The sequence below is a fragment of the Hylobates moloch genome, unplaced genomic scaffold (genome assembly GCF_009828535.3).
Source record: "Hylobates moloch isolate HMO894 unplaced genomic scaffold, HMol_V3 SCAFFOLD_16, whole genome shotgun sequence".
NCBI lineage: Eukaryota > Metazoa > Chordata > Mammalia > Primates > Hylobatidae > Hylobates > Hylobates moloch.
Window position 1 is genome coordinate 11155147 of NW_026652291.1, and position 288358 is coordinate 11443504.

The 288358-nt window shown below is 40.7% G+C and overlaps 5 protein-coding genes and 1 long non-coding RNA gene across 15 annotated transcripts in view; 3 read left to right on the top strand and 3 right to left on the bottom strand.

Moving 5' to 3' along the window:
- The first annotated feature begins 49119 nt into the window (after nucleotides 1-49119).
- Nucleotides 49120-68621, top strand: SERPINA6 (serpin family A member 6). The gene is made up of 5 exons (XM_032179653.1): nucleotides 49120-49189; nucleotides 57843-58474; nucleotides 62876-63146; nucleotides 66649-66796; nucleotides 68266-68621. The coding sequence occupies exons 2-5, from the start codon at nucleotides 57862-57864 to the stop codon at nucleotides 68449-68451; spliced, it is 1218 nt and encodes a 405-aa protein (XP_032035544.1). The 5' UTR covers nucleotides 49120-49189; nucleotides 57843-57861; the 3' UTR covers nucleotides 68452-68621.
- An 11016-nt stretch (nucleotides 68622-79637) lies between these two features.
- On the top strand, nucleotides 79638-92424 carry SERPINA10 (serpin family A member 10). 2 transcript variants are annotated; one of them, XM_032179733.2, is made up of 5 exons: nucleotides 79638-79717; nucleotides 82265-83032; nucleotides 84348-84621; nucleotides 86647-86797; nucleotides 88755-92424. In XM_032179733.2, the coding sequence occupies exons 2-5, from the start codon at nucleotides 82315-82317 to the stop codon at nucleotides 88944-88946; spliced, it is 1335 nt and encodes a 444-aa protein (XP_032035624.1). In that variant the 5' UTR covers nucleotides 79638-79717; nucleotides 82265-82314; the 3' UTR covers nucleotides 88947-92424. The 2 variants fall into 2 exon arrangements, with proteins under 2 accessions (XP_032035624.1, XP_032035625.1); XM_032179734.2 differs by lacking the exon at nucleotides 79638-79717 and adding an exon at nucleotides 79850-80298.
- Nucleotides 92425-92986: 562 nt separating this feature from the next.
- Nucleotides 92987-212719, bottom strand: PPP4R4 (protein phosphatase 4 regulatory subunit 4). Of its 5 annotated transcripts, none has more exons than XM_032180044.2 (25): nucleotides 212413-212703; nucleotides 210880-210953; nucleotides 177902-178004; nucleotides 153551-153698; nucleotides 152966-153039; nucleotides 150524-150630; nucleotides 149624-149731; nucleotides 146302-146423; nucleotides 143205-143327; nucleotides 142045-142214; nucleotides 141593-141712; nucleotides 138958-139035; nucleotides 138005-138088; nucleotides 137142-137324; nucleotides 133430-133535; nucleotides 131827-131974; nucleotides 124496-124640; nucleotides 122261-122302; nucleotides 121717-121791; nucleotides 110197-110266; nucleotides 109671-109757; nucleotides 109260-109353; nucleotides 108115-108185; nucleotides 97388-97535; nucleotides 92987-94279 (listed from the first exon to the last, which is right to left on the bottom strand). In XM_032180044.2, exons 1-25 carry the CDS (start codon nucleotides 212527-212529, stop codon nucleotides 94255-94257), a joined length of 2622 nt encoding a protein of 873 aa, XP_032035935.1. In that variant the 5' UTR covers nucleotides 212530-212703; the 3' UTR covers nucleotides 92987-94254. The 5 variants fall into 5 exon arrangements, with proteins under 5 accessions (XP_032035935.1, XP_058285698.1, XP_032035936.1 ...); XM_058429715.1 differs by lacking the exon at nucleotides 212413-212703 and adding an exon at nucleotides 211294-211390; XM_032180045.2 differs by lacking the exons at nucleotides 108115-108185; nucleotides 109260-109353; nucleotides 109671-109757; nucleotides 110197-110266 and having other exon boundaries at nucleotides 212413-212706.
- Nucleotides 212720-248403: 35684 nt separating this feature from the next.
- On the bottom strand, nucleotides 248404-250670 carry LOC131381500 (uncharacterized). Its single transcript, XR_009210287.1, has 2 exons — nucleotides 250558-250670; nucleotides 248404-249990 (listed from the first exon to the last, which is right to left on the bottom strand). It is a non-coding gene; the product is annotated as an uncharacterized LOC131381500 (long non-coding RNA).
- Nucleotides 249990-251947, top strand: IFI27L2 (interferon alpha inducible protein 27 like 2). Its single transcript, XM_032180509.2, has 4 exons — nucleotides 249990-250075; nucleotides 250425-250454; nucleotides 251053-251214; nucleotides 251736-251947. Exons 1-4 carry the CDS (start codon nucleotides 250069-250071, stop codon nucleotides 251927-251929), a joined length of 393 nt encoding a protein of 130 aa, XP_032036400.1. The 5' UTR covers nucleotides 249990-250068; the 3' UTR covers nucleotides 251930-251947.
- A 428-nt stretch (nucleotides 251948-252375) lies between these two features.
- The window catches only part of LOC116485169 (interferon alpha-inducible protein 27, mitochondrial), a 39625-nt gene continuing 3642 nt past the window's right edge, over nucleotides 252376-288358 (bottom strand). Inside the window, exons 2-7 of one of the 5 annotated variants that reach the window (XR_009210286.1) lie at nucleotides 268038-268152; nucleotides 264871-264900; nucleotides 263810-263971; nucleotides 257460-258137; nucleotides 253035-253142; nucleotides 252376-252456 (exon numbers count right to left, since the gene is read on the bottom strand). Coding sequence is in view for 3 of the 5 variants with exons in the window: in XM_032180505.2 (XP_032036396.1) it covers nucleotides 263227-263312; nucleotides 263810-263971; nucleotides 264871-264900; nucleotides 268038-268128 (369 nt within the window). In the remaining 2 variants the exon portion in view is untranslated. Of the gene's footprint in view, nucleotides 252457-252507; nucleotides 254625-257459; nucleotides 258138-263013; nucleotides 263313-263809; nucleotides 263972-264870; nucleotides 264901-268037; nucleotides 268153-269012; nucleotides 269102-288358 lie in introns of those variants that run through there. The other 4 variants (XR_009210285.1, XM_032180503.2, XM_058429551.1 and 1 more) reach the window with 4 other exon arrangements.

A 288358-nucleotide genomic window follows, 5' to 3' on the forward strand; every position in this document is an offset into this window, starting at 1 on the left:
ATCCCAACAGGCATAAGCCTCACCCTCCAATATCAGCTCTATCAGAAACAAACAAAAAAAACATGTCTTATCCATTTGTCCTTTTCCTCAAATGGGTGGCACTTGGGCAGGGCAGAAGGGCTGGTTACCCAAGCTTGGAAGATGCTGACAGCAGACGCTTCAATGGCAGTAGGAGTTTTCTGATAACTATCATTGGTATCATGCTTACTATTGAAATCGTGACATCAGGAATGATGAAAGGAACTAGAGTCAGATGGCCTGGAGCAGGGAAGTGAGGAGCTGAAACCTCTTTCAGTCTGGTTGCTGTGTCCCCAGGGTGGGTAGATCCCCTCTGTTCATCCCACATGGGACAAGTAGAGTGGGAGACGAATCAACCCTTTCTAAAGGGTGGAAGCATTGAGCTGTGAGCTTCTTGGTTGCTGCAGTGCAATCCTTGCCCATCCTGACTGATCCAACCAGAATTCGTGAAATGCATCAAAGAAGTCTTCACCTACTACGCAAGCCTGGAAGGGTGACTAAGATCTGAAAAACACCGGGAAGGCTAAAGGAACTCCCACAAGGAAACCCCATTAGAAAGTTCTAGTTACAAGATGCTCAGCACAGGCCATGCAGAAATACGCCCAGATCCGGTGGTGAGCAAGGAATGGTAGGAATGTGAGTGCTGAGTCACACAGGAGAGACTAATAGAGGTTCAAGCCAGCAAGGGGACTGCCTCCACCCCACGCAGTGTTGGCCAATAGCTTCCAGGGGCATTTGCTCTCAGAAGCCAAAGCTGATTTTCCAAAATTGAAGTGCTCACTGTTTGGGATGATTTAGGAACAACACCAACAAAAAGGAATGAACAATCAGAGCTAATAGAATTGTGTTTAAACTCTGTTGGGCTTCCTTGACAGAGGGCACGGGGAGCAAACAAAGTCAGCAGTATTTATTAAATAAAAAACTTTTTTCCTTTTAATTGGCAGTTAATACCCTCAAAATATGTTCTGAGATTGATCAAGTAAGTGTCCTTCAGCATTAAAATATTAGGATGAAATTGCTAAGGGCTTCTTAGCAAAGTGGAAAGAACACAGGAATCCCAACCCCACCTTCTCCTTAGCGTGCAATCCTGAGTGGGCTGTTACAGCTCGCTGTGCCTCAGCACCCTCACCTGCAAGACGGGTAAAATATAACTCCTAGGTTACTTTCATGGAATAATGTGCGAAGCATCACCCTAAAAAAGTGCTGCTACTTAAATGACCACCAAACATTAATGAATACTGTGGATTCCAAAAATATTAGTTAAGGTGAGTGGTGTGGCTACCTTCCCCTAATGCCCACTGCTCTGGCAGGGAACTAACAGAGGAATAAATTACAGATATTCACACGTTTTGTTACCAATGACCCTGAGCTGGGAATCAGCCTGGGATCTTTTCCCATGTCTACCACTAATGTGCCACCTGACGCTGGAGACATCCCTTCCCCTCCCTGAGCCTCAGTTTCCTCACCAGAGAATGTAAGCATTGAGGTCCCTGGAGTCCTGACATTCCATAGAGCCCTGAGGGCTTCAGGCCGGCCCCACGTCAGTCTTTCACCTGTGTGCCCTGTGCCCACGCCTGATCTGGGGCAGAGGAGGCACCAGGAAAGGGCCCAGGCTGCTCTTAAAAATCACACCCCACATTGAGACCGACGCGTGGAGACTGCGGCAGAAGAAGCAGAGGTGAGGACCCCGTGTGAGTCCCCTGTGGCTGCTGTAGCTGATTTAGCTGATTACCATGAGCTCCGTGGTTTCCAATAGAACCGCATTCTCTTACAGTTCTGGAGGCCAGGAGTCCAGAACAGTATCACTGGGACAAGGTCAAGGTGTCAGGAAGGCCGAGTGTCCTTGGAGGCTCTAGGGGATGTGCCGCTTCTTCCTCTTCCAATTTCTGGTGGCTGCAGGCATTCCTTGACTTGTTGCCCCTCCAATCGCAGCCTGTGTTGTCACATTGCCCCCTCTTTCTCCATCTGTGTCAGGTCTCCCTCCTCCTCCCCCTCAGGAAGATACTTGTGATAGCATTTAGGGCCCACCTGGATTGTCTTCTCCTATCAAGACCCTTAGCAACTTCTGCAAGGACATTTCTCTCATAGATGGTAACATATCTCTGGGGGGCGCTGTTGAGCCTGTAGAAGGCCCTACTTTACCATTGAGGGGATGATGGGGCTGGAAGAGGGAAGAATGAAAGGAGTGTGAAGGAAGCACCACCAAGGACAGCTGTGGAAGCCCAACCCAAAGACCGCACCTGGGATGTCGGGAAGGGCCAAGGTGCAGAAGGAGAAGGAAGAGGGTTGGAGGTGGAGGACCAGCAGCACCAAGGCTCAGAGCCAGGGTGAAACTCCCCCGCCAGGGGATGGAGAGAAATGGTGGGTTCGTTCTCTCAGGGAGTGGCACAGCAGAGCCAGGGCCAGATCTGGAGGTGGCTGTGCCCCCCTGGGGGGTGCAGACTCACAGCCCCTCCAACAGGGAGCCTCTCCAGGTGAGAGCGAAATGGAGATGAGCTCAAAACCCTGACTATCAGGCAGATTCTGCAGCAAAAATGACTTCAGAGGTGACCTGTGTGTAGCCTCAGGAACAGGATATAGGTGGCCCTTGTAAACCTACCCTGCAATGGTGTCTAGGTCCCATGTCCCCTGTTCCAGACAGAGGCAGACCTTGGCCTCCTGAGGAGGGGCAGCAGGAGGGCAGGCCCCTCGCTGAGCCTGGAGTCTCTCTCTGTACAGCAGGCAGCTTCTCCGGACCACTCCTGCCACCAACATTTCATTCTACTCCTTCCCTCTGGGGGCAGTTGCAATTTCTCTCTTAGCCCAAGGAAAGGAATAAAACAAACTGCCTTATATTGAAGTGAACATGGCTGACCTGGGCTTATTGGGAGCCCCTCCCAAGGGGCAGGGGCTTGTTCTCATTATCTTCTCCATCAGGGTGGCTAAGAATTTTTGCAGTTTCTTACAACTCACAAAGTACTGTCCTAGAAGCTATATCCCCATGAGGGGAGGTAGGGCAGGTATTATCAGGTTCGCTTACAGGTGGTCAACAGAGGGTCAGAGAAATCGGTGATTTGGGGAGCTCACAGAGCTGCTAGGAGATGTAGCCTGGCATCTGTCACCGCAGGAGGGCCCACCCCGGCCTGAGTGCAGGCAGAATGCTGTGACACTGAGTGACATGGACAAGCCACCATCCTGAGCCTCCCATTCTCACCAGCAGAGAATCACCGCCCTCGGCCTGCAGAACAGGGTGTCTGAGGCGACCACCGGGGTCACAGCAACAGCTTTCCTCCCTGCCAGGCCCGGGCCCCAAGGTGCAGGGAGTCAGGTGTGTGGCCTTTTGTGGTGTCTGTGTGGCCCAGGAAGAGAGGGCTCCACCGTGTGTGTGTGTGTGTGTGTGTGTGTGTGTGTGTGTGTGTGTGTGTGTAGTTCTGCGTGTGCATCTGATTATGTGTGTCTCTGTGTGATGCTATATGTCAATGTGTCTTTGTGTGTGTGTGTGTCTCCATGTGTTGGCATGTAACTATAAAGTCTTTCCTTGTTTGTGTGTGTGTCTGTGAGTGTGTGTGCCTGAGTGCACATGTGTCTCTGTCTCTAAGTGTTTCTATCTAGACTGAGGGTGTGTCTGTGTGTTTCTGTGATTGTGTGTCTCTGAGTTGGTGTGTGTCTGTGACTGTGTGTGTTACACCAAACAGAAGCAGCTATAGTGAGAATGAGAGGGTCTAACTTCCTTTATCCTCAAACAAGGACCCCTCACTGGAGTGGAGAGAACAAGGCTTTCCCAGTCACACCCAGGAGCCCTTGGGTGGCTCTTGGCAGCTGGTGTCACCACCCTAAGGACCCACACAAATGGCCTATGGAGCCAGAGCAACAAGGATTCCAGCTCCTGGTGAGAGATTCCCAGGCCAGGGTCTTGGTAGACACAAGCCTGGTGACTTCAGGCAGCTGGCAATTGCTGGGCATCTACCAAGGGTCAGCCACGGTTCCAGACCCCTAGCGTGTATTAATTCCTTGGCTCCTCTCGTCACCTGTCTGAGGGTGTGTCAAGGAGAGAGGAACCTGGATCTTGGATGGCCACGGGGCTCCCTTCCACCCACACTCCCACATGGCTGCACAGCACAGGCTGGTTCTGCTGGACTGAGCCCATCCAGGGAGGAACAGCGAGACCCTCGGGTGAGATCGGGCTCACTGGAGACAAACACCTTGGCAGGAGCTGGAGGTGCCCCAGGCTGATTTCCGGGACAGAGCGTTCCTGGACACAGGCACTGAGCATCGCCACACCCCCCTAGACTGGCCCATGAGCACGAGAAGCCCTGAGAGTGCGTGGGGGTGGCCTGTGTGCAAGGCAGTGCAGCGAGCCTGTCTGCACAACCCACAGGCTGTGCTGGGTGAGGAGTTCTCCCTCGGCCTCCTCTGGAGCTGACGCTGGGGGAGAGCGCCGTGAGCCTCCCTGCCTGGATTATTATCTCCACTTCACACAGGAGGAAACTGAGGCACAGAGTTTTGGCTCCTCTTGGCCAGAGCCAGGATCTGAACCCGGGCGTCCGAACCTTGGTGATCCTGAGGGGCAGAGTGAGTTGGGGGATGGAACTGCATCTCTCCCAAAGTGCCCAGCACAGGGTGGGCCCCTACAGAGGTTAGGAGCTGGGGGGCGGGGCCCAGTCAGGTGTGATTTTCCCCTTCTCCTGCCCTCCCCAGGGTGGGACTCCCCTGTGGTGTCCTGGTGTTCACCTGTGTCTCCACCCGCAGAGGCAGGAAGGCCTCAGCCTTGGGGATGCCCCCTACCCTAAGGGTCTCAGAGGAGGAAAGAGTGTCCTTTTAGCTCTGACCCCTCAGAGCTTGTTACCCAGATTCCAGAGGACACTGTGTCTTATCCCCACTGATCTCTGGGCACCACCCTTCCGTCCCAAGGGGACTCTACCTTTGATCTCTTGTTTAGAACTCCTGGCCTGAAAAGGAGATATGTATTCATTAACTCCTCAGGTGACCTGGCGATCTTTTCCATCACCTTCTTCCTCTCTCTTATCTGGGTTCATGGCCCCATCCTTTACCCACTGGGGCCCTCACTGTTTCCCCAGCCTGTATCTCTAATTCTGCAACTCATCTGATATAAAAGGTAGTTATTTCCTAGGAGGAAATTTAAGGGATAGACAGAGCCAGCAATAACAAAAGAGAGACCTCTCTGGAGGTGGGTCAGAACACTTAATTGAGTGTTTAGAGTTTTTTAGGAGAGATAAATAAAGAGGACATGGGTAACAAAAGGGTAAATTGGGGAGGCCACACAATAGGGAGAAAGCTATGGGATCTGTATTCTTGTGGACCACAGTGAGCTCAGAGGTTAAAGGATAAAGTCCAAGGTAAATAAATAATAGTGTTGAGACCTCTGGGTATATCAAATATTAAAACATCAGAAACATCAGTGTTCTGGAAGAACGTATGAAGTAATTTAATTTCATAATTTTTTAAGTGGATATGTCCTTTCTAAAGAAGGTAGAAAACCCAAAAATCGCAAAGCAAGGACTGATATATTTACCTTTAAAAATGTAAACTGTATGCCAAAAATGCCATTCAATTCACTCAGAAAAGATAACCATTATAAATATACATTCACCCAACATCAGCACTCTGAAGTATATGAAGCAAACATTGACCCAATAGAAGGAAGAAATAGACAGCAACACAATAATAGTAGGAGAATTTCCTGCTTTCAATTACCAATAGAACAACCAGACAGAAGATCATAAGAAAACAGAAAACTTGAACACTATAGACTAACTGGACCTAATAAACATACAGAACACTCTGCCCCAAAACAGCAGAAGACACATTTTTCTGAAGTGCACATGGAACATTCTGCAGGATACACCATATATTAGGCCACAAAACAAGTCTTAGCATGTTTTAAAAGATTTAAATCATACAAAGTATCTTTTTCTGATTAAAATGAAATGAAACTAGGAATTAATAACAGAAGTAAAACTGGAAAATCCACAAATATAAGGAAATTAAACAACATACTCTTAATCAATTGTTAACAATATCACAAGGAAAATTAGAAACTATCTTGACACAAATGAAAATGAAAACACAATATACCAAAATTTCATGTGCAAAAATGCAGTGCTAAGAGAGAAATTTGTAGCTGAAAATATTTATGTTAAAAAATGATGATCTCAAACCAGCACCTAACTACACCTTTAGGAACTAGAGGGAAAAAGAGAACAGACTAAACCTAAAGCTAGTAGGAGGAAGGAAACTAAAGATTTACAAAATCTACAAAACAGATAATACAAAAATAATGGAGAACATCAACAATAGAAAAATAACAGAGAAAATCAACAAAATGAAGAGTTGGTTCTTTGAAAAGAACAACAACATTGGCAGCTCTTTTGTTAGACTAAGAGAAAAATGAAGACTAAAATAACTAAACTCAGAAATGAAAAAGTGGATGTTACAAGACTTTTTCACAGGAATAAAAAGAATTACAGCCTGGGCATGGTGGCTCACACCTGTAATCTCAGCACTTTGGGAGGCTGAGGTGGGTGGATCATGAGGTCAGGAGTTCAAGACCAGCCTGGCCAAGATGGTGAAACCCCGTCTCTACTAAAAATACAAAAATTAGCGTACCTGTAATCCCAGCTACTTGGGAGGTTGAAGTAGGGAATTGCTTGAACCCGGGAGGCAGAGGTTGCAGTGAGCCGAGATCATGCCACTGCGCCCCAGCCTGGGTGACAGAACGAGACTCTCTCTCAAAAAAAAAAAAAATGATTATTAAGAGAATACTATGAACAACTGTTCACTGAAAATTGGATGATGTAGACAAAATATATAAATTTCTAGAAACTCGCAACCTACTAAGACTGAATCACAAGAAACAGACAATCTGAACAGATGTATGACTAGTAAAAAGATTGGATCAGTAATCAAAAACTTCCAACAAAGAAAAGCCCAGGGCCGGATGGCTTCACTGCTGAATTCTAACAAACATTTAAGGAATAATTCAAACCAATCCTACACTAACTCTTCCAAAAAGTTGAAGAGGAGGGAACACTTTCTAACTCATTCTATGGGGTCAGAATTACTCTGAAACCAAAGCCAGACAAAACGTTACAAGAAAAAAAAACTACAAACCAATGTTGCTTATGAACATTGATGCAAAAAATAAATCCTGAAAAAAATACTAGCAAACGGAATTTTACAACACATTGTGAAAGTAGTCAGAATCAAAATGGAATTATCTGTGTTTAAAAAAAAAAAAAAAAGGAATCCTGAAAAATGGAGCCAGGGAAGGTGTTAAAGGGAGGGTCCTCATCCATGAATTCCTGATAAAAACCATCACAAAAGACTCTGCAAAAACCATAACATTGCACAAAGGTTGTCACAAACTTACACCAAAAAGTACTTCTGTGAGTATTATCTGCCCAGCAACTGCCTGTCCAACTTTAGACTAACACCTTTGTTACTGATCCTCATAGCCAAGGATAGTTATCTCAAAACAATTATGTAATCCTCCATATTTTTCCTTTAAAAATGCTTGTCTTCCTTTACCTTTCTGAATATGCACATAGCTTATGATTGTATTCCCATTGCAATGCCCATTCCTGAATAAACACCACTTTCTTTTAGAGACTCCCCCTCTCTGTGTGTTATATAGGTTGGCATAACTGGAGTCAGAAGTGGGACCTGAAGCAAGATCACCTTCAGAAGGCATCTGCGATTCTTGAGAATGGTGTTCGATACTCACCTGAGCCCTTTGAACTCTGGTCTAAGGACTCACCAGGAGTCGCAGACTGGTGAGTCTTCTCTCAGGCAAAGCCTCCATTTTTCTAGAAGCTCTTTGACTTTATTTGAGATCTGATTTTAATAAGGCCATCTTAAATAAAGAACCTTATATCCCTCCCAGGATGATAAGAGACTTTTTGGCATTTCTGACAAGTCTGGTACAAAGACATTCGTCTCTATGGTGAGTACACTCTTCCGGTTTCTATAGAACTTACATTCTGTGAGGCATGTCTTTTCTGGTGAATTCACTTTTGGTTAATTCTGCTTGCCTGATTTCAAATTTTGTTTCAGCTGCACACCTGGCTTAAAATTTGTGGGCAATCTGATTTTGGTCTCGTTTTGGTTTGGTTATGCACATATATAAATAATTTAGATCTCTTACTTTTTTCCTCCCTTGCTTGTTTCTAAACATCTTCCAAGAGCAAAAATTAACATTGTAAATGGTGAGCATGAGACAGCAAATTAAAAGTCATTAAGGCAGTTGCCACCATCTAAAACACTGGTTCAAACTCCTGACATTACCTGGGAGGATTTATAGGATTTTCTTTGCTCTTGAGAGAGTAAAAAGAAATCAGATCTAATTCTCAAGTATTAAGGCATACCAGGTTTTCTGGGATTCTAGCTGGCTTCATAGTTTTTTCTAGTGGACATTTTAAAATCAGTGGTCATCATAGGGATTATTCAAACTCCCCAGGCTCCTGACTTTTCTCTTTTTTTCTTCCTCCTTTCTGTTTACTCTGAATCTATTGACTTTTTCACTTGTATTAAAATTAAAATAATCTACTGTTGCTAATTTCAAAAGCAGTTTAGAAGTTTTTCTTCCTCATCTTTTCAGCCAACATTAAAAGAAAAAAAGCCTTCAAATTACAACAGCTCCAAGGCAACCAACAACCTAGCCTTGTAGAGATAACAGTTATCTCTTTTGGAAGTGTAAATTTAGGTTTGCCTGACTAACAATCACTTAGGGTGATGGAGCAGTTAATTAAAAGGTTGATAGTTTAAAAAGGAAAGAATTAGATACATGTTTATAAAAGTTAGATCAACCAGGTGAAAACCTTGAGCTCAGAGAAATAATATGTGGTATCTCTGTCTGGCATGAAAATTTTGCTTTTTCTGCTATGCATGAGCCTGAAGAATCTAAGCAGAAAACCCTTTAAATACCTCTCTATAAAACACTTCCCTGCCCACATTGATTAATCAAGTAAACCAGGCTGGCAAACAAAAAGGTAAATTTGTTTCTGAAACTCAAGTCCACTTAAACATTTTGTTTTTCTTATTCAATTCAGCCAGTTCCAGATAAAATGTAAACATTTAAATATTTAAATTTCTAAACTCATTTGAAACTGAAAAAAAGAGAATTAAAAGAGGTGTTTTTAAAAAATCAAACTGCTATAAAAGCTGCTTTACCCAAAATTTTGGTTCACAGCCAAAGATTTGTCATAAATCTTTTTATTGGGCAAATATAATTTAGCCATATGAACAGGTTCCATTTGGTCAAAAATTTACTTTGAATCAAACTGCTCTTTTATAAACTGATGAGTTGATATTATTATGCTTTACTGTTTCATGATTAAAATTTCAAAATGAAAGCTAGGGAATCTACTTCTGTCGATGTATTTGTATTGTCTGTATCTTTTTATGTTGTATGTATGTAATATTTTTCTACCAAAATATATGAAACAATTCCAATTAACCAATTAATTAAGGGGAAAATTAAGCACTTAAGGATTTTATCAAAATTAATTAATCCAAATGTTTTTAAGTTCACACAACTTGGGTAAATCTTTGGTAAATAACTAATTTCAAAATTACCCATTGGTAAAATACATGATGTGATTATTACACATTGCATGCTTGTATCAAATTATCTCATGTGCCACATAAATATATATACCTACTCTGTACCCAGAAAAATTGAAAATTAAAAAAAATGTTATTGGTAAAATTAAAGTAGAAGTGTCTTCAGAATTGTCAGCCTACATTTTTTTTGCCTGAGTCTACTGGTTAGACAATTTTATATTTATCTCTGCTGGATGTTTTAAGATGTCAGAGCTTGACATTAAGGTCTTAAAACTATAAACCCAGCCAAAAGAACAGGATAATCTTTGCTTATGTAATTCTTTAGTAAGACTAATTTAATATTGTTGATTTAATTTTAAACAGCTGTATTTTCTGAGTTTTGGGCAAGATACCCAGATAATTAATCTGCAAGGTACTTACCTGGATGATGAATGCCTGATATTCATAGGCCATAAAAATAGTTAACAAAGAAATAGCTTGAAATAATAACTGGCTCTGTTTAATATGTCAGTTTTCATAAGAAATCTAGGTATAATTATCAAAAAATAAATGAGGTAAATTTAAATGACATAAACACTTATAAATAAACTTCATAGTTTCAAAAATCTTGTTGGCAATTTTAAATCTTAAAGTTATGTTAAATCAAGTAATAGATATTTATGAAATGTCTGGGTTATTTTCAAATAAGATAAAATACTGAAACATAAATTTCTGAACACAAATATAAGCTTATTCTTAGCTTCTTAAGTTCTATAGAAAGATTAAATATATTTGGGTCTATTAATACACATAAAAAATCATGTCAAGGGAAAACAGATTTCTAAAATTACAGAATGGTTCTCTTCTATGAAATATTGATATGTAACAGACAGTTCCAAATTTCTTGCTTTCTACGTTTTTATTATAAATAAAGGTTACTAAGAGTTAAATTTTTAATTTATATATATAATTTTGTATGCAAAATGTACAAAAAAGTAAAACGTATATTTGATGAGAAAATTATGAGAGGCATAAAAACATGCTTTTTATTGAGAAAAAAGGTTATTTAAAGATTGTTTCAAATATGGATTTGGAAAGGAAATATTAACAGGGTTGAAAGAAACCGGTAAGTAGAAGAGAGATGTGAAGAAAGTTATAGGTATAAAGATGCATTTTTGGTAAGAAAATTTAAAAAAGAGAAGAGAGTAACTTTTCAAAATAATAAGAAAAAAGTAAATTTTTGTCCTAAACTAAAATGACCATTTTTTTAAAAAAGAGGAAGTATAGGATAAAACTAAACTATTAAGTATGTCATCAAAGGTCTGTGCAGGTCGTGAAAGGTTTTTAAAGGATTAATTTATGAAAGGAATTTTGTGTGCAATCAAGTCAGCTACCATTAAAAGGAAATTATTTATAAGTCTTTCTAAAGATTGAGCTTTGATAAAACAGGTAGATGATAGATAGATAGATAGATAGATAGATAGATAGATAGATAGATAGATGATAGATAGATAGATGATAGATAGATGATAGATAGATAGATAGATGATAGATAGATAGATAGATAGATAGATAAGACAGATACATAGATAGATAGATATAAAACTAAGATTTTGGTCCCCTATGTTAGATCAACAAAATTGTCTTGAAGTATTGGTCTGATCGATCTGATCCTAGTAAAATTTGCAAGAGGTTTGATTTTGAATTCTGAAAATTTTCAGCAATCTTCTAAACTGAAGCTTTGTCTTTTTTAGTCTTCATTTTATTACCTGGTTTCAGGTGAGAAATGTTGTCGTCTGCATTTACAATGGTAATTTCCTTTCTGGAGGTAAAGCTTTCCTCTTGAAGCTTCTCAGATTCGTATCTCAGAAGTTCAACTTTTGCTGTACCTTGAAGCCTGGGATTTGCCATACATCGTTGACTTCCACTCTTCCTCTTTCTCTCCTGTAACCTTTTTCCCTGGTTCAAACCCTGCTGTTGTGGCCTGACGTGAAAATATTTGTCTTGAAGGTCTAGAAAAGCAATGTTTCTCTCCAGTATAATTCAATTCTGTATTCTTGGGTTTTCTTGATGTGTCTGAATTGTTTCCTGTAAACAGGCAAGTTCATATGCTTTCACTTTTTCTAAGAGCCATGTATGTACTGATTTTTTTGTTTACTTATTCTATGATATGGTTTACACTCATAACCTTGAACACACTATTCTCCTTCTGATTAAATTCAAGTACTCTTTCATAAGGCTTGACTTCCAGTTTATCTACACGAGCTTCTTATAAGGGGAAGCAATCACACTGCAGGAGGTTTATTTTTACCTATTGGCAATTGGCCTAGGAAAAAATATTTTTGTAATTTCCAGTCCTTCATGTTGTCTTTATTAGTTTTTTTTTTTTTAATTACTTAGGGAAACTGAGCTTTGAAAGAATGAAGGGCTCTTTTTTTTTTACATCCATGTAACTTTCTTTATTGCTTTTGAAGTCTTTGATGATCACTCTAGTTAAATAAGAGACTATTATTTCCACAGTAAACTGTGATTCTGTTTTGATTGTTTTGAACCTTTGACATCCTTGACAGGCTTCCTAAGGATTAAGTTCTAAATTAAATTTTTCTGACCCAATATTATCTTTGAAATTTTCCAGTTGCACCCCTGGAGAGCCTCAGTGGATAGATGTCTCATCTTGTAGAGATGCTAAATGATTAGATTTATTTGGTAACTTGTATGGGAAGCATTTTCAAATGATAAGTGATGCTAGATCTTCTTTCAGTTACATTTATGAATATAATATTGATAAGAATGTTTTAAAATTGTATAGAACTCTTAGAAAGCAAATATGTTATTAGTCATAATTCTGGTTATCATGTTGTATACCACTAAACGACCAAATTTCCCTCTGAATTTCTGGCTATGGTGAACTTTTATCAGATTTTCAGATTTTTAACCATGATTATTCTAGGTTTCTAATAACTTTATGATAAATGGGCTAAATAAAAATTTTCAGAACTCTAATGGAGAAACATGAATTCATAAAACTGCTAATCAAGATCAAGCAAAACAAGAATTAAGTGAACTGAAACTAAGTGAACTGATAAAAAGTAATTATGGCTTTGTATAGCCTCTTTGTTTGAAATACTGTTAGTTCTTTTCTTAAACATTATTTCCAGTTTTAAGAACACTTTTTGTCTTAAACTATCTATAGCAATTTGGTAAAGTATACATTTGTGAACAAAGGTGAAAACATTTACTTTTTCTTCCTGCCCGATCCCTCCAGGCTTTGGAAACTATTCCTGAGTATTCTTATTTTTATGACAATATAATTATTTACATAAGTCAATAAGAATCTGCTTTCTTTATAACAGAATACAATTGGAAACATTGGTTACACTACCAAGGTTTTGACTGGAATGTCATATTTAAATTGTTACAGGTGCTACCAACAATGTTTGCAGTCTACCTTGGTTTGGCTTCTTAGCCTCACGAGGTTTATAAATCTGAGATTGCTATGTGGACAAATCCCTACATTTGCAGGCAAAATTAAACTATACGTAAAGAAATTCGTCTTGCTCTGACCATCTTTAGTAAAAATCAGGATGACTGTAGAGAGAAAAAGTTATGTTTCTAGAGACAAAATCCCCGTAATACACCTGTTATTAGATTATAGCTCTGTGCCTTGTTTTCCTGATATCTTGAGTTCTTGTCACCTACCTGTAAATTGGACCAGATCCTAACTTCCTAATTTCCTTCAATATTTGGCTATAATTATCCAACTAAGAAAAAGAATTGCTCTGTTCCTAAAGCCCTAAAAGCTGAAAACAGGCAATTTAGTATAAATTTGAAGAGACAAGTCTTGTGCCTGTTGTGTGGGCCGCACAGAGAGTTCAGCAAACTGCCTAACACCATACCAGGGACATTCAAACTGCAAACCAGGAAAAGAAGTTGATGGGCTCATGCTGTAGGCAACTTTCCCAAGACAAAGAAACAAGACTACCCATCATAATGAAACTCTTGACCCTTTAATTTTTCCTTTTTTATGCCTACCTTTTTTGCTTTTGACAGAATAATGGTGTAATTGAAATTTCACAATCAGTAAGCAGCTTCTGTTAGTAACTTGACAGAACCTGACTGAAGAGATCCTTTAGTATCTACTGGCTAAAAGAGGAAATGTCTGTTCTATTGCTAATACTATATGCTGTACCTGAGTAAACTCTTCTGGGAAGTTAAGACCCATATACAGAAAATGAAGAAAAACAGTTCACGTGGTGACAACAAGTCTCACCTAATTTCCCATGGTCATCTCATTTATTCAGCTAGTTGCCTTTAAGCCTATGTTCATAGCTCAAGACCATCATGCAAACTGGGGTTGCCATGTTACTATTTATTTTATTTTGTGTTTTCCTTTTTACACTTTATACCTGTTAGTTGTCAAATTTCTGCAGAAGTACAATCCTAATATAATAATGCTTACTAAGGATGATTGCTTTAACCATTTCTGTTTAGAACTGGAGGTTCAAACCAGGGACCTTGGGCAAGAAAAAGAATAAAATGGTATCCACATCAGAAAGGAAGAAATAAATTTATCTCTGTTCACTGACAACATAATCTTATATGTAGAAAATGCTAAAGATTCACGCATACAAACTGTTAAACTGCAAACAAATTCAGCAAAGTTGCAGGATACAAAATCAACACACAAAAATCAGCTGTGTTTCCACACAAGAAAGAAAATAAGTTTAATCAGCTCATGGTTCCACAGGCTGTACAAGAAGCATGATGCTGGCATCTGCTCAGCTTCTGGGGAGGCCTCAGAAAACTTATAATTATGGCAGAAGGAGAATCTTCCATGGTATATATGTACAATATTTTCTTTATCCAATCCACCATTGACGGGCACATACATTGAGTCCATGTCTGTGCTATTGTGAATAGTGCTGCAGTGAACATACATGTGCATGTGTCTTTCTGGTAGAACAACTTATTTTCCTTTGGGTATATACTCAGTAATGGTATTACTAGGTTGAATGGTAGTTATGTTTTAAGTTCTTTGAGAAATCTCCAAACTGTGAAAGCAGGATCTTGATGAAGTATTTGTACACCCAGGTTCACAGAAACAGTGTTCACCATGGGTAAAAAGTAGAACAACCCAAATTCATCAACAGGTGAACGAATAAACAAAATATAGTATATACATACAATGGAATAGCATTCGGCACTGAAAAGGACGGAAATTCTGACATATGCTACAAGACAGATGAACCTTAAGGACATTACACTATGTGAAATAAGTCAATCAAAAAAAGGCAAATACTATATGTTTCAACTTACATGAGGTACCCAGAATAGTCAAATTCATAGAGACAGAAAGTAGAATGGTGATCGCCACGTACTGGGTGCAGGGGAGGATGAGTAATTGTTCAATGGGTGTGGATTTTGAGTTTTAGAAGATGAAAATAGTTCTGAGGATTGATTGCACAACAATGAATGTACTTAACACAATTAAACTACACACTTAAAAATAGTCAAAATGATAAATTTTATACTAAATGTACGTTCCTACAATTTTAAAAAAATTAAATATAAATTACCTTTAAATAACATAATAATTGTGCAGCCAATATTTTCAAAATAAACCAGTCAGATCTCTGACATATTACTATTACTCATAATCCTTATGGTTTTAATGGTATTTTTACATCAATTTTTAGAAAAATACTTAACTGCATATTTTTAAAATGCCATAAAAAAGCTAAAGGATAAACTAAAAAATTGTATAACACATGTGACTAAGATAAACATTTTAGTTTTAAAGAATTCTTTTAAATCCATAGGGAAACAGTAAGCAATCCAGAAGAAAAATGGACAAAGGATTTAAGCAGGTAGTCTATAAAAAAATACAAATTAACAATGGAAATATGCAAGAATTCTAAACCCCATTCTCAATTTTTTTAATACAGATCAACTTAACAGAGTGGCATTTTCCAGCTATCTGATTAGCAAAAATGTAGGAGGTTGGTAATATGCAGAGCTGTGAGCATGTGAAAAAACAGACACTGTCATTTGTCATATGAGGGCATGTAAATTTGTGCTATTTCTGAAGACAAGCTGGTAACATATTTAAGTTAAAAGAACACAAAACCCTCCTACTTGACTCAGAAAGTCTATTAATGGGAACTTACCCCATGAAAATATTAATAAACAAAACAAATGTAAAAAAAATTCTTCTTTTTAATTCCAGCATTGTTTGCTGAGCAAAAAAAAAATCTATCAATAGGAAATTGATTATATAAATTTAGATGCACCACTATACTAGAGGTGCAGTCTTTAAAAATCATGAGGCTAGCTCTGTAGAGGCTCATAGGGAGAGATCTCTAAAAGCAAAACCATGGTAAGAAGCAAAACACCGAACAGTGTACACAGCCTGATTTCTTCCGTGAACACACACATTCTTTCAACAATTATTTACTGAGCATGTAGTATGTGCCAAGCACTGGCTGTGCAGGTATGAACGAACAGACAAAATACCTGCCCATAGGAGCTCAATGAGGGATGCAGAAAATAAACCAGGTAAGTCAATATTGTGCATAGAATAGAGGAAGATGATGAGTCTTAACAGTGAAAAAATAATGCAGGGAGAGTAATAGGGGTGCTGGCGTGTGGGGCACACTCAGATAGAATGGCCAAGGAAGACCTCAATGAGAAGGTGGCATTGGAGACCCAAGGCAGGCGAGAAAGTAAGCCATATGAGTATCTAGGAAAAGATTAGCCAGGCTAAGGAAACAGGAAGTGCAAATGCCCTGGGGTAGGAATGTGTCTGGTATGATCAAGGGAAGCAGGGAGACCATGTGATTTGAGCAGTGGAGAGTATGGGAGAGAGAGAAGCTAAAGAAGAGGCCGGGGAAATGACAGCAGTGCCTGCTGTGGACGGGAGCTCTTCACTTGTGCGCCTATAAAGACTTTGACTTTTTCTCTAAGTAATCTTAGGAGTACTTAGACCCTAAAGAGGATATCCAGTAGAGGCACAGAATGATTTTTTTGGACAGAATCTCATAAAGACACATATTATTATTTTTAATATTAAGTGGAGTCTTTCTGGGTAGTGGAATCATGGACCATTTTATTTTCTGCTTTATAGTTTTCTGTTTTTAAAAAGTACCAAATATTAATTTAAGAATCAAATATTAGTGATGGCAAAAATCACAATTACTTTTGCACCAACCTAATAGAAGGGGGTACTGGGAGACGGGGGAGGGTAGGTGGATGAGTGGGAGCTCAGGGAGGTTCCGTCTTAGACAGAGAAGGCAGGGTGCTGTCCTAAAGGAAGACGGTCCCCCAAGACATTTCTCTCTGGGGTTAGTTTGCGTTAGGGGAATAAAGCTTTCTTGGTCAAATGGGTTTGAAGAACTGGATAAATCTTTACTGCAGGACTTCACAGATCCTTTAAAGTAATACAATTTAGGATATGAAAATATTTCTGCACGTGGGAGAAAGAGGATGCGCTTCCCCAAACTTATTAGACCATGGAGCCTATTTATTCACAAATCATCTCTACTGTTCCATGGGACACACATTGCAAAATGCTGCTGGGGTGAAGAGGCTCTTAAATGGGGTAGTGGCAAGGGCAGATTTGCATTTCGGTGGCTCACTCTGGCAGCGGCGAAGGGAATCTGTTGGGAGACAAGATCATTTGTAAGGAGACCCCAGAGCTTACTTTCCTGTCATGCACATCTGTTGCCCTCTCTGCAACAATATGCCCTTGCGCCCAGAGACAGTGATGTAGTGCCTTCAGACGCCCCCAGGACTCGGTGGCATCCACTAAAAGGATGCTGATGTGGCCCCCTGGAGTTCGACATTCTTGGTTCAGAGAGACAATATATGCTGCTGTTCAGAGTCTCAGCCCACCTCTCTCCTTCCTGAGCATTATAACTGGGGTGCAGGAGGTGAGGTGAATGAACAGGACTGTCCACTGTGGGGGAGGTGGCCAGGCCTATGATTGCACAAGCCCACATTGCCTTGGGCCTGTTAATATTAACTCAATCTCCAGCCTGGGGAAGCACCAGCAACCCCAAGAGTCACTGACCTGATAAACATGATTTTGCTCATTTTGTTGGCTGGATCTTCAAGCCTTCTCCCTTGGCCTTGGATGGTGATCCCACTGAGAGTCACATATATATATACAGCTTTAACCCCTATCATTACATGCTGGGAAAGTTCCTCCCAGAATCTGGTGGGGGACTGAGTGGGAGCAGAAATCTAACAAGAGCAACATGAATTGTCAGCGCAAGGGTTTCAGAATAATTGTCATCTGAGTCATTTCAGTAACTGTGCCATCAAAGCTGCTTCTAAGAAGAGTATATATCTTCCTAGTGGGCATTCCCTGTGTTTGGCGTCTGGACACTTTTTTGATGGCTAGTCATTGTTCACATAAACTAGGCTTATGAAGAAATAGATTCAGTCCATCAATTATTCATTCATTCAACCATCTCATGCTGCGTGAATCATTCATTCACTTTTTTATCCTATTCTCTGTGCCCACCACATGCCGGTCCTGGGCTGGCTACACATCATGCTATGTGTGAGTTCCATGTAAGTTCAGTGAACAGTTTTTGTTTTTGTTTTGAGATGAAGTTGGTTTTTTTGTTTTTTGTTTTGTTTTGTTTTTTTTTGAGACAGAGTCTCGCTCTGTTGCCCAGGCTGGAGTGTAATGGTGCGATCTCAGCTCACCGCAGCCTCTGCCTCCCAGGTTCAAGTGATTCTCCCTGCCTCAGCCTCCCAAGTAGCTGGGTTTACAGGTGCCCGCCACCACACCCAGGTAATTTTTTGTATTTTTAGTAGAGACGGGGTTTTGCCATGTTGGCCAGGCTGGTCTCGAACTCCTGACCTCAGGTGATCCACCCACCTCAGCGTCCCAAAGTGCTAGGATTACAGGCATGAGTCACTGCACCTGGCCTCAGTGAACAGCGTTGAATCATAAACTTCTTTGTAAAAAGAAGCAAGGGCTTTGTAGATACTCTGTTGCTCTGCTTCTTCAGAGGACTGTCTTTTGGGTCAATGTGGACAGTGGTACAGATTGTGCACTGCACATGGGTGCCTAGCAGAGGGAGCATGAGGCCTGAATCCCAACCCAGGTGCTGCTTGCCAAGTGATGTATCTGCTGTATGGTGACATCCATCTGGTTGAAGAGGTTTTTTTTTTTCTTTGCACAAAGATGTCATTACCCAAGAGAATATGTGATAAAACATGCATAGTAAAATGTCAATGGTAGAATCTAGTAATAGGTTTGACGTGTCCACTGTAAAAATCTTTCAACTTTGCTATATTTGAAAATTTTCATAATAAAACGTTGAATGGCATACTATTACTTGTCAAGTTATGGATGGGCAGAGAGATGCTGTAATGGGTTGAATTATATTTCCCCAAAAATTCTTATGTTGAAGTTCTAATCCCCAATATCTCAGATTGTGAGCATATTTTGGAGATTGGGACTTTACAGGTAATCAAGTTAAATGGGATTATTAGGGTGGGCCCTAAACCATCTAGTGTCCTTATAAGGAGGAACCTGAATGTAAAGACATGCACATAGAGGGAACACGATGTAAAGATATAGAGAGAACATTGTATGAACATGAAGATGGCCATCTGTAAGCCCAGGAGAGAGCCTGGAACAGATCATTCCCTCACAGCTCTCAGAAGGAACTAACCTTGCCAACAGTTTGATTTTGGACTTCTAGCTTCTAGAACTGTGAGACAATATATTTCAATTGTTTCAGCAATCCAGTTTGTGGTACTCAGTTATGGAAGTCCAGCAAACTAATAAGGATTTTTTTTTCTAATCTGTACAAAGGGAGGTGTCCTGAGGTGTAGCAGTGGCCTAATCACCTTGAACTCTCAGGATGAGTGCAAATGTCAGGAGGACTTTAGGCAGCATTTTAGTAGAGGAAGTTCTTCTTGTAGGGTGTGGTGAGCTGGGAACTGATTATGTGCTACTGTTTACATTAGGAAGAAGTGATTGACATTGAAGAGAAATCGCCCACTAAAATCTAAAGGCCAGCTAATGTCAAGTGACAGGGCTCTAAGCATAGAACTTTTACCACAGTTGAATTTTGACACCCAATGCTGTTCCACAAATAAAGATACCAGACAAGTTTGTTTAGAAACCCACAAGAGCCCAAGCAATCTGACACAACAAAAATATACTAGGAGCTTGGGTTCCATTCCTGGCACTGACTACTCACAAAGTCTGTCATCTCCAGTAAGTCCCTTGAATGTCACTTTCTCATTCAGAAAGATGTGGATAATCACAGCTTCTTTGTAGGGTTGTTGTGAGGATTAAATAAGGTGTTACATGTAAAGTTCCAAGGACATAGTAGGTGCTCAAGAAATGGGGGCAAAAATCCAGAGACAGGATCAAGGGGACAAGAAAACAGGCTAAAAGTCTTGTTTGTTCAATAAATAAGTGCCTGCAGGTGAAGACCATCAGGGCCATGGCGGTCACAATCAATACTCACTTGATATCAGGTGTTTAGCCCCATTAGACCCTCTGAGAATTGGCTATGATTTTTTGCCAGTCCCAAGAGCATGCATGGTGGAGTAGAAACACACTTGCTCAGAAGGCAAGAGGCAGATTCTAATGCTCACTTCACCCCCAGCTCTGTAACTCTTGGCATGTCCCTATCATTTCTTTCAGCCTCTGCTTCCTCATCTATAAAATAAGGGCCCTTGACTAGACTCACAATGCCAAGCACATGGCCTGTGTGCCACCCTGATATGGTTTGGCTGTGTCCCCACTCAAATCTCATCTTGAATTGCAGCTCCCATAATCCCTACATGTCATGGGAGGGACCCAGCAGGAGGTAATTGAATCACCAGGGCAAGTATTTCCTATGCTGTTCTCATGATTGTGAATCAGTCTCATGAGATCTGATGGTTTTATGAAGGGCAGTTCCCCTGCACATGCTCTCTTGCCTGCCACCATGTAAGATATGCCTTTGCTCCTCCTTCACCTTGCACCATCATTGTGAGGACTCCCCAGCCATGTGGAACTACGAGTCCATTAAACCTCTTTCTTTATAAATTACCCAGACTGGGGTATGCCTTTATTTGCAGCATGAAAAAAAACTAATACACTACCCTTTCTGCTCTCACACCCATGACAACATCATTAATCAATCATGGCCCTTATTTCCATCTTTGTTCAGACACAGCTTCTGAATCCTTCTCAAGATAATACTCCAGGAACCACAGGAAACCCAAGATGGCAGCTTAGATGGAAACCATTTACTACTGCCCTGTGCTAGGTGATATTTAAAACGTCTTCTGGCTCCTAGGTTTTCTGAGTCTGATCCCTTTCTTGACCAGAAATGCCTTTATTTTGCGTCTTCCAAGACTTTCATGTAGTATTTGGGATCTTTCATGTCTGGGGTCCTACATCATGAATTGTTCTACCGTTCCATACCCTCTTCTCCCAGACCAGAGGAGACCAGATATCCAATATCCTCCCCAGGACCAGAGTCCTAGATTTTAGAAACTTCATTAATTTAAGCAACCTAGCTCCTAGTAACCTACACCTCTCTCTCTCCTCCCCTGCCCACCTTCACTTTTTGAAACTCCTAGGTATTCCAGAGCATGATTAATTCATACTAAAATATCTATTTTACCACTTCCTCTATCCATACCCAAGATAGTCATGGTTACATAGTTAACAGATTAAGGCATAATCTCACGAAGAGATGGCATCTCAAACACCTTCGTAACCCCGTCTTCCATGCACGCCCTACCAATGCTTGAAATTGATGTATCAGATAAAAACAATGGCCATTTCATCCCAAGAAAGTGTGTCCAAAAAATCTCTAGATCAAATTATTAAACCAAGAAAAAAAACAGCTGCTTGTTCATGTGTGTGTGTGGGGTGTGTGTGTGTGTGTGTGTGTGTTATAGATATCAGCTTCAAACCAGTGCTATATGAATTTCTTTCTTTTCAATACTTAAGAGCCTAACCAAGCCTTCAAGCCACCCTCTGGGTCTCTTCTTACCTTAGCAGCAACCTGAGAATGTGCTTATTCCCAAGAAGTCATCTTAGAATAGAAAGAATGCAGAACTAGGTGTCACATAGCTCAACATGCCAAGTCTGCCTCGGCCTCTATAAGGTGTTTGCTTTTGAACAACTGCCTCATCCTTTCTTGGGATCATCTGAAAAATAGGACTAATGCCTCCTCATAGGGTCATTTTAGCACATAGCAGATATTCTCCCACTTAGAAGACACTTAACAAATAAAAAGAATGGCTGCTATCCTTGCAGGTATTATTAATATCATCATTAGTACTATTTCTATATTCATCTGTCAGTCTTTGAGCCACATCCTTGGGTTTTTGCATACAGAAATAAGATACTGTTCATGCCCGGAGAAGTACAAAAAGGAGCAAAGGCAGATGAACAAACTGGAGGAATACAGCATGACCACAAGAGGCTCTGAGTCCATTTGGGGCACTGCTCAGAGGTTGCTTAGCCAGTGTTTTCTCTCCCCTATTTTCTGGCTGCTGAAATCCTGCCCATCCTTCAGGACCCAGCTCAAGGACACATGCTCACAGGAATCACTACTGAGTCCTCAGACCTCAACCCTGCCTGGTGGAGGAGACTTGATCTTGTTCAGTTCTAGCTGAGTTCTGTTAGCTCAGCATAAACTTTGTCAGCTCAGAGTTCTTTCAGTCAATTCAGTGCTTCCCAAGTTCAGAGCTTTTTCCACACCTACACCTCCCATCCCAGAGGTAGTGGGATTTGAACGTGGAGACAGTATGCATCCAGGGTGTGATGGCTAATACTGAGTGAAACTTGATTGGATTGGAGGATGCAAAGTATTGTTGCTGGATGTGTCTGTGAGGGTGTTGACAAAGGAGATTAACATCTGAGTCAGTGGACTGGGAGAGGCAGACCCATCCTCAATCCATCCTCAATCTGATGGACACCATCTAACCAGCTGCCAGCATGGCTAGAATAAAGCAGGAGGAAGAGTGTAGAAGGACTTTACTTGCTAAGTCTTCTGGCCTTCAGCTTTCTCCTGTGCTGGATGCTTCCTGCCCTTGAACATCAGACTCCAAGTTCTTCAGCTTTTAAACTCTTGGACTTAAGCCAGTGGTTTGCCAGGGACTCTTGGCCACAGACCGAAGGCTGCACTGTCATCTTCCCTACTTTTGAAGTTTTGGGACTTGGATTGGCTTCCCTGCTCCTCAGCTTGCAGACAGCTTATTGTGAGATTGTGATCATGTGAGCCAATTCTCCTTAATAAACCTCCTTTCATATATACGTCTATCCTATTAGTTCTGTCCTTCTAGAGAACCCTGACTAATACGAAGGGCATCAAGTGAGACATGCCTCTTGAGGGCAGTGATAAGATTTACTCTTCCCTAAATCCCTCTCAATGCCTACCCATGGTTAGATATACATCGAGTACTTCAGAAGTGGATGGGTGCATGGATGGATGGACAGGGGAAAGGAAGGAAGGAAAAAGGGAGGAAGGAAGGGAGGGAGGGAATATTGGAAATCACTTCCCCTGCAGAAGGTGGCCTTCATCCCTCCCTTCTCAGCTTCTCTGCCAATGACATGTGACCACCTTCCAAGCTAAGCCAGCCCAGCAGGTTCTGTTCCTCCAGTTTCCCCAGGCATCATGAGAACCGCACACCATAGCATCCAAAAGACATAAGCGCAGTGAGCTGAGGGCTGGAACATTTGCCCAAGGAAGGTACAAGCTGACCTTCTCATGTAACTGTATGTCCACCACCAGCATCAGCAAATGACGTGTGCTACCCTCTCAACTCCTCAGCCCAGGGTGAGACTTGAGGGTGCTGTGGATGCACCAGATTCCTAGTACATAACCTGTAAGTAAAATTTACCTGCCCCCTTGCTTCACAGGGGGTCCCCATGGCTCCCAGTTTGCACCTGAGGAGACAGCTCTCTGCATGGCTGCAGCAATAAGAGGGGAGAAGAGCTCAGAGGCTCTCTCAGCCCTCGGGCAGGGCTCACATGCAGAGAGATCTTGTTGCAGGTCACCTTATTCTGAAATAGGCAGCCAGTGAAGGATCAAATAAAGAACCCATCTTTAGAGGCAGCAGAACTGGCCTGGAATCCCGGCTCAGCCACTGGCAAGCTATTGGCCTCAAGTAAGCCACTTTACTTCCCTGGCACTCAGTTTTTTGCAGGGGTTGGTCATGAGTATTAAATAGAGTATTATTCAGAGTCCCTTCAAGGGTTCAAAGGAGAAGGCTTTAATGAAGAGACTATGTGGAGCAGTGTGGAAAGGGTTAAGGGAAAAAAAATGCAAAGGTGAGGCCCCCAGAGGTTAGCAAAAGCAGGGAGCTGTTACCTGCTCAAAGCTGAAGGAGCCAGGGGAGGAAAGGGTGGGAGCTGGAGCCATGGAGAAGAGGAGTGCTTGGAGGGGGCGATCTGCAGTGACCAGGGGATTCAGCTACTCCCAAAGATGTGGAGCAGAAGCAGGGAGAGAATGGGAAGAAACACCCTAGCCTCTCTCTTCTCCTGCCCAGGGCTCCCACTGCCAAACCCAAGAGGAAGCCAGCTGGCAGGAGAGCCCAGCAGCTCAGTCCAAAGGGGTCAGCCTCTCAGGGCACAAAACAGGGCAGAGAAAGGATTGGTGGGGCGCGGGGGTGGGCAGGAACTGGCAAACAGAGAACAGCCAGCAGAAAAGGCATCGCCGCTAGTATCAGTAATAGCCAGCTTTTGCTGAGCACCTACTGCGTACCATGAGCACACACACTATTTCTCTTTTCTCAACTCGTTAAAGAGCTAAGCCCTGAGCACAGAGGCACTCACTACACCATAACTTGTATTATCGGCTGAATGAAATTCCCCACTGAGCCAGAAGGTGAATTCAGATTTTGGATATTTTTAAGAAATAGGGGATTTGTGACACCCTACCCCCATTCCCACCTTCGGGTTTTCCTTGATGACTTGCTTTGAATGAAGATTTTTGCCAAATCCTGGCGCACTGTGCACAGGGGTTTCAGAGATGGGAAGAATGATGACCACAGCAGAGGACAGTGGAAGGATGGCCTGCCAGCCCTGACGTATAGCAGGGAGCCTTAAGCCTCATGGTTAGACCAGGAATAACTTGAAGAACCCAGGGGTCCTCTCTCCATCTCTCACGGAGCATCTGCCTAACCATTCTCCAGCCCACTCTCTCTAGATAAGTTTCTCCCACCCAAATAATGGCAAATAGTGGCCGGACGGGTAGCTCACGCCTGTAATCCTAGCACTTTGAGAGGCCAAGGTGGGCAGATCACTTGAGGTCAGGAGTTCAAAACCAGCCTGGCCAGCATGGTGAAACTCCATCTCTACTAAAAATACAAAAAAAAAAAAAAATTAGCCGGGCATGGTGGCGCGTGCCTGTAATCTCAGCTACTCGGGAGACTGAGGCAGGAGAATCACCTCAAGCGAGGAAGCAGAGGTTGCAGCAAGCCGAGGTCGGCCACTGCACTCCAGCCTGGATGACAAAGCAAGACTCTGTCTTAAATAAATAAATAAATAAAGGTAAACAGCACTGCTCCCCTGCTTGACCCAAAGCTCACTGAGACCAGGCCTTTCTCGATGAGCAAGAGTCTCATGATCCTGGTGCCCACAGTGCAGTGGCTGGGTAAGTTCCTGCTCCTGTGTTTCTATCACCTGCACAGTTACGCCCTCCAGCCGCCCTCCAGCGGCAACGGCACTGCAGTATTCATTCTTTCTGACATGGGGAAAGTCAGAGAGATAGAAGGGACACTGATGAAGGAGAATTTTGATACATGGACTCAGCCCTTCCCAGTAAGGTAAAACCTCAGCTATCCCTGCCCCCTGCATGCAGTGGAACCCTTTCGACATCCACCTCTGCAGTCTCTGCAGCTGGAGGGTGAAATCCCTCTGGTCTTCTGGACCATGACATGAGGAGGTGGGATTAGGTCACACACTAATTATCAAACAGGACTCAGCGATTCACTCCTCCAAGAGATGGAAACAAGTGTGCTGGCACAATAAAATCATTATCATCATCATCACCACGACCACCATGTTGTCACATTACATCTTCCTCTGAGAGATTTGCAATTCACCTTAGCACTTCAAAGCACTGAGAAGTTGTACAGAATGGAACAATGTCTAACTTAGCTTTACTCAGCATTTCCCAAACAGCACGTGAACATGGCAGGCATTTTAACATAAGACCTTTAAACAAGCTACAGTTCCGTGGACTGTAGTTGGGTAGTGGCCAAGGAGCTCTCTTTCCAGCTCATATACTGATGCAGTCAACATGACTGGTAATTAATTCAGAGGGAGCCGGGACCGGGCTGCTTTACTGGTCACTCCTCAGGGAGGCTTTACACAAAAGCCACTTTCCAGCCATCTGCACGTCTCTCCTCTTGGCCACACTCTGTGATCAAGTTCCTTGCTTTTCTCAAGTATTTGAGGTCTTTGCTACTCATTGTGTAGTCTGTGACCAACATCACTGGCTTCATCGGGAGTTGTAAGAATCAGAGGCTCTCAGACCCCACCCCACACCTACTGAACCAGAATCTTCGTTTTCACAAGATCCCAGGAGATTCATGAGCACATTAAGGACTGGGGAGCTCTGACCTAAATCCCATTGCTTCCTGATAGATCTTCCAGATCCCCTGTCATTACATATCACCAAGTGGTGATGCACGTGCTGTGCCCTGAGTGCCTTCTCTACACCCATCTTTCTGTCCGTAGGCCCGGCCCTTTCTTCCAGCTCGGGGTTTCTCAGCCTCATCACATCATGGGCTGAACCTTCCTGTGTGGTTCAGGGGTTTTCCTGTGCATTGTAGGATGTTTAGCAGCATCCCTGGATGTTCTCCCTATTGGATGCCAGCAGCACACACACACACACACACACACACACAGTAGTGATGACCAAAAATGTCCCCAGTCATTGCCAGATGTTCCCTGGAGGGGCAGAGTCACTCCTATTCTAGACTGTGTGCGTGGACTGTGGGATCCTAGAAGGTGGGGACCGTGCACTGTGCTCAGCCCTGAGTTTTCATTCCCCAGTGAAGGCCTGTCTGACGGACATGCAATGGGCTGCATTGATCTGAGGGTTGAGCTCATCCTGACGGGACTTTCTCACACTCCTCAAGCGCCCTTCCCCTGGAGAGGGCGGACAGTCTCCAGCTTTCCCCTCCACACGCCACTTTGCTTGGTTTATTCACGCTGGAGCTGCTAGGAGGCTCCAGCCTCCTGCCACCAGGAAGCTACCAGGTGAGCCATGGTGGGAAGAGGGAAGAAGGCACGCTTTCTTGTGGCCAAGGCATTTGGGAAACTAAAGCTGGCAAGATACATTCTCAATGGTGAGTCGTCCTCCAGGCTGTGGACACCAGTCACAATCAGGCTGCCATGCAGAAATTGTGCCCACAGATGGTTTGTCTTTGTTTTCTAATTTGTGCTTTTCATTTTTATCTGTTTCCAGCTTTCTTGAGGTAGAATTGACAAATAAAAGCTGTGTATGTTTAAGGTGTCCAACGTGCTGTTTTAATGTATGTATACATTGAACACAATTCCCACAATCAAACTAATTCACAGATCCATCACCTCACACGAGTACCATTTTTGTTTGTATGGTGAGAATACTTAAGATCTAGCCTCTTAATATATTTCAAGCACACAGCGCTGTGTACATACCTCTAGGCACGTGGTGCACAATAGAAATCCGGAATGTGTTCATCTGATCCCCTTGATCAATTTCTCCCATTTTCCCTCTCCCCAGCCCCTGGCCACCCCCTTCCTGCTCCTGCTTCTAAGAGTTTGACTTTTTAGATTCCACTTCTAAGAGAGCACGCACCCATCATGTGCCATTGATGTAAGACATGGAAAGGTAAACACAAGAAAAGGTAGCTCTCAATCCTCCCCCGGGACCTTTGAGGCCCTTGAGGCTGGGCTTAGAGAGGGAAGAAAACAGGGTGAGGCTATGTGTTGGAACAAAGGTAAGCAGACGGACAGAGAGATGCCCCTATTCCACTGCAATCAGGAGCAGGCCACGTCCAGTCAGAGAAGCAGCAACGCGGCTGGAGAAGGGGCTTCAGCATTGGGTTCACTCTGAGCTTTTTACAAACCGTGTTCCTAACCGCTGGGCAAATCTCTCAACCTCTTCGACCCTCCATTTTCTCATTTGTAAAGTGGATATTTGGGGCACTCAGTCCCTAGGATTACAGTGAGGATGAATCAAAATTTCCTTGCAAAGAACCTGGCACAGACCGGTATGTTGCAGGCACACTCAGGAAACACAGCCGACATTAATTTTATTCTGTTATTCTGCAGTGAGATTGCTGGCTGGGGCAGTTTATTAGATGACATTATTTCAGCTCTGTTTTCTCCGCTCACTCCCCTGAATAGAAGGAGGAGGCCATATTTTCCAAAATCCTCCCTACCTGGAAATATTCAACTGGACCAGCTCTTGCCCGAAATGGGCATCTCAACTATATTCAGCTGCCATGAGAATATCTCTGCAAACCACACCCATGAAGGCCTTCAAGGTAAAAGTTAAAATCCACCAGTGTCTGGTCATTTCTAAAAGTGCATACATTTTCTCACACATTCACCACGCAACGGTGGAGCCACTGTGACGCTGCTTCACTGCTGGGGGAAGTCAAAGGTGGAAATATCAAATTACAACACCCGCTGGTGTCCTGAGGACAACTGATCTGAGGAGCGGGCTGGGCCTGGGACGCGGGGAAAGGCTTTCCCAAGCTCGCTGCTAAGGCAAGCACCTCCACTCCTGGCAGGGAGGGAAGGAGCACACGAAGAAACTGAAACTCCACCAGGAAACAGGAGGCACCAGGTCATGCCTGTAGTCAGGACAGAACCAGGACTCGAATCTGGACCTCCTGGGCCAAGCTCAGATGGAGGTTCAGTGTGGCACCTCCTGGAGGAAGGGACAACTTCTGCTGGGATCAACACTGTGAACCGCAGTCCCTCAAAGGCAGAGCACAGGGTGGAACTGACCGAGGAAGAGGAAGGAGTGGAAGAGGAAGATGTCTCCGACCTCCAGTCCCTCCCCCACCACTTTCTCCCCACCCTCCATTTCAACAGGCCCTTCCTACTATTAATTTTTGAGGAAGGCAGCTGCAACCTCCCCTTCATGGGGAAAGTAATGAATCCCAAAGCAAAGTCACCATTAGGTGACAAGAGCTCATGCCTCCTTGCCCCCACCCCCAACCCTCCCGGTGCTGTGCAATGCTCGGGGCTCCTGAAGAAAAAGGGAAACCATGGCTGGAGCTCATTGGCACAGCTCGCAACTTATGGCTCCATCCTCTGGTCTTTGCACAAAACACCTGTGAGTGATTTTCCCATTTCACAGATCAACAAACCGAAGTCCACGGTTACACAGATCACCAGCCAAACTCATTCACTGCCTTAATGCCAACTTTCCCATGAGGATCTTAGACCTGAGTCACTCTCATGGACTTTCACTGGCTTCCTATCCTCTACTGGCTTCTGGACTTTTCCCTGGCTTCCAGTTTTCTCAGACCCTCACCACCTGGATTGTAGCAGAACTGTTGTTCTCCTTTGAAAGATCAGCTTCATAAAGCAGCAAATGACAACTCTGTGTGTGTGTGGCGGGGGTGGGTGTTCTGGTGATGATGGACTGGCTGTCCCCCTGGCAGGACTTGGGGACTCTGTGGAGAGTGTCCTGGAAACATGTTTGTGACATGGAGGGGGCAGGACCATCCTGTCATTGCTGCCTGCTGGTATCCGATGGGTCAAATGGGGTTTTAGGTCTCCTCCACAAGTGTCAGAAGGAAAGCATGCAGGGATTGTCTCTGAGTCTCTTTGAAAAGAGAGCTAGTTGGTATCACGTTGCATTTGAAGGCCATTTACACACCTCAGCTGTGTTCCTGCAAAGGATTCAGGGAAGCAAGAACAAAGGTTCCCTAAACTCTGCCTGTAAAATTCTCTCCATGAGGGAATCGCATGCATGACAGGAGACTGCAGAGCAGAGACTGACATCTTCATAAGAGTCTCCATTTAACATTCAATCCTATATAAGTCATTTGACTAAGCATCCATTGAGAAGCAACTGTGTGCCAGGCACAGTTCTAGGGCTGAAAGGACATAGAGATGGAGGTGATGGGTCCATCCTACAAGAACTCATCACACAGGTGTATACAACATGCTACCATCATGCAGCCACCCTGGGTGCATGGGCAAATGTTCATCGGTGTGACATATTTTCCTGTTATTTAAATAGAATCCATGTTCTTGCTGGGAGGTGTGCCAGATGGTTTTAAGCTGAGTGGGCAAGCAGCCCAGTAGTGACAGACTCTGACTCATGTGCAAGAGGGAGAAGGGTGTAGCCTCACTTTGAGCTGGTGCCAAAGAACAGCTACAAGTTGACAGGAACCCACCAGAACTTTGACTGCTCTTACAGTCATTCCATAGACACTGTTGTTAAAACAGTTAACCCCTACCATCTCGAGTATTCTACTCTCAGACCAACAACCACTTCCTTTCTTTCTAGCTCATTCCTTTTGGTACCCACCTCCAACAATCCTCTAGTACCACTGGGATGCACATCCATTGATTCTACTGGTTTTCATTTCTCTCTCTTCTCTCGGGTCCTCACTTCCTTCTTGCCCAGCTTCAATATCATAATCAGTGACAGCCTCTGCTCCTTTTCCTCCTCTTGCTTTATCAGAGCTACTTGACAAGCAAGGCCTCCAACTCTCTTCCTGTTCTGTGCCAACACTTGAGCTGTTGAATATAGCCAGAGAAAACCACACTACACAGGCTAGCCCCATTTTAAATTCATGATCACTAACTTCAAGAGAACTTGGAGCCTGGAGAGCAAGCATTCTCTACTCCTCAAACCCTTCTATATTCCCACTGCCCTAAATAAATTGTTTATGCCTTCATTCTCATACCTTCACTTCCCACACCTTCATCCCCAAATCACTCTGAGCTGATGACATCACTTCCTTTTTCACTGGCAAAATGTAGGCAATCATCTGCCTACTCACCTGCCACTGTGGCCATGCCTCTGCCATCCCTCCTGCCACAATGGATGCCTGCCCATGCTCCTCGCTAGGGCCACCCATCCACTGATGCTGCCATTGTATTTTATCTCACGCTGATAAAATACAATAATGAAGATATTGCACCAGCTACTCTTCCCTCATACTCCTAACTCACAAATATTCCCTATCTACTGGGCTTTTTCTATCAGGATGCAAACATGCTTTTTTGCCTCCATATTCAAATAGATAGATGGTAGGTAGGTAGATGATAGATATCATTTCCTCCTCCAGTTAACACACCATTGCTTGAAAAACTTATTTATTCCCCTGTCTTCAAATTGAGGTGACTAGCCACCCCAGTTTTCCTGGAAATGAAAGGGTTGCAGGACATGGGATCTTTCCGTTTTCAAACCAAAAGTCATAGGATGCAAACTTTCATGCTAAAACCAGGAAAGTTCCCAGACAAACCAGGACAAGGTGGTCATCCCACAAAATCATCTCTTTTCCTTCTCTCAAACATGCTCCACTCAGGCTCCCTCTCCATCCCCACCAATCCTACCATCATTGCACCCAACTACTCTTGGCTAGTCACCCATGATCAATTTCTAATTCCTCCAACAGTTGTTAGTCTGCATTTTTCCTGATTGTTTAGCATCAGTGGACAGAATTTATCACTTCTGTCTCTAGAAATATTCTCATCGCTTGGCTTCCAGGACACACACACTCTCTTGGTCATCTTGTGCTCTCCTGTGCCCAGCTGGCTGCTGCTTCTCAGCCTCCTATCCTGGCTCTGCCTCACCTCCCCAACTCTTTAACTTTTGACTGTCCCAGGACTCAGTCCTTGAGCCATTTTTCTTTTCCATCTACACTGAGTACCTAGGTGATCTCATCTGGTCTCATGGATCTTAAAAGCCATCTAAAACCTGATGCTCCTAAATTTGTATCTCTAGCACGAATGTCACCTCTGAACTCCAGGCTCATACATCCAACTGCATACTGACCATCTGATAGCCATCTCAAACATAACATATTTACAACTGAGCTCCTGATCCCTACAGCCAAACTGGCTCCACTTTCAGTCTTCTCATGTTAGTTAATAGTTAACAGTAATGTCATCCTTCCAATTGCTTGGGTTCATACCTTTGGAGTCATCCTTGACCTGTCATTTTTTTCTTACACCACACATTGCATCTGTCAGCAAATACTGTCAGCAAATACTATCAGCCCTACCTCTAAAATATATCTAAAATGCAACTACTTCTCCCCATGTCCACTGCTACCCTCTTGTCCAAGCTACCATCATGTTTCTCCTCAACTATTGCGACAGTGGCCTAAACTAACTCCCTAAATATAGAGGTGGAAGAAGGAGAGACAGAAAATATGGGAAATATACTGACCCAATAATGCTATCTAAAGAACTAGAGGATGATTAAATGTAGAGTATATAATTATAAGGAAGAAACTCATATATTAATAATGCTCAATAATTTTTCAAAAAAGATCCCAAGAAAATTCAATGGCATGGTCTTTTCAACACATTGGCCTAGGACAATTGGATATCTATATGCAACAAAAAGAAAGAACATATGCCCCACTTTCTTATACTGTACACAAAAATTAACTTAAAATGAACCAGACTTAGATGTAAAAGCTAAAACAATAAAACTTCTACAATAAACCATAGGAGAAACATTTTATGACCTCAGGTTAGGTAAGGCATTCCTATATATAACACCAAAAGCATGAGCAATAAAAGAAAAAAAAAGGGTAAATTGGAGCTTACTAAAGTAAATGTTTATACTTCAAAAGATGCTATTAAGAAAAAAGACCAGCCACAAGTTTCTTACAAACTGAAACACAGTCTTATCACAAGATGCAGCAATCATTATCTCAGATATTTACCCAACCAATTAGAAAGCTTTCTCCACACAAGAACCTGTACCCAAGTGTTTATAGTTCAAAATCATTAAAAACTGTGAGCAAGCCAGGAATCCCAGCACTTTGGGAGGCCGAGGTGGGCAGATCACTCGAGGTCAGGAGTTCGAGATGAGCCTGGCCAACATGGTGACACCCCTTCTCTACTAAAAATACAAAAAAATAATAATTAGCCAGGCATGGTGGCACATGCCTATAATCCCAGTTACTACGGAGGCTGAGGAAGGAGAATTGCTAGAACCTGGGAGGTGGAGATTGGAGTGAGCCGAGATTGCACTACTGCACTCCAGCCTGGGCAACAGAGTGAGACTCTGTCTCTAAATAAATAAATAAATAAATAAATAAATAAATAAATAAATAACTGTGAGCAACCAAGATGTCCTTCAATAGATTAATAGATAAACAAAGTTTGGCATATGCAAACAATAAAATATAATTTCATGATAAAGAGATAAAGTAACAAAAATAAATGAGCTGTCAAATCTTAAAGAGACATGGAGAGACCTTAAGTGCGTATTTATAAGTGAAATAAGTCAGTCTGCATACTGAAAGAAGTCAGGCTACATACTATATGACTTCAATTATAAGATATTCTGGAAAAGGCAAAACTATAGCAACAGTAAAAAGACCAGTAGTTGCCAGGAGTTCAGGGGAAGGAGTGAAGGGTAAAACAGTTGAAACACAGGCTACTTTTTAGGGTGATGAAATTATTTTGTACAATGCTATAATGGCAGACACATGACACTACACATTTGTCAAAGCTCATAGAACTTTACAACACAAAACATGAACCTGCAAATTAAAGAACTCATTAAAGAGTTGGAGGATCTCAGGATAAAAAGTAGAATATGACCAAACAATCTAATTGTATTAGAAATACGTGAAACAACTTCACTGACAGGATAGGGGTTGCTGACCTGAGTAACTTCAGAAATGACTGGAGAAAGAGTAAAGGCAAAAGAAATTGTGTGTAAGCACTGTGCTCTAGTTAGAAAAGTTGTTTCCCACAGGGGTACAAGTTAACAATTCTGATACCCATATGCATATATACAGGAATTAAACAATTAGCCAAATGAAGTAAATGGAAGGCGGGTGGTGGGAGCCAGGTTGGGGTGGGAGGTGACAGATAAGTAAGAGGAAACTGAGATGGTCTATGACTTAGAGTTGGAGATATTAGTATAAACTCATGATTTGCTATTTAATCTAGAGATAGATGGTTATATGTATAAATGCTAAAAGACAAGTGTATAGGCATTGGTTTGTGTATATACATATATTCCTTTGCTCTGTGATATGGTTTGGCTGTGTCCCCACCTAAAATCTCATCTTAAATTGTAATCCCCACATTTCAAGGTGGAGGTAACTGGATCATCAGGGCAATTTCCCTCAGGCTGTTCTCGTGATAGTGAGTGAGTCTCACGAGATCTGATGGTTTTATTAGTCTTTGGCATTTCCCCTGCTGGCACTCATTCTCTCTCCTGCCTCCCTGTGAAGAGGTGCTTTCCAACATGATTGTAAGTTTCCTGAGGACTCCCCAGCCATGCAGAACTGTGAGTCAATTAAATCTCTTTTCTTTATAAATTACCCAGACTCGGGTATTTATTCATAGCCATGTGAGAATGGAATAATACACTCTGTCAGCTGAGAGGGTCTAGAAGCAGTGATACTTCAGCAGCAGTGAGCACACAGAGCAACAGGATCTTGGTTTCTAACACCATTCTTCAATAGAAGTAACCAGCCCTCCTTGAAGAAATGACTGAGCCTAGGACTGGGGCAAGAAATATACAAAATGATGCTGGAGCATCTTGTATTGCCAGGAAATAAGGAAGTGTTTTAAAAACCATCACAGTGCTGGGAGTATGTCAGTGGAACACAGGAGTCAACTGAAAGAGCTCCCAATGATCCAAGTTGGGTCAGTTTGAACAAAAAATAAGTGAAGTAGTATTATAGATTATAATAGTGTGTATATATAATAGGCTATAACTCAAGAGTATAAAATAAATATTTATTAGTCCATACTGTTATAAATAAATTATTGAATAAATTAATAAATTGGAAAGAAGAGATAAATCTGCCATGCAGAAGAATTTCAAATACACTATGTAAATAGCCTCAAGGAGGTAGAGCTTAATTCCTTTCACCTTAAGTGTGGGCTACACATAGTGACTCCTTCCAAGAAGGACAGTGTATAAAAGAGTAACTTTATGGTGAAGAAACTGGATAAACACGAGAAACAGGTGATCAAGGTCAACATCAACAGTGATAAGTCATGTTGATAGTATGTACTCTTGATGTGATGTGATGAAAATGGCACTTGACATCTGTGGTCTTCCTCTGAAAAACCCATAACCCCAATATAGTCATGAAAAACATCAGACAAGTTTCACTAGAGGGCAGCCTACAAAATATTTGACCAGTAGGCCTCAAAACTGGCGAGGTCATCAAAACCACGGAAAGAAACTGTCACAGCCAAGAGAAGCCTAAGGAAACATGATGACTAAGTGTTCCGAGGTATCCTGGATGCAATCCCAGAATAGAAAAGGACATTTGGTAAGAAAGACTCACATTGAAATATTAGTAAAGTATAGACTTTAGGTAATGATAATGTATCAATATTGGTTTATTAATTATAATGAGCATATCATATAAATATAAGCTGTCAATAATAGGGAAAACTGGGTATGGGGTATATAGGACCTCTATATAATATCTTTGCAATTTTTCTGTCAATCTAAAACTTCTAAAATAAAAAAATTTAAGGCAAGCTACAGATAGGAAAAAAATGTTAGCAAATCATATCACTGATAAAGAACTTGTATCCAAAATACATAAAGAACTCATATATTTTAATATATATTATAATGTAATTATAATAAAACAAATGACTTAACCCAATTTAAAAATGACAAATGACTTGAATAGACATTCACCAAAGAAGACATATGGATGGCTAATAAACACATGAAAAGGCACTCTATTTGGTCAGTAGGAAAATGCAAATTAAAACTATAATGAGCTACAACCACACAACCACTAGTATGGCTAAAACAAAAAAACAGACAATATCAAGTGTTTATTAAGATGGTGAACTTAGAGCTCTCACATGTTGCTGGTGAGATTATAAAATGGTGCTGCCACTTTGTAAAACAATTTGGCACTTTCATAAAATGTCAAACATGAACATATCACTCAACAATTCTACAGAGAGAAATGAAAACATAAGTCTATACAAAAAGAAACTTGCACATGAACACAAGTCCATATGAACAAAATGAATTCCTAAATGGATAAATAAATACATGAATACAATACTATATGAATAATATCAATTAATATATGAATAATAGCCTCAAACTGGAAACAATCTAAATATTCATCAACTGGTGAATTGATTAATAAAATTGTACACAATGGAATACTATTCAGCAATAAAAAAGAATAAGCTAATGATCTTACTATAGTTAACCCTTCAATAAAACACGTTTGACTTTCTCCCTCCTCTGCCGCCCCTGAGATGGCAAGACCAACCCCTCCTCTTCCTCCTCCTCAGCCTACTCAACATGAACACAAGGAGGGTGAAAACATTTATGATTATCTATTTCCACTTAATAAATAGAAAATATATTTTCTCTTCCTTACAATTTTTTAAATAACATGTTCTTTTCTCTAGCTTACCTTATTGTAAGCATGTGCTATATAATGCTATAACAACAAAATGCATATTAATTGACTATTTATGTTATAAGTAAGGCTTCCGGTCAACAGTAGGCTATTAGTAGTTAAGTTTTGGGGAGTCATAAATTATTTGTGAATCTTCAACTGCATGGAGGATTGGTTCCCCTAACCCCTATGTTGTTCAAGGGCCACGTGTAGAATGTGGTTGCATCTTGAAAATGTGCTAAGTGAAAAAAGCTAGATTCATAAGGCTACCTATAAGTCTACTTATATAAATTATCCAGAAAAGGCAAATGTGTAGAGCCAGAAAGTGGATCAGTGGTGGCCTAGGGTTATAGCTGGTCCACTTTCTGGCTCTACATATTTGAGAGGGTCAATTGACAGCAAAAGGGTTCCTGCAGATCTTTGTGGTGACAGACAGGTTCTAAACCTGGATTCTGGTAAAGTTGGCACAACTCTATGAGTTAAGTAAAAATCATTGGATTAGACACTGACAATGAGTGAGTTTTATGGTATATAAATTGTATCACAATAAAGCTGTTAAAAATCCTTAGATACACCTCTAGCACTATGTTTAGGAGGAAATTTTACTGCTTCTAAAGCATATATTTTCCCATAAAGTAAAAAATATCCACGAGGTAATCATCTCAAGAAATTAGAAAAAGAAGCACAAATGAAACAAAACAACATAGAAAAAAGGAAATAAGCAGAACAAAAATTAATGCAATAGAAAGCAAACATAAAATTAGATAGATCAAGAGCTCCAAAAGTCAGTTCTTTGAATATGCCATAACTTTAACGATTGATTAAAAAAAAAAAAGAAAAAGAAAAGAAAAAAAAAACGAAGCACAAATAAGCTAGGCCAGGAATGAAAAGTGGACCATTTACTGTAGATATGAAACATGCTAAAGAGGTAATTAGAAGATAGTATGAAAACTTTGTATAAGTAAGCTTTAGAAATTAGATTAAATGGGCAAATTACAAAAAAAAAAACTTAAAGAAATAGAAAATCTGAATAGTTCTCTAACTATGAAAGAAATTAAATCCATAAATAAAAATATCTCCCAAAGAAAATTCTAAGCCCAAATGGTTTCTCTGGTAAATTCTACCAAACATCTAAGGAAAAACTGACGTCAAGCTTACACATTTTTCCGGGCCTTAGAATAACACGCCTCAACTTGTTTAATGAGGTCAGCATGACATTGACAACCAGAGCTGGCAAGAGCACAAGGAACAAGGAAAATTACTGACCACTGTGTGTACTGAAAACACTACAACTGTTTCCACTCATCACTGCAACACTCTTAGATGGGTAATATTCTTTGCTTCATTTAATGTATCAGAAAATTGGGGTTTGGGGAGCATAAGAAATTGGACAAAGTCACATAATTAGTAATTCATTATAGTAATATAGAAAGCAGATGTGACCGACTATAAAAGTCTGCACAGGTTTTCTCTTTAGTTTTTCAATCTAACCTTCCTCCTCAGGGAAGCTAGGAAGACAAGAAGCTGAGTCTCATATAGAAAAAGGAAGAAGCTAAATTGTCTCTGTTTGCTGATGGCATGCTCTTACATATAGAAAAGCCTGGACTCCACCAAAAAGCTATTAGAACTAATGAACAAATTTGAGAAAATTGCAGAATATAAAATCAACATACAAAAGTCAGTAGCATTTTTATACACTAACAACAAATTATCAAAAAAAGAAATCAAAAAAACAACGACATTGACAATAGTTACAAAAAAATAAAATACTCAGGAATACATTTAACCAAGGAGGTGAAAGACCTGTACATTGAAAACTATAAAACATTAATGAAAGAAATTGAAGAAGCCACAAATAAATGGAAAGATAACCTGTGTTCATGGATTGAAAGAAATAATATTGTTAAAATGTCCATACTACTCAAAGCAATCTACAGAGTCAATGTGATCCCTATCAAAATTCCAGCATTTTTCACAGAAATAGAAAAAACAACCCTAAAATTCATATGGAACCACAAAAGATCTTGAATAGCCAAGGCAAATGAGCAAAAAGAACAAAGCTGGAGGTATTATCCTCTTGATTTAAAATATATTACAAAGCTATAGTAATCAAAACAGCAGTACTGGCTAATAGAAACAGACTCATATACCAATGGAAAAGAATAGAGGCCAGAAACTAACCCATGTGATTATGGTCAATTGATTTCAACAAAAGTATCAAGAGCACACACCAGGCAAAGAACAGTTTCTTCAACAAATAGTGCTGGGGAAACTGAATATCCACATGCAGAAGAATGAAATTGGACCTTTATTTCACACCATACAAAAAATGAATTCAAAATAGATTCAAGACTTAAATATAAGACCTGAGACTGTAAAACTACTAGAAAAAAAATAAAGGGAAAACTACACGACATTGATCTGGGCAACAAATTTTTGGATTTGACCCTGAAAGCACAGGCTACAAAAGCAAAAATAGACTAATGAGATTGCATCAAATTAAAAATCTTCTGTACAGCAAAGGAGACAATTAACAGAGTGAAGAGACAGACTACAGATTGGAAGAAAATATTTAGAAGCCATACATCTGATAAGGGGTTAATATCCACATTATATAAGTAACTTAATAGCAAAAAAAAACACTTTGATTTTTAAAAATGGACAAAGGACCTGAATAGGTATTTCTCACAAGACATAAAAATGGCCAACAGATATATGAATAAATGTTCAACATTATTAATGATTAGTGAAATGCTAATTAAAATCACAATAAGATATCACCTCCTACCTGTCAAAATGGCTATCATCAAAAAGCCAAAAGATAAGCACTGGTGAGGACGTGGGAAAAGGAAATCTTTGTACAGTGTTGGTAGGATTGTAAATTAGTACAGCCACTATAGAAAACTGTGTGGAGTTTCCTCCAAAAAATAAAAACAGAACAACCATATGATCCAGCGATCCCACTTCTGGGTATCTATCCAAAGGAAATGAAATCAATATGTCAAACAGATACCTTCCTTTTCATGTTCATTGCAGCATTGTTCACAATAGCCAAGATACAGAATCAATCTAATCATCCATAAACAAATGAATAAAGAAAATCTGGTGTGTGTGTGTGTGTGTGTGTGTGTCTGTGTGTCTGTGTGTTGTCTCTGTTTGCTGATGGCATGATCTTACATATAAAAAAGCCTAGACTTCACCAAAAAAACTATTAGAAGTAATAAACAAATTTGGTAAAACTGCAGAATATAAAATCAACATACAAAAATCAGTAGCATTTCTATACACATACACACACAAACACAATGGAATAATATTCAGCCTTTAAAAGAATGAAAATTCTATTATTTGGGACAACGTGGATGAACATTATGCTAAGTGAAATAAGCCAGACTCAGTCAGAAAGACAAATATTTCAGGATCTCACTTATATGTGGACTCTATAACAATTGAACTCATGGAAAAAGAGAGTAGAATGATAGTTACAAGAGGCAGGCAAGTGGAGGAGATGGGGAGGTGTTTGTCAAAGGGTACGAAGTATCAATTAGGAGGAATAAGTTTTTCAGATCTATTGCACAACAAGGTGACTATAGTTAATAATGTACTGTATATTTCAAAATTGCTAAAAGAGCAAATTTCAAATGTTCTCTCCATAAAAAATAAGCATGTGAGGTGAAGGATACGTTAATTCACTTGATTTATTCATTCCACACTGTATACACACACCATAACATCACATTGCACCCCACCAAAATACACAATTATAATTTGTCAATTAAAAATAATTTTTTAAAAAAAGAAGCTGAGCCTCAGAGAAGTCAAGCAACTTGTCCAAGGTCACAGAGCAAGTTGGTGAGAGAGCGGCAGGCAGGCAGAGCAGGGACTTGGCCCAGCTTCTCCTGAGGGAGATGGTGTCTGCAGAGTTTGCCCGCCCTACCCCACATTTCTGGGGCTTTTTAAGGCTGCTAAACTCGTGGGCCACACCTGGACCATTGAGGAGCATTCATATCACCACTCCACACCCCAACTCAACACCCCGATCTAGCCCCTGGGCCCCAGCATCTGCCCTAAAGAATTCCTCAGGATCAACCCTGGAATGCCGTAACCACTGGCCAGATGTGGGACTAGGGGCAGGGAAGGGCTGAATAAAGACAGAGGCAGAAGAGCTCCATGGTAAGAGCACGGACTTTAGTCAGGATGCCTGGGTTCAGATTCTGACTCCTGCACTTGGCAGTGTGACTTAGGTCAGTCTTCTACCCCTTTCTGCCACAGTTTCCCAACCTGCCACGTGGGAACAGCAATAATCTGTAGCATGCATATAGCACCTACTATATGGCAGGCGCAGCTCTGAGCTCTTGCCACATATGACCCCACCAAATCTATACAACAGCCTAAAGAGACCTGGGTGCCAGAATTTGCACCCCTCAGATGATGCGGCTGAGCCACGTCACAGTTAACTGAGACATCTGGATTTGAACGAGAGCCTATGCTGAGACGTCTGGATTTTAACCCAGAGCCCATGTTCTTGCTAGCTAAACTACCCTGGGTGATCCCAATCCTAACCTACAGGGTTCTTTTGAGGATCAAGTAGATCAGTCTACACCATACTCCAAGAGCTGGCACCCAGTGAGGGTTCAATAAAATGCCAGCTACTCCCTGCACCAGGTTCCAGGCACTGGGCTCAGTGCTTACATGCTGCGGGGAGACCACAGTAGGGCAGGGGCTGGCAGGTGAAGAGGAGAAGAGGAGCAGAAGGGGGACCCAGATAGTGTAGGCAACTCATCAGTGAAGATGTAGCCCAAAGGAACTAAGGCCAAACAAATGACACATCTAGGCTATGTTCTTGCCTGCCTGAGCAGATGAGGGCCAAGAGGGGTTTGGGGTCTTGCTTGGTCCAGGAATCGCTCAAAGGCTGTGGATAGGACAGGTGGCCCCTGAAGTGCAGATTGGCAGGAGAGGGATCCAGGCAGTTCCCTTGGGCCACCACAACCAAAAGCCAGGCCCCAGGTCCAGCGACAGCCAGGTCCAGCTCAGAAGTCCATGATTTGGGAGAGGACTCAGAGTCCCTTGGAGCACCCACAGCCTACCCCTGCCACCCCCAAACTGGCCACTAGTACAGGATGGCATCCTTCGTTGCCAACACAGCTCATGATTCCTCAGATAAACAGCCAGGTGGGGCTTGGAAAGTCCAGCCAAGACTCACTCTAGAGGTTGTGGTCACCGTAGTCTCCGGCTTCACATGGCCTGTCCCTTGCCAAGCAAGGCCTGGGCCATTCCCTCCTACAGACATGATCCTAGAGAGGGCTGGGGAAGTTCAGATGCCCTGAGCAACCCTCCTGGCTCAGCTTCTGTGCTCAGCAGAATTGGGCAAGTTGAACCCAGAGCAGCCTAGCTGTAATTTCAGAGACGTAGCCATTCGCAGTCGGTGTGATTTCAGAGGGGTGGCCGTTCATGGGCGGTGTGATTTCAGAGGGGTAGCCATTCATGGATGGCGTGATTTCAGAGGAGCAGCCATTCCTGGATGGTTTGATTTCAGAGGGATGGCCATTCATGGATGGTGTGATTTCAGAGGGGTGACCATTCACAGATGGTGTGATTTCAGAGGAGCAGCCATTCCTGGATGGTTTGATTTCAGAGGGATGGCCCTTCGTGGATGGTGTGATTTCAGAGGGGTGACCATTCATGGATGGTGTGATTTCAGAGGGGTGGCCCTTCATGGAGGGTTTCAGCAAGATGCTCCCTCCAATATTGGGGGTGACCCTTGAGAGACCAGCAAGTCATTCTCAAATGAGACCCAGATGCAGCAGCGTTTGACCTGGGAACCAGGCAAGGATTTCTGGGGCAGGTGCAGCCCTGCCTTTAAGAGAACAACCCAGCCTCCTGGTCAGCAGGAAGCAGGTCTCACTCACCTGAAGTCACTAGCCAGGGCCTGGTGGGCACAGACCAGTGGTTCAGGGAACATGTGAGAAACAGCTCAAAGTTGCTTATAAAAAGTGTTCTTTTATTTTAAAAAGTGATTCTTCTTTATTAAAGGGCTAAGAGGTTGATGATGAAAGAAAAGGTCTTGGCTGGCATTTCCCAAGCAGGATCCAGTACTTGGTGGGCACCAGTCACTGAAGAGATAAAATAACAATCTTAGCAGTGATTCTCATGCCTTAACATGTGCTTGCAACTGTGCTAGGCTAAAGCATCACTCAATCCTCACAATAACCCCGTGAAGCACAGAATATCTGTAGCTCCACCAGAGGTGAGAGCATGCCCCAGAGAGGAAGGTCACAAGGCCACCTGCTGACAGTGGTGGAGCAAGAGCCAGAGCCCAACTTTTTCTCTTTTTCCTTAACTCTGTATTTGAAGTAATTCCTACCCTACAGAAAAGCTGCAAGAATAAAAATTATACAAAGAATACACACATAATTTCTCTCCCCGAGACATACACACACACATATGTATGCATGCATGTATGTGCGTGTATAATTTTTTTCAGAATATTTTGAGAATAAATTGTATAAATCATACCCCGTACCCCTAAATACTTCAGTGTATATTTTCTAAGATGTTGAGATATTACTTTTCAGTAAGCCTATCAACTTGAGGAAATTTAGCACTGATACCTTTATCTAACATATCATCTATATTCCAAATTTGTCAATTGTCCCAATAAGGTCCTTAATACATAGCACATGTTTTCTCCAATTAAGGATCCAAGCTCTGCATTTAGTAAGTCATCGAGAACTTTCAGAAGGTCACCTGTATCCTGGGAGGAGCTTCTTGCCAATGATCTCCAAGAGTGACCACCTCCTTCTCTGAAATCACACCATTACTGATCTCATGTCTCTTTAGCATCCTCTGAGAGGTAACCCATTTTGTATTTTATTACGTGCCATTTTTAAGCAATACAATCCTCATCATCACTAAATGGTGTCATATATATGAAATAAGATAAATTTGACCTCTACCTCACACCATACACAAAAATCAAATCCAGATGTATAACGAACCTAAAAGTGAAAAATAAAGCAATAAAGCTTTTCAAAGAAAACATAAAAGAAACTTTCGTAACATTTGGTCAGCAAAGATTTATCAAACAGAACATAAGCAGCATTAACTGTAAAAGAATAAACAGATGATTTGGACCTCATTAAAATAATGAACCATGTTTATCAAAAGATTCCATTAAGAGAGTGAAAAGATAAGTCACAAACTTATATTGCAATTTATTGATCTGGCAAATGATTGTCGAACTTACCAATTGACAAGAAAAAGATAATATGACAGAAACAGGCACTTCCGCTCAATCTAACTTAAATAGTTACTTCTCAACAGATGATATCCAAATGGTAAAAAAATTAAAAGGTAATCAGTTTCATTAGTCATCAGAGAAATGAGGTATAAAACTATTGTGTGAAACAATTACACACCCATCAGAATGGATAAAATGAAAAAGATGGACAACACCAATGATTTGCAAGGATGTGGAGCAATTGTGCCTCTCATACACCATTGTTTGGAAATACAAATTGGTTCAATTACTTTGGGACATTGTCTGACAGTCTCTACTAAAGCTAAATATATGACCCAGCAATTTCTTTTTAGTTATCTGCTGCTGTGTAATAATTCTTCCAAAATTTAATGGATTAAAAGAACAATCTTGGCTGGGCAAGGTGGCTCACACCTATAAATCTCAGCACTTTGGGAGGCCAACATGTGAGGATCATTTGAGGCCAGTAGTTCAAGAGCTGCCTGGACAACATAGTGAGACGCCATCTCCACAAAGAGAAGCAAAGAAAAGAACAACGATTCCATTATTATTCACAGTTTTCAGGTTAGGAATTCAGGCAGGGAATGCCTGAGTGATTTTTTCTGCTCCACACGGCATCAACTGGGATCACTCAGAAGTATTCACTAGGTAGCTGGGCTGGGCTGGGCTGATCCAAGACGGCTGCACTCATGTGTGGCACAACAGTGGGGATAGCTAGAAGGCAGGACTTAGCTGGTTCTTTATCTCTCCACATACTGTCGCAGGGTTTTTCCACATAGTCTCTCTAGCAGAGCGCTTGTACATCTTACAAGGTGACTCAGGGCTTTAAGAGCCCAAGACAGAAGCTGCGAGATTACTTATGAACTAGCCTTGAAAATTCCAGAACATCACTTCTACATTCTATTAGTCAAGAAAGCCAGTAAAACAAGCCAAGATTCACAAGAAGGGAGGAATAGACTCTATCTCTTTATGATGGTGCAGCACGCTCACAGAGGCAAAGAAGGAAGGACGGCAGCCATGTTGGAGAAAAAACACTGCAGTCCACCCTACGGGCTCAACAATTCATTTTCCCTCACACATGAAAAATACACCCACCTCCCCTATGACTCCCAAAGTCTCATCCAACTGCAACACCCCCTTGAAATCCAGATACCCTAATTTAAATCAGTTACGGTACAGAGGAGGGTCCTTAAACGTCCTTCCTGAAGTGTGTAGTTTCTCTCAATCTGAAGAAGATTGAGAGAAGATTGAAGAGAGAAGAGAGAAGAAGATTGAGAGAAGATGTGAACGAAAGAGACAAGTTCTTTCCTCCCACTTCTCCACACACAATATAAAATATTGAGACACACATAATTTAAAACAATTGGCACTCTCAATCTGCTCCTGGGGATAATTCACCATGGCCCCTTGCTGTGTCTTTTGAGATCTTGATTCTGCCTGTGTCATGCTTCCTTTTCCATAAAAATACCTCATGTTTGAGGCTGAGCCTCTGTATCCTGTTTCCTGCCTGTAGAAGGTTGAAAGTTCAAAGGCCTTTCATCATTTTGCACTGTCTTGTCCCTTTCAGACAAAGCTAATCTAATTTTTTAATTGTGAATTTTATATGAATTAATTTATAATCCTCTCCACTATAATAAAGGCCACAACCATCAATCTTTTCAAGATAAGCTTTTCTATATCTTTGGCTATCTATAAACCTGGTATGGAACATTGACCTTAAAATCCTTAGCGTTAGAGGGCCTTATATCTGATCCAATGGTCTGCTAAGGCAACACCTTAGAACTTTCTGAGGTATTTATAAAGGCTTTTACAGTTACACTCTAGATATATGTTTGTTTTGAAATTCCTTCTTAATTGGGTAATCCTGGAAAGACTAAGAAGGACAAACTATACTATTTTTAACCCAATAAGCCCTGGCTCTTTTATATTTAACAAAAATATTAGCTTAACTATATCCTCTCACATTTTACTGTAAGTATCAAGAAGTCAGACAATAACTTCAGAAACCTTCTTAGCTTCAGAGAAATATCACCAGCTATACCACCACTTCATTTGCTATATATATTCAATTTTCATGTTATCACAGGTGACAATGTTGCTAAACTTTCTACCACTACATGTCAAGGATTCTCTTTCCTCTAGCAATAGCCTGTTTCTCACTTTCCTTTAAGCCCTCATCAACAGCCTCCTCATGGGTCATCACGCTTCCACTCACAATCTTTATAAGGACTTTCCAACTCCCATTTGATCCCAAAGTCATTGCCACATTTTTGGCTTTCATATGCAGCTTTCCACTTCCAGGTGCCAAAATGTGTTCTAGGTACTATGGCTGTGTCATAAATTATCCAAAAATTTACCAGCTTGAGATAATCATTTTTTATGCTCTTGGGTTCTTGGGACAGGAATTCAGAAAAGATACAGTGGGGATGGCTTGTCTCTATTTGATGATGGCTAGAACCTTGGGTTAGTGTTTTTAGTAAAGTGTTAGTTTATCAAACTAAACTAAAGTTGGTTTTAGTGTTTTTAGTAAAGAGAAACCATCATAAGATCAAAAACTTAATGAATATATTTTAACCCAATGGAATAAAACTTGATCTTTTCAATGTAAGTCAGTAAAATTCACAAAAAAAACAAAAATAAGATATAGCAAATGGGAAATATAAAATAAGATAATATGTCAATCCTAAGACAATTAAAATAAACGTAAAAAGGTTAATTTTGCCAATTAGCAGACAAAGATCCTCCTTTGGGGATAAAAAACTAAATCTAACAAAATGTTCTGTACATGAGACACTCTTAAAATAAGAAGGCACGAGGCTGGGCACGGTGGCTCACACCTGTAATCCCAGCACTTTGGGAGGCCAAGGCAGGCAGATCATGAGGTCAGGAGATCAAGACCATCCTGGCTAACAAGGTGAAACCCCGTCTCTACTAAAAATACAAAAAATTAGCCAGGCGTGGTGGCGGGCACCTGTAGTCCCAGCTACTCGGGAGGCTGAGGCAGGAGAATGGTGTGAACCCAGGAGGCAGAGCTTGCAGTGAGCTAAGAACGTGCTACTGCACTCCGGCCTGGGCGACAGAGCGAGACTCTGTCTCAAAAAAAAAAGAAGGCACAGAGAGTTTGGAAATAAAAGGATGAAAAATGTCAGGTAAGAGTGAACCAAAAGAAAGGAAAGCAATCATGACACTGGATAAAATTAAATTTAGGACAAAAGTATGCTATATGGAAAAAAAGATACAGGAAAAATAAATACAAGAGGATATAATTGTCAAAAGTATATATGCTTTAATATACAGTCTCGAAGTGAATCAAGCAACAACTGACAGAGAGAAATAAGTGAACAATTGCTATTGGTGATTTTAACATTCCCCACTGAGAAACTGAAAGCTCAAATAAAGAATCAACATAAATATGAAGATTTAAATAAAATAAGCTCAAGTTATTACATATATACATATATGAATGTGTATATATACATATCAAACAGATAATATCCATTATTTTTTAAAGAAAACATGAAATGTTTATTAAAATAGGCCATATATGAGCTGGGCGCGGTGGCTCATGCCTGTAATCCCAGCACTTTGGGAGGCCAAGGCGGGCAGATCACGAGGTCAGGAGATCGAGACCATCCTGGCCAACACAGTGAAGCCCTGTCTCTACTAAAAATAAAAAAAATTAGCTGGGCATGGTGGCTCACGCCTGTAGTCCCAACTACTCGGGAGGCTGAGGCAGAAGAATCCCTTGAACCCAGGAGGCGGAGGTTGTAGTGAGCCGAGTGAGCCACTGCACTCCAGCCTGGATGACAGAGGAAGACTCCGTCTCAAAAAAAAAAAAAAGGACCATATATGGTTATTACAAACCTCAAAACATTCCAAATGTTCAATATTATAATAGACAATATTCTTTGACCATAGTGAAATTAAATTGGAAGTTAATAACAAAAGAATGGCCTAAAATTCTAAATAAACTCAGTGAGATGTTACTAAACTACACTTGGGTTTTAAAGGAAACCAGAAAAGAAATTTTAAAATACTTAGAAAAAAATGACAATGAAAATAGTAATTATCAAAAATTTGTGGGACATAGCTCAATCAGTATTTAGATGAAAACTTTTAACCTTAAATACATTTATGTAGAGACCGGAAATATTAAAATGTAAGAAAGCTAAGCATTTATCTCAAGAAAATAGAAAAAAGTACAACAGACTGAAACCCAGAGAATTTAAAGGGGTGATTAAAAAAATAAATATATAAACAGAAATCAATCAAATATCAATTTTTTTAAAAACGAGTCACAAAACTAAAAGGTGGATCTTTGGAAAGATTAATTAGCTATATAGATCAATGTAACAGGACTTATCAAAGGGAGAAAAGACATAAATAAAATACATAAATAAAATAAAAGACATAAAATACAGAACAAAAAAGAAAAAAGAATTACTGATATAAAATAATAATGTAAAAATAATAATGGAGAGGCCTAATGAATAACTCTCTAGTATTTAATTTAAAAATCTAGATGAAATAGATAAATTCCTAGATATAAAGTTCAAACTTGCCTTATAGGATAGGAAACTTGAAAAGACCAATAAATAGCAACAAAACTAAGGTGTCTCCAAAACTGCAGACCCAATTGTAGGCCCTACTTTCCTCCTTTGGATGGAAGCAATGATGCTGTCAACCCAACGGAGAGCAAAGAACTCTAGTGAGGCATTCACAATGCCTCATCCTTCTCCACACTGTGATCAATCAGTCCAAAGGGGGGCAACCATGAGATAGACTTTTGGGGGGGACTGTTAGGAACATTGAGAAAAATGAGAATTTCTCTCCTTCTGATATTAACTAACCAGCTAGAACTAAATTACCTAGAGCTACAGTGGCCGCCTTTGTCCCCAATGCAAACAGAATAAAGTAGAAGAAAGCAGAGCTAGGAAGGAATCAAAAAAAAAAAAAGAGAGAGAGAGAGAGAAGGAGAGATCTGATGACTGATTTGGAACTCCGTAGATCCATGCCTGAAGTCCTTTCCACCCTTGGACCTCTCATTCATTCCTTTTTGCTTTAAAGCAGTTCAGATTTGATGTCTGTCACCTGTAATCCAAAGAAAACTGATGAAAAATAAAACGTGGGGAAAGGGGAAGCTGCTAGACTTTAGAGTTGAATGGTCTTGGATTTGAATCTCAAGGGCGTTTAACTTAACTTCCATGCAGCTCAGTTTCCTATCTAAAGAGGAGTGATAATGGTACCCACTTCACAGAGTCATTGTGAAGATTTCGTGAGATAATCCAGAGGAAGAGCTTGGCAGATATTATTCCATGTCTGTCTCTCCCACCAGACTAAGACCCCTGGAAGGCAGAACCTTGCCCAAGTCATCACCAATTGGAGCTAAACACCTATTTTTCTTTTTACAAGTATCTGTACCTTGGTGCTAATTAAGGGCACCTAAGACATCTCTGCCAACTGACACAGGGCAACCGCATTGATGCAACTCCAGCCACATTTTGGTATTAAAAAAAAACTTCATAGAATTGAACGTAGAGCAAAGTTAATTTGCAGCATTACTGTGTTTACTCAACTCTCCTGACAAAGCCTCCCATTGGTTAATGACTCGGGGGAGAGGACTACCAAGCGGTGAAGGCCACTGGCCCCTCTAACCATTAACCACCCAGGAAGCTGGCAAACAAAATTTAACAGGCAGCATCCACCGGAGGCTTACTGTACACATGCTAGGGTCCAGGACCGCAGGACCAAGCCAGCAAAAACAGCCTGAGCCCACCGCAGACTGTGAGTAACACCTGAGAACCCTCTGTCCCTCCCCCTGCCCGGCCTCCAGAGCAAAGCTATGTCTGCAGCTCGCTTGCTTGTTTGGTTTGTTGAGATGTTTTGTTTTTTTAAACGGTACATTGAACATTAGGGCAGCCAGCAGTGTTATGAGGCAATCTTGTTAGGATTTTCCAGATCCCAGAGTCTGTGAGTCATCCACAGGGGTTCTGATGTCCCCTGGGCTCCTGCCATGCAGGGGGCTGCCACAGAGGGCTGTAGCTAAGAACCATTCTCGTCCACTGCCATGATTGATGCTCCGAAGCCCAGCCAGACGGCCAACAGCCACAACAGCCACAGAGTCGCAGCCTGCGAGCTACGATGCATCTGCTCCAGTGGGCACCACTGATGAAGGATGCTGGCCGGGGGTGTGGGCCAGGGAGGGCTCAGCTGGCCCAGTGCAGAGGTATTCTTCTGAGTCACGCAGACCTGTCTCCACCACAACTCCTCACTCAGTGACCTGTGGCAGAGATAATGCACGGAGAACAGAACTGTCTGCGCTGTACCACATGTCATGAGGTTTCACTACAGAAGGTCAAGAACTGTGCCTGGCTCATAGGGCATTTGTGAAAACAGAGAACACAGTGAATATTTACTAAGTGAGTCTCTTCAGAGATGAGAAACAAAGAGGGCATACTTGACATGAAATGCATGAATAATATTGATACTCTGCATTTTTATACGGCTGGGTACTTTTTTTTTTTTTTAAGATGGAGTTTCGCTCTTGTTGCCCAATCTGGAGTGCAATGGTGCGATCTCGGCTCACTGCAACCTCTGCCTCCTGGGTTCAAGCTATTCTTCCGCCTCAGCCTTCCGAGTAGCTGGAATTACAGGCACGTGCCATCACGCCCAGCTAATTTTTTTGTATTTTGAGTAGAAATGGGTTTCGCCATGTTAGCAAGGCTAGTCTCGAACTCCTGACCTCAGGTGATCCACCCACCTCAGCTTCCCAAAGTGCTGGGATTACAGGCGTGAGCCACCGCACCCGGCCATGGCTGGTTACTCTTAAGAGCTGTTTTACTCATCATTTTGCTCTCTGTAGAGACAGGCAGAATGGCATGGCACAAGCTCTAATGTCAGACATCTAGGCTTAGAATTCCAGCTCAGGGGGAGTTACTGTGTCTTCCTGGATCTCAGTTTTCTCATCTGTAAAATGGGCCCCAGGATGACCCATTAAGTGAGGTCACATAAGCCAAGCACTGATAACAGCCACGTCTGGTATTCACAACAATATTGTGGGGTGGGTGGAGTTTTCACCCTCATCTTAGAGAATTAACACAGGAGAAGGTGAGGCATGCAATCTCCCCAGAGGTGGCAGGAAAGGGATGGGAGCCCATCCTACCATTGGCATCATACCGCACAGGGCCTGTGCCCAACAGGAGATTCCCAGATGGGTATGGCAGTGACCAAAGCTAAGCAAAGATTTCACTGCCTGTCGTGGGGCAAGGCCATAGAGAGGCACAGATGCAAGGCTTCCTGGAGGCGGTGACCTGGGACCTGAGTCTCAAAGGACAAGATGGAGTGAGCCAGGTGAGGTAGGGAGATGAGGGACCTACAGACTGGAGCCACATAGGCAGGACTGAGGCAGGTCCATCTTTGTTCCCTGCTCCCAGCCCAGAGCTGGGCTCAGCAAACATGGAAAAATCGAAATGACCTGCCCTGGGGAACTGCAGTGACCTGTCTTGCTGTAACCTGCCCTGTAGTGATGTGACCTGCCCTGCCCTGCCCTGCCCCACAGTGGGATAAAAGGCTGATGTGTGCTGGAAGAATCCCTGACACCCAGTGTTGCTGTGGCTGAGACCCCAAAGGACCAGATTTGAGGCTGGAGGCAGAACTGTCACCAGGGACTGGGTCACAAAGACCCTCTGGGCTACGTTAGTGAGAATCAGCTGCATTGTGGGCAATGGGGAGCCCCTGAAAACTTCAAAGCAGAACTGATCAGCTTGAATTTTCAAGAACTTAAAAAGATGCAGCTGCAGATAGGCAAAAGGGCTGGAGGGAATTGAACAGGAGGCAAGGAGACGAGGTAGGGGCTACGGCTGAGTCCTGGGAGAGATGAGGAGGCTGTGCAGAGGCACTGGAGAAGAGACAAACACCAGAACAATGGATAAGGCTAGAGTATTATTATCAGCTCTATTTTATACTGAGGAAACTGAGGCAGAGTTTAAATAGCCTGGCCCACATCACCTAATTCATACATAGCAGTGCTAGGGCCCCAGTCCAGCTTGATCTGCCACAAAACCCAGCAAAAGGAAAGAATTTGTCCCAAGGACCCAGAAATCCAAGTCAGAAACCCGATGGAGAATTCAATAAAGCCCATCATTTGGGCACAGGGAGTGGGGAGCAGGTCACACCTGCCTCTATTATCAAAGCAGATAACTAGGGACTAGAGCAGCCAACAGGGGTTGTTTTCCACCCTGGTGAGATAAGGGAGACACGCAAGGAGAGTTGAAAGAAGACGCAGGAGAACTAAGGGTTTTTGGGGGGTGTTCCCACCTGTCTTTCTTGAGATTCTGCTTTTGGAACACACCAGGGAAGGGGCATCTAGGGAATTCCAGAGCAGAACAGTGGCTCCCACGCTCGGAGCCCACCTGTTAAAAGAAAACTTTAGACAAATTAAACGTAGCAGAGTTTACTTGAGCAAAGAAACAATTCATGAATCACACAGCACCCTAAACCAGTAAAGGTTCAGAGAGTGCCACCCAGCAACGTAGGCAGTATTTACAGGCAGAAGAAGGAAGTGACATACACACATAGGCTGATAGGTTACAGCTCTGTGTTTGCCTTGTTTGAACACGTCTGAGCAGTTCGCAGACTGTGATTGACTGAAAGTTCAGCTGCTGTGATTGGCTGAGACTTGGTTGCTTGTTACAAGAATATTCTCTCCAGTTAGGTGCAGTTTGTTTACATATTCAGCTAGGTTACAGTTTGCTACATGAGGAGGCAGCTTTAGCCCATCTTTAACACACCACAGCCTCCTGGAGCACTGGTTTAAATGAGGGTTCCCAGCCCCTCACCCAGAGTGGCTAGTTCAACAGTGAGTGGTGCAGTAAGACCTGCTTCTCCTGTGAGCATCCTGTATTTATTGTGATACAGGTAGCTCCATACAGCACAGGGCCTGAAACCACCAACCTTGCAGGCAGACAGTGTCCACTTACTGATTCCGACATTGGGTGGATTTTTTTTAATTGCTCTTATGGAACTCTTTTTAAATCATTTATATTTAATTTTTTCCTTAAATTTGTATTGTGGGAAAATATAATACCTAACATTTTAACTACAAGCGTACAGTTCACAAAGTACATTCACATTGTTGTGCCACCATCACCACCTTCCATGCCCGGAACATTTTCATCATCCCAAACTGAAACTCTATACCCACGCACCAGTAACTCCCCAATCTCCCATTGCCCCAGCCGCTGGTGACCACAATTTTACTTCTGTCCCTATGTATTTGGCTGCTCTAGGTGTAGAATTAGACTCTATTTGTCCTTTTGTGTCTGGCTCACTTCACGTAATATAATGTGTTCCAGGTTCGTCCACGTTGTAGGAAATGTCAGAATTTCACTCCTTTCTAAAGTTGAATAGTATTCCATTGTATGTTCATACCATACTTGGTTTATTCATTAATCCATTGATAGAAATTTGGGTTGTTTTCATCTTTTGGCTATGGTGAATAATGCTACTGTGACTTTGGTCTACAATTATCTATTCAAGTTCCTTGGCTAGCTGTTTGCAGTTCTTTGGTGTATATACTTGAAGCAAAATTGTTGGGTCAAATGATGATTCTGTTTAATTTTTAAGGAACTGCCATATTGATTTCCTCACATTGTAGCACTTTATATTCTTACCAGCAATGCATAAGAGTTCCAATTTCCCCACATGCAATGCTAACATTTAAATTAAAAAAAATTTGTTGTTTTTTTTTTAAATGAAGTCTTACTATGTTGCCTAGGCTGGTCTCAAACTCCTGGCCTCAAGCATTCCTCCCACCTCAGCTTTCAGAGTAGCTAGGATTACAGGCCCGGGTCATCATGCCTGGTGTGCCAACTTACTGTTTTCTGTTTTGTTTGTCTGTTTATAGTAGCCATCCCTATGGATATGAAATGGTATCTCATTGTGGTTTTGATATTCCTAATGATTAGTGATGCTGAGCATCTTTTCATGTGCTTATTGGCCATTTGTACGTTGTCTCTGAAAAGATGTCCACTCAAGTCCTTTGCCCATTTCTAACTGGGTTTATTTGTTTTGTTGTTGTTGTTCTTGGGTTTTAGGAGTTCTTTATATATCCTGGATATCAATTCCTTATCAGATATGAAATTTGCAGATGTTTTCCCATTCTGAGAGTTGCATTTTTATTTTATTGGTAATATCCTTTGATGAACAAAGTTTTCAATTTTGATGAAGTCCAATTTGTCTATTTTTTATTTTGTTGCCCATGGCTTTGGTGTGATAGTCAAGAAATCATTGCCAAAGCCAGTATCATGAAGTTTTTCCCCCATGTTTTCTTCTAAGATTTTTATAATTTTAACTCATCTTTAGGTCACTGATCTATTTTGAATTAATTTTTGTATGTGGTGTTAGATAAAGGTCCAATTTCATTCTTTTGCATGTAAATATCCAATTTTTCAGCACCACTTGTTGAAAAGGCTGTCTTTTCCCTATGAATGGTCTGGCACCCTTGTCAAAATCATTTTACTATATATGCAAGGCTTATTTCTGGGTTCTGTATTCTATTCCATTGGTCTATATGTATGTCTTTATGCCAGTACCACACTGTTTTGATTATTATAGTTTTGTAGTAAATTTTGAAATCAGAAAGTGCAAGACTTTCAACTTTGTTCTTTTTCAGTATTGTTTTGGCTATCTGGGTCCCTGGAGATTTTTATATAAATTTTAGGATAAATTTTTCTATTTCTGTGAAATACAGAACTGGAATTTTGATAGGAATTGCATTGAATCTATAGACTGCTTTGGATAGTATTATCATCTTAGCAATTTCTTCCAATCTATGAATGCAGGATGTCTTTCCATTTATTTATGTCCTCTTTAATTGCCTTCAACACTGTTTTGTACTTTTCAGTGTATGTCTCTTACCTCCCTGATTAATCCCTATTTTATTCTTTTTCATACTATTGTAAATAGAATTTTTTTTAAATTTCCTTTTCAAATTGTTTTCTTTGTTAGTGGTGGGAAATGCAATTGATTTTAGTGTTTTGATTTTATATCTTGCAACTTTGCTACATGTGTTTATTAGTTGTATAGAATTTTTAGGGTTTTGTACATATAAGATCATGTCATCCGTGAACACAGATAATTTTACTTCTTCCTTTCAAATATGGATACCTTTTTTTCCTTGCCCAATTGCTCTGGCTAGAACTTCCAGTGCTATATTAGGTAAAAGTAGTGAGAGCAAGCATCCTTGTTTTGTTCCTGATCTTTGGGGAAAAGCTTTCAGTCTTTCACTATTGAGTATAAAAGGTTTTATAAATATGTAGTCTTGATTATGTTGAGGTGGTTTTCTTCTATTACTAATTTTGTTGTAGGACTTTCTACTTAGTCCAGCTAAAAACGGGGTCCTTGTCACATGGCCATGAAAGATTAGGCTCCCAGACACTTTGAAGTGTGAATAAAATGGAATTTATTGGGCGAAAAGGAAAACAACTCAGCAAAGCAAGAGAGAGTCCTGTTAACAGGCCCTCATCCCACTGATTGAATCCCCAGATTACCACATCAGATCAGGAGAGAGAGGCCCAGCTCCTCCCCGCTGCAAAGGGCACAAACTTCCCACAGCTCCACCCCATTCTCCCAGTGCGCAGGCCAATTGAATGTTCTCCAGGTACCTCTTTACACGTGACTGTCTCAATCTGTTGTGTGTTTTTATCATGCGAGGGTGTGTTGAATTATGTCAAATACTTTTTTCTGCACCAGTTAAGATGATCATGTGATTTTTTCTTTTATTTTGTTAATACGATGTATTACACTGATCAATATTTGTATGTTGAAACATCCTTGCATTACAGAGATAAATCCAAATTGGGTATGGCATATAATCCTATTAATAGGCTCTCAAAATTAATTTAATCCATTATATTAGTCAGGGTTCTCCAGAGAAACAGAATCTATAGGATATATAGAAATATACATATAAGAAGAGGCATTATGGGAATTGCCTTATGTAATTACAGAAGCTGAGAAGTCCCATAATCTGCCATCTGCAAGCTGGAGACCCAGGAAAGCCAGCCATGTAATTCAGTCTGAGTCTGAAGGCCTGACAACCGGAGGAGCCAATGGTGCAGCTCCACAATAGGAAAAGGGCCTAATAAGGCTGCTGGTTTAAGTCCCAGAGTTTAAAGGTCCAAGAACCAGGAGGCCCAGTGTTCAGGGCCGGCAAACACAGACGTCCAGCTCAGGGACAGAAGAGAGAATTTGCCCTTCCCCTGCCTCTTTGTTCCATCCAGCCTTTAATGGATTAAAAATGCCCACCCATATTCGTAAAGGTGGCTGTCTTTACTCAATCTACTGATTCATAAGCCAATTTCTTCCAGAAATACTGCTGCAGGCCTCTTTTATGTAGGCACTAACTCCTTTTATGAGGGTGGAGCCCCCATGAATAGGTTTCCACATATGAATTTGTGTGGACACAAACATTCAGAACTTAGCAGCTGGTAAAACATTATTTTTGAGTGTGTCTGGGAAAAAATAAATTGAGCAAAAACGGACAGAATTGAAGGGTGAAATCGTTCCACAGCAATTTAGACACTTCAATATCTCATTCTCAATAATGGATAGAACAACCAGACATAAAATAAGTAAGGAAATAGGGAACTTGAATATCACAGTAAAAACTAGATGTATCAGACATATACAGAACACCCTACAACAACAGAATACACATTCTTCTCAAGTGCAAACGGGACATTCTCCAAGATAGACCCTATGTTAGGCCACAGATCAAGAGTCAATAGATTTAAAAAGACAGATATCATACTAAGTATCTTCAATCACAATGAGATGAAGTTAGAAATAATAACATAAGGAAAACTGGAAATTTTACAAATTGTGGAAAAAACAACACACTCTTTATCAACCAGAGGATCAAAAAAGATACCACCGGGGAATTAGAAAACACTTAAAGACAAATGAAAATGGAAACACAACATACCAAAAATTACGGAATGAGTGAAAGCAGTGTGATGGTAGAAATGTAAAGCTGTAAACACATTAAAAACAAGAAGATCTCAAATAAACAATGGCATATATTCAAATTCACCTGTTAACTTTAGGATGTTAATGTAATCCCCATAATAACCACAAAGGGATGAGAATAGAATTATTAAAGTGTTTCAACACAAAAAAGCATTTCAGTACAAAAACTAAATACAAAAAAGGACAGTAATATAGGAAATGAAGAACCAAAAATGTTATATCTTCTTGCTGTACTGAAAACTTTATTAATATGTCATTGCCTTCTTTGTCTTTTGGAACTTTTTTAATTCAAAATCTATTTTGTCTAATATTAGTGTAGCCACCCCTGCCCTCTTTTGATTATTATTTGCATGGGGTAACTTTTCCATCCTTTCACTTTCAGTCAGTTTATTTGCATTTTTGGATCTAAAATGAGTCTCTTGTAGACAGCATATACTTGGATCACATTTTAGAAGGCTAATGTGTAAAAATAATTTTTAGTCTGTTTATAATTTAGGGACTAGAAAAAGAGCAAACTAAACTGAAAAATAGCAGAAGGAAGGAAATAATAAAGATTAGAGCAGAGATAAATAAAATCAAGAATAGAAAAACAATAGAGAAAATAAATTAAACCAAAATGTAGTACGTATGCTCATAATACATTTAGTCCATAATATATTTGATATAACCAGCTTTACTTCAATAGCATACAAAAGCTCTGCTTCCTTGTAGCTCTGTTCCTACCTGTTTCCAGTTACTGATGTAACAAATTATATCTATGCATCATGTGCCCAAAAACGTAACTTATAATTGCCCATGCATCTACCTTTATCATTTCTTCATGCATCTACCTTTACCAGAGGTCTTTCATTTCTTCATGCATCTACCTTTACCAGAGGTCTTTCATTTCTTCATTCAGCTTAAAGTTACTGTCCAGTGTCCTTTCATTTCAATCTGAAATAAAATGCTTCTCATTTCTTGCAGGGTAGGTATTGTGGAAAAAAGCTTACTCAGCTTTTGTTTTTCTGGGAATGCTTTAATTGCGTTTTGTTTTTCTTCCAGCATTTTGAACATATCCGTTGGGTGGGTTTTAACCTTTCTGAGCACCTATTTCTGCCTGCCTAAAATCAGGTTAATAATACTTACATTAGGAGTGTTTTGGTAATGGTTAGATGACTGAATATAGCCAGACTACCTAGATCAGTGTTGGGTACCTGTTAGGCACTGGATAAATCATAACGGGTGTTATTCATATCTCCAAATGAGGAAACTGAAGTCCAGCGCCCTCTGTGATGTGCTTCAGGTCACACAGCCAGTGTGGAGGAAGGAACTGGGGCTTGAATGGGGTCTTTTGCCTGCCTCCTCTTGCAGTACACCCCACTGACTCAGAGACTGCCACATCATCTAACAACCTTTTCTGATTTGGCAGGGCCTGGCTATACTGGACAATGCCACTCCTCCTGTACACCTGTCTTCTCTGGCTGTCCACCAGTGGCCTCTGGACCGTCCAGGCCATGGATCCTAATGCTGCTTATATGAACATGAGTAACCATCACCGGGGCCTGGCTTCAACCAATGTTGACTTTGCCTTCAGCCTGTATAAGCACCTAGTGGCCTTGAGTCCCAAGAAGAACATTTTCATCTCCCCTGTGAGCATCTCCATGGCCTTAGCTATGCTGTCCCTGGGCACCTGTGGCCACACACGGGCCCAACTTCTCCAGGGCCTGGGTTTCAACCTCACTGAGAGGTCTGAGACTGAGATCCACCAGGGTTTCCAGCACCTCCACCAACTCCTTGCAGAGTCAGACACCAGCTTAGAAATGACCATGGGCAATGCCTTGTTTCTTGATGGCAGTCTGGAGTTGCTGGAGTCATTCTCAGCAGACATCAAGCACTACTATGAGTCAGAGGTCTTGGCTATGAATTTCCAGGACTGGGCAACAGCCAGCAGACAGATCAACAGCTATGTCAAGAGTAAGACACAGGGGAAAATTGCCGACTTGTTGTCAGGGCTGGATAGCCCAGCCATCCTCGTCCTGGTCAACTATATCTTCTTCAAAGGTATTCCCACCCATCCCAGTCTGAAGGCCCATCTACTATGGCCAGGAATAACAGCCGCTAAAATCCAGGGCACACTCTTGGGCAAAGTCTTTGATTCTGTAAAGCACATACACATCTGGGAATCTCCATCTTCTCCACAATCCTGTTGGGTAGGTGGAATTATATTATTTTACAAAAGATCAAAATGACACCCAGAAGGGTTGAGCAATGTGCCTACAGTCTGGCAGGTTGGTTTGAGGCCCACACCTGTAACCATGAACAGTCTGGCTGCTTCATGCTCCACAAATGCTGACTGTCAAGCACTGGGCCAGAGACTGGAAAAATGGCCTGGAACTAGACAGAACCCCACCCACCCCCTCGGGAACTCCCAGATGCCCCCAAAGCCGTCCTGCACACACTGCTCTGACCAGGTCCTGCTTCAGTTTTTCAGTCTTCCTGTTCATAAAAACCTGGAAGCTCGGCCAGGCACGGTGGCTCACGCCTGTAATCCCAGCACTTCGGGAGGCCGAGGCGGGTGGATCACGAGGTCAGGAGATCGAGACCATCCTGGCTAACACAGTGAAACCCCGTCTCTACTAAAAATACAAAAAATTAGCCTGGTGTGGTGGCGGGCGCCTGTAGTCCCAGCTACTCGGGAGGCTGAGGCAGGAAAATGGCGTGAACCCAGGAGGCGGAGCTTGCAGTGAGCCGAGATAGCGCCACTGCGCTCCTGCCTGGGCGAAAGAGCAAGATTCCATCTCAAAAAAAAAAAAAAAAAAAAACCTGGAAGCTCTAGGAGAATGTACTTCCAGGCCTTTTCCAGCTTCTAAAAGCCACGTGGCTTGTGGGCCTCTCTTATTTTCAAAGCCAGTAATTGCATCATTCCCACCTCTGCTTCCATCATCGCATCTCTCTGATTCTGACTTTCCTGCCTTCCTCTTTGACTTACAAGAACCCTCAGGATTACACTGGATAATGGCCCACCTGGGTGATCCAGAATAGCCTGCCCATCTCAAGGCCAGCCGATTAGCAATTGTGATTCCCTCTACAACTTTAACTCCCCCTGGACATGAAAGCTAACATATTCTCAAGTTCTGGGGATTAGAATGTGGACACTTTGGAGGGCTATTATTCTGCCTGCCACAAAGCCCAGGCCTCTTCTGTCTCATGAGCCCTCTTGCAACTTATCTGACTGCCTAAAACATCTTCCCTCACTTCAAATCTTAGCTCAAAAGTCACCTCCTCTGTGAAGCCTCCCCAGATTCACCCAGGAAAGCCTTTGCCCTCATATGCATGCTCAACAGTTTGTCCATGCCTCGTTTGGGCAATTATCTTGCCATACGTGCTGTTTAGCACCCAAGTGGTTGAGTTTCAGTTAAGCAATCATATTCAAAGGAATGCATGTAAAACAGGCAAAAAAAGCAAACTAAGCCAGTATCACTACTGAACAGGTGTCTCACGACAAGATCATCAGATCAGTGGAGGTGTAATCCACAGCCAGGACTCCTCATGCCCCCTTCGCCTCCTCCCCAGCTCTCTCTCAGGGCCTCCCATCAGACTGCGCCCACCTCCCCTCCCGTCCCACACCTCCTTACTGCCTGGACTGCCTTAGCATCTCTACAAGTCCTTCTTCTCTACCTGCCTCTGGGTCTTTCCTGCTCTGCAGCACAAGGCTGGGAACTCCCAGGAGAGGCTGCCCTCCTCGCAGGATGGCGAGGCTGAGAGGCTGACCAGGCAAAGGCAGCCTTCCTAACACCTGACCATGGGAGGGCCAGGGAGGCTGGGAACATTTGCCCAGAAACTATTCTGTGTGTTCCCACAAATTCCATAGACCATCTCCCCCACAAGACTGTGCACTCTTGTGCAGGGTATCTTTGTCTCTTTGGGAGATTCCAGTGCCCTTGTGTAATGCTTGGTGCATGGAAGGAGCTCAGCAGTGGTTGCACAGAGGTTCAGGCAACACAACCTGGGGAAAAGGCACAGTAAACCCAGGTGCAGGGAGGGCCCTCCTGAGCCAGAGAGAGGCCTGAGCATGTGTGGTGGAATGGCTGCTGGTGGAATGGCTGCTGGTAGAACAGGTGCTGGTGGAATGGGTGCTGGTGGAACGGCTGCTGGTGGAACGGGTGCTGGCCTGGTGTCATTCTGTACGAGGTTTCACAGTGTCCACAGGACCACAGTGGGGCTAAGTGGATAGGAGATCACAGCTTTAGGTTACAAAATCAGAGAAACTTTGAACACTTGAATGCAGGACCAGACATTGATGGAGGTGAAATGCCTCATTGTATACAGATTTTCTATAGTACAACAAAACGAATCTGCAAGTGTTTGGTTAAAACCTCTGGGAAAATACTCTGAAATATTTCTAGCAGGCCAGGATAATAAACAGAAATCAAGATTAGTGTAGCTATTATCACTAAATGTAGAATATGTAAAATGGCCCTGATGTGTTATTTATTTACTTATTTATTTTTATTTTTTTTGAGACGGAGTCTTGCTCGGTCGCCCAGGCTGCAGTGCAATGGCACAATCTTGGCTCACTGCAAGCTCCGCCTCCCAGGTTCATGCCATTCTCCTGCCTCAGCCTCCTGAGTAGCTGGGACTACAGGCGCCCACCACTAAGCCCGGCTAATTTTTTTTGTGTGTGTATTTTTAGTAGAGACAGGGTTTCACCACGTTAGCCAGGATGGTCTCAATCTCCTGACCTCGTGATCCACCCGCCTCAGCCTCCCAAAGTGCTGGGATTACAGGTGTGAGCCACCGCGCCTGGCACCTGATGTGTTATTTATTTATTGGACTTTCTTGACAGTTTTTTTAAACAACATTAAAAATATTGTTAAAAGATTATCCAGAGGAGCCATCCTTGCTCTCTCGGATCATCCGCAATATATTCTTTCTTTACCACCAATTCTCCTAGGACTTTTTGAGAATAGATCCCTTAAAGTAGAGGCTGAACCCCATTTTGTATTTTGTTTTGTGTCAAACTATATACATTATGCTTACTTCTAGAAAAGAAATACTCCATAAAAAGCAAGCAGCAAAATGTTAAGGATAAAAAAAACCTAACAATGAAAAATATTTTACCCACTTTTTTTTTTTGCTGTAAGTTAGCCACAAAATACAACTGCCCTCTAGTTCTGAGGATTTTAGACTTCCTTAGGAGGATGATTTGAGAACCCTCAAATGATCTCATTTGCCATGAGACAGATGGACGGTGAGTTTACTACCATTGATCGGTGTCTGCAGACATCAAAGTTAGTGAGGTCATTCAGAATGGACCAGCATAGCTCTGGTGTCTCTAAACTCTACAGCTACGGCTGATTTCTCTACATCCATCAGTCTCTCCCTGTTGTCTCCATCAGTAGCTATTACAAGAGGTTTGTGGCTGGCTCAGAACCAAGAATTTTGGCTGAGCAATCCATAGATCCCACAGACAGTAGGATGGAGAAGGGGCTACCTGGAGTGATGTTCTGGCCACCTTTAGGGATCCTTGGCTGGGAAATGGTGGCCTGGCAAGGGCTTCAGAGCTTGTGGTCAATGGCAGCCAGGACACCTGGGACCTGCTGGACTCAAGGGCCTCAGTCATCAGTTTAAGACGGGGGAGACGTCACCTAGAGCAGAGAGACCCTGTGACACTCAGCCCAAGTAAGTTTCCTGCAGGTGGACTCAGTTGTCTGGAATAAGTTCAGAAGGACAGAAGAGGTCCCGCTGGTGGCGGACAATCGGGCAGGCTTTGGCTCAGTCTGAGGAGCAATTTCCTTCCCATCAGAGCTGACCAGTACTGCCAAGTCCCATCTGTGAAGGTAGTGAGCTCTCCATCTCAAGGCAAAAAAACAAGCTGGATGGTGGCACCCTGGAACATGGTAGATGGGATTGAGGGCCTGCTGGGGGTGGGAGTCTGTGACCCTGAAGGAGTCTTCTCACCCTGACTCTTCATTAGGACAACATGGCCTAGAAGGAAGGACCATTCAGCAGGGTGAGGAGCCTCAGCTGGGCCGGCCAGGCTGGCAGGGGTGGAGATGGCCCCCTCGCTTCCCACCAGGGACTCTGAGTTTGAGACTTGAGGTCTAGCACCACTTCCAGAGCCCTCAGAACTGGGACCCACTCTAGGCATGGGGAGCCGAGGCACAGTCTGACCTACCCCCAAATCAAAGGACCAGCGCCCTCTTGGTCTCTCCCTACTTCCTTGTTTAGAAGCCAATCTCGGAAACAGAGCTCATCCTCAACCCATTCCAAGAAGCAGAGGATGAAACAGACTTTAAATTTCTGGGAATTTTTATATCTTACCTAAAAACCCTTGAGGCTTGAATGGGGACATTCCAAGCATGCAGAAGGCCACTATGTCACTTGGATAGTAGGCCCGTGAGGTCACCTGGAACTGTGTTTTCCTGTCTGCCCTACAGACCTGTCTCCTCCTCTTCCTAGGCACATGGACACAGCCCTTTGACCTGGCAAGCACCAGGGAGGAGAACTTCTATGTGGACGAGACGACTGTGGTGAAGGTGCCCATGATGTTGCAGTCGAGCACCATCAGTTACCTTCATGACTCGGAGCTCCCCTGCCAGCTGGTGCAGCTGAACTACGTGGGCAATGGGACTGTCTTCTTCATCCTTCCAGACAAGGGGAAGATGAACACAGTCATCGCTGCGCTGAGCCGGGACACGATTAACAGGTGGTCCGCAGGCCTGACCAGCAGGTAAGCCCTCCAGCCATCGTGTTGATTTCTGCAATGCACGTGTCCCCAGAAAGTGGGGCAGGTGGAAAGGGAGTATGCTGGGGCATCCTTCCTTCCCTGGACTCACCCTCCAGGGCTCATTGTTTTCCTGTCTGCTGGGCCCCCAAAGGCTGTAAGGTTCCCTAATCTAGAGCTCACACTTATTTATTGATCTGTCCGTCAACACTGAAATACTTTGGGGCATTTCACAGAGTGAGGTTCCCTTTCCCTGTGAGGTTCATACATACCCTCTGCATTGTCATATTTTTGCAGCATTTTCTTAAAGTAAGTCCACCAACCACCCAGCTACACACTTATCCATTTTGTGATCTTGCTTACCTGAAACCACGCCCTGCTAAAGATTCTTGGGAAACCCCATAGAAATATAATGAAAATGACCTCTGTATACATCACGGAGCCAATGCAAAATCTATGAATGGTTCTTAAGTCACTCAGGGCATCTAACTCTTCAATCAATCAATCATCAGTAAACAACTAAGAAAGCAAGGCTAAAGTAGGTAATAAGCGAGTAAGCAGAAAGCAAGCAAGGGCTACATATCCTGAAGAGGCAGCAGCCAGGAGGAGAAGCAGCCAATAGATTCCCTCTATCTCTGAGCTCAGGCCCAAGCAAGGGGCTGGTGCAGGGTTGACACAGGCAAGGTCAGCTGAGGATGTGAGTCAGCAATGAATGAATGAATGCGTGAATGAATGGATGGGTGAGTGAATGGACGGAAGAATGAATGAGTGAGTGAATTAATGGATGAATAAGTGAGTGAGTGCATAGAACGGTGAGTGAGTGAAAGGGATGGGTGAGTGAGTGAATGGAGAATGAGTAAATTAATGGATGAATGAATAAGTAAATTGATGAATGAGTGGATGGGTGGGTGGATCGTCGGATGGATGGATGGATGGACAAACAAATGAGGTTTTCCTCCCAAGCACCCCTGAGCTAGAGAGCAATTGAAATTATTGTCATGCGAGTGCCCAGCCCTGCTCCTCACCTTAAAGGAGGAAGGAGGTGTTCTTAGAACATGGTACTCACTCTCAGGGAGATTCAAGTTCCGTCTGTGCAGAAGAGTCAGAAAATGCCAACCAGCATGAAACCTGGTGGCAGGTGGGCTGATGCAGATTCAAAAGCAGAGGGGATGCTGAGGAGGGAGTGGGCATGTAGATCTGGAGTAGCTCAGGAAGGCTGGTGGATCAGGCAGCATTTCATTCACTCACTCACTCACTCATTCATTCATTCAATGTGCATTTCATTCACTCATTCATTCAATGCACATAAACGGAAGCACCTGCTATGTACCATGCCCTAGCTAAGCACAGGGGACTGAGTGGTGAATAGGAAAAAATAGAGCCCTTAAAGACATGCACTCTAGAGCAGAAAACAGATTCTGGTGGAATTAATAGTGATACGACAATGTGAGTTCTGAGAGACAGAGAGAAATATGTAACATGCCACTGGCTGGGAGGTGGGAATGCCTGACTCTGCCCGGGGAATGGGGAAGGGCTGCAGAGCAGGTTGTTTTCCCTTGAAACTGCTTTGAGTGTGAATGGAAATTCAGCCAGTGGGAAGTGGCCTCCAGACACGACATGAAGTCAGGGGACCATGCCCAGAGTGCCAACAATGCAGGGCCAGCAGTAATGAAGAAGACAAATTTGGCTTGGACAAATTTTGTGGTCTAAAAATTTTGCAGTAGATAATCTAGGAGGAAGCTCCTCTACTGTATTAATATGTAGGTTTTGTGGCTTATGGTTCCAGATTGTTTTCATTTTGAATGATACCTTCAGAGAGCTATTTGATGCTGGGTGCTTCTAGAGAAGTTCATCCAGTTCTGTGAATGCACATGAAGTGTCTGGGAATTTGATTTCTCTCCTGTAGGGAAGTCATGTGGTCAGCCCTGTGTTTCTGAGCAATCCCCTATAGCTATGTGGAAGACACAGTTCTTAAACCATCCATAACTACGCTTGAGTGTGTGTGTGTGTGTACACATGTATATGCGTGGGTGTGAACCTGCGTCTGGGCGATGCTAGGGATCCATTTGCCATCTCTTCCTCCTTTCTACCCACCAAAGAAAACCTGTAATTTAGGTGTAATACCACAAGGGGGTGATAACGCACCATCATGCAAACAGTGCATTCCAGATCATACTCCACTGAAAATGATGGGAAGGACTATCTTTCTTTACATCAAAAATAATCTTTTCATGAAAATACTTCAATGTGAGCAACATTAATCAATAATACATACCTTAAAGCCCCATCACCTTGCTCTCAGAGAGCTGTCAACAACGCAGCAGGCAGCAGATGGCAAAACTAGTCCTAGCCTTTTCAGTTCTGTTGCCTCCCAGTTGTGTGACTTTGGGGGAATTCCTCAGCCTCTCTTAAGTGTTGGTCTCTCAACCTGGAAATTAAAGATGTTGATTCTGACTTCATAGGTGTGTATGTGTGTGTGTGCACACGCATGTGTGTGAGACAGAGACAGAGAGGAGAAAAAAAGTAAAGAACATAGACCAGGTGTTTGGGATAAGTTGGTTTCCCTTCCTTTCTTTCTGTTACTATTTCCGCACCTGGAGAAGGTACACACCCACTCGCTTCTGGTTCTTCTTCCTCTCCTTTAGAAAAGGACGGCTTCCACTTCACACGGGATGGCTGCCAGTCTCCGGGCCTCACTCAGGGCTGCTTTTGCTCAGTCAGGAGAGGGTCTCGTGCCTTCCCTCCCATCTGCCCAGAGAGCCGGTGCGAGTTCACTGACACCCCTCAGTTTCAGTGTTTTAGACATCTGCTCTCCCTCTGGGGAGAAGGCACAAGAAGAACTTAAAAATAACACTAAGGCCTTGATATGTTAAAAAAGCGTAGATGCCCATGCTGCCTCTAGTGTGACCCCACTTACCTTTCTAGAAACCCCACCTGCTTCATCTGGTAGAAACTGCCAGCTGAATCAGATTCTTGCGGAATCACAGAGCTTTAGCACCCACCTGCCCTGGGAGAGCCTGTGTTCAACCACCTTTGTGTGCAGGTGAGGACATTAGCACAGAGAGGGGCTGGACTGGGCTAAGGCCACACAGCATTAGTGGCACAGCTGGAGCCAGGGACCACTGCTCCCAGCTGGGTGCTCCCTCCAGTCCTCTGCTTCTAGCAGGGGTTCTCCTGGGACTAAAAAGGCTTCTTTATGGACTATTGTCTTAAATGCTCCATGGTGCAGCTGCATCCCAGGTGGAATCAGCTCGAAGGAATTGCAGAGAAGAAAAGAATGTGCAATTCAGAGGCCCCGTGAGAAAGCTGCCTGTGTCATGGAGGCAGAGACAGATCCTGCCTCCTGCTCTGTCCCTTCTCCTACCCACAAAGAGCAAGTCAGGCTGGAGGGCAGGACCTGGAGGGAGCGCACGAGGAAATAAGAGTCTGGCCAGGAGAAGAGGTGCTGCTCTCCCCTCTGCCAGGCCCAGCCCTGGAATGTCTAACTCTGTCTGCTTACCCCGAGCAGCCAGGTGGACCTGTACATTCCAAAGATCACCATCTCTGGAGTCTATGACCTCGGAGATGTGCTGGAGGAAATGGGCATTGCAGATTTGTTCACCAACCAGGCAAATTTTTCACTCATCACCCAGGACGCCCAGCTGAAGTCATCAAAGGTAAATGTCGTGGGAACTCACCTTTTCTTCCCCCTCCAAAATTCACAATATAAATATAATACTAGGAAGTGGCACTGAGTTCATTCATGAATGAGCCTCTAGGTCCCTGGCTGAGAACCCCAGGTTGAGTCCAAGCCCCTTGTCTCACCATGAGGTAAATGGAGGCTCAGCAAGAAAACATGACATCCCCAAGATCACACAGGAAGCTATCGACACAGGAGGGCCACAGCCCAGGCACCTACCCATCCCACCAGATCACACAGAGGGGGAACTGTGAAAACCAAGTTGTCATGGCAGAACTGTGAGTGGCCCCTGGCAAAAAGAAACAGGAAAAGTGGTAAATGTCTAATTGGGATCACATTGAGCCTTCTACCCAGTTACATCCATTCAATTACATAAATCCTTCAGCTTTATGTTCTGTTATTCATGCATTCAGAAAATTTTTACTGAACACCTACTATGTATCCCAAACTGTGTAGGCCCTGTGTATGCCCCCATTACTCAGATCTGTGGCCCCTGACCTCAAGACACAAGGACTTTGTGGCCACCGTGGTACCTGGCACATAATATGTGCTCAGTAAAATGCATGCTATGTGAGTGGCTTGAGTCAACACAGCTGCCTTTTCAGAAGGCAGGTATTATCCCAGTTTCTCAGATGAAGAATCTCCTGCTCAGGGAGGGTATGCAGCTTCCCCACAGTCACAGAGCTAGTAAATAACAGTTTGATGTTTGATCTCAGGCCTGTTGACTCAAAACCTCATCTGCTCAAGACAAACTGCAGGGGTTCCAGTCCCAGCTCAGCTTCTTCCTAGCCATGGGTGCCACTCACAGAGCCACCAGAGCCTGAGTGTGCTTGCTGGAAAGAGTCGCTGGAAGTTCCCAACCCTTAGGGTGTTGTGAGCTCACCAATATCACCTGTTACTTATTTAGCCAGGTTATGAGTTACCAGAGTCTTTTGACACAAGCTAGGCAGACGTTTTGCTGACTTCAGAACTCCTCCTAATTTTGATCACAACAAGGACATATCAACAGTCAAAGATTTACATCTTTAGATTCTGCCTCAGCTTTTGCAAACAGAACAGGCATAGGCACTTTGCATAACTTGAACCCTAGCATTTACCCAGCAGAGTGGAAAGGGAGCAAGATCTCCCTCCACTACCCTAGGATGGTAAGAAGCACCCAACATGGACAGTGAAGCCCAGTTCAAGCCATGAGACCTCTAATCTCCATGTGATGCACCCAATCTGCCCTTTTTATAGGAAGTGTAGGTGCAGCCCGGGTTCTGGAGGTGGACAGACTTGGGCTGTGTAATCCTGGGGCTGCCACTTGGATAAGAATCCAGCAACTGACCTTCTCTGACCCTGGATTTACCTTCCTAAAACCAAGGACATGAGGGGTCCCAGCAATGAGTCAGGAAAGCGAGAATGCACAGCAGGTCTCACTACCCATCTTCGTTCTGTACCTAACAGGTGGTCCATAAAGCTGTGCTGCAACTCAGTGAGGAGGGTGTGGACACAGCTGGCTCCACTGGGGTCACCCTAAACCTGACGTCCAAGACTATCGTCTTGCGTTTCAACCAGCCCTTCATCATCATGATCTTCGACCACTTCACCTGGAGCAGCCTTTTCCTGGCCAGGGTTGTGAACCCAGCGTAAGAGACTACCCACCCAGAGCCTCAGCACTGTCTGACTTTGGGCACCAGGGATCCCACAGAAATGTTTTGGAGAGCGGGAGGTTTCCCCCAATCTCCTCCAAGTTCTTCTCCCTCCAACAAGAGTTGTGTCTACCTTTAGGCATCTTTTAATAAATGTCATTGCGACTCTGATGACCAGTGTGGTTAAAGGGAAGGGCAGGGGGCTTCTGGAGGTTACTGTGTTAAAGTGGTGTTTGCAAATCCCCAGGCCTGGCATCTTCCTCTGTGTGGGCTGCCATAACAAAGCACCATAGGCTTGTGAACAACAGAAATGCATTTGTCACAATTCTGGAGGCTGGAAGTCTGAGATCAGAAGCCAGCCTTGTTGGGTTTTGGGGAAGGTCCGTTCCTGGTTCAGGGGTGGCATCTTCTGGCTGTGTCCTCACAAGGCAGAAACAGCAGAGAAAGCTCTCTGGGGCCTCTTTTATAAGGGTCCTAATCCCATTCATGAGAGTTTTACCCATGACCTACTCACCTCCCAGAAGCTCCAACTCTAACACCATCAACTTTGGGATTTGGTTTTAACGTATCAATTTGGGGAGACACAAACATTCAGGTCGTAACACCTGGTACTGCCACAGGAGGAGAAACTCCTCTGGCCAAGAAACCCTCCCCTCTTCCCTAATAAAAGACAAACTTCAGCTGAGCTAAATCTAAAGTATAAATGAGGAATGAATGATTCGCAAGTCCAGTGCAGCCACGTGGTGGAAGAAGATTTACGGACAGAAAAAGGAAAGTGATGCACAGAAAACAGAAGTGAGGAACAGAAACAGCCGGATTGGTTATAGGTTGATGTTTGTCTTATTTGGCTACTTTTGATCAGCCAAAACTTGGTGACTGGCACAAGTGTAGGCTATGGTCTGTTCATCCCTCCACTTGTTATAGTTCATAATGTACTGAGAAACCTTTAGGCCAAGTGTAAAATATGTAAGGAGGCCACATTAGGCTAAACTTGATTTAACAGCCCTGACAACTGCAGATGAATGTGGCATCTTTAATTTGTCATGGGTCTTAGGGGTCAGGGCAGTGCAGGAAGGTATGTGGGAAAGAGACAGAATCCCAGCCAGGTCCATGAGAGCTAAGATACTGAAGGTCTTTGAAGGTTTCTAGTCTTTAAGGTTTCCTGGGAGGGGGGTTGGACATTTCTGGGCTCCCACCAGAGCAGCTGACGCTGGAAGCCTGTTGTGGGTGAACAGTGGAGTCTTACTCCAGAAAGATAGGAGGAGACTTAGATGTGTGTGATATGGTTTGGCTCTGTGTCCCCACCCAAATTTCATCTCAAATTATAATCCTCATATGCGGAGGAAGAAGCCTGTAATCCCCATCTGTCCAGGGAGGGAGGTGATTGGATCATGGGGGTAGTTTCCCCCAGGCTGTTCTCATGATAGTGAGTTCTCATGAGATCTGATGGTTTTATAATTGTTTGACATTTCCTCCTGTACACACTATCCCTCTCATCTGCTGCCAGTAAGACGTGTCTGCTTCCCCTTCTGCCATGATTGTAAGTTTCCTGAGGCCTCCCCAGCCATGTGGAACCATTAGTCAATTAAACCTCCTTTGTTTATAAATTACTCAGTCTTAGGTGGTATCTTTGTGGCAGTGTGAAAACAGAGTAACACAGAATCAGTTCCAACATTCATTGGTTTTCCTTTCTTATTGCGAAAGCAACATGCACTGAAGCAAAACCCCAGGTAGAGGCTGGGGTTGGGCCATCTTATGGCAGTTGCCCTAACGCTGAGCTAATATGATCCTACCCCCTACAGCACCAGAAACACTGTTTCTATTTGGTGAATGATTGAATTCATCTTATTCATTTTTTTTTTAGCTTTTTCTTCTTTTTTTTAATTATACTTTAAGTTCTAGGGTACATGTGCACAAGGTGCAGGTTTGTTACATATGTATACATGTGCCATGTTGATGTGCTGCACCCATCTACATTAGGTATATCTCCTAATGCTTTCCCTCCCCCCTCCCCCCACCCCACAACAGGCCCCAGTGTGTGATGTTCCCCTTCCTGTGTCCAAGTGTTCTCATTGTTCAATCCCCACCTATGAGTGGGAACATGTGGCATTTGTTTTTTTGTTCTTGTGATAGTTTGCTGAGAATGATGGTTTCCAGCTTCATCCATGTCCCTACAAAGGACATGAATTCATCCTTTTTTATGGTTGCATAGTATTCCATGGTATATATGTGCCACATTTTCTTAATCCAGTCTATCATTGATGGACATTTGGGTTGGTTCCAAGTCTCTGCTATTGTGAATAATGCCGCAATAAACATAGTGTGCATGTGCCTTTATAGCAGCATGATTTATACTCCTTTGGGTATATGCTCAGTAATGGGATGGCTGGGTCAAATGGTATTTCTAGTTCTAGATCCTTGAGGAATCGCCACACTGACTTCCACAATGGTTGAACTAGTTTACAGTCCCACCAACAGTGTAAAAGTGTTCCTATTTCTCCACATCCTCTCCAGCACCTGCTGTTTCCTGAGTTTTTAATGATTGCCATTCTAACTGGTGTGAGATGGTATCTCATTGTGGTTTTGATTTGCATTTCTCTGATGGCCAGTGATGATGAGCATTTTTTCATGTGTCTGTTGGCTGCATAAATGTCTTCTTTTGAAAAGTGTCTGTTCATATCCTTTGCCCACTTTTTGATGGGGTTGTTTGTTTTTTTCTTGTAAATTTGTTTGAGTTCTTTGTAGATTCTGGATATTAGCCCTTTGTCAGATGAGTAGATTGCAAAAATTTTCTCCCTTTGTATAGGTAGCGTGTTCACTCTGATGGTAGTTTCTTTTGCTGTGCAGAAGCTCTTTAGTTTAATTAGATCCCATTTGTCAGTTTTGGCTTTTGTTGCCATTGCTTTTGTTTTAGTTATGAAGTCCTTGCCCATGCCTATGTCCTGAATGGTATTGCCTAGGTTTTCTTCTAGGGTTTTTATGGTTTTAGGTCTAACATTTAAGTCTTTAATCCATCTTGAGTTAATTTTTGTATAAGGTGTAAGGAAGGGATCCAGTTTCAGCTTTCTACATATGGCTAGCCAGTTTTCCCAGAACCATTTATTAAATAGGGAATCCTTTCCCCATTTCTTGTTTTTGTCAGGTTTGTCAAAGATCAGATGGTTGTAGATGGGTCTTATTCATTTTTTTGGTTTTTTTTTTCTGTTTTTATTTTTTTTAGTATGCTTTTTACATCATTCATTTTTATAAGCTAACCAATACAGTTTTAAAATTTTCATTTTTAAACCAAAAGTGGCATTTCAGGCCAGGCACAGTGGCTCACACCTGTAATCCCAGCACTTTGGGAGGCCAAGGCGGGTGGATCAGTTGAGGTCAGGAGTTTGAGACCAACCTGTCCAACATGGTGAAACCCCGTCTCTACTAAAAATACAAAAAATTAGCCAGGCATGATGGCACGTGCCTGTAGCCCCAGCTACTCAGCAGGCTGAGGCATGAGAATTGCTTGAACCCAGGAGCAGAGCTTGAAATCAGCTGAGATCATGCCACTGCATTCCAGCCTGGGCACCAGAATGAGACTTCTCTAAAAAAAAAAAAAAAAAAAAAAAAAGGCATCTCAAATAAATGGGGCAAACAAACTGTGTTAAAACATTTATTTAAAATGTTTGGGGACAATCGGGTAGTCATTTGAAAAACAGTGTAAATTAGAATCACTGTCATCCTTACACCAGGATCAATTCCTGATAGATCAAAGATTTATATATAAAAATTGAAATCCTAAAATAAGAAGTATATAATGAATGTTTTCAAAATAATCTCATAATGAGAAAGACTTATCTAAGAATGCTATAAATCCAGAAATGACTAAAGAAAAGATAGATACATTCAACCACACAAACATTTTTAAAAGTATAATCAAATTTAAAAGGCAAATAACAAAGTACCAAAAATCTTGCCATTCATATCCTTAAATAGCTAATTTATTCTATAAGTCGTAAAATTCTAGTTGACCATAGGATAATGGTAGCTGCATGAATATTTCTTACACATCACCCCAACAAGCTATAAAATCAGCAATAGTGCACATAAAACTACACATGACCTAAGCCTTCACCATTACATTACCACATGAAATTGGAGCCCCAGGAAGGGGGCAGTTTAGGGGACAGGAAAATATTTTAAGAAATAATGGTTAAATTATTTTCTAAACATGATGAAAACTATAAATTCACAGTTCCAAGAAATTCAACAAGCCCAAAGCAGGAGAAAGAACACCAGCCAAGGCGCTCTTTTAATAATCAATAATTAAAAATCAATTTCAGTAATCAAATTCCTTAAAACAAAGGATAAAGAGAAAATCTTAAAAGCAGCTAGTAAAAAGGATAAATTACACACAGGGCACAAAGATAAAAATAAGGATTGATTTCTCATCAGAAATTATGCCAGCCAGCTGAAATGATACACAAAGAAAGGCATATTACCTCTGCCATATTTGTGCCCAACGTGTACAACCTAAAGTTGACATGATAAAATATCAGAAAATTCCAAATTGAAAGACATTCTACAAAATATCTAGCCAGTATCCTTCAAAAGGTCATAGGTCAAGAAAGACAAAACCTGAGAAGCTGTGCCATACTCAAGGAGAATGAAGAAATGTGACAACCCAATGCAACATGGTTTCCTGGATTGGACCCTGTACAAGAACAAAGGATATTGGTAGGACAACTGAAAAAAGCTTGAATAATGACAATATATAGAATCACTGTAATTTCCTGGTTTTGACCATTATACTATGTGATATGGTTTGGCTCTGTGTCCCCACCCAAATCTCATCTTAAATTGTACTCCCATAATTCCCACATGTTGTGGGAGGAACCTGGTGAGAGATAATTTGAATGACGGGGCAGTTTCCTCCATACTGTTCCCATGATAGTGATTAAGTCTTACGAGATCTGATGGATTTATCAGGGGTTTCCACTTTCGCATTTTCCTCATTTTCTCTTGCCACCACTATGTAAGAAGTGTCTTTCGCCTCCCGCCATGATTCTGAGGCCTCCCCAGTCATGTGGAACTGTAAGTCCAATTAAACTACTTTTTCTTCCCAGTCTCAGGTTTGTCTTTATCAGCAGCATGAAAACAGACTAATGCAGTAAATTGGTACCAGTAGGGTGGGACACTGCTTAAAAGATACCCCAAAAATGTGGAAGTGACTTTGGAACTGGGTAACAGGCAAAGGTTGGAACAGTTTGGAGGGCTCGGAAGAAAACAGGAAAATGTGGGAAAGTTTGGAACTTCCTAGAGACTTGTTGAATGGCTTTGAACAAAAGCCTGATAGCAATATGGACAATAAGATCCAGGATGAGGTGGTCTCAGATGGAGATGAAGAACTTGTTGGGAAATGGAGCAAAGGTGACTCTTGTTACCTTTGTTGTCTTGCTAGCAAAGAAATTGGTGGCACTTTTCCCCTGCCCTAGAGATTTCTGGAACTTTGAACTTGAGAGAGATGATTTAGGGTATCTGGCAGAAGAAATTTCTCAGCAGCAAAGCACTCAGGATGTGACTTTGGTGCTGTTAAAGGCATTCAGTTTTCTAAGGGAAGCAGAGCATAAAAGTTTGGAAAATTTGCAGCCTGACAATGTGATAGAAAAGAAAAACCCATTTTCTGAGGAAAAATTTAAGCTGGCTGCAGAAATTTGCATAAGTAATGAGGAGCAGAATGTTAATCCACAAGACAATGGGGAAAGTGTCTCCAGGGCATGTCAGAGGTCTTCATGGCAGCCCCTCCCATCATAGGCCCAGAGGTCTAGGAGAAAATGGTTTTGTAGGCTGGGCTCAAGGTCCCCGTACTGTGTGCAGCCTAGGGATGCGGTGCCCTGTGTCCTAGCCATCCCAGCCATGGCTGAAAGAAGCCAACGTCAAGTCAGGCCACGGCTTCAGAGGGTGCAAGCCCCAAGCCTTGGCAGCTTCCACGTGGTAGAGCCTGTGAGTGCGCAGAAGTCAAGAATTAGGGTTTGGGAACCTCTGCCTCAATTTCAGAACGTGTATGGAAATGCTTGGATGCCCAGGCAGAAGTTTGCTATAGGAGTGGGGTGCTCATGGAGAACCTCTGCTAGGGCAATGCAGAAGGAAAATGTGGGTTGGAGCCCCCACACAGAATCTCTATGGGGGCACTGCCTAGTGGAGCTGTGAGAAGAGGGCCACCGTCCTCCAGACCCTGGAATGGTAGATCCACCGACAGCTTGCAGCATTTATCCAGAAAAGCCACAGACACTCAACGCCAGCCCATGAAAGCAGCCAGGAGGGAGGCTGTACCCTGCAAAGCCACAGGGGCAGAGCTGCCCAAGACCAAGGGAAGCTACCTTTTGCATCCATGTGACCTGGATGTGAGACCTGGAGTCAAAGGAGATCATTTTGGAGCTTTAAAATTTGACTGACCTGCTGGATTTCAGACTTGCATGGGCCCTGTAACCACTTTGTTTAGGCCAATTTCTCCCCGTTTGGAACAGCTATATTTACCCAATACCTGTATCCCCATTGTATCTAGGCAGTAACTAGCCTGCTTTTGATTTTACAGGCTCATAGGCAGAAGGGACTTGCCTTATCTCAGGTGAGACTTTGGATTGTGGACTTTTGGGTTAATGCTGAGATGAGTTAAGACTTTGGGGGACTGTTGAGAAGGCATGATTGGTTTTGAAATGTGAGAACATGAGATTTGGCAGGGTCAGAGGTGGAATGATATGGTTTGGCTCTGTGTCCCCACCCAAATCTCATCTTGAATTGTGCTCCCATAATTCCCACATGTTGTGGGAGGGACCCAGTGGGAGATAATTTGAATCATGGGGGTGGTTCCTCCATACTGTTCTTGTGATAGTGAATAAGTCTCACAAGATCTTTACTGGGGGTTTCTGCTTTTGCATCTTCCTCATTTTCTCTTGCCGCCACCATGTAAGCAGTGCCTTTTGCCTCCCACCATGATTCTGAGGCCTCCCCAGCCATGGGGAGCTGTAAGTGCATTTAAACCTCTTTTTCTTCCCAGTCTCAGGTATGTCTTTATCAGCGGCATGAAAATGGACTAATACAATGTGATTACGTACTATAGTCATATGATACATTCATATTTGTGGAAGCTGGGTGAAGGGTAGATGTGGAGACCATGATTTTTGCAAATTTTTTTAAGTTTAAAGTTATTTCTAAATCAGAAGTTTAAAAAGAAGAAATCACATAAGCCATAACACAATGGAAAGATGTCTTTAAAGTTCAAGGCAGGAGGGATGTCTGGAAATCAGCAAGAAATTTGCACCTGTGTGTGCATGCTCATGTGCGTGTGTATGTTGCGAGGACTTGGAAAGCCCTTTTTTTCCTACCTCTGTACTACTGTAGGGGGAGGCTAAACTTGACCTCTTCCCATCTTAGTTCTTTGTTGAGATGGACTCCTGTAACAAAAGACAGACAAGAGAAAAATCAGTTTAAAACATGGGCCATGCACTTCACACAGGAGAAACCTGCATGAAAAGTAACTCAAAATCGTGCCTTAGAACTCCACTTACCTTTAATAAAGAGCAATAAATTAGTAGAAAAATCATGGACGGGACAAGGGAAGTGGTTTTATGCTTCCAAGGGCAGGAAATCATGGAAGGTAAACATATGGGAGGAAACTAAAGGAATAAGGCTTGTCTGCATGTTCCTCTGATGCCATTTCTGGGTTGATAAGAGTCTAGAGTCATTTCCAGTAAAGGGGAATTTTTATCTGTCTTTAGGAAGAAAGGGGGAAAGATAGAGAAAACTATTTCTCCATTTGCTGCTTCTTAATTACCTTCAGCTCAAAAATAATTTTTATATCAGAAAGGCATATTTAGGGGTATATTAGTCCATTTTCACACTACTAATAAAGACATACCCAAGACTGGGTAATTTATAAAGAAAAAGAGGTTTAATGGACTCACCGTTCCACATGGTTGGAGAGGCCTCACAATCATGGCAGAAGGCGAAAGGCAGGTCTTACATGGCAGCAGGCAAGAGGGAGAATGACAGCCAAGCGAAAGAAGTTTCCCCTTATAAAACCCCTTATAAATCCCCTTATAAAACCAGCAGATCTCGTGAGACTTACTCACTACCACGAGAACAGTATGGGGGAAATCACCTCCATGATTCAATGATCTCCCACTGGGTCCCTCCCGCAACACACAGGAATTATGGGAGCTACAATTCAAGATGAGATTTGGGTGGGGACACAGACAGACCATATCGGGGGTAACATAGTCTGGTTTCCTTTACTACCCACCTACCCAAGCACCCCCTTCATCTGGTTCACACAAAGTAAACTCTTGCAGTTCTCTCACTGTTTCCTGGAGTCTGCTTTTGGTCTCATAGGATTGCCCTAACACTTGTTTTTCAGACGTCTAACCCTGTAGGTCTCTGGACAAGTTTGCTTTAGAAGCCCCTAGATGTCGCCCTGAAGAGTGGCTTTCAGAAGTTGTGCCTCCTGCCTGAGGGGAGTTCCAGGAAGGGTTCTGCATCACGTCTGAGTTTATCTGGATCACCAGAGGCCTTCCCGCCAGAGCTTTCCCAGTCGTTTTTGGCCAAGGAGTGTGAGAAGCTAAAGTTCATAACAACTGCAAGTCAGACAGCCTGGTCTATTCTACTTTAACTCTAGCAGGAAAGGCCTTCATGGTGGGGCCTGAATATCTTTCTTTATAAAATCAAAGCCTGGGGACAGGGTTACTTACTTCTGAGGCTCAATCTGGCTCTAAAATTATGCAACAAATGCCATTCCTGTAGCACTTCCTTCCTGCTGGGTGAGGTACTAAACTCCACAAGCACCACCTCAGTTCATCCTCCCAGAAGTCCTAATAGCTCAGCCTGGGGAGCCCCATTTTACAGATTGGGAAACTGAGGCTAAGAGAGGTTAGGTAGCTTGTTCAGGGTCATGCTGCTGGTAAAAGAGCTCAGGCTACAGTGCTATGCGTTGAGTTTTCTCACTTTCCCATCTAACTGGAGGGCTAAAGGTCAATGAGTGGGCAGCTCCCTTGCTGGGAGCTGTACAGGAATAATGTCCTCGCTGAAGGAGGGGGACTTCTGAGCCACACCCTGGGGTCCAGGGCTCACAGCCTCAGGAGCAAGATCATCCACCCCCTTCCTGGTTCCTCGGTGCTGCTGAGATATTCACAAGACAGAGTCTGAGTTCTGGCCATTTAACAGAGGAAGAAACGCCAGCTTGGTGAGGTTAACTTACACCCCAGCAGCTAGGAATTGGGAGCAGAGGACCTCAGATTCACACCAGGGCAGGACACGATGGCCTGGCAGAAGCCTTCACAATCTTTCCAATATATTCTGCTGCCTTCCTTTATAAGTATCCATTTCTGAAATCCTGTGCCCTGGCCAGGCGCGTTGGCTCACACCTGTAATTCCAGCACTTTGGGAGGCCAAGGCGGGAGGATCACGAGGTCAGGAGTTTGAGACCAGCCTGGCCAATATGGTGAAACCCCGTCTCTACTAAAAATACAAAAATTAGCTGGGCATGGTGGCAGGCGCCTGTAATCCCAGCTACTCGGGAGGCTGAGGCAGGAGAATCGTTTGAACCTGGGAGGCGAAGGTTACAGTGAGCCGAGATCACGCCATTGCACTCCAGCCTGGGTGACAGACAGAGACTCTGTCTCAAAAAAAAAGAAAGAAAGAAAGAAAGAAAGAAAGAAAGAAAGAAAGAAAGAAACTCTGTGCCCTAAGACGTACACACTCGCTGGCTCTGCTCAGATATTTAGCAAAGCAGACACCTTCCCAGGCCTGGAGGAAACAGCCCTTGCTTTTTGGGAATCCACAAGCCCGCAGCTGCAGAGCTCGACCTGGATGGGCAGGCAAAGGCTGACTCCTATGCATGGTGTGAGTCCAACCTGGCCCCTCTACACCCTCACTTTCACCTCTTAAAGAACTGCCTATCAACAGAGCAGGTACTGCCCAAAACGAACACTCTGGAAACTTGTTGGGACACTTCTGCCCTTCACAAACTGCGGGGAGTACTACTAGCCTTTAAGGATTGAGGGTTAGCAATGCCAGACATACCAGAACAAGCAGGGCAGTCTCCCACGATGAAGAGGCCGCCAGGTTCCCCAGGACTCACATGTCCGCCTCAAGTTCACATGGGATTATCTGAGCCTAGACTCTCAGTCCTGGGGCTGCTTTATTTCATATAAAAATACAATATTTATCCAAGGTTTTACTACACACTGCATTTTCTGTGAAGACAATGACCGTGTAAATCAGGGAAAGATCTATATTTTATTTTGTTTGAAACTGTACCAAGCATTAGTTACCATTTCGAAAACTCTATCCCTGGTAGTAACATTGGTTGTCGTGTTCACTGGCCAGCAGTGAGCAGCACACAAGCGACCTCCCGCGGGCTCCACATTGGACAGCCTCACTGCACCTGACCAGGCCCTTAGGCCACAGCACTGCCATATTCAGGGACACATTATTCTCTTTTATTATGCTTCCATATTATCATTACAGCATTATTATTATTATTTTAATTTTGTGGGTAGGATATATTAGCTATACATTTCACTTCAATGGTAGTAGTAAGGGGCACATAACAAAATATTTACTTATATATATTAAAAAAGAGAGTCTGAGAAGTCTGAAAAGTTTTGCCGTAAACAGTCTCCACCAGCCTCAACTCTGAGTACCCAAGGATTCAGTCTCAAGTCCAGCAACATTGCGAAGCAGGAAATTTACCTTGAAAGGAGCTATGTACTCTAAGTAGTGATTTACCTGTCTGCCTCCCCCACTGGACTGACCAGTTCCTTGGGGGCTGAGAGAACAGGTCCTGAACATTTCTGCTGTGCCCCCCAACCCACATCCCCATAGTGTCCAGTACCAGGCTGGGGACTCAGGAAGCATCCATGGGATCCCCCAGTGCCTTCTTTCTTGAGGTGTTCAGCACCTAGAACAGCTCAAGAGAAATCCCCCACACCCCACCCAGACGGAGCTGAATCATACTGGGGCGAAGCCTTGAGTTGCAAGGCAGAAGCTCTCATGATGGGATTTGGGTCATATTCCAGGTTATAGGAGGAGCTGGGGAGTACGGGAAGCCTCCCACTTGGTCTTTGGTTTTCTGGAAACTCCACCATCACAAGCAGGATGTTAATCAGTAACTGTCCCACAGGGGATCATACTTTGGAATAGCAAATATTTGCTGAAGGTTCTGGGCTGCAAAGCTGAAGCTTTGGTTTCTGCTCTGAATGAAGGACCTTTCCAGGACCCAAGGCCACACACTGGTAAGAGGCAGTGGGTTACAGGAGACCTTCAACGAGTCTAATCAGGGAGGGACCGGGAAGGATGGTATCATCCCTGGGCGGGCTCCAACCTGACAGCTGCGTGGCTGAGCAGTGCAAAGACCTCCATCCTACACTCCACAGGGACTGTACATACAGATTGGGAGCCGGAGTGGGGTGAGAGGCGAATTATAGACACAAGGGGCTCCTCTGCAGGAAGAAGCCAAGGGAAAGAGGCTTGAAAGGCTTGATATTTCACCCACCACAACTCACTGCCAGAGTAAGCCGGGGCTCCCCTTCCCAGGGCTGAGGGGAGGCGGGGGTGTGTGCTCTCCCAGGGCTGAGAAGTGGCAGGTGAGCTGGTGATTCCTGACTGCCTGGGTTCTGTCTAGGAAGGTGCGTCCTCACCATGCTGGATGGTGTCCCTAGTCCAAAGGCGCCCCCTGAACTCCTGGCCTAGACTCCAAAGGGGTGGGTAGATGAGCAAAGACCTTACAAAGACCTTAGGCGATATGTGTCCAGGAGTGCCCAGGAATTACTGGGCTACCACTGCAGACTGCAGGACAAGCTCCAAGAACAGGAAGGTAAGACTCAGCATTTGGAAGTGGTGACATCTGGTTGGCGTGCTGGGCTAATTTCCTGACCATTGTGACAGGGAGAAGGAACCTTGAATTCAGGAGTATTCTGTATGGTCTTAATGTAGAAAGTAGCACTAAACGATGCCACGTAATTGTTTTAGCTCAGGCTCCTCTAACAAAACACCACAGACTGGGTGGTTCCAACAGCCACTGATTTTTCACAGTTTTGGAGGCTGAAAGTCCGAGTCAGGGTGCCAGCATGGCCAGATTCTGGTAGGGCTGTCTTCTTGGCTTGCAGATGGCCACCTTCTCACCGTGTCCTCCCATGGAGAGGAGGTGCGGAGGGGGAGTCTGCTTTCTTCTTCTTATAACAGCACTAGTGCTATCACAGGGGCCTTGCCCTCATGACCTATTCTAAACCTAATCACCTTCCAAGGGCCCCAACTCTACTGCCATCACAATGGTGGTTCAGGCTTCAATTTATGAATTCTAGGGGGACACATTCAGTCCATAATAATAAAAGCCTGAAACTGGGCTGCGTTTACACTGAAAGAGCTATTTACCCAACATTTACAATACTTGAGTGACCTATTGAATGCAGGCTTGCCATTTAGAGTCAAACAGAGTTTCCTCAACAGTGCCCTTTGGGAAACACAGTGGAAGTATTTACTGCTTCTATAGGGTAGAGGGTAGTGCTGTTCAGACTGCAGAGTGAGGCCCTGAATTCCAGGGTGCCATTCAGCCTAAGCAAGGAGCAACATGCTGGGCCCTGGCGCTGGAGGCGGTTTTGTCCCAGGCATAGATAAGGACTCAGCCCCTGCATCAGGGAGAAGAGGCCTGGGAGCACCGCCTGCCAACACATTTTGCTGCAGGTGACTTTGGTCAAGAATAAGGGTCTCTGCTGATGGGAACTATGGTGAGGCCGGCAGCATCCATCCTGCACTCACTGGGCTGGGTGGCCTACCCCACCCAGACCCTCCCAGGGCAGTGGGCCCAGAGAGAGGATGAGGGAGGGCAGGTGTCCCAGGGGTCCTGCCCAGGGAGGGCAGGTGTCCCTGGGATCAGGCCTGCAGTGCGGCTGAACACCAGAACTGAGTTTGGACACAGACCGATGGCCCAGCCCAGTCCCAAGGCATGTATTTGGATGGAAAACATGCAAGTGTTCGGGAGCCAGGGTCTGTGTCCAAGGATGTGGAGGGAGCCTAAAAGGCGACAGAGAAGGGGACAGCTAACGGTGAAGAAATGTAGCTCCCACGCTGTGCAGCCTAGGGCAGTGAGAACTGGCACGCAGCCCAGGTGGCTGTGAGCACCCTATGAGGCCACAGTGGAGGGAGCCCAGCAGTGGGTTGTATGAATTGTGGGGCCTCCTGCTACCTGGGAGCCGCAGCTATAGGAAGGAAGGAAGACCTCCAAGGAACTGCGTAGCAGAGGTGCAGTGCAAAGAGAATTTTGATCAAAAATCCAGGGAAGCTCCAAAACTTTCCCCCTTCCTTGCCTAACGGGCATGCAGGCACTCCAATCCCCAGCCAAATAGGGCACAGGGCAAGGCCAGCCACCCATCTGGATGGGCAGCCTGATGGTCAGGGCAATGAACGAAGCAGATCAGGGAAAGATGTGTGAGGACCCCTGATTCCACCTGCTCGGACCCCCACCTTCTGTGCTGCCTCCTGCTCCCAGAGCGGGCTCTCTTGCCCTGGCCCTCAGGGAGGAGACAGGATGAATGAAAAAGGGGTCAGGACTGAAAGCTGCCTGCCGGCCTGGCAGGGAATGCGAACTGGAGGAGGATTTGCTCTGTGAAATAAGGTCCCCTCTTTGGGTGAGCAAATGTCACCGACACTTGCTCCAGGTCTCCCTGGGGCAGGGCTAACCTACTTGAGCCACAGGAAGGAGGCAGGGTCCCTGAAGAAGCTTTTACTATCCACAAAGACATTTTAGGAGCATTAAAACCATCTCTATCCTCTCCTCTCCACAGGAAGTCTTGCAGCTGAAGGGAGGCACTCCTCGGCCTCCACAGCCGACCACATGAAGGTGGTGCCAAGCCTCCTGCTCTCCGTCCTCCTGGCACAGGTGTGGCTGGTACCCGGCTTGGCCCCCAGTCCTCAGTCGCCAGAGGCCCCGGCCCCTCAGAACCAGACCAGCAGGGTAGTGCAGGCTCCCAGGGAGGAAGAGGAAGATGAGCAAGAGGCCAGCGAGGCGAAGGCCGGTGAGGAAGAGAAAGCCTGGCTGATAGCCAGCAGGCAGCAGCTTGCCAAGGAGACTTCAAACTTTGGATTCAGCCTGCTGCGAAAGATCTCCATGAGGCACGATGGCAACATGGTCTTCTCTCCATTTGGTGTGTCCTTGGCCATGACAGCCTTGATGCTGGGGGCCAAAGGGCCGACCAAAACTCAGACCAAGAGAGGGCTCCACTTGCAGGCCCTGAACCCCACCAAGCCCGGGCTCCTGCCTTCCCTCTTTAAGGGACTCAGAAAGACCCTCTCCCGCAACCTGGAACTGAGCCTCACACAGGGGAGTTTTGCCTTCATCCATAAGGACTTTGATGTCAAAGAGACCTTCCTCAATTTATCCAAGAGGTATTTTGATACAGAGTGTGTGCCTATGAATTTTCGCAATGCCTCACAGGCCAAAAGCCTCATGAATCATTACATTAACAAAGAGACTCAGGGAGAACTTCCCAAACTGTTTGATGAGATTAATCCTGAAACCAAATTAATTCTTGTGGATTACATCTTGTTCAAAGGTACTTTGATAATGTTCTGCTCTCCCAAGGCTGCAAGGCCCTACGACTGTCTCTCCCTTTCCTTCCGTTAGGCCAGCATATGGTTAACGCTAAATGATTTTCTATGAATGTGTTTTCACGTTTCCAAAACAGATTGATACACATATTGAACAGTGCCAGATGCTGTCATTTGAGGCCCTGCCCTGGTATCCTATGTGCTTGTATTCCTCATAATTTTCAGAGCACTCTACACAGCTCCCCTCTGACACTTAGAAACATAGGGTCATTCCAAAAAAGGGGGGCTGGGGATTATCTGGGGGATTTAGGATTGCATCATTGCTCCTTCATTTTTACTTTTTTGACCAACTCTCTGCCCTTAGATTCTTATTATAGAAAATAGGGACACTCCACCTACTATAGTGTTAGAGGCTAAATGAGACAATGAATGTAAAGTGCCTAGATGGGCTTGGCACATAGCAGACACCGAGTATCTATTGTTTACTTGTTCTTCCTAACTGCCAATCAGCAGGTAGAGCAGGAGTTGTCTCCTTTCTAAAGATGAAACCAGCTCAGAGAGGTTAGCTTGATCAAGGTCACACAATAAGTGGCAGAGGCAAAACCCAAACAAAGGCCTCCTGACCCCCTGATCCTACGTTCTGTCCAGGCCTGCCTCCCTAATGGGGCACTGGACGTGGGTTGGATGCCACTTTCGCAGAGCTGGCACCAGACTTACAAAGCCCTGGCAGGGGAAGCCACTTTACAACCAGCCAGGCCACACCACCAGGGCAGACATTTGTGTAGAGAGTAACATACCTGCCTGCTGGTGGCCTCTGCATTGTGGGGCCTTCTCTCAGAACCACACTAAACAGTGGGTGGGTAAGAAGTGTCACTCCTGCCACCTTGGACTCTGCATGTCCTTGTGCCTGGTGTGAATGAGACAAAGTGGCAGTCAGAGGTGCCAGGCAAAGGCTTTTCTCTAAGCTGGAGCCAACTATGAGGGAAAGACTGTGAATTCTGTTCAGGTCCAGGACAATGAGGGGAGCCACAGATTGTTAGGAAACATTTCCCTGCTTTCGTGTGTGATTCCCAATAGGGCCTGCGAGTGGAGCTGCATTTTGCTAGCTGGGCTAGAGGCCGGGGAAAATTTTGGGGAAATTTATTTTGCCTGCCTGAGCTGTGGAAAAGCCAACCCAATTAGGGAACGCCTTTCCTAGTTGGAACGAGAAGATGAGAAGTGAGAGAAGTGAGATAGAAGGCTCCCTCTCTATTATTTGAGCAAGAACAATGCTTTTCAAAGAGGGGATTTCTGTAATGAGTTCTTCTCTTACTTGTTCAGGGAAATGGCTAACCCCATTTGACCCTGTCTTCACCGAAGTCGACACTTTCCACCTGGACAAGTACAAGACCATTAAGGTGCCCATGATGTATGCTGCAGGCAAGTTTGCCTCTACCTTTGACAAGAATTTTCGTTGTCATGTCCTCAAACTGCCCTACCAAGGAAATGCCACCATGCTGGTGGTCCTCATGGAGAAAATGGGTGACCACCTCGCCCTTGAAGACTACCTGACCACAGACTTGGTAGAGACATGGCTCAGAAACATGAAAACCAGGTACAACTCTTGCCCACACCCTATACAAACTCTACCTTTCTGTACTGGCAAACACTCAGCACAATTTCATTGAATGCACCATGACTTAATGTCTCCTCCAGTGAACTATAAGCTTCCTGAGGGCAGGGCAGCATTGTCTTTTTTTCCACTCTATCCCCAGTATCTGTCACAGAGTGCCTGGCTGATTCATTCATTGAGTCCATCAGTATTTTACGTTCTGTGACCGTGATAAATGTATGATGCCAGGGATCCATCAGCAAACAAAACAGGCAAAATTAGTCTGCCCTCATGGAGCTTACATTCTATTGAAGGAAGACAAAGAGTAAATTAAAAACAGGTAATAATGCAGGGAAGGGGACAGGGAGCATCATCAGGACGCAGATGGAGGTTAGAGAAGGCCTCTCCAAGAAGGTAACAGTAAGCAAACATCTGAAGATGAAGGATAAACCATGTAGATATATTTGGGGAGAGAAGTCTTATGTTACAGGCAGAAGTGTACAAGTTCTGGGATGGGAGTGTACCTGGTGGGTTTGAAGAACAGCAAGGAGGCAAGTGTGGCTTCAGCAGTCGGAGATAAGGTGAGAGAGGAAACAGGGGCCCAGTCCCCAGAAAAGACCTGGGCTTTCCTGGGAGAAGCAGGAAGCCACTGGATGGTTCTGAGTAGAAGAGTAACCTGATTTGACTTGTTTTTAAAGGATCACATAAGCTCCTGTGTTGAGAAAAGACACTAGGGGGTAAGGATGGAAGCAAGGGAGAGTGGTGAGAAGGTTACTAGCAATCCAGGTAGAGATGCTGCTACCTGGACTGCGGTGGTGGTAGTGGAAGTGAAGAGAAGTTGCTGGATTCTGGATCTATTAGGAAGTGCAGGATCTGCTAATGGATTGGATGTGGGTGAGAGAGGTGTCAAAGGTGATCACAAAGTTTTTGGCCTTAGCGACTGAAAGGATGGATTTGCCATTTACTGAAAGTGAGAGGAACAGGTCTGGGGTAAGTGCAGAAGTTCAGTCTTAAACACTTGGATCAGAAATATCTATTAGACATCCAAGTTGAGATGTCAAGACGACAGGTGGATCTGGAGTCTAGGGTGAGGTCCAGGCCGGAGATATAAATTCAGTCATCAACATAGAACTAGAATCTAGACACATGACAGGGTTGGGGTCTGTAAATATAGAGGAGAGGAACAGAAAGCACAGAGTGGGCACTCAAATGTCTGCCCAATAAATTAATCCACCTATTGAAGTACAAGGAAAATGGCTGCAATACGAATTCCATGGCAATGGCTTCTGAATCCTGTGACTCAGATTTTGGCAGAGACAAGTGCAGCTAAAGGTCTCCAGGGTTAGTTTTATCTTCATTATTCTTCTTTCATTTTTCTTCATATCTTTAGCACCTAACAAAGAACTCCAAACATCATAAGCCCTCAAGAAATGTTTGCTGAATGAATAACTTTTTAAATTAATCTTCAAGACATGTCATGTCCTCAATTATTTTTAAATAAATCAAAAAATTTTATTTTGAGCCACAGAACTCATCTTTCCAAGCAACATATATTCAAAGGTGGACTCCACTATACAAAATAGATGGTATCAGAGTTTCTCTGGCTAAAGACGGGTAGGGGTTGAAAGTTTTCTTTGCTCCCTTCCCCATTCATCCCCAGACTCCTCGGGTCTGCAGAATCCAGGAGCTGAAAACAGCCATCATCCAGGAGGCTGCAGGACTGCTGAAAGCAGCTGTTAACTCAGGTTGTTTTTAAAATATAAGGAAATGAACACATAAGTACTTTGCTAAACAGAACGTGAGTCACTGGCTGAGGAATAAAACTCGTTCACTGAAGCTGAAGTACTATTTGATAAGCTAGAAATATTTTCTCTGAGTAGACCATTGTAAAAGAATGGCATGAACTACATAGTCAACTGAAAGACTCATTAATGGAAATAATCTTAAAGAACAAAAATTGCGACCTTTTTGGTGTCCATAGACTAGGGCTTTGTCTACATTTCACCATCATCTGTTCTTGTACCACAGAAACATGGAAGTTTTCTTTCCGAAGTTCAAGCTAGATCAGAAGTATGAGATGCATGAGCTGCTTAGGCAAATGGGAATCAGAAGAATCTTCTCACCCTTTGCTGACCTTAGTGAACTCTCAGCTACTGGAAGAAATCTCCAAGTATCCAGGGTAAGTCAGGATCTTTCATCAGAACCCAACGTCAGCATGAAATGTCACCAAAACAAATGTTTTTACAAACCATTTAACTTTGATAAAATACCTAATGGTAGTGGAAAATTAGATTTAAGTCCCAAATACTTGAAATAGCACCCAGGTTGGATGTTTTAGGAATTTCAAGCAATTTTATTAAAATAACTTTTCAACTAATTTATTTTAAACAGACCTCTCTCCCTCTGCTTAAAGTGCTCAGGGAGAAATTTGACCCTGAAATAGAACTGGTTTACAGATGCATCACCATTTATGTTGAATACAACTTGAATAGTTCATGAAATTACACCACTTTTACAATGAAAGAAACCCCTAGACATCATCTAGCCCAACTTCTCCCTCCTTGTGGAAATCCCCTCCATAGCCCTACGAAATAGCCCTCCAGCTTCTGTCTCTTCCTCTTCATGCTTCCAGTGACAGCAAACTCACCATTTCTTTGAAAAGCTGCCCAATACACAAATAGCTAAAATTGTTATATGTGTGTATATATATGTGTATATATGTATATGTGTATAAATGTATATGTGTATAAATGTATATGTGTATAAATGTATATGTGTATATATGTGTGTATATATATATATACACACACATATATATGTATATGGAGAGAGAGACATACATATACATATATATGGAGAGAGAGAGAGAGAGTCCTGTAACTTCTACTTCATGCTTTTTGGTCCTAGTTCTATCTCTAAAACTACTAAGAACAAGTTTAGTCACCATCCACATAGAATCCCTTCAGTTACTCAGTGTTTCTCAGTGGAAGGGTTCTTGGTTTTGAGGGGAACTGCTTCTTGTCCAGAGCAGTTGTGCATGTTGCAGGGAACTGGTTAGCATTGCTGGCCCATGTTCACTAATGCCAGTAGGAAACTCCAGTCATCACTATAAAAATGCTCCCACACATTTCCAAATGGCAGCTACATCTCTCTACATTCTTCCTTAGCTGTGTGGTTTAATATTTTCTCATACAATTGCAATTTTCAATTCCAAGAGAGACTAAAAATGGCATCCACTTAAGTAGGACACAGTAGGGTAACTGTGGCATGGAATCAGGCCTTACAACCTCGAGAGATAAGACAATTAAATAAAACAATCCTGCAGACCAGCACCTCAAAGTGTTTCTGCTATGAACACATGAAAAACTGAAATGTGCTGCTGCTTTATGAAGGGTCATCCTGAAATTTAAACTGTAAATGATTAAATATTCTCCCTCTGTTTACTCTGGGAAGTTAATTTTCCTCTAGGAAATCAGGGAATTTCCTGGAGTGAAAATCAGTGTAATTACATGTTACGTTTTCATTATCTCTTATAACACAGTAATTATATAGGTACATCACTCATATCACATCTTGTTTCTGTAAAAAAGGGCCTGCCAAACATAGCAAGCAGCCACAATATAGGCAGCCAGAATTCAGGAAGGCTCCAGGGACCCCTGGGCTTGACCCAGAAAATGCCTCAGGGTAGTACCAGGTGCTGGGAAGCTGCTACAGAAGACTAGCCATTCCCTGCCTCCACCTTGCCTGCCAAAAGGAAAGTTAGAGGACTCAAGGGTTCCAGGCAGCTTGAAAACCTTTTAGGAGCACCAGCTCAGCTCAAGAATTAGTAGCATAAAGTACATGCTCAATAAAGATATGATGCATGAGTGCATCCTGAGTCCACGCCTGGAATGTGTTTCACATATCCCACAATACTTCACATTGGGTTCCTGAGGTCTCCTGGTACTGTTTGAGACTCCTGTGGCAGTCCCTGGTGCAACCCCAGACCACTCCTCTTAACGTAGATGGGCCTGCTCCACTAAATCCCAGGAGCATGACCCCATGGGTAGGACCACTGCGAAGAATTTCAAGGGGCTCATTTAATTCCTCCTTTGCACTGCCACACAAATGGTTTTTCACATTATTTCCTTTTCCAGGTTTTACAAAGAACAGTGATTGAAGTTGATGAAAGGGGCACTGAAGCAGTGGCAGGAATCTTGTCAGAAATTATTGCTTATTCCATGCCTCCTGTCATCAAAGTTGACCGGCCATTTCATTTCATGATCTATGAAGAAATCTCTGGAATGCTTCTGTTTCTGGGCAGGGTGGTGAATCCAACTCTCCTATAATTCAGGACATGCATAAGCACTTCGTGCTGCAGTAGATGCTGAATCTGAGGTATGAAACACACACAGGATACCAGCAATGGATGGCAGGGGAGAGTGTTCCTTTTGTTCTTAACTAGTTTAGGGTGTTCTCAAATAAATACAATAGTCCCCACTTATCTGAGGGGGATACATTCAAAGACCCCCAGCGGATGCCTGAAACGGTGGACAGTGCTGAACCTTATATATATTTTTTCCTACACATACATACCTATGATAAAGTTTAATTTATAAATTAGGCACAGTAAGAGATTAACAACACTAATAACAACATTAAGTAAAATGAGTTACTTGAATGCAAGCACTGCAATACCACAACAGTCAAACTAATTACAGAGAAGGCTACTAAGTGACTCATGGGCGAGGAGCATAGACGGTGTGGAAACATTGGGCAAGGGGAGAATTCACATGCTGGGTGGGACAGAGCAGGACGAAGCAAGATTTCCATCCCACTACTCAGAATGGCATGCTGCTTAAAACTTTTAGATTGTTTATTTCTGGAATTTTTCATTTAATGTTTTTGGATCACGGTTGACCATGGTTAACTGAGACTGCAGAAAGCAAAACCATGGATAAGGGAGGACTACTACAAAAGCATTAAATTGATACATATTTTTTAAGATGTTTGTACAATCTGTTATTTTAAGCTTGTTTCTAAGAACCTTAGTTATTTGGCTAAAGACTAGCTGGGTAGAATATCTTTTCTCTGTTGCTCACATATTTGGATTTTTAAAAAGTTATAGATGAGAACGCTATGTCAAGATGAAGCCTTTGGGAGGAAGACATGTACACATTCTCCTTGAGTCATGTGCTTCTCTCTCTTTCCTTCTCTCTGGTGCAAAATAAGTGTTTTATTTTAATCTATGATGGAGTTATTTCTTGCTGACTGACATCAGAAGAAAATAGCTCTAACCAGTCCTGATCACAGCATCTGCTTCCATGGTGCATCAAATCGCTTGGCAGAGGCATTGGCTGAACCACAGATCATCTAGTTCAATACCTTCATTTTACAAAGGAAGGAAAGAGGGACCCAGAAACAGGTCCACATTCTTACTTTCACGGGCCCTAGGCACGTTTAACCTCATAGACTCCTCCTTCCTTCATGAAGATATGGCTGCATTGGTAGAAAGATGAAAATATTCGTCTTTCAAAGTTGCATATCTAGCTTCAAAGTTATATGTCTAGCATATGGCGATAAGCAAAACACCTTCATGGGCCCTTACAGTACTGTCAGCCTTGGGCACTGTGTCTTCGGCATCTAGTGGATAAGTCATATCTTATATTCCTATACAGTGGGAACAAACCACTTGTCCAAGGTCTTCCAGTGTGGCAGTGGCAGAGTCAGAGGCCTACCTTTCCTGACTCTAGTCCCCAAGCCCTTTTTACTCTTCCTTCCATATAAAACGTCTGATGCAGACCAGGTAAACAGCATGCACTACAGCTACCTACCCATGGGGGTTAAACAGAATATAAGCACGAACTTTGTCCCAGGGTGAAAAGGAAAATCGTAAATATCCCTGATGTTCCTTAGGCAGTCATTTTCTGTCACAGAGACAGAAAAGACTATATTCAGAGAATCCTGAATAAAGCTAATTTACAGTGTCAACTATGTGAACTAAATGCCTAATTGCATTTCTGTCTGTCTATCTAATGTTTAAAAAAACCTAAAATTCATTTATTGATGAGTTGTTTAATATAATTCAGAGTAATGTGAATAGATAATAATATTAATGTGCAGTCTAAATACTGACTTATGGAATGATGAAAAGTCAGTATTTAGACTGCATATTAATATAATAAAATTCATTCCTGTATTCATTCAAGAGTACTAATTGACACTTATGAAGGGACAGGCAATTCTAGGCCCTAGAGGGCCAAAGACAGAGGACTAACTCTAACTGACATTCTTAAGTCACCTTGTTTGTGTTCAATTAGTCAGATTTGTTTGTGGAAAAATAGTAGAAAGAGGAATAAAGTAGAATCCAGTCAAATTTCCCACTTTTAAGAGATGAAATCTGGAAAAATAAGTCTGTGAGAGCACAATACTCACTGAAATCAATATGGCCAAACCCAGTAATAAAAAGGTACATTATTATCGAAAGATTCATATAGCATGCAGATAAAAAACTCCTGCCTTCTTCCCACCACATACACTGCAAAGCAACAACAGCATAATAATTGTATTTAATATACTACTCTTTAAGGTAGAAAATGGACCTATTCTATATTTTAAATATACTGTTTAATGTTCCCCCACATTTGCTTTAAGAAGTTCCTAAGACACTCAGTTTCAGATTTCCCAAGTACACAGGCATGACAGAAAAATGCAGGCCAATAAAAAATGTAACTTACCTTACACAAATACACACACACAAATTCAGGGTTTCCCACTGAGCGGGGGAAATCTTAACATTGTACAAGTCTTCACTATATATAAGTGTCGAGTTTTTGTTTTTGTTTTTGTTTTGAGACGGAGTCTTGCTCTGTCACCCAGGCTGGAGTGCAGTGGCGCGATCTCAGCTCACTGCAACCTCCACTCCCGGGTTCATGCCATTATCCTGCCTCAGCCTCCCGACTAGCTGGGACTACAGGTGCCCGCCACCACGCCCAGCTATTTTTTTGTATTTTAAGTAGAGATGGGGTTTCACTGTGTTAGTCAGGATGGTCTTGATTTCCTGACCTCGTGATCTGCCTGCCTCGGCCTCCCAAAGTGCTGGGATTACAGGCATGAGCCACCACGTCCGGCCAAGTGTCGAGTCTTAAAAATTGTTCCTACACAGACACACTCAACCACACATTCTCACATATACATGCTGTAACAACTGAGAACAGGTTACTGACTTAATCTAATTCATTTTATCCTCATTGTAAAACTTCTACTCCAGCTGAAGAGCCTGTTTCATTTCAATTCAAAGATTTCTCATATATCCACTAATTGTATGGCAAAACTGACTCATCTCCAGACTAAGACATTCAAGCTCAGGAAGTCAAATAATAGAAATGATTTTTTAAATGTGTATGAGGTTATAAAGAAAAATTTTATGTGCTCCTTATTTAACCTCTATTAAGTAAAATCCTTTATAGACCTATCTCCATTTCTGCAGTAAAAGTGAGCTCTACAGTTAGCTTGCAAGGCTAACTAGTGAAATTCTTGGACTTGTTCTTAAAAATGCAAGTTTTAGTAATTAACAAAATGATGATGAAGATGTCCCTTTTCACTACAGCTACAGATCGAGGGAGATTTTTCTTTGCCATACAACTAGCTTAAAGGATTAATTTGATAAGTTGTTAAACTGAGAACTTTCACAAAAGCATCCATCTTGTTTTTGATATAAATGGAGATACATGTAGTTATTCATAACTGTCACTAATTTGCTGTTTATCCTGTTTCTATATATCTGTCCTTGAGAGTATAATTTTAATAAATATTTCAAAGATTTTAGGAAATGTCATGTTCTGTTAAAAAACTTCCAAAAGTAATTTTGATTAACAGTTTTGATAACTTAGTACTAACTAGGACTAAGACTGCAATTGACTGCTCTACATTCCTGAACTTTATAAGCAGTAGTTGTTTCTCTCTGTCAAATCAGTTTCCCCTTTTCCCATTTGCATCGTGGGAAAGTAAAAGCTTATAATTCTGCTAAATTTATTATGACAAATTGAAATTCTCCATTTTATTAAATTAATAGAATGTTATGAATCAAAGCACCAAAAAAACTGATGCAATTTTGATGTCTCGTTCTGTACCACATTCTCCAGATCTTAATATATTCAGTTCCACATTATTGGTGCTAGTAGGAGACATAATGAAAACAGTTAAATGAAATCCACAGCGAGTATACTGATTAACCAGTGCTGTCAAATTTCTCATACCTATTGAATTTTAACTATTGACGAAATGAGCAGTAACAATTCCATTTACCTGGTTGTCCTTTGGCAAAGGATATTATTAAGAATCGCTAAAAATTGCCGAAAAGAAGCCGTATGGAAGGAAGGAGGAAAACAAATGGCATGAAAAGGTCTCTCACTGAGTAACTATGCTCTTAGAGTTGACGCTGGTATATTTCTTTTATTCACTACCTAAAAGTGAACTATCTTACTCTTTAATTATAGAATAAAAACTGCAGGAAAGTGTTTAAAACTTTTTTTCACAAACACAGGCATCTCATTAACCTAAATTTTATTTTGAGTGAATTCATTATTCATTATTTCACATTATAAAAAGTAACCACACACACATATGCATTCACAAATTAGATCATCTTTATCATACATCAATATATTTTAAAAAACAAATATCTTCTAATATCAATATAGTTATATGCTGACTGCATTTTGAAATAGAGAAGCTGACAATAGCTTCATACAGTATATCTCAAGAACTGACAGTTTAAAATTAAGAACTGTATATATTCCACAGGCAAATTTTGATGGAAATATTACCATTAGTACAAATAAATGCTGTTGACATAGCTTAAGCATGATAGCTTGGAATAACAGCTGATTCAGACTAGATTCATCATTTTAAATTAAATAAGGACAAGTACAATCTAAAATGTAAACAAAGTATTTATAAAATAAATTCTCTAGGAAATAAAGAAAATCAGCAATCTATTATTTTTAAGGTATTTATAGCTCAAAGTTACCAGAAATCTTTGTGGAATTTTCACTGCCAAATTTAAATTTGGGAATATCCGGGTACCACATATTGTCACCACAATCCGGAGGGCTGCCAAAATCGCAGACGGCTATTTGCATCCTTTCAGTGTGACTTTTCAAGTGGGCTTGGAGAGTCATGAGAAAATGCAGTATCTTTCTTACCTTCCAAGTCCCCTTCCAAGTGATTATCAAGCTAGGACAATTCAGCTGATGTAGACTTTCATACGATTTTTAAATGCTAAAACTCTAGAACAATCAAATAGCTGGTTTCCTGCACAAATAAATGCAGACTTGTCTCTTTTGCAGCAGTGGTTAAAGCACATTCCTAGAGATGTTTTTCATTACACTTCACTATAACATTGGAATTCTGTAACCACATTATTACTCAAGAAATATATATTATACCTCCTAGGGAATCTAATTTGAAATATGAAAAGTTTAACATCAGCTGTCATTATGTCTCTCTTTCAACAACATTATGTCTCTCTTTTAACAACAAAAAAAAAAGAACCCAAAATTTAAAAACAAAGCCCCAGCCATGGCTTTAGCTTTTGTGTACCAATCACATTATCTCCTGCTGCCTTTGTTTTGCCTCCTTCATCAAGCAGTTGATTTAAGGATTGGATTTTCTGGATTTTCTTTGGGAAGAAAGAAATGAAGGAAGAGAGGGAGGGTGGGGAAGGAGAGAGTGAGAAAGGGAGAAAAGGAAAAAAATATGAAAAATGTTATTCATATAATGTGTACAAAGTAAATTAAAAATATATAGATACTCTACTTTGAATAATTCTAATACATGAGAAGTCTGATTAAGGGAAAAAATGAATTACACATTAAAGATTACTTGGAATGATCTTTAATTACCAAAAATTCTGTGTATATATAACATAGCATTCAATTTAATTCATATTTTTCCTACATTTTTAATTTTGTATAACCATAATGGAAGTTACACAGGCATAAATATATGAACTGCCTTAAAAGACAAGATATAATAACATACCTATGCTTCCTTTAAGACACTAATATTCCTAAATACCAAATGTGTCATCTCAATGACCCTGAAAAGCTGGGGAATGTATTGCATAGAATTTGAGAAGCAAAAATTAAGATAAATTATACTTTCCAAAATCACCTCACAGGCTTATTTTAAATGAAAAGAACATATTTTCACTTGGATGTGGCCTGTTTTGAATTGTGGATACTATTTCACAGAAGAAAGACCAATGTGGATATCATCACCCATCCAGCCATATGGCAGTGTGCACTCAAGAGAGATCCATATAAGTGCCACATCAGATGGAAATATAGTTACAAACTTGTATACCCAGTCACAAGTTAAAAAAGCAACTGTGGATATCAACATTCCTCCTTTCAAATCAGAAAAGACTAAATAAACCTGATGTGATTTGTTATCAAAATGTTTGTTTCTAGATTCACTTTTTAATCAATTATACATATATATAAATTATATAAATAACTACATATTATGTATGTTGAACAAGAAAAAATTCAGTCTATGAAAAGGAAAAGCATGCTCAACAATGAAACAACAGATAAAGAGAGTAATCTGAAATAAAGGAGAACCAGCATAAACATACTGGGTTTCAATGGTCTTTACTGTAAAAAATGCCTATGGCATTTAGAAAAATATACTAAGTGGACAAGAGAATACGTTACTTTTGATGTTACTAAATATGCTCTTCAACAGAAGAATTTCAGGGCAATCTTTACAGAGGAAGAGGGTTTAGGGTAATAAAGAGGATTTCAGGATGCCAGAGCTAGAAGGCACCTTAGAGGAGGAGGAACCATGAGGCAGCCCTGTCATGTGACAGACATGCACAGCAAGGGCCAGTGCGCTGAGTTGAACTTTGCACAGCCACTTAGCTGCTGCTGGGAACGAGGCACACAAAGCTCTCTGTACACTATTACCATGTTCTGCCTGTTTTCATGACTTTTTTTTTTAAGATGAAGTTTCACTCTTGTTTCCCAGGCTGGAGTGCAGTGGCGCAATCTCAGCTCACTGCAACCTCCGCCTCCCGGGTTGAAGCGATTCTCCTGCCTCAGCCTCTTGAGTAGCTGGGATTACAGGCACATGCCACCACAGCTAGCTAATTTTTGTAATTTTTTAGTAAAGACAGGGTTTCACCATGTTGGCCATGCTGGTCTCAAACTCCTGACCTCAGATGATCCACCTGCCTCCGCCTCCCAAATTGCTGGGATTACAGGCGTGAGCCACTGCACCTGGCACTTTCATGACTTTTAAGTGGAACTTCCATAGTATAATCATGGGAGCAATAATTGTATAGCTAAAGAGCATTCTCTGTAAATAAAAATACAGTCTGCATTGACACTAACCTGTAATATCAATGTTCTTTTTTTTCTATTACTATTACATTTTTGTAACAGTACATTGGTCCTCTTTCCTTGAGCTCTAGTCAATAAAATTATTTCTAAACTTATTTCTAAATTTTGAATGAAGTTGGGCATATACCCAACGACCAATTACAATTTGGAATATGTATAGTTTGGATGTTTATCCCTGCCCAAATCTCATGTTGAATTGTAATCTGCAATGCTGGAGATGGGGCCTGGTGAGAGGTGTTTGGATCATGGGGGCTGATCCCTCACGGCTTGGTGTTTTCTTTGTGTTAGTGAGTTCTCACAAGATCTGATCATTTAAAAGTGTGTGGCACCTCCCCCAACCCCACTCTCTCTCTCCTGCTCCTGCTTTTACCATGTGATATGCCTGCTCCTGCTTCACCATCTACCAGGATAATAAGCCTCCTGAAGCTTCCCCAGAAGCAGATGCCACTATGCTTCCTGTAAAGTCTGCAGAACTATGAGCCAATTAAACCCCTTTGCTTCATAAATTACCCAGGCCCAGGTATTTCTTTATAGCAATGCAAAACAGCCTAAATCAGATCCTAAAAGGGACTCCAACACAGTTTTTACAAAAGAATGCATTTAAGAAACTTTATTCAAAAATGCCCATGCATTCACTAAAGTACGTTTAAAAGAAAATCTAAATCTTGTTAAAAGTCTGTTCCAACCAGAAGGTTCAGGTGTCCTATATGAAATGGCTAACTTGTAACTATGGTTTGGGTATCCTGGCTGAATCATTTATACCTTGATATAGTCTCTTATCATGGTGATTTTTATGGTACCCCTCTCTTAAATATTTAAGGTAAAAGAAAGACTTCAACAAATCAAACAAGATACAAATAGCACATTAAAAGGAATCATGGGGGAAAAGGAGAATGGAGGCCCTTTATAACCTCAGCTTCAAGACATAAGTATAGTCTGTAAATCTCTCCAGTTTATTGCACTCACAATTCTGGGTTCCACGCTGCCACTTATTTCTTAAGTGACATCAGCTGTACCAATCTTTCTGCACATTGGGTGATAAAATACCATATCCTTAAGCTAGGTGTTTAAAGGGATGCCTTCTTAGAGATAAATTCCCTAAATGTAAACATTTCATAGAAAAAAATAGATTTCAGACATTAGTGGGAGCCATTTAAATGTTTCCTGGTGATTCCCTAAGGTTATAATGCCTTTGCCATATATAAGTTATTCTATATAAACTAACATAACAGAGTCACATGTGACAATAATACCCTTTAATTTATAACATTTTCTCATTATAGACATTTTCTATTCTTTGGAAAGTACTTAAGTGGGAAGGAAAGTGTGTTGAGCAAAAGAGTAGGATAATACACTCAGTCTGACATCACTTGATTACTTACAAGGTAGCCTTCCGTGGTTGTGTATCTTTACTTCCACTGCTCTTGGGATCAACTGAGTTACCTGTCCCACGGGAAGTACTCGGTAAGGGAGTATTAGGAGAAAAGGAAGATGGAACGCTACTGGCATTACGAGTCCGGAATGAATCATCTGAAAGTAATACATATAAAGTCAGACATATCAAATATACTAAGAGGGTAACCAAAGAAAAGGTTAATGACAGCTAACTTTTTCACTTTTTAAATCAATTTTATGAGGGCATAATTTACATACAACAAACTGCAAAAAGTTAAGGTTTTGACATATGTACACCCCCATGAAGTCATCACCACAATCAAGATGTGAACATGTCTATCGCTATGAAACAGTCCCTCATACCCCATCACAATCCTCCTCCTCCCTCTCCAAACCACTCCTGTCAACTATAGTTTGTACTGTCCAGAATTTTATATAAATGAAAACATACAGTATATACTCTTTTTTGTCTGGCTTCTTTCATTCAACATAATTTTGAAAATCATTCATGTTTTATGTATCAATACTTCCTTTCTATTTCTGACTGGTATTGTGTGAATATGTCAAAATTTGTTTACCCGTAATATCTGTTGATAGACATTTCTATTTTTTTCCAGTTTTTATATATTACAAATAAAGCTGCTATGAACACTCATGTACAAGTCTGTGTGTGGACATATGTTTTAGTTTCTTCTCAGTAAATGCCAAGGAGTGGAACTGCTGGGTCATACACTAAATATATATTTAACTTCAAAAGAAACTGCCAAATTGATGTCCAGAGTTTCTTTTCTTTCCTGACATTTTTGCCAGGAACATGTGAGTATTCTGGAGAGTTACTCCACATCCTCACACACACTTGATATTGTGAGTCTTTCTAGTTTTAGACATTCTAGCAAGTGTGAAGTGGTATCTCTTTGGGTGCTTTTTTATTGCTTTTAAATTTCCATTTCCCTAATGATTAGGATGTTAAGCATCTTTTCATGCACTTACTTGTGTATCTTTTGTGAAGTTCATGTTCAAACCTTTTTCCCATTTTAAAATTGGTTGCCTAATTTTTTATAAAGACATCTTTGTATATATTCTGGATACAAATTCTTTGTCTGGTATATATACTATGAATATTTCCTCCAAATCTATGCCTTGCCTTTTATTTTTTAATGCTCTATTTCAAAGCCCAGATGCTTTAATTTTGATTAAGTCCAGTGTGTTGATATTTTTGTTTTATGGTCAAGATAAACCTTTCTGTATTCCAAAATCACAAAGACTTTCTTCTATATTTTCTTTAGAAAATATAGACACTTTCATGCTTAGGTTTATAATACATTTTGAGTATAGCATAATTTTGTGTAAAGTGATAAGACTTGAGATTCACAGGAACGGAAAGTCAGATACTGCCTGTTTTCACTTATAAGTGGGAGCTAAATAACGTGTACATGTGGTCATAGAATGTAGAATACTCATCAGACTAGGAAGGGTGGGAGTGTCAGAGGGGGTGATGGATGAGAAATTACTTAATGGGTAAAATGTACACTATTAGGTTACACTAAATGCCCAGACTTAACCATTATGTAATATAGCCATGTAATAAAACTGCAGTTGTATGCCTTAAATTTATATAAATTCAACAAATAATTAAGGTTCAGGGTTTTTGTTTTTGTTTCTTTAATATGGATATCCAATGGTTCCAGCACTACTTTTTAAGTAGACTTTATTTTTTAGAACAGTTTCAAGTTTATAGCACAATTGAGTGGAAGGTACAGAGATCTCCCACATCTTCCCATTCATATATAGCCTCCCAACTTCAATGTCTCCCACAATGTCTCCCACAATGTGGTACATTTGTTGCATTGATGAACCCACATTGATATGTCATTATCACCCAAAGTCCACAGTTCACATTAGGGTTCACTCTTAATGGTGTACATGCTATGGATTTGGACAATATATAAATGACATGTTTCCATCGTTTTGGTATCATCCAGAGTGTTTTCACTGCCCTAAAAACTACCTGTGCTCCATCTATTCATTTCTCCTTCCCCCGAACCCCTGACAACTACTTATCATTTTATTGTCTCCATAGTTTCATCTTTTCCAGAATGTCATATAGCTGGAATGTTACCTTTTCAATTTGCTTCTTTCACTTAGTAGTATGTATTTAAGGTTCCTTCATGTCTTTTCATGGCCTGATAGCTCATTTCATTTTAGCACTGCATAATATTCCACTGTCTGGATGTACCACAGTTTGTTTATTCATCTACCTACTGAAGAACAACTTGTTTCCAAATTATGGCAATTATGAGTAAAGCTGATATAAACATTCATGCTCAGATTTTCATGTGGATGTAAGTTTTCAACTCCTGTGGATAAATACCAAGGAGCACAACTGCTACATCATATGGCAAGAGTATGTCTGGTTTTGTAAGAAACCAACAAACTGATGTTCCATAGTGGCTGTACCATTTTGTATTCCCACCAGCAATGAATGAGAGTTCCCGTTGCTTCACATCCTCACCAGCATTTGTTGTCAGAGTTTTGGATTTTGACCATTCTAATAGGTGTGTCATGGGGCTTCATTGTTTTAATTTGCATAAACCTGATGACATGTGATGAACATCTTTGCATATACTTATTTTCTATCTATATATCTTCTTCAGTGAGGTATCTGTTCAAGTCTTTGCCCATTTTTTAATCAGGTTGTTAGTTTTCCTACTGTTAAGTTTTACAAGTTTTTTGTATATTTTGGATAAAAGTCCTTTATCAGATTATGTGTTTTGCAAACATTTTCTCTCAGTCAGTGGCTTGCCTTCTCATTCTCTTGACAGTATTTTTCAAATACTAGTTTTAATTTTAATGAATTTCAGCTTATTCTTTATTTCATAGATTGCGCCTTTGACATGGTATCTAAAATGTCATTACCGTAAGCAGGGTCATCTAGATTTTCTCCTATGTTAACTTCTAGGAATTTTATAGTTTTGCATTTTACATTTAGAACAGTGACTCATTTTTGAATACATTTTTTGTGAAGGGTGTAAAAGATCTATTTTTTTTTTTTTTTGCATGTGGGTGTCCTATTGTTCCAGCTGCATTTGTTTGAAAAGACTATCTTTTCTCCATTGTATTGGCTTTGCTCCTTTGTTAATGATCATGTGACTACATTTACGTGGGTCTATTTCTGGGCTTCCTATTCTGTTCCTTCAATCTGTTTGACTATTCTTTTGCCAATACCACACTGTCTTGATTGCTGTAGCTTTATAGTAAGTCCTGAAGTCAGGTGGTGTCAATCTTCTAGCTTTGTTCTTCATTATTATGTTGGCTATTCTGGGACTTTTCTTCTCTAGGTAAACTTTGGAAGTTTGTTGATATCCATCAAATAACTTGTTGGGATTTTGACTGAGACTGCATTTAGTTTATAGATCAAGTTGGGAAGAACTGACATCTTGACAATATTGAGTATTTCTAACAATGAACACGACACATCTCCTTCTTTATTAGTTCTTTGATTTCTCCTATCAGAATTTTGTAGTTTTCCTTATATAGATCTTGTACATATTTTGTTAGAATTATGACTGAGTATTTCATTTTTCTGAGTGCTAATAGTAAATGGTATTTTGCTTTTAATTTAAATTCCTACTTGTTCACTGCTGGAATATAGGACATACTGAACCTTGCACATTAACCTTACATTGACCTTCATATATTAACCTTATATTCTGCAACCTTGCCATAATCACTTCTTAGTTCCAGAAGTGTTTTTGCCGATTCTTGTGGATTTTCTACATAGATGATCATGTTATCTGTGACCAAAGACAATTTGAGTTCTTCCTTCCAAAATCAGTGTATCTTTTCCTTCCTTTTCTAGAACTTCCAGTATGATGGTAAAAAGGAATGGTGAGAGGAATACATCATTGTCTTGTTCCTGATCTTAGGGGGAATGCTTCTAGTTCCTCACTACTGTGATGTTATCTGTAGGTTTTTTGTAGATGTTCCCTATCAAGTTGAGGAAGTTCTCTATTCCTAGCTTACTGATGGTTTTTATCATTAATAGGTGTTGGGTTTTGTCAAATGTCTTTTCTTCATGTATTACTATGATCATGTGATTTTTCTCCCTTGGCCTGTTAGTGTGATGTATTACATTAAGTGTTCTACAAATGGTGAATTAGTCTTCTATAACTGGTATAAATCCTACTCAGTTTTGGTGTATAATTCTTTTTATATATTGTTGGATTTCATTTGCTAATATTTTTTGACAATTTTCACATTTGTGGTCTTGACAGATGTTGGTATGTATTATTCTTTTCTTGGAATGACTTTGGTAGTTGGGTAATGCTGACCTCACAGAACGAGTTAGGGTGTATTCCCGTTGCTTCTATCTTGTGAAAGAGATTGTACATAATTGGTACAATTTATTCTTCAAATATTTGGTATCAGTGAACCCATCTGGGCTAGATGCTTTCTGTTTTGGAAGATTATTAATTACTGATTCAATTTCTTTAATAGATATGAGCCTATTCAGATTGTGTATTTCTTCTGTGAGTTTTGAACTGTGTCTTTTTTTTTTTTTTGAGATGGAGTCTCACCCTGTCTCCCCGGCTGGAGTGCACTGGCACGATCTCGGCTCACTGCAACCTCTGCCTCCCAGGTTCAAGCGATTCTTCTGTCTCAGCCTCCCGAGTAGCTGGGACTATAGGTGCATGCCACCACACCCAGCTGATTTTTGTATTTTTAGTTGACAGGGTTTTGCCATGTTGGTCAGGCAGGTCTTGAAGTCCTGACCTCAGCTGATCCACCCGTCTCTGCCTCCCAAATTGCTGGGATTACAGGCGTGTGCCTGGATGAATTGTGTCTTTCAAGGAATGGGTCCAACCAGCACCATTTTAAAAAATATTATTCTATCACCATTGATTTATCTTTGAAGCCTTTGTTAAAATCAACTGACTGTATATGACGACATAGAACACAATATCTTGATTACTAGAATTTTACAGTAATTGTTGAAATCAAACTTATATTTAAGTTCTCCAGCTTTTTCTTTTTCAAAACTATTTTGGCTACACTGGGTCCTTTTGCATTTCAATACAGATTTTTAGAATCTGCCTATAAATTTCTGCAAAAAGACTACTAGAATTTTAATTAGGATTTCACTGAATCTCTGGATCAATTTATTAAAAAAACTGGCATTGGAACAATATTAAGTTTTTCAATCCATAAACATATCTCTCCATTTATTTAGGTCTTTAGCTTCTTTCAGCAATATTTTAAAGTTTTTTATGTATCTCTAGCACATTTTGTTAAATTTGTCCCTGAGCACTTAGTGTTTTTGAAGATACTGTAAATGTTATTTTTTTAATAAACTGTCTTTTTCAGAACAGTTTTGATTTACAGAAAAATTGAGATGACAGAACAAATAATTCTCATATATCCCCCTCAACCAATTTCCTCTATTAACAGCTTACATAAGTATGCTATATTTATTTTATTTAATGAACCAATACTGATACATTATTAACTAAAATCCATAGTAGTTGTTATTTTATCTAATAACAACTTTTTCTGTCTCAGGATTCCATCCAGGATACTATATCACATTTATTTGTTAGTTCTCTTTAGGCTCTCCTTGGCTGTGACAGTTTCTCAGACTTTCCTCAACAGCTTTACGAAGTATAACTGAAGATAGGCATAAGTCCCCACACAATGCACAGTGGATTCGTGTTAAGTAAAAGGTATCCAATCTGGCATTCCAAGCTCTGACTCTGACCTTTCCTTACAGTTTTTTTTGTTTGTTTGTTTGGTTTTGGTTTTTGTTTTTTTTTTTTTGGAGATGGAGTCTCGCTCTCTCACCCAGGCTGGAGTGCAGTGGCACGATCTCGGCTCACTGCAAGCTCTGCCTCCCGGGTTCACACCATTCTCCTGCCTCAGCCTCCTGAGTGGCCTGACACCACGCCCGACTAAATTTTTTTTTTTTTTTTGTATTTTAGTAGAGACAGGGTTTCACCATGTTAGCCAGGATTATCCCGATCTCCTGACCTCATGATTCGCCCACCTCGGCCTCCCAAAGTGCTGGGATTACAGGCATGAGCCACAGCGCCTGGCCTCCTTACAGTTTTATCTAACACTACTACTCCATTATACTCACTCCACACTCCAGCCAAACTAGTCAGCCATTGCTCCCTGAAAACACCAACAATCATCTTTTGTTTATGACTGGTACTGTGAATGGAATGTTATTCTATACACATCTCTGCCTGTCAAAATCCTAGCATACCTTAAGGTTCATCTCAAATGACATAATCATCTTGAAGCCTGTTTTGAGTCCGACAAATAAGATCTCTTCTCTATGCAAACATCTGACACATTTGTTAAAAGACGTTCTGCTTCCATTTTCTCTTTATAGATGTATTATATAGTAAATATTTTCAGTTTCTATTTTAAGTAATGAATAACAATAATAAGCACCTTTTTCTAACCAAGAACTCTAGGAGATATTTCATTCAACCTACAGTTCTCCCTCAACTAAAAATAATATTGAGATATTCTCAATAGATGCAGAAAAGGCCTTTGACAAAATTCAACAACGCTTCATGCTAAAAACTTTCAATAAATTAGGTATTGATGGGACGTATCTCAAAATAATAAGAGCTATCTATGACAAACCCACAGCCAATATCATACTGAATGGGCAAAAACTGGAAGCATTCCCTTTGAAAACTGGCACAAGACACGGATGCCCTCTCTCACCACTCCAATTCCACACAGTGCTGGAAGTTCTGGCCAGAGCAATCAGGCAGGAGAAGGAAATAAAGGGTATTCAATTAGGAAAAGAGGAAGTCAAATTGTCCCTGTTTGCAGATGACATGATTGTATATCTAGAAAACCCCATTGTCTCAGCCCAAAATCTCCTTAAGCTGATTAGCAACTTCAGCAAAGTCTCAGGATACAAAATCAATGTACAAAAATCACAAGCATTCTTGTACACCAATCACAGACAAACAGAGAGCCAAATCATGAGTGAACTCCCATTCACAATTGCTTCAAAGAGAATAAAATACCTAGGAATCCAACTTACAAGGGATGTGAAGGACCTCTTCAAGGAGAACTACAAACCACTGCTCAATGAAATAAAAGAGGATACAAACAAATGGAAGAACATCCCATGCTCATGGGTTGGAAGAATCAATATCGTGAAAATGGCCATACTGCCCAAGGTAATTTATAGATTCAATGCCATCCCCATCAAGCTACCAATGACTTTCTTCACAGAATTGGAAAAAACTACTTTAAAGTTCATATGGAACCAAAAAAGAGCCCGCATTGCCAAGTCAATCCTAAGCCAAAAGAACAAAGCTGGAAGCATCACGCTACCTGACTTCAAACTATACTATAAGGCTACAGTAACCAAAACAGCATGGTACTGGTACCACAACAGAGACATAGATCAATGGAACAGAACAGAGAACAGAGTCCTCAGAAATGATGCCGCATATCTACAACTATCTGATCTTTGACAAACCTGACAAAAGCAATGGGGAAAGGATTCCCTATTTAATAAATGGTGCTGGGAAAACTGGCTAGCCATATGTAGAAAGCAGAAACTGGATCGCTTCCTTACACCTTATACAAAAATTAATTCAAGATGGATTAAAGACTTAAATGTTAGACCTAAAACCATTAAAATCCTACAAGAAAACCTAGGCAATACCATTCAGGACATAGGCATGGGCAAGGACTTCATGTCTAAAACACCAAAAGCAATGGCAACAAAAGCCAAAATTGACAAATGGGATCTAATTAAACTAAAGAGCTTCTGCACAGCAAAAGAAACTACCACCAGAGTGAACAGGCAACCTACAAAATGGGAGAAAATTTTTGCAACCTACTCATCTGACAAAGGGCTAATATCCAGAATCTACAATGAACTCAAACAAATTTACAAGAAAAAAACAAACAACCCCATCAAAAAGTGGGCAAAGGACATGAACAGACACTTCTCAAAAGAAGACATTTATGCAGCCAAAAAACACAGGAAAATATGCTCATCATCACTGGCCATCAGAGAAATGCAAATCAAAACCACAGTGAGATACCATCTCACACCAGTTAGAATGACCATCATTAAAAAGTCAGGAAACAACAGGTGCTGGAGAGGGACTGTAAACTAGCTCAACCATTGTGGAAGTCAGTGTGGCGATTCCTCAGGGATCTACAACTAGAAATACCATTTGACCCAGCCATCCCATTACTGGGTATATACGCAAAGGAGTATAAATCATGCTGCTATAAAGACACATGCACACGTATGTTTATTGTGGCACTATTCACAATAGCAAAGAGTTGGAACCAACCCAAATGTCCAACAACGATAGACTGGATTAAGAAAATGTGGCACATATACACCATGGAATACTATGCAGCCATAAAAAATGATGAGTTCATGTCCTTTGTAGGGACATGGATGAAACTGGAAAACATCATTCTCAGTAAACTATCGCAAGGACAAAAAACCAAACACCGCATGTTCTCACTTATAGGTGGGAATTGAACAGTGAGAACTCATGGACACAGGAAGGGGAACATCACACTCCGGGGACTGTTGTGGGGTGGAGGTAGGGGGGAGGGACAGCATTAGGAGATATACCTAATGCTAAATGACGAGTTAATGGGTGCAGCAAAACAACATGGCACATGGATACATATGTAACAAACCTGCACATTGTGCACATGTACCCTAAAACCTAAAGTATAATAAAAATAAATAAATAAATAATAATATTGAGATACTAAGACAGAATATTTTTCAAATATTTTAATAAAATATTTACTCTCATGATACAGTTTGGCCCTGTGTCACTACCCAAATCTCACCTTGAACTGTAATAACCCCCATGTGTTGTGGGAGGGACCCGGTGGGAGGTAACTGAATCATGGGGGCGAATTTTTCCCATGCTGTTCTCGTGATAGTGAATAAGTCTCACGAGATCTGGTGGTTTTATAAAAGGGCAGTTCCCCTACATACACCCTCTTGCTTGCTGCCATGTAAGACACGTCTTGCTTTCCCTTTGCCTTCTGCCATGATTGTGAGGCCTCCCCAGCCATGTGGAACTGTGAGTCAATTAAACCTCTTTCCTTTATAAATTACCCAGTCTTGGGTATGTCTTTATTAACAGCATGAGAACACACAAATACACCTCATAAAATACATAACTTAAGACTTTGGATGTAAGTTTTACAATCTGTGGACCATATCTACTCTCTTGGTTCTTAAGGTCACTTAAAAACTAGCAAAGTTAAAACTAAATAAATTAATGCACTTAATTAAAACTTTTAAAAACCACTTCTGAATCAATATTCTTAATGATTTAGACAAAGAAATTTCTTGACAAAAAATGTTACAAGATCATGAATAAATATGCTCATTACAGCTAAGTGAAGAAGTACCAAGAGGACAGGTGAGATTCATCCAAATCTGAAGAACCCCTTATGAACATCTATAATCATCTATTAGCTCAAAGCTAATTCAAACCGATTTTGTACACTTAAATTTTTAAAGGCACTCTATATTTTAAACAAAGTTCTTAAACTCTGAATGTTCCTTAGTACCTCCTAAAGAATTCACAGCTTTACTGAGCTGAAAGTAATCAATAGTTTTATTATTTACAGTCCAAGATATGGGGAAAATTTTAGTTAATCAACTTTCTGTTATCAAATTATTTCTTGTGATAATCATAGTCTACCTTGCAGAACCACTCTATATACTGTATGTGAATGTCAATGCTTTAATGCTAGAAAGATTTTCTCTTCCAGCAAATGAAACAGTTTACAGAACAGCCAGAGTATATACATTCCTCATAAGAATTAAAAAGAAAAAGAAAAAGAAGACAGAATACTCAAAATGAAACCTAAAAAGAAAATGTAACTAAGCTCTAAAAATTACAGATCTTTGAGCAGATTCACTACTATTTACATCTAAAACAATTACCATAGATCAATAGTAAAATTTTCAACCAGTATTTCCAAAGTATAAAGTTAAAAACACACATTTAGCCACTAGTAATTTTAACAATATAGTCTACATTATTTATAGTATAATTCTATGCTCTATTATATAAGCCAGAGGCCAGCCAATTAGTCTGTGGGTCAAATCTTGCCCACTGCCTGTTTTTGTAGATAAGGTTTTATTGGAACACCGCCATATCTATTCATTATGTACTGTCTATGGCTGCTTTTACTCAGTAACAGCAGAGTTCAAAAACTGTGACAGACCAATTTGGCCAACAAAGCCTGCATGTTTACCTTCTGGCCCTTCAGGGAAATATGCTGACCCCTGCCACAAACTTCCAAATACATAATATTGTAAATGTTTAGCTGTTCGTCTAGATTTACAGTGAAGTCCTGTTGTTTTTAACTTCCTTAAAAATCATTGCAAAACCTTTTTGTCTGTGCCTCAGTAAGCCTTCCCAGTATGGTAAAACATATCCTATCACTTTTGTTCTTTTTCTATTTTAAAAGTACTAAACTCTGAGTCTTGACATAGTGAAGACAAAATAGTTTAGTCAAATATTTTCTCAATTGCTAGACAAAAGTTTAATTTCTTAGGGATCTGATAAAAGATATAGATTTAAGAAAACACTGTATCTAGTACTAAAGAAATAGGTCATTTAAGGAAAATAATATTTTGTTAAATTTAGCAACTTTTTGAAGAACTTAGATTGCTACTTACCAGTTAGTGAAAGCACAGAAGTCTTTCCTAACCCTGAGACAGAAGTTGTATATCCTGTTGTAGAACTTTTACTAGAAAACAACATGATTTAGTTTAAAATACAAAAACACACTTCTTACAATCTCAGTCATCTAACACTTGCGCTGTTTTAATCTTCTTTTTAATGCTTTCTCCTACTTATGAAACGTTTGTTGCTTTTATTTCTCATTTTTTTTTTATATTCATGCCTCACAACACTTACGTCGTCTATAACTTGAAAGCATTTTCTTAAACTTTTGCTTCATCAGAATTACAGTTTTTCTTTTGAGGTTCAAGCAAGGCAGCTAAGATGGGTAAAATTTTCTTGGAAGTAAAACTTATCTTTAGTTATAATCTCTTTTTTTCCATCTTGAGATCACTCTATTGGCCAGGTACTCTTGATGGATCTACTGATAATGCCTAAAAACACAGCTGAAATTCTGTAAGAAGCTATCTTTAATAAAAGAAAAATACTTTTTCCTGAAACATGTAATTTATCTTGATAGACAAAGGAATAGTTTTAAAGATATTTGTTTTCTTAAAATTATTTTGCTTGTCAATTGACATACAGCAGTTTGTACAGCACATATAAAAAATCATGGTAATTTAATTTATATTGATTCTCTCCTAATCTTAACTGCTTGTAATTTTGTCTCCTGGGCTAAAGGGGAAAACAGACATTCATCTATTGTCAGGCTAACTCCGTCGTGATCACTTTATCATATGAACATGCCAATGGCTTCTTTATAGACAGAAACAATATTAGTAGCAAAGGGATGTCTATATACATTTAGCAAACGGAGCATACTCACAGGTATTAAAAGTTAAGTGGCATATGTGATATACTACTATCTCCCTCATGAAATAATATATGGATTCTATGATATTATTAAATAGTATCATGTCAGTATTCTTCCTAGAATGCCAGAATACCTATTTTTGTGAAAATTGTTTGAGGTCTCTTATTTTTAAATATAACAATCCCTACAGAAGAAAACTCACAAACTATTGGCCTATAAAAAAACCTCAAAATTAATTCTGATTTTTATAAAATGTAAACTCATATATATGAAGATGTGAATAAAGATAAAAATTATGTTAAAAATTGAAGAGCTGACAGATCATACCTAGCACATTTCTCTAAGTTGCCATATTTTGCATGAAAAGCTTGATTATTAAAAGACTGGCTTCGAATCAATTTGGATTTCTTGATTTCTTTACCTAGAGTAATAAGCAAAAAAAAGAAAATGTATTCAGTTTATCCTCAGCTGCTCCAACCCCCATTCCCTCCCCAACTACCATCATTTTCAGTAAAACACAGATGGCTTTAGCCTTTTTTCCTTAATTTGAGCTCACTAAAGTATCTTACACTTACTACCAATTAAAAACTACCAAAACAACTAATGATAGAAGGTGAAAAGTGCTTTAGAATGAGATCTATTATCCTACTGTATCTCATCTAATAGAGTGACTTTGCCAGCAATTTTTATACAAGGAAGAAAAATTACAAAAAGATATAAAAAGAAGTTGTTTCTTACTTGTCGATGGGGTGACAGAAGAGGGTCCAGGAACAGAAATGGGGATGTTCTTGGGCAGACTTTGCGTTGGTGTCTTAGTGTCTCTACCTAAAATAAATTCTGCTTTAAGTTCTATAATTTCCTCTAAGTCCTTATTAATCTCCATAAATACACAAGACAACTCAGACAATATGAATCACTATCCCTAGCTAAGCAGCTTTCTTTTCCAAATATTCTTACTTGGTAATATTTACATATTTCAATCTTTGTTATTCAGTGATCAATTTCACAATCTTACAGCTGTTATCAGACTTGAAGCTTTTCTTTTGAAGGATCTGAACGTCCACTCTGGTTCCTGCCTTTCATTCATGTATTCTTAACATCTGTACCACATTAAGTGGCCAATTTTCAAAAACAACTTTTCAAAAATGAAAGAAAGTAAAGCAATTTTCCATATCAAATAAAAAATTCAGCATGGTCTTTTAGAATACCAGGATGCAACATTAATTATGTAATTAAGTGGTGAAGACATAGAAAAACTACTTACGTTTCTTTTCAAACATTTTATCATTCATGGGCCTTCCATCATTCTGTTGCTTTTCTTTCTCTAACTGTTCCTGTTATTAAGACAGTATCTTGCATTAAAGGTACAACTGAAGTAGGTTTAGAAAATTGTTCTGAGAAATTAAGCATTAGAGATTCAAGTAAAGTTCATAAAAATGCCTAAAAGAAGTATTTTTTTCCAATGTTACTGTCTAAAGAATTCAGGGTTCTTTCAGATTTGTGCTCTTTTCATATCTACAGAATTATGCCCTTGAGGGTTTGTCAAGCTAAAACAATGAGTTTGGTATCATTGTAATAATGACCCTTCATTTTCTAGACAGTATTTCCTAAATCGCATTAGCAAAATATCCATTACTTTGGTCATTTCAATTTCAGATTGGTAAATGGCTAAATAATATCTTTCTTTAAAAAGATTGAGAGAAAAGAAAATGGTCTTGGATATTTTTAAATGCTTTATTTAAGTATAATATACATAGAGAGGCTGGGCACAGTGGCTCATGCCAGTAATCCCAGCACTTTGAGAGGCCGAGATGGGTGAGTCATCTGAGATCAGGAGTTTGAGACCAGCCCAGCCAACATGGTGAAACCCCATCTCTACTAAAATCATAAAAAAATTAGCCAGGCATGGTGATGCACACCTGTAATCCCAGCTACTCAGGAGGCTGAGGCAGGAGAATCACTTCAACCCGGGAGGTGGAGGTTGCAGTGAGCCGGGACCATGCCACTGCACTCCAGCCTGGGCGACAGAGTGAGACTCCATCTCAAATATATATATATGTATAAAGAAAGTACACAAATTATAGGTATACAAATTCATAACTCAATGAATTTTCCCAAAATAGACGCACTTGTATAACTAGCTCCAATATCATGAAACAAAACGTTACCAAAACACAGGAGGCCCTTATGCCAACAGAACAAATAGGCAAGAAAATCAATAAACACAGCAAGTTCTGAACAAACTTGGTATAACTGACATGCTAGAATACTACAGTTAACAAGTGGAGAATAAACATTCTTTTCAAATGCACATGTAAATTAAGGAAAAATATGGAGAAAATAAGATAAAGAATTTCCACATAGAAGTAGACTATATTAAAAAAATGGAAATTCTAAAACAGAAATAAAGCATAAAACTGAAAATTTTCATTGGGTGGGATTAACAGAGTTATCAATTTTCTACATGTTTGCCTCTATTATCTTGATCATATTAATCACAGTTATCTTGAGGTCCTTGTCTACTAATTCCAGTATCAGGATTATCTGTGGTTCTCTTTCTATTGTCTGTTTTTGTCTTGGGCTGGGTCATTTGGTCCTAAAATTTTTTAGAGTCTTCCCTACAGCTTCTCCCACTGGCAATCCTGAATTCTAATCTTGCTTTGAAAGGCTGCTGAAATAATAAAATTTCCACTTTAGTCACACAAATTCTTGGCACAGAAATAGAAAATACTAAAAGAACCAAATGGAAATTTTAGAACTGAAAAATATAATATTGGAAATAAAAAATTCACTGGATAGGCTCAGCGGCTCAATGGAGATGACAGGGAAAGGGTTGGTAACACTGAAGATACATCAAGAGAAATTATTCACACTGAGTAGCACAGAGTTTTTTTTAAAATTGAGAAAAAACAAAGCCTTGTAGGCCTATGGACAATAATAAAAGATCTAATATATGTGCAACTGGTGACCCAGAAATAAGAGAGAGAAAAATTGGAAGAGAATATGTATTTAAATAAACAATGACCAAATCTTCCCAAATTTGGGGAATGATATACATTTACAGATTCAGTAAGATGACTAAATCCAAACTGGATAAATTTCAAGTAAATATTGCCTAGACGCACCAAAAGCAAGCTGCTAAAAACAAAAGCTAATGGACAAAAATATTTAAAGTGTCCAGAGAAAAACAATGCTTCATACAGAAGCACCAACAATTCAAATGAGAGTAGCTATTTTATCAGATGTTATGGTGGCCAGAAGACAGACAGAAACGCATTATTAGAATGCAGTAAGGAAAAGGCTATCAACCCAGACTTCTATACCGATTGAAAATATCCTTCAGGAATGAAGGTAAACATAAGACATTTTAGATAAAGAAAAAATAAGAGAAGTTGTCACCAGAAGACCTGCACTTCAAGATTTGCTAAAGAAAATTCTTTTATCTTAAGGAAAAAAATACCAGAGGGAAATTTAGATCTTAAGCAATGAATGAAGAGCACTGGAAATGGTAAAGATCTCAGTAAATGTAAAAGTTTATACTAAGAGTGTATTCTTCAAGATACATATGACAAAGCAAAATTACAACACTGTCTGGTGGGGTCTTCAATGCAGATATAATTCATATGACAACTGTAACATGAAGAATGGGTGTGGAGGGAGTAAACAGAGTTGTATTATTGTTGAGTGACATGATATAATAATAACAATATGTAGACTGTAAAAGGTTAGGTATGGATATTAAAATCTCTAGAGAAACAAGCAAAAAAATTTCCAAAGACAGGAGAGAGGAAATCACTAACACAAGAATAAAATGGTTATCACCATAGATTAACACCATAATTAAAAGGATAATAGAATATTATAAATAACTTCATGCCAACAGATTTGTCAGTTTAAATAACATGTAAACTGGGGTGGAAGGGAAGCAACTTACCAAAACTGGCAACAGAAGAAATAAAAGATCTACATTATCTAATGTCTACTAAGGAAATAGAATCAATTATCAAAATACTTTCCAAAATGAAAACTCTAGGCTTAGATAACTTCAGTAGTGAATTCTATAAAACACTCAAGGCAAAAATAAAACCAATTTATACAAACCTGGTCAGAAAATAGAGAAGGTGGGAATACCATCCATCTTGTTTTATGAGGCCAGAATAACATTAATACCAAATCTGATCCCAAAAATGACAAAAAGGGGAATTATAGGCCAATTTCACTATGAATCTATGAACACAGATGCAAAATCCCTTAACAAAAACATTAGCCAAGAATCCAATGGAGAAAAATGATAATAAACCATTGCCAAATAGGGTTTATCTCCAAAAGACAACATTGGTTTACCATTTGAAAAATCAGTGTAATTCAGTGTATTAGCAGAATGAAGGAGAAAAATCAAATATCATTTCTAGATATAACAAAATGCAACAACCATTCACAAAAACTCTCAGCAAACTAGGAGTAAGAGGTAACTTCCTCAATCTGATAAAGGGAATCTACATAAAACCTATATCTACCATCATACCTGATAACGAAAGACTGAACTGTTTCCCCCTAAGATCAGTAAAAAGACAAGGATGCATATTTGTACCACTTTAATTTTACGGGAGGTCCTGCACCTTGCAATAAGTCAAGAGAAAGAAACAAAAGGCACAAATATTGAATAGAAAGAAGTAATATTGCTGTATTTAAAGAAGATATGATCGCTTACATATAAAATTTTAGTTTTAGAAAATCTAAAAAACAATTTCTAGAACAAATAAACAAATTTAGAAAGTTTATAAGATACAAAGTTAATATATAAAAATCAACAGTATTCTTATACTTCAGCAACAAAAAACTGGAAAGTGAAATAAAAAAATGTATACTTCCATTTATAATAATGCCAAAAACATAAAATAGCTAGAAATAAATTCTAGACTTCATATCAAAATGCAAAGGCCCTAGACTGGCCAAAGCAATCTTAAGAAGGAACAAAGATGGAAAACTTACCTAACCAAATTTCAAAAACACTATAAAGTTACAGTGATCAAGACAGTTTGGTATTGCTTAAAAGATAAACTTATAAATAAGTGGAACAGAATAATAGGAAGTCAAGTAATAGACACATATGGGGTGGAGCCAAGATGGCCGAATAGGAACAGCTCCAGTCTACAGCTCCCAGCGTGAGCAACACAGAAGACGGGTGATTTCTGCATTTCCATTTGACGTACCGGGTTCATCTCACTAGGGAGTGCCAAACAGTGGGTGCAGGACAGTCGGTGCAGCGCACTGTGCGCGAGCCAAAGCAGGGCGAGGCATTGCCTCACTCAGGAAGCACAAGGGATCAGGGAGTTCCCTTTCCTAGTCAAAGAAAGGGGTAACAGACGGCACCTGGAAAATTGGGTCAGTCCCACCCTAATACTGCGCTTTTCCAACGGGCTTGGAAAACGGCACACCAGGAGATTGTGTCCCGAACCTGGCTCAGAGGGTCCTATGCCCATGGAGTCTCGCTGATTGCTAGCACAGCAGTCTGAGATCAAACTGCAAGGCGGCAGCCAGGCTGGGGGAGGGGCGCCCGCCATTGCCCAGGCTTGCTTAGGTAAACAAAGCAGCCAGGAAGCTAGAACTGGGTGGAGCCCACCACAGCTCAAGGAGGCCTGCCTGCCTCTGTAGGCTCCACCTCTGGGGGCAGGGCACAGACAAACAAAAAGTGAGCAGGAACCTCTGCAGACTTAAATGTCCCTGTCTGACAGCTTTGAAGAGAGTAGTGGTTCTCCCAGCATGCAGCTGGAGATCTGAGAACGGGCAAACTGCCTCCTAAAGTGGGTCCCTGACCCCCGAGCAGCCTAACTGGGAGGCACCCCCCAGTAGGGACAGAATGACACCTCACTCGGCCAGGTACTCCTCTGAGACAAAACTTCCAGAGGAAATATCAGACAGCTGAATTTGCGGTCTCACGAAAATTCCGCTGTTCGGCAGCCACCGCTGCTGACACCCAGCCAAACAGGGTCTGGAGTGGACCTCTAGCAAACTCCAGCAGACCTGCAGCTGAGGGTCCTGTCTGGTAGAAGGAAAACTAACAAACAGAAAAGACATCCACACCAAAAACCCATCTGTACATCACCATCATCAAAGACCAAAAGTAGATAAAACCACAAAGATGGGGAAAAAACAGAGCAGAAAAACTGGAAACTCTAAAAAGCAGAGCACCTCTCCTCCTCCAAAGGAACGCAGTTCCTCACCAGCAATAGAACAAAGCTGGATGGAGAATGACTTTGACGAGTTGAGAGAAGAAGGCTTCAGACGATCAAACTACTCTGAGCTACGGGAGGAAATTCAAAACAATAGCAAAGAAGTTAAAAACTTTGAAAAAAAACTAGACGAATGGATAACTAGAATAACCAATGAAGAGAAGGGCTTAAAGGAGCTGATGGAGCTGAAAGCCAAGTTTTGAGAACTACGCGAAGATTGCAGAAGCCTCGGTAGCCGATGCGATCAACTGGAAGAAAGGGTATAAGTGATGGAAGATGAAATGAATGAAATGAAGCAAGAAGGGAAGTTTAGGGAAAAAAGAATAAAAAGAAATGAATAAAGCCTCCAGGAAATATGGGACTATGTGAAAAGACCAAACCTACGTCTGATTGGTGTACCTGAAAGTGACGGGGAGAATGGAACCAAGTTGGAAAACACTCTACAAGATATTATCCAGGAGAACTTCCCCAATCTAGCAAGGCAGGCCAACATTCAGATTCAGGAAATACAGAGAATGCCACAAAGATATTCCTCGAGAAGAGCAACTCCAAGACACATAATTGTCAGATTCACCAAAGTTGAAATGAAGGAAAAAATGTTAAGGGCGACCAGAGAGAAAGGTCAGGTTACCTACAAAGGGAAGCCCATCAGACTAACAGCTGATCTCTTGGCAGAAACTCTACAAGCCAGAAGAGAGTGGGGGCCGATATTCAACATTCTTAAAGAAAAGAATTTTCAACCCAGAATTTCATATCCAGCCAAACTAAGCTTCATAAGTGAAGGAGAAATAAAATACTTTACAGAGAAGCAAATGCTGAGTGATTTTGTCACCACCAGGCCTGCCCTAAAAGAGCTCCTGAAGGAAGCACTAAACATGGAAAGGAACAACCAGTACCAGCCACGGCAAAAACATGCCAAATTGTAAAGACCATCAGGGCTAGGAAGAAACTGCATCAACTAACGAGCAAAATAACCAACTAACATCATAATGACAGGATCAGATTCACATATAACAATATTAACTTTAAATGTAAATGGCCTAAATGCTCCAATTAAAAGACACAGACTGGCAAATTGGATAAGGAGTCAAGACCCATCAGTGTGCTGTATTCAGGAAACCCATCTCACGTGCAGAGACACACATAGACTCAAAATAAAGGGATGGAGGAAGATCTATCAAGCAAATGGAAAACAAAAAAAGGCAGGGGTTGCAATCCTGGTCTCTGATAAAATAGACTTTAAACCAACAAAGATTAAAAGAGACAAAGAAGGCCATTACATAATGGTAAAGGGATCAATTCAACAAGAAGAACTAACTATCCTAAATATATATGCACCCAACACGGGAGCACCCAGATTCATAAAGCAAGTCCTTAGTGACCTACAAAGAGACTTGAACTCCCACACAATAATAATGGGAGACTTTAACACCCCACTCTCAACATTAGACATATCAACGAGACAGAAAGTTAACAAGGATATCAAGGAATTGAACTCAGCTATGCACAAAGTGGACCTAATAGACATCTACAGAACTCTCCACCCCAAATCAACAGAATATACAATTTTTTCAGCACCACACCACACCTATTCCAAAACTGACCACATAGTTGGAAGTAAAGCTCTCCTCAGCAAATGTAAAAGAACAGAAATTATAACAAACTGTCTCTCAGACCACAGTGCAATCAAACTAGAACTCAGGATTAAGAAACTCACTCAAAACCGCTCAACTACATGGAAACTGAACAACCTGCTCCTGAATGACTACTGAGTACATAATGAAATGAAGGCAGAAATAAAGATGTTCTTTGAAACCAAAGAGAACAAAGACACAACATACCAGAATCTCTGGGACACATTCAAAGCAGTGTGTAGAGGGAAATTTATAGCACTAAATGCCCACAAGAGAAAGCAGGAAAGATCCAAAATTGACACCCTAACATCACAATTAAAAGAACTAGAAAAGCAAGAGCAAACACATTCAAAAGCTAGCAGAAGGCTAGAAATAACTAATATCAGAGCAGAACTGAAGGAAATAGAGACGCAAAAAACCCTTCAAAAAATTAATGAATCCAGGAGCTGGTTTTTTGAAAAGATCAACAAAATTGATAGACTGCTAGCAAGACTAATAAAGAAGAAAAGAGAGAAGAATCAAATAGATGCAATAAAAAATGAAAAAGGGGATATCACCACCGATCCCACAGAAATACAATCTACCATCAGAGAATACTACAAACACCTCTATGCAAATAAACTGAAAATCTAGAAGAAATGGATAAATTCCTCGACAAATACACCCTCCCAAGACTAAACCAGGAAGAAGTTGAATCTCTGAATAGACCAATAACAGGCTCTGAAATTGTGGCAATAATCAATAGCTTACCGACCAAAAAGAGTCCAGGACCTGATGGATTCACAGCCGAATTCTACCAGAGGTACAAGGAGGAGCTGGTACCATTCCTTCTGAAACTATTCCAATCGATAGAAAAAGAGGGAATCCTCCCTAACACATTTTATGAGGCCAGCATCATCCTGATACCAAAGCCTGGCAGAGACACAACCAAAAAAGAGAATTTCAGACCAATATCCTTGATGAACATTGATGCAAAAATCCTCAATAAAATACTGGCAAACCTAATCCAGCAGCACATCAAAAAGCTTATACACCATGATCAAGTGGGCTTCATCCCTGGGATGCAAGGCTGGTTCAACATACGCAAATCAATAAGTGTAACCCAGCATATAAACAGAACCAAAGACAAAAACCACATGATTATCTCAATAGATGCAGAAAAGGCCTTTGACAAAATTCAACAACCCTTCTTGCTAAAAACTCTCAATAAATTAGGTACTGATGGGACGTATCTCAAAATAATAAGAGCTATCTATGACAAACCCACAGCCAGTATCATACTGAATGGGCAAAGACTGGAAGCATTCCCTTTGAAAACTGGCACAAGACAGGGATGCCCTCTCTCACCACTCCTAGCAACTTCAGCAAAGTCTCAGGATACAAAATCAATGTACAAAAATCACAAGCATTCTTGTACACCAATCACAGACAAACAGAGAGCCAAATCATGAGTGAACTCCCATTCACAATTGCTTCAAAGAGAATAAAATACCTAGGAATCCAACTTACAAGGGATGTGAAGGACCTCTTCAAGGAGAACTACAAACCACTGCTCAATGAAATAAAAGAGGATACAAACAAATGGAAGAACATCCCATGCTCATGGGTTGGAAGAATCAATATCGTGAAAATGGCCATACTGCCCAAGGTAATTTACAGATTCAATGCCATCCCCATCAAGCTACCAATGACTTTCTTCACAGAATTGGAAAAAACTACTTTAAAGTTCATATGGAACCAAAAAAGAGCCCACATCGCCAAGTCAATCCTAAGCCAAAAGAACAAAGCTGGAGGCATCACGCTACCTGACTTCAAACTACACTACAAGGCTACAGTAACCAAAACAGCATGGTACTGGTACCAAAACAGAGACATAGATCAATGGAACAGAACAGAGCCCTCAGAAATAATGCCACATATCTACAACTATCTGATCTTTGACAAACCTGACAAAAACAAGAAATGGGGAAAGGATTCCCTATTTAATAAATGGTGCTGGGAAAACTGGCTAGCCATATGTAGAAAGCTGAAACTGGATCCCTTCCTTACACCTTATACAAAAATTAATTCAAGATGGATTAAAGACTTACATGTTAGACCTAAAACCATAAAAACCCTAGAAGAAAACCTAGGCAATACCATTCAGGACATAGGCATGGGCAAGGACTTCATGTTTAAAACACCAAAAGCAATGGCAACAAAAGCCAAAATTGACAAATGGGATCTAATTAAACTAAAGAGCTTCTGCACAGCAAAAGAAACTACCATTAGAGTGAACAGGCAACCTACAAAATGGGAGAAAATTTTCGCAACCTACTTATCTGACAAAGGGCTAATATCCAGAATCCACAATGAACTCAAACAAATTTACAAGAAAAAAACAAACAACCCCATCAAAAAGTGGGCAAAGGGCATGAACAGACACTTCTCAAAAGAAGACATTTATGCAGCCAAAAAACACATGAAAAAATGCTCATCATCACTGGCCATCAGAGAAATGCAAATCAAAACCACAGTGAGATACCATCTCACACCAGTTAGAATGGCCATCATTAAAAAGTCAGGAAACAACAGGTGCTGGAGAGGATGTGGAGAAATAGGAACACTTTTACACTGTTGGTGGGACTGTAAACTAGTTCAACCATTGTGGAAGTCAGTGTGGCGATTCCTCAGGGATCTAGAACTAGAAATACCATTTGACCCAGCCATCCCATTACTGGGTATATACCCAAAGGACGATAAATCATGCTGCTATAAAGACACATGCACACGTATGTTTACTGCAGCACTATTCACAATAGCAAAGAGTTGGAAGCAACCCAAATGTCCAACAACGATCGACTGGATTAAGAAAATGTGGCAATGCAGCCATAAAAAGATGAGTGATGTCCTTTGGGGGACATGGATGAAATGAAACCATCATTCTCAGTAAATATCACAAGGACAAAAAAAAAGGAACTGAACAATGAGAACTCATGGACACAGGCAGGGGAACATCACACTCCAGGGACTGTTGTGGGGTCGGGGGAGTGGGGAGGGAACAGCATTAGGAGATATACCTAATGCTAAATGACGAGTTAATGGGTGCAGCAAACCAACATGGCACATGGATACATATGTAACAAACCTGCACATTGTGCACATGTACCCTAAAACCTAAAGTATAATAATAAAAAAATTAAAAAAGAAAAAGAAAAAAATAGACACATATGTGTACAACTAATATTTCTTAAGGATGCTAAGACAATTCAATGGGGAAAAGAAGGCTTTTTAACAAATGGTGCTGGAACAAATGAATACTCCCTATGGAAAAAAATAAACATATATAAAAATGTACTTGAAATGAATCATAAACCTAAATGTAAAATCTAAAACGAAAATTTTTAAAAGAAAATAGAGGAAAAAGTCTATGATCTTGGGATAGACAAAGGATTCTTGGAACAAAAAAGAATTGTCAAAGAAAGAATTGATAAACTGGGCTTCATCAAAATTAAATATTTCTGTTGTTCAAAAGACACCATTAATAAATGAATAGATAAGCCTCAGACTCCAAGAAAATATTCATAATATGTATATCTGTCAGATAAATTGCATTCAGAATGGATTAAAAGCTCTTACCTCTCAATAATAATAAACAATCCACTTAAAATTCTGAAAACAAACTTTATCAAATAAGAGATAAAGATGGCCAGTAAGCAAAGACAAGATGCTTGACGTCTTTAGGCATCAGGAATAGAGAAAGAGATTTAAAAAAAAAATGAGATACCATTACATACCCAATAGTATGGCTGGTAACTAAAGCTTTCCAGCATAGACAGTGTAGATGTAAAATGGTACAACCACTTTAAAACAGGTTTTTTTGGGGGACAGAGTCTCACTCTGTCACCCAGGCTGGTGTGCAGTGGCACGACCTCGGCTCACTGCAAGCTCCGCCTCGCAGGTTTGCACCATTCTCCTGCCTCAGCCTCCTGAGTAGCTGGGACTACAGGCACCTGCCACCATGCCTGTCTAATTTTTTGTATTTTTTGGTAGAGACGGGGTTTCACCATGTTAGCCAGGATGGTCTTAATCTCCTGACCTCGTGATCCGTCTGCCTCAGCCTCCCAAAAGTGCTAGGATTACAGGCATGAGCCACCACACCCAGGCATTTTTTTTTAATTTAGCTTTATTTTACTTTTAAGTTAAGCATGCCATATAATCCAGCCATTCTATTCCTAGGTATTTACCCAAGAGAAATGAAAACATGTCTACCCAAGGACTTCTTCACTAATGTTCAAAGCCACTATATTTGTAATATCCCTAAATTAGAAGTAAGCCAAATGTTCATAAAGAGGTGAATGGATAAGCAAATTGTGATATATCCAAAATATAGACTACTACTCAGAAATAAAAAGGAATGGCTTCTTGATGCATACAACAATATGGATGAATCTCAAAGTAATTATGTTGGTAGAAAGATGCAGGACCAAAAATAGTATTAATACCTAATATATGATTTCATTTATATAAATTATGGAAATGCAAGCTAATCTACAGTGCCAGAAACTAGATCATTGGTTGTTGGGGACTAGAGTAGAAGACATGGATTACAAAGGGGCAGAAATCTTTAAAGGAATAGAAATGTTTCATATTTTCATTGTGGTGATGGTTTCATCAATATGTCAAAACTCATTAAATAGTACACTTTAAATATATGTAGTTGTCAATTATACTTCAGCAAAGTAGTTTTTTTAAAGGCTCTCAAATATAGTTTTCTTTCTAGTTCATAAAAGAACAGATTTCAAAAAACTGGACTATCATTTAAGAAGAAAAAAGAGTAATGTGAAATGGTGAAATGGAAAGAAATGATTAAGTTTAATAAAAAAACAGTTATTAATCAGAAAAGAGTATATGTGTGTGCATGCGAAAACAACATACCATTTCCAAAAGAAGTAGTTCTTCTCTTTCTTTCTCTTGATCCAACAAATCTTTCTCATAAAACTTTTTCTGAAACTGTTTAAAGTTTAAAATTAAATTGTGAAACATTAGTGATGAGTTTCTGCCAAGTTTAAAATATTCCTTTCAATATAAATGATATGGTTTGACTCTATGTCCCCATCCAAATTTCATCTTGTAGCTCCCCTAATTCCCACATGTTGTGGAAGGGACCGGTGGGAGATGACTAAGTTATGGGGGTGGGTCTTTCCCATGCTCTTCTCATGATAGTGAATGAGTCTCTCAAGATCTGATGGTATTGTAAGGGGGATTTTCCCTGCAAAAGCTCTCTCTTTGCCTGCTGCCATCCATGTAAGATGTGACTTGCTCCTCCTTGCCTTCTGTCACGATTGTAAGGCCTCCCCAGCCACGTGGAACTGTGAGTTCAATTAAACCTCTTTCTTTTGTAAATTGCCCAGTCTTGGGTATGTCTTTTTCGGCAGCATGAAAATGGACCAACACAATAAGGTAAAGAGAGTATACTTACAGCATCCATAGACATTTCCATTCTGTCCAACTCTAATACAGTCTATAAGGAAAGTTTTTAAAATTATTCTAAAGTAATTAAATTAAAACAAGCAATCATTTCTCAGCAACTTATTTTGCAGATGGAGGTTCAAATAGGAGACTTCTGCACTAGGGGGAAGACTAATTCAGAAAACTAAAGTTCTGCCCAATTCTACATTGTACTTTCAATCAATCTTTATACAATCATGCCAGGGTCCATTTTAACTTTTGAAAGTTTTTAACCTTAAGAAGACCAAGTCTACAGGCATATTTCAAATACCAAATGCATATAATCTAACTAATTTCTAGTAACTCCCAGTGCCAATCTTTTCTGAATTTTCAGAAACATAATGTAGCTTTTGAAGTTTTAAAAAGTCTTTTAGCTATATATGAATGAGACAAGCCATCATGTGGCCTAATAATCCTTAGTTCCCTTCTGTAGAAATTTTATATCTGCTCTGACAATATTCTCTCAATTTACTATTTGTCTTTTGGAATACACTAGTTTGAAACAAATTATTCCAATCAAAACAATGGTCAATCTAACCCAGGGTTCTGTCTCTGATAGAGGGCAGTACTTCTAAAACTTATTCGACAAGAGTAACCCTAATGGCCAAAATAAAGTACATTTGGATATGAATATGCCCAAAGCTATCCATGACAAACAAAACTTAGTGGAAGCTTTTTCTGCTGAAATTTATGAAAAATTCATAATGCATGCCATGAAATACTCTCTTTTTAAATAAAGTTACTTCTCATATTATGAAACTGATGAAACTATTCAATTTTTATCCAAAAGTTTTGTGGAGCTTCCTGGGAGTTTTCCATACTAATGTCTCATTATACTACAGAATTTCCATGGGACAGACTGGCTTCACTATATGCAGCATACTGAAAATAAGAGCTGTACTCCAGAATAATCCACTATAGACTAATAATCCATTAATTTCATTACATCACTGTCACACCTGTATAGGGTTAGCTTATATTGTCTCTTGAATTAATGAATTATTCTGGAAAAGTAATTAACCCTCTCATGTTTATTATTTTGACAAGTTAACTCTATTGCCTAAACTTCTATACTTAAATATTAAATAGTAAGGAAGGAACTGTCTGGTAGAAACAAGAGTGTGTGTGTGTGTGTGTGTGTGTGTGTGTGTGTGTGTGTGTGTGTGTTTAGATTTAAATGCATGTTCAACTCTATGTATTTCTGGTTATATCAGTTAATGAAAGAAGAATTCACATTTCATTAGAACTAAAACTATACTAATTCATACTAAGTCATCAAATCACTTAATTAAAAGATTCCTCGTGACATCTGGCAATGATTTCTAGAAAAAAAGAAAAAAAATAAGAATTCTCTCTTTTCTCACCATGTATGCTAATTTATTTATGACATTAATAAGGAAATTTCCCTCACTACAAATAAATGCTCAAAAACGATGTGTCCTGAAGTTTATATTCAGATTCATAAAAGTAAATAATTTCACTTGAACCTATAAAAATATTAGTTATATATTCAGCATAAACAATTTTTGAAGAGTAAAAATTATTCTAAGATGTGGCTCACTAACCCAAATTTTTACTGTTTAGTTTTTCCAACATTTCCAAAGAATCCGTATACTAAGATCTCATGCTAAAATAAACAAAAAACTCATAGGATACAATGTTACATTATTTACAAAGAAATGCACTCAGGAGTAGGTAAGAGGTCTCTATTCCAGTCCTCCTGATTCTGCTACTTACTAATATGATCTCAAGTAGACACAATATTTCTAGGCATATAACTTCTATAAAGGCAAACAGACCCCTGAATTAACTCAAAGGGCCCTTCCAGGGATAAGTTTCTATAAATTGTGACTTTCCCAATTTTACCAACAAAGTGTCACTGGATTATAATCACTTATAAAGAAAGTCTGATGAATAAAACATTCATTATTAATTGGACAGTGTTTATTGAGCACCTAACATGTGTCAAACTCTTTCAACATGGGCTTATATTACTAGTAATAAAGGTTTTAATGTCTAGGTGCCCTTCGAAACTTTCATATACAGTTGTAGCACATACCAACCAAATCGTTTACTAATTCTTACAATTTTAGCAAGGATAAAAATATTTTAATATGTTGCTATCCTGTCAAGCTGAAATAATGAAGCTATGATTCTTACTGCCTTAATGCAAAAAATGCAACATTGTGGCAAGAGTGATACTTACTCTTTTTACAACAGCCAGAACATCTTTATCTTTTTCTTGACACAGGAGTTTTCTCACACACATTTCTAACTGCTGAAGTAGATGCTTATCAGCAGGAATCTTCAGAGCAGATTTCACTTTGGGCAACAGGTAGCAAAGTTTCATTCTACAATAAAATAGTATTTACTCGAGTGAATTTAATAACTAAGAATAACAGTAACATGAAACAAAGAAAAATCAAGTTTTAGATAGCCTGAGAGTTCATTTATTCATGCAAGATATATTCATGGAGTGTCTATTATGTGTCAAACATTCATCATTCTGGATGCTGTGATACAACAGTAAATAAAACCAGCAAAATTCTCTGCTCTCCTGGAACTTACATTCTAGTATGGGAGCAGAGAAGAGAAAAGAACAAGTAAAATCTGTTAGATAGTGTTAAATGCTATGGAGAAAAATAAACTGAGGAATAAAGGCAAGGGAGTACCAGGGGCAGGGGATTAATCAGTTTTAAAGCAGGTGGCCAGAGAGGGTTGCCACTGAAAGTTCCACTGAAAAGATGATATTTAACCAAAGACCTAAAGAAAATTAGGGAATGAGCTATGTGAATATCTGGAAAAGAGCATCACAGCAAATATGGAGAGCTTGTCTCTACTGTTGGTCCAAATGAGCAAATTGGCCATTATGCCTAAACAGAGTGAAGGTGAGACTAGCAGGAGAGCTCACAGTGGTAAATAAGAGGCTTTGAGGGCCACTGTAAGGAAATTGTCTTTTATTTTGAGTATGACAAGAAGCCATTGGTAGGTTTTCAGCAGAGGGGTGAAATGATCTGACAGTGTTTTACTAGCATCATCTGCCTACTATGTTGAAATTAGACTGCAGCTAGTCAAGAACAGAAAAAGAGAAACAATAGGAAAAGCTCTTACAATAATTCAGGCAAGAGATGATGGTACATTGAAGCAGAGTGGTAGCAGTAAACGGTGGTGAGAAGTAGTTGGATTCTGAATACCATTTTTTTTTTTTTTTTTTTTTTTTTGAGACAGTCTCGCTCTGTCGCCCAGGCTGGAGTGCAGTGGTGTGATCTCGGCTCACTGCAAGCTCCGCCTCCCAGGTTCACGCCATTCTCCTGCCTCAGCCTCCCGAGTAGCTGGGACTACAGGTGCCCGCCACCACGCCTGGCTAATTTCTTTTTGTATTTTTAGTAAAGACGGGGTTTCACCATGTTAGCCAGGATGGTCTCGATCTCCTGAATTCGTGATCCGCCTGCCTTAGCCTCCCAAAGTGCTGGGATTACAGGCACGAGCCACCCCGCCCGGCCCGGATTCTGAATATCTTTTACAAGCAGCAGGATGTGCTGAGGAATTGGAGGTAGAATGACAGAGAGAAGAATTTATTTAAGGTTTTCATCTAAGCAGATGTGATGGTTATTTCCTGAGATGGAGAAGACTACAGAAGGAGCAAAAGCAGGTAAGAAAGATGAAGATTTAATTCTGGACAGAGTAAGTCTGAGATTCTATCAGATATGCAATGGAAATGCTAAGTGGGCAACAGGCTCAATAAGTTGGCTGTCCAGGGTAGATGTCAATGCTGGAGATAGAGTGAGGAATCTTCAGCGAGTAGATGATATTTAAACCATGAAATGGGAGAGATCACCAAAGTAATGTGTACAGTTAGAGAAGAAGAGGACAAAAGGACCTAGTCTAAGGTGGTCTAAGGTACTACCACAGTCTAGACTGGGTTGGAAAGGAAGAAACAAGGAGGTTGAAGAATGCCAGGAAGTTAAGAGTAAATCCCAGAGCCTAAAAAAAAAGCCTTTCCAGGAGGAGGCATTTCAGAGGAAATACTCTCCTTTACTAAGCTAAAAGTCCACTCTTTTTCCATGGCTGTTTTAGAGAGGGATGCTAGGTGGGTATCTATTTTACAGCTGCTATATTCATTTATTCATCTGAATGCTCTCCAAATTATTATTTTTTATTTTTATTACAACCCTTAAGACACCTGAATCCCATTTTTAGAGTTTCCAGAACACTTTCTCAGCTGAAACTTTACTTGAGGATTCTTCATATACAACAAAATTTGCTTTTTATTTAACCAAAAAGGGTAAAGAAGCTCCTCCTGTAGAATTTCCAGCACTGTAAATAGCAACAATGGTCTCAATCTCATTCACAGCTCACCATGGATACAGCTAAACCTAGTAATGCTTTCTCTAATTAAGGAGTATCAATCCCCCCAAAGAAATTATTTCATTTCTGGCAGCTGTGGAAAAGGCCTCTCTGAAAACCAAGAGTCTTTTTCCAGCTTGATATTGTCTAAACTTGGTGAATTTAAATTTTAAACATTAACTTAAGGAAAAACAAAAACACTTAACAATCTATGCACACTCCATTCTTTATAACCCAAGGCATGTCTAGAAAACAGATATTCAGCAGAAGCTACCCAAGCCATTGTAGTGATTCATCTCTATGAGACTCCTGGGCCCATGAGACGATCAAATTCTTGAGATTAGGGACCACACCTTTCAGATAATTTATGTATATTATCTCAGTTATTTGTACCTCAGAATACTTTATACATTAGGTACTAAGGAAATCTATGCACACAGAAGTTTTGTAACTTGGCTAAAGATACACATTTAATATAGAGCTAGAATTTCAGCTCAGGGAGTGTGGTTCTGGAAACTGTCCTCCTAACCAACATGATCCTACCACCCTTGCCCGTGATGGCTTTCATTCTATCTGCACATCCCAAAAGCACTGAGCAAGGGCTTTTATACCCAAAGCCAGTTAGCATACAGTGTTGCTGGACACATATCTTGGTTGGCAGCTGGCCAGGCAAGAGAGTAGGAACCAAGACACACAGTTATACAATAATCTGCTGCCCTGCAGATCTCTGAAATTAATAGAGTAATATTTAATTACTCATCATTTGGTTTTTTGAATTGGCAGATTTCTTTCTCGTAGAGTCAATGTTATGCTCTTAGTTACACTGATCAAAGTAGAGATGATTTCATTTCCTTTCAAATTATTTTTGTCAACTGCCTGATAAGTGACAATACATCACATTGAAAGTTGCTTTTATAGAATCACAATTTCAATTCACAAAATGTTCATAAAGCTGGACCCATTAGTTGTTTAGGAAGAGCTAAAATCTAAAGAATTACCAAAGGTTCCTTTTTTTTGAGATGAAGTCTTGCTCTGTCACCTAGGCTGGAGTGCAGTGGTGCGATCTTGGCTCACAGCAACCTCCACCTCCCAGGTTCATGCGATTCTCCTGCCTCAGCCTCCCAAGTAGCTGGGACTGCAGGCATGTGCCACCACGACCGGCTCATTTTTGTATTTTTAGTAGAGATGGGGTTTCACCATGTTGGCCAGGCTGGTCTCAAACTCCTGGTCTCAAGTGATCCTGTCTGCCTCGGCCTCCCAAAGTGCTGGGATTACAGGCATGAGCCATGACGCCCAGCCCAAAAGGTTCTTTTCAATTCACTTTAAATGTCAGCAATACCCCACCTCTCATTTATAAAGCACAAGAAATATGCAACAAAAACTAAAATCAATGCAGTTGTGCTTTCTGTATTTTCTCACATTTAAAATACAAAACAAAAACTTCTAGATTTGTTCCCATTAAAAAATGCTCATAAAAGTCTTAGGTTGAACTTTTCAATATCTTTTTTTTTTTTTTTTTTTTTTTATTGCATCAATTCCACTGCACTCCTATTGGTCTAGGCTGTCACAAGCCTACCCAGGTTTATGTGGAAGGGATGGTTTTATTTTATTTTTAATTATTATTATACTTTAAGTTTTAGGGTACATGTGCACAATGTGCAGGTTTGTTACACATGTATCCATGTGCCATGTTGTTGTGCTGCACCCATTAACTCATCATTTAGCATTAGGTATATCTCCTAATGCTGTCCCTCCCCCCTCCCCCCACCCCACAACAGTCCCCGGAGTGTGATGTCCCCCTTCCTGTGTCCATGTGTTCTCACTGTTCAATTCTCACCTATGAGTGAGAACATGCGGTGTTTGGTTTTTTGTCCTTGCGATAGTTTACTGAGAATGATGGTTTCCAGTTTCATCCATGTCCCCACAAAGGACATGCACTCATCATTTTTTATGGCTGCATAGTATTCCATGGTGTATATGTGCCACATTTTCTTAATCCAGTCTATCGTTGTTGGACATTTGGGTTGCTTCCAAGTCTCTGCTATTGTGAATAGTGCCGCAGTAAACATATGTGTGCATGTGTCTTTATAGCAGCATGATTTATCATCCTTTGGGTATATACCCAGTAATAGGATGGCTGGGTCAAATGGTATTTCTAGTTCTAGATCCTTGAGGAATCGCCACACTGACTTCCACAATGGTTGAACTAGTTTACAGTCCCACCAACAGTGTAAAAGTGTTCCTATTTCTCCACATCCTCTGCAGCACCTGTTGTTTCCTGACTTTTTAATGATGGCCATTCTAACTGGTGTGAGATGGTATCTCACTGTGGTTTTGATTTGCATTTCTCTGATGGTCAGTGATGATGAGCATTTTTTCATGTGTTTTTTGGCTGCATAAATGTCTTCTTTTGAGAAGTGTCTGTTCATGCCCTTTGCCCACTTTTTGATGGGGTTGTTTGTTTTTTTCTTGTAAATTTGTTTGAGTTCATTGTGGATTCTGGATATTAGCCCTTTGTCAGATAAGTAGGTTGCGAAAATTTTCTCCCATTTTGTAGGTTGCCTGTTCACTCTAATGGTAGTTTCTTTTGCTGTGCAGAAGCTCTTTAGTTTAATTAGATCCCATTTGTCAATTTTGGCTTTTGTTGACATTGCTTTTGATGTTTTAGACATGAAGTCCTTGCCCATGCCTATGTCCTGAATGGTATTGCCTAGGTTTTCTTCTAGGGTTTTTATGGTTTTAGGTCTAACATGTAAGTCTTTAATCCATCTTGAATTAATTTTTGTATAAAGTGTAAGGAAGGGATCCAGTTTCAGCTTTCTACATATGGCTAGCCAGTTTTCCCAGCACCATTTATTAAATAGGGAATCCTTTCCCCATTTCTTGTTTTTGTCAGGTTTGTCAAAGATCAGATAGTTGTAGTTTATATGTGGCATTATTTCTGAGGGCTCTGTTCTGTTCCATTGATCTATGTTTCTGTTTTGGTACCAGTACCATGCTGTTTTGGTTACTGTAGCCTTGTAGTATAGTTTGAAGTCAGGTAGCGTGATGCCTCCAGCTTTGTTCTTTTGGCTTAGGATTGACTTGGCGATGCAGGCTCTTTTTTGGTTCCATATGAACTTTAAAGTAGTTTTTTCCAATTCTGTGAAGAAAGTCATTGGTAGCTTGATGGGGATGGCATTGAATCTGTAAATTACCTTGGGTAGTATGGCCATTTTCATGATACTGATTCTTCCAACCCATCAGCATGGAATGTTCTTCCATTTGTTTGTATCCTCTCTTATTTCATTGGGCAGTGGTTTGTAGTTCTCCTTGAAGAGGTCCTTCACATCCCTTGTAAGTTGGATTCCTAGGTATTTTATTCTCTTTGCAGCAATTGTGAATGGGAGTTCACTCATGATTTGGCTCTCAATGTTTGTCTGTGATTGGTGTACAAGAATGCTTGTGATTTTTGTACATTGATTTTGTATCCTGAGACTTTGCTGAAGTTGCTTATCAGCTTGAGGAGATTTTGGGCTGAGACAATGGGGTTTTCTAGATATACAGTCATGTCATCTGCAAACAGGGACAGTTTGACTTCCTCTTTTCCTAATCGAATACCCTTTATTTCCTTCTCCTGCCTGATTGCCCTGGCCAGAACTTCCAGCACTATGTTGAATAGGAGTGGTGAGAGAGGGCATCCCTGTCTTGTGCCAGTTTTCAAAGGGAATGCTTCCAGTCTTTGCCCATTCAGTATGATACTGGCTGTGGGTTTGTCATAGATAGCTCTTATTATTTTGAGATACGTCCCATCAATACCTAATTTATTGAGAGTTTTTAGCAAGAAGGGTTGTTGAATTTTGTCAAAGGCCTTTTCTGCATCTATTGAGATAATCATGTGGTTTTTGTCTTTGGTTCTGTTTATATGCTGGATTACATTTATTGATTTGCATATGTTGAACCAGCCTTGCATCCCAGGGATGAAGCCCACTTGATCATGGTGGATAAGCTTTTTGATGTGCTGCTGGATTAGGTTTGCCAGTATTTTATTGAGGATTTTTGCATCAATGTTCATCAAGGATATTGGTCTGAAATTCTCTTTTTTGGTTGTGTCTCTGCCAGGCTTTCTATATCTTTTGACAATTCATCTTCATATATATCTCAACACCAAGACTATTAATCTCAGTTAGCTTATTATCTCACCAACTCTTCCTATTAAAAAGTTTTGATGTTTTACATATTGCCTAAAATTCACATCAGTTGTTTATAAAAGTGGTACATATGCATCTTTCAGATGCATAAGACTAAGTGCCCCAATGTATGAACATTCAGCAGGGAGTTCTAGAGTTTGTTCAGGAAAGCCTTTGGCCAACTGACTCTGATGTCTCTCTTTTCTGCAGATCTGAGTTCAAGTTCAAAATAGAGAAACAGGACTTAGAACACAGAAATCTAATGGCTGAAGGTTTAAAATTCTTTTCATTCCATTATCAAATGTACAAAAATAGCTCTTAATAATGTGCATGTACTTTAATGCCACTGAATTATACACTTATAAATGGTTAAAATAGTAAATTTTATATTATACATATTTTACCACAATAAAAAAAGGAAGTGATATGCTCATTTGGAGAGAAAAATGACAAAATATATTTATTATTTTTTTCCATTTCCAGGCTAGCCATTTTCAGGTCTGTTCCTTCCAACTTAACAGTTAATCACATGCAATTAACATTTTACTGGATTTCAATAATATAAGGCAGCTAAACATAGAAGACAAGATGAAGACTTTGAAGCAGTTCTACTTCTTTGAATAAATGGGCCTCTAAAAACTAACAGATGCTCACCAAACAACTTGGAAGTGATAAGGCTACTGACCGTCTTTTCTTTAGTTTTAATGGTAGATAAATTAATAATATCTACTCAACCTTCTAATCATTTCAATGTGTATATCCAAATGGCCAAAGAAGCTTATCAATCTGGCTTTGATTTACTGCTCTCAACCCAGTAAAGACAAAAGATCTGAGACAGTGTTGAAAGAGTATGCTTCCAAGTCTTACTGATACCCATCAATTATGAATACTAAGAATTTCAAAGCACGTGTAAATTCTTGACTTAAGTTTTTAATTGGCTAAGGAAAAGATTTTGCATATGTTCACTATAGTAGATAAAAATAAATACAATTTCAAATATTTTCCTTCATTGATAACATACCTCACATTTGCTACTGGATCATGTGTCAGTTCAATAGCAGGTAGAAAGAAATATTTACAGAAAAATGATTTTGAAAATATCTCTATAATAAATTCACAGGTATCCAAAAATCGAAGTCTATTCCAGTAACTTTTTCCTTGGCCCAATTCTAGAAAAAACAACAAAAATGATCTTAATTTTTCCTACATGAAACTAATGTGACAAAGTTAGACACACAAAATGCATAACAAGTTTCTTCATACCCACAATTTGGCTAGCAAATACAAGAGATAAGAGGAAAAATATCATTATTATATACCTCAGGTTTGTAAATCCCCGAATTGACACCTCAAAAACCATAAAAGAGTTTTGTCAAACATTTCATTCAATTTCATAAGCATTTATTAACTATGGAATGACTGTATTTACTACTTTTTATCACACACTATGTGCTAAGTACTTTACACATATTATCTTATTTAGTCCTGAAAAGCAGCCCAAAGGATGCACATACTTCTTCCTCCTAAAAGATAAGGATACTAAGATTTAGTGAGTTTAAAGTCACACAGCTGGCAGGTGCAGAGCTAGAATTCAAACACAGGTCTGTATAACTTGTAAGTATTTTAATAATCAAATTAACTGTTTTCTTCCCTTTGTTTCCTTAAAAATGCCTAAAGTAGATACAGTCATATATAAACAGCATTACTGACAATAATTCAGGTCAATATTAAAAAGGTTAATTTTCTACTTTTTACATAAATGTTCAAAAATAAAACCAAACTGGATCTTCTTTCAAAATAAAACATTCTAAACATGAGCTCTTACCACTGAAAAATGAAAACTGAATTAAAATAAGACTATAAAACGAAAGATTAAACTATACTGAGCATGTTTTTTCTTAAATGGAATTTTATAAAAGTACTCTAATTTTTTGAAAAGTAGTGATACACACTTAAACTGGTAAACTCCAATAACTAGAAAATCCCATTACCTGCCTATGCTGCATAATATAGTTTAGTAAAAATATTAAGACATTATGGGCAAAGCAAATATACAATAATTAACAAACTCACTAAGTATATATAGGTGTGTGCAACTATTTCTAGAATCAATACTACAAACCAGATGTTTTTGCCTTGATTTTAGCTCTTACCAAATTAAAATAAATTTGCATTTGTAAACTGACTTAGTTTCTTAAGACATTATAAACCAACTAGGCTCATCAAATTAATATTCAAATATACTAGCAACTCTATTCAAAGAAAAATCCCAGATTCTATTAATTATGTGAATATTGAAATAGGATCATAAAATAAATGATTAGATGCATGGATATTCTATTTATATTTTAGTTCCAACTGTTATTTCATCAGGGTAGAAACTGGGCTTTCAATATAAGTAAACATATTTTAATTTCTAAAGTGTAAACATTCACAAAAGAAAACAGAGTAATTATTACTTTCATTCATCACAGATCTAATCTTGCCATAAGGATTTCTAAACAATAAAAATCAACTTATAAAACCCAATTATTCACAGCAAAATGATAAATAAGTCAGACATAACTAAAGCCAACTAGTTGGTTTACTTTCCTTTTTCAAAATAGTAGACAATGATTACTTACGTTCAATTAATTTTTGAATGACCTCATGTCTCTGTTCTTGTTTACGATTATAACGCAGAAAAATGCATAGAGTTCGTGAAGCCGCCTTTTGGACAGGTAAAACATTCTTGAAGAAATAAGTAAGAAAGACAGTTACACTAGGCTAATTCCAGTCTAGACAATTTGGCCCCACCAAATCAATTTTAAGTTATTGACTAAAATAAAGTGTTCACTGCCTCTCAACTCATTGAACTTACAACCTTCTGGAAGTATCTTCATAATTTAATCAACCAATAATTGTATTACAAAGTTAATTTGGCATAGTCATGTCCAAATCCTCCAGATTTGACTCTCATTTCCTTGCCATCTCATCTTACATGATCAAATACACCCCTGCCACCTATTCTTTTAGCTGTTCCCTGGACTTTGTCATTCATTCATCTGACAAACATTTGCTATAACATGCCATGTGTCAGGTACATCACCAAAAATATGCCACTACTGAAATATTAATTTAGAGATCCTGTGATCAGGTATACTCTTCAATCCTTCTGGCTTAATTCTAGCTCTTCATGATACAGATGACATTTAGAATCCAAAGGACACCATGTCAATCATTCTTACCAGTATTTCCAGTCCCTTTGTCCTTTCTATTTCTGTCACACCCCTAGGCAGAACCTTAATTCTAAATAAATATGGCCATTTATCTTTCCTGGGTTTGGGTTCAAACCATATATTAGAGAAAAATCTCTCAACCAGACGTATTGTGTCCAGTATAAATTCATGTTCATTATCTTGATTTACATACAAATATAATGTTGAATTACTAAAGATCCCAAATATTATAGTGGGGATCCTGGAAATTCAAATAGAATGAAACTTTACATTGCTGAGACAGTGTTGCCTGCTACCTCCTCTCATATTTTATACGAGCTATTCACATTCTATCGGGTACAATTTGAGTGGGGTTTTTAATGTGTTGAATGTAAAAAGAGGGTATTTCCTATGATTTAGAAAAGAAAATTTAAAAAATATACATAAGCAGAAATATAACTAGACTTGAGGAAAATGAATTTTTGATAAATGGTGAACTAAATTAAAGCATATTATTCTTTTCTTTCATTTTATGTATACTGATAGAATTTCAAATACATATAGTCATATGAAAATATATATATTTTGTATCTCATATAAAATATATATTATAGTTTATAGCATAAGGTATTCTTTTGGGCCAGAAGTCAAAGACAAATGTAATCAAGTCAAAAGCACATAAGAGCCAGCTTAAAGAAGTTGTAACAATTTGTACATAAAAAATAATAACTGCAATAACATTATTTTATCTAAAAGAGAGTCAACATTAAAAACAAAGTGCACTTGTCACCATTAAAAATAGCTACTACGCCACCTCCTAGCTCTGAAAATTGATAATTCAAGGGAAAAAATTAAGAATTCATTCTGTCTTTACATTAGTAAATGTAGCTCAAGGTAATCAAATAACCAATGAGAACAAAGGAATGCACTTCTTCACAGAATGCCACCATCAAAAATGCATAAATGATGGAATTTTAAAATTATTTTGCAAGTTATAATGAAATCACCAGTTCAAGCAAGGATCATCAATGGATTCTAAAACTAACAGGTAAAAGGCTGATAGGAAACTGGGTAATCAGAGGGCTGAAATAGCAGCTGAAGACTGCGTTGGCTATTTAAGAATAATTTTTTTAATTCTGTGAAAAATGACATTGGTAGTTTGATAGGAATGTGTTGAATCTGTAGATTGCTTTGGGCAATATGGCCATTTTAACAATATTAATTCTTCTAATCCATGAGCACGGAATGTTTTTCCATTTCTTTATGTCATCTATGATTTCTTTCAGCAGTGTTTTATAGTTCTCCTTGCAGAGCTCTTTCGTCTCCTTGGTTAGATGTGTTACTGGATATTTTTTTTTGTGTGGCTATTATAATTGGGATTGCATTCTTGATTTGGCTCTCAGCTTGAACATTATTGGTGTATAGAAATGCTACTGATTTTTGTATACTGGTTTTGTAACCTGAAACTTTACTGCAGTGGCTTATCAGGTCTAGGAGCCTTCTGACAAGATCCTTAGGGTTTTCTAGGTATAGAATCATATCACCAGCAAAGAGAGATCATTTGACTTCCTCTTTTCCTATCTGGATGCCTTTAATTTCTTTCTTTTGCCTGATTGCTCTGCCTAGGACTCCTAGTACTATGTTTAATAGGAGTGGTATGAGTGGGCATCCTTGTCTTGTTCCAATTCTCAAGGGGATGGCTTCCAGCTTTTGCCCAATCAGTATGATGTTGGCAGTGGGTTTGTCATAGACAGCTCTTATTATTTTGAGGTATGTTCCTTCAATGACTAGTTTGCTGAGGGTTTTTAACACAAAGAGACACTGGACTTTATCAAAAGCCTTTTCTGCATCTATTGAGATATCATATAATTTTTGCTTTTAATCCTGTTTATGTGGCAAATAACATTTATTGATTTGCTTATGTTGAACTAACCTCACATTGCAGGAATGAAGCCCACTTGATTGTGGTGAATTAACTTTTTGATATGCTACTGGATTTGGTTTGCTAGTATTTTCTTGAGGATTTTTATGTCAACGTTCGTCGGGAATACTGACTTGTAGTTTTCTTTTTTTGTTGTGTCTTTGCCAGATTTTGGTATCAGGGTGATGGTGGCACTGTACAATGAGTTAAACAGGAACACTTCCTCCTCGATTTTTTTGAATAGTTTCAGTAGGATTGATTCCAGCTCAGAGCAGGTTGCAAGGTATGTCTGCTGGTAGTCTGGCAGTGCAGTGGGTCAAAGGTGGGAGATCCCTGGGCAGGGCAGTGGTACAACTGGTATACAACCAGGTAGGCACATGCAGCCCAGGGTTTTCAGCCCAGCAGATGAGTGTGGGGCCCACCCAGCTTGCACTACCCCAACTCAGCGTCTGCCCCAGAGGCAGGCCTGACCAGTTGGGCTTGTCCCAAGCCTTCTGTGCCCAGATCACAGAGCCATGGAAGGTTTCTATATTTCAAAAAATTGCAATAGGATGTCATGTTAAATGTACAGCGAATTATGAGTTAAATAATCCCCTTGGAAATTTCTGTGAAAAAAGTAGGCAACTAACTTTGTGGGGAGGCTTGAGTGCCACCTTGTTTTGAGGGAGGAGTCTTTTTCTTTTAACACTAATTATAAGGTTATCAATAGTAGGGCATCCATGTATTTGTATAAGCTTTCTCTATTCCACTGCCACACTATAAAAGTAACCAAACTTATAGTAGGAAGCTTAAGGGGTGCCTTGGCAAAACAGCATAGCTGGGGTCAGACACTAAGGTTGTGGATGCATCAGAGGTGCACGTCAGAACAGAAGGTCCTTTGCAGTCAAGGTCACTGAGTCCTGTCAACCTTCCTCTTAAGGAACTATTTCAAGTTTGAAGTGAGTCTACCCTGTTCTTGGCAGTATATAAACAAAGGGTAGGTGAAAGTGCCACCTAGTTATTCCTCTCTCCAGCTAGAGAGAAGATTCTCAGAGGGAGACCTAGTGGGGAAGCAAAGGGAAACCTGAGTCCCCTCCTCTGGACCTAGGAAGCTGACATCCTCCTAGGTAGAATGGAATGAACTGAGTTTGTTCTACTATTTTGAAAATATGAAGAGTTTTGGTAATTCCAGAACCAACCATGAGTTCAAAAGAATAAGATGAAAGGTACTGAGCTCACATTTGTCATCATGATTGTGAACATTCTTTGTAAGAAACGGTAATAAATCTGATCGCTTGATATGACATGGGGCAGGCAGGCATATTTCTGAAGTAGCTTCTCGTGAGTTCTCCATTTTAAAGAGGCTGCAGCTCGCTGTTCAGCAGCTGTGAGTGCTGGAATCAAGTCAGGCAGAGAAGATAACTGAAAAATGAAACGCATCAACAAAATCAATTATAAATAAATTGCAGCACTCAGTAAAATTACTCAGTCTTATAACACATTGGTGAAGGGAATACTTCTAATTTCAGAGTTTAGGAGACATCTTAATTGTCACAAGGAGATAATTATCTGGTTAAATCAAACACTTTTAAAAGAAATCATTAAGTAAAAAGTATGATTCCTGGAAACCAAATTTTGAAATAAAAACAACTCATTCTTCTTCCTGTCAGATTATCATAGCAACTCTTCCAACTACAGTAAAATGTATTACATATTATTACTGTCAACAAGCTTTGACCTCCTAAATCCTACCCTTTTCTTAGGTTACACAGAGGCTTAAAAAATAATAATAAAGAATAAATTTCTACCCTTTTGTCCTATTTGCTATTCTTGGAATAATCATTAATGCTAATGAAAAATGAAAATATGAATATAAACTCCAAAGACAATACAACAATGATGGTAATTTAAAATTATTAATGTAAGAAAGATAGAGGAAATTCAAGCTGTTCAAACTCTAATAGGCTTTTACCGACCACCTGCTATGCGGCATGCACTATTTTACATGTTTTCCAAACATTCTTTCATTTATGCCTCACAACACCCAGTAGAGTAGGATAATATTTACACAGCTCAAAATGTTTCTGAAAGATGAAGTTTACCTTATTTTCTTGAACACTGCTTTCTCCACCAGTAGACATAAGTTCCAAGATTTCTGGAAGATGATCTATAAGAGCATCTAGTACCTTTTAATAGAGATATTGATTACTGTTATAGTGATTACTATGTTTTTTCTAGATTAATTCTATATGTCAATTTCTATACAGTAATAGTGGGTTTTTTTTTTCCCAAACAACATTTTGGGGATTTCTATTTTCTTACTCTGCCATCTTCTTGCTGAAAAGTCTTAGAAACATGATCAACTGCCTTGGCCAACCTTCGAAAAGAGATTAGTGTACCTGCCTCTTGACATTGTTCAAATAGTCTAAATCTGAGACAGCTACTTCTACAAAACTAACATGTTCAAAAACTGCTTCCAAACTTTTGACAGGTTGTTTAAATTGGATAATATTCTCAGTGATATCAAAATATTCATGAGCTGCGCTTTGGCAAACAGTCATTTAGGTGAAAGGAATATCTAAATGTAGCATCAAAATAAAGTATTTCAAAGTTTTCATAAGTACATATTAAGTGGTAAAATACTACACAATGGCAAGAGAAAAAAGTTATAAAATGTGATATATGATTACAATTGAGTAAAATAAAAACCTTTATATAGAAAAGAATATTCATATAAAAAAAGAAAAAGAAAACAAATAGTAACAGTAATTGAAATTAAAGGCATTCTTTTGTCTGTTTTTTGGCACTTCCTAAATTTTTCTTAATAAACAAATATACATACACTAAGTTTTAAAACTGAATATATTTTAAAACCTAATTTTTCAAACTATCTTCCCAATATCCTGTTTATGATATAGTGGTACAACAATCTGAAGCTTCTGGGGCTAGTCAGCTGAAAGAGTTGACACAATTCCAAGAAGTAGGGGAGAAAAGGCATTGGTATATTTGGACCAAACATAAAAGAATTAAAAATCAAAGAGTAAGAAAATATTACCTCAAGTGATTCATCTTGTAATAATGTTATTAGTTCTTTATGTATTAAATATACTCCAGAATTCAGAAGCTTAGACACCTAAAATATAGCAATAAAGTCTCTCAGATTTGAGACTACGAGACAGATACAGGTTACAATAATAATTTTTAAAAATACATCGTTGTTGCACATTTCTTCTAAAATAAAGCCATGTTATAACACAAATATAAAATTAGATTCTATAAAAATTAGTGGCACAAATAACCAGCTTTCTAGTCTGCCTCATGACATGCTGGAATGTGTGGACACACATGGGGTGAGGAAATACAAAAGAATGGGATTTACCAGAGTCATAACTTTCACATCAACAGCAATAACAAGCCCACAGGGGCCTCTAGTTCACATTTTAAAGTCTTAGAGGAGCCAACAGGGTCTTAAAGGATATTCTAGGCATACAAGTATTCACACCAGTTCAGAACTTCCCAGAGGGTAGCTTCTACTGAAGGCTTACAGTGATATTGGGGTAGTTTTAACTCCTAAGAAAGCAAATCAACTTCCCTTTTCCCCATCAAAGACTTTAACCACCATGAGAGGAGTTGGGAGAGTCCAGAATAATAGAGTTCCCCTTGTGGACAGTAGTTTTTTTGTCTCCTCCAGATAAACTCGGAGCCCACAATGGTGAATTTACCAGTTTCTACTTCACCTTATTCTTTTTAAAACACATGGGCTTGAATAAAGTTTTATTTGAAAAAAAAAAAAAATGGTCGCATCATTCTCAGCAAACTATCGCAAGGACAAGAAACCAAACACCGCATGTTCTCACTCATAGGTGGGAATTGAACAATGTGAACACACGGACACAGGAAGGGGAACATCACGCTCTGGGGACTGTTGTGGGGTGGGGGGAGGGGGGAGGGAGAGCATTAGGAGATACACCTAATGCTAAATGACAAGTTAATGGGTGCAGCACACCAACATGGCACAGTATACATATGTAACAAACCTGCACATTGTGCACATGTACCCTAAAACTTAAAGTATAATAATAAAAAGTATAATAATAATAATAAATAAAAATAAAAAAACAAAAAAGTGTTTTAAAATTCTTTGCTCTAACAGGGTTGTTTTTGACTTGTCGAAAATATTTCCAAAGTATTATTATTCTGAAAAATGAGAACAAAGAATATAAAAGCAATTATCAGACGCTAGCATTAACACTGTTAGAAAAATTTAAATCCACCAGTGGATTTTCATTACTTTAAAAAAAAAAACAAAACTTACAATAGCCCTTCATTTTAGGGAGAGGCACATCATTCTTACCCTACCTACATGGTATGATTGTGGAAGAATATGGAAACTAGCCACCCAACAAATATAGATCAATGATTATCAAACTCATTTCCACCAGTGAAACATATTTGTATACACATGTACAGTTCCATATGTTTAATTACATGGTGCTATGTTATGTCCACTATAAACATAAATAAAATTAAATATTAAAGTGATGAGAAACAAATAGTCTAAAATTGCATAAATACTGCATTCTCAGACTCCAATCTTGTACAACCCTCTCTCGAGATCACTGATCTAACAAGGACATGTGGACATGGTAACCAAGCCTAAATGACCATTTAATGCATCTTGGAGGTGAATATTCTGCTCAGCTGGCCAGTGCTTTCTGCCCTATCCCTGCTCCTCGGAAAGCAGAGTTCTACAGGTGTGCTTTACAAAGATGATATAATTGTGCAGCACTGAAATTATTTTAACTAGTTATACTTTAATTTAAAGGGAAGATGTCCAGGATTTTGTATGATGCATACATATTTTCATACCAGAAAAAGTGTTCTTTTAAAAAAGCAAAACTATCACCCAATAGCCAAAAAAGAATCTAAGCAACATTAATAATGATGCTATGGATGGATATCCTGCACATTTGCAGATAATCAAAGTGCTCTGACATAGGAACAGTGCAAGGAAGGGGGTGAAATATTCTCACTGAGAATAAGAACTTGTACCACTTATCCAGAGGTTTTTATGTGTCAGTTTTGAAGCTGAAAGTTATAGCTTATCCATATTTATTGCAACCATGGCATACTTGCATTTCTTGCTGTCATTCAAGAAACATGCCCCAAATTTCAACTTCAAGGGTTAAAAAGTTAAATTCATCATAAAAGTTTCAATTTACTTTTGCTCTTACTTTATAGTCGTAATAGCAGAATCTAAAAACCATGCTCACGAAACACCATCCATTTGTAGTAAAAATAATTAATGTGTCTCAATTTTCTATTGGTTCTCAAGTGCTTAAGTTTAGGTGCAAAGTTAACTGTAAATATTATAAAGCATATAAAAACTGATTTTTCTTTAAAATCTGCATCACCCATATCTACCACAATGTCTGGTTTAAACACTTGGTATAGATATGCTGAATGAATGGGTTAATAAAAGAATACACAAATACAATGTATTTATAGAAATGGATTCTGTAAACATACTAAAAAAGAAGAAAATTATGGAAATTTTTAAACAAGATTTAAGACTAGAACGTGAAAGAGATATCCAGTCTATATCTTACAATCTATAAGCACAAAATCATCTAGTATACATAGGTAGAATTAACAACAAATGTAAAGTGATATCAAGTCTTCAGACTTACTTCATAAAAGCAAATAGCAATAGTGTATCTGACTGGTACTTCAGGGTCATGGCAAAGGCAGAAGAATGTAGAATAGAGTTCCATGTGGAAGTTTTTAGGATCAACAAAAACAATCATGGCCTGGTGGAGGTGGAAGGGAGGAGATGAGTGGGAAGGAAAGAAAAACATGCATCAATACCTAATATTATAATCGTTTCACTTAAATTGAAATCATGTTCTCTGAACTGTAATTTAATTAGAAATCATATTTGGAAGATCCAGATATGTGTCTATCATTCTGATTTATACATAGAGATATAAATTTCACAAATATTTACTCTGCACGTACTATGTATGCTAGACATAATGCTAAGCAGCAAGTGTCAAAAATGGCAATATTTTGCATGCCATCTATGCACATATTTTAAAGTTATAATAAAAATCTTCAGTAAATATAAATACATATTTATTACCGGAAAGTTATAAGCACAGTTCTTCCGTACTGAAATATATTTCTTCTCCTGCTCTAGGATTTGGGGTGGAATCTGGTTTTCATTGTGTCCATTTTCTTGTTGCAAACCCAATGTACAAAGTTTCTTATAAAATTCCAAAAATCTCAAGTGCTGATCCGGAGTGAAAATTCCTAAAACAAATATAAAAATATATGCTCAACATTTCAACTGAAAACAAAATTTAAAAAGGGAAAATCAACGTACAATAAAAATATAATTGGAGCCAAATACTTAAATAAATGGTTACAGATAGTTTATAAATAAAAGGAACATGAAAAGAGTATCTGTTAGGAATCCAACAGATCACATTATTTTACCTCATGTTAATACCAGTAATATTTTAATTTCAAAAGTATAACTTACATAATGCAGGAACTACATCTGCATTAATTGCTGCAGCATGTATCATATTGTAGGCCACTAAAAAGTCACTAATAGTAACATTGTGGCTATTTATACATCTGCTATTATAGTAAATGTTCTAAAATTGCTGGCAGAAAAGACACATGCATGTGTGTATGTGTCTCTGCAGGGAAGGAGCTTAAAAATTGAATCTGAAAGACAGCAAAGTAAATTCAAAATATTTTTAATCAATGGAATGGTTCCACTTCATTAACTATCTCAAGGAGCTAGAAACTCATAATATATTGTTATGAGTTCATTATTAAACAGTCTATCTCACATTGATACAGTAAGCTAAGAACTATGTGTTCAAAATGCCAAGAGTTATGGCATTATTCCACATCCCAAGCTGAACTTCTCTAATGATATAATTATTCAATAAATGGTTAATAAGTGTATACTTACTACATAGAAATAGTTAATAAGCCTGAGCTTCTATTATCACATACCAAATAATACATAAGTATAAAATATTCAGAGATTTAAAGAGCTATGCTTACTTTATTCTGTCATTGTTCTTTCAAATAGGTTCTATTGGTGAAAAAGTCATTCCTAAATGTGCTCTAAATGATGCTATCAAAATTCTAAGATCTCATAATATTTTTATATACTTAAGAGTTAGGCTTTACAATTAACTGAAGAGCCAAAGTTTAATGACTGAGGTAGAAAAAAAAGGGAAAAATTATCTACAGTCTCAAAATTCTTAGGATATATCATACCATATAGTCCATGACATAGTTTTCCTAGATGGAAAGATAAAGAAATAAGAATTGATTCATCTGCTTTGAAAGATTTTTCACAAAATGATTTCACTAAGGGAAGTATAGTTTGACTTCTGTCATCTGGAAAACAAAACAAAATAATACATACTTTAAATTCAGTCGTCCACACCACACATGTGGAAACTAATACACACACAAATTCCAGAAAGAAAAATTACTATGTTAGCCTCATAGTAACAGAAAATACCTGAAAGCAACAATGATGGAGGTGGGTGGTGAAAAAGGGGTAACAGGAGGCTTGAAATGATCAAAAACTTTAATGTCAGGTTAAGGGGTTTGGACTTCATACTGCAGGCCATTGGGAACAGAATATAAAGAGTGATTATGAATTAAAAAGCTAAGATGATTGAGGATTTGAGTCTGAATAACTAAAAGAATTCTAACACCATTAACATAAATAGATAAATAGTAAGCAAAGGAAACTTTTCTTATTCTCTTTTACACACATCTCATATCATGCTACAGCTTAAGGCCATTTTATCATTTCATTTTTTACTAAAATTACATTAGCTTATAATATGTTCTATGTATTGAATTTCATCACTTTTACTTCTTAGATGGCTCTTCTTTAAAAAATTAATCAGTTATTTGAGTACATCTGCTTGGGTCACAAGTATCTGATATACTGGCGATTTTTAAGTCTCAATTCTAAATGCTCTCCAAATTTCTCACAGTTTTCTTAAATTTCAGAAGTGAATCACTTCTTTATTGTCTGGAAATACTAAGTAAAATGCTATAACAGACTTATGAGTATTATTATTACTATTATCATTACATTTCGGTGCCATATCTACTATTTTTGTTAAATGACATTCATTCAACACACTATATTTCTTACAGAACAAGCCTTGTAACTAAGTAGAAGTAGAAATATGAATAATAAGTGGTCTCTGATTTTGAGAAATGTAAACCGGCAAAAAAGCCAAATACAAAAAATATAAGACAGTGTGATCACTGTCTTAATAGCTAGTATAAGGCAGGGATCTATAAACTTTTTTTGTAAATATCCTAGGCTTTGCAAGCTCTGTCTCAACTACTCAACTCTGTTCTTGCATCACAAAAACAGCCACAGACAATACGTGAACAAAGAAGTGTGGCTCTGTCCCAATAAACTTTATTCACAAAAACAGGGGGCGGGCCAGATTTGGTCTAAGGGCCATAGTTTGCCAACCCCTGGTGTAAAGGATTTAGAAAGATGTCAGGGAGGAAACTGTATTTAAACTGGGAACTAAAGAAGCAGAAGGATCATTCTCAGCAAACTATCGCAAGGACAAAAAACCAAACACCGCATGTTCTCACTCATAGGTGGGAATTAACAATGAGAACACATGGACACAGGGTGGGGAACATTGCACACCGGGGCCTGTCGTGGGGTGGGGGGAGGGGGGAGGGATAGCATTAGGAGATATACCTAATGTAAATGACGAGTTAATGGGTGCAGCACACCAACATGGCACATGTATACATATGTAACTAACCTGCACGTTGTGCACATGTACCCTAGAACTTAAAGTATTAAAAAAAAAAAGAAGCAGGAGTTGGCTAGGAGAAAAATAGAGAGAAGGAAACAATAGAGAAAGAAAAAGTATGAGAAAAGACTAGAGGTGTGAAAGAATCTGGTATGCTAAGGAAGTGGGACTGGAGCATCAGACACAAGAGGAGTGGGAAAGAATGGTAGGAAATAAAGCCACAAACACAGGTTAGGCCCAGCTCTGTGATAAATGAGTGTGGGCAGTAAAAGAGAAAAGATCAAAGATGATGGCAAGGTTCTAGTTTGGAGCCTGGGGATGCCCCATTATTAGTGGAAAAAAGATTTATTCATTCACTTATCATGTATTGCAGTTTTACTCCTCTGGTTTGTCATATTGTCTAAATGATTGTTCTGGAATTTCCAAACACAATTATTGTCCATATTGCAATAATCTTTAAGAGGCTTCCTAGAGTTCGGATAAAATGTTGGTAATCCAAGTAAATGTAATACTATAATTATACGATTGAATTCTGTACCTAAGTACTTGACATTTACTCCTCCAAATTTCTCTTTATCAAAATAGTTAATGTTTACTGATAACTAATATCCAGCATTAGTCAAGAGTCTAGTCATACATTCAGTAGAGCAGTTAACTGTCTTTGTGACATGATTTACATAACACTAACGAATATCTCTTTACCCTCTCCCACTCAAATACCCCATCCCAAATTTCTCCCCCAATGGCCATGAGATCTCTAGCATTAAAATATTATTAAGGAGAGGAAACTCACATAGACAGTGTCTCAGGATCTGTCTTAATGTCAATTAGGTGAAAAGTTAAAGTCAAATCCTTAGCCCTATACACACACAAGTCAGTTAAGTTTTGATGGGAGAAAAGAGAGATGGAATATGTAGCAACACTGTATGCCATGTGGTACTGATTTTAATATGGTTTGTCTCCATCAAAATGCCTGTCAAGGCTTGGCCCCAGTGCAGCAATACTGGAAGGTGAAATCTTTAAGAGGTGGGGCCACATGGGTCCACCCACTGGCTCCACCTTCATGGGTTGACTGGTGAAGTTCCTGTGGTATTGAGATCTCCTTCACAAGTGACTGGGTTAGCTCTCGTGGGACTGGGTTGGTTCTCTGGAGAGCAGGTTGTTACAAAGTCAGCTTCTTTTGTTCCCTCTCCCTTTTGCAGGCCTGCTTCCCCTTCCACTTCTCTGTTACATTATGAGGTGGCATGAGGCCCTCATCAGAAACAGGTCAGATGGGGCTGCCTGATCTTGAACTTCCCAGCCTCTAGAAATGTGGGCCAAAATAAATTCCTTTATAAATTACCTGGTCTCAGGTATTCTGTTATAGCAACACAAAATGGACTACGACACCATGAGGGTAAAAGTGAAAGCCAAGAAGACACCAAAACAGAATGAAACATAAAAAGAGGGAGAGGAAGGGAGGCTTAACATAAGAAATTCTAAATCTACTTTTATTCCTTATTAGTGACATAAAACATGTAGAAAAACACTGTTTTCAGAAGCAAAGATGTAGCCACATGATTTACCTGTATCAAATATATCAAGCAGATTAACCAAAGTTTCAAAAGCTGCAAGTCGTACACTGCTGCCTTCATCCCTAGAAAGCTCTATTAATTCAGGGAGCACCACATTTTTTGTAAGTTCTGTCCTGCACAATAAGCAATAGAAGAAAATAAATCAAATCAATAAATGTGTAGCAAGAACTTACTAAAAACCAGTGACTGGGCTAGTTGCTGCAGAAAATATGAAAAATCATAAAGATACTGTTCCTGCTCTCCAGAAGCTTTCAGTCTTATTGGGAAAGCACACCATACATATAAGAAACATTAATAGTAATTTCATAATGATTTAAATCAATCCCACTTCCTCTAGCATAATATTATTACCTACAGAAATCTTAATAACTAAGAGTTTATATTAAACTTTATAAATTATAATATAGTTTTCCATTTTAAGCAGCTTCAGCAAAAATCTGGACTAATTAGAAAAACTTATCAGTAGTAACTGTAGAAACCTAAATAATATATTTCTATCTAGATTTCAGAGTATAAATTATTTTCCATTCACCTAATACATGAAATTACGGTAACTAATTTCTACATAGAAGATGATATATGACTCTAGGTGTCCTATCTAGCAGAATGAAACATAATATAAATACTTTTAGGGAGTATACAATATTTATAATACAATCACAAATAGTTTGTATTCAACATTTTGTTTCTGCTTATTCCTCATGATAAGGTGTCATTGTAATGACAAACACTCTGATCAAGGAGAGCCTTGTGATGTGGTTAGCTTTCTTGGGTACAAGATGGAAAATGGCATCAATTATAATTGACATAAGATGTTGATAGAGTCCAAGAAAGTTATTAAGAGCTGTAGAAAACTTTTAAAAATTTCAGGGCAAATCTCAAAGACTCTAAGACAATGCTGTCAAGTAGAACTTTCTCCAATGATGGAAATGTTTATCATTTGTACTCTTCAGTAGAGTACTATTGAGCATTTTTTAAAATAAGTTTATTATGAATGAGGAACTAAAGCTCTAATTTTCTTTAATTTTCCTTATTTTAAACTAAAATAGCCACATGTGACTAGGGGCTACCATATTAGACAGCATACCACATGACAAGGACTTGAGCAACTGAAGAGCCACAAAAAAAAAAATAGTTTTCTAAGAGACTGATCTAGATCACACAGATAGAGATGTTAACATTACCAGTACTTCACAAACATTCGGCAAATACAGGATGTAGACAGAGGAGGTAAAAGAGTAAAATGTGACAGAACATATCCAAAGTTCACAAAAATTTATTTCATATAAATTTTGCTCAAAATATATTTGTATACCTACTGAAATCCTTGAATTTATTAACAATGAAAGAAAATAGTTTAAGAAAAATAATTTCATCTCTATAGTAAAAGTTATTTCCATTCAATCTTTAAATAGAGTTCTCTTTTTTTCAAAAACATGTGACAGTGATGCAAATTCAACTTAATTATCTCTGGGCATTAAAAATGAAAATAATCACAACAAATAACTCTTTCATTAATTGTGTTAAACTTCCAACACAACACTTAAATACTATTTAGCAAGAGTGGACACAAGACAGAGTACACTACCATACCCTGTGTGACATTCCACCATACCCTGTGTGACATTCTACCATACCCTGTGTGACATTCAAAAGCCTTTTCAGAACCTTAAATATTGGCCCAGATTTTTAAAAAATTAACAAAGGTACAAATGACCACAATCTGATTGTCCTAGCTTGTGCAACAAAGAACCAGTTGAAATCAGTGCAACTTCTGCTAAAAATGAGAGGTTTCAATGATTTTTGTACCAATTTTGAATCTTGTTTTTAAAAGAAAAGATGTCCCAAGATGGTTTTTAGGTAAGACTCCCTTTAATATCATACTTCTAAGATTGAAATGAGATCAGTTCTTATGGGTGAAGAGATTGGCTGCTATGCCTCTCCTGGAGCTTCAGGCACCCATAGAACAAGGAGAGCAACAGCTGGGCGTGGTGGCTCACACCTGTAATCCCAGCACTTTGGGAGGCCGAGGCGGGTGGATCACAAGGTCAGGAGATGGAGACCGTCCTGGCTAACACGGTGAAACCCTGTCTCTACTAAAAATACAAAAAATTAGCCAGGCATGGTGGTGAGCGCTTGTAGTCCCAGCTACTTGGAAGGCTGAGGCAGGAGAATGGCGTGACCCTGGGAGGCAGAGCTTGCAGTGAGCCGCGATCGCGCCACTGCATTCCAGCCTGGGCGACAAAGTGAGACTCCCTCTCAAAAAAAAAAAAAAAAAAAAAGAACAATGAGAGCAACAAAACAAACATTGGAAGCCTGAAGTTGCACAGGAGCTATAGAAAGGCTTCCATTAGAGTGTAGTCGGCCCTCAACATCTGCAGATTCCACATCTGTGGATTTAACCAACCATGAATAGAAAATATTCAGAAAAAAATTTCTTCTTGGCTGGGCGCGGTGGCTCACGCCTGTAATCCCAGCACTTTGGGAGGCCGAGGCGGGCGGATCACGAGGTCAGGAGATCGAGACATCCTGGCTAACACGGTGAAACCCCGTCTCTACTAAAAATACAAAAAATTAGCCGGGCGAGGTGGCGGGCGCCTGTAGTCCCAGCTACTCGGGAGGCTGAGGCAGGAGAATGGCGTGAACCCTGGGGGGCGGAGCCTGCAGTGAGCCGAGATCGCGCCACTGCACTCCAGCCTGGGTGAAAGAGCGAGACTCCGTCTCAAAAAAAAAAAAAAAAAAAAAAAATTTCTTCTTTACTGAACATGTACAGACTTTTTTCTTGTCATTACTTCCTGAACAATACAGCATAACTATTTACATAGCATTTATATTGTATTAGGTATTATTAGCATCTAGAGATGATTTTAAACATGTGGAAGGATATAAACAAGTCATATGGAAATACTACACTATTATATCAGAGACTTGAGCATCCTCAGATTTTGGTATCCAAAAGAGGTCCTGGAATCAAGTCCCCAAGGATATGGAGGGACAACTGCAATCCCATCTGAAATGACCCAATAATATAGTCAAAGAATAGCCAGTCAAACATATTCCAAGTATGGTTTATATTGGGCTATCTTTTCTTTCCTGAATCTAGGTGTCTGGAATGATAACTGAGCAACTAAGGTGAGAAAAAAAGAAATTAACATTAATCAAATGCCTACCACCATGCTAAGCACATTCCTCTTTATCTCTTTTAATCCAGACATACAGGAGGTACTTGTTATGATCATTTTTAAAGATCAAATATAGCCTTTCAATGGCATGCTTTCATGGAAATGGCATAAGGAATTTAAAGTATACCTACCCAATGCCCTGGGCTATATTTTCTAATTGCCTACACATACAAGATCGAACTTCATATTCTACATCTTGACAGAGTGATTTTACCAGAGGAAGTATTTCTCGCTTAATGCTGAAGGTGGGGAGAAAAGAAACATGCAAATGAATGAGTGTTTCAGAATAATATTCCCAATTATCATTAAAATCTTAACTCACCTTAATAATAACAAATGTATTTTAATAGAAAAAAAGTTTACAAGGTATTTTACATATCTTATTAAATTTGGATGTTATTAGCTACTTGTAAATTATGTATATCACACAGTCTTTTTAAAATAAAGGTTAATTTTGGATTGGCAGTTGAAATGTCTATAGCTAAGATAAAAGGCTGTAGCAGTAGAATATCTGAGTCTAGCAACCATCAACCAAAATATTCTTCAGCTTTACTCTTGAATCATAATTACAAAACACTCCATTCCTTTCATTTGGTATTTAATAAGCAGGCAAGAAGTAGCACATGAATTATAAACATGCTCCATAAAACCTCACAATAAGTTAAATTATTCAAAATAACAAATTCATAACAACAGTGTAAAAAAGCAGAAATTCTATCTTTAAGCCGCTGCCAATTTTGAAAGTCAATAAGGTAACGCCATTTTATCCTCAAAACTATATTTGGTATGAGATAGGGAAGATTAAGATAGGAAGTAGGAAAAAAGTTAACCTTATCAATTCCGAAAAGTTGAGATTGAAAAGAAAGGCATCTGAATAAGTAAATTCGTCATGAGAATTCTATAAAGTTAAAATAGTTAATATAACTAAATTTGTATGCAGTATGAAATAATACAAATATATTGTTACACAGTCATTATACATTTTAAATCAATGTAATAAAGTAGACCAAAAATTACATACAAATACTCACGTGTGGGCATCAAATTTGTTGGTCAATTTTCCTAAAATTTTACAACTAACTAAACGAGACTGGACTGTTTGGGAAAGTTGCGCCTTGGAAACAAGTGGATTCAAAATCTAAAGAGAAAATTTAGAGAAAAAAATTCACAAAATTTTATACATTCATGCCACTCATGTCAGCTATTTCCTTCAGAGTATTTTAAAGTTCTAAATGTTTTTAAAGAACCTGAATTACGATTTGAGGTTCATGACTCAATAACTTGGATTATCTTATTTGTCTTCTGAGTTATTAAGGTAAAGATAATTACAAATTATGCAATTAAAACAATTAGGAAAAAAATTGAAGTAAAGTTTATGTGATTTTACAATGCTCTGTATGCACGGATAAAAGTAGAATTTTGAAATACATATTTTAAAAAGAAAAAGCAAATTAATGACTAAATACCTTGAAATGTATTTTTATTCCATATAGATTAATTTTTATATGTATCCTAATGGGATGAAAAACATGATAGCTTCAAACAAATCCTATTAAATAATTCTGTCATTTGAATACAATAAGCCAAGTCTGATATTGCATTATGTATATACTGGGCATTCAAATACTACAACCTGACAGACTGTAAAACACTATGAAGATCAGACTCTGATTCTAGTCCCAGTTCTTTAGTTTGTCCAAATAATCTCACTATTTTTTTTTTTTTTTTTTTGAGACGGAGTCTCGCTCTGTCGCCCAGGCTGGAGTGCAGTGGCACAATCTTGGCTCACTGCAAGCTCCGCCTCCTGGGTTCATGCCATTCTCCTGCCTCAGCCTCCCAAGTAGCTGGAACTACAGGCGCCTGTCACCACGCCCAGCTAATTTTTTGTATTTTTAGTAGAGACGGGGTTTCACCGTGTTAGCCAGGACGGTCTGGATCTCCTGACCTTGTGATCCACGCGCCTCGGCCTCCTACACAGCTGGGATTACAGGCATGAGCCGCCGCACCCAGCCCATAATCTCGCTATTTCTAATCTACAGTTTCTCATCTATTTAAAATGGAAATGAGAATATGTCCTACTAAGATCTCTTTAATTTCTAAAATTCTATGACTCTATAGTCAACTGGCTTGTTTCCTCTCAAAGTAGCTGGAATTACTGAATATGCATTGATAATTTAGAAGTGAAAAGTTTAGAATAAATTACATATCTAAAATCTTTGAAACCACATGTTAAATAATATGGTATTCTAGAGTAAAAATTGCATTATACAGCATATTGCTTTTCAAAAAATATAAAAATCGCATGTCTATATTACGTTCAACACTTAAATATGCATAATCATCTAGATGTTTGGCATCAAGTATGCAAACATCCTTATAACCAGAAAATCTTCCCATTTTCAAGCCAGTATTTAAGCATTGTGATAGGACCATAAACTGTATGAAGACAAAGAAAGGACAAAGACACTTAACGAAGTCAGTAGAGGACATTTCATTGGCTGATGACTCCTTTTTTCAATCATGATATATTGAGAAAGAAATGTATACAGGAATAATGTTCAAAGAATACGAAATCTTTTCATTAGTGGATACATTTTCTTTCCATTTTTCTTCTTCTCTCATTGTAATTTATTTAAAGTCTTTAGAGAAGAGTATGTTGTTCAATGTTGAAAATTAATAGGCAAACAACATGTTGGGAATAATATTTGTAAGTATAACAAAGAATTAGCAACCATAATAAGTAAACAGCACATATAAATAGTGATTAAAGGATAGGATCAAACAATTGCAAAGGAATAGAGAGAAACTGATATAAATATGAGAAAATATTCAACAGCATAATAATTTAAAAATTCCAATCAAAATGTAATTCCATTTTTGGCCCATTAAATGTAATAGAAACACTATTGCTGATAAAAGTCCAGGAAAAGAGCATCTTCACATATTGTTAGTCAAAAGCTTAAGAATATTAATGCCCTCTGATCCATTAATTCCTTTTTGAAAGCTACAATTAAATTATCTGAAAAACAGGAAGAGCTCTACAGAAATGTTCATTAATGTCCTATTCAATAGTAAAATATAAGCCTGAAAACAGGCTTAAATGTTTCACAAGTAAAATATTCTGCAGCTACTATCAAATGAGTTTAAAATAATATAGAAAGTAATGCTAAGTGAAAAACAGCCATATATAAATTCAGTATGATCACTGATATGGCAAGCCAAGCAGCAACCATATATAGGAAAAAATCTGAAAGGAAATACATCAGGACCTTAAAAGTGGACAAGTACAGAGCTATGAATTCTTTTTTCTTCCTTCTATATTTTATATTTCTCAAATTTTCTCCAATGTGCACATTACATTCAAAATGAAAAACAACTTTCTTTTTTAAAAATCATTTTTGACAAGAAACCTTTAAAAAAAAATACCCTAGAGTGACTTACTTACTAGTATTTGCCCCCATGAAAAGTATTACCTCATGCCGTAGGGTTTCTTTTGGCAATACTTCTATAACAGACAGAAGAGTTTCCAGCCATGCATTGCTGACACCTGGTTGACACAGATAAAACATACTAAATTAAACGTCTCACTTCAAATTCAGTTTCAACTCAGCCATTAATAGTTACAATAGCACTTAATGATAAAATGGAAATAATTATTTTCATTACTATTCTAAAAAGTTTCTCTATTATTTTGTCTCAGCCAACATCTAGAAAATTTTTATATTTTTAAAAATAGTATTGGTGAGATATCTTTAAAGCAAGGTTTGCTCTTTTATTGTACAATACTATAAACATGACTGCTAGAAAAGGAAAAAAACTAAGAAGAAGGTATAAATCATAAGATGAATTAATGGATCTTCAGCTTTCAAGGAGATTAAATTTTGTGGGTTTTATAAGAAGACAGCCATAGCTATTTTAAGTCATTCCACTGCTCAACTCCTAGGCAGCATGGCCTTATTCAGTTATCCTCATCAGGCTAACAGTATTTATCTAATATCATGGCCATACACAAAAAAAACAATAAACAAGTATATAATTAAGCATGCCGGGCCCCTGACCTGTGTCCCTGTGCTCCAGATGCAGGAGAATGACTTGGAGGAATGAGTGGGTATATGCATGAATTGACACTGATTCGTCCTGCAGAATGGTCAGAAATGACACTGCAGCCGTTAACTGCATTTCCACTCCTGCAACATGCAGGGCTTCCTGTATAATCAGAAAGAGTTTGCTATTTACATAGATGAGAGATCACAAATTATAATTTTTAAAAATCCAAGGTTATAGAAACTAGTCATATTCCACAAAATTAGACATATGACCTTAAAGGATATGTACTTATTTTAGAGAACTATATTAATCTGCTCTTGATCATTTAACTCATTAGACTACATAAAATTTAAGTATCTTAGGATTTTATAAGTAACTTTCCATCGCTTTATTGAATAAAACTTATAAACAGTACATAAACCTTTAAGCAACAGAGTGGAAACTTTTGATAGGTTTTCTGTTTTCCTGTTTGGATTGTGACAGCTTGTCATCCTACCTAGAACAATGTCAAAGCTCAGACGGTCACATGTGTTTCCATTATTTGTGTTTCAAAAAATAAATATCATACATTCTACTATAAAAAAGAATACACTTAAGAGTATGCAAAATATTTCCCCTTTAAACAACTGAAGAGAACACAAATTACCATGAAGTAAACTGTTTTCAAAAGAAAATTTCTTAAGAATATGCTTTTAAAAATTAATTATATTCATAGCCATCTCCATTCACAATTTAAAGAATTTTAAAATGCATATCCAAAATTAAAGCCTACATTATAGTATGTTTTCAACACACCAAAGGGTCAAAAAAACTATCTTTTTACAAAAGCCTCAAAGATATTACTGTACTTCTCTATGAGAGACAGAGAGTGTGTGTGTTTGTATGTGTAATGTAAAGGCAACAAGAAGTATTACTTGTTCAACCAATTATGGCAATAATGAAAATTTCCCTTATATGCCTATTTTATAATATAATAAAGTCAGTAGAACAACCTGGAACTTAGTCATAAAATAAAGTTTCATATCAGTGATCTTAGGAATATTAATCCTTCTGCATTATGTCCTAATCTATAAAATGTGAATTATAGCAACATCTTCATGAAGATTTAAATCATTTAAACAGAACTTTTGTGATTTATCAACTTGTACAAAATGAATGTTTAAATAATTATTATTGTATTATCCACTATCTTCTGTCTGTATCACCCTTGGATCTAGTTGGAATCTCAGTTGCTCGCACCTTCACTGATCTCTCCCTAAAACCTGCTCCTCCTGTAATCTTCCTCATCCTGATAAATAGTAAATGACATCTCTGCCCTTCCAGCTGCTCAGCCCAAAAACTGTGGGGTCATCCTTAACTCCTCTCATTCCCTCACTCCTCACAGTCAAAAGACCAATAAATCCTGAAGGGTCTACCTTCAAAACAGATCCAGAATCTGAACACTAATCACCTCTCCTGTTGCCACCCTAGTCCAAGTCTCCATCTTCTCCAGCCTCAATTACTCAAAAAACCTTTAACCAGTCCCTGATTCCATCATTGTACCTCTACTATCCATTCTCTATACTGTAGCCTGAGGAATTATTTTAAGAAATAAGTCAGATAATGTCACTTTTCTGCTCAACTCTCCCATGGGCTTCCATCTCACTCAAAGGAAATGTCAAAGTCCTTTTAATGACTTACAGTATGTGTTCTCAGTTCCCCTTTTCCCAGATTTCCATATGGCTGGCTCCCCTACCTCTTTCAAGCCTCTACTCAAATACCACCTTTTCAATGAGGCCTTCCCTGATGACCCTACTTCGAGTTGAAAGTCACCTCCTTACCCCAGTTCTCACTACCCCCCTTTACCGGTTTATTCATTACCATCATCCAATACACAACATGTTTATTTGTTTATGGCCTATCTTTCAAAACTGGACACAAGCTTCATGTATCCCCATCTCCTAGCACGCAGCAGGCATTCAGTAAGCAGCTGCCAGGTGACTAAATGTCTCTTACCCTCTCACCTACGCTTTCTGCTCTTGATGTTCTCTCCCTTCACACACATTTTGCACATCTCCCAAAAAGTGGCTTCAAGAGATTTTGAGGTGAGTCCTAAAGATTAGGAATTGGCAGAATTAGATAGAAGGCAAAGCAAAAATGGATCACATAGAAATGTATTCTCAATCCTCTTTCTATCATGTCCATGCTGCTGTCTTCTACCCTAACATCACCATAATGATGATTTGGACCTATATACCCAGTCTTCTTGATTCAGCACAGTGGGACACTGTCAGTCATCACAATAGGAGATAACATAGGGATTTCTACAGCAAAAGAAACAGAATAGTAAAGCACTTTGATAAAGGCCAGCAAGCTAATAACTGGCAACTCTAACAAACAATTGTCTACCAGATGCCAAAACACTCCTACGCACTGAATTCTTCCTCACAGACTCTGCACTTCCATTCATCATTTATTAAGGCATGACTTAAAGCAATGCTAAGCCTTCATGTGGTGGTGTGGGAGATCTGGCAGTGGCATTTCCTGTGGCAAATGTCTATGTGCTATGGTTAATTGCCAGAAAACCTACCACATATTAGAGTGGCTGGTTTTTGTTTTATCCTAAACTTTTGTATCACACACAAAAACATTATTTTACATGTTTTTTCAACCAAAAGTTAATTACACATCATGAGAGTTCTTGGCTGAGAGAAAGAGGGAAAGAATGTTAGAGTATAAAGCAGAAGCAGCAATTGGTCTCTGAAATCAATCCTCCCATACCGCTTTGTTTTAGTGTTCCCAAAAGAAACATTTCTTCCACACTAACAATCTGGGGTTTGGAAAACACTTTTAAAAGATTTGATGTGGCCAGTATACATCACTTACAGGTTTCAGAAGGCACAGCTTTTATTTAGAAACAGAAAGGACTTTGCAAATAAATATTAAAATCAATTGTGAGGGCCACAATGTACATTCCAGTTCACATGAGTCTGTTAACTTCCAAGAGATGCAATTCTGCCCCCTCTTAAAGTCATTAAAGTCCTGGGTTTTGTACGTATGCAAACTTTATACAAAAGAAGAACATGAGAAGCTCTCCAACTTCATATCTTCTTACTGTATTATTTAGTCTTGACTCCCGCAGCAACATTTGCCCCAACTATTTTGCATTTAATTTTCGAAAAATCCTCAAGTCTTATCAGGATTTGGGTTTTTCTCTTGTTGTGCTGACTTCAACATCTGGGACTGTCCACTGTTAAGAAACCAGCACAGACTAAGAGATTTCATCACTGCTAAAAATCAACTGATTTTCTAAACATATTTTTCTGAAACATAATACAATAAGAGTTCGATACTTACCAGTAAAAGTGTTCTCCTCCACAGAGTCACACCCTCTGGACAAACATATGTGAGATCCATACTCTCTGGATAAATAAGTGTGCATCCTCATGGACCTTGGAAGACACTGAAAAGTAAATTCCTCTATTGCTTAAGTGCATGCCTTAATGCCAGTTACCATTCCTCTTACATTACTATTTTACGGCTGGCATCCCAACTTGAATTCCTCAAAAATGGAATGAGACATTAAGAGTTAATGGTACATTTCCAAGTTTTAAAAACTGTATCCATTCAAGGAAGGAAAGTGTAGTAGACATGTCTGTGTTTAAATTCGCTCTCTAGTTAGCATGAGCGGTGCAAGAAAGCATTTTGTAAAACAACATAATACACTCCTTGCAGAGAGGGAAATAGCTCTGTCTCCAACAAGCCTGTATTGTATCCATCAGGAAGATATTTCTCCTTACAATACACAATATAGAAAAGCATTAAATAAATCATCGGCTTACTCCAAAAGAGCAAGTGTTTAAATTTCACAAATTCTGAAAAGAATCTTATTAAATAAATCTGAAAAATATATTTATCATGAATAGTGCTAGTAAAAGGTAAAGGAACTCTAAAATTACAAACTATCTGTGTATTTTTAGAGATAGCATTGATTATTTTGAAATTAAATAATAGGGACTTCTATATTAAAATACTGAAGATCTGGGACATATAAAATATCTGGGGTATTACAGATCATAAACGTGGGAGTTTTTAGTAAGTAACATAATAGTGTAACAGCCCTCTTCATTATAAAATCATGATATTTATAAAAGACTATCAAATAGGTTAAATATGAATAATTGAAATATGCCAGGTTCTAAGATACCTTTAATGATTATACCTCAGTATTTTCCCTATCCCTGATTGCCACATTCCACCACTAAAATAAAGGGTGTAAAGGACTAGATGAGATCACTGAAAATCAAAATCTGAGAGGGAAAAATGAAGTGAAGACAATAAACACAAATAACAAAAGGAGATATGTTTTACCATTCCTAAGTCTGTATTTCAGTGATTAGCAAGGTTCATGAGGAGGTACACATAAAATATCCTTAAGAACTCTTTCCATAAAGGAAATACCAATAGTAAGTATCATATGACTATTGTAAATATACAATAAAATATGCTGCCATGCAAATCATAAGAACATCAAAACAAACAAATCAATTTAAAGACCACGGTTTTACATCTGAGCCTTCCAGTTGCAGTACTCTGCTAAGTCATTTTTAAACATAACAAATTAGAATCACAGGAATTTCATAATTTAGGCTTAAAATGTAAATAAGCAGCAATTCAAAACTTTGCAAAGAAAGGATGTGCTTTTCAAAGAAATATCTTTTTAATGGATGTGACAGCTATAAAGAACCATTCCTTCCAAATGATTCACTGTAGCAATATTTAATTAATTCAATATTTTTTCCAAAAATTATACACAGTTCTCTTAGAAAAAAAGCAGCCATGGAAAGTCTAGCAAATATCTATAAGCAAGAGGAAACAGGGCTTTTTTTCCCCCAAGTCAGCCATAATACTTTCACCTTCTATCCTAATCTCTCTCAAAAGCAGTCCAAAGAAAATCTAATTCTGAAGATAATAACCATTTTAATTTCATTCAAGTCCCAGCATCATACTATGTATTCTGGGAAATTGGAAAGAAGTCAAAGATAAGGATCTTTACCTTTGAGTGATTCCTGTTGACTATATATGCTCATTCAAATGCTCAGTTACGTTCAAGGCACTGTGCTGTGAGGTGCTAGAGACCTAGAGACCCAGCAATGAGCAGGACTAACAACGTACAGACACCTAACTGCACTGGCAGTAGAGTCTTACTTAACCTGATTTCAGGTACTGGATGATTTGAAGCTGAGCTGTACTCCCCTGCAAAGAACAGTCTATTCAGGACTGCCCTTATTCCTACTGCAGAGGGGCTTACCAGGGACTCTGCAAGCCTGTCAGAGAAGTCACTTAGGCTCTCAGTCCCTCAAGACCCCCTTCTAGAATCAGCAAATACCCCCAGGCCCAAAGCAGGCCCCAAATTACATGCTCGTTTTTCTGGATATTTGTTGTCTCTTAGATCTTGGAAGGATAATTTTTTACTACCCTGTTAGTTTCCATAGGCCTGTATGCAGATGATTTTTATGTTTTGTTCAGCTGTAAAAGTTATCTTTGCCAAGAGAGTTGATTAGAATTTCTAGTCTGCCTTTATTGAAAGAGGAAGTTCCCTTTCCTGTTATTATTCCTTCTTGATTTAATCTAAGAATGAGATTAACCCCAACGTTTCTATTTATGTACCTGCATAGGTTCTCTGTGCACATATACCCCTCTACCATACCCTGTCACCATCTCCACATCCACACAGATCAACTGATTGCTTTCCAACAATATGTTAGAAGTAATCAAGAACCTAAAATTAAATATTTTGCCAAAACCCTTGTGATATATGTACTTAATTTACACTTCTAGTTCTTAAGCTTCCTTATTTTCTTGGTGTAAAATTATGTTTCCAATAGCAGTTCTCCACTTTTGGTCTTCATTTTCTCTGTAGACAATCTCCTCCACACAAATGACTTTAAATGTAATCTGTATAAATTTTACTTTTTTATACTCTGAACAGGCAGACCTGTTCAGAGTATCACATCCGTATATACAACTCTCTGCAAACTCTACTTCGGATGTCTCAAAGGTATCGCAAAGGTAACAAGTCCAAAATTGAGCTCATGGTATTTCCTCTAACACCTGGGCCTCCTCCAGTCTCTTGTCCTAATGTGGGCTTTCTCTAGTCTCCCATCTTAGTGTGTGCCACTGTTACCCACCTGGTTTACAAACCAGGATTTCAGGAGTTATCCTTGATGCTCTTGGTTTTTTATTGCTCATATAGTCCTGGTTTTGTTTTGTTGTCTATCTCTTTAATCCATCCACCTCTCCAACCAGGCTACTTCCACCCTAGTCCAAGCTATTTTGAAGGTTTGCTTAGGTAAGGGTAACAGATTCCAAGTGATCCTCACCCACTACATCCCTTCCATTCCATCCTACATCACTCTTTTCTGATTCATTTTCGACTTTACAGTCAGCAAGAGATTTCAAAGCATTTAAAACTATAATTTGAATATTCTCTTGCATAATGCACCTAAGGATCTGCATAATTTGGGCTTTTTCACTGTCTCAGCAACTCCTCTTGCTTCATGCTCTAGGCACACTGATTTTCTCTCAGTGAATCTGCATTCAATCTGCATGCTTCTCTTTCCTTCTCAATGCTGGGAATGTTTGCTTTCCTATCTCCCCTTATCTTGCCCTTCATCTAATTATTTCTCTTCATACATGTAATGTCACACCAACAAAATAAGGAAGCTTAAGAACTAGAAGTGTAAATTAAGGACTATATCACAAGGGTTTTGGCAAAATATTTAATTTTAGGTTCTTAGTTACTTCTAACATATTGTTAGAAAACAGTCAGTTGATCTGTGTGGATGTGGAGATGGTGACAGGGTATGGTAGAGGGGTATATGTGCACAGAGAACCTATGCAGGTATATAAATAGAAACGTTGGGGTTAATCTCATTCTTAGATTAAATCAAGAAGGAATAATAACAGGAAAGGGAACTTCCTCTTTCAATAATGGCAGACTAGGTAACTCTAATCAACTCTCTTGGCAAGGATAATTTTTAAAGCTGAATAAAACATAAAAATCATCTGCATACAGGCCTATGGAAACTAACAAGGTAGTAAAAAATTACCCTTCCAAGATCTAAGAGACAACAAATATCTAGAAAAGTGAGCATGTAATTTGGGGCCTGCTTTGGGCCTGGGGGTATATGCTGATTCTAGAAGAGGGTCTTGAGGGAAGGACTGAGAGCCTAAGTGACTTCTCTGACAGGCTTGCAGAGTCCCTGGTAAGCCCCTCTGCAGTAGGAATAAGGGCAGTCCTGAATAGACTGTTCTTTGCAGGGGAGTACAGCTCAGCTTCAAATCATCCAGTACCTGAAATCAGGTTAAGTAAGACTCTATTGCTAGTGCAGTTAGGTGTGTGCCAGAAGAAAACATATTCCTTCCATGAGAAAGATATCATCCTAGGCCTCAAACTATTTCTACAAATAATTTGTTAAATACAAGACCAAGCACATAATCAATAATATCAATACATATAAGGAGATAAGATAATAAGCAGAAATAATACACAATATAAACATACCAAAAGGAGCTCCAGGTACTAGTGCTATATGATACATACATGGTTCAAGAGGATAAAAGATACAATTGAGGATTTCAACAGAGAATTCTCTAAGATATAAAAAATGGCAGATTTTAAAGAGCTAAATGGAAATTCTAGACTAGATAAATACAATAATCAAAATAAAAATCAGGTTAGATACAGATGAATTAGTGAGACAGAAGGTGTATTAGAATAAAACACTGATGAATCACAAACAGAAAAAAGGATGGAAAAGAAAGAAAAGAAGATAAAGGACAGGGAAATACTATTAAAAGATCTAATATATATAAAATTGGAGTCTTAGAAGGAGGAGAGAGAGAAGATTAGGCAGAGGCACATGTAAAAAGATATCTGAGAATTTTTCAAAACTGGCCAAAGAAAATAAGCCAGAGTCAAGAAGCCATAAATATGTCTCCATATTTCTAGAAATCTACAGATACAGTGTAAAATCCTATGCTAATAAAAACATCTATTTAAAATGCATGTGGAAGACATTTTCAAACAGACAAAAACAAAGATAATTTGTTACCAGCAGACTTGTACTGAATACTAAAAGGTGTTCTTCAGGCAGAAAAAAAAAAGATTCCAAATGGAAATACTATAGGTAATAAAAAATGATAGCTATGTGGGTAAATCTAAATAGATATTGGTTAGATAAAACAACAATATCTAGGAGACGTGAAATATATAAATAAAATAGCTAACAACAATAACATGTAAGTCAGAAGAGGATTAAATAGAGAGCTGGAAGGTTCTTATTATCTAGGAAGAGGGTAAAAATACCAATGAAATTTGACTTTGATAATATGTCCTTTTTGTAATGTCTAAGGTCACTAACACAAGAAAAGTAAAAGAGTCTGTAACTTCCAAGCTAACAGAAGAGGGAGAAAGTGAAATAATAAAACTACTTAATCAATTCAAATAAAATAAATAAGAGAAATAGAAACATAGAGCAGTTGGCAAAAAGAAAAGCAAACTGTAAGATGACCCATGCAATTACATTAAATGTAAATGGGAAAAATATTCTAATTAAAATACAGTGTGAGATTGGATTAAAAAACAAAACCCAATCATGTTGTTTACAAAATAAAATCTAAAACATCAGGAGAAGCCACAGAGTCGAAGAAGAAATTTCAACACATAACCAGAATATGTGAAGTATTGTATCATTGAATGGTTATACCACAATTGACTTATCCATCAACAGTTGACTGATATTCGGGTTGTCTCCAGTTTTAGCTATAGCAAGTGAAGCTGCAATGAACATTCACGTATAAGACTTTATATGAAAAGATGCTTCATTTTCTCTTAATCCTTAGGAGTTAAACAGCTTAGTAATATAGTAGATGTATGTTTAAATTTTTGAGAACCTGTTTTCTAAAGTTGTACCATTTTACATTCCCACCAACAGTGTAAGGGAGTTTGAGTTGCTCTACAGTCTTCCGCAATACTTCATATGGTCAATTGCTGTTTTTTGTTTGTTTTTTTGTTATTTTTAGTACAGATATTTTAACAAGTGTTGGAGATTTACTTGCATTTTCCTAATGACTAATGATGTTGAACATCTTTTCTTATGTATAATGGCCATCTGCAAATGCTCTTTGGTGAAGCATCTTAAAAATGTTTCCGTATTTCTAAAAATTGGGTTGTTTTATTATTGTGTTTTGAGGAGTTCTTTATGTATTCTGAACACAGTCCTTTGTCATCTATGTGATTTACAAATATTTTCTCCCATTCTGACTTGTCTTTTCATTCACTTAATAGTGTCTTCTGAAGAACAGATCTAATTTATCAAATTTTTCTTGTAAGGATCATGCTTCTAGAGTCATATGTAAGAAACTTTTACCTAACCCAAGATCACAAAGATTTTCTCTTATGGTTTTCTCTAGAAGTTTTAATAATTTCAGTCTTTAACATTTAGGTCTATGATCTATTTTATCTTTTGCATATGGAGCAAGGTATGGATTTATTTTTCAAACTGAGCATCATCATTTGTTGAAAAGCCTATCCTCTCCATAATGAATTGCCTTTGCCCCTGTGTCAAAAACAAACTGACAATTTGTGGGGTAGGTGTGAGGTTTTTTAAACTTTCTCTATATCTCATTGATTACTTTATCTATCTTTACACCAATCATACAGTATTAATTGCTGTGGCTATATATCATGTCTTGAAATCAGGTAATATAAGTCCTCCAATTTTGTTCCTATTTTTCAAAGTTGTTTTGGCTATTCTAGGTCCTTTACATTCTCATATGAATCTTAGAATTAGTTTGTCATTTCCTACAAAAACCGAACCTACTTGAATTTTGGTTATTTTGCATTAAACATACGCATTGATCTGGGGCAAACTGACATCTTAACAATATTGAGTCTTCTGATCCACGAATATGATCTATATTTCAGTTCACTTAGTTCTCTCATTATTTCCTCTCAGAAATGTTCTATAGTCTTCAGTTTATAGATCTTATGTAACATTTACCAGATTTATCACTAAGTATACATATTTTAATGCTATTTTGATAGTTTAAGAAAAACTTCAATTTCCAATTGTTGGTTGCTGGTTTGTAGAAACACAGTTGATTTTTGTATATCGATCTCATATCCCATAACCTTTCTATACTTGCTTGGAAGTTCCAGTATTTTTCTTTTGTAGGTTCCTACATATGATAATGTTATCTGAGAAAAAAAGACAGCTTTACTTCTTTCTCTGCAATGTGAATGCCTTTTCTTTTTGTTGCCTTACTGTACTGGCTAGAATGTCCAGTATACTGTTAAACAAAAGTGGTAAGAGCAGACACTTTTGGCCTTTTCCTGATCTTAGGAAAAAGTCTTCCACCTTTAAATGAACCTGTAGGTTTCTCACAGAGGAAGCTCCCATCTATTCCTAGTTTACTGAGTTGTGAGGTTATTTATTTATTTATTTATTTATTAGATGGAGTCTCACTCTGTCGCCCAGGCTGGAATGCAGTGGCACAATCTCGGCTCACTGCAACCTCTGCCTCCCGGGTTCAAGCAATTCTCCTGCCTCAGCTTCCCAAGTAGCTGGGATTACAGACACTTGCCACCATGCCCGGCTAATTTTTGTATTTTTAGTAGAGATGGGGTTTCACCATGTTGGCCAGGCTGGTCTCGAACTCCTGACTTCATGATCCACCTGCCTCGGCCTCCCAAAGTGCTAGGATTACAGGTGTGAGCCACCATGCCAGGCCTTATTTTGTTTTAAGACAAGGTCTCACTATCTTGCCTAGACTAAAACTGTTGGGCTCAAGAGATCCTCCAGCCTCAGCCTCCTAATAGCTGGGATTACAGGTGTGTGTCATCACACCTGGCTAAGTTTTTTTTTCCAGAAATAGTTGTTGGATTTTGTCATATACTTTTTCTAAATCTACTGAGATGACTAGATGGTGGTGTTCCTTTTTTAGTCTTCTGATAAGACTTATACTGATTAGTTTTTAAATTTTGAAACAATCTTGAATTCCTGAGATAGACCCTGACTAGTCATAATGTATTATTATCCTTTTGATATATTGTTGGATTTGATTTCTCATTTTTGGGTGTTTGCATCTACGCTCATGAGTATATATACATCAGGGTAATGTTGGGCCTGAAAGTTTATCAGGAAGTTCTTACCTCCTCCTCTATTTTCTGAAAGAATTTGTGTAGAATTGTTATTTCCTTTACATTTACCCTAATTTTTACCATTTCCAGTGCTCTTCATTTATTCATGTAAATCAATTTCCATCTGGTATCACATTACTTTTACCTAAAGAATTTCCTTTACAGCTGGGCACGGTAACTCACATCTGTAATCCCAGCGCTTTTGGGGGGCGGATCACCTGAGGTTAGGAGTTCAAGACCAACCTGGCCAACATGGTGAAACCTTGTCTCTACTAAAAATATAAAAATTAGCTGGGCATGGAAGCAGGCGCCTGCACCTGTTCCCAGCTACTTGGGAAGCTGAGGCAGGAGAATCGCTTGAACCCGGGAGACAGAGGTTGCAGTGAGCCAAGATCGTGCCATTGCACTCCAGCCTGGGCAACAAGAGTGAAAACCCATCTCAAAAAAAAAAAAAAAGATTTTCCTTTACCATTTCTTGTGGTATAGATTTGATATAATTAATTCTCTCAATTTGTTTATCTAAAAAAGCTACTTTATCTCTCGAAAGGTCTTTTAACTGGGTATATATTTCAGTTGACTTTTTAATTTTTGCTTTTCACTTTCAGTACTTTTAATGTATATTCTTTTGTCCTCTAGACTACATAGTTTCTGATCAGAAGCCTGTTCAATTGTCACCTTTGTCTCTGGTTACTTCCAAGATTATTCCTTTTTTTATTTTCAGCAGTTTATGAGGTGTCTAGGGGTTAGGGTGTGTGTGTGTGCGTGCACACGGTGTCTAGGGGTGAGGGTGTGTATGTGTGTGTGCGTGTGCACGCATTTATCCTGCTTGGAGTCCTCTGGTCTTCTTAGATCTATGCTTTGTCCTGGCTAGTATTTCTTTAAATAATTCTTCCTTCCCATTTCTCTTTTCTCATTCTGAGTTGTCGATCGCATATATATTAGATCTTTTTATGCTGTCTCAAAGCCATTGGATGTTCTCTTCTCATTTTTCACTCTTTTCTATCTCTATGTTTCAGTTTGGATAATTTCTATTTTCAAGTTCACTGATTCTTTCACCAGACATGTTCAAACTCCTGATAAGCCCATTAAAGAAATGCTTCATCTTAGATATCATCTTTTTTATTTCTAGCATTTTTTTTTTCATTTGAGGCAGTGTTTTGCTCTTGTTGCCTATGCTAGAGTGCAATGGCACAATCTCGGCTCACCACAACCTCCGCCTCCCAGGTTCAAGCGATTCTCCTGCCTCAGCCTCCTGAGTAGCTGAGATTACAGGGATATGCCACCACGCCCAGCTAATTTTATATTTTTACTAGAGATGGGGTTTCTCCATGTTGGTCAGGCTGGTCTCAAACTCCTGACCTCAGGTGATCCGCCCACCTCAGCCTCCCAAAGTGCTCGGATTACAGGCGTGAGCCACCACGCCTGGCCTATTTCTAGCATTTTCATTTGATTATTTTATAGATCCTCTCTCTGTTGAAATGCCCTATACATCCAGGCATGTTGTTTTTTCAGTGGATTTTTTTTACCATATAAATCATAGCTACTTTAAATTCCCTAATACTTCCAATATCTGGGTCATCTCTGACACTAGACCTGTTGTTGTTTTATGTTTTGGTAAGTTTTCTTATTTTGTGTGCCCAGAAATTTTTGATTTTGAAATGTTGAATGCTGGATATTCAGTGACGATAGGGGCAACAGTATTTATGCTCAGAAATGAACATTCCTCCTCTGCTAGGCTGTTAAGTACAGGGGGTTGAATAATCAGTCTAGTTAGCAGTTGAGCTGGGTTTGAGGATTTTTGTTGCTATGGCAATCACAGCACCACAGATTTCAAACCTCCAATAGTGGGCCACTATTATCTTTTGTTTAATGTACAGCCTCAGATGCCAAAGGGTTTTCCTCAGTGTTCCTGCTCCACCCTCAGTTTTCAGCAGGGGGTCTCTCTCCACACTCTTGTCCCTTCTCCAGTAGTAGACAACTGTTGCTTGTTACTACACACTAGGCTAATGGTGGATGTAGAGTATTCTCAGATATCTTGGTGTAGCCTCATCTTAGGTAGGGGGTCTTTGAGCCTGGGCCTCAGGAATGTAACTTTTTCAGTGTTCCTGTCCTATAACTTTGTATCTTGGGGTGCGGGAGGGGGACCTTTGCCAGGGTCAAGTTTCTTGCCCTATCCTCACTGGTGGCAGACCTCTGCTTTTTATCAGTACAGGGTCATAGGTCTAACATCTCCTGCCTTCCACACCCAGCCCCTAGTGTCAAAAGGCTTATGCTCCCACCTTTCTCCCAGAAATAGGTGATCTTTGCATGGTCCTGGAGGAGTGAGGGTTTTCTACCTCTCTTCCAGAAGCAAGTGGGTTTTGCTCCTACCACACCCACCGAAGCAATGGCACTTCACCCGGGCTGTAGAACAGAAAAGTTCATTGCTTCTCCCTACACAGCTTAGACTTTTGCTTCATAAAGGAGGTTTTCAGGAAATGGGCAGAGTCGGTTCCTGTCCCTCAGCAACAGCTCATCACCATCACACCTTTATCACCAAGGGAGATGCTCTCCAATCTCCTGCCTTGTCCCCCACTCTTTCTCACAGAGCAAACAGTGGAGACGTATGAAAAAGAGCTTGCAAATGGATGCAAAGCTCCTCTGTGTCTAAGCTACAAGTTATCCTAAACACATAAACTGTACAAGCCCACAGTCTCCCTTTTTTTCTTTTTTTATTATTATTATTATAAGTTTTAGGGTACACGTGCACAATGTGCAGGTTTGTTACATATGTATCCATGTGCCATGTTGGTGCACTGCACCCATTAACTCATCATTCAGCATTAGGTATATCTCCTAATGCTGTCCCTCCCCACTACCCCCACCCCACAACAGTCCCCGGAGTGTGATGTTCCCCTTCCTGTGTCCATGTGTTCTCACTGTTCAATTCCCACCTATGAGTGCGAACATGCGGTGTTTGGTTTTCTGTCCTTGTGATAGTTTACTGAGAATGATGGTTTCCAGTTTCATCCATGTCCCTACAAAGGACATGAACTCATCATTTTTTATGGCTGCATAGGGTGTATATGTGCCACATTTTCTTAATCCAGTCTATCATTGTTGGACATTTGGGTTGGTTCCAAGTCTTTGCTATTGTGAATAGTGCCGCAATAAATATACGTGTGCATGTGTCTTTATAGCAGCATGATTTATAGTCCTTTGGGTATATACCCAGTAATGGGATGGCTGGGTCAAATGGTATTTCTAGTTCTAGATCCCTGAGGAATCGCCACACTGACTTCCACTATGGTTGAACTAGTTTACAGTCCCACCAACAGTGTAAAAGTGTTCCTATTTCTCCACATCCTCTCCAGCACCTGTTGTTTCCTGACTTTTTAATGATGGCCATTCTAACTGGTGTGAGATCGTATCTCATTGTGGTTTTGATTTGCATTTCTCTGATGGTCAGTGATGACGAGCATTTTTTCCTGTGTTTTTTGGCTGCATAAATGTCTTCTTTTGAGAAGTGTCTGTTCATGTCCTTTGCCCACTTTTTGATGGGGTTGTTTTTTTCTAGTAAATTTGTTTGAGTTCATTGTAGATTCTGGATATTAGCCCTTTGTCAGATGAGTAGGTTGCGAAAATTTTCTCCCATTTTGTAGGTTGCCTGTTCACTCTGATGGTAGTTTCTTTTGCTGTGCAGAAGCTCTTTAGTTTAATTAGATCCCATTTGTCAATTCTGGCTTTTGTTGCCATTGCTTTTGATGTTTTAGACATGAAGTCCTTGCCCATGCCTATGTCCTGAATGGTATTGCCTAGGTTTTCTTCTAGGGTTTTTATGGTTTTAGGTCTAACATGTAAGTCTTTAATCCATCTTGAATTAATTTTTCTATAAGGTATAAGGAAGGGATCCAGTTTCAGCTTTCTACATATGGCTAGCCAGTTTTCCCAGCACCATTTATTAAATAGGGAATCCTTTCCCCATTGCTTGTTTTTGTCAGGTTTGTCAAAGATCAGATAGTTGTAGTTTATATGTGGCATTATTTCTGAGGGCTCTGTTCTGATCCATTGATCTATGTCTCTGTTTTGGTACCAGTACCATGCTGTTTTGGTTACTGTAGCCTTGTAGTATAGTTTGAAGTCAGGTAGCATGATGCCTCCAGCTTTGTTCTTTTGGCTTAGGATTGACTTGGCAATGCAGGCTCTTTTTTGGTTCCATATGAACTTTAAAGTAGTTTTTTCCAATTCTGTGAAGAAAGTCATTGGTAGCTTGATGGGGATGGCATTGAATCTATAAATTACCTTGGGCAGTATGGACATTTTCACGATATTGATTCTTCCAACCCACGAGCATGGAATGTTCTTCCATTTGTTTGTACCCCCTTTTATTTCATTGAATAGTGGTTTGTAGTTCTCCTTGAAGAGGTCCTTCACGTCCCTTGTAAGTTGGATTCCTAGGTATTTTATTCTCTTTGAAGCAATTGTGAATGGGAGTTCACTCATGATTTGGCTCTCTGTTTGTCTGTGATTGGTGTACAAGAATGCTTGTGATTTTTGTACATTGATTTTGTATCCTGAGACTTTGCTGAAGTTGCTTATCAGCTTAAGGAGATTTTGGGCTGAGACAATGGGGTTTTCTAGATATACAATCATATCATCTGCAAACAGGGACAGTTTGACTTCCTCTTTTCCTAATTGAATACCCTTTATTTCCTTCTCCTGCCTGATTGCCCTGGCCAGAACTTCCAGCACTATATTGAATAGGAGTGGTGAGAGAGGGCATCCCTGTCTTGTGCCAGTTTTCAAAGGGAATGCTTCCAGTTTTTGCCCATTCAGTATGATATTGGCTGTGGGTTTGTCATAGATAGCTCTTATTATTTTGAGATACGTCCCATCGATACCTAATTTATTGAGAGTTTTTAGCAGGAAGCATTGTTGAATTTTGTCAAAGGCCTTTTCTGCATCTATTGAGATAATCATGTGGTTTTTGTCCTTGGTTCTGTTTATATGTTGGATTACATTTATTGATTTGCATATGTTGAACCAGCCTTGCATCCTGGGGATGAAGCCCACTTGATCATGGTGGATAAGCTTTTTGATGTACTGCTGGATTCAGTTTGCCAGTATTTTATTGAGGATTTTTGCATCAATGTTCATCAAGGATATTGGTCTGAAATTCTCTTTTTTGGTTGTGTCTCTGCCAGCAGTTTTGAGTGAGTTTCTTAATCCTGAGTTCTAGTTTGATTGCACTGTGGTCTGAGAGACAGTTTGTTATAATTTCTGTTCCTTTACATTTGCTGAGGAGAGCTTTACTTCCAACTATGTGGTCAATTTTGGAACAGGTGTGGTGTGGTGCTGAAAAAAATGTGTATTCTGTTGATTTGGGGTGGAGAGTTCTGTAGATGTCTATTAGGTCTGCTTGGTGCAGAGCTGAGTTCAATTCCTGGGTATCCTTGTTAACTTTCTGTCTCGTTGATCTATCTAATGTTGACAGTGGAGTGTTAAAATCTCCCATTATTATTGTGTGGGAGTTCAAGTCTCTTTGTAGGTCACTCAGGACTTGCTTTATGAATCTGGGTGCTCCCGTGTTGGGTGCATATATATTTAGGATAGTTAGCTCTTCTTGTTGAATTGATCCCTTTACCATTATGTAATGGCCTTCTTTGTCTCTTTTGATCTTTGTTGGTTTAAAGTCTATTTTATCAGAGACTAGGATTGCAACCCCGGCCTTTGTTTTCCATTTGCTTGGTACATCTTCCTCCATCCCTTTATTTTGAGTCTATGTGTGTCTCTGCACGTGAGATGGGTTTCCTGAATACAGCACACTGATGGGTCTTGACTCCTTATCCCTTTAAAAATTTGTTAAAATCTTAGCTGATACTGCTAACTACTTTATGTGGTGGGCACCTCTTCCTCCTATGCTCTGCCAAGTCAATGTTCCTGTGTCCCATCTATCCTCAGAGGGGTGTGTTACTCTTGTGAATTCAGCTCACTTGGCTGCCTTGTAACCAACTCTGATGTGCTCAAGAAGTTATGACTGAGTGGATTTTGTGGATAACCTACTGTTACTAGAATGCAAGTAATGTTCTCTTGCAGCTTTCTATATCCTAAATGGAAGTGAAATGGATTGCTTTGTTTTTGAGTAAATGTTTCATAGAACTTTAATTATTATTGTGAAGTAATTAGTAATGTCAATCTATTTTGTCCTTAAATACAAATAGATATATATGTAAAAAGAAAAAGCATAAAAGACATTATTCTCAAAATGCATAGCATTAAATGTACCTTTATTTTTTAAGCTGTAAACCATAGAACAGTTTGTATCAATCTGTTCATCTCTAATTCCTTTCATTAATACTTTTCTGAGTGAAATAAAAAAATAAGTTATATAATTTTATGCTTCCTAAGCCACAAGACCTCTTAATTCTGACCCTGATGATTATCTTCTATCAACCTTAGATTATAGGAATTATTTCACTTTCTTATTTACATTCTTTCCTATCAGTGTCCCTAAATGTTTAGCCTGTCTAAAGAACACTATATTGTGGGCTTTTTATTATCTGTAAGGGTCTGGAACATCATAATCTGCTTATTATGCTTATCTCAAAACACATCACCTTCAGTGAGGAAGACAGATGCCTGTTTTCTTAGCTGCAAACCAAAGAAGAAAGAAATCTGTATCATTTGTTTATGCTCTTTAATTCCTTTAGTCAAGACTATTTCTTTTTCTTGGTGAACTATAAGAATAAATTACATACTTTCATGCTTCCTAGAAATCTCCCAACAAAATATTCATAAACACTGAATTTTTTAGGCCTAGACTTTCCCAATTGTAAAATGAGTATAAATACATTACATGGAGCTGTTAGGAGGATTTTTTTAAGGATATATCTAAAGCATTAAGCATAGTGCCTGGCCTACAGTGTTCCACACATTATTACAGCTTGAGTGTCCCTTATCCCAAATGCCTGTAACCAGAAGTGTTTCAGATTTTGAATGTTTTGGGATTTTGGAATATTTGCATATTCATAATGAAATATCTTGGGGATAGGACCCAAGTCTAAATATGAAATTCATTTGTTTCATATACATCTTATACACATAGGCTGAATGTAATTTTATGCAATATTTTAAATAATTTTGTGCATGCAACTAAGTTTTGACTGCATTTTGACTTTAACTACACCTCATCACACGAGGTCAGATGGGGAGTTTTCTACTTGTAGCACCATGTTTATGCTCAAAAAGCTTCAAATTTTGGAGCATTTTGATTTTTGATTTGAGGATTAGGAATGCTCAATCTGTGTTTGTCCACTTAACTATGCTACTTGAAATAGGACTTTTAAAAAAGTAAAGTTAAGCTTTGTATTTACAAATGTATTTATAAAGTAAATGCTTTCTGTAAAAATTCTAGAATAAGATGTTTAAAACAAACTACCCATATACAGGAGATATAAAATTCTACAATAAATAATCATATTAGGAGAAATTTATTATTTTTTTCATATTATTTCTTTTCGTTTTGTTTTGTTTTTGTTTTTTAGAGGCAAGGTCTTGCTATGCTGCCCTAGCTGGAGTGCAGTCAGTAACTATTCACTGCAGCCTCAAACTCCTAGGCCCCAGCCTCCAGAGTAGCTGAGACTATGGGCACACACCGAAATAAAAGAAAATCACATTTCACATTGATTATGTCCCTTTTATCCTTTCTTTATTATATATTGCCCGAATCCTCTCCAAACCCCCAAAAAGTCTCTCTCGAACATAAATCAGCGTTATATACCATTCTACATGTATGTGTCAAATTTCCAAACATATTCTGTTCCTATTTCTCACCCAAGAATGCCATCAGTGGATCAGGCCAATGTTCCCTTGGTCTTTCAGGTAGATATTTATATTGTCTCTAAATGTTAAGTTCAATGAACACTCATTTACAAAATTTTTTTGATTGCCTATTATCTGCCAGGCACTATTCTAGGTTCTGGGGGTATAGTGAGAAACTAGACTGACAAATATCCTGCCCTTATGAAAGAAAGGGAAAAGACTGGCAGATGATGAGGTCACAAAGGTAGATGGGGGTGATTTAAGAACATGGTAGGGGGTCGTATTTTATCTGAAATGGGAAGTCACTTTCATTAGTTTCCTGTGGCTGCTGTAACAAATTACCACAAACTGAGTGGCTTAAAACAACAGCTATTTCTTCTCTCACAGGTCTGGAGGCCAGAATTTCAAAATCAGTATCACCTGGTCAAAATCAAAGTGTTGGCAAGGCCACATTCCATCTAGAGGCTCTGAGGTAGAATCTGCTTTTTGCTTCTTTCAGCTTTTGGTGGTTGCTATCATTCCTTGGCTTGTGGCGACATCACTTCAATCTCTACCTCCATCTTCACATTGCATTCTTCTACATGTATGTGTCAACTCTCCTCTGCCTTCTTATAAGGATACATGTGATGGCATTTAGACCACCACCCCAATAATCCAGGATAATCTCCCGATCCCAAGATCCTTAACTATATCTGTAAAGACCCTTTTTCCAAATAAGGTAACATTTACAATTTCTAGGGATTAGTGCCCAATATCTTTTGGAAAGGAGCATGATTCTACCTACCACACCACTTAAGTAATTTTCATGAAAGTGGGAGACAAGATATGATTGATGCTTTTTAAAAGATCTCTCTGGGTGAGTTTGCTCTAGGAGGCAAAATGGAAGCAACAGATTCAGTGAGGAGGCTGCTGTAGTACAGACAGGAGATGACTAAGTCTTGAGACATTAAATTACACATTTTATATCTGTTACAGTCATGATCAGCTAGCTAATGAGTAGTAAAGAGTGAGGACTCAAGACTCAGACTTCCTGTTTAAACCTAATTATACCACTTGCAAGCTTTGTGACTTTGAGCAAGTTACTTAACTAAGTTGTTTCTTCCACTGTCAAGTGATCATTATGGAACCACTATGACTATTCAGATTAAAATGTGTGGAATATCTGACAGAATACAGTGCCTGACACATAGTAAGACCTCAATAAATATTTGCTACGTTATTTTTATCTGTGCCTGGAATTGCTCAATTTCTATTATATAATTTTATGACATATATTATGGTTGCCAAAATGTAAGTGTAAAAACAACTAAATAAATTTAATAACTCGATAAGTAGAGACTGTTTTTTGCATTGGACTGTAATGGAATCACCTTCGTTATATGGTGTAATTATATCGTTATTATTCTGAATTTTATAAAAGACCATGGTATAATATTTTAAATATTTATCTTGACAATCAAATTCTTTCACTTCTAGATAACAAGAAGTTCAAATCAAATATTGAAGTCTAACAAACATCTAAGATTTCAATTTAATATACTGTGGAAAAAGAATTAAAACTTAATAAAACCACAGGAAAAAAATTATTTAATAGATACCCTAGGATTAAATCATGCAACATGAATATATGGTAAGGACCATATTTTAAAATGTCTCCACATTTAGGAAATTTAAATTGGAGGTCAAAATATTTCCTTTCTAAATTTCTAGCTAAATTTAACCTTGAGATGAGTGGCCTAACTTCACTACCATTCATTGCACACTTTGCACACAATTTAGAAAATAAATTGGGGAAATACTATGGATTGGCTTAATTCTATTTTTCTTACTTTCTATTTTTCTTCTTTTGTTAGTTATTCTAGACAGCAACCTCAATCTGACGGATTAGCTCAATTGTAACACTAACTCTGTTTCTGACATTTTATTTTTAAACGTTAAATTCCTTTATCTCTAAAACAGTGAAAATAGCAACATATTTTTTAAATCACTTTTCAATTAATCCATTATCATAAGAACAAAATGCAAATGCAATAAAACAAAAATATCACTGGTGAAAGTTTATAATACATAAGGCCAGCAAAATCTCCATTACTTCATCTGATATTCTTAAAGGTAAAGACAAAGTAAAAAGTGAGCTCTAAAAGCTGCACACACTACTATTATAAATGTGGTAAAAATCTTGGTATTAACTTCTTGCATAAAATATGTATTGTTCATATCTTTAAATTATCTAAACATAAATCATTCATAAAAGACTAGTATTACCTAGTACACGAATTATTTTCCTTATGAATTTAACAGACTATCAACTATAACTGAAAACCAGCAGAACCATATGCATGGTCAAGCCAGAAATCTGAAAGTCATCTCTCACTTCACAAACCCAATCTGTTATGAAATTCTGCTCATTCTACCTTAACCCACGTATCTCAGATATGTCCACTGCTCTCTACTGTCTTAATTAGTTGTGCTCATACTAGCTATGAGGGCCAGTACTGAAGCTTCCTAACTATCCCACTCCAATCTATTCTCCACACCATAACCAAAATGATCACTGTGAAACAGAAACACGATTAAGTCACTGCCTGCTTTAAAGCCTTCAATGACTTTTCACTGTCCTAAGAATGAAAACCAATGTTTGCATGCTCTGTCATCAACCATTTCTCTAACCTCTTCTCAATCACACCCCACCCCATCTACTGGGTCCAAAACACATCTGTCGCTCTCAGTCCCACCCAGCTCTTTCAACTTAGGGCTAATTACCGTCCTCTCCACCTGAACTACTTGGTCCTGACTCTCAAATGGCTGCTTCTTTCCATCCCTTCAGTCTTCTGCTCCTCAAAAAGGCATTCCTTGCCATCCCAATGCACAGCAGGTGCCCTCGTTACTATATTACTTTATCTCACCACCTCATGCTCTGTACACTCAGAGTGCTTATCACAAATGACCATTATACCTTTCTTGGGTGGGTAGGGATTTACTTGTTTAATGTCTGTTTCTCCATCTGAACCGTAGCCTCCTCCTTGAGGGCAAGTCCCCTATCTTTTGTTCACTTCTATTTTCCCAGTGCTTAGAACAGTGCCTGCCTTATAAAAGGACTCAGTAAATATTTATGAATGAATGAGAATGCCATTATTACTAAATGCTCAAGATCACTTTCTTTTAAAAAATTGAGAAATCATGGCCAAGCAAAAGTAAATAAAGCAGTTATCCAAGATGTTGTCAGCATTTCATCACTGGAAAGTAAACACTCACAGAAGTGAGGTGGAATTGACAAAGATGCTAACCAGGAGTACCAGTAAGTCATAACAAAATCTGAATACAATGAATTTAAAATAATATGCACAGAAACACAGATTTTATCATTTGAAATGGGAGTCATTAAATGTTTGGCTGTCTACATTATATATTAGACTATCAATAAAAGTCATTATTTTTGGAGTTACCCCCATAAAGCCCTTCTCATTTGCCTTATTCTTCAGCATTTTTACATCAAATCAGAAGCACACAATACTCTATTATACTTGTTCTCTCACTGTTTTCCATGGTCACTAGACCTTCCTAATATACAGTCTAATCTGGACTCTTCTACCTTTTTGGTATCTCTTTTAAACGGAGTACAGCAAGACGATGGTCCTAAATAAATGGTTGCATGTTGATTAGTAAAATAAATGAATGAAATCATTCACCTATAAATAAAGGTTTCCTTAGTACATATTCATTAGTATATACTACCTTTGTATCCATTATTCAGTTAATATACTCTGTATTATGGATTAATTTTCATTACTTTTAAAGCTTATTAAAACCATATCTTCTATAACTCAGGCATACCTTACGGTTTCAAAAGATACATTTGATTCTTTGTATAAATATGCTATACATATGAGTGTATAATATTCTTTATACACTCTCATGAAATTAAGGTTTGGGGGGAGCTGTTACTTAATTTCCTTTATTGTGAACTCAACAAAAGGATTTTTGCAAAGTAATTTAGAGACCTCTAAAGTTCACTGCTCTCTTTCATCTTTTATTCTTGCATATGAAACTTTGGATATCTAATATGCTTTCTGTGGACCAGATTTCACCTGCTCAATGCAGGGTGTGCAAAATGCAATATTCTTAGCTATAAATCTAATTTGCTTACTTACATTAACTCTGTAGCCAAGAGGACCTAAATACCTGTTCCTTTCTGCTATTGTTTAACTGGCACTTCCAGGTGTCATGCTGACAAGTGTAGGTCAGTTAGTATCACTGAAATTGAATGTAAAAATAAACCTGGTCTGTGTGGGCCTAATTCCTTTGAAATTATGGCATGATTCTGGGAAAAACAGATATAAAAAAGCTTGATTTGCTTTTGAATCACATGCAATGCCAAAATAAATATCATCTTAATTCACCATTGGAATCAGTCAAAACGTTCATAGTGCCTGCATAGGTGGGCATCTCATGAAAATAACATGGTATGTCCCTGATCTAAATCACAGTAACTAGAACCATGCTACACATGCCGAAAAATAAAACTCAAGGACTCAATAATAACTTCAGTATTTTAAACACATAAATTAAAAATTATGAGAAGAGCTATATCCAAATAAAAAAAACAAGCAAAATCTACCAACCTCTATTAGCAAACATAATCCTCATTAGTATGTAACCTCACTGACCCCATTAGTAGGTAAACTCTTGGAGGACACACACACTGGTGTCTGTTTTGTTCATTCAAGTTCTTATAAAGAAAAGCACTTTGCATGTAAGTACAAATAAATAATTATTAAATATTTAATAGTTGAAATTATTTAATTTTATATTAATAATCAGTAAATATTAAATAGAAGAACGAATGTAATAGTAGATCAAACATTTTTGTTCATAGCAGAAAAACTAATTCTGAAGAAATTTATAAAGCAACAAATTACATACACATCTAAAATTGTGATGGCTATAATTCAATCTTTATCTGATGATTCTTCAGAAGTCATCATAGGGTCAATTGTTAGGAATATCAGCTCAATTATATTGTCAATGTTATACAAATACTATTAATATAGATTTAAGTCAACAGAATATTAAATACTTTTTTTTAAGAATAATTAAGAGGTGTTTTTGAGCTACTAAAAACTACCTTTAGTAAAATGTCTCTACTGAGAAAATGACTAAAGAAATTTTACAACTTAAGATCTGGATTTCTCCATTTCCATCAGCTAATTTCCCTAAATATTTTCATTATAATTCAAAATGTATATAATAACACTTCCTCCACTCAATTTTTAGGTGTAAAAGATCAGCCATCAAAGCTCCAAAATCCTCTTTCAACAATGACAACATGCTGCTGGGAAAAAATGGGAAACTCCAATCTTATTTCATACCAACTTACTCTGACTTTTGGCAACACTCTCCGAAGCGTCTCAGTGGGATTCTGTCGCATCAAAAATGGGAGATTTGCAATCACACTTGTTCCTTGGACATCCTGACCAGCACTTACAAAGAAAACACAAATTTAAAATTTATAATTACAAGCTGAATTCCTCTGCACAGTTATAAAAAGTATGGACTAATTGGAAAAACGACTGCTTTGAATGTTAAGCACTCAGACTTCTAAGTTTTAAGCCAGAAATACATCATTTAGATATAAAACTAAAACCAAAACTGAAATTTCATTAAGCAAATCTTATAACAAATACATGAAGATATTAATTATGCTTGTGCTGAAACAAGATTGTCTATTGTTTTATATGTCTTAAGTCTAAAAGTTTTGAGACTATTATTAAATACATATTTTTTAATTCTACCTCATTTTTTCCTGTGACCTGTCAGTTCGCCATACTTTATAAAAATATATAAATGGTAACATTTTATTATGGTAAAACATTAATAATCATAGCAACAGGGACAGCAATAAAATCAACTACAGCGAAATCATACAACTTTCTCTTGGTACAGTGAAATCATTTGTTGCACTAGATTTGACTCCATGTCAGAAACTTCTTAAAGATACACTCAATACTCTTAAAGATCAGCAGGGTATATTTACATAATTCCTTTTTAAATTAACGTTCATTAAAGAGTTATCAAAATAATCTCAGCAATACTCTAGTGGCCTAAATACCTTGAAAAAAATGTTCAGATTCTTCCAAAAAAAACCATTTCCACAAACAGCAAAAAACTGTTTTCAAATATAACCAAAGTGGCCTAAGTTCTGAAAGTACTTGAAGTATACATATATATATACTTATATCTTATATACTTATATATATCTTATACTTATATATATATCTTATATATATCTTATATACTTACATAGATATATATAAAAACATATAGATATATATATCATAAGATTATATATATGATTATATACAATCATAAGATTATATAATCTTATATATATCTTATATACTTATATATCTTATATACTTATATATATATCATATACTTATATAGATATATATAGATAAAAACATATATAGATATATATATCAAAAAGATGCTAATAAACATGGCATCACCTCAGAGGGAAATTCTACCTGTTCTTAACTGACACCAATTTAAATATTGATTGCTGATTCCATAATATTTACTTATTGATTAGAATTATTTTTACTTATCTCTTCAAATGATTTGTAGTTATATGTACATAAGACCTTAATACATGTTTTACATAGTTTTTTAAATATTATTTTTGCTTCAGAGTAAGTTATATTAGAAACATATTCTGATTCTAAATGAAGCTGCCCTGCCATGAAGAAAGGCTTTTTCTGTTGCAATATGGTAAGCTATGAAATACAGGACATCATAATCATTCCACTGTTCTCATCACTCTCTAGGAGAATCCTTTAATAGACAAAATTCAGAAGGAATAGCAAAGGGTGTGAAATAGAGAACCCATGCCAAATGGACAGAGGATCAAAAAAAGAAAAATTAAAGTTGCACAGAAAAATACTATTTGTAGTGAACTGAATGGTGGCCCCCTGAAAGATATGTCTACATCTTAATCCCAGAACCTGAGATTATTGTCTTAATTTTTAAAGGGCTCTTGAGATAAAGAGATTATCCTGGGTTATCCAAACTAGCTAGGCCCTAAATCCAATAGCAAGTGTCCTTAAAAGAGAAACTCAGAGAATAAAACACAATAGATGGCCATTTGACCACAGATGCAGAAATTTGAGCAATACAGCCACAAGTCAGGGAATGGTGACAACCACCAAAAGTTGGAATAGGCAAGAATGGATTCTCCTCTAGATCCCTGCTGACATCTTGACTTCAGACTTCTGTTTTCTAGAACTGTGACAGAATAAATTTCTATTATTTTTAAGCCACCCGGTTTGCGGTAATTTGTTACAACAACCAGAGGAACTAAATTTACTACACTACTAAAGAACTGAAAGAGAATAATATGAAAGAAAAAGAAAATGACAATGCCTGGCCCAGGGTAGAGGTTCAATAAATATCTCTTGAAAACATGAATGAATAGACAGCTAACTAGATGAACAGATGTCAGGAACATTAAATATTGAATGTTCAGTGAATTGTATTCACTAATTTGCAATTAAGATAAAAAAGGGTATAATCTCTAATACCTCACGAAGGTGAAAACAAAACTTTTCACAGGAAGCCAAGAAAAAGAAAACAGAAGCAAAAAAAAGAACAAATAAAAAATAAAATGATATACTTTAGCCTCAAAATATCAACAATTACATTAAATATAAGTGGTCTAAATATATCAGTTTAAGACCAGAATTGGCAGAGTAGATTTTAAAAATGATTCAACTATGTACTGCCTACAAGCAGCTCACTTCAAATATAACAGTATCAGTGGTTGAAAATAAAGAATGGAAAATAATGTATCATAGAAATGTGAATCAAAAGAAAGCAGGAGTGGCTATATGAATATCAAGTAAAGTAAATCTCAGAGAAGAGAAAATCACCAGAGACAGACAGGGACACTATAAAATGATAAAAGAGATGAATCCACCAAGAAATAGCAATCGTAAGTGTGCATACAACAAACTGAGTTGCAAAATATGTGATGCAAAAACTGATGAGACTGAAAAGAAAAACAGACAAATACACAGGTGCAGCTGGAAATTTCAGAACCCATCTCTCGACAACTGACAGAACTACACAGGGAATCAGCAAAGATATAGAAGAACTCAAGAATACCATCAACCAAGATTTAGTAGACATTTATAGAACACTCTATCCAACAAGAGCAGAATATACATTCCATTCAAGTGCCCAAAGAATATATATCAAGACAGACCACAAAACAAACCTCAACAAATTTTTGAAAATTTAAATAATACAGAATTTTCTCTAACCACAATGGAATCAAACTAGAAGTCAGTAAAAGAAAGGTAACAGAAAAATCTCCCAACTCTTGGAAACTAAACAACAAACTTCTATATTTTCCCATGAATCAAAGAGAAAGGTCTCACGGGAAATCAAAAAATACACTGAACTAATGAAAATAAAAAATCAACATTTGTGGGATACAGCTAACATATTCAAAGAGGGAAATGTAACCATTAGAAAAAAACGGAACATCTCAAATCAATAATCTAACTTTCCACTTCAAGAACCTAGAACAAAATAATCACAATACAAGCAGAAGAAACAAAGAGATGAGATTAATAATAAAAATAGAAAAAATAAAGAAAAGGAAGGAAACAAAGACCTAGTTGTTTTAAAGATCAATAAAAATCAACTAACCTCAGCAAGAAAGACAAAAGAACAAGACATGAATTACCAACATCAGGATTGAAACGGTAGGTATCTCTACAGACTGCAGAAATTAAAAGGATAATAAGTGAATGCTACGAATACTTCTATACATATAAATTTGAAAACTTAGACAAAATGGACCAATTCTTTGAAAAACATAAATAGTCACAACTTATCCAATATGAAAGAGATAATCTGAATGCTCCTACAACTATTAGAGAAATTGAATTAATATTTTCAAAGTCCTAAAAAAATTTTCCAGGCCCAGATGGTTTCAATGGAGAATACTACCAAACATTTAATGAAAAATTAACACTGTTCTATACAACCTCTTCCAGAAAAGAGAAGAGGAGGTGGCACTTCCTAAATCACTTCATGAAGAAAAACTGCAAAGCAGTATACCTCATATATATAGATGCAAAAATATTTAAGAAAATTTTAGCAAGAATTATATACCATGATCAAATGAAGTTTACTGCAGGGATGCAAGGCTGGTTCAATATTAAAAATCAATGTACTCCATCATATTAACAGGCTAAAGAAGAAAAATATCACACGATCATGCCAATTCAGAAAAAACATTTGACAAAAGTCAACACATGAACACTGAAATTACAAATTCAATATAATTTATAATCACTCCAAAAAACTAACAAAATATATACAGAAGTTGTAGGTTGAAAATACACAATGCTGAAAGAAATCAAAGGATATCTAAGCAATTAGAGAGGCACACATTGGGAAATTCAGCATGGTAAATATGGCGATTCTCCCCAAAGTGGTATACAGCTTTAACACAATTCCTAGCAAAATACCAACAAGATTTTGGGAGACCTAGATTATATTTTTTCTAAATTTGTATGAGAAACCAAAGGAATGAGCATAGCTGAAACAATTTTTAAAAAGAGGAATGAAGTAGGAGGAATTGTGTCCACCCACTGTTAAGACTTATTATATAGCTATAGTAACCAAGACTGCACAGTATTGGTGGAGGCAGAGAGACACAGATCCACAGGACAGAAGAGAGAACCCATAAATAGACCCCCACACATATGCCCAACTGATTTTTGGCAACAGTGCAGAGACATCCAGTAGACAAAAGATAGCCTTTTCATCAAATGGCACTGAAGCAACTAGATACCCACAGGTGTTTAAAATTAAAAAAAAAAAAAAAAACTGACATGACCTATGCCTCACACTAAGTAAATCACAGACTTATACCTAAAACATAAAACTAATCACTTCTCAGCCTTTTCACTAAGATCAAGTGTGAAACGTATAATAGAGCTGTCAGGAAAAACATGGGCAAATAGCTTCCAGATCTAGGGCTAGACAAAGAATTCTTAAACTTGACAGTAAAAGCATGATCCACAAGAAAGAAAAGTTAGACTGCATCAAAATTTAAAACTTTTGCATTGTGAAAGACCCTGTAAAAGGATGAAAAGACAAGCCACAGACTGGGAGAAAATACTTGCAAATGAATGTTTGAAAAAGGACTAGTGTCAAGACCATATAAAGAACTCTCAAAACTCAATAGAAATAAAATGCACAATCCAATTCAAAAATGGGTAAAAGACATGAGGGAACATTTTACTGAGGATGATACACAGATTGCAAATAAGCCCACTAAAAGATGCTTAATTCATTAACCATCAGGCAAACACAAAGTAAAAGGACAATGAGATATCACTACACACTTATCAGAATGGCTAAAATTTTAAAAACACTACCAAAAGCAAAAAAAACTGGATGACTCATTGCTGCTAGGAATGTAAGCCGGTATAGCCACTCTGGAAAACACTTTGGAAGTTTCTTAAAATATTAAATATGCAACACCATACAAGCCAGAAATTGTACTCTGGGGCATTTATCCCAAAGAAATAAAAATTTCTGTTCACATAAAAACTTGTGGATGAATGTTTATAACACCTTTATTTGAACAACAACAACAAAAAAAAAGATATGAAAACAATGATATGTCCTTAAGTGAAGAAATGGATAAATGAACCATACCGTGGAATGCTACTCAGCAATAAAAAGGAAAAAAAACTATTTATATGTGTATCCACCTGAAGAATCTCCAGAAATTATGTTAAGTGAAAAAAATTCAATTCCAAAAGGTTACATACCGTATGATTCCACTTATATAGCATTCTTGAAATGACAAAGTTATGTAAATAGAGAACAGGTAAGTGAATTCCAGGGGCTAAGGAGAGATATAGGAGCAGGAGGGAAATAGGTGTGATTACACAAGTGTAATGTGAGAGATCCTATGGTGATGGAAATCTTATGCATCCTGATTTTATCAATGTCAACATCCTGTCAAGATGTTACTATAGGGGGAAACTGGATAAAGAGAACATGGGTATTTCTGTATTATTTCTTACAACTGTATGTGAACCTATAGTTTTCTCAAAATAAAAAGGTTTTTTTTTGTTGTTTTTTTTTTTTTGAGATGGAGTCTGGCTCTGTCACCAGGCTGGAGTGCAGTGGCGCAATCTCGGCTCACTGAAACCTCCGACTCCCTGGTTCAAGCTATTCTCCTGCCTCAGCCTCCCGAGTAGCTGGGATTACAGGCACGTGCCACCACGCCTGGCTAAGTTTTTGTTTTTATTTTTTAGTAGAGACGGGGTTTCACCATGTTGGCCAGGATGGTCTCCATCTCTTGACCTCATGATCCACCCGCTTCAGCCTCCCTGGGATTACAGGCGTGAGCCACCACACCAGGCCAAAAGGGTTAATTTTTGAAATCAGTCAATGTAACAGAATTTTCAAAAAACACATGGATACACCTCACTGCACGTGGAAATCTGAGAAATCCAGTATGTACCCATGATTTAAAACTATCAGCAAACTACAAATAGAAGGGAACTTCTTCGACCAGATAAAGAATATCTATGACAAACTTAGAGCTAGCATCATACTTAATGGTGAAAGAAAGAATACTTTCCCCCAAGTCAGGAACAAGGCAGGGATGTTGACCATTACCACTTCTTTATTTTAATCCATAAACACAATATTTATTTTTGTTTATTTAGATCTTTGAATAATTTATTCAGTTTTATGTAATTTTTAACAAACAGATCTTACACACATTTTCTTAGATTCGTATCTAAGCACTTCTTTATTTCTATAGGTTTTTGGGGAACAGGTGGTGTTTGGTTATATGAATAAGTTCTTCAGCGGTGACTTCTGAGATTTTGGTGCACCTATCACATAAGCAGTGTACACTGTACCCAGTGTGTAGTCTTTTACCCCTCACATCCCTCCCACCCTTTCCCCAGAGTCCCCAAAGTCCACTGTATCATTCTTATGCCTTTGCGTCCTCATAGCTTAGCTCCCGCTTATAAGTGAGAACATACGATGTTTGGTTTTCCATTCCTGAGTTACTTCACTTAGAATAATAGTCTCCAACTCCATCAAGGTTGCTGCAAATGCCAATATTTTGTTCTTTTTTATGGTGAGTGTGTATATATATGTGTGTATATATATATATATTTGATACACACACACACATTTTCTCTTTTTTTAATTTTATCATTATACTTTAAGTTTTAGGGTACATGTGCACAGCGTGCAGGTTACACATGTATACATGTGCCATGTTGGTGTGCTGCACCCATTAACTCATCATTTAGCATTAGGTATATCTCCTAATGCTATTCCTCTCACACACACACACATTTTCTTTATCTACTCATTGACTGATGGGCATTTGGGCTGGTTGCATATTTTAGCAACTGCAAATTGTGCTGCTATAAGCATGCATGTACAAGCATCTTTTTTATATAATGACTTCTTTTCCTCTGGGTAGATAGTTAGTAGGTACAGAATCACAGAATGGGTAAGAATTCACCAACCAGCTGCTGTCCTCAAGAGACTCACCTAACACACATAAGGACTCACATAAACTTAAGGTAAAGGGGTAGAAAAAGATATTCCATGCAAATGGTCACCAAAAGTGAGCAGGAGTAGCCATTCTTGCATCAGACAAAACAAACTTTAAAGTAACAGCAGTTTAAAAAGACAAAGAGGGATATTATATATTGATAAAAGGACTTGTCCAACAGTAAAATATCACAATCCTAAATATATATACACCTAACACTGGAGCTCCCAAATTTATAAAACAATTACTACTAGACCTAAGACAGCAGCACAATAATAGTGGGGGACTTCAATACCTCACTGACAGTACTAGAAAGGTCATCAAGACAGAAAGTCAACAAGGAAACAATGGACTTAAACTATAGCCTGGAACAAATGAACTTAACAGATATCTACAGAACATTCTACCCAACAACTGAAGAACACACATTCTATTCATCAGCACATGGAACATTCTCCAAGAAAGACCATACGATAGGCCACAAAACAAGTCTCAATAAATTTAAGAAAATCTAAATTATATTAAGTACTCTTTCCGACCACAGTGGAATAAAATTGGAAATCAACTCCAAAAGGAACCCTCGAAACCATGCAAATACATGGAAATTTAATAATCTGTTCCTGAATGATCATTGAGTCAACAATGAAATCAAGATGGAAATTAAAAAATTCTTTCAACTGAATAATAGTGACACAACTTACCAAAATCACTGGGATAGAGCAAAAGCGGTGCTAAGAGAAGAGTTCATAGCATTAAATGTCTACATCAAAAAGTCTGAAAGAGCACAAATAGACTAACTGAGGTCGCACCTCAAGGAACTAGAGAAACAACAAACCAAACCCAAACCCAGCAGAAGAAAAGAAGTAACAAAGATCAAAACAGGACTAAATGAAATGGAAACCAAAAAAATACAAAAGATAAGTGAAACAAAAAGCTGGTCCTTTGAAAAGATAAACTAAATTGATAGACCACTAGCGAGATTAACCAAGAAGAGAGAAGATCCAAATAAGCTCAATTAGAAATGAAATGGGAGATATCAAAACCAATACCACAGAAATACAAAAGATCATTCAAGGTTACTGGGAACACCTTTATGCACACAAAGTAGAAAACCTAGAGGAGATGGATACATTCCTGGAAGTATACAACCCTCCTAGATTAAACCAGAAAGAAATAGAAACTCTGAACACACCAATAACAAGCAGCAAGATTGAAATTGTAATTTTAAAATTGCCAACAAAGAGAAATCCAGGACCAGACAGATTCACAGCTGAATTCTATCATTCAAAGAAGAATTGGTACCAATCCTATTGAAACTAGGCCATTACCACTATCCAACACTGTGTTGGACCTCTGAGCCAGTGCAATAAGGCAAGAAAAGGAAATGAAGGACTTACAGATTAGAAAGGAAGAAGTTTAATTGTCTTTATTCACAAACAACACAGTTGTCTATGGTGAATATCCTAAATAATCTACAAAATGGCTAGAATAAGTGAGTCTAGCAGTATGCAGAATACAAGGTCAATATATAAAAGTATCTCTACTTTTATATATTACATTCTCCATATAATAGAAAAGAAATATAAATTATAATTGTTAAAGTAATCTAATTTACATTAACATAACAATATTGATATGGAAGGGAGTACAGGGAAGTGCTGGGAAGGGAAGGGCTGTTCCCTGCCTAGGGTACCACCCCTGGGCCTGTGCCCACGGACCTAGGTGAGGACAGGAACTCCTGCCTTCACGTCCAAATGCTGTCATTTCCCAAGACCACCCTGGCCCACCACACCCCCATCCTGTGCCTATAAAAACCCCAAGACCCTAGCAGGCAGAGACGCAAGTGGCTGGACGTGGAAAGGAACACTCCAGCGGAAGAACACACAAGCAGCTAGATGTTGAGAGGCCGTCAAGGGGCCGTCAAGAGGAGCGCATCCGCATAAGAGCACAGTAACAGGCACTGGCAGATCCGCAAGCCATCAACCCCCGGAATGAGGTGGAGTTTGGCTGGGGCAGTCAGAGGAGAGCCCGGGCTGCTAAGCAGCCCGACTCCAGGGGAAAACCACCTTTCCACTCTGTCTCTCTTCTGGCTCCCCCATCTGCTGAGAGCTACTTCTACTCAATACAACCTTGCACTTATTCTCCAAGTCCACGTGTGATCCGATTCTTCCAGTACACCAAGGCAAGAAACCCCGAGATACAGAAAGCCCTCTGTCCTTGCGATAAGGCAAGGGTCTAATTGAGCTGACTAACACAAGCCACCTACGGACTGCAAAACTGAAAGAGCACCCTGTAACACACGCCCACCGGGGCTTCGGGAACTCTAAACATTCACCTCTAGACACTGCCATGGGGTCAGAGCCCCACAGCCTGCCCGTCTGCATGCTCCTCCTAGAGGTTTGAGCAGTGGAGCACCAAAGAAGCAAGCCACTCCCCCACTGCACGCCCTGCGAGGGGGACTGGGGAACTTTTCCTATTTCAATATGAAATATATTTGGAAAACTTGACAAAAGATGTGCAAGATTTGTAGACCAAAAATTACAGAACATGCTGAGAGAAATAAAGAAGAACTAAATATATTCAAGGATCAAAGACTCAATACTGTTAAGATGTCAATCTCACAAATTGAAGACAGATTCAATATGATCCCCTTCTAAAACCCAGTAGGCTTTCTGCAGAAATGAACAAGCTTATTTTAAAATCTATATGGAAATGCAAAGGATATAGAATAGCTACAATAAACTGACAAAAACAAAGTTGTAGGGCTAATACTAGCAGGTTTGATTTTAAAACCTATCACAGAGCTACAACAGACCATGTAGTGCAATACTGGCATATGATCAATGGAAAAGAACAGAAAGTTCAGAAATAGTCCCAAACATAAATGCGCAATTGAGTTTTTAAAAAGGTGAAACGACAACTCAATGAGGAGATGATAATCTTTTCAACAAGTGGTGATGGGACAATTAAATAGCCATATACAAACACAATGAGTCTCTCCTCAACCTGAAACAATAAACAGAATTTAATTCAAAGTGGATCACAGGCCTGAATTTAAGAGCCAATAATGTAAAACTTCTAGAAGAAAACAGCAGAAAATCTTAGTGACCTTGGGTTTGACAAGATTTCTTGAAGAAAACACAAAAGGTAAAGTACAAAAAATTTAAAAATCAACCAAATAAACTTCATCACAATTAAAAATGTTTGTTTTACAAAGGCACTGTTACAAAAATGAAAATGTAAGCCATAGACTGGCATAAAATATTTGCAAAATAAATATTTAGCAAACAACTTGTATCTAGAATATATAGAGAATTCTTAACTACAAGAGTAAGAACATCCAATAAAAAGCGGACAAAAGATTTGAACACCTCACCAAAGAAAATATAAAAATGGCAAATAAATACATCTTAAAATGCTCAACAAAATTTTAATCGTTAGGTAAAATTACAACCACAATAAGATATCACTACACATTCACTAAAATAACTAAAATTGTAAGGACTGAACATGCCAAATGTTGGCAAGGATGAGGAGTAATGGCACTTTCATATACTACTGATGGAATATAAAATAATACAATCATTTTGGAAAAGTTTGACAATTTCTTTAAAGGATACACATACACCTACCAAACAACCCAGACATTCCATACTGAGACATTTATCCAAGGGAAATAACAACATATGTTCACATAAACACTTTAATGTAAATATTTATAGCAGCTTTGTTTGTAATAGATAAAACAATCCAGATGTTCACTAACAAGTGGATAATCAAATTATGATATATCCATACAGTGATATATCCATATAGCAATAAAAAGAAATAAACAAAATCATGGATAAACTTCAAAACAATTACACTGAATGAAAGAAGCCATACAAAAAAATTAATACTACTGTATGTTTTCACTTACAGAAAATCACAGAAAATACAAACTGAACTATAGTGGCAGAAAGCAGTTTTTGCCTGGGAATGAGGAAAGGAGAATGAAAGCTGGGTTACAAAGGGACATGGGGAAATTTTCGGAGGTGGATATGCTTATCATCTTGATCATGGTGAGGGTTTCATGGGAATACACATATGTGAAAAGTCATCAAATTCCCCACTTTAAATATATGTAGTTTACTATACATCAATACCTCAATAAACTAGTGCAAAATAAAGTATATAAATACAAAAAGACTAATGAAAGTACCCCTATAAAGATGGCAGCAGTTAACACATCATTTTTTAAAATTTCCTGAATCCCTCATAAAAAACAGAGCAACTAGGACAAAAATAATAAAATTAAACATGCATAACATCTACACCATAACTACATGATAAGATTTCCCACACAAACCAAAAATGCATGCCATGTGTGAACAGCAGCTAAAACTGCAAATGGTTTTGTATCCTCCAACAGCTGATGAATTCAACAAGTCCATAGTAACATCTGAGAGGACCAAGCAGTCTTATCCCCATGAACTTTCAAAACTTCTAGAACAAAGACCCAAGATGAAGAAAAATTCTGGGAAACAGAATCCAAATTGAGCAGCAGAGGAACAACAGAGAAGGTCCAGATAAAAGTACAGGAGAGAAACAGAACCAAGAAACCTCACAAGGTAAGGTATCCTAATTCGAACACTATACAAAACAACAAAAAAGGGAGCTCTAGAACCCTGAAATTAGAAAAGCTATCCTGAACCACACCTCCTAAGGTTTATGAAAACTAATATAAAAATGAAAAATAAGGATCATGATTAAATTACACAGATAGTTATTTTTTAAAGACAGAATAAGGAGCAGACTAATATTCCTAAAGACAATGAAAGACATACTCAAACTACAGGTAACTATAACCTACTATTTCTCCACAACCAAAGAAATTTTTAATGTATAATATATGAAAAAACACGAATCGTAATTATGAAAACTCAGAAATGAAGTGATAGAACTCAGGAAAGAATTAGAAGAAAATATTTCAAAAAAGACTAAACTAGAAAGAAGAAAAAGATGAATAAACACAATAATACTTCAAGAGAAATAAAAGGTGAAAAGAAGAAAAATTTTTAAATAAAAAAGATTTGAGGCCAGGCACGGTGGCTCATGCCTGTAATCCCCGCACTTTGGGAGGCCAACGCAGGCAGATCACCTGAGGTCAGGAGTTCAAGACCAGCTTGACCAACATGGTGAAACCCTGTCTCTACTAAAAATACAAAAATTAGCTGGGTGTGGTGGCGGACACCTGTAATCCCAGCCACTTGGGAGGCTGAGGCAGGGGAATCACTTGAACCCGGGAGGTAGAGGTTGCAGTGAGCCGAGATTGTGCCACTGCACTCCAGCCTGGATGACAGAATGAAACTCTGTCTCCAAAAAAAAAAAACTTTGAAAGAAAGTAATATAGGCTTGACAGAAAGTAATATATAAGATAGACAAAGAAGAGCTAACAACTTTTAATAGGAGTTCCTGAAGAAGAAAACCAAAACCAAAGCAAGGGAAGGAATTTTTTTAAGTCAAAAAAAAAAAAAAAAAAAAAAAGATTCAAAAGCACATACCACAAACCTGAGAAAATCAATCCAATATAACCAATACTGAGATTTACTGTTGAATCTTAAAGAAAAAGAAAAATCCTTTGGGCATCCAAGTAAAATAAGCAAGTTACTTAGGAACAAAAAGAAAAGCAAATTATCATTAGACTTTCACAGCAATAAGATACAAAGAAAGCAAAAATACTAGTTTATAGGGTGATATTGCTCACTATAAATAGGACACAAAAAATATAAAAAATATAAATTTTGTAAAATTATAAAAAATTATAATCACCATAATCTTTAATTTCTATAATTAATTTATATCTGGCCCTTTTCCTACCCAGGGAGAAAAAGTGATATATTATGGGTAGTACATTGGGTATTATCAGTTTGAAGGAAAAGAAACTGGGTTAGCTAGTGGTTCTCAACCAGGAGTGATCTCCCCCTTCCCCTCCCCTCCACTCATGGTCTAGGGACATTTTTTTTTAATCATCATTTAGGAAATGTTACTGTAATCTAGTAGGTAGAAGCCAGAAATGCCACTAAACATCCTACAATGCACAAGACAGCTGCCTACAACAAAGAATGTCAATATCTCAACAAAACATGTCTAAGAAATCCTGGTTTAGACAAAGCAAATATTAGTTGAGCCACATGAAACCACCAACATTAATTACTGGCCATAGTTCAACATATATGTTGAGCTTAGCAGAAACATATTAAGTCAGTGACATCAAGAAAATGTATACAGGTTGGTAACTACAACATGCTAGAGCAGTGGTTCTCAAACTTCAGCATGTGTCAGAATCAACTTGTACAGGGCTTGTTAAAACTGGGTCCCACCCCCAGAGATTCTGGTTCAGTTGGTCTTGTTTAGGCCTGGGAACTTGATTTCTAAGAAGCTCCCAGGTGATACTACTGGGGATCACACATTGAGAGTCACTATGGTAGACGGACAGTCAAAAACAAAAAAGAGGAAAAGGAGACTGCAGAATCTTAACATTTTTTAGATGTGAGTGAAATGAGCCAAGTGCACAGTAGCAGTTTGCCCAAATGAAGCAGAAGGTCCAACAGTAGACTGCATATGTTCACAACTTCTGTTAGTCCTGGCTACCGAGTTCTTCATAATGATGTTAAAAGTAATATGGAAAAAAAAATAGCAGAGATGGAATAACATGTAAGTCTACTTAAATGTACATTAGAGAAAAGTATAAGGAGTTTGTGAAAAGGTTGTGTATCAGACAAAAGAGTCATTGACTAGACTTGGCTTGCATTAAAATGGGAGTTCTTAACTTGCATGCCTGGGAATTTCTTGGGGCTGTGAACATGTTGTTTTGTTCTGCTGACTTTAGTCATAATCATTATAAATAAACCAAGTATTGCCCGGTGTGGGGTGCTGCGACTGTAGTCCCAGCTAGTCAAGAGACTAAGAGAAGAGGATCACTCCAGCCCAGGCTCAGGCATTCAAGTCCAACCTGGGCAGAACAGCCAGACTCTATCTCTTAAGAAAAAAACAAACAAAACAAAACAAAACAAAACAAAAAACAAGTATGTGTGGATCTATGCGACCATCACTGACTAGAAGAAACCCAAAAAAAACTAGCATAGACGATTCCACTTTCTTGCTACTTTATATCACACATGTAATTTTTAAATATTTTATCAACATTATTCTTTTTGTTTCAAAGTAAGCTTCCCAGCTTCCCAGATTTTAAAATCTACAACTTCCTATTGAAAAGCCGTCACAGGAAACAATCATCATGGTTACAACTTGAGCTGCTCCTTTTTGCCCCAATTGTGCTATTCTTTGGGACATGCTCCTTTTCTAGGATACTTAACTCAGAAACAAAATGAACACAAGCCCACTCAACAAACCATTCCTCTAAAACTAAAAAGAATTGGGTTAATCATCTAATCTGTACACTAGTGGCTAAAAAGGAAAGCTGAAAAAAACAAGACTAAATAAATGAATTTAGGACACCTATCTTTTAAACTCTAAATTAACGTTACTAATTATTTTATCCCTACTGGGAGATGCACCTATTTTAAAGAGCCATTTATAGTAAATCTTACGCCAATGAAAAACAAGTCAATCCACTGAAGTATTCTTTGCTACAATAAAAGTTTTATAGTCTTTCTTGTTGTCCCAGCTTCTGCCATTGTCATGGTAAACTTTATCATTCAGGTGAGTGACCAATAGCTGGTTTCTGATTTCCTGTAATCCAAGGATGTGTTACCCAAATGTGACATTCCCCAATGCCTAGCAAAGCAGCACACAGTAAGGGCTTCATAAATATTTGTTAAAATGAATTCATCTCCACTTCATATCAGCAACCCACTCCTTTTGTCAAAGGCTGGATCTTATTATCTGGAAATATTCCATCTCTAGAATCTCAAACTGTGATCTCACTTATTGGCCATTAACTCTTATTTTTCTACTTTTCTATTGCTAAGCCTATGTTTCACCCTTATCACATTTCTAACCTATTAACCTTCTTATTCTCCAGTACCTAACATTCTTCCTAGTTTCACTTTCCTCCTTGCCAGCCTGAACCTCCCTATTATTTCAATTAGATTCTCGCCAATAACCTTACTTTAATAACCTCCTTCTAATCACAACAAAATAAAAATAGTATCTAATATACTATAAGCCAGGCATTGCGCTAATAAATAAGCACCTTACTTGTACTCATCTTATTTAATTCTCATACTAATTTTATAAGGTAGGTAGATACTATTATTATCCCATGTTGTAGATGGGGAAATTAGAGCTTAGAAAAATTAAGGTACTTGCCTAAAGTTATGCAGCCTGTACTACTCCAAAACTCATACCAACCACTATACTACACTGACTCCTGTCCAAACTGTGCATCCAGACAATACCAAACACATCTATCAGCTTTTCCTATCCCACTCCTGCTCCTAAGCTATGCAGCACTGCTAGAGAAAACTGTGTAACTATGCTGCTTAATGCTTTAAAAAAACATATGGTTAAAAAAAAAAAAGCTTGTCCTCAATGATCAATGATGCTAGACAAAAACACAAAATGATAACCAATTTGTTGCAATTAAGAAAGGAACCAGAAATTCTTAGTTTATGATATTGCCTAAAGCATTTTCAGAAACATCTTTGATCTCTCAAAATGAGGCTACCTGTGCTAGTTTATGAAATCCTTGCCCTTCTCCACAAAGAATAAGCCACATGTTAGAATAAATCCAGGTACTAACAATATTATCTTCCTCTATTCTTGTACCTTGCTCCTACCTCTAAGAACTTAAAATCTAATAAGGAAGATAGATTCACACACTAAAAATTTTGACTACATAGAACAAAGTCCTCTTTTCCTAGCCTGGACACCCTCATAATCTGTTTAATCCTAAACCACTTAGACAAGAGAGAGGAGATGAGCAGATGCTATCCAAAAATGATGATGTGACATAATCGGTCAGTACTATATCTGAGAACTCCAGCTTTGCTACTGTTCAACTATGTGTAGGATATAAAATGTTTGTAGTTATAGAGAGCCAGTGATCCTACTCCTAGCAGCTCTCACTTAAAATCCAAAATATAACTCACAAGCTGCTGATACTGTGCTTGAATTTATAACAATAAAGCAGATGCCACAAAAGCCTTGCTTTGAGTTCACAATAAAAACTAAACTTTACATAGTTGATAGTTAATTGTTTCCTTACTCAAATTAAATTATTAAACAGTTTGTTTTAATGAATAGAACAAAATAAATTAAATGATTACCTTAGAGAATTAACCTTCCAAGAAAGACAAAACCTTCTTGTAAGGCAAAGATGACTGATAGAGGGACACAAGAAACTTAAGCAGAAGATATTGAATACCAAGCCCTAACACCAGTAATTTTTCAAATATAGCATATTTCCATATGTTAGTCCAGTAAAATGAAATTCTTAATAATGTTAAATCTTTAAAACATTGCCTTAAAAGGTTTATGTAGAAAACCATTCAAACCTGATTATAGTCTTCATGCTTAAGACCATAGAGAAACAAATAATATTTTTTAGTAGGACCAAAGAAAGAGTAACAGAAAAGTTAACATTTAAGGGCCTACTATGTGCTATACAAGGTACTTTACATACATAATCACATTAATCATCACAATATATGAGCAGTATATTTCTATCCTTACTGATGCTCAGAAAAAAATATGGGATTCACCCAAAGTCATGTGACTAGTAAAGATTAGAGGCAGTATTCCAACCTATGATTTCTCAGTCCATAGCCTATAGCCATCATACCATCTCAGATCATAGTCACATCATAAGAACTGGCTTAAATGCCAGCCTGAAAGGACTTCTAAGTTGATAATTTCGTAAGAGTTATGTTCATGATTTAATATTTATGTTACAATATTTTACTAATAAAGTCCACTATGTATCGTTTACTATCAATGCCATGTCAAAACAGTATACAAAAGTTTCATGTTCCTTGCGAAGAGATAAACTCCTCTTTAGATTAAACCTTTATCACCAATGATATAGAGAATATTGCCTTTTGAGTGGCTCTTCAACAATTTATACAGCAAGATAGGAGGAATAAGTTCTGCTGTTCTGTACCACTGTAAGGTGAATATGATTAACAACAATTTAGTGTATATTTTCAAAAAGCTAGAAGAGAGAATTCTGAACGTTCACAACACAAAGGAATGATAAATGTTCAAGGTGATGAATGCTAACTATTCTGATTTGATCATTACACACTGCATACATGTATTGAAATATGCTCTGTATCCCATAAATACATACAATTATTACATGTCAACTTAAAATAAAAGAAAAAATAAATAAAGGCTCAAAATTTGCCTGAAAAAAACAGATGAGCTTATTTTTCCCCTCCCTCTTTATACCAACGAGGGTACAAACAGCCCTCTGATTCCTCACGATACAGTTTAGAATTATTTCAACCTTCCCTTTCTTCTCACACCCCACAGCATATTTCACAACAGTATAACAAGATGTGTATGACTCCCAATTGTTCTGGAGTGAAAAGAACTAATTAAGGTGCAAGTACACCTGTGGCATTAATAAATCCTTGGTTTTTTGTATTGTTTATCTTGGATTTGTTCCATATTATAGCGCAATATAAAGATTACATTTGATATTAACTTTGATATGTTTTACTGCATTATACATGGAAGAAAAATTGTTAAATTTTAGTTTCAGTTATATATATTAATACACACGCACACAAACGTGTCTATATATGTAGGGTCACAATTTGAAATGTATTCCTTACATGATTAGGTCATCGTAAAAAAAAAAAAAAAGTTGGAAATCACTGCTCTACAGTATTTTGCATAGAGTAAAAGGGAATATTATCAAAGTCTGTCCTAAATATATGAGCTATAGCAGGAATATTGAAAAGTATGCAAAACATTAGTTCAGGAATAACTACATAAACTTGGAAGAGTTCTGGGAACATTGTAAGTTCCCTCCTGTTAATTTTTTTAACCAGCCTTTCTATTGCCTCATTAACAAATAGCAGTAAAAATTCCTTTAAAATGCTTTTTATTTTATTATTTTTTTTTTTTTTTTGAGACAGAGTCACCCTGCATCGCCCAGGCTTAAGTGCAGTGACACAATCTTGGCTTACTGCAACCTCTGCCTCCCGGGGTCAAGCAATTCTCCTGCCTCAGGCTCCTGAGTAGCTGGGGCTACAGGCACACACCACCACGCCTGGCTAATTTTTTAGTAAAGACAGGGTTTCACTACATTGGCCAGGCTGGTCTCGAACTCCTGACCTCAAGTGATCCACCCACCTCAGCCTCCCAGAGTGCCAGGATTACAGGCATGAGCCACCATGCCCAGCCTAAAATACTTTTTAAAAATATATAGATATGTTAAGACATAGCAGGGGAAAAGGGCTAGCTAAGATAACATACTGCCAACCCAGCCAGTAAGACAAACTCAGAAAACAGAATAGTAACCGACAGCTATTAAAAATAAATAAATAAACAAACAAACAAACCAGGTGTGGTGGCACACTCCTGTACTACTAGAGAGGCTAAGTCAGGAGGATTGCTTGAGGCCAGGAGTTTGAGACCAGCTGGGCAATATAGCAAGACCCTGTCTCCAGAAAAAAAAAAAAAAAAAAGAGGAAAGCAGGCCAAATCCCTGGCACCTACAGGAAGAAGGGGTGACAAGTATCACAGGAAGGAGAAGAGACCCAGTTACCTAACCTAAATAGGTGAAGTGACATGTTCAATCATTCAGGAACTGCTGGGTGCCAGGCACTGGTTCTGGATTCTCCAACACAATCTAATAATGCTTTATGCCTAGCACAGAATGTGTCAGACAATAAAGACTGTCAAGAGTACTGAGAGAAAAACAGTATAAAATTACTCCCAGGTTTCCCTCCAGTATGATACAGAAAGATGGTCAGGCTTCAGTAACAAGCAGAGGCATATTTAGATAAAAAGTGATGAATGCAGTTTCGAGCACATTGAGTTTGAAAAGCCAGCAAGACATTCTGGTGGAGACACCCTGGTGGAGGTGCCCAGCAAACAGAAATGATCCAAAGTTGAGAAGGAAAGGCCAAGCTACAGCCACATTTGGAAATCATGCCATGGAAATGATGACTGAAATCCGGAGTGTATAATCTGACCCAGAAAGAAAGTCCCAAATAATACACAGTGGCTCCTGTCTGTTCATTTGACTGATTATCACTGTAAATGGGGCACTGAATCAGAAGAAATGTAATACAAACAAATCAATTATAATATTTAAAAACTCATCAGTCAATCCAAAATCAATCTGTAAAAGCTACGTGAAATAATTATTTCTTTTCTCTAATAATAAGGACAGGATAAGATAGAATACAATGAAATGTTCAAACTAAAAGGGGGTCTTGGAAATAAAATACATCTCCTTCACATTGTGACAATGAAGAAACCAATATCTACAGAGATTATGGAACTTAGGTCAACCAGCTAGTTACTATCAGGGTCAAAATGTCATCTCCACAAAGCAAGAGCTAATTTTTAAAAACTATTGATCCTATCATCTCTCTCATGGGTTCCTAAATAACTATTCATTTAAATAAATTTTACATATGTATATTTTCTTCTCTAAGAGAAAAAAAGTCAATTTTCTCCCTGATCTCTCTTATGGTAATTGTTTTAGACACACTTCTCATTCAACAATATACGAATTATCAGTCCTCTAGTTATTCTAAAATAATTTGAGTTTTATTGAGGCAGAACTGACAAAAATGCTGCATATTCAAGATATACAATGTTATGGGATTTTTTAACCCTTTTTAATTGTAAATTGAGAAAAAATAAACTATGTATTTACAGGCTACAAAGTGATTATGATGTCTTGCTATATGTATACATTGTAAAATGATTACTACAGTAAAGCTAATCAACATGTCCATCACCTCACATACTGACTTTTTGTGGTGAGAATACTTAAGATCTACTCTCTTAGCAAATTTCAACTACACAAATGTCTAAGGAAATATAATTATTAATTACAACATATGTAATTCAACAGCAAATAATTTAGGTACTATATCAAGATGTAAATGTTTCTCTATATATGTGTGTGTGTGTGTATACACACATATATATATTTTAGGCAAGATATATATATCCGTGTCAAGATTTCAATATGTTGTCCAAAGACTAGGTCCATATGCTATTTATGTAGTAATAATGAAGAAACTAAGAAGTGTAACAGAATAAAAGGCATTTTGATTGTAGGGTCATCTTCATAAAATACAATCAAAATAAGACATTATAAGAAAACTGAAGATTAATCCTCTCATTAATATAAACGACAAAATCCTCCACAAAATATTAGCAAATAGGGTCTAGAAACATATAAAAAGACTAATACATAATGAACAAGTAGGATTATTCCAAGAATGAGAGGTTGGTTCATCATTCAAAAATTAATCAACGTACTTCACTGTATTAAAAGACAAAATAAGAAAAGCCATATACCATATCAATAGATACAGAAAAAAAATTCTACAAGATTCAATACCCAGTCATGATAAAATTTAGCAAATTAGGAATAGAGGAAACTTAACCTAATGGTATCTATAAAAAAGTACAACCACATTATAGTTAATGGTAAGAGATAGAATGCTTTCTCCTAAGATGAGGAAAGGCTGGAAGTCATCTCTTACCACTCCCACAGTGGAGAAACCTGGCAGGTATTTCCTTAACTGAATGACCTAAATTAACATAACTAATGATAAATCCATGGTGACAGCATGAACCCCCTGATATGATGAGATAAGAAAGGCATTTCGCTACCATGGTACTCTTCCTAAAAGCACATAACCCCAATCTAATGATGAGAAATAACATCACACAAACCCAACTTGAGGGACAGTCTATGAAATACCTGACCAGTACTCTTCAAAACTATCAAGATCATGAAAAATAAGGAAAAGTTAAGAAAGTGTCACAGCCAAGAGAAGACTAAGGAGACATGACAACTAAATACAATGCAGTTTCCTGGAGTTGATCTTGAAACAGAAAAAAAAAAAAAAGTGAAAAAACTAGTGAAATCCAAATAAGTTTAGTTTAGAGTGATGTATCAATGTTAATTTCTGAATTTTTGAAAGATGTACCATGATTATGTATTAATAACATGTTAGCATTAGGGGACACTGGTGGAAGGTATATAGGAACTTTCTATACTAACTTTGCAATGTTTGTGAAAATTTAAAATTATTCTGAAACTTAAAAAATTAATTAAAGGACAGAAGAAGATATACTTTGTAAACACTAACCAAAAGAAAGTTGGAATGAATATGTGAATATTAAAGTAGATTTCAAAACAACGTACATTTCTTTTTTTTTTCTTTTTTTTTTCCAAGACATAGTCTTGCTTTGTCATCCAGGCTGGAGTACGGTGGCGCAATCTTGGCTCACTGCAACCTCCGCCTCCCGGGCAATTCTCTTGCCTCAGCTTCCCGAGCAGCTGGGATTACAGGCACCCACCAACACACCCAGGTAATTTTTGTATTTTTAGTAGAGACACGGTTTCACCATGTTGGCCAGGCTGGTCTCAAACTCCTGCCTTGTGATCTGCCTACCTCGGCCTCCCAAAGTCCTGAGATTACAGGTGTGAGCCACCGCGCCCAGTCTAACAAAGTATATTTCAAAGAATAAACATTACATAATGATAAAGGGGTCAATTCAAGAAAACATAATAATCCTAATTTTATGGGCATTTTGCCACACAGTTGCAAAATACTAAACTACTAGTAAAAAAATTATATATTTTAAAGGAGGAATAGACAAACCTGCAATTACAGTTGGAGACTTCAGTTCTCTCTCTCTGTAATCAATAGAACAAATTATAAACACAATGAAATAACACTACACACCACTAGAATGACTTAAAATTAAAAAGACTGATCGTATCAAGTGTTATAGAGTATAAGGAGCAACTTAAACGCTCATATACTGCTGGTGGAAATGTAAAATGGTACCATCACCTTAGAAACAGTTTAGCAGTTTCTTAAAGGTATAAACATACATTTACTATATGGTCCAGCAATTCGATGTTTACCAGAGAGGAAGAAAGCACATGTCTACATAAAGATTTATAAATGAATGTGTATAGTCACTAAGTTTGTGATAGCTGAAAACTGAAAATTACCCAAATGTCCATCAACTGATGAATGGATAAACAAGATGTGTTATACCCATTAAACAGAATCATTATCAATAACAAAAAGCAGTAAATTAACAATATAGGCAACATCAAGGATAAACTACAAAATAATTAGATTGAAATAAGCCAGACAAAAGAGTAGACTGTATGATCCATTTCTATAAAATTCTAGAAACTGGAAACTAATTTATAGTAATGGAAAGCAGATCAGTGGTTGCCTGGAATGGAAGGGGCTCACGGGAGGGAGAGGGAGATAATCTAAGGACACAAGTAGCTTTTGGGAGTGATGGATATGTTCAATATCTGAATTGTGTATACATATGTCAAAATTCATTAAATTACACAGTTTAAATATGTGTGATTTATTCGATGTGAATTCTACCTCAAAAAGCTTCAAAAAGTGAAAAAAATATATAGTCAGTATATGACCCAACAAACATTCTTAGGCATTTATCCAACAGATATAAAAAACTATGTCTAGATTCCAGAACAGGCAAAATTATTCCACAGTGACAAAAAGCAGATTAATGGTTGCTTAGGGTTAGGGTGTGGAGTTAACTGCAAAGAGATACCAGTGGCTTTTGTGGGGGTGATGAAAATGTTCTATATTTTGTGCTAGTTACACAGGTGTACCCATTTGTCAAAACTCAAACTATAAACTTAGTTTATTTAAATTATACTTCAATAAAGTTATTTTCCAAAAATGGAGATGGGGGAATTTGGTGCCCAATCTAGAAAACTAACCTAGAGAGGAAACTTTGTAACACAAGAAGTTTCTAAATGGGATGTTTCCTATATATCCAAAGTAAAATATGTTCCTAATCCCAAACAGATGATTTAAAAGGGCAGCAACAACTATCCTTTACTGAACACTACTCTGTATCAAGCACTGTGCCCTATACATACATTTCCTCTAATCTTCTCAACAATCCTGCAATGAAGGTATTATTATTCTCATTTTATTTTTTGTTTGTTTTGGGACAGGGTCTCACCCTGTTGCCCAGGTTGGAGTTCAGTGGCACACTCGTGGCTTACTGCAGCCTCAAACTCCTGAGCGCAAGTGATCCTCCCACCTCAGCCTCCCAGGTAGCCAAAAAACAGGCACAAGCCACCATTCCTGGATAATTTTTTAAATTTTTTTGTAGAGACAAGGTCTCGCTATATTGCCCAGGCTAGTCTTGAATTCCTGGGCTCAACTAATCCTCCTGCCTTGACCTCTCAAACTGCTGGGATTACAGGCGTGAAAGCCACTATGCCCAGCCTATTTATTCCCATTTTAGATCAGGGGACTTGGGCTCACAGAAGATAAGCAACTTACCCAAGGTCTCTCAGTAAGTAAATGAGCAAGCCTCAGCCTCCAAGAATAAATCTGGGTCTGTCTTAAACTATTTCCAATACAACACACTGACTCCCAGTACCTGTTAATTGGGGATAACCTCTATTCTACTGAAATTTAAGAAAAATGCATTTGCTTCCTTAAACTATCTTCTTGAATACAAGTATCTGCTAGTATAATGACTTTCATTCCCCAGGAGATGCCTAGCACATAAGTACTCAGGTATTTTATGTTTTAACCTAAATTCATAAGATTTACTGTAAAGCAACTATTAGTTGCATTACAAATCTTTTCCATTATTAACATTTCTGATTGGAGGGAAAATTACATTCTAAGGGTATAATAGATTTTGCAATTATTACTAACATGATTACCATATACCAATATTATACCAGCATAAGGATAAGCCAAAAGTGATGACAATGAAGAACTAAGCCTAAACACTTTCTCTATGCTTTCCACATTTGATAGCCAACATAGTCAATGAAACACACTATAATACCCAAAATATCAAACTGAAAGATGTACTGATTTAAAAGATCATTGGACCTTATTCAGTGCTTTAATTCCCTTCATGCAATCTTAATTTTAAGAAGGAAGACAGGCCTAGTGACTCATACCTATAATCCCAGCACCTTGGGGGGCTGAGGCAGGTGGATCACTTGAGGCCAGGAGTTCAAGACAAGACTGGGCAATACAGCAAGACCCCCTAACTCTACAAAAAAAATTTAATTAGCTAGGCATGGTGGCTTGTGCCTGTAGTCTCAGCTACTCAGGAGGTTGAGGCAGGAGGAACACTTGAGCCCAGAAGTTCAAGGTTATTGTGAGCTATGATCACACCACTGCACTCCAGCCTGGGCAACAGAGCAAGACCCTGTCTCAAAAAAATAAAGAAAGCTATGAATTTTTACCACTTGGTATGGTGAACCCTTTAATTCTTAATGTCAATACTAAGAAACTACTGCACAATTCAACATTACAAGACTGGGAACCAAGCAGTACAACTCCCACTTTTTACTGGGAACTAATTAGTTATAATTTACGACAGAACTCAATCTCCTTGTGTCCCTGTGTCTCACTTAGCTACTTCCCAAGAGGGAGCGTTGGGATGAATTAATTGCTCATGAAAATAAACATATACACACACATGCATATACATTTACAATATACATGTTATAATATGAGTACATTGTAGTTACATAACTTGACACACTCTTTATTCAAATATGTATACTCATTTATTTTATATTGCTTTATATATTATCTTATTTATTTTATAGATTAATTCTAATATATTTTATTATTCCATATGAAATTATTTTATATTACAGAATTTTATAGGCATTTTTAAAGTAATAAAACACTATGCTTACAAGACGAAAAGTTTGCTGAATTCTCTCACATCACATTATGTTATTGTGCTTTCAGAGGTCTTTTCAATGACATTATATGGGTCACTTTTACATTGATGAAAATATTTCACTTTTTATTTTTAAGCTTTTCCTACAGATCCCACAAGAGCATTCTGCTTTCTACAGATGTCACAGAGAAACCTATCTGAATCTTCGGTAAGTAGGAAAAAAGACACAGATGCCTCCCATGGTTGTTCTCATAACAAAAGACAAGGAAACAGAGATGGCAAACAATCTCCAAACCCTTTATATTCAGAGACCTAGTACTTTTCCAAAACAGGGAATTCAAGGTTTGCCAAAGACTTCAGTAATTTGGCCTTAGCAATAATGGAAGGTATACAGCTGGAATCCATTATATACTGCTCTTAATATATTAAACAGTGATCCCTCTGTCCTAAAAAATACAAATGAAGATGCCTGCAATTTCCATGTAGAAAGGCAAGTCATTTGTACATCATCTTTACAGAGGATGACAACGTGGCCAATTTTTTTAATGAGGACCTCTTAGAATCATTAAAAGCACAGGGACTGAGAATAGTACTCCCAGAAACAGGTAGACTCCAATATCCACTTTGTTTCTCTTTTTCTAAGAAAAACTAATCACACAACATGCCCCATCTCCTAAGAGACAATCTAATAACTGAGAGTCTTCTAACCAACAGTGAAGCCAAGTAAAACCTTATAGAACTCCCCTTCTTGTAGGGAAAGAAAAAAAGTTAGATGGTGTAAGTCACGCACAGAGAAACGAAACATCTAAAGGCTATTAACTAGGAAGTTCATTATTGATATGCTAGAAATTATGTACTAGAAGTTTGTCGCTTTTGTTTGCTAAAAAATATAGGCTGGCACCACTCAAACATTGCTGGCAGAAGTACAAACTGGTCAAAGCACATTGGAAAACTGTTTAGCAAGATCTTTTAAGCTGGACATAGGCATATGCTGTGACCAACAATTCTGCTTCTATAATGATACCTAAAAGAAATGCACACATGTATTCACCAAGAAGCTTGTACATGAATGACTATAACAGCATTATTCATAAAGCCCCACACTGAAAACTAAGCCAAATGTCCATCAGCAGTGGAATGAATAAATTGTGGTATATTCACATAATGGAATAGTATACAGCAATGAGAATGAACAATCTGTTGCTCCATGCAACAATATGGATAAATCTCTTTTTTAAAATATTGAGCAAAAGCAGCTATATACAAAAGGTACATAGAGTGCTTCCTACTATATAAAGTTCAAAATCAGGTAAATCAATGTATAGTGTTAGAAGTCAGTAGAGTAGCTACCCTTTGCAGGAAGAACGGGGCACTGGGGCAGGAATACAAAGGAAGCTACTAAGCTAACGTGATAATGTTCTATGCTTTAATCTGGATACTGGGTACATGGGTGTGTTCACTTGTGAAAATTCAACAAGTTGTACTATGATTTGTGCACATTTCTGCATATATTCAAAGATCGTGTTAAAAAATAAAATATAAGCTTATGAAAGTACTTCTTTAACTGATATTCCAAATTCATTACTTTCTTAAATGTATAAAGGCAAACAAAGAACAAACCAGACCATGGGAACGAACTCAACAGAGAGACAGGAGAGGAATATCAAGAATGAAGCAAGATCATCACAGAGCGCACTTGGAAAGGAGATGGTATGTATCTCTCTCAAACAAAGGTGTTTGAGATGTGACAAGATGTTGAAAGACCTGATTAAGCAATACTCTCTCTACTCCCTTGCAACTGCAAGCTGAAAGCTCGTCGCTAATAGGCTACTCTCTGGAAAGCCCACAGAATTCCACTCTCACCAGTTGAGTTGTAATTAAGAGTCAGCTAAGTATGTTCCCAAACCAGTTTATCTATCTCAAATTTCACTTGCTGTTGCAATTACATAATTTAATTAAATATTACCTAAATATATGAATACATATATTTGTTTCTATCAAATTAAGTTAAAAGTTTTAGAAAAACTAAATTCAATAAACATAAGTTGTCAAAGAAAATTGCTATTAAAGTATGGAAGAACAAAACTTTTAAAACACAAGTAGAAAATCATAAAAACCTAGAACCATGCTTTCAGACTGCTTCATAAGCAAATTTAAATTCTTGTTCAACTTTAAAGAAAACTGAACTTGATATTGTAAATGCATTATGCGGTGATTTATGAAAGGAGAATTTCAAACTAATCAGCAGACCCATACTCAAAGAAAAGATCGTGACTTTACATCAAAAGATTGGCAAATGAAAATATATTTATAGTTTACATGAAAATGTAATGTTGAAAATATGTATCATTTATGATTTTATGATTCTAGTCAATTGTTTCTATTAACTAACCAACTATCTATCTTAATTGTGAAGAATGCAAAAGTCCTCTCCTGTGTTATCACTTAAGAAAACTGAGCAAGCAATATTGGTCCCTCAAGACCACCTATATACACATACACACATGCACTCACAATGCAAATGTGATTTCTCTCTCTCCCTCTCTCTCTCTCTCACACACACACACACACACACACACCCCATGCCTCACTAAAACAATACTGAAAGGCAGCAAGCATCAAAAACAGAAATCAAGACAATAATGAAAGTAAATGTGGGGACACGGGTCTTAAAAAGGAGGGCATTCAAAGGAGTTTTTCACACAACTTTCCACTTTGGGATAGCAAATAAGATAGGTATTTTAAAAGATAAAACAACCAAAAGCTAGGTGGGTAGCAAAGCTTTAATCACTGGAGTTCTTCCTTACTGTCTCATTGCTACCCTATCCTAGTCTTGAACCCAAGAAGTACACCAGAGTTTTCACATGGTACAACACTTGTTTATTTCCACTGATTTGACTGCAGAAATCTCACTCTTTCATATCACTAGGGGGAGCACTTACTCTTTAAAAAACAGGAAGAGAAATTAAAAAAAAAAAGTTCCAATTAAAGATGCACTTTATGATCAGGGGCAGTGGCTGTGGAGGCAGTGTGTGCCTTCTGTAGTCTCAGCTATTCAGAAAGCTGAGGTGGGAGGATCATTTTAGCCCAGGAGTTAGAGCACTGTGACTGTGCCTGTGAATAGCCACTGCACTACAGCCTGGGAAACAGAGTGAGACCCTGTCTTTAAAAAAGAAAAAAGAAAAAAAAAAAAAAGCAAAGCTCTTTATCTGACTGTCCCGGGAAAGCAAAGTGCAAAATGCTTTAAAACTCACAGCACAAAGTGAAAAATATTTTTAAAGTCACAAATGACTTTAAAAGTAAGCAACATAAAAGCTAGGCTCAGTACATTAACCAATCAACACATTTAATGCATAATAGCAAATATTACTTAGGGTCATTTGGTAAGAAAATATAAATCAACAGGCTGACCTTACTATTACTCAGTTAAAAATGCTTAATTATGATTTGTGAAGATTCTAATTTCTGATAAATACCATTGGCAAATGAAGTTAATGGATCTCTATCACAAACTTCAGTTGGTATACTTTGTCTTTTTATTAAGTTATTGGAAGGCAAAATTAATACCATTATCCTCTTTTAAAGTTTTAAATGTAACTTGAGCACCTAAGTAGCAAGGAAGTAGGGAAAGGGAAAAGGAGACAGAAGGGAATTAACAGTAATGGGATGCCTATTATGTGCCAGGTGCTTCAACCACACTGGAAAAGGGAATGATGATTTCCACTTTACAAATGAAAGGCAGGGCTCGAAAACCATAACTAACTTGACCATTGTCACATAGATAATAAATTATAGAACAAGATATGACCCATAATACCTAAAATCAAAAATATCAGAAGTTGCTTAATTCATCTGGCAGTATGGTCATCTTAAATACTCTTTATTCCATTAAGAGGTATATATTTATATCACAGCAAAGAACAAGAAAGAACAACAACAAGAAAGCTTGCCCTTGTCCTCTAAAAGCTTGTCTTCCAGGACCGTACAATCTACTGAAGAAAACATGCAAACACAGTTAAGGAATATAAATCAATGATTAATGGCCAATTGAAGAAAGCGCCACTAAGTGATAAGGGAGCTCAAAGAGGCCTGGGATCCATGTGGTTTAAGCAGTTAGGGAAGACTTTATGAAAGACGTAAGATTACAGCTGGATCCTAGAGATGGTGTATGTTGGATGGGGATACATTGAAAGAGTACTGCAGGATGAGGAAAAGCAAAAGTTAAGGATGAACACAATGAAACTGAGTAACAGTGAAAAGGCCAGCAAGAATGAAGCAAGATCATCACAGAGCACACTTGGAAAAGAGATGGTATGTATCTCTCTCAAACAAAGGTGTTTGAGATGTGACAAGATGTGGCCGATTAACCAATACTCTCTCTACTCCCTCGCAACTGCAAGCTGAAAGCTCGTCGCTAATAGGCTACTCTCTGGAAAGCCCACAGAATTCCACTCTCACCAGTTGACTGAATCAAAAAGTGAAGAATTAAGTGGAAACAACCCAATATCCATCAATTGATGAATGGCTAAACAAAAGTGCTATATCCATACAGTAGAATACTACACTGCAATAAAAAGGAACAAACTACTGATACCTGCTACAACATGGGTGAACCTTGAACACACTATGCTAAGTGAAAGAAGTCAGTCACAAAAGGCCATATACTGTATGATTCCATGTTTAGGAATGTCTAGAATAGGCAAATCCATAGATACAGAAAGCAGAATAGTGGTTTCCAAAGCTGAGAGGGTTGGTATTGAGGAGTAACTGCTAAGAGTACAAGGTTTCTTTTGGGGGTGACAAAAATGTTCTAAAAATGATTGCAATGATGGTTGCACAATTCTGTGAATACACTACAACCCACTTAACTATACAGTTTAAATGGGTGAACTACAAGGACTATGAATTATATCTCAATAAAGCCATTTTTAAAAGTGAGGGACTGGAGGGACATCACATTGACCAGCTAAGATAGAGTCACCTATGGAGTCTTCTGAATGCCAAGCTTCAGGGTCTACACTTTATCTAGTAGGCAATCAGAAATAGACAAGTAAAGATTTACCTAATGAAAGCACAGCATACATACTTAGGATTCTTCTATAATAAAATCATTCACATGTTTTAAGTACATTCCAAAAATATATGCAAAATCACAAAGAAGAGAGAACAGGAAAAAGTATGATATGATTTTGACTAAGACACAAGCTGTGACTATTAGGAAAGTTGTTTTGCTTCAGTGCTAAATGCCACAGATGGGTACATCAGTATCGTACGTATGCAAAACCACAAATTCATCTGTGTCAAATCTTTGAAGACTGTAATATTCTAAACTTAATTGTGAAAATGTCATTAATAACTGATGTGTCATATTTCAGGGTAAGACAATGAACAGTATAATTTGTTTTTTATTGATGACAGTACTCTATATGTAATGCTTTTTTCAGATACTGGATTCAATCTAAATGCTATCAGAAACCCCACTAATATAAAGCATTGCTTACTGATGCTTACACATCTGACTTTGAATTCTAATTTAACATAATACTCCAAAATAGTTTCGATACACAAAATAAAAGAACTAAAGAAACAAACCTGACACATAAAAGCAGAGAGAAAATATATATAACATGTTATATATTATACGTTTATATAATATTCAATGCAGAGGAAAAGGTAAAGTGCTCAAAAATAAACCTGAAAATCACTGACAGACGGAAAAAAGGACTCAGCAAAGTACAAACTGAAAAAAAGGAATAAATTACATCTACAATAGCAGGCTCAATACACGAGAGAAGATGAGAAGGCCTAAACAGCGGCAAAGTTCAGAACATCTCTATGAAACAATCCTGTCCCCTCCCCTGAATCCCAGGGAAGAAAGACCCTTTCAGGCATTCTTGGCATCATCCCTCCCAAAGCTGGACTAAGGTGAAATCCCACATTCCCCCAGGAGGTGGTAAGATGGTAGGGATACAAAAGAAGAACTCAGTTGGAGAACCCGTACACAATCAAACCAGTGTTCCCCTTGTGAGTCACCTTGCAAACCTCCTTCAAGGTAGGTGAGCCACAAGAAACTAAAGGAGATACTGAATCTCTTTTAAAATTCTCTTGTCTAAGAATGAGAGGGCCCATCTGTCTCTTTAAGGGCTTTGTAAATTCCAGAACTGAGCGAAACTTACATTGAGTCTGAGAAATAAAGACAACTCAGACAACCTGGTTTGCTAACAAACAATAAAAGCAAAATAGAAAACAAATAAACTTTCCTAAAAAAGAAGTCTTATCACTGATATCTAGAATACAGTGTCTTCTATCACAAGTAAATAGAGCAAGACTCTCCATTTCCTAATTCTAAGCCAGTGTTTATACTAAAGAAAAGAATTCAGTAGGAATAAATAGGAGTTTATTTCAAATCATTAACTGTTGTAGATTAAAACACATTTATCCACACCTTCATCAATTTTCTACCTACTTTGAGTAAAAGAACTGTGGGAAAAGGCAAATGTTGACAACTATTGTTCACCATAATAAACATGTTAATTATTAAGGAATAAAGTATTCCAAATATAACACAATAAAATATGAAAATGGGTTAAAAGTTGGATTATTCTCTAAGTAAACACCCAAAACACATACCGTTGAATTCATACATAAATAGAAGTGTTCTTTGAAGTAAATAGGTAGAAATGATGAGCGCATGCTACCACAGATACCCCAAAGAGGGGGGAAAATAACATCAACATAAAGTCGAAGATGCAGAAACATTTCTAAATGATACAATTATCAGAGGGAGTGGTCTACATGGTAAATATGCTGATATTCTGACCAAAGTTACAACAGAAACTCATGATGCCACTTTTAGTAGGCTAAAAAAGTAATTAAGAAAATTGAAGACCTGGAGAGGGAATTTTTTTTCACAGGCTCATTCAATGAATAACATGGGACTGGAAACATGATCTGTAAACAAGAAAGGAGAACAAGAAACTTGCCAGTACCTGAAACTGGCGCTGAGCTAAGGAAACAAGGATAACAAATATCCTAGGAGGTAAATTACATCAGTTTTCAAAACCTGATTCTGGAAAAAAGGAGTGACTAATTTGCCAAAAGGGAAAAATACGTTGTGTAAGCTAATGAAAAATTTTCAATATACGCAAAATGCTGTAGGAGATTTCTGTTTCTAAAGGATTTTAATCAATTAATTAAAACATCATTAATGTTCACTGTATTAGTTTTTAAGATGCTCAATCTACAAGACAATGTTTTAAATAGTTCAGAAAAATCTTGTAAATATTTGCAGTAACCATTTGCCTTAAGCAATTCTGTAGAGCCTGTGAGATGGTTTGAAATTTAAATGACAGTAGGCTCAACTAAGTTTCTAAAACCCCTCAGGCAAAATCATAAACCTTGCATAGCAAAAGTGATACAAACAGGATATCCTGAACAGCAAAATGAACTACCATATTTGTGGATTTTTTTTCCGTATAGTAGATCCCATATAACGTTCCTACTCTACAATGAACTTAAAACTAATCGCTGTATACTCAAGTCTCATCTAAACTTACTGAATCTTATGTGAGAAAAACCAAAGCCAGAAAAGAAAAAAAGGATGAGGTTCAACTCCAACCATCTGCTCTTCCTCCTCCAAGCAACATTCTATAAATTAGGTATTTTATTTAAATTCTCAAATGCGTAAGTCCACAGCCAAATCTAATTTATAATATAGTTAAGTACTATGCACACAAAAGTACTCTGTTCAAGTGGCTAAGTAAATCTGAACATAACGGCAACATACATTTTAGAAAGCATTCATCTCTGCTGCCACAGGGGAAAAAAAAGAGCAATTTCACAGAAAGACTAGGAAATACCTGAGCAGATAAACAGCCCTTTCAATATCACTGAGGTCTTCATCGACTGTCAATCTTTCTATTTCTTCTGGTGTCTGTCAAGGGTAAAATACACATTTATGCACCACAAACGTTGGTTTAATCTTGCCCCCCAACCTCCCAGTGACCCTCTATGAGGATAAACGAATGAAAAAGTTTCACAATTAAGCATTAACAATGAAAACTAATCAAGCAGCTGAGGATACCAGGCGACGTCAATCACGGAGGTCTCTAATCGGGTGGTCGAGTTTGGGGAGGGGACTGTTTTTTTCTGTTTTTATCCTTCTAGCTCCTGGATTGCAGCTTGAAAATCACATCGTGGCTTCAGAACCTTGGCTGAAATCCATTTCATACGCATGTTATAAAACGAATACACACACTTTTTATCTCTAATACCTCAAGGCTATTTCTCCAGCATTTTCCACCCCAAGAAATGCTAAAAGGGGGATGGATGAAGACTGCAGCCGAGTAGGCATGAAAAGGACAAGATCTGGAGTGGGGGAGGGAAGGAAATAAACTCTGGGGCTGGAAGAAAACCAGAGATTTGAGATATTGCGGCAGGTGGGAGGGAGAGGAGCTAAAGCAGCTAATTAAGCAATGGCCCGGGGAAAGGGGTCCCGTCCGTAAACTAGGTTTGCTGGCGCTAAAGGTTGGAGCCTCCGGGAGGAAGATGACTCTGCGGGGTGGGAGAGCCAGTAGGGGTGGGGGGGAGCAAGCTGAAGGTTGACTCCCTCAAGGGGGTTGGGGAGCAGGGTCCCAGCTAGAGTCCTGGAGGGGTTGGGAGGAAAGGATGCGCGGTGACTCAGGATGGCGGCAAAGGGTCGCGAGGGACGACACTGAGAAAGAGTACTGACTGGGAAGCGAGGGGAGGCCGGGCTGCCTCGAGGGCAGAAGGACTAGAGCTTGATCTGACTTGGTGGGCTGGGGGTGAGGGGACGGGACGCGGGGTGGTGTCTCCGGGAGAGGTGGGGGGAGGAATCGGGAATGTGTGGACGAGGGGTGGGCCTGGGGCCAGAACCCGGGCGGCGTCAGCGGACCAGAGGTTGGGGAGCTCAGGAGAGGACCGGGGAGAAGTGGGCTGCGGCCTCGAGGGGCAGCTCCCGTGGCGGGGGGGCGGGGGGGGCGGAAGGAAGGGGGTCCGCGACCGAGGACGCTGGGGCTGCCCCGAGGGCTGGGGCTCGGCCGTTCCTGGGGGTGGGCCGGGGGCATTCGGACGCCTCAGGAGGGGCAAGGGCCGCGGGGCTGGCGCCGGTCCGGGGCTAGGGCAGGGACCCGTCCCTTGGGGATGGGGGTCCAGACTAGAGAGGACCAGGTCCGCTCTGAGGAAGGGTCCGGGAGGGAACCGGCTTAGGGCGACACGGCAAGAGGGGCTGGAGGAGGAGGGGCCGGTCCGACTGAGAGGGTCCCGGCGGCCCGGAGGAGGGGAGGGTGGTGGGGTGGGGAGGAGATCAGCGCGGGGCCGCGCGGGGCAGGCGGCCGGACGCCGTGAGGGCAGGTCCTCTCCCCGGGGCGCACCTTGAGGCTCCGGCGGACCGGCCTCTCGATGATGGTGAGCTCCTGCAGGTCCTCCATGTAACCGAACAGGCTGTTCTGACTGAAATCCATCGCGGTGGCGGGCGGCGGCGGATGCATGGACTGCCGGGCACTCTCGCCGCCCGGGCCGGAGCGGCCCCAGGATGCCGGACGCCCTCAACCCCGCGGCCGCCTACCAGCAGGACTTTCTCCCGCTCTTGGCCGCTGGAGACGAGCGTGAGGCTGCGGGGCGGCGGGAGCAAGAGCACGGCCCGGCGAGGGGGCGGGGCGGGCCCGGAGAGGGGGCGGGGCGAGGCTCGCGGGCGGGCTGCGGGGGCGGGGCCAGGGGCGGGGGCCCGCCACCTTGCCCGCCTCGGCCCCGCCCCGTCCCGGGCGCCGCGCGCACGAGGCCGGACGCAACTGCCGCGCAACGACGCGGCGGCCCCGCCACCCCTCTGCGCCCGCTCCTCGCCGTCCTCCTAAACCCCCGTCCGCCCCCAACCAAGGGTGCCCCACCCCACGGCGCGTGCGCAGAGCCTTTTGCCTCCCGCAGCCGGCTGAGGCGGACTGGGGGCGGGGGCTGAGGGCGGGGAGGCTGAGCCAATGAGAGCGGAAGCAGAGGAGAGGGAGCTGGCTGGGCTGCGGCTGCACCTGCTGACTTAACTGTCCAGTTATTCCCAGGACCGTCCACGCTGCGAACCCGGAGACCCCCCTAGCACAGCTCCAACCCTGAGGGGAGCGCTGAGTGCCCAAAATAAGCAGTTAGGACGCGGGGTGCCCGGCTGACGGGGGAGGGGGCTGTGGGAATACAGCCCTGGAGGGGCTGGCTTTTGGGCAAGGGCAGCATTCGGAAAAGGCCTCCCAGAGAAGAGTCACTTAAGCTGAATCTTAGCGACCGATAAGGCTTTCCCAAGAGAAATAATAAAGGCAAGCCGGTCTGGGGTTGAAGCCTGGGTGTGTTTGGTTGTGTTTGAGAAGTGCCGTCGAAGTAGAGCTCGGGGCTCGGGCACCGAGGGCGTGGCGAGGTGGGTGGAAGGAAGAGGACCTAGGTCCTTGGTGAAGAAAAGCCCTGCTCTGGACAGCCACGCTGAGTCCCTTGCACTTGGTTCTGTTAAGAATGGGACGAGATGGAAGGGGGATTGGGGCGATTTTTTTGGACCATGGGGACAAGTTAAGTTCGTACTGTTCAGCTCGTCAGTCAGCAAGGCCCTTTTCTTTTTTGTTTTTATTTTCCACTCGTTCCTTCTCCACACCCATTCTTCTACCCGCCATATGCACCCTCTTCTCTATTAAGGTATGTCCCAGTTCATGCACCGGTTATTCCCAGCCTCGAAAGATAAATGGTTTGTATCTGTTTTTAACATACATGAACGGCATTGTGGTGAGAACTCATTCTCTTCCTTGTTTTTCTCTCAGTGTCTTAGAGATCTATCCATGTGACACTATACAACAAGAGTTCATTAATTATGACTAATAATAGTATTTGATTTGTGTATCTATCATATTCTACTTATCAATTCCTCAAATAACGGACAGTTAGGTCGCCAGCAGTTCCTTGCTACCACAGACCATGCTGGAATGGGTGTTAGACGTGTCCCTTACAGAACATAAGAAATCGAGTCGCTGGGTCATGAAGTCCACAGTGTTTGGTTTCACTCTGTCATGTTGCCCTCCAGATGGCTTTGCCATTCACACCCACCAATGGCACACGAAGGTAGGAAGCTACCCGTTTCCGATTTTATATGCTAACATTTGGTATTATCCGATGTCCTAATTTATGTCAATCTGAAATCAGTAAAGTAGTATCACGTTGTACTTTCGATTTGTATTTCTTTGATTGGTAGTGTTAACCATTTTTCCATATACTTAAGAACCATCGAGATTGTTTTCCTTCTGTGAATTATCTATTTACATCATTTACCTATTTTCTGCTGGATTTTATTATTTTTTTTCTGAATGAATTGAAGGAGTTGAGTTTCTTCTATGTTCTAAATATTAATCTTTTGTCAGTTTTTTTTTTTTTTAGAAAAACACTGCAAATATTTCTCTCAATCCTTCATGCATCCTGTTTGCTTGGTCTTTGCTATGCTACAATGGAGGAGAAATCCCTAATTTTCATTTAGCCTAATGCATCAAATTTTAGCCTTGTGGAGTGTGGTCTTGGGGTCTTGTTTAAGAATCTTTTCCCACCTATTAGTCGCAAAATATTCTCCTACATTTTCGCCTATTTGGCTTCATACTTTTACCTGTCACGGGTCTTAATCCTTCATCTTGCATACAGTTTGAGCAGGAATACAGTATTATTAACTCTATTTAGTGAGCCCGTTTTCCCAGCAGCACCCACCAATTCATCTTTTCCCCTCCAATGCGTGATGGCATCTGTATTGTATGCCAAGTCCCTAGAGACACACACGTCTGTCTCTGAGCTCTTGTAGCTATTCTATTGATCTATATCTGTTCCTATGCTAGTGCTGTGCTGATTTTATTGCTGTGGGTTAATTATACATCCTAAGATCTGGTAGAGTGAGTGAATCGCCCACTCTTGGCTCTTTTGTTTTTCAATTTTGCCTTTGAAATTCAAAGCAAAATGGTCAGTAATGATGACCACAGCTAAAATTCAGGTTTTCTAATCCCTACTTTACTAAGGAGAAGTGAAGGGAAGTAGAAGAGGACAGAAACATGATGGGATGAGGACGGAAAAGAGGCAAACCCTTGAGGAGGTGGTTTTCCTAAGCAAATATCTTACAGCCTCACCTTTCTGTCAATTTCTGAAATTCTCTGCCTTTTGATTTGTAAATGATACAAAATATTACCTGTCAACTTTATCCTGTTCCAGCTAAGAAGTATTATCTCACATTTGGATTTCGTAACAGTATCATCTAAAACGGGAGGACGTTCTTAATGAACAATTGATTGAATATACAGATATAGCTTTAATGTTGGCTGCTCCAGGGCAGGAGGGTGATGAAGGGAAAATGTTCAATTTGATGACTGGAATCTGTAACTGCTCTAATTACCACTCTGTGGTGAAAGTAGCCTGCCCAGCCTGGCTGCCAGGAAACCTGAGTCCCAGTCCTGGCTCTGCCACTGACATGTGGCAGAATGACTCTTGGATCTCTCTTTTCCTTATCTGAACTGCTTTCATGCATGTTGTCTCAATGTGCCCTCAAATCATCCCCGTGGAATGCAGAAAAGCTGCATCACTATTCTAATTTTACAAATAATGAAATTGAGGCTCAGAGAATTTATGTGACTTAGTCATGAACACACAGCTAACGGAAACTAGATTTATCCACTTTGTTTATTCATTTAAAAATAGCATGGTAGGCCGGGCACAGTGTCTCATGCCTGTAATCTCAACACTTTAGGAGGCTGAGGCAAGTGAATTGCTTGAGCTCAGGAGTTCGAGACCAGCCTGGGCAACATGGTGAAAGCCTGTCTCTACAAAAAATACAAAAAGTAGCCAAGCGTGGTAGCACACACCTGTAGTCACAGCTACTAGGGAAGCTGAGGTGGGAGGATCGCTTGAGCCCAGGGGCTCAAGACCAGCCCTGGCAACATAGCGTCTCTACAAAAAATAACAAAATTAGCTAGGTATGGTGGTGCACACCTGTAGTCACAGCTACTTGGGAGGCTGAGGCAGGAGGATCACTGGAGCCCAGGAGGTCAAGATTGCATCACTACACTCCTGCCTGAGCGACAGAATGAGACCCTGTCAAAAAATAAAATTAAAAAAAAAATAGCATGGTGCTAACTAAGCACATGGACTTCGAAGCTCAGGTACTTGGGGTTGAGTCAAACTCTGCTGCTTCCTATCTTCAGCCAAGTATTTCACCTCTCTGATCCTCACTTTACTCATCTCTAAGCTAGGAATAATAGTAGCGCTTAGTACAAAGTGTTGTGAAAATTAAAGGAGATAATATGCATACAATGCTTAGAAACATTCTTGGCACAAGGGTTTGTTGTTACTATTATTATTGTCACCAGACCAGTGTCCCTCTGAACCCAGGTTCAGAACAGAGTCAAGAAGTTGTGCTGAATCAATTGATTATAATGGGAGGCAAAATAATGTTTCCCCAAAGATATCCACATCCTAATTCCCTGAACATATGGGCATGTTACCTTACATGGCCTAAAGGATTTTGATGCAACTAATTTAAGGATATTGAAGTAGGGAGATTATCCTGGTTTACCTCCGTGGGCTCAATGTAATCACAAGGGACCTTCTTTTTTTTTTTTTTTGAGACGGAGTCCTGCTGTGTCGCCCAGGCTGGAGTGCAGTGGCGCAATCTCGGCTCACTGCAAGCTCCGCCTCCCAGGTTCACGCCATTCTCCTGCCTCAGCCTCTCCGAGTAGCTGGGACTACAGGTGCCCGCCACCACACCAGGCTAATTTTTTTTTTTGGGGGGTGTTTTTAGTAGAGACGAGTTTTCACCGTGGTCTCAATCTTCTGACCTTGTGATCCGCCCGCCTCGGCCTCCCAAAGTGCTGGGATTACAGGCATGAGCTACCACACCTGGCTGACTGCTGGCTTTCAATATGAAATGGGGCCATAAGCCAGCACCCTATAGAATTTGGAAAAAAAAAAAAAACTTAAAAATTCTCCCCTAGGAGTGCAGCTCTACTGACATCTTGATTTTAGCCCGGTGAAAACTATTTCAGACTTCTAGCTTCCGTAACTGTAAGATAATAAATTTATGTTGTTTCAGGCTGCTAGGTTGGTGGTAATTAGTTATAGCAGCCATAGGAAACTAATACAATTATATCATACACAAAAAAAATTTTTAGGTGAATAAAAAGCTGAAATATGAAAGGCAAATCTTTCAAACTTTTGGAAGAAAATATAAGAGAGTCATTTTATGACATCTGAATAGGGAAAATTTTCTTAAAACGAAAGCATAAGCCATAAAATAAAAGATTGATAAATCTAACTACTTTAACTCCAGCCTGGGTGACAGAGTCAGACCCTATCTCAAAAAAAGAAAAAACTCTAACTACTTTAAAATTAAGAAATTGTGTTTATCAAAAAATACCACAAAGACCATGGCAAGACAAACGATAAACTGGGAAAATATATTGACAACCAATTAATCATAGAGGAATTACTGTCCAGAATCAAGAACTTCAAAGAAATCAGAAGACAACTAAATAGAAAAATGGGCAAAATATATAAACAGGCAGTCATTTTACAGAAGAAGAATCACCAATATGAAAAGGAGCTCAATCTCAATAATCCTTAATTAAGAATAATTAACATAACCTTAATAATAATTAAGCTCAACCCTCGCTAATAAAAGTGGAAAGGCAAATTTACATACCCATCAAACAGGCAAAATTTTAAACATCTGATCACATCAAACGTTTTGCAAATGTCAAGAGGCAGACTTACATACTGCTTGTGGAGTGTAAACTGGTGCAACCACTTTGGAAAATAATTTAGCATTAACTTGCAAAACACTAGAGAAACTCTTGCACATTTGCACAAAGAGCTATGCACAAGAAGTTTCATAGCAGTACATATTGCAATAGCAAAGGCCTGGAAACAACTCAAACATTTACGGACATTTAAATACTTAAACTAATTGCATTTTACTCAATCAATGGAAAACTGTCAGTGAAAATATACCACAACTACATAATTCAGTGAAGACAAATTTCAGAAACATGTTGAACAACAAATGCAAATTGCCAAAGTTTATCTACATATGACACCATTTATACAATATTCTGAAACAATAATATATAATATCTATACTTGGTTAAAATGACCAAAAAAAGAAGAGGAATGGTACACACAAAATGCAACCTATTGTTTAGCTCTGGGACTAAGACGTGATCAGGGAGGGACACACAGAGGGCATAGGTAATGTGTTATCTTTTGAATTGATGATACATGAGTGTTTATTGTTATGCTTAAAATATCCATATGTATTACATATAATTTTTTATGCATGAAATAATATTTTATAATTTTTTAGATCAGGGCAATTAAATGTTTTCCAGTTATAGGTTAGCCACTTCATTTATCCATTCATTCATTCATTCATTCAAAAATATTTCAAGGATTATTGCTATATTATAGGCATTGTTCTAGGTGTAGGCCTTACTATCAGGTAGCATACATCCTAGTGAGAACAATGAAAATCAATCTAATCCAATAAGCATACAATTAAATATATCATTACAAACTATGATAATTGCAATGGAAAAAATACAGGTAGTTAGACTGATGGAAGAGCATTAACCCACCTACTTTTGGGTAAGTGAGAAATAAACCTTCTTTGTGTTAAGCCACTGAGAGGTCATGCTTTCTGTTTCTGCAGCATTGGCTATATATCCTGACTAATAAAAATTGCAGGCCACAGAGTGACAACAGGGACCAGGTGGGAAATGATTGTAGCTTGGACTCAAGTCATTGCTATAGAGGTGGAGAGATGTAAACAGATTCAAGAGAAGTTTTACAGGTAACTGGGATGGATTAGATGGGGGCAGTGTGGGGCGGTGCGTGGAGGTCAGGGAGGCAGAGGCAGTAAAGATGACTTCCAAGTTTTTGGCTTGTGGAGCTGGATAGATGGAAGTATCAGCCACCCAGTGCTCCTTCTGTGCTTTCATTAATGTCTGAGTAGATGTCATTTGCTGACAACTGCCCCAGAGCTCCATCTGCAGCTCCAAGTGGACGTCACAAAGTCTGCCTCCCAAGTCAGCACCTGTTCTCTGCAGTTCTCTTCAGCTTGGATCTTAAGTGAACTAGACCAGGCTCCTAGTGGGCCATATTTGTTGGAATCTACCCAGCACCTGATACAATGGTTAGCACATAGTAAGAGCCCTGTTAATGTTTATTGGGAAATTGAGAAGAGAAAGAGGGAGGAGGCAGGGAGCAATAAACTGGAATATTAAGAGGCCATCTACCACCCTGGTCCGAGCCACCATTATTTCTCACCTGGATCAAGGGTGCCTCTGCTTCTGCCTTTCCTCTTCTAAAGTTGTCCCCGACATAGCCAACATGAACCTATTAACACAAAAGTCAGACCTCGTCACCATGAGCTTGAAACCAGGGTTTCTTAACCTTGACATCACAGACACTGTGGGCCCGGTAATTGCTGGGGAGGGGAGGAAAATGCTGTCCTGTGCATTGAAAGCTATCCTCTACCCACTTAGTGTCATACCGCTACTCCACCTTCTTTCCCACCGCTGTGATGATGAAAAATGTTTCTAGAGATTGCCAAATGTCCCCTGGACACAAAACTCCTCCTTCCCACCCCAAACCCTGCAATTCTGTCCATCTCATGTGGAGAATGTCCTTCCACGTGCCCTCACCCTCTGATCTTATGTCCTCCCTTTTCTCCCTCACCCATTCTGCTTCCTTCATGCACACTGGCTGCCTTGCTATTCTTCCAACACTCAAGGTATGATCTAGATCAGAGCCATTGAGCCTAGTCCCTCTGCCTAGAATGTTTTTCCCTTGGATTTTCAAATAACTCATTCCATCACCTCCTTTAGGGTTTTACTCAAATATCATCTTCTCGATGAGGCCAACTTGGGATGCCTTTCATGAAATTAAAATCCCACTGTATTAGTTTGCTAGGGCTGCCATAACAAAATACCACTTACTAGGCGGCTTAAACAACAGAAGTGTATTTTCTCACAGTTCTAAAAGCTGGAAGTCCAAGATGAAGGCATCTGCAGGATGGCTCGCCCCCCGTGGCTGCCTTCCTGCCAGGGCCTCACAGGATCTTTTCTCTGGGTATAGACCTCCCTGGTTTTGTGTCCAAATTTCTTATGAAGACACAGTCCTATTGGATTAGGGCCCATTTTAAGTTAATTTCCTCTTTAAAGGCCCTATCTCCAAATATAGTCACAATCTGAGATACTAAGGGTTAGAGCCTCAACATATGAATTTTGAGAGGGACACAATTCAGCCCATGACACCCACCATCGCCACCACCAGCAATGATCACTCTACCATTCTGAATATTTTACTTATTCACCTTGTCTATGGTCTTTTTCTCCTCTAATAGAACGCTATGTTCCATAAAGGCAGGGATTTTTGTCCATTTTATTCACCACTGCATTGCCAGTGTCTAGAATCATGCCTGGCACATAACAGATGCTTGTTAACTATTTGTTACAGTAATGAATAGACATAGCTCCTCCACTTAACTTCTCTGAGCTTCAGCTCCCTCTGTCAAATAAGGGAATTAGGCTAGATAAGACAGAGCAAGAATTCTGTTTTATTTAAATCTGAGTGCCAACGTAGCTGGGTTACCTAGAAAGCAGCCTGCAGTGAAGCTTAGGTGTTAATGCTTCCTGGCGGTGGGGGAGACGTGGGGGGGTTACAATCGCAGGGCAGCTGGGGTGAGGGAGAGTGCAGTGAGATGGGGCAGGAAGGGAAGGAAATACAGGGCACTGTGCTGCCCACCAGGCCTCAGTTTACCAACAGGCACTGCCAGATACCTGGCCACACAGGACATCTCCAGGCAGGCCTGGGAACTGCCCATGGGAAGGAGGCCTGTCAGGCTTCCTGCCACCCCCCATTGATCAGAGTTGTCTTCTTAGGGATTAACTCCCTTGCACTGGAATTGTCTCACCTGGCTCAGCAGCCTCTGGGGCTCAACCCCTCAGGAGGAGGGCTGCCTCCAGCCAGGAAGTGGATGGAGGAGCCTGAAGGGGTCGGCCTCAGGCTGCAGGGACCTGAGGAAGGAGGGTCATGAAGACAGCAGCCCTGATCCCTGCAGTCTGGGCAAATGGCTCTGAGCCTAGGAGACAGGGGAAACCCAGAGACTCTGAGATGCCCAGGATGTGTCCAAGACAGGTGAGAAGGCGGAAAGGAGTCAGTGAGGGGAACAGCTGAGGCATCTGGAACAGAGGCCACGATAAAGCTGATCAGAAGCACAGGTGGGCTCCAGCAGTTGAGGAGGGAGCTAAGGGGAGCGCAGTATAGCAGGCAGGCACTTGGGTAGGCACCCTGGACCCAAGGAGCTGGCTTTGTTTGTTTGAAATCCTGACAGAGGGTCCATGTCCCCGGCAGCCTGGTCTCATGAAACTGCTCTTAGCAGGGACCTTGAAGAGGGAGCCCAGCTTAATTTCCTGCTGGGTGGGACTCCAGGTGTCTGCAGCCAGGTAAGGGGCTCTGATCTGGCATGGCAGCCGGAGCTGCTTCATTAGCAACAGGCTGTGGCCGCCCACCTTCCCCCACTCCCAACCCCCCAGCCGCTAGCCTCCCCATCAGCTGCCTCAGCCAGCCGCTCATGTGCTCGTCACTTTGCAAACTCTTCCTAAACCCCGCCGCCCCCTCAGCTGTCTCTGGAGGGGGAAAGGGCGTTCGCTGCCACCACTCCCCTTCTCCGGGAAGGGGTGTTTTTTTCTCATGTGTGGGCTGTGTGTGTTGGGCTGTGCCTCGACTCGAGGGCACATTCCTCCCTCCAGAGGTGATGATATGCGCCAGGAGCAGATTGCACATTTGTCTCCTGGGAGGCAGTGGGCGAGGGAAGGAGAATGCGCTGTATGAGCGTGGGGAGGGGGTGCCTGCAGAACCGTGGTGGGGTGATGGGCTCGGAGTGCAGGGAGTGTGTGTGACTGTCGCTGCTGGCTGCCTGCAGAGGCAGCGGGAGACTGATTATAGGGCTGGGTCCCATGGCCCTGGATGTGGGTGCAAGAAGCTGCATTTGCACTTGCCTGTCAAGGTGGGGGTGATGGTTGCCCTGGTGACTAGGCTGGGAAGTGGGTTGGCCTTGCCGACAAATGCTGGAAGGAAAATATGATAAGCACCATTTAGGGATTTTCTCTTTTCTTTTTCTTGATTGGAGCACCAGTTCGATAGAGCCTTGTGATCATAAATGAAGGATAACTTTCAGTGGTTGGACCCACCATATCCTGTTCTGGTTCCCTGAGAAAACCCCACAGCACCTGCTCTAAGCCCACTGAGCTGGCATAGAAGGCCTGGATCCTAATCCTAACTGGTTAGCCCTGGAGCCTGGAACAAGTGGCTCCTGCCCTCTAGTCCTCACTTGGACCAGGAACCCTCCAGGACCTCTTTGTGTTCTGATTCCTGGGCCTCACCCCCAGACATTGTGATTAGTAGGTCCACAGCTGGGCTTAAGAATCTGCATTTTAGCCATTCCACCCTGCACCTTCCACATACACTGGACCTGGGTTTCAGAGCCACTGTAATCTGTCATTAAAAGTGCTGGCTGGCCGGGCGCGGTGGCTGAAGCCTGTAATCCCAGCACTTTGGGAGGCCGAGGCGGGCGGATCACAAGGTCAGGAGATCGAGACATCCTGGCTAACACGGAGAAACCCCGTCTCTACTAAAAATACAAAAAATTAGCCGGGCGTGGTGGCGGGCGCCTGTAGTCCCAGCTAATCAGGAGGCTGAGGCAGGAGAATGGCGCGAACCCGGGAGGCGGAGCTTGCAGTGAGCCGAGATCGTGCCACTGCACTCCAGCCTGGGGGACAGAGAAAGACTCCGTCTCAAAAAAAAAAAAGTGCTGGCTTTGGGATCTGACAGGACAATCTATCTGTAGCCCATCTAAGCCTCAGTTTCCTCATCTGTATAGTGGAGGAAAAAGGACTCCCACCCATGCAGCTACTGTGAGGATCAGATGAGATAAGGTCACAAGCATAGCACAGGGCCTGGCACCTTGGGGCAGGGGAGTCCAATAAATGTTAGGCTTTCCGCTTATTATTCTGTATGAACCTGTAGTATCTCTACTACCCTCTCCCCTTCCCAGCAGCCCCTTGCCAGGCAAATCCCACATCCAGGAAAATGGTTTCTGCAGTAAGCGAGAATCAGTCAGGCTAGAACTTAGGCAGAGGAAGAGGAGGCAGTGCTCACATCTGGGGCACTCACACCCGAGAGTTCCAGCTCCGTTTAATCTGTTGCCATGACAATCGCAGCTTCACCAACCTCTGTAGGGTAAAATGACTTCCTCCAACATCCAAATACTCTGGATGTCTGTGGTCATTTTACCAAAGGCACTAGGAGATGGCAGGGATACACACCTCCCTCATCCCGACCCAATCATCATTTCAGTTCTCATCTCAGGATATACTGAGGGCTTCTGGAGGACAAGGACTTGGCTGAATTTTGCTTCAAAGCCCCAGCACCTAAAGCAGTGCCTGGCATACAGTAGGCAGATGACAAATGCTGGTTGAATGAATAAATGCAGTGTAAATCTGATTTTCTTAATCAACAATTCACTTCATTTAGTAGAGAGATGAAATGCAATTAGGACTCCAGGCATCTGTTACTTGATTTCTTCCCCACTTACCTTTTTTGAGAGAACTGCATTTCAGCCCCTGTAAATGGCATTCAGTCCCCTTGGCATCAGTACTAGATCCCCCTAGGAAAGCCCAGGGCATGCAGATACAACCCACAAGACCCTCAAACTTTTGAAGTACTGTTTCCTCAGCATATTCATTCATATAAGCTCTTCTGAACCTTACTGGTTATTGATATATCAAATTTCATATGCAACAAGAATTAATATTTCCCTTGCAGGGACCTGCTTCCTCCAAACATGAATTCTTCATGCCTCATCAGTTCCCATCCCTCTGTCTAGCAAAAAAATGGAATTGATGAAACTCAAATCTACTCAGAATTGCAGCTGATTAACCAATCTCATATAAGAAAGGAAGATTAGGCCAGGCTCCATGGCTCACACCTGTTATCCCAGCACTTTGGGAGGCTGAGGCAGGCGGATCACTTGAGGTCAGGAGTTTGAGACCACCCTGCCCAACATAGTGAAACCCTGTCTCTACTAAGAATATAAAAATTAGCCGGATGTGGTGGTGTGCACCTGTAATCGCAGCTACTGGGGAGGCTGAGGCACTAGAATCACTTGAACCCAGGAGGTGGAGGTTGCAGTGAGCCGAGATCGTGCCACTGCTCTCCAGCCTGAGCGACAGAGTGAAACTATGTCTCAAAAATGAATAAATAAATAAAAGGAAAAGATTAAAACTCGGCTCAGAGGTTTTTTAAAGAGAATTATCTGAGGGATTAATATATCTGTGTTGTCTACCATTAGTAGATTGAGCTTTGGTTAATGAGGCCTGTGCTTAAGAAGTAACATTTGTTTATTCATTAACCAAGTATTTATTGAGTATTTCCTATGGCCAGGCCAGCTGCATAGGTAAATGACCTGGGCAGTTGTACAGGGTCCGGAGCTCAGAGGGGCCCTGAGCTTGGTTTCCTGTTGTGGCCATCTTGAAATTCTCAACAATTTTATCTTTGAACTTGTGTTTTGCAAGTGAAGTCCTATGGGATGCTGGAACATGTCTGTGAGCAGAGGAAGGAGGTACAAGGCGTGTCCACCTTTCCTTGCTGCCAGTTACACAGAGTGTTCATGATGCTCCATGAACATGGAGTTCTGGGGACCCACAGGCATGGGGGTTCAGAGAGGCTCAAAGTGAGTCCAAGGTAACTGTGTTCTGCCCAGAGCCCGAAATTTCTATTCAAACAGGAGACTTGCTTCAAACACAGAAAGAAGGCAATGGTATTCTAACCCACACCATGGCAAGATGCCCCATCACATCCTTCCTTACTGGTGCTGCTTCCCTGCATTGGCCAACCACACCCACCGAAGGTGACTTAGAAGGAAAGGGGAGAGAAGGGCCCCAGAGCCCCTGTTCCTTTCAGTCTTCCCTACTCCCCTCAACAGGAAGGCAAAGAGTGCTGATGAAACGTGCACATATCAAGAAGTGAAAGGAAAACAGATTAGCTTGTTTTTGGCAGCATTTCAAACACTGTCCTGGTAAAAATAAAATACATAGGCACATGCAAACTACAAAATTCCGTGGTTCCATAAACAAGTTTAATGTGCTCATGTTTGCATTTAAAAATGGCATTGTGTAACATAAAGATGAATGCTGAAATTCATGCTAATAAGTTTTTAATTCTTCTTTACTTACAACATTAAATAATATATAAAATATACATGATAAGCTGAGAGAGACCAGGGAAGAAAGGAAGATGCTTTCTATTTTAGCATCTCTAATGATATATATATTTTTTATTTTATTTTATTTTATTTTGCTTTTTGAGCAAGGAACCTCACACTTTTATTTTGCACTGGGCCCCACAAATTATGTAGCCAACCCTGGGGTCACAAGTTGGGAACACAGTGCCTGTCTCCAAAAAGCTAATTTCTTCTTTCTTTCATTATTCTGGAAAATGTTTCCATCCTTACAGGGCAAGCAAATAAACAGTTTTAAAGGAAGTGAAAAGGAGTAAATAACTGACTTTCATAGAGTTGACGAGGATTAAATGAGTTAGTACAAGTCAAATGTTGAGGACAGCATTTGCAGCATAGAAAGTATTATCCTAAGGATGTCTTGGTCCATCTGTGTTGCTATAAAGGAATACCTGAGGCTGGGTGATTTATAAAGGAAAGAGGTCTATTTGGCTCACAGTTCTGCAGGCTGTACAAGAAGCATGGCACATGCATCTGCTTTTGGTGAGGGGCTTGGGCTGCTCCCACTCATGGCAGAAGGCAAAGGGGAGCCCATGTGTGCAGAGATCACATGAGAGGAAGCAAGAGAGAGAGGAAAGATGCCAGGCTCTTTTGAACGACCAGCTTTGACAGAAACTAATACAGTAAGAACTCATTGCCACATGCATGGCACCAAGTCATTTGTGAGTGATCCACCCCCCGACCAAATACCTCCCATTAGGCCCCACCTCCGACATTGTGGACCAAATTTCAACATGAGTTTTGGAGGGGACAAACAGCCGAACTATAGCAAAGGGTTTGCTAATATTATTGTTCATTCCAAGGAAGAGAAAACTTCCCTCACCCACTGGTTTCTGAGGATGGGGTTCTGGGTTTCTTAGGCCAGTACAATACTTTGTTTGTTTTGGAATTTGAATTTCAAAACTATGAAGGGGAATAGCGCTGCCCAGTTGCGTCTGGCCTTACTACTCCTAGTTGGGGTAGAACCTGGCCATGCCACCCACTTGTTATTTCTCTGAGCATTTTATCCCAGCTTTATTCATCAGTTTCTTCAACAAGCAGAGTTGAAGGCTGTTTTTAGTTCCTGTCCTGCATGCTCTCCTCTGTTGCATAAAGGAAATGACCCCTTTATTCAGCCCCAATGCAAACCCTGTTTCGATCTAGCAAAAACATTCCTAAAGCTTTGCTCTACTCACTTAGCACCATGCTTGGAACTAAGACAGGACAAAAGGCATCTAAATGAGGCGCAGCCCTTGCCTAGATGAGCTTATGATCTAAGACAAGAAACAACACATACAAACTGTTAAGTACAGCTGCATATAATGCAAATATATGTGGCTTAAAACCAAAACTGATTGTAGTTACTCAGAAATTACTTCTAAGGGTCAGGGCAGGAGCAGGAGGGGAGGAGAAAGTGTGTGATATAACTTAAATCCATGAATAAATTAAATCTTAATACCATTAACTCCTTTCCCTTATAAAAGACAGGAAGGGCAGGGAATCACACCTAAGGTAACTGTTTGCTGTTCAAGGAGGTTGCATGTATGAATCTTTGGCCATCAAGATATTTCCTGAGTCATCAGGAGGCAGAGATAAAAGTCTTTCCCTGCGAGGGAAAGAAGATGCCCAGAACACAAGGAAGGCATCACAGTGGAAAGAATTAAGGATGGTGGCTGGGTGCGGTGGCTCACATCTCTAATCCCAGCACTTTGGAAGGCCGAGGCAGGCAGATCACTTGAAGTCAAGAGTTCAAGACCAGCCTGGCCAACATGGTGAAACCCTATCTCTACTAAAAATACAAAAAATAATCCCATCAAAAAGTGGGCTAAGGACATGAATAGACAATTCCCGAAAGAAGATTTACAAATGGCCAAGAAACATATGAAAAAATGCTCAACATCACTAATGATCAGGGAAATGCAAATCAAAACCACAATGTGTCACCACCTTACTCCTGCAAGAATGGCCATAACCACAAAATCAAAGAACAGTAGATGTTGGCATGGATGCGGTGAGCAGCGAACACTTCTACACAGCTGGTGAGAATGTAAACTGGTACAGCCACTATGGAAAACAGTGTGGAGATTCCTTAAAGAACTAAAAGTAGAACTACCATTTCATCCAGCAATCCCACTACTGGGTATCTACCCAGAGGAAAAGAAGTCACTATATGAAAAAGATACTTGCCCACGCATGTTTATAGCAGCAATTGCAAAATCGTGGAGCAAACCCCCATCAACTGATGAGTGGATAAAGAAACTGTAGTATATAGAAATACAATGGAATACTACTCAGCCATAAAAAGGAGTGAATTAATGGTGTTCACAGCAACCTGGATGAGATTGGAGACTATTATTCTAAGTGAAGTGACTCAGGGATGGAAAACCAAACATCGTATGTTCTCATTGATATGTGGGAGCTAAGCTATGAGGACGCGAAGGCGTAAGAATGATACAACGGACTTTGGGAACTTGTGGGGAGGAGTGGGAGGGGTGCAAGGGATAAAAGATGGCAAAAAAGGTGCAGTGTATACTGCTTAGGTGATGGGTGCACCAAAATCTCACAAATCACCACTAAAGAACTTATGTAACCAAACACCGCCTGTACCCCCATAACGTATGGGGAAAAATTTTTTTTAAATGAATAAATATTTTTAGAGGTCACAAATGAAAATAAAAATAAATTAGCCAGGCATGGTGATGCATGCCTGTAGTCCTAGCTATTCAGGAAGCTGAGGCTGGAGAATCTCTTAAACCCAGGAGTCAGTTCCAGTGAGCTGAGATTTTGCCACGGCACTCTAGCCTGGGTGACAGAGCAAGACTCTGTCTCAAAAAAAGAAAAACCCAAAGGATGGTGATGTCTAATATTCAATATTAAGTTGTTTGCATTGCTGAGTGGTAAAGGCCCCTCTTTTGCCAGTAAATCTTCAAGACAATTGGCCCCAGAGACAAAGACACTGTGTCCCATGAGTGGGGCTGCTTTACTGTGAAAAATGACTTTCTCATTTTTACTTCTCCCAGAGTGTCTGGCACTTGGCAAGAAATTGATGACTATTTATTATGAGAGAAATTTTTAAAAAGAAGAAATATTTAATGAATAGACGATTAGAGAGTGAACGATGGTCAACTAGCACAGATTTCTCTAACCTCACATCTGGGTACAACTGGAGAGACAGGATGCACACGAGGAGGGCGCTGCCCCAGGATGTGGCTTGGAGCGAGAGGCGACGCAGGGCTTCTGTTCCTTTATATTTGGAGACCCAGCTTATAAATAGATGCCATGGCCCCAAAAACTCAAAATGCCTCAGAAGTCAGCCTATGTCAGAACGGCTCACATTCAGGATGAAACGGAGTGAGCCAATGTACAAATGCTTCTACACAATTTCTCAGCAAGACTATGCAGAGATCATTAAAGCCATGCCCTGGGATAACATTTGTCTTGGCAAATAGAACTATCGGCAGTCCGCTGCCACCTGTTTCACCACAATACCCGCTGATGCTCCTTCCTGACTCACACTGGCTCAGTTTCATAAGAGGGAGCAGCTCTGTTTCTCTCCCTGTGTCACCACCATAATTATTGAGAACAATAATTTGAACAATGAGAACTTATAATTCTCTAGTAACATGCAAAAGTAGTGTCATTTGCAGAAAAAAAAATCTCCTGAGTATTGGGTAACAGAAACCATATGTTCTGCTTCAGTTTTCATGGCAAGCTTAAACCTTGGCGGTGAATGGGATTAGAACCATTCATTCATTCATTTATCCAGCACATACTAATAAGGCACCAGTGACACAGCAGGCAGGGTATACAGTGGAGACTAGTCTGGCTTTATTCCCTCCTACATCTTGATCCAGAGAGAAAGGCTGCCAGAACAGTGACCATTTGATGCTGAAGTTTGGGAGAGGGATAACATACATCACAGACACCCAAGAACACCCTTGCTGCCATCTTTTAGGAGACACACTCTAATGGTTTAAGTCTCAAACCAGAAACCTCCTACAAATACCATAGACATAACAGAATAGGTGGATTTCAGGCTTAATCCTAGTCCTTCCCCTCACTAGCTGTGTGACCTTGGACCTGTTCTTTTCCTCTCTGAGCCTCTACTGCAGGAGGTAAAATGGAAATAAAGCATGTTCACTAAGATCACTGAAGCAACAGAAAATAGGAGGGATTGATGAATTTAGAAACTAAGACAGATCTTAAGAATAGCTATTCTATGCTACTCCAGGAAAATTGTTCTAACTCAAAGAGTATATTAATGACAAGTATAAGCAGATAAGATTAGTTCCTCTTAAATTAGCTCTAGAACCATGAAACAGTTTCAGGAATACTACAGCCTTTCAAACTCTTTGTTAGGTAACTACATTGCAATAGACCCTGGAGAACTCAATGCATGCACAAAATGTCCATCCACATTCGACGGTGACTCCAGCTCTTTATAGCACATGAACCTGGACACAAACAAGACCTACTTAACACAGTTTCCAGTTTGTTGCTAAGTAACCACTACTGCCTGGTATGAGTGTGTGAGCACCCTGTTTCTTGTGTCAACTCATTATGCCAACATAATAGAGTGAACTTAACACTGGAGAATGGGATGTGAGATTTCATTTTTCATCACCTATACAGTTAGTCTATTATTGTCCAGCCATCTAAAGAGTGTTTTCTAGAATAAGGTGAAAGAACAGAGAGGGCAAGGAAGAACTGAGAGCATATAGGAGGAAGGAGGTAAATATGATTCTTCATGTGACAATACACAGAAGCCCACCAATGACCACACTTAAACCAGGTGGCCGTCTATCATCTTTTGTCTTTTTCCTTGTCAAATACTGTGTTGTCACCTGGTCAAGTATGAGCACCTAAGACTTGGTGCCATAATTTACACTGACCAGTAGAGTTAGGGGAAATATTTACACAGTGGTCGTCACCGTCATCCTAAGCCACTCCCCACTCCCAGCCCAAGGAGCACCAAGGCCATTGGGATTATGGTGGCATTCTCCTCCCTGAGGAGTGAGAGGGTAAAAAGTGATTGGCGTTTCCTCCTAGTAGCTCTGACCCACTTTCCAGCTGGTCCAGACAGCTGGGCATCCATGCACCTGTTGGTGGCTGTAGTTTCCCAGAGTCCCACAACCACCCTGGAGTCCAGAAACACTCTAGGTGGCTTCTTTCTGAGCTGCTGGAGAATGTTTTGTGAATCACTTCTCTTAGGAAAGCAAATGGTCCCAAGGTAACTCCAAATTATTTTCCTCCAGCTTTATTGAGATATAATTGACAAATAAAAATTGTATGGACCATGTGATTTTTGATAAATAAAACCCTAATATCGCAATTAGAAGTAGAGAAGCAAGAGCAAACAAATTCAAAAGGTAGCAGAAGACAAAAAATAAGTAAGATCAGAGCAGAACTAAAGGAGAGAGAGACACGAAAAACCCTTCAAAAAATCAATGAATCTGGGAACTGGTTTTTTGAAAAGATTAACAAAATAGACCACTAGCCAGAATAATAAAGAAGAAAAGAGAGAAGAATCAAACAGACACAATAAAAAAATGACAAAGCGGATATAACCATTGATCCCACGGAAATACAAACTACCATCACAGAATATTATAAACACCTCTACACAAATAAACTAGAAAATCTAGAAGAAATAGATAAATTCCTGGACACATACACCCTCCCGAGACTAAACCAGGAAGAAGTTGAATCCCTGAATAGACCAATAACAAGTTCTTAAATTGAGGCAGTAATTAATAGCCTACCAACCAAAAAAAAAGCCCAGGACCAGACAGATTTACAGCCGAATTCTACCAGAGGTACAAACAGGAGCTGATACCATTCCTTCTGAAACTATTCCAAACAATAGAAAAAGAGGGACTCCTCCCTAACTCATTTTATGAGGCCAGCATCATCCTGATACCAAAACCTGGCAGAGACACAATGAAAAAAAGAAAATTTCAGGCCGATATCTCTGATGAACATCAATGCGAAAATCCTCAATAAAATACTGGCAAACCGAATCCAGCAGCACATCAAAAAGCTTATCCACCAGGATCAAGTCCACTTCATCCCTGGGATGCAAGGCTGGTTCAACATACGCAAAGCAATAAACATAATCCACCACATAAAGAGAACCAATGACAAAACCACATGATTATCTCAATAGATGCAGAAAAAAAAACTCCCAATAAACTAGGTATTGATGGAACATATCTCAAAATAATAAGAGCTATTCATGACAAATCCACAGCCAATATCACTGAATGGGCAAAAGCTGGAAGCATTCCCTTTGAAAACCAGCACAAGACAAGGATGCCCTCTCTCACCACACCTATTCAACATAGTATTGGAAGTTCTGGCCAGGGCAATCAGGAAAGAAAAAGAAATAAAGGGTATTGAAATAGGAAGAAAGGAAGTCAAATTGTCTCTGTTTGCAGATGACATGATTGTATGTTTAGAAAACCCCATCGTCTCATGACATGATTGTATGTTTAGAAAACCCCATCGTCTCAGCACAAAATCTCCTTAAGCTGATAAGCAACTTCAGCAAAGTCTCAGAAAACAAAATCATTGTGCAAAAATCACAAGTACTCCTATACACCAACAATAGACAAACAGAGAGCCAAATCATGAGTGAACTCCCATTCACAATTGCTACAAACAGAATTAAATACCTAGGAACACAATTTACAAGGGATGCAAAAGACCTCTTCAAGGAGAACTACAAACCACTGCTCGAGGAAATAAGAGAGGACACAAACAAATGGAAAAACTTTCCATGCTCATGGATAGGAAGAATCAATATTGCGAAAATGGCCATATTGCCCAAAGTAATTTATAGATTCAATGTTATCCCCATCAAGCTACCATTGACTTTCTTCACAGAATTAGAAAAAAACTACTTTAAATTTCATATGGAACTAAAAAAGAGCCCGTATAACCAAGACAATCCTAAGCAAAAAGAACAAAGCTGGAGGCATCATGCTACCTGAATTCAAACTATACTACAAGGCTACAGTAACCAAATCAGCATGGCACTGGTACCAAAACAGATATATAGACCAATGGAACAGAACAGAGGCCTCAGAAATAACGTCACACATCTACAGCCATCTGATTTTTGACAATCCTGACAAAAACAATGGGGAAAGGATTCCCTATTTAATAAATGGTGTTGGGAAAACTGACTAGCCATAGGCAGAAAACTGAAACTGGATCCCTTCCTTACACCTTATACAAATATTAACTCAAGATGGATTAGAGACTTAAATGTAAGACCTAAAACCATAAAAACCCCAGAAGAAAACCTAGGCAATACCACTCAGGACATAGGCATGGGCAAAGACTTCATGACTAAAACACCAAAAGCAATGACCACAAAAGCCAAAATAGACAAATCAGATCTAATTAAACTAAAGAGCTTCTGGACAGCAAAAGAAACTATCATCAGAGTAACAGGGCAACCTACAGAATAGGAGAAACTTTTTGCAATCTATCCATCTGACAAAGCACTAATATCCAGAATCTACAAGGAACTTAAACAAATTTACAAGAAAAAAAAAACCCCATCAGAAAGTGGGCAAAGGATATGAACAGACACTTCTCAAAAAGAAGACATTTATGTGGCCAAAAAACCTATGCAGAAAAGCTCATCAACAATGGTCATTAGAGAAATGCAAATCAAAACCACAATGAGATAGCACCTCATGCCAGTTAGAATGGCAATCATTAAAAAGTCAGGAAACAACAGGTGCTGGAGAGGATGTGGAGAAATAGGAACACTTTTATGCTGTTGGTGGGAGTGTAAATTAGTTCAGCCATTGTGGAAGACAGTGTGGCGATTCCTCAGGGATCTAGAACCAGAAATACCATTTGACCCAGCAATCCCATTCCTGGGTATATACCCAAAGAATTATAAATCATTCTACTATAAAGACACATGCACACGTATGTTTATTGCAGCGCTAATCACAATAGCAAAGACTTGGAGCCAACCCAAATGCCCATCAATGATAGACTGGATAAAGAAAATGTGGCACATACACAACATGGAATAGTATGCAACCATAAAAAGGATAAGTTCACGTCCTTTGCAGGGACATGGATGAAGCTGGAAACCATCATTTCCAGCAAACTAATACAGGAACAGGAAACCAAACACCACGTGTTCTCACTCATAAATGGGAGTTGAACAATAAGAACACATGGACGCAGGGAGGGGAATATCACACACCGGAGCCTGTTGCAGGGTGGGGGGCTAGGGGAGGGATAGCATTAGGAGAAATACCTAATGTAGATGACAGGATGATGGGTGCAGCAAACCACCATGGCACATGTATACCTATGTAACAAACCTGCACATTCTGCACACGTATCCCGGAACTTAAAGTATAATTAAAAAAAAAAAAAACCACCAGATCTCATGAGAACTTACTTGCTATCATGAGAACAGCATGGGGAAAACCACCCCCACGATCCAATCGCCTCCCACCAGGTCCCTCCCTCAACACAGGGGGATTAAGGGGATTACAACTCAAGATGAGATTTGGGTGGAGACAGCCAAACCATATCACCCGTCTTTCTGCACATGGTCTATTCCGGTCTTCTACACTTTTCTGTGTTTTATGTCTCCTTTTTAAATGTGGAGGGGAATATAGTATAATAGGAAGCTCACTGCATTTGGAATTGAGTCCCAGCTTTGCCAACTATTAGCTGTGTGACCTTGGACAAGTTACTTAATCTCTCTGGGCCTCAGTTTCCTCATCTATAAAAAAGAGACAATAATGCCTACCTTGCACAATTCTGGTGATTATTAGAGGTAATGGGCATAAATGCAGTGGCACGCAGGGAGCTTAATAGTGATGGCCACCCTTGGTGTTAATGAGCAGTAAGTCCTCCTTCTGCTGGCCCGGACTTCTCTAAGGTCAGAATTACAGACAGCCAGCTGGCTGCAGCAGTTGCAGAATAGCACTGACTTCCTTCTTACCCCAATCCTGCCTGAACATGTAAACCCCTCCTACCTACCTTGCACAGTTGCTCCCTTCTAGCACACACAAAATGCTACTCGTCATTGTTGGTTCATGAGATGAATGGTCAATTTAATCCAGGGATATTGTTTGCTGGGCCTTCCAAGTGTTTACTCTTCAAGCCACTCCCTCTATGGGGCCCAGCTCAAAACCACCTCCCCTCGGGAAGCCCTTCCTCATCTTTTCAATCAGAAGTTCTCTGGGCCGGGTGTGGCGGATCACACCTGTAATGCCAGCACTTGGGGAGGATCACTTGAGCCCAGGAGTTCAAGACCAGCCTGGGCAACATAGTGAGACCCTGTCTTTAAATGTATATATTTCTATTTTATATATATATAGAAAAAAATAGCCAGGCATGGTGGTATGCACCTGTAGTCCCAGCGACTCAGGAGACTGAGGTGAGAGGATCACTTGAGCCCAGGAGATTGAGGCTGTAGAGAGCTGTGATTGCACCGCTGTACTTTAGCCTGGGTGACAGTGAGGCCGTAGCTCACTCTATGTGTCCTTTGCTTGTGGCCCTGAGAGAATTAGATGAGTTATCCTATGAAAAGGCCTTAGAATAATTCCTGGCACAGAGCCAGCCCTGTGAACATGTTGGCCATTATTAACCCCTATCCTTGTCCTCCCTTGCCCACTGTGTTGGATGCCTCCACAGGTCCCTCCCAACCCACTCTGTGCCATCTCTGTCCACAGGGGTTGACTTCCAGGGATTGCATCAGGAGGACCCCTGGCCTCTAACTTCCTGTTGGCTTCAGCTAAGGAGGAAGGAGGAACGCTGAGAGGGGACAGGAGGAGGGAGGAGCGTGTTGTCAGGGTATTGTGTTTTTCCAGTGCCTTCTCTGTGGGCTGCTGAGGGCCTGAAGCCCCATCCCCACAGCTCTCTCCCTCTCCAAATCCTGATGTGACCAGCCCCACCCCCTCACTCCCCCAGGCTCCCTGATGTTGCCAGCCCCAAAGTATTCACTGCCTTTGTGGTTCCCCCACACCTATCCTCGCCTGTGTAAATGTTCCCTTCATTAAATTCTCCTGAAATGTCCCAGATTGACTCTGCCATCTGTTTCTTGCCAAGACCCTAATTGAGACACCTACTTTCTGAATATTAAACCTAACCAACAAGTTTCGGGCTTTTTTTGTCAAATGTCATAGGTTGTTCAGGTTCCTCGAGGCTCCTCTGGATGTACTTTTTACACGACTATTTTATATATATATATATATATAACATATTTTTGTTTTTTTTTTTGAGACAGAGTCTCTGTCTGTCACCCAGGCTGGAGTGCAGTGGCACGGTCTGGGCTTACTGCAACCTCCGCCTCCCAGGTTCAAGCGATTCTCCTGCCTCAACCTTCTGAGTAGCTGGGATTACAGGTGCCTGCCACCATACCCGGCTAATTTTTGTATTTTTAGTAGAGACAGGGTTTCACCATGTTGGTCATGCTGGTCTCGAATTTCTGACCTTGTGATCCACCCACTTCAGCCTCCCAAAGTGCTGGGATTACAGGGGTGAGCCACTGCACCCAGCCATAGATATGTATTTTTAAGATTATTATTAAGTGTCAATTTTACCGAGATTTGGAGTGTTCTTCAAGGGTGAGAAATTAGCCCTATTGCCATGTAGTGCCCTAAAGCCCTGGGCCCTGGATGAGGGGTAGCTGGGAAGATGCCATGGAAGCCACACTATGAAGGCAACAGACTTCACAGAAGAAGCATATGCCCCTGTGGCTGAGCCTTCAGGGAGGGGCACCTTCTGTCCCTCCTCAGAGCCACAGTGCTCCTCAGAGAATGAAGGATCTGCCCTTGTTAGTGGCACTGAGCAACAGACTGCATGAGACCAGTTGGTCCCCATGTTGTGCTGGACAGAGTGGGGTGTGCTGGAGAAAGTCCTGTGATGACTGACAGCCAGTCCCAAACCTTGACAATGGCAGCTCTAAGCCATATCTAATTTGATTTTAAAAATAAAGAAATGAGACATTTATTTAACTTCATTGTTGTGGTGCAGACTGGTAATTGTTGCCCCTTCCTATTTTAAGGAGGAGGCTAGAGACAGACAATGGCTGTCCAGAATAAAGACCCAATTTCCTCACATCCTTTGTAGTTAGATGTGAGCAGAATTTCCAGCGCCGACCCTCTTCTTCCTGTCCCCACTGGAATGCAGGCGTAAGTGCAGAGCCAACTCAGACCTGCAGGTGGAGGCAATACGCTGGGGATGGAAGGTGTATGTGCCCCCAAAATGGCACAGAGAAGAGCCAAGTAAGAATAGACTACTATGTTTTTTAAGCTACTGTTATTTAGGGTCCCCTGATAGAGATAGCTATGAGGCAAATAGTACATGTGAAAAATATGAAGTACTTTTATCTATGTAGAAAGTCAAAAAAACAAAAAACCAACCAACATTCCCCAAACTAATGAATAAGTTTTACAAGTCATGGCATACAAGGTCAATACATAAAAATGCATTGTATTTCTATACACTAGCAATATACAGATGGAAACAAAAACTTAAAATAATAGTAGTCACAATAGCTTCAAAAACTGAAATACTTAGGTATAAATCTAAAAAAAAAAAGTAACAGATCTCTAAGCTGAAAACCACAAAATGCTGATTAAGGAAATCAAAGATTTAAATAAGTACAGGGACATACCATTTTCATAGATTAGAAGACTCAACAGAGTAAAGACTCCAGTACTCTCTAAATAAATTCGTAGATTTAATATAGTACCAATCGAAGTCCTAGCAGGATTCTTTCTGAGATATAGACAAACTACTTATAAAGTGTGTATGGAAGGGCAAAGGAATGAGAAGAGCTAATAAAATTTAAAAAAAAATAAAGTTGCAGGAATCACACACTGTAATTTTAAGACTTACTGTAAAGCTATAGTAATGAAGTGAGTGTGGCATTAGCAAAGAGATAGACACACAGATCTATGGAAAAGAATGGAGATACAGAAACAGACCCACACAGATAAGGCTTATTAGTTTTTTACAAAGTTGCAAAAGCAATTAAATGGAAAAAACAGTCTTTACACCCAATCGTGTACATGCAGCAGATCCTCAAATGGACTTCCAGCTGGGGCCACTGTAGAATTCGCACATTCTCCTCATGTCTGCCTGGGTTTTCTCCAGGTAATCCAGTTTCCTCCCACATCCCAAAGATGTGCACATTGGGTGAATTGGTGTATCTATATTGTCCCCATGCCAGTGTGTGTGTGTGTGTGTGTGTGTGTGTGTGTGTGTGTGTGTCTGTGTGTGAGTGCACCCCACAACAGAATGGCATCCTGTCCAAGGTGGGTCCCTGCTTAGCACCCTGAGCTGCTGGGATAGGCTCCAGCCAACCACCGCCCTGCATTAAAATAATTCTGCTTATTTTTATAATCTTTCTTAACTATACACATAACTCACATTTATTTCCATGTGTAATGTTAGAAGTGTTTTGGTCTTTATTTAGAAGCTCGGTGATGTTTTGTGATGAGAAATATGCCATAGGAATTTAATTCTTTATATCCATTAGCTTATGGTAAAATTGGTTTCATTATACGTTGTTTTGCCATTTCACTTAAAGCCGCCGTTTCCAAGAACCTAGCAACAGTATTGAGGACTTACTACACAATCGAACATTCATAGGCAGAAAAGGGAACCTAAACCTCATTCCTTGCACAAAACACAAAGTCCATCTAAATTTATCATGTACAATTATATAACAGTTAGAAGAAAAGGCCAGAGAACATCTACATGACCTTGAATTTAGCAATGAGTTCTCAGACATGGCACCAAAAGCACTATCCATACAATTAAAAATTGGATTTTACCAAAATTAACAACTTTTGCTCATGAAAGTCACTTTTAAGAGAACGTTAAGGGCCAGGCACGGTGGCTCACGTCCATAATCCCACCACTTTGGCAGGCCTAGGCAAAAGGAAAGCTCGAGGTCAGGAGTTTGAGACCAACTTGGGCAACATAGTGAGACCCTGTCTGTACAAATAAAAAATAATAAAAATATGTTGGTGTGCACCTGTGTCCCAGCTTCTTGGGAGACCGAAGCAGGAGGATTGCTTGAGCCCAGGAGTTTCAGGCTGCAGAGAGTTATTATCGCGCCACTGCAGCCTGGGCGAGGATGTTGGGGCAGCTTTAGACTGGGAAGAAATATTTGAATTATATGCATCTGGCCAGGCGCAGTGGCTCACGCCTGTAATCCCAGCACTTTGGGAGGCTGAGAAGGGTGGATCACCTGAGGTCAGGAGTTTGAGACCAGCCTGGCCAACATGGTAAAACCCCATCTCTACTAAAAATACAAAAATTAGCTGGGCGTGGTGGTGCACGTTGTAGTCGCAGCTACTCAGGAGGCTGAGACAGGAGAATCGCTTGAACCCGGGAGGCAGAGGTTGCAGTGAGCCGAGATCACATCATTGCACTCCAGCCTGGGCAACAGAGTGAGACTCCATCTTAAAAAAAAAAAAAAAAGGAAAAAAGAAAAAAGAAATCATGCATCTGACAAAAGATTTATATTTAAAATATGTAAAGCTCAACAATAAGAAAATGAATATTCCAATTTAAAGATAGCCAATGCCTGGCACAGGACCTGACTAGTAGAGAGAAGCATCAAATCAGTTTTGTCGACCAAGAAAATGAGAACCCAGAGAGAGAATATGACCTGTGAATGTAGCTCATCCTCCTCATTTGATTGACAAGCATTTATTGAGAGGTGGAGACAAATAGTGCAAGGCAGATTGAAATGCAGATTGGAATGCTCTTTCCTTGGGTCAAATCAAATAGTGGCCCAAGGAAACAGCCCTGCACAGGGTGACAACCTGTAGGAATGTATCTTTTTCTGATGTCTTTCCACGTGCACCCCCTGAATGAGCCTTTCTCTCCAAGGCGCTCCAGTGTGCTGCCCTGCTGCCATCTGTTTTTCTTTCTTTTTTTTTTTTTTTTTTTTTGAGACAGAGTCTCGCTCTGTCACCTAGGCTGGAGTGGAGTTGCACGATCTCAGCTCACTACAAGCTCCACCTCCCGGGTTCACGCCATTCTCCTGCCTCAGCCTCCCGAGTAGCTGGGACTATAGGCGCCCACCACTGTGCCTGACTAATTTTTTTGTATTTTTAGTAGAGATGGAGTTTCACCGTGATCTCAACCTCCTGACCTCATGATCCACCCGCCTTGGCCTCCCAAAGTGCTGGGATTACAGGCGTGAGCCACCGCGCCTGGCCACCACCTGTTTTAAATCCAGAGCCCCTCTGACCTGCTTACGAAAAGTTAGACAAGAGCTGGTCCAGGAGAAGGCTCAGGGGTGAAGCCAGGTGGTGAACTTGAGACTACAGTTCAGAAGCCCACACCCTGGCCCCAACACTGCCCATAATAAACGAGTGGCTTTGGCCAAATGTCCCTGGCTACGGGCCTCTGCTTCCCTAGTTGTTCAGCAGAGGAGCGGGGTGTTCAGACTCTCAGCTGCACCCCTCCACCCTGGACATTCTCAGATTCACCAGAGCTAACACTGTCGCTCATTAACTGGACTGCATTTCATTCTTCTTTTCGTACCCAAGACCCGAAACCCCGAGCATGTTAGTCCTTTGTCAAATGCCAGCAAGCTTAAACACAGATGAAAGCACTCGTCCTTGCTGACTGGAAACCTAGAGGTCGAACGCTTGGCCTCAATGTCCCTGCTATCTTGAATTCTCCGGGTGCCCTTGGCACAGCCCACAGTTCGCCGACAAGTTCATCATCTCCAACTTTGTAGACCTTCTGGCAGATTGCAGCAGCCTCTATTATTTCAATGTATAATTTATATGGCCCATTTTCACTGCCAAGGACAGCCTACAAAGCACACTTGACCCTGCACAAGAAAACAGTGAGCTTTGCCCTCTGGGATGTGTGTGCTTTCCACCTACGGACACAAGCAACTTTTCCAAAGTCTTTTGCTTTACTGGGGCACCTCACTAGGGCAGGAACAATGGGACCTCAGAATATTAGGACAGTCACCACAATTTCAAGGCTGCTCTCAGAGGCAGGTATGTGGGTGACATTAAACACACAGGGTGGTTTCCAGCCACTGGAAGGCCATGCTGGCAGGCTGGAGGCCCTTTGCATCTTTGCAGGAGAGCAGCATGACGCCCCAGGCAAGAGGTTCCTAATCGAAGTGGGGGCTCCGTTTCCCCAATGCTGCCTGCTACCCAGGGAAACGCATATATGTCATGGCAACTTTCTAGACTTCAGCCTCCTCTCCCCTCCACCCAGGGCATTAGCTCCCGTCCTGACAGCCTTGCTGGATTGTGGCAAGGATCAAGACAAATAAAAAATATATGAGGGTTTTTTTTTTTTTTTAAATGCTATGTGCTTGCTACATAAATTTGGTCCATGGACCAGCAGTGTCAGCATTACTTGAGAGCTTGCTGGCAATGCAGAATCTCAGGCCCCACCTCAGACCTACTGGATCCGAATCTGCATTTTAACAAGACCCCACGTGATTTGCATGAGAAGTATTGCAATACGCTAACAGAAATGTGGTATGGGAGAAGAATGTGTGGTCTGGATCCTGGAGCTCTGAGTTCAAATTCAGCTCAGCCACAAAGTCCTTCATGGCCTTGGGAGGTGGCTGGGGCCTCCGTTCCCTCAGTAGGAGAAGTGTCATCCTGCTGCAGTAGGAGAATGTGGAATGGAGAGGAGAGGGGGCAGAGGGCAAAGGGCTGAGCGACAGGGAGCCCCTTCCCAGTGGCGTGAAGAAAATGGGTCAGAGAAGACAATGGAGAAGATCAGGGAGAGATCAGTGCTTCCCCCTGCCAGCCCTGCTCACCCTCACCCCAACCCTTCCTCAGTCACCGAAGCTTCTTGGCATGGACCCTCAAGTCAGCTGTGGGCCAAAGGCAGCTGAGAAGTGGACAGTCCTGCTTGGTTGTCAGATATCCAAAGTGGCACCAGGAGGCCTGGAGGGTCTTCAGCCTGCCCCAGGCTGCAGAGTATCCCCTGTAGACCCAGTACTGAGATCAGTAAGTGGATCGGGGAACCCTGGAGTAGCCCCATCCTCCAGGTTGCAAAAGGAGCAGATGAGGGGATCTTGCAGACTGTCTCGGAGGCATTGTCTGCACATTTAACGAGCGGTATTCTCATTACGCTGGCTTTTCTATTAAGCAAGCTTCTTGATATAACGCGAAGGTGAGGGCACTTGACCTGTGTTTCAAAATTTCCCTGCAATGCTGGGAAATGGACTGCATCATGCTCAACAAGACTCCATTCAAGTAATTACCCAGAGAGAGGTATGATATTTGCAAGGAGGTAAGTGCTCCATTTCGTGGGGTTAAAAATACCAACTTTATGGGGCTGTGGTGAGCATTAAATGTGAAAACATGTGGCCCGCTCTTAGCACAGGTTTGCAATTAGCCTTTTCCCCACAGTCTTGCAGATGAATCGAAAGCTCTGGTCTGGCCCAGAAGCCCCTTCCTTGGCCTCCACCAGCAGCTGAACTCTAATGGCTCTGGTAATCGATGTTTCAAATCCATGGTGATGGAGCCATGAGCCCTAATCCTAGAAGCTGGACTCAGGGCTGGGGGGTGTTCTTTTCTGAAAAATCTCTTCTATTGTTTTCAAGAAACACAAGCAGCTTGGCCCTACATGCTTTCCTAGCTGCACCCAATCCCTTGAGGAAATCAAGTTAAAGGAGTCCTTTCTGACGGTAGTTTTAAATGCTCCCATGTGTGCGTTCAAAACCTAGAGAATAGGCCGGGCATGGTGGCTCACACCTGTAATCCCAGCACTTTGGGAAGCCGAGGTGGGCAGATCATGAGGTTAGGAGTTTGAGACCAGCCTGGCCAACATAGTGAAACCTTGTCTCTAGTTAAAAAAAAAAGAAAAAATACAAAAGTTAGCCGGGTGTGGTGATGCATGCCTGTAATCCCAGCTACTTGGAAGGCTAAGGCAGGAGAATTGCTTTTTCTCTTAGCCCACGTGGAGGACAGAAGATGGCTGCCCCATGATTACTCTGTTCTTTCTTATAAATCCAGCTATCCAGTTAGTGCCTCGATATCTCTGTCTCTTTCCAAATGTGCCTATCATCTTTGGTCCTATCGATGTGGCCAGGAAAGTGAGGTCATGTTCACAAACACGGTTTCCAGGAGCCCACCAGGAAAGAGCTGGAGAGACATCTAAAATAACGCACTGCAAAATCTCTTCCAGTGGGAGACTTCCGCTCTCCCGGTACAAAAGTTTGCTCCAAGAAAGGCAGCTGCCCTTTCGGCCCTTTCAGTTTAAGGTTCAGGACAAGCCTGCTCCAGTCCTGAAAACAAAGCTCCATCCCAGCCAACCCAGGTGCTGTGAGTGCATTATCCAGCCCACTAGCAACTGCGCTTGCAGTTTGAGATATTGCCACGAGAGGGCACTCCAAAGCAAGAAGCGCATTCTCTCAAACTCCAGTCCTCAGATTGCGACTCAACTGCCATGGGCCCAGCTAGGTTGGCTGTAGGAAGTCTGCGAGGCTGGCAGAGACAGAGAGGACAGGGACCCACGATCCCAGAACTCTTGGCCTGCTGCCCAGGCCCTGCCATATCTCATGAAGGATGGCATATCACAAGCAAACCCAGTCACTGCATTTTAAGCTGGAAGGTTGGCTCAGAACCCCAGTGGAATTTTCAGAGGGGTACAGGGACACTTGGCTAGAGGCCAGCCTAAGGACTACATTAAATGCAGGCAAAATGTGGAGAAAGTCTAAAAGCTCTGCACCATAAGCATTAACAGGGTTAGTGTTAGGAAACCAGTGGCTTTGATTTTTTTAGCTTTGCATTTTTATGTTTTCTAAATATTCTAATGAACACGTATTGTGTGTATAATTCCCTTGCTAATGTATCTTTTTGGTTATTTTCAGTTAGGGGCTTTTATGAACAAAGCCATTTGAACATCGTGTACAAGTCTTTGTGTGGACATGTTTTCATTGCTCTTGTGTAAATGCCAAGCAGGGGAATTAATGGATAGGAATATCTTTAACTTTATAAGAACAGTCAATGGTTTTCCAAAGTGGTAGTACCATTTTAAACTCCCAACAGGGATATGTGATAGTTGCTCCATATCCTTGACAACACTTGGTGTAGTGAGCCTTTTAAATTTTAGCCATTCTAGTGGGTGTGAAGTGGTGCTCCATGGTGGCGTCATTTTACATTTCCCAACCGACAAAAGACATTGAGAGTCTTTTTTGTGTGCTTACTCTCTACTCAAATATTTTGCTTTGTGAAGCATTTGCTCAAACCTTTTGCCCCTTTTTAAATTGGGTGAATTTGTCTTTTTCAAATTGTGGCTACGGGCATTCTTTACAAATCCTTTATCAAATATATGCATGGTATGAAGTAAAGGTGGAGGTTCATTGTTTTCCATCTGGATTATATAATTTCCTGTGTGTACTATAACAAATTCCCATAAACTTGGTAGTTTAAAACAACAGAAATCTATTATCTCACAGTTCCGCAGACCAGAAGTCTGAAATCAGTATCACTGGACCACATTTAAGGTGTCGGCAGGGTTGTACTGCCTCTGGAGGCTCTACAGAAGAATCTGTTTCCTGCCTCTTCTGGCATCTGGTGGCTGCCAGCAATCCTTGGCTTGTGGCTGCATCACTACAATCTCAGCCCACGTGGTCACATCATCTTCTTCTCCTCTATGTGTCAAATATTCCTCTGCTTCCTTCTTATAATGATACTTGTGATTGAATTTAGTTTCCATACAGATAATCCAGGATATCTCAGTCTCAAGATCCTTAACTTAATCACATTTGCAAAGACACTTTGCAGGTAATGACATGGTTTGGCTGTGTCCCCACCCAAATCTCATCTTGAATAGTAGCTCCCATGATCCCCACACGTCATGGGAGGGACCCAGCGGGAGGTAATTGAATCATGGGGGGGGATGTTTTCCCATGCTGTTCTCATGATGGTGAATACGTCTCATGAGATCTGATGGTTTTGTAAAGGGCAGTTTCCCTGCACACGCTCTCTTGACTGCTGCCATGGAGGACACGCTTTTGCTCCTCCTTCACCTTCTGCCATGATTGTGAGGCCTCCCCAGCCATGTGGAACTGTGAGTCCATTAAACTTCTTTTTCTTTATAAATTACCCAGTCTCGGGTATGACTTTATTAGCATGGTAAGAACAGACTAATACAGGTAACATTCACAGGTTCCAGGGATTAGGACCTGATATCTTTGGGCTAATTATTTAGCCTGCCACATGGATCTTCAGTAATTCCAGGATCAGTTGAAACAATTACCATCCCTATTGAATTACCTTAGTACCTTTGTTGAAACTCAGTTGACCATATATGTTTAGGTTTACTTATAGGATTTCTATTCTGTCCCATCTATCTCTCTGCCTATCCTCACACCAACATCACGCTGTCTTAATTATGTAGCTTTATACTGTCTTGAAATTAAGTACTCCAGTGTTAATCTTCCAACTGTATCTTTTCATTTAAAAAAAACAGAAAAAAGGGTATTCTATGTCCTTTGCATTTCCATATATATTTCAGAAACATCATGTCAATTTCACACAAAAAATTAAAGCCTGCTGGAATTTCTATTGGGATTTCTTTGAATCTATAGACCAGTTTGTGATGTATTAACAACTTAATACATCTTAAAATTCAGTCTCCCAATCCATGAATATAATTTATCTTTTTTTTTAGGTCCACTTGAATTTCTCTCAGCAATATTTGTAGTTTCAATCTATATGTCCTGCATGTGTTTTCATAATTTATTCCTAAATATTTCAGTTTGGATGCTATTGTGTCATTTGAAAACAGTTGGATGCTATTGATGTTTCGTTTTAACTTGTGTGGCTGATATTTATAAATGCAATTGATATTTACAATATTGTTAAATTCACTTAGGTCTAGCAGTTGTTTGTAGATTCCTTAGTACTTTCTACATAAACAACAATGGGGTACATGAATAAAAAAAGTTTTACATCTTTCTTTCCAATATTGATACCTTTCTTTTTTTTCTTCTTTCTTCCCTTCTTCATTACACTGGTTAAGGCTTCCATCATGATATTAAATCGAAGTGGTGAAAGTGGATGTCCTTGTCTGCTTCCAATCTGAAGTAGAATGCATTCAATACAGCAGCACTAAGCACGATATTTGTTGCTTTTTTCTATAGAAAACTTTAGAAGATTGAGGAAGTTCCCTTTATTCCTAAATTGCTCAGAATTTTTAATCAAAGCAAGTATTGATATGCACATACAATATTTTCCCCTTATTCTGTATATGGGGTAAATTAACTGATTTTCAAATGTCGAACTCACCTTATATTAACCTCACGAGGTCATGACGTAAGTCTCTTTTATATATTTATAGATTTGATTTGCTAGTATTTTGTTCAGGATATTTGCATGTATGTTTGTAAGGGATATTTTTCTGTAGTTCTTTTTTAATGCCTTTGTCAGGTTTTGGTATCAAGGTGACATTGATATATTCAGAATATCAATTCTTTGTCCGTTATGTGTATGGCAAGTATTTTCTCCCACTATGTGGCACGACTTTTTATTCTTGTCATGGTGCCTTTTGTTGAACAGAGACTCTTAATTTTATTGTGCTCAGATAATTAAAAATGTTTTCCTTTAGGTTTAAGTGCTTTTTTTTTTGCGTTTGCTTGAGGCTTACAGTCTTTATTTGCATATTCCAGGAAGTCAGAAAAGGTCCAGTTGGCACTACTCAGGGTGTGTTAGAGGGCAGCTGGAGGCCGGGCTCGGTGGCTCACGCCTATAATCCTAGCATTTTGGGAAGCCAAGGCGGGCAGATCACTTGAGGTTAGGAGTTCGAGACCAGCCTGGCCAACGTGGTAAAACCTCGTCTCTACTAAAAATACAAAAATTAGCTGGGCATGGTGGCACATGCCTGTAATCCCAGCTACTCAGGAGGCTGAGGCAGGAGAATTACTTGAACCCGGGAGGCAGAGGTTGCAGTGAGCCAAGATCGTGCCACTGCACTCCACTCTGGGCAACAGAGTAAGACTCTGTCCCCCCGCAAAAAAAAAAAGAAAAAGAAAAAAAGGCGGCTGGTACACCCTTGAATTTTGGGTTATCCTTGAAAGCAGCTTTGATAAACACTAAAGGCTATTTGGGTTTTTAGATTAATATTCAATTTACTGAAATAAATTAAAAATCTTGTAATCCTTAAGTTCTTAGCTTTAATTAAAATCCTAATATTCTATTTATACATCTAAGGGGACTTTTACAATTTAGTTGAGCAAATTCTCCAAAATATTTTAGGTTACATGTATATTAACATAATCTAGTTTCCTTGTGTGTGCGTGTGTGTGTGTGTGTGTGTGTGTATAAATATATAAACATTGTCAATTTTCTTTTTAAACACTGCATATGTCTCTAACAAGCAAAGACTTCCCATGAACACAGATGAATTTTATAAATTTAATAAAATAAACATAATTTTGAGTGTTAAGTTTTCTTAAACAATATTTGTTAACAAAATTGTTTTTAAAGTAGAATACCTTTCAACTTTATAATCATAAGATTAAGTCTCTTATGGAAGTACATCATTAAAATTGGAATTATAAGTAATCTGCCCCATACGCCAAGTTCTTATACACACGTTAAATACTCAATATGCACAAATTAGTCCTAAAACTAATGCCAAAAATGTTAATGCCATTGGTTTTGTTTATTTTGTTTTATTTTCTCCATAAGTAATTATAAACACTTCTAGGTTTTTAACAAAGGCAGTAGTTTTTAGCAGGCAGTAGTTTTTAACCATTAATACTAAGGCAGTAGGCAAGGCAGTAGTTTTTAACAGGATGGTACTGCCCCCTAGGGGGCATTTTGGAAATTTGATGGTGTGCTTTTATTAGCAATTGGCGAGGGGATGCTTGTATTTAGCTCTTGAATGGGGACAAGGGGCTGACAAATGAAATAGGTAAGACAATCCTGCACAGCTAAAAGTTACCCTGTATAAATGTCAAAGATCTCTTCATACAAGCAAAAAGCTCATAATTATTTAGGCCTAGAACTTAAACATGCTTTACGTGTTTTTGACATAGTTTTAATATAGATTGAATTTTTAGGAATTTTGTTATCTTGTAAATCAGGGAGAAATTGTACTTTGATTTGTTCTGAACTTTACCAAGAGTTATTCACCATTTCAGAAAATCATGTCACCGGCAGCAATGTACTTCAGCCTGTATTTGCAGCTCCCTCATTCAGGGTGATTAGATGTAGATATATGTATACAAATATATAGATACGTTTCTTAGGTCCTTGTTTTGAAACATCAAATATAAAAAAGTAAGCATTGGCCGGGCGCGGTGGCTCACGCCTGTAATCCCAGCACTTTGGGAGGCTGAGGAGGGCGGATGATGAGGTCAGGAGTTCGAAACCAGCCTGGCCAACATGGTGAAACTCCGTCTCTACTAAAAATACAAAAATTAGCCGGGCATGGTGACGTGCACTTGTAATCCCAGCTACTCGGGAGGCTGAGGCAAGAGAATCGCTTGAACCTGGGAGGCGGAGGTTGCAGTGAGCCAAGATCACGCCACTGCACTTCAGCCTGGGTGACAGAGCAAGACTCCATCTCAAGAAAAAAGAAATTAAGAATTTACCATTGAATATTGTATCATCTTAAATCCAAACTTATATGGTTGCAAACAACTCATTCTTTCATTATACCTTTTGGTGTAATAGTGCTTGAGCATGTACATATTGAAATATACACTATTTTATTACAAATAATTTTCTTGTATTTCTCTTTTGTTTGGGCAATACCTTGTGTGTAAATATAATAGAGGATGTTATCTATGAATTTCATTTCAGGATAGTAGAGAGCATTTTTAATCTTCACAAAAATGTGTAGCCCTGGATTAACAATACTGCTGTGCACAGTCAGATTTTAAATCAGATAATAAATTTATAAGATTGAAACAGTGTGATATTGTTGCCAGAAGAGATAGCTTTTTGGAACAGAACAGAAAATATCCAAACAGACATACTGGTATATATACTAGCTAATGAGTTTTGAATATAAAGATGGAATATCAAATCAAAGGTGAAATGTAAGATGATTTAATAATGGTAGTGGAACAACTGGCTAAGACATATATGGATGCATAAAACACTATATGTACCAATCTAAATTCCACATGGATTAAAGTAAATCTTAAATAGCAAACCCCAGAATAATCTAAAGAAAATACAAGTGACAGCGTATTGAATAGCTAGTAGAAATGGCCTTTTCTAAAGACAAAAATAATAAACTAAAATATTGGTAAGTTTGCATAAATATTAAACACTTTTCTATTTAAAACAAAAAAACACCAAAAAGGCAGGAATGAAGTATAAATAAAAAATTGCAACATCTATGAGAATGAAGATAATTAATATATCATTAATTCCTATATATCAATAAGGAAAAAAATACTTCAGTAGAACAAGGGTCCAAGAATATGAGAAGATAACTCACAAAATAAGGAGTACCTGAAGCTAATAAACTTAAAAATAGTTTAGTCTCACTAACGGTGAAAAGAAAAGTCTATTAAAATAAGTCACCTATTAAATCAACAAAGGGTTTTTGTGTTATTGCTTCTTAACGACAAAGCTAATTGTTAGTGAGGAGTAGAATAAAAATAGATTCTGTCACATACTTCTGGGAAAATGTAAACTGATGACAATATTTTTGGATGCCAACATAACAACATAGGTATCAGGTGCTGTAAAAAATGCACAGTTTCTGACCCAGCAGTTCCACCTCTAGGAATATACAGAAAACACTTGTGCCCCATAATGTTAGCGCTTCATGCAAAAATAACTTATCAGAGCAAAAATTAGACTTTAAACCCTTAAAAGGGAGGGCTGATACGTTGAACCCACGGGGATGGAATATTTAATGACAATTAAATATCATATTGAAGTTCTGGAAAAGGCAAATGGGCGGGGATGGTTGCCAGGAGCAGGACGGGGGTGACTCCAAAAGCGCATGAGAGAATTGATGGAGGAGGGGGCGGGGCATGTAAAAAAATGGTCTGAATCAGAGCTGTCAAAGTCGCCCAGACTCACAGAAGTGTACACTAAAAGGGTGAATTCTACTTTGTGTAAATTACATACACCTTAATAAACTTGACTTTTTAAAAATCTTGTTGAAGAATATTAAGCAGCCTGGGGAAATCTAAATGGTTGATTAACTAAAGTGAGTAATTTGCAAAGCAGAGTGTGATGGGAACTTGGCCGGTGGTGGAGGTGGTGTTTACATATTCGGGGGAGACATAGGCTGGGAGGAAACGTGACAGAATGTATTTATATTAGGGTTTCTCTGGAAGTTAAACATCGTTTATTAAATTAAACATCGTTTTTCTCCTTGCATTTTGTTTGTTTGTTGTTGTCGTGTTGTTTTTGGTTTTGGTTTTTGCAGCAAACAGCTCTTCTGTTATTGGCGGGGTTGGAGTGGGGGGCAGTGCTACAGCAGTTTGGAAGCAGGGCTCACTTGCTATGGCTTCCAGGTTCTTTCCGGCGCTTTTCTCTTCGGTAGATCCGTCAAGCCGGGACAGGCGAGCCGGGGAGTCGCGAAGGCGCCCGGGCGAGCGGGGTGGGGTGGGGGGCGGGGCCTGCGTCTCTCTAGGGCTGCCAGAGTGGGCGCGTCGCTATTGGATGGAGGGGGAAGTAACACCCCAAGAACGCTGTCATTTCCTGGGCCAAGTTGGGACCCGGACGGCCTCACAATGATGAGTGAGTCTTGCTTCCCCAGGGGGCTGGCGGGCTGGGCTGGGAGCAGGCTTCCCCTACCCCAGCCCAGGAAGGGACAGGGAATAGCTTCATTCCCTGACTTCATCAACCGGCTGACCTACTGACTCCCTCTCCCTCCCTTCCTCCCTCCCCTTCCCTTCCTCCCTCCCCTTCCCTTCCTCCCTCCTTCCTCCCTCCCCTTCCCTTCCTCCCTCCCCTTCCCTTCCTCCCTCCGCTCCTTGCTTCCCTCCCCCTCCCTTCTTCCCTCCCCCTCCCTCCCTTTCTCCCCCTCTCTCTCCTCTTTCTCCCCTTTCCCCTCTCCCTCTGCCTTCCCCTGGCACTCTCTCTCTAGAACGGGCAGCTGCTGCTGCAGTGGGAGGAGGTAAGTTACCCGGATCGCCTGTCTCCAGGCCCTCACCTAGCCTGGTCCCGGGGTGCTGGGAGAACGCAGAGATGAGGCGCTGGGCTGGCTCTCATCCTCTCACCTTCCACTTCCGAAGCTGCCTGAGGAGCCTGAGTGAGCCATAGGGGCCGAGAGCGGCATCAAAATACTCCAGGGAAAAGCTCACTCCCATTCCTGCCCCAGCTTCTCCTCCAGTCCTTATGTCGAATAAGCATAGGAGGAAGATGGTTTGAAAGAGGGTTTGCAGCTAAACTCCACATGGCTTATTTCACATTTATGAGTGGACACACACACACACACACACACACAAACGTGAGACCCAATGAAGGGTATTGACTTCCTCAGCATCACACAGCAAGTTAGAGACAAACCAGAGCTGTGCCTGGTCCTTCTATGACATCTTTGCTTCACCTGGCTCCACACTCCACCTTTTCTTCACCAGAAGACCCCTAAGCTGCCACCTCTCTATTGCTCAAGCTGACAGTCCCCAGAAACTCAAAGAATTCCTAAGCGGGGGCGGGGGGAAGGATCCCTTCTCCTGAGCCCACCGCTGCACTCAGCTTCTCTTTCCCCACAGCCCTGGCAGTGGGGGCTGTGCCCGTGGTGCTCAGTGCCATGGGCTTCACTGGGGCAGGAATCGCCGCGTCCTCCATAGCAGCCAAGATGATGTCCGCAGCAGCCATTGCCAACGGGGGTGGGGTTTCTGCGGGGAGCCTGGTGGCCACTCTGCAGTCCGTGGGTAAGTGTCCCAGACAGGACCACCAGAGCTGCGAGAAGATCCAGCCCTGAGGCTGAGCCCGAGGGAAGCTCTTCTCACCCTGCAGTTCCGTGACCCTCAGCTTCCTGGGTCTTCAGTCTCTCCCTCACTGTCCCCTCTTCTGGCTCCTTCTGAGTGAGGTTTGGGGTGGGAGTGGAGGGGTGATGGGGTGCTGGGTAGGGAGAAGAGGAAAGGAACCTAGGCCAAGAGCGATGCCTGGGCTCTGACACCTGGGTGACCTAGGCAAGGTCCCCTGCCCTCTCTGGGCCTCAGTGGCCTCCTGTGTAAAGTGAGGGGCCCTGTAGCTCTTAGGGTCTGTCTGTGGATGACTCTCCCTCTGTGTCTCAGTTTCCGTGAATTCACCCCTGAGCTGTCTTTTAGTTGCCTCTAGCGGCTTCTACCCAAGGCAGAGCCCTGGGATTTTCAGGACCTGGAGGAGGGATCCGGGTGGGATTTCTGGGCCACTGCCCGACCCCTGTGCTCATTCTCTGTCTCCTCCACAGGGGCAGCCGGACTCTCTACATCATCCAACATCCTCCTGGCCTCTGTTGGGTCAGTGTTGGGGGCCTGCTTGGGGAATTCACCTTCTTCTTCTCTCCCAGCTGAACCCAAGGCTAAAGGAGATGAGGCAAGAGAAAATGTACCCCAAGGTGAACCTCCAAAATCCCCACTCAAGTCAGAGAAACATGAGGAATAAAGGTCACATGCAGATGCATCTCCCTGTCTTTGCTTCTTGGAGCTCTGGTTGGAGTTCTGAGCTGGAGGTTTCCAGTTCTCCCCCTCTCCTAGACTGCCTTGTCATGGAGGGGCAGAGGGAGGTGGTTGGCCATGCAGATAATCAGTAGGCAGAAGGCTTTCATTGGTCGCAGCCTTACGGGGATGGGCTGTGTGACCCAGGGCCATTCATGGGCCTTTTCTGGGCCTCAGTTTCCCCCTTATTCAATGTTGGCATTGTCACAGGCTCCTGTTGGGAGGCAGGGGTGAGGGGTAGCCAGGGCACTTCAGGAACCACTGACTGTAGAGCCCTCTGTTCTTCATTAATGGCACTAGATACCCAGAATGAGCAGGACACCATCCTTCCCTTGCCCAACCCCAAAGTCTTGTCAGAAGGCTGATAAGCAAGCCAGCAGGAAAAGACAATGTGTCCAGTGTTACATTCAGGCTCTAGGCACTCTGAGGGGAGGAGGCTGAGTCAGGAATGGTCAGCAAACTGTGTCTGGAAAACTGAAGGAGAGGCTGAGTTCATGCATGAGGACCTGGAACCCTGACCACACCCTCACTGTGTTAGTCTGTTTTGGGTAGCAATAAAGGAATATCTGAAGCTGGGTCATTTATAAAGAAAAGAGGTCTATTTGGGCCCACAGTTCTGCAGACTGTACAAGAAGCATGGTCTGTACAAGCCGGCATTTATTTCTGGTGAAAGCCTCAGGAAGCTTACAATTGCACAAGGGGAAGGAGGAGCAGGTGTGTCATGTGGCGAGAGAGGGAGCAAGAGAGATGCCAGGCTCTTTTAAGTAGCCAGCTCTCTTGTGAACAAATAGAGTGAAAACGCTCCTTACTGTGGGGAGGAGATGGAGTCATTCATGAGGGATCCGCTTCCATGACCCAAACACCTGCCACTAGGCCCCACTTCCAACACGGGAATCACATTTTAACATGAGACTTGGAGGGTACAAACATCCAAACTATATCAGTCACCTAAAGACTCCAGTCTTTGTTCATGCGACGGGTGCTACAGTGGATGGGAGGAGTTCACACGGACCCCCAGGAGACTATGATGTCAGGAGAAACTGGGCACTTACCCAAACAAAAGTGACACAGAGCATTATGTTCAGTGCAGTGATGGACACCAGCCACAAGCAGGGAGCACAGAGGAGGCAGAGATCTATTCTCACATCTGGGGAGGCTTCCTGGAAGAGGAGGCAAAAGGCTTGGGCCTTGAACGGTGACTGGAAGTCTGACAGAGGAGGAGGGAGGCAAAGGGAAAGGTGTCCCAGGAGGAAGTAAGTCCCAGCTGCTCAGTGAGAGAACTGGAGAGGGAGCTGTAACTAGGCATTTCCATGGCAGCGTGGGTGGAAGGCAATACCTCCCAGAAGCCAGCGAGAGGAAGGGGACCTCTAGGCAGCCATGGAGAGCAACAGAGGCAGGAGGGAACTCCGAAGCCTGGAGGTTTTACAGGGAAGCAAGTCTGGTCTGGATGACCCCCAGCTGTCCTTCTGCCCCCATACATTTTAGGTTCCTTATGCTGAGGCACATTCATGTCTGCTGCTCCTGAAACTCCCCTCTATTTTGTGGGACAGAGACCTAGGCTCTGAGCCCCCCAGAGGACAACGGCAGCCCAGACTCCACAAGGGGAGCACCCTGGTCTCCATCTTCCTCCCAAGGACAGCCTGCACAGCTGAACCTAGGAAAGAGAGGCCAAGTGTCCAGGAACAAAAGCTGGGGCCTTTTCCCCAAGGGCTCAGGTATGAAGGGGTGACTGAGAAGGCTGCCTCTCCTCTCCTCCAACAGATCAGCATCAACTACACAGAGAACAGAGCAGAAGGGGCATCTGTCTACTTCTGTCTCATCTGGAGGTCTCAGCATCTTGCTCCTTCCCGCCATGTTCCTGGCCCCTCAGAAGCCGTCACCACTGAGGGCTGCTGCCCATAACCCATGAGACAGCTCCAGCCTCCCTGTCTGGAGACCCAGATATAACAGGGATGGAAACTTTTCCCTTAATTATTCTAACCCTTGGCTCCCACCACCATTAAGCCGGGCTGTGTGATGAATGTCATCATGTGAGAATAACAGAGGCCCTCCTTAGATGGGATGGTCAAAGAAGGCCTCTGAAACAAAGACGCTTTGCCTAAGACCTAAAGGACAGGAGAGAATTTCTTAGCTTCAGCCTCTGGAAAACTGAAAAATAATAAATAATTTAAAATTAAAATAATTTTTTTTTAAAAAAGAGAAATAACATAGGATGGGAGATGACTACATTTATAAGTTAGACTTTTTTTGATTCCCTTGTTCCCCAAGGAGGAACTTCGTGGGTATTCACAGCTCCTACCCTGGTGACAGGCATTTTTGGGTGTCCCCTGATGCTCCATTCACTGCTAGGGTGAAGTCTCACTTCCTGCCAGAGAAGCCTCATTCCCTGGAGGTGTTTCAAAGAATGAGGTATAAGTAGAAATACAAGTTCTAAAATTTCTGCCCACACTCTAACAGATGGTCTTAAGGCAGCCTTCTGGGTGCACACAAGGCATCTTATAGACTACTTGGTAACCTATCAAGAAGGAAGAGCTGGCCAGGTACAGTGGTTTATACCTGTAATCTCAGAACTTTGGGAGGCCAAGGAGGGTGGATCACTTGAGTCCAGGAGTTCCGGCCTGGGCAACATGGCAAAATTCCATCTATACAAAATATACAGAAATTAGCTGGGTGCATTGGCACATGCCTGGGTCCCAGCTCCTTGGGAGGCTGAGATGGGAGGATCTCTTGAGCCAGGGAGATGGAGGTTGCCATGAGCCGAGATTGCACACTGCACTCCAGCTTGGGCAACAGAGCAAGACCCTTTCTCAAAAAAAAAAAAAAAAAAAAGCCAGTCTACAAAATCATTACTTTCCTTGAACCCCTAGGACAGCTGAGGTTGCAGGGGTACCAGATGGCCTGAACTCTCAGGACAGTCAGGTGCCTCCAAGGAGAGACAGAACTCTGAATCACTGAGCCCCTTGGGGTCCACTGCACAAGCGAGTAAGGAATCAGCTAAAAGTCTTAAGTGATTGCTAAAGGCCACCTAAGACTCACGTGAGTGCATAGGACCTTCAGAAGCCACAGAGACAGCATGGGTCCTACCAACCTGCAGACCCTTTTCCCTGTGGACTGGGTCCCTGCAGGGTCCTGGAGAAAGCTTCCCTGGGAGGGGCAAGACTGGAGGAAGGGAGCAGGAAGGGCATCAAATTACCTCCACTTTCCTTCTCTTCTAGAAGAAGGGCACAAGAACCTTAAGCCACGGGGGAAAGACAGCCAAACCTGTAGCTTCCAAAGCTCATGCAAAGACAATTGCAGAAGGAGAAGAAAAAGTAAAACCCTCCGCCCTTGGGGAAGAGCAAGAAACCATCCTGAGCCCAGACCTGGAGACCTGCTACCCTTAGGAGAGGGGCAGGGATCTTAAGAAAATGCCACCCCTAAGCCCCAAACATACAGGACCTGCCTAGACTGAGGCTGGCTGAGGATCATAGAGAATCCAACTTCTCCCATCCAACCAGGCTAGCAAATAACAAGCAAACAGATGTCTACCACTGGGGATGGGGCAGATGTACAGAGACCATATCCAAGGGCTCAGGCACAGTGCAGAAGCTGAAAGACACTGAGCAAACTCCTCTGCAGGCCAGCCTCCGCCCTAAGCACAGGGTAACACTGATCTGAAGCCAGTGGCACACTCACAGCAACCACAGTGTCTTAGTCTGTGCCGCTGTAAGAGAAAACCACAGACTGGTTAATTTATAACTAATTGAAATGTACTGGCTCACAGTTCTGGAAGCTGGGATGTCCAATATCAAGGTACCAGAATGTTTGAGGGCCTTCTTGCTGCATCATCACATGATGGAAAGTGGGAAGATGAGAAAGAGAAAAAGTGGGCCAAACTCACCCTTTTATAATGGCATTAATCTCACCCATGCGGGTGGAGCCCTTGTGGCTTACCTCTTAAAGGTCCTCTTTCTTAATACTGTTACAATGGCAATTAAATGTCGGCGTGAGTTGGGACAAACATTCAAACCATAGCATAGGGCAACTACAAAACCCAAGTCCAGCTCGACTCCTGCTTGGATTGACTCAACCCCCAGGGAAAGGCCTAGCCAGAAGAAAAGACATACACATTTCCCAGCATGAATATCATTTGTCCTGTCTGTACTGTTGCCCCTACCCACTACACTCTGTCTTCTAGTTCCTGCCTACTGCTCCCTACATCCAACACCTTTGACCCTCCCTCCCAGGGTCCCACTCATGAGGCCCACAAGACAGGCTGAAAGTGTCCACGCATTGATCCAGAATAGACCTCAGCCAATGATGGATGAGAGTCGGGCGATTAACACCCTACAGGTGGGACAACTCTTGCCTGTTCCATGTTGCCTCTAGTGGTCCCCACCGGGATTGAGCCTCAGTGGCCTACATTGCAAAGTCACTCATTAATCGACCCTTTCTGGGCTGCTGTCCCTTCTATTGCTCACCTCCCCATTCCCCTGTTGGTGTTTCCTGGGATCACCTCCCAAATAAGCCACTTGCACTCAAATCCTTGTGTATTAGTCTGTTCTCATGCTGCTAATAAAGACATACGCAAGACTGGGTAATTTATAAAAATAAAAGGGGGGGCTTAATGAACTCACAGTTGCACATGGCTGGGGAGGCCTCACAATCATGGCGGAAAGCTAAGGAGGACCAAAGGTACATCTTACATGGCAGCAGGCAAGAGAGCGTGTGCAGGGGAACTGCCTTTTATAAAACCATCCGATCTCATGAGACTTATTCACTATCATGAGAACAGCACAGCACAGCCCCCATGATTCAGTTACCTCCCACTGGGTCCCTCCTACAACACATGGGGATTATGGGAGCTACAATTCAAGATGAGATTTGGGTGGGGACACAGCCGAAACATAACATCTCGTCTTGGAGTCTCAGCGTAAGGCTGCTTCCCACTCTCTTCTCTGTCCCCACTCAGGAGCCCATAGGCCTGAGCCTAAGATAGCCACAGCACTCTATCATATTGCTCCTGAAATCTGGCTGTGTTCAGGTCTTATCCATCTCCTTCCCTTGGGATAAAGCTCAGACAGGTGGCTTTGCCATCTCTGTGCAATGATTCACCTGCTCAGCACTACAGGTAGCCCCTGACCTGTCAGAATCTTAAAAGAGGATACAGCTCAACTTTGGGGCTGGTCCCCAGCTGGGCTACCCTGGGCAGTGCCATGCGCCAAGGCATGGGGCAATGGGGTAAATCACTCAAACCAGTGATTGATCCCTAGGTCTTTGCAATTTGTCAAGGGAAAGCCTGGTTCAATTTCAATTTTAAATGTTTCTTCTCAGTTATCTTTTCCACTAGTAAATCCCTGTTACCAAAGACACTCAAGAGAGTTTGGCTGAGGCTGGTCCCAAAATGGTTAAAATTATTGAACTACTCTGCCCCCACTCCCACCCCAGACCTCTTCATCAATCTGAAATTGTTTGATTCATTGTAAAAGTAAATTTACCTCCCTGAGTGCAGGCTGGTTGCTCAAGGAGGCAGCTGGAGAGAGCTAGTGGGCAGGCAACCAGATTCAGGCTGCAGATCTACTGGAAATAACCTGCAAAGTTGATCATTTTCAGCCATGGAAAGATGCCCATCTTTAATAGCAGCAGGAGTTGGGTTCTCTGGATCAACTTCTTAAAAGTTCTTCTAACAACGTCTGTAAGATAGAACCAGGAGCGTCACCTTTCTTGGAATGGCGTGCGGATTTTATGTAATGAGACATGGGCAGTGACTTGACCATGGTGCGTGTATGTAAGTGTTATTTGTTTTGATCTTCTTGTTGATCTTCTTGTTCCAGCACTTTTAGGACTGCCCTGCGGCTATTTAGGGTGTCCCATAGATGACCCAGAGGTTGGTATGGGGACTCAGGAGAACAGAGGGCAGAGTAGCAGGACATAGAAGCTCTTTTCCTCCCTTCCCCAGTCCAGGTGCTTTGGAAGTCACAGCACTCCAGCCATCTCCCACTTGGGCTCATTGCAGTCCTCGCAGCTCATAACTCCTTTCTGTGCCCACTGTTTTCCACAAACTCAGAGCAGCCACTCCAGTCTCCTTTGGGTCCCTTGAGGCTCCTGGTGGGTGGGAAAGCCAGTGTTGAAGCTTCACAGCTGTCAGAGGGTGAGTGCTCCTGGATAGGCTGCAGCTGGGGGTGATAGGAGGGAGAGGATCAGAGACATGAGGGGCTCACACCTGCTTCCCTGTCATATCTGAGCCTTTGTAGATATCCAATGGCAGGCTTGGCCACAGGGACTGTTCTCATCAACCTGAGGACTGTACTGTGATCTGACCCAGGCTTTCAATGGCCAGTTTCTTCCCAGAGTGTCAGAACGTGAGCATTTCATTTCCTGGGCTGGTAAAATGCCTGGGAAGAATCTCCCCCTAAACCCACACACACATTTTTTGCTTTTTTTTCCCCTCTCATTCTCTCTCACTCTCTCTGGAGAGTGGCTATAAACTCTAGCCCTGTGCTGATGGGGCTCTAGAAATTTGGTCTTGGATGTTTACAATATAAAAGCACAGGAAACTTCTTTATTCTTTGTCCTGGAGGACAGCCTAAGGCCTAAATGTTCAACCCATGACCAGGCAGTCTTGTCACAGGAAACTTGTTTATACTGGCACATGCTCTTGTGGCTATTGTCTGACTTGTGTCCAGTTTATTCCTACCAAGATAGTCACACTCTAGGAGAGGAGTCAGGTTTATGTGTATCAGTCAGATGAGACTCAGAGGAGGCAACTCAACAAAATGCATGAAATAACAGAAACAGTTTATTGCTTACAGGTCCCAGAGAGAAGAGGGCAGAGTGCCACCCAGGGCCAATGGGAACAGGGCGCCCTCCAGGACATATGTGCTCAAACAGCAGGACATATGTGCTCAAACAGCAGGTGAGAGCCAGAGAGAGGGGGCGAGGGACATGTGGGCTTTTATGAGGTCCAGGGCATTACCCAAGCAGGTTTCCCTTGGGGGTTCTAATTGGTGGGTTTAGAGCATGCAGGTGTGACTTCTGTGGAGTCACACTGTGATTGAGTGGTGAATCAAGTAGGTGGTATCTAGGTGTCCCATAAGGAGGTGGTCACCACAAGGAAGTTTATAAGGCAGATATATGGATCGACCCTCTTGAGAGACTGGAAGGCAGCAAAGAATTGGAAACTGTGCCAAGGGTGACGAAACCCTACTTCTGGTATGAGAAAGTCCAAGTTAGATTCAGAATGGAGGACAAGGCAACATAAAAGTGTAAGAATTCACTGCACTTCCATCCTGAATGTCATAGCCTGCCTTCTAGTGTTCTAGGTGTCTACTGATAAAGAAGATTGAGAGACTTAACACTTAGTATGGAAGCTTTCATTTTTAGTGTGAAGCTCCTGCCCTTAGTCACGCTGGTGGCCGCTAGTCCAGAGACTCAACCTCTCCAAAGATAACTCTCCAGTGGTCTACTGGAGGGGGACTCCTGGGGTTTTCCTGCTTCTTAAGCAGACTTCCAGCCAGCCCTCCTGCTGTCAATCTACCTTCATGCCCACCTCGAAAGCCCATGCTACTCCAGTGGCTGAGCCTTCAGGGTCCTACAAGGCAAAGCTGACTCTTTCTGCTCTCTTTACTGACAACTTAATATCCAGCTTTCTTGGGGCTGCTAAGTGGAACCACTTCTCCATGTCATTTCTGGCTGTGGGCCTTTATGGGGGTCCAGGGCGTTACCCAAGTAGGTTTTCTTTGCGGGGTTCGGGCTCTAATTGGTGGGTTTAGAGAAAGCAGGTGCGACTTCTGTGGAGTCATCTCCTTTTTTCTTTTCTTTGTCCTTGTGGGCTTAGGCTTTTCTTTAATCCTTGACTGTTATTTTAGTCGTGTTTTGAGATGGAACAGAGATGGAAGCAACTCTCTTTATTGGGTTAATTCTTCCATTGCTTGCAATCAAAAGATTCCCTACTGTGTGCAATAGAATGTATGTTTGTTTGCAGTAAGAGACCCTCTTGGCTTACACAAGAGAAGTTTCTTCTCTTTAATCTGGAAGTACCAGCCAGGGTGGTAGCTCTGCTCTGGGAGACCCAGGCTCCTGCAGTCTTGTTGCTCTGCCTTCTGTAAGGTGTTGTTCTCAACTATGGGTGTAAGATGCTCACTATCCCACCTGCAGCAGAGCCCATGGGAAAGGACAAAGGGGCAAAGGTGGGCCCATCCAATCTCTTTAACTGCATACCCAGATGAGTGCATCTAACTGCAAGAGGGTTTGGGAATACAGTTCTTCCCTGGGGATCATGTGCCTAGCCAAAGCCAGGGCTCTCTCCTATCATCTAGAGGGAAAGAACAGGCATTTGGTGACTACTAGCAGCCTCTGCCTCTCTGGTAAAGACACCGGTCTCGACAGGAAGCCATTCTCGATCCCTGCAATGAGAATTCTCTGCATCTCTATTCAGCCTGCTGAGCCACTGTGTGCCACAGCACAGTTAGATGTGGATGTGCCTGGCTTCCCTAACACTGCAGGCCTGAGGACAGGCAGATTCTTCTGGCATCCCACAGGAGTAGAACCTGGTGTCCCAGGGGCGATCTGGGGCCAGGAGTGTCAGGAATCCTGGGGCTGCCAGAGTCAGTTCAGCCAGCTCCTAAGTGAACAAGCCTCAGCCTAGTGAAGGGAGACAGGGTATCCAGGCTGCATACATTCTCTACTACTGTGTAATAAATTACCACAAACTTAGTTGGCTTTAAATGACACCCATTACTATCTTATAGTTCTGCAGGTCAGAAGTTCTGAGTTCTCCGCTTATGGCCCCACAAGGCAGAAATGGAAGGTTTCAGCCAGCCCGGGCTCTCATCTTGAGGCTCTGGTAAGAATTGGCTTCCAAGCTCCTTCAGATTATTCACAGAATTCAGTTATTTGCCATTGTAGGACTAAGGCCCCCATTTTCTTGTGGGCTGGCAGCTGGAGACAGCTTTTAGCACTTAATAGCCACCTGCATTCCCTGGCTCATGGCATCCCTATCCACAAAGCCAGAGACAGACATCAAATCCCCTGCATGCTTCAAATCTCTGACTTCCTTTTCTGCTGTGAGCAGAGAAAACTCTCTGCTTTCAAAGGGTTCGTGTAATTGGATCAGAGTCACCCGGATAATTTCCTTTCTTTTTTTCTTTTCTTTTCTTTTCTTTCTTTTTTTTTTTTTTAAGACAGGGTTGCACTCTGTCTGCCCAGGCTGTAGTGCAGTGGCACAATCATGGCTCACTGCAGCCTCAACCTCCCGGGCTCAAGTGATCCTCCCACGTCTGACTCCTGAGTAGTTGGGACAACAAGTGTGCCCCGCCATGCCTGGCTAAATTTTTGTGGGTTTTTTTGTAGAGATGAAGTTTCATCATGTTGCCCAGGCCGGTCTCAAATCCCTGGGTTCAAGGAATCCCTCTGGTCTCCCAAAGTGCTGAGATTGAAGGCATGAGCCACCTTGCCTGGCCGATAATCTCCTTTGTGCCATTAACGTAACAAAATCACAGGAGTGATAGCTCAACGTGCTCAGAAGCTCCACCAACACCCAGAGGAGGGGATTATACTAGGGAGGTTATTGGTCACCATTCTTAGAATTCTGCCTGCTACAAAGGTCGAAGTTGAGGGTTTAGAGATAAACAACCACATGAGAGCCACAAAACCGAGGTTGGGGTGAGAGCCACAAAACCGAGGTGGGGGTGAGGGGCTCGGTGCCAGAATGGAAACAGGTCCTCTGGGAACCGGGAGGCCTCATCTTCATGAGGGGGACGAGGGAGGAGGTCAGGACTCACACCTAGAATAATGGGTGCTCCAGGGTGACCTGCCTTGCAGGACCATTTACTGGGCTTCAGCTGGGATGCAGGCTCCTCCATCCTTCCAGACCCAGGTCAGACCCAAGTGCTTTCCTTTCGGAAGGGCTTGCATTTCTAGTTAACGCGGGGGGTTGTACCTTTCATTCCAATGAGGGTCTTCTGATGTTCTAATGAAAGCCCTGACATTGAGGGTATTATTTGGGGAATGTGTACATTTTGTGGGGAGAAGTTTCACGGCTTTTTTCAGATTCCCCAAGGCATCAAAGAAAGGGGAAGGTGGGGGAAAAGAATCACGTATTAAAAGAATATCTTGAGAAGCTTAATTCCTATGGCTGGAATTAAGTTACAATAAACAATTAAGTTGCAGTGAAGCAATACACCATGCTTCATCGACCCAGTTAAGAGACATGGATGAGTTGTTCAAGTTTTTGAAATGTCTATAGCACTAGACTCACAGTTTTGCTTCTCTTTGCTTCTCTGCTTTCAAGGGGCTCATGTAATTGGATCAGAGCCACCCGGATAATTTCCTTTTTTTTTTTTACTTTTTTGAGACAGGGACTTACTCTGTTTGCAGTGATCACAGACACTATGGCCAAACACAAACCTGAGCCACATGAACTGAGCCAAACACAAACCCTGGCTGGGATCTTGAAGGTCATTTAGTTCAACTCCCCATTTACAGAGGGGCAAACAGGTTCAGAGAGGAGGTGACCTGCCCAGGGTTATATACGGAGTCGTAGCAGGGGAGGGGACAGCTTGTCTTCAAATTTAGATTCATTTCGGTTCATCACATCCCAAGTTTTTGTGATGACGGTGTGGGGAAAGAGAATTGAGCCTAACATGACCCCTCCCCAGGGCGGGGTGCGTGGGGTTGTAGTGTCCGTGGTCACCGGCCTGTTGAAACCCTTCAGTGCCTCTCCGAAGTCCTCAGGATAAAATCCACACTCCCCTTCCTCAACATGCCTCTGGCCCCCAGAGCCATGGGCTGGCCTCTGGCATAGCACTTATCAGAGGTCTGTCCCCATGGCCATCTGCCTGTGGGTCCATCCCTTCAGCAGACCGTGAGTGTTGCTGGCTGTGGGGATTGAGGGGACCGAGGGGACCGAGCTGTGTCCCCTCTGTTCCCTGGGGCCCAGCCCAGTGCCTGGACCACAGCATGTGCTCATAGAGGGTGTGGAAAGAAGGAGCAAAACAACCTATGAATGCATTTCCTGATACTCCTGAGCCTAACGTGCCCCCTCCCCACCCCAAGTATGCTGGGCCTGCCCCACAGCCAGGGAGAAGAGATTCTGGGAAGAGTTGCAACAATTCATCTTTATTTCTTATTTTCCTCTGGGGGTGCAGAAGTTGGTATATTTCACCCCAGGTATATTTGGGATAGTTGGCTCCTCGCTGGGTCAGGATGGCTGGGTGCCTTCTCCCCTGACACGGTTCTCTTCTCTGCAGGACAAGGGGTAGGGAGCTAGTAGAACCTCGCAATGCGGGCCGCAATGGCAGACCCAGCGGAGCCCAGGATGAATTTGGTCAACCCGGAGAGTCCAGTTGCTCCTGGGAAGAAGCAGAGGGTGAACAGAGTGGGACATGCCTGCCGGGGAAGCTCTGTGGGCAGGACTGTGCGGTCAGAGACTCCAGCGACCCTCACGAGGGGCTGAGGCTTAGAGACCCCACCCAGTTCCCCTCTGTTTCCCAGTACCCTCGGGGTCTTTGTTTGGGGAGAGGCTGCTGCGGGCATGAACTCCCAGGGTAAACTCCAGAGCTAGAAGCAGCGTCGCTCTTCAGGGAAGGAGGCTGCACCCCAGAGGGGAGGGGACGCCCCAGGTAACCCAGCAAATCTGCTTCGGGCTGAGTCTTTCTGAGTCCACTGTTCCTGGCTTGGGCTCCTTCCCTCCCTCCTCCATCTCCCTCAGAGAAACCCTGAGAGAATGTGTAGAGACAGACAGAGGAACAGAGATATTGAGGCTCATAGGATTGAGATTGGGACTGGGTCCTTGGAGGCTCTTGCCCTCCTCATCGCCCTCCCCAGCAAGCCCTGCCAGGATACTCACCCAGTGACTGCAGAGTAGCCACAAGGCTGCCCGAGGCGACTCCACCCCCATTGGCAATGGCCGCCGCAGACATCATCTTGGCTGCTATGGAGGACGAGGCGATTCCCGCTGCAGTGAAGCCCATGGCACTGAGCAGCATGGGCACAGCCTCCACAGCCACAACTGCAGAGAAGAGGAGCTGGGTCGGTGCGTGGGCTCAGAAGGGACCCCCCAGATACACTGCGTCAGGCTTGGGGACCTCAGGGGATCTGGAGAAAGAGGTGAACTCTGAGCTTGGGAGAGACTATGAGCACGGCCAATAGGCATGAATCAAGGGGAGCACAGCCAGGCAGGGAAAGTAGAGGGAAAAGCTAGTGGTTTCACTGGGCGCAGGGCTCTGGGCCAAGCTCTTCTAGACAGCAGGACCTTCCTTGGGAAAGCCACTTGTCCTCGGAGCCTCAGTGTCTGCCTTGGCCAAATGGTGGACCAGGGGAGTGGTTGGCAAGTGTCTTATGTTTGCTGGGGAGCAAATCTCATTAGAGGAGCAGATCTTGCCCAGGAGATTATGTAAGAGGCACATTCAGAGCGACTCAAAGAGACAGCTCTAGGGCTCCATGGTGTTGCCACAGAGCACATCGGAAGCAACTAAACCAAAGGGAGCTGAGCCCTGGCATCTCTTTCATGTCTGCTGTGTTCAATCTCTATTGTTTCACCCTATGCAATCCTGACCATAACCCTGAATGGGCATTACCAGCCCTTTCTCTGGAGAGGAAACAGGATCTCAGAGGAGTTCAAAGACATGCTCAGGGTCACACGGTGAACGTTCTGCAAAGGGGAAATGGCCTCTGCCCGGCTGCTGCCACACCCTGCCCACACACGCTCCAGCTCCCAGTCTCCAAGCCCCCTGCTTCCAGCTTCCAGTGCTATATTTCGAGCTCCTTGTTTCATACTTAGCCCCTCATCCCACCTCCTCCCGTGACCACCCATGTGAGGGAAACCTTGGCATGGACAAGGCCAGCTGCTCCCCAAGTCCACCTCCCTAGGGGCAGGTGGTTACTTGAGCCCCTTCCCCACAGACTCACCTCCTCCAATCACAACTGTAGCAATCCTGGGTGGAAACCAAAAGAACATTCTGTGAGTAGATCCACACTGGCCTCCCTTCCACTTTCTAAGCCGATTGCCCATCTAGGGGGAGGGAGGGGGCTGCCCCAGTTTGGGGGCCACAAGAAGGGATGACTCCTGTCTACCGCTCTTTGCTTCATTTCAGGAAGTGGAATTTCCGGAGAAGGCTGAGGATCACTGGGGGGTTTGACCCCAGCGCTTGTCCTGAATGAAATTTACGTGGCCCTGACCTAGTTGGTTGGTTGGTTGATCGGGGGAAATCAGACGTTATCTTTTCTTTTCTGCCTCCCGAGGCAGGTTTAGTTCAAACAAAAAGCAGAATGAAAATGAACAAAACCTTATAGATGTGGCTAGGAAGGCATGCCACTGTGATGTCCATTCCCAGTAAATACAGGATACTTGGCAATGAAATCTAGGGCTTGGCGGTTTGACTGGGGCAGGGAGAAGTGAACACGATGGGTGTCATGCTTTCTGAGCAGGGCTGTTAGCTCATCTGAAGCAGGGTCAGTGTTTATTAGTGAGGGATACCATGACTTTCTCCTATAGTCCAGAAAAAGCTCTTCAGATAGTAATGAGTCCTCATGGTAGAGAAAGATGTGCTTCCTTTTGCACTGTGTGCCTGAGTCACGGCAAGCACTATAGAATGCTTGAATGCCACGTGAGAGTAATGCTTGAATGGAATGAATTGAAAGCTTCTGACTCTTCAAGGTTCATGCCATTGTTCCCTCCTCCAGGAAGCCTTCCCAGATTCTTCCAGGCAGAACTCATCCTTGCTCCTCCATGACTGGAGCCCCTCACAGCACTGGATATACATGGTTTGCTCCCCCACACGGTGAGCCCCTGGGGAGCAGGCAGAGGTTCTGTTCCCCAGCAGCCAGAGGGGTCAGAACTGCAATTTGAGACCAGGAGTTCTAAAGATAGCCAGATGTGCAGGAGTGAGCTCAGCCAGCTCCCAGGGAGAGGCCTTAGGGTGATGGTGGAGGAAGTAAAAAGACACAGGTATGAAGGCCCACCCCTGAGTGACCAGAAAGGCCACCTGGAAGGGTTATGAGCCCAGGAACTCAGGAATCGATAACCTGGTTAGAAGGTTCAGTTTTATTGGCAGGCAAGAGAGGTGATGTCAAGTTGGCTGGCAGCCTAGCAGACCTGGACCCTGACACACAAAAGCCCTCAGGAACTGGCTGCTGTGTGTCTGGGGGCCTGCCTGTTAGGCTCAGCTGATGGGCATTCATAGGGCAGAGTAGCCTGGCCAGTATTTTGTGCCATTCAGAACCTGCCCTACCCTGAGACCTCCCTCCAACCTTCTCCCACTTCTATTAATATTTCTTTCTTTTTTTCTTTTCTTTTTTTTTTTTTTTTTTGAGACAGAATCTTGCTCTGTCACCCAGCCTGGAGTGCAGTGGCACAATCTTGGCTCAATGCAACCTCTGCCTCCTGGATTCAAGCGATTCTCCTGACTCAGCCTCCCAAGTAGCTAGGATTACAGGCATGCAACACCATGCCTGGCTAATATTTGTATTTTTGGTAGATACAAGGTTTTATCATGTTGGCCAGGCTGGTCTCAAACTCCTGACCTCAAGTGATCCACCCTCCTTGGCCTCCCAAAGTGCTGAGATTGCAGGTGTGAGCCACCGTGCCTGGCCTATTAATACTTCCTATCATTGTTCATTGTTCTACCTCCTGTTCCAAGCTTGGAAGCAGCACACCCACACCCTTCTGTCCTGCCCAGAGCACTTGGACAACAGTAAATTGTCCCAGTTGGTAAATAAGGGACGATATTATCTTCTTATCTTCCTCTGGGGTTGTTACGAGAATTAAATTGACAAACCTCAAGTGCTAGGGTAAGTGACTAGAACATAAAAGCGCTTGCTTAAGTTGAGCTGTTATTATTTTAATTTTATGAATTGCTTGATCTTAAACTGAGAAGTCATCTGCATTTCTGACAAACAGAAAGGACTGCTGGGTGTGGCCCAGGTCCTCACTTGCTCATCACAGTACACTTCTCTGTACTGAGTTGGGAGCCCAAAGAGTGGTGTGTGTTGCCGAGGGCCAGTTACCTCCAAGTTGCAAAACAGGGTGCCAGTGAGGGTCCCCAGCATGAAGGAGCTAACCTCCAGTGCCCCCAGCAAGGGTTTGAGGAGAGAGATGTTGGGGCTCAGGGCAGCTGAGGATGACAGAGTCAGCAAAGGGTGAGTGCAGGCTCAAACAGAGGTTAGAGGTTGCGGCAGGGGTCAGAAGTCAGGGTAGGAGTCAGGGGCCCTGTGCCCCCATTCAAGCCTGTGCCATTTGTGCTGGTTGAGTTGGGGGAACCCCTGGATGTCCACCCAGGGAGACAGAAAGGTAAAGGGCAGTCCAGGGAGACAGAAAGGTAAAGGGCAGTGGATACACGCAGAGGAGCACTTGTCAGCAGGTAGAAGCCAGGATTAGATGCTCACCGAATGACACTGATGGAGCTCAAGAATATGGTTCTCAGTGTGGAAAAAAGCAATAGAATGGGATCTACAGCACACCGTCCTGCATGTCAGTTAAAATGCACGCAAACAAAATACAATACCCATTCTGCAAAAATCCATATGAAAAACAGACACGCATTAAATATATTAGGAAGGTTGAGTTTGAGGGAGGGGAATCGAGGGTGAAAAGGAAGAAAAAGGAGAATAAATAAAACCAGAGAGAGATCTCCCAGAAACTAATGAAAAAAGTGAGCTGAAGAATTTTGTCAAAATCGATACTCTGGATGTGAGATCCCACAGGACACAGGGGCCCTATTGACAAGGTAAACTCCTAAAGGAGATGAATTCTGATGGTGAGTCCGGGGGAAGGGAGAGCTGAAGAGAGTGGGACTCAGTGGTAGATAGACTCTTTCCAGCTAGGCAGGAGGAGGCCCGGGCCCAAAGGGGAGGGGACCTGCGGGACACCCAGGGCTGGGCACCTGGCCAGAGTCTGCCTGCCCCAGGCCCCCTCCCAGATGGAAAGTCAGGGTGGACACCTGCTGTGAGAGGACAGGGCAGGGCAGCAAGGCTGCGGATGTCCCCCCATTTTCTCTCCCACAGGTCCCCGGACAGGACCCCCACCCTCCCCAGCCACCTCCTTGCCCCCAGCACCAGCCCCTCCCAGGAACACTCACCCACGGGCAAAACTGCGGCACAGCCAGAGGCCACCCTGGCCACTTTGGCCACACTGGTCACTGCTGATGAGGTGAGAGCAGAGGCCACCATGCCTGCTCAGGTTAATGCCGTGGCCTAGAGAGTAAGAGGTCCTCAACTTCAGCCAGACCTGCCAAAGGGCAGGAGCTCTGAGGACGGGATGGGCACACAACCTGGCTTGCTTCCAACTTCCTGAAAAATGTGACGGGCTCCAGGGGGCTAGGGAGGCGGCTCTGAGCTTGTGGGGCAGCAGGCCTGGAAAGGATCCTGGGGTGAGGGAGGGAGGGATGTTGGGGAGTTGGGGCTACCGAAGGACCTGTGTTAGGTCAGGGCCCTGAGGGACTTTATTTCCCCAGGGGGGCTGCTTTCTTTCTCCTGAAAGTCCCAGTGCCAATGTCTTAGACACTTCCAGGACTCCCTTATCTCTCCACAGAGCAATTGAAAAGGCACCAAAATTAGGAAATCAGAACCAATCGCCTTTTTAAGGCATATACGGCAGGTGAGGCGCCTGCTCTTGTGTAATCTCCTCACTAACGTGAAAAAGATGGGACCCTCCTCCTCCGCATATTACAGATGAGGGAATGTGATCTGGCTCAGTGATTTGCTCCAGGTCAGAAGCTTTCCATAGGGCAGCAACACCCCACCCAGGCATGGACTTGCAATGGCTTCGACTTGGTTTCTCCTAACACCTATCTCTTCCCCTTGCCCACTTTACCCCAAGCCGCCCTCAAGGCCTGAGGAAAACCTGGGCAAGGACAAAGCTAATTGTCCTTAAATTCCAGAGTCCAGGGACAAGTGGGGCTCGAGTCCCTTCCCATCCAAGGCTCCCTGATGAGAACAAAAAGACCGGGCAGAGAGTGGACGCTCAAGGCCTCCCCTCCGCTCCCTGAGCCCACAGCCCACCCAAGGTTCAGGGCCACGGGAAGGGTAGCTCCTGCCCACCTTCCCAGTCTTACCCAGAGGAGAGTTCCTGAGAATGTGAAGCTGACCCCACGGTCTTAAGCTTGGATGTGTTCCCAAAGGGCTGATTCCAGGCCTTTTAAGCAGCTCCACCCCGACTGAGGCACAGCCCCTTGACACAGGCAACAAATGAGATAGGTTTCGTTTTCCAGGAAACCGAAACTGCAGACATCTTTCTCCCCTCATGCGCAGTCCAGAGGAAAATTCAGTTATTTATAGAAATAGGATTTGCCCACGGCATCAGTCATTGTCAGTTAATATAAAATGCTTTGTCATTTAATTCAGGTATGGGAGTGTGCTCTACACATAATGAAGTCAAGAGAAGTAAGATCAAAGTTCACTCTGCAGCTGTTCTGAGAATATGCGGAAGAGAAAGCACCAGGTCCTGAAATGTACATTTAAATCTTCCACGTGAGTAGTGTGCAAGTTTAAGATTCAAAATGGAGTCACTTGGGTCAAACCTCAGCAGACAGAGCCAGCAAGGCTATAAAGGGAGGGCTCTCACGCAACATGAGGCTCTCCTGTTTGCCTGCTAACAGGAACTATCACAAGAAATGTTTCCAAACTGCAGCTTATCACATGGGCCACACAAGGACAGCTAGAAGCACAGGGAGAGCGAGCCAGTTATGCAAAAACACTTGCCTGGCACAGTGTCTCACAAACCCAATCCAAAACTGCAGGAACCTGACCATAATTCCAAGATTCCCAGTCCTACCTAACAACTACTGACACTTGCCAGTCAGAACTCGCCAGGTCTTGTAAGATGCTTCCAGCACCAATAAACTTTTTTTCTTTCCTTCTTTCTCTCTCTTTCTTTCTTTCTTTCTTTCTTTCTTTCTTTCTTTCTTTCTTTCTTTCTTTCTCTCTCTCTCTCTCCTTCCTTCCTTCCTTCCTTCCGTCTTTCTTTTCTTTTCTTTTCTCTTTTCTTCTCTTTTCTTTTCTTTCTTTTTTTTAATGGAGTTTTGCTCTTGTTGCCCAGGCTGGAGGACAATGGCGCAATCTCGGCTCACTGCAACTTCCACCTCCCGGGTTCAAGTGATCCTCCTGCCCCAGCCTCCCAAGTAGCTGGGATTAAAGGCAACTGCCACCATGCCTGGCTAATTTTTTGTATTTTTAGTAGAGATGGAGTTTCACTATGTTGGCCAGGCTAGTCTCAAACTCCTGATGTCAGGTGATCCTCCTGCCTCAGCCTCCCAAATTGCTGGGATTACAGGTGTGAGCTTTCGGCTGTGGGATCACAGCCATTAAACTTTCTTTCAAAAAAACTTGCATAACTTTCATAAAACAAATTGCATTGAACTTTCCTTCAAAACAACTTGCATAACAGCCTCTTTCTCTAAAAAATCCCTAGCTTTTTCCTCTGTTCTCCAAAACAAAAAGGCCACCCTGGTCCATATTTATATTGTGGGATTGCAATCCTACTTCTTGTGTATTATTCCCAAGTAAAACTATTTTACTTAAAGATTTGTCTCCCCGTCTCTCTCTCTTTTTTTTTTATGTTGACACAAGTGTGACATCAACATGTTGGTTCAACTAGTTTAAGCCACACTGTTGGCAATCTATACTCCTATTCAGGGGTCCAGCAGGTGTCCACTCTGGCTTTCTCTCTGGGAAGGGCCCCCGGGGAGGCAGTATATTCAGAAATCTACACGCCCCTGTGCAGCTACTACATCAGTACCAGAGACTTTGCAAATTAGCATAATGAATGTATGTATGTGACATCATCAGGCTCCATGTCCTAACCAAAGGCTGGGTGGGGGTCACCCTAATGCTGAGGCTCAAATCACTTCTGGATGGAATAATACACAGCCAGCATAGGGACACGGTTTTTGTCCAGCAGTTCTACACAATTTCATTAGTAAACAGTAATGCAAATCAAAACCACAATGAGATACCATCTCACGCCTGTTAGAATGGCTACTATAAAGACACGTGCACACGTATGTTTATTGCGGCACTATTCAGAATAGCAAAGACTTGGATCTAACCCAAATGTCCATCAATAATAGACTGGATAAAGAAAATGTGGCACATATATACCATGGAATACTATGCAGCCATAAAAAAGGATGAGTTCATGTCCTTTGCAGGGACATGGATGACGCTGGAAACCATCATTCTCAGCAAAATCTCCCAAGTACAGAAAATCAAACACTGCATGTTCTTACTCATAAGTGGGAGTTGAACAATGAGAACACATGGACACAGGGAGGGGAACATCACACACTGGGCCTGTTGGGGGGAGGGGGCTGGGTGAGGGAGAGCATTAGGAGAAATACCTAATGTAAATGACGAGTTGATGGGTGCAGCAAACCAACATGGCACATGTATACATATGTAACAAACCTGCACGTTGTGCACATGTACCCTAGAACTTAAAGTATAATTAAAAAAAAAGAAATTCCTCCAAATTAGGAAATGTTCCTTTAACAACCAGCGACACAAGTACCATTAAAAGGGAAAAGACAAAATAAAATGTGGTGGATCATTACCGTAGAATACTAAGCAGCAATTAAAAATAATGAAAAAGACTTATAAAATGTAAAAAAAAGCCAGCATCAGAACAGTATGTATTAGGTTAAACAAAACCATAGCAATAAAATGCATATAACAGAACTACATAAAAATATTTTCTATGGCGATACCTATATATCTCTTCTATCATCTATCCACAGAAATAACTTTAAAAGGGCATGGAGAACTAATTGCCCAAATGTGAGCCACAAAACTATGAAACTCCTAGAAGAAAACATAGGGGAAATTATTCATGACATCAAACTTGGCAATGAAGAGTAAATATTCGGAGTATACCAAAAAATGCTACAACTCAACAACAAAAAATCAAATAATCCAATTTTAAGATGAGCAAAAGTGGGAGTGGTGGCTCACGCCTGCAATCCCACCACTTTGGGAAGCCGAGGCAGGCTGATCACCTGAGGTCAGGAGTTCAAGACCAGCCTGACCGACATGGTGAAACCCTGTCTCTATTAAAACTACAAAAAATTAGCAAGGTGTGGTGGTGTGTGCCTGTAATCCCAGCTACTTGGGAGGCTGAAGCAGGAGAATCACTTGAACCCGGGAGGCAGAGGTTGAAGTGAACCGAGATTGCACCATTGCACTCCAGCCTGGGCAAGAAGAGTGAAACTCCATCTGAAATAATAATAATAATAATAATAATAATAATAATAATAATATAATAATAATAATAAATAATATATAAATAAAATAGGCAAAAGACTTAAATGGACATTTCACCAACGATGACATATGCTATAGTTTAAATATTTGCCCCCTCCAAATCTCATGTTAAAATGTAATCTCCACTGTTGGAGATGAGGCCTAGTCGGGGGTCATGGGGGTGCTTGGCGCTGTCCTCACAGTAATGAATTAGCTCTCACTCTATTAGTTCCTGCAAGACCTGACTGCAGAAAAGACCCTGGCACCTCCTGCCTTCCTCTTGCTCTCACACTGTGTGATGTCAGCTCCTCTTGCCTTCCATTGTGAGTACAAGTTTCTTGAGGCCTCGCCAGAAGCCGAGCAGATACCAGTGCCATGCTCCCTGCAGAACCATGAGCCAAATACACCTCTTTTCTTTATAAAGTACTCAGTCTCCAGTCTCAGGTATGCCTTTATAGCAGTGCAAAATGAACTAATATGATATACAAATGGCCAAAAAGCACATGAAAAGATGTTTAAGATTGCTAATCATTAGGGAAATGCAGATCAAAGCCACAATGAGATACTACCTCACAACCATTAGGATGGCTGCTATCAAAAAAACAGAAAATAAAAAGCGTTGGCCGTTATATAATTGGAACCGTTGTACACTGTTGGTGGGATCATAAGATGGAGAAGTTGCTATGGAAAACAGTATGGAAGTTCCATAAAAAATTAAAAGAACTACTATATGATCCGGAAACCCCACCTGTGGGTATATACCCCAAAGAATTGAAAGTAGGGTGCTATGGTCTGAATGTCATGGCCCTGCCAAACTCGTTAAAATCATAACCCCAAAGGTGATGGTACTGGGAGATGGAACTATTTGGGAGGTGACTAAATCAGGAGAGCAGAGCCCTAATGAATGGGATTAGTGCCTTTATAAAAGAGGCCCCCCAGAGAGCTGCCTTATCCCACTACCATGTGAGGACACAGAGAGAAATCATCATTTATGAACCAGGAAAGGGACGCTGACCAGACACCAAGGGGGCTGACACCTCTTAATCTTGGACTTCCCAGCTTCTAGAACTGTGGGAAATCAATTTCTGTTTTTTAAGCTACCTAGTCTATGGTATTTTGTTACAGCAGTGCAAACGGCCTAAGACGCCGGATCTTAAAGAGATATTTGCATACCCAAGTACATAGCAGCACTATGCACAATAGCCGAGAGGTGGAAGCAGCCCAAGTGTCCATGGATGGGTGCTTCATGGATCAACTAAATGTGATCTATACCTCCAATGGAATGTCATTCAGCCTTATAGAGGAAGGAGATTCTGTCACATGCTGCATCATGGATGAGGACATTATACTAACTGAAATAAGCCAGTCACAAAAAGGCAAATACTATATAATTTTGGCCAGGCATGGGGGCTCACACCTGTAATCCCAGCACTTTGGGAGGCCAAGGTGGGTGGATCAGCTGAGCCCAGGAATTTGAGATCAGTTTGGGCAACATGGAGAAAAAACCCCATCTTGATATACGTATACACACACACATGACAAATACTATAAATTCTACCAATAAGTGGTACCTAGAGTAGTCAAATTCACAAAGACAGAAAGTAGAATGGTGGTTACCAGGGGCAGGGGGAGGGGCAAAGCGGAGCTGTTTAATGGGAACAGAGTTTCAGTTTTGCAAGATGAAAAAATTCTGGAGATGTTTCACAACAACGTGAATATACACCTAACATTGCTGAACTGTACTTAAAAAATGGTCAAGATGGTAAATTTTATGAATTTCTATCACACTATAAAAGGGGGGTCCATGGAAAGGAATGTATGAAATTGCAGCAGTGCTTTACTTCTGAGAGTGGGAGTAGGGGCTGTAATGAGGGGCAAGGATGCTTATCAGAGCCAAAGGGGCTTTAGCCTTACCTATACGAATTTAGATTTTTAAGAGTAGAAGCTACTTCAAGATTTCTTAAGTAATTTAAATGCAATAAAATGTTGGTTTTCATTAGAAAATAATATAATCCCATACTGTAAAGTTAAAAACAAAAAGACAGTAACCTACTGTCCACTTGCCTTCGGGTCCGGTGTGCTCTTCCTTAATGGCTGGAGCAGTGGGGATAACAAGACAGAGACAGAATCAGCGAATCTGGCTGGGAGCCCACTTTGGTTTCCCCCAGGGATCCTCGAGGCGCAGTCTTCCCTGAGAACAATGCCCATGCTGTCTGTACAGGACGCTGTGTTTGGGCACTCAGTGTCTCTTACCTCCCTCTCTTCTTTGAAACAGAAACCTCCTCTTTCAGGTATAGGAGCCCCTGCCCTGACCTATGAGTGTATCAGAGGCATGGGCTCTCCTCGCACTTTCTAAAGGTGAGTCCAGGTGGACTTAAACCAGTCATCACATCCCACCCATCCTTTGGGCCTAATTAAAGGGTTTTAGGAATGAGTAAATGACTCCATTTAAGATAGTAGCATGAACATTTACTAGAGGTATTTGGGAAAGATGTTTCTTTGCTTTTCAGGAGAAAGTACATGAAAAAATGTTCTTTCTGGGAGACATGAATAAAGAAGGTAGCTTCCAGAGCTTGCTAACAGCTGTCTTGTAACCACGAGAGCTGGCAGCCACAGGATGAAGCTGATGCCTCAGAAACAAAGAATAGAAAAGACAGGTCTTTGGCATCCATGTTGTGTTGCTGAATCAAACCCTGCCTGAAGCATACTTTACCTTTGGACCTTTCCATTTAGTAAAGCAATGAAGTCCATTGAACTCTGAGCAAGTTGCAATCAAGTTTCTAGTACTTACAACTCCATAATCCTTAAGTAAAACAGCACTTACTCCAGGAAGTCTTCCCAGGTCACTACAATTAGAATCTATCACTTCCTTTTCTGTCCTACGAGCCATATAGCCTGATCCTCTTCAGTGATTGTACACATTGTCTTATGTTGTCAGTTACCTACGGCTGGATAAAAAGTGACCACACAATTTAGTGGCTTAAAAAAGTTATGTAGCTCATGATTCTGTGGGTCAGCAATCTAGGCAGGTGGTTCTTCTGGTCTCTGCTGGGCCCCTCATCCATCTGCAGTCAGCTGCAGGTCAGCTTTGCAGAACTTGGCTGGGCTCGCTGCCATGTCTGGGGTCTTGTCTGGAATGAATGGACTTTGTGTGCTTGCCCAGCCTGGCTTGTTCTCACGGCAGTGATGGGGTCTGGGAGGTACAGCAGAAGGCTGCAAGGTTTCTTAGGGACTAGGCTCAAGATTAGCACGCCATCACTTCCACCGTGTTCTATCAGCCAGGCCAGAGCAACTCCCCAGGCCAGAAGAGATTCAAAGGGAGGGGAAAGAAATTCCTACCTCTTGATGGGAGGAGCTGTACAGCCATGCTGAAAGGGTGGAGAATGTGGTCATTTCTGTAATTTACCCCAAGTCCCTTCACATCATTAGTTAAGGGCTGGCTTCCCCAACATTGTGTACCCTGGGCAGAGATGGACCTCTGTGATCCTCTGTAGCCAAGGCAATCCTGTGGGATGGAGCCTCGGGGCCCCTTTGGGAGCTGTGGGAGTCAGCTCAGCCAGCATCCCAGGGAGAGCCCTGTAGGAGTGCAGCTGTAAAGGAAAAATAAGTGTGAAGGTCAAACAGCCCAGAGTGGGACTGATGTTGAGGTCAGAGGCCAAGTCTAAACAGGCCTTCCAGAAGTCAAGTGGGGTTTGCTTATCCTCACGGCCAGGCAGGTGCCATGTGGCAGATGCCAGGTCAGTGTGCATCGGACAGCTGGCACCTGATCTGGGGCCAGGCACACAGTAGGTCTCTGGAAATGGGTATTCTGCAGTGGCCTGCTTCTCAGGAGCCCCAGCCCCTTGCCCATCCTCACAGGCTCTGCTCAGTCCACCTGGGGGCTGAGGAGCCTGGGCTCTGTGCTGAGAGGGACATAGCTCCCTGGAGGAATGAAACTTCTCTACCTGTATGGAGAAGGCCCATAGGCCAGGGAAATGCAGTGTTGCTGAACTTCTAGAGTAATCATACAGTCACACCCTGAGTCCTGGGTGGGAAAGGAAGGGATCAGTCATGCAAGAGGACAAAGGGCTTCATAATTGAGGATCAATGGCTCAAGCAATGACCCAAGAGCCACACCATCCTATAATGCCGACTCTGGCTGACTCTCCCATCTGAAGAGCAGGAAACTGAGGCTCAAAGGGCAGACATGACCTGCTGAGGACCACAGAATGAGTGGAAAGCCTGGGGCCAGACCTGGCTCCGGTCACGGACATCCCATGCTGCTTCCTCTTGAGTCCCTCCCTGTCCCACACTCCTGTAGCAGCGCTGTACCCTATCCTGACCACAAGAACAGAGAACCGACACTAGGAGAAGATCACCAGCATCTTTATTTTTCATGCTTCCTTAAATAATTTTGGGAGTAGGGGACTTGCCCTTTGGAAGACCATCATCCAGAGGCCCAGGAAAGTCATCTCCACCAAGACAGCCACCTCCCTGCCTCAGTGTGGTGTTCAGCTGGAAGGGGGTGAACTCAGCCAGGCCCCAAGAGCTGTCCCAGCAAAGCCCAGGATAACTTTGGATGTCACAGAGTGTCCAGCTGCCCCTGGGGAGAAAAAAGGATGAGCACAGGACACAGGGAGGGGAAGCAGCTCCTAACAGGGGGTTGGAGGCCAGAGACTCTGGGTCCCTCCAGAGGCCTGAGGCCCAGGCAGCCCAACCCTGTTCCCCACCTCTGCTTCCTAAAACCCTAGGATTTCTGCTTTGGGAGGGGCTGCTGCAGGCCACTGCCCGGAGAGGAGGCAAGAACTCTGATGGGGAATCCCAGCAACAGGGCAGACCCTCTGAGAAATGGCAGGTTCCTTAGCTTCGAAAGGGCCAGAGAGGGGAGGGGACCTGCCTGGGTTTTGTAGGGTTCACCAGGAACGCAGATCTCCTAGGCTGCACCCCTGGTCCCACCTCCAACCCGAAGAGGGGACAGTGACAGAAAGACAAAGGGCCCAGGAGGCAGAGGATCACGGACCTGCAGGGAGAGGAGAGGCCTCCCTGGGGTTCAGCCTTGGGGCTGGGTCATCTCCTGGCTCTGGTCATCCTGTCCAGAACACTCACCCACTGACTGCAGAATAGCCACCAGACTGCCCGCGGCAACTCCGCCCCCATTGCCAATGGCTGCTGTAGACATCATCTTGGCTGCTATGGAGGATGCGGCGATTCCTACTAAGGTGAAGCCCATGGCACCAAGTGCCACGGGCACAGTCCCCATAGCCACAACTGCAGGAAGTGGAGATTTGGGGTTGGTCCCATGGGACGGAGTTCCCCAGACCTCCCTGACATCCTCCTGTGTCAATGAGGAGGAGGAGGGGTCTGCTGTGCTCTCAGGAAAGCCTCTGAGCAGGGATGGGATCCCAAAACAAGGGCAGTCAACGTGTAAAACAGCCAGTGGACCAGCTCCCAGGATAATCTGAATCCCAGGCTTGTTTATGCCTGTTTCACAGACACCTTCGAGGGCTCACTGGCCCTCCCTGGGCCTCTGTTCCCCTAATGTAAAATAAATACATTGAAGCAAACAGCAGTCTTCAAACTTTCCCTTTTGGCAAGGAAAATATGATCTCTCCAAGCAAAATGTTGACAGCAGACAACATCAGAGCTGCTTTTCTGGAGAGGTGAGGGGATGGAGGCCCTGAAGGCCCTGCAGCAGCATGCGGGGGTCCTCTAGGGCTCCCCAAAATCTCCAGAGCAGTGCAATCAGAGAGCCATCTGCAATCATAGCCACATTTGTTTTCTGTACTGTCTACTAGGGTAGCCACGTTTAGCACTTGAAATGTGGTGCAGGTGACAGAGAAACATTAAGATTTTCTTTAGTTTTGGCCATTGCATTGGAGGACATTGCTTTATAGCAGCTCAAAAGCTTCTGACTCAGTGGATGGGCTACCAGCATTTGTCAAATAATTTTGAGGAATGAGACACAGCTCAGCTGACATACTCCCTACAAAAGTCCCCAAGGATACCATGGGCCCTGCTTTAGACGGGGAGGAATCCCAGGCTCTGACTGCTCAAATGACTCATATGGGGTTGCATGGTTTGTACTTGGTGGAAGCTGAGAGTAGCCCCAGCTCTGGCTGCCTCCGAAGCCCTGTGCCTTTAATAGCTTTGCTTTGCTTCCTGCTGCTCTAAGGTTCCCATCACTCTGTCCACTCCACCGCTACCCAGCTATGTCTTGGAGAATCCTGGGTTTGGTCAAAGCCAGTTTCTCCCAGAGGCTCAGGGCTGGGGGGAGGCGGGGGATGGGGGCTTGAGTTCCTTCCCACAGAGACTCACCTCCTCCGACCACAGCTGCTACAGCAGCCCTGCCTGGAGACAAAACAACAACAACAACAAACAAACAAACACAAACCTATGACAGTGGGTCCACTCTGATACCCCCATCTCAAATTCAACTTTGCTATTCTTTCCCTCTTCTGAAGCCTCCTACCCATCGTAGGCCATAGGTCAGAGGTGAAGGCCCCATCCTCAGGGCTCTGCACATGGCACCTTCTGCAGGAAGCCTCCCCAGGTCCCCGCATCAGAAGTCACCTGTCTCCTCTGCCCAGCCTTGTGGCTGCACCCCCTGCAGCACTGGGCAGAGCATGCCTGGGCCTCTTCAGTTGTGTTGAGCTCTCAGGGCTGGCAGGAACATCTGACAATGGCTGCCGCAGCGGCAGGGACTGGGGTGCTTAGGCAGCTGGGACCAAAGTTCTGGAGACTTCAGGGCCTGCTGGAGAGAGCTCAGCCACCTCCCCAGGAGCTCAGGGAGGCCAGAAAGACCCACCCATTGCAGCAACACTGACTCAAAAATTCATGGGGCCACTTGCATCCTGAAGGGATCAGCTCTCAAGTTTCCTCCTTTAGGGAGAAAAAAGCTCGCCATGTCCCATGATCCTCTACATGCTCAATCCTGCCACCCACAGCCATCAGCAAAGAGTGCGAGGCAGATTAACTCAAAGAGAATAGCAGTTAATACCTCGTAGTGCCAAATCCATTTTTAACCAAGGGAGACTTTACTGAGAGGGACCTCTAACCCCCTAAATCTTAGGAAGGACTCTAACCTTCCTAAATTGGGCCTCAAACCCAAGTTTGGTCAAGCATCCTTGCAGGACTGGGGTTGGGGTGCAGGGCTCATTTTCTCTCCCTTCCTTGTCTTGCACAAGGGATACAGCCTCATTTCCAGGACATTAGAGGGTATCCCAAGCAGAGCCTTTCCCACCCTGATTCTGTCACTTCTTTAATCTTCTGTATTCCTCTCTCCACAGACTTCACACTGAGACTCTCACTTTCCTCTTTTTTCTCTTCATTCATTCTTTCATCCAAAACATATTTACCAAGCTCCTGAGCACTGACCCAAGAGAAAAAGATAGACACATCCTTGTTTCATGAAATGTATTCCAGTAGGGGAAAAGGACAGAAACAAGCAAATGCAAAAAACAATAGTACATATCTACTAAGTCCCTATTTGTCACCAAACTAAGGCACATCAAGGTTAATTAACTTGCCTCAAGGCCACAGCTGTAAGGATTTCAACCAGGGCCACTGGTCAGAGATCATACTGTTAGCCACCAATCCATGCTGACTTCCTGCTTATCACAAATATAGGAGTAGGGCTCCATGCCATTTGTCAGCTAGTGTAGAATGTTTTGTACTATAAATCTTCTATGTGGGATGGAGGGATGTTCTCCATACAAAATGAAGTTCATAAGAAATGCAGTCAGCGCCAGGCGTTGTGGCTCACGCCTGTGATCCCAACACTTTGGGAGGCCGAGGTGGGCGGATCACGAGGTCAGGAGATCGAGACCAACCTAGCTAACATGGTGAAACCCCCGTCTCTACTAAAAATACAAAAAAAAAAAAAAAAATTAGCCGAGTGTGGTGGCAGGTGCCTGTATCCCAGCTACTTGGGAGGCTGAGGCAGGAGAATGGCGTGAACCCTGGAGGCGGAGCTTGCAATGAGCTGAAATCACACCACTGCACTCCAGCCTGGGCAACACAGCGAGACTCCGTCTCAAAAAAAAAAAAAAAAAGAAAAGAAATACAGTCAAAAATTTTGATGAAAAGGAGGATTTTGAATTCCTCACATCTCCAAGAAGGGCATTTTGATGGGAAAAGTAACGCTCCTGGTATCGGGATGTGTTGGAATTAGATTTTCCTGGCCAACATGGTGAAACCCCGTCTCTACTAAAAATACAAAAGTTAGCTGGGCGTGGTGGTGTGTGCCTGTAGTCCCAGCTACTTGGGAGGCTGGGGCAGGAGAATCGCTTGAACCCAGGAGGGTGGCCAGCAAAGAGCGAATGAAAAGCTCAGCAGAAAGGGAAACCTCTTATAAAATCATCAGATCTCGTGAGACTTACTCACTACCACGAGAACAGCATGGGGGAAATTGTCCCGGTGATTCAATTATCTCCCACTGGGTCCCTCCCACAACATGTCAGAATTATGGGAGCTATAATTCAAGATGAGATTTGGGTGGGGACACAGCTAAACCATATCAGGTATTCTTCAGTTTTTCTGTAAATTGAACATTGGAATAAAAGCACAACAGAGTTTTTCTTAGAGCACTGATCTCTTTAACAAAAATTTGTAAAGGGTTATAAAAGGTTTATGAGAATCTTGCCTCATAGACAAACTGATTAAGATTGATTCGTCTGTAAGGTTTTTTTTGTTTTGTTTTGTGCTAATTTTTTTTTTTTTTTTTTGTATTTTTAGTAGAGACGGGGTTTCACCATGGTCTTGATCTCCTGACCTCGTGATCCGCCCGCCTCGGCCTCCCAAAGTGCTGGGATTACAAGCGTGAGCCACCGCGCCCAGCCTTGTTTTGTTTGTGATCCGCCCACCTCGGCCTCCCAAAGTGCTGGGATTACAGACGTGAGCCACTGTGTGCGGCCAGGTTTTATTAAGAATTGAGTTTGACATCAATACTACACTAATGCAAAGGTGAAATCTGGCTTTCTCCCTTAAACAAGATTTTCTTTTTTTCTTTTTTTTTTTTTTTGAGACACAGTCTTACTCTGTCACCCAGGCTAGAGTGCAGTGGTGCAATCTTGGCTCACTGCAACCTCTGCCACCCGGGTTCAGGTGATTCTCCTGACTCAGCCTCCTGAATAGCTGGGATTACAGGCACCCGCCACCACGCCTGGCTAATTTTTTTGTATTTTTAGGAAAGACGGGGTTTCACCATGTTGCTCAGGCTGGTCTTGAACTCCTAACCTCAGGTGATCCACCTGCCTTGGCCTCCCAAAGTGCTGGGATTACAGGTATGAGCCACTGTGCTCAGCTGATTTCATGTTATATTAAAAAAAAAAGATTTTTGTTTGCCTTTTGAATAAGCTATAGACAAAAAAAGGAAAGGAAAGAGACAGACTGTTTGGAAAGCTAAATCTTCCCTCTACTAATGAGTAAAGGTTTTGCCTTTTAAAAAATTCTGAGTTATTGTTTTGGCTAAGTAAATGACTTATGGTGACCTGGGATTTGATTTTATAATATCAAGTGTTTTAAACCTTTGATATTTGACAAAATTTCCAAAATCAAATTATAAATTATGTCTTCTTCTGACCTCCTAATTAGTCTTTTAGATATTAGGTCTCCTCAAGTCCAAAAATGACATATTTGCCTTATTTGGTATAAAAATCATATAGGAAGCATGGCTAAATATGAAATGGTTGGCTGTTTGGCTTTCTTGGCTGTATCTGTATAACTAAGTTATTGGTATGTGTTCTAAAATTATGGGAAACTCCTATAATCATGATATGACTTACTGTATGCTGCTAATAGTTATCATTGTTATGTAAAATTGTTGTATGCCATAGAAGTAACCACAATTTCTAGCCAATTGTGGCTATAATAGTGGCTGTCCTAAAACTTTTTGTCATCCACAGGCAACTGTTATCTTGTTTTGATCCTCTTTGAAAGGTGACCCTTAATCAGCTACAGGACTTTGACAGATGTTCTTGAATGCAGGTTTCTGATAACTTTGGACATTGTGATGTTAGAATGGAGAAAATCTTTCAGGACTTTCATGGAGAGCTGAAATGTTCATGAGCATCAGACAGAACAGGAATTAAGTGCATGAACTAAACTAATAGAAGTCTGAACCAATCTTTTTGACTTTTTGCTGATCTTTTACAGAGCCAAAAAAATTTTTATTTTGTGCTATTTACAACTTTTGATAATTGAGTAAAGTATGCTCCTGTGAACAAAATTTGGAGTATATTTGCTTCTCTCTACCTGATTTCTCCAGAATTTGGAAACTGCATATTCTTAATTTATGGCAATATAGTTATCTGCATAAGTACAATAAGAATCCATTTTATTTTGCAACTGGACACAATTGGAGACATTGGTTATTTTACCAAGGCTTTGACTGTAATGATGTGCTTTCCTTTAAGGAATCAAACTTGACTTATAGAGCCAATAAAAGCCCCTTGGGAAAACTAGCCTCATACCTTGCCTACACAGTCACTGTACAGGGTTCCTGACCAAAGAATGTCACTTTCTGACAGGCCCGAGAGCCCCAAGTTATCTTGAAACCTCTTAAGGAGAGGAATTTACCCAAACTCACAGGTATCTGCTACCAACCCATGGCTGGCCTCAGCTTTAAAAATGTCTTATCTGAGATTCCTTTTATGGAACAAAGTTCCACCAAAGTCAATTTAAAAAGCCTATGTGAAAAATAATCATTCTTGCTGCACTTTATACAAAGTATTGTATTATTATACCGTAAATAAACCAAATTTGTCGAATTATGATTTGTTTTATATTAAAATGAGGACTGGAGAGAGAAAAATTAGGTTTCAAAAACTATGGCACACCTGTTATTAAATTCTAGTCTCATCAGTTGTTTTTGAGTTTTTTTCTGCAATTTAGACTGACCCTGCTTATTACTGTGAACCAATCAGTGATCTCTGGCTGCAGCTCAGAAGAAACAAGAGGGATGGGTAATGTAAAAATCTGGATCAATATTCTAATTCTGGGCACATATTGGAATCAGCTAGAGACCCCGTATCAGCTTGGTTCCAACAATTGCCCAGTTCCTGGAAAGCCTTCTTATTCAGTTTACTTGGGATAATTTTGCTTATTTTACTTTACTGTTGTGGAATATGTTGCTGTTGTACTCTTTGTATAGAAACGTAGGATGAGCTTACTCAATGTTTTCTTAAATTGAACACTTACTAATCTTCCAGATATCACCTTTTGTCAGAACTCAAGAGTTATGAATGGTCCTTGCCATACCGACACTTTCTGACTGAGCTCCACTCTACCCTGAATACAAGAGACCCTAATAGTTAGGCAGGAATATCATCGCCCCTATTCAGTCTGAAGAAGTTACAGAAGGTGGATCTACATACTTCTACAACCCTTAGGCTTAAGGGTTTTCTTGTAAAAGGGAGGGGGGAATTATGTCAGAAGCATTTGAACCAGAGTGACTCCATCTTGAATAAGAGCTGGGTAAAATAAGGCTGAGACCTACTAGGCTGCATTCCCAGGAGGTTACACATTCTTAGTTACAGGATGAGATAGGAGATAGGCACAAGATACAGTTCACAAAGACCTTGCTGATAAAATAGCATGCAGTAAAGAACACAGCCCAAACCCACCAAAACCAAGACAGTGATGAGAGTGACCTCTGGTCATTCTCATTGCTCATTATATACTAATTATAATGCATTAGCATGCTAAAAGACACTCCCGGTAGCACCATGACCATTTATAAATGCCATGGCAACATCAAGAAGTTACCCTATATGGTCTGAAAGGGGGAGGAACCCTCAGTTCCAGGAATTGCCCACCTCAAAAACTCATGAATAATCCACCACTTGTTTAGCATATAATCAAGAAATAACTATAAGTATTATCATTCAAGCAGCTCAAGCTGCCATTCTGACTACGGAATAGCCATTCTTTTATTCCCTTACTTTGTTAATAAACTTGCTCTCGCTTTATGGATTCACCTGAAATTCTTTCTTGCAGATTATCCAAGAATCTTCTCTTAGGATATGGATCGGGACCTCTATCCAGTAACAGCTGCAGTGAGCCATGACCCAATCACTGCACTCCAGCCTAGCCAACAGAGCAAAACACTCTCTCTAAAAATAAAAATAACAAAATAACAAAACAAACAAAAAACCACCATGAACAAAGTCCCTCGTGGTGAAAAATGGATTTACCATGAAGGTTAAGAGACAAGTGACATACTGAGGGGAAAACAAACCAAACAAAATAATACCTTTGCACGATTAGTATCCCCAACTCAAAGAGAGTTTTTCTTATGAATCAATTTTTAAAAGGAACTGCCTTTAACAAGGAACTCCGAAGACTAGGAGACAGCTCCCCAAGACAGAATTACACATGACTAATAGACACTTAAAAAGATGGTCAATCTTACTAATAGTAAAAGATTTAAAGGAGGTAACATTTTGTATGTGTGTCACATGCATCTATTAGTCAGAGTTCAGCTGCAGATAACAGAAGTCACTCCAGCCAACTTAAGCAGAGTGGGTTTTAACACAGGGAATTAGGTGACTATAAGATTGTTCCAGGGGGTGGAGCTTGCAGTGAGCCGAGATCCAGCCTGGGTTGGAGTAGGAGGGTCTAGGCTGATGTTCCAGGAATGGCCCCACCCCTAGAATGTGGCTCCACCCTAGAAGTGGGCCACCAAGAATGCTTCAGCCAGTGCCATGATCACGAAACTGGGATATCGGGAAGCCACTGCCACACCTGTTGGCTCTGGGGCATCTATGCCAGTAAAATTAAACCTCACCTTCTGCATCTCGCATAGTAAGGTAAGAAATGGATCCTGGGACTCTGCTTCTGCTACTGCAAAAAACCAAGTCCCTACTACAATGCTTGGCAGTAGAAGCAGCAGAAGCACAGCCCCTGTGTCCCTTCCACCTTCACATCCTTGCACAGGGGAGTCAGCTTGGCACAATTGAGGTCATTTGCAGAACTAGCATATGGGTAAGCCAGGGGAATAGAGTCATTAGCTTTCTATCCTTGAGGGTTCACAGCAGAGCATGAAACAGAGCTGAGTGACTGCATCCTTATGATCTGCCTCAGGAAGCAAATAACTGGAACACAAGGTGTTTGCATGAGGCAAGGAATAGTGATCCTCATTCACTGCTGGGTATGGCGTGTTCTAACCCATACTTTCTGGTCAGCAATTTGACAGCATGTAGTGAAAGCTTATTTGGTTTAGAAATTTTACTTCTTGGAATTCATCACAAGAAAAGAATCAGAGATGTGCACAAATATCTGCACATGAATGATGATCACAGTGTTTTTGATGACAGCTATAAAAGCAGTCAGAGTCCAAATGGAGTTGCTTGTGTTAAAAAAAAAAACGACACCCACCTGGCCGGGTGCGGTGGCTCACGCCTGTAATCCCAGCACTTTGGAAGGCCAAGGCGGGCGGATCACGAGGTCAGGAGATCGAGACCATCCTGGCTAACATGGTGAAACCCCGTCTCTACTAAAAACAGAAAAAATTAGCCAGGCCTGGTGGCGGGTGCCTGTAGTCCCGCTACTCGGGAGGCTGAGGCAGGAGAATGGCGTGAACCCGGGAGGTGGAGCTTGCAGTGAGCCAAGATGCGCCACTGCACTCCAGCCTGGGCAACAGAGTGAGACTCCGTCTCAAAACAAAACAAAAATAAAAATAAAAATAACAAAAAACACACCCAAACTCTGACAAACACAGCTAGGGAAAACCCAAGAAGAGAGGATTTTCACGCTTTTGTATGCCTGAGAACAAAAACTATCATCTGCAAAAATTGCAATCTTGCACAAAAGCCATCACAACCTTACACAAAAAATACTTCCGTGAGCACATCTGCCCAGAAACTACCTGCCCAGCCTCGGACTGGTGTCACCCTTGCTGTTAATTCTTATAGCCAAACATGTTGTTATTATTATTATTTGTAAAAGTAAGTTCTTCTAAGAGTAATTGATTAAGGCTGTTGTCTTTTAATTGCTTTCTAATCTGGCTTCAAAACAAGTATGTGATTGTCTTCATTTTTCCTTTAAAAACCTTTGTCTTCCTTTATGTCCTTGAATATGTACATAGTTTACTATGGCATGAATTTTCCCACTGCAATGCTGTATTCTCAAATAAATGTCATTTTCTTTTAGAGGGCTTCTCTCTGTTATTTAGGTTGACACAGCAAAAGTGTGAAGTAACAAAAATTGAATAAATAAAATTTTATACTCCTCTATAAATAATTATATGTAGCCACTGATGATAGAAGCAGAAATGGGTTTACCTCGAAGCAAAAGAAGCCTGAGTTCAGGGACCCTCGCTTGCACTGGTTCCTTCCAAGACCCTAAGAGCAGCTCCAGCCATTGCTCACTTTGTTGTTGTTGTTGTTATTATTATTATTTGCAAAAGTTCTTCTAAGAGTAATTGATTAGGGCTGTTGTCTTGTAATTGCTTTCCAATCTGGCTTCCCTCTGCCATACTTCCCCTGGTTTGAGGTGACATTGTAGTGTTACTGGTATTTTGTATTATAACTCTCTTTTTTTAAGCTCTCTGCCCCACCAATTACATAAGCTTCGGGTCCCTAAATAGACTGGATCTGTCCCTGGTTATAGATTTATATTTATTGGCAATGGGGAATGGTTCATTAGATATTGTTGAGTGAAAGAGGCAACTTACAAAACAGTGGTAAAGAAAGACCTCATTATATTAGGCGATTCTTGTATTGCTACAAAGAAATATCTGAGACTGGGTAATTTATTTTAAAAAGAGGTTTAATTGACACACAGTTCCGCAGGCTTTACAAGAAGCATGCTGCTGGCATCTGCTCAGGTGCTAGGTAGGCCTCAGGAAGCTTACAATCATGGCAGAAGGTGGAAGGGGGGCAGGCACATGAGATGGTGAAAACAAGAGTCAGAGAGAGTTGAGGGGAGGCGCCACACACTTTTAAACCACCAGATCTCACATGAACTCGGAGCGAGAGCTCACTTATTATGAAGCAGGTGGCCCAAGCCCTTCATGAGACATCTGCCCCCATGATCCAAACACCTCCAACCAGACCCCAACTCCAGCACTGGGGATTACAATTCAACTACGAGATTTGGGTGGGGACAAATATCCAAACTATATCACCCATGTAGAACGCTTACACATATGTATGTTTTTTGGTGCTAGATGAATTACAATGCCTCAGGCATAAGTCACTTTTACAATAAATGAAAATACCAAAATGGTTCCCATTTAAGAAATATTTGCCAATTAATTTTTAAATTAAAATATAATTGTGTTCTGGGTAGGGATAAAAACTAACTGGAAATGGGGATGAATGAATTTTCTGGGGTGACGGAAATGTTCTTTATCTTGTTTTGTGCAATACTTATATGATGATATGGAAATGTTAAAATTTATTGAACCGAAAAGCTGCACTCTGCATTTTATTGTACACTAATTATACCTCCACACAATATATATAATAAAATAATCACATTAAAATTGAAATATTGAAAAGAAAAAATTACACTCAGTTCCATCACCTTAAAACAACTACTTAACACTGTGGGATGTTTCGCCGAAATGTATTTTCCCCCAACTTCTCACCTTTTCATATTTATACTATATGAAAGGTATGTGTATGCTTAGAAAGAAATGTGTGATGACAAAAGGAATTGCTAAGGTCAATTGAGCTCACCATGTGCCAGGCACTGTAGCGAGAACTTTACATGCATTTACGTTTAATCTTCTCAACAATGTTATTCTCATTTTACAGATGAGGAAACAGATGCAGGAAGAGTAAGGAATCTGCCAGAGTCACACGGCTAATGTTACAGAGCTCAGATCTGACTCCAGGCAATCTAATTCCCCCACCCTTCTAGATGCCCTACCTGGCTAGATGAGCCATTTTCTTGCTGGGGAATTTATGAGCTCAACTGTTCCAACTTCTCCATATGCATTCTTGGTTCCCCTCGGCCCACATCTACCCTTCAGTCTTTTTGCAAAGTCAATCAACACATTCATAAGTACTCCCACTCCAGCCACTGGTAACGGAGGCTTCTGTATGGGTCCCTTGGAAACTGGGACTCATTCCTTATAGGGTTTCTTGATCTTGATTACTTTTTTTTTTTTTTTTTTCTCACACAGGGTCTTGCTTTATCACTCAGGCTGAGTTTAGTGGCATTGGAAGAGGAATTAAAAGAA

What these genes read in the sequence shown, in the direction of transcription:
- SERPINA10 (XM_032179733.2), top strand. Translation starts at nt 82,315, where the DNA reads ATGAAGGTGGTGCCAAGCCTCCTGCTCTCCGTCCTCCTGGCACAGGTG. An exon ending in GGATTACATCTTGTTCAAAG is followed by an intron (nt 83,033 to 84,347) that starts GTACTTTGATAA and finishes TTACTTGTTCAG; the next exon opens with GGAAATGGCTAACCCCATTT. An exon ending in GAAATCTCCAAGTATCCAGG is followed by an intron (nt 86,798 to 88,754) that starts GTAAGTCAGGAT and finishes TTCCTTTTCCAG; the next exon opens with GTTTTACAAAGAACAGTGAT.
- SERPINA6 (XM_032179653.1), top strand. Translation starts at nt 57,862, where the DNA reads ATGCCACTCCTCCTGTACACCTGTCTTCTCTGGCTGTCCACCAGTGGC. An exon ending in CAACTATATCTTCTTCAAAG is followed by an intron (nt 58,475 to 62,875) that starts GTATTCCCACCC and finishes TCCTCTTCCTAG; the next exon opens with GCACATGGACACAGCCCTTT. An exon ending in TCCGCAGGCCTGACCAGCAG is followed by an intron (nt 63,147 to 66,648) that starts GTAAGCCCTCCA and finishes TACCCCGAGCAG; the next exon opens with CCAGGTGGACCTGTACATTC.
- IFI27L2 (XM_032180509.2), top strand. An exon ending in TGCTGCTGCAGTGGGAGGAG is followed by an intron (nt 250,455 to 251,052) that starts GTAAGTTACCCG and finishes CTTTCCCCACAG; the next exon opens with CCCTGGCAGTGGGGGCTGTG. An exon ending in GGCCACTCTGCAGTCCGTGG is followed by an intron (nt 251,215 to 251,735) that starts GTAAGTGTCCCA and finishes TCTCCTCCACAG; the next exon opens with GGGCAGCCGGACTCTCTACA.
- PPP4R4 (XM_032180044.2), bottom strand. Translation starts at nt 212,529, where the DNA reads ATGCATCCGCCGCCGCCCGCCACCGCGATGGATTTCAGTCAGAACAGC. An exon ending in CATTCAAAAATTAATTGAAC is followed by an intron (nt 131,975 to 133,429) that starts GTAAGTAATCAT and finishes TGTTTTTTCTAG; the next exon opens with AATTGGGCCAAGGAAAAAGT. An exon ending in TTCTGGCTGTTGTAAAAAGA is followed by an intron (nt 122,303 to 124,495) that starts GTAAGTATCACT and finishes CTTTCCTTATAG; the next exon opens with ACTGTATTAGAGTTGGACAG.